The 288358-nt window shown below is 44.0% G+C and overlaps 1 protein-coding gene across 2 annotated transcripts; it reads right to left on the bottom strand.

The window, feature by feature from the left end:
• Positions 1-76097: 76097 nt before the first annotated feature.
• LOC135558342 (netrin-G1-like) lies at positions 76098-274362 on the bottom strand. Of its 2 annotated transcripts, none has more exons than XM_064992081.1 (7): positions 274225-274362; positions 238786-239211; positions 198811-199454; positions 141649-141827; positions 130063-130089; positions 126724-126768; positions 76098-79073 (listed from the first exon to the last, which is right to left on the bottom strand). In XM_064992081.1, exons 2-7 carry the CDS (start codon positions 239035-239037, stop codon positions 78802-78804), a joined length of 1419 nt encoding a protein of 472 aa, XP_064848153.1. In that variant the 5' UTR covers positions 239038-239211; positions 274225-274362; the 3' UTR covers positions 76098-78801. The 2 variants fall into 2 exon arrangements, with proteins under 2 accessions (XP_064848153.1, XP_064848154.1); XM_064992082.1 differs by lacking the exon at positions 274225-274362 and adding an exon at positions 273162-273276.
• Between the last annotated feature and the right edge of the window lie 13996 nt (positions 274363-288358).

Genomic DNA, 288358 nt, shown 5'->3' with positions numbered 1-288358 from the left:
AGTTTGCTGTAACACAATGTAAACAACTTAATGTTGGCTTCAATTGCCCTCCATAATGATACTTATCACCTTAAAATTGTAGGTTACTCATTTATGGAAACTATTGCAGCCAAGTTGAGATATCCATTGCTGTTTTGGATTGTATCTGAAGCTAGAGGTAAGAAGACACTATAATGGTGATTGCTGAAGGATTTCTATTATGGGGTCATTTGAAGTGTTGTGGCCCTCTAGTGTCCAATTAAGAAATCACAGCATATTCAAACCATGTGTGTTCTAAGAGAGCGAACAATGGGACGTTTACTCAGAGATCTACTGATCTACCTCCCCATGCAGAAAGTCCTCAAGTATCATCTCCTACTACAGGTATGTTTACCACAGACAGAGTACAGATACACTTACAGCCAATGGGACTGGGACAATATTATATTATAAATGACCACTAGGGGGAGACATCCACCACATATTTTCCCTCTTCCTGGACGCTCACACTTCCGTAGTGGAGAGGAGTGAGAGGAGGAATGGGGAGAGATGGGGATGAAAGAAAGGAGAGAGGAGAAGAAGAGAGAATGGAGGAGAGGAGATGGTGGAGTAGAGAGGATATGGGGGAGAGTTTTGGTTATAGAGAAACAGAGCCTGCCAGTCCACACCTGTCCCTGGGTTAATCTCATCAAAGTTAGTTATTCATCATAGCGGTAGGATAGCCTTGGACTTCAATTGCTCTTTGTTCAACTGTGAAATCACCTGCCATTATTTGTTTTTGTTGTTGTTGTTGTTTCTTTGGGGGCTGGTTGCCTTTTCAGCAAAAAAAGAAAGAAAGAAAGAAAGAAAGAAAGAGAACAAAAGCTCAGATCTCAAAGGAACTGGACAGATTTGAGTCTTGGCAGGTGACTGACTCCAACGTGTTGAACGGCATGTTAAGTGTATTTTAGCTGGAAGAGCTGGGGACCCGCACACTGTGGAAAAAATAATTATACATTCAAAACTAAGGCTTGAATGCAAAATAAAGATGTTTATTAGAACATCACTGTGCCCTAAAAATCAAGAAATGAATTACTGCAATGCTGTGTTAGGATATGCTGTGTTAGGAAACAAAACTGTGGAATATATTGCCGTGTCCTCGAGTCATCAACTAAGATGTGGTATCAAACTGTGTTCAAGCACTGTAATCCAATTGAAAATAATTTAAAGTAGAAATTACACTCAATTTAATGTGAGACTTTCTTTCAAATGTTTCGACTTCAGGCCATAAGTGTTATTAATTGTCAGCACACACACCTGACTTCTATTTTCAAGGATAATTGCATGTCACATATTCAAGCAAGAAACTACATCAGAAAATCTATGAATCAGTATCTAGATTATATACAAAATATACCAATACGGAGAGAGAAATATCATCAATTATTGCATTTACATATACAATGTAAACATCTCCTCAGCATAAATAAAACAAGATTGTGATAGAGTACGGAGCTAGAGATAGACTAGATGGGGGTATCGAACAACAATAAGAGAAAATATACCAGTCCCAGAAACCAGTGAATTTACAGTGAATTTCTTACTTACAAGCCCCTAACCAACAATGCAGTTTAAAAAAATATGAATAAGAAATAAAAAGTAACGAGTAGTTAAAGAGCAGTTAAAGAGCAGCAGTAAAAAAACAAAAGCGAAACTATATACAGGGGGTACCAGTACAGAGTCAGTGTGGAGGCTATATACAGGGGGTACCGGTACAGAGTCAATGTGGAGGCTATATACAGGGGGTACCGGTACAGAGTCAATGTGGAGGCTATATACAGGGGGTACCGGTACAGAGTCAATGTGGAGGCTATATACAGGGGGTACCGGTACAGAGTCAATGTGGAGGCTATATACAGGGGGTACCGGTACAGAGTCAATGTGGAGGTTATATACAGGGGCTACCGGTACAGAGTCAATGTGAGGCTATATACAGGGGGTACCGGTACAGAGTCAATGTGGAGGTTATATACAGGGGGTTACCGGTACAGAGTCAATGTGGAGGCTACATACAGGGGGTACCAGTACAGAGTCAATGTGGAGGCTATATACAGGGGGTACCGGTACAGAGTCAATGTGGAGGCTATATACAGGGGGTACCGGTACAGAGTCAATGTGGAGTTTATATACAGGGGGTTACCGGTACAGAGTCAATGTGCAGGCTATATACAGGGGGTTACCAGTACAGAGTCAATGTGGAGGCTATATACAGGGGGTACCGGTACAGAGTCAATGTGGAGGCTATATACAGGGGGTACAGATTCAAGGTGGAGGTTATATACAGGGGCTAGTACAGAGTCAATGTGGAGGCTATATACAGGGGGTACCGGTACAGAGTCAATGTGGAGGCTATATACAGGGGTACCAGTACAGAGTCAATGTGGAGGCTATATACAGGGGGTACCGGTACAGAGTCAATGTGGAGGCTATATACAGGGGTACCGGTACAGCGTCAATGTGGAGGCTATATACAGGGGGTACCAGTACAGAGTCAATGTGGAGGCTATATACAGGGGGTACCAGTACAGAGTCAATGTGGAGGCTATGTACAGGGGGTACCGGTACAGAGTCAATGTGGAGGATATATACAGGGGTACCGGTACAGATCAATGTGGAGGCTATATACAGGGGGTACCAGTAAAGAGTCAATGTGCAGGCTATATACAGGGGGTACCAGTACAGAGTCAATGTGGAGGCTATATACAGGGGGTACCGGTACAGAGTCAATGTGGAGGCTATATACAGGGGGTACCGGTACAGAGTCAATGTGGAGGCTATATACAGGGGGTACCGGTACAGAGTCAATGTGGAGGCTATATACAGGGGGTACCGGTACAGAGTCAATGTGGAGGCTATATACAGGGGGTACCAGTACAGAGTCAATGTGGAGGCTATATACAGGGGGTACCGGTACAGAGTCAATGTGGAGGCTATATACAGGGGGTACCAGTACAGAGTCAATGTGGAGGCTATATACAGGGGGTCCTATTCCATAGTCAATGTGCGGGGGCACCGGTTAGTCAAGGTATGTATAGATATTAACAAAGAATAGCAGCGGCGAAAAAGAAGGAGGCAATAAAAATAGTCTGGGTAGCCATTTGATTAGATGTTCAGGAGTCTCTTGGGGGTAGAAGCTGTTTAGGAGGCTCTTGGACCTAAACTTTGGCGCTCTGGTACCACTTGGCATGCAGTAGCAGAGAGAACAGTCCATGACTAGGATGGCTGGAGTATTTGACAATTTTCATGGCCTTCTTCTGACACCGCCTGATATAGATGTCCTGAATGTCAGGAAGCTTGGCCCCAGTGATGTACTGGGCCGTACGCACTACCCTCTGTAGTGTCTTGCCATACCACGCAGTGATGCAACAAGTCAGGATGCTCTCGATGGTGCAACTGTGGGACCGTTTGAGGATCTGAGGAACCAAGCCAAATCTTTTCAGTCCCCTGAGGGGGAATACGTTTTGTAGGTTTTGTCGTCTTCACGACGTTCTTGGTGTGTTTGTACCATGTTAGTTTGTTGGTGATGTGGACACCAAGGAACTTGAAGCTCTCAGCCTGCTCCACTACAGCCCCGTCGATGAGAATGGGGGCGTGCTCGGTCCTCCTTTTCCTGTAGTCCACAATCATATCCTTTGTCTTGATCACATTACGGGAGAGGTTGTTGTCCTGGCACCACACGGCCAGGTCTCTGGCCGTGTGGTGTCTCGTCGTTGTTGGTGAACAGGCCTACCACTGTTGTGTCATCAGCAAACTTAATTATGAGGGGCCCAGGTGTCGAGGATCAGCGTGCCAGATGTGTTGTTATCTATCCTTACCACCTGCGGGCGGCCCGTCAGGATGTCCAGGATCCAGTTGTAGAGGGAGGCATTTAGTCCCAGGGCTTATTGATGAGCTTTGAGGGCGCTGTGGTGTTGAACGCTGTAGTCAAATAATAGCATTCTCATATTTTGTCCAGGTGGGAAAGGGGAGTGTGGAGTGCAATAGAGATTGCATCATCTATGGATCTGTTAGGGAGGTATGCAAATTGGAGTGGGTCTAGGGTTTCCAAGATAATGGTGATGTGAGCCATGACCTTTTAAAGCACTTCATGGCTACAGACGTCAGTGCTACGGGTCGGTAGTCATTTACACAGGTTACCTTAGTGTTCTTGTGGTTTGCTTAAAACATGCTGGTATTACAGACTAGGACAGTGAGAGGTTGAAAATGTCAGTGAAGACACTTGCCAGTTGGTCAGCGCATGCTCGCAGTACACGTCCTGGTAGTCCGTTTGGCTCTACGGCCTTGTGAATGTTCGGCTGTGTAGAGCGTGATGACACAGTCGTCAGGAACAGCTCGTGCTCTCATGGATCTCGACTATGCGTCCCTTTGTAGTCTGTGATGGTTTGCAAACCCTGCCACATCCGACGAATGAATCCTGGATGTCATAAGGTGAATTCACCAATTTGTAAGTCGCTCTGGATAAGAGCGTCTGCCAAATGACTTAAATGTAAATGTAATGTAAATGAATGTTGGAGCCAGCGTAGTACTATTCGATCATAGTACTGTATTTAACACTTTGCCTGTTTGATGGTTCGTCGGAGGGCATAGCGGGATTTCTTATAAGCTTCCAGGTTAGAGTCCCAGTCCTTGAAAGCAGCATCTCTAGCCTTTAATTCAGTGCAGATGTTGCCTGTAATCCATGGCTTCTGATTGGGGTACATACGGTCACTGTGGTGATGACGTCATTGATGCACTTATTAATGAAGCCAATGACTGATGTGGTGTACTCCTCAATGCCACAGGAAGAATACCGGAACATATTCCAGTCTGTGCAAAACAGTCCTGTAGCTTAGCATCTGCTTCATCTGACCAATTCTTTATTGACCGAGTCACTGGTGCTTCCTGCTTTTCATTTTTGCTCTCAAGCAGGAATCGGGAGGATAGATTTGCCATATAGAGGGTGAGGGAGAGCTTTGTGGGCATCTCTGTGTGTGGAGTAAATGTGGTCTAGAGTTTTTTATCCCTCTGGTTGCACATTTGACATGCTAATAGAAATTTAGTAAAAGAGATTTGTTTCCTGCATTAAAATCCCTGGCCACTAGGAGCGCCGCCTCTGGATGAGAATTTTCCTGTTTCCTTACAGCTCATTGAGTGCGGTCTTAGTGCCAGCATCTGTCTGTGGTGGTATGTAGACAGCTACGTAACATACAGATGAAAACTCTCTAGGTAGATAGTGTGGTCTACAGCTTATCATGAGATACTCTACCTCAGGCGTGCAAAACCTTGAGACTTCCTTAGATATCATGCACCAGCTGTTGTTTACATATATACATAGTCCGCCACCCTTGTCTTACCAGACGCCGCTGTTCTATGCTGCCGATACAGCGTATAACCAGCCAGATGTATGTTGATGATGTCGTCGTTCAGCCACGACTCCATGAAATATGTACTAAATACATATTACAGTTTTTAAAGTCGTAGGTTGTCAATTTTATTTTCCAATGATTGCACGTTATCTAGAAGAACAGAAAGCAGGTGGTGTTTATTCGATGCCTTCTCGTTTTCTCAGAAGGCTCCGTCCTCTTTTTCTCCATTGTCTCTTCACGCAAATGACGGGGATCTGGGCCTGTTTCGGGGAAAGCAGTATGTCACGTCGGTCGCGCTTGTCGGACTCATTAAAGGACAAAAAAAGCTCATGCCAGTTCGTGGTGAGAAATAACTGTTCTGATGTCCAAAAGTTATTTTCGATCATAAGAGACGGTAGCAAGATTATGTACAAAAAAAGTTTAAAAAATGTGTAACAAACAATGCTAAAAAACTACATAATACACAATCAGTTAGGAGCAAGTGAAACATCAGCCATCTTCTCCAGTGCCACCCACCATTCCTATTCATAATATCTTTTAGATATATATATATATATATATTTCTTTAATGTTATATATTTCAGTTTAACCACAATATGTTTATGTTAATATGTTAATAAGGCGATACTTGCAATTAATTGCAATTCATCTGATCACTCTTCATAACATTCTGTAGTATATGCAAATTGCCATCATACAAACTGAGGCAGCAGACTTTGTGAAAATTAATATTTGTGTCTGTCACGATCGTTGAGTAGACCAAGGCGCAGCGTGTGTAGAGTTCCACATAATTTTAATAAACCGGAAATCACAGAACAAAACAACAAACAACCAAACGAAACATGAAGCTACTGGTGTGCACACAGGCAACTAACTGTAGACAAGATACCACAAACACAAATGGCTACCTAAATATGAACCCCCAAACAGAGACAACGATAAACAGCCGCCTCTGATTGGGAACCATATCAGGACACCATAGAAATACAATACCACCTAGATGACTCACCCAAGTCACTATCACGCCCCAACCAACACAGAGAATAAACAGCTTACTATGGTCGGGGCGTGACAGTGTCATTCTCAAAACTTTTGGCCACGACTGTATATATAATTTGGCTGTATGTATTTTTAGGCATATTGTAAATGTGTATAATTTATGCATTGCCATCTTTATTGCTAAACATATTGTCACGCCCTAGTCTATATTTATTATGTTATCTTCATTTATTGAGTCAGGCCAGGGTGTGACATGGGTTTATTTGTAGTGTGTTTCGTCTTGGGGTTGTGTGGGGTGTATAGATTAGTCCATGGCTGCCTGAGGCGGTTCTCAATCAGAGTCAGGTGATTATCGTTGTCTCTGATGGGGAACCCTATTTAGGTAGCCTGGGTTTCACTGTGTGTTTGTGGGTGATTGTTCCTGTCTCTGTGTTAGTGTTTCACCAGACAGGCTGTATAGGTTTTTTCACGTTCCATTTGTTCTTTTTTGTATTTATAAGTTATTTCATGTATCGTCATTTCTTTCATTAAAGACATGAGTAACCAACACGCTGCATTCCGGTCCGACTCTCTTTCGACAAACGAAGAACGCCGTTACACATATGTTAATAGATATTATATATTAATATTAAATATTAAATTAATTAAATATATGAATTAATATATTAATAGAAGCTCATCTTTATATTTACACCTGGGTCCCGTTTCAGTAATAATTCTGGTATCTGGTTCTGGTATAATAGTATCTGATAGTTTCCATAATAGAAGTTGATCTTTGAGTATTAAAGTGTAACTGCCTTCAAGCCCCTGAGTTTTTCCCCGGACTGAAAACATTTAATAATATCGAAAAGTTCCTCCTCTGTAATCCAGCCAACACGCTTTTTTTTTGCAGTGTAAATCAAGGCTAATTGTCTAAACTTAATCTTAACAATCTGAGGCTGAGCCTGTGTGCGATTACTACGCATGATTTCCCTTATGGTGCGGCCAACATGGCACTGATAGGCTTGTGTCTTAAATTCCCTCTATAGTGAACTTCTTTTGACTAGAACCCTATGTGCTGATCTCTCTCTCTCTGTATCTCTCTCTCTCTCGGGTTTTCACTCTTCACTTGATTGATTCATTCTGATCACTAATGTGTCACGACTTCTGCCGACGTCGATGCCTGTCCTTGTTCGGGCGGTGCTCGGCGGTCGACGTCACCTGTCTTTTAGCCATCATTGATCCATTTTTAATTTTCCATTGGTTTTTGTCTTGTCTTCCTACAGACCTGGTTTCAATCCCATTCATTACCTGTTGTGTATTTAACCATATGTTTGTAACGATTCTCCTCGTCATCTGAGGAAGAGTAGTCAAGATCGGACCAATGCGCAGCGTGGAAAGTGTCCATGTTAAATGTATTCAATAACTGACCACTGAAACACAATCTAAACAAAAGATCAACCGAAACAGTCTTGTAGAGACACAGAGACAGAAAACAACTACCCACCAAAACCCATGTGGGCAAGAGCTGCCGAAGTATGGTTCTCAATCAGAGACAACGATAGACAGCTGTCCCTGATTGAGAACCACACAGAGATTGAATCTTGTTTCAGTTTCGTGTTGTTTGTATTTGGTGTGCGATGGGTCCTCGTACCTAATTTGTTTCATTTCTATTTTATGGTTTTGGAGTTGTGTTTAGTTTTATTAAATTACTCCATTTACCAAGTTTATTCTCCTGCGCCTGACTTCCCTGCTACTTATACACACGTTTGTGACAGAATCTCTGACCACCAATGAAGTCAGCAGGAGAAGGTACCAAGGAGGTGGAAGAGCGCGTAATGGAACATACTGCGATGATTTCCAAACTGAGCGTCGCCATGGATCGCGTTGTCCAGAATATGGACCGCTGAGAACACAGGGAGTTTTCCCAGCGCCTCTTTCCCACCTGGATGAAACAGGATCCAGCTATCCATGCCACAGGGATACGACGGAGATGCTGCCGGCTGTCAGGGTTTCCTTCTCCAACTACCTGGCCACGGTCCACGGCTCCATTGGACCCTGAGATGAGTTTTGCCATCGTCTGGTGCCTCTCCCGGAAAGCCCTGGAGTGGGCCAGCGCTGTGTGTGGAGGGGGAGATTGGATGATTTTGAGGAGTTCACCCGCTGTTTCCAGACAGTTTTCGACCACCCACCTAAGGGTAGAGCGGTGGGTGAGCGCCGCTACCATCTGAGGCAGGAGAAGAGGAGTGCTCAGGAGTTTGCACTGGAGTTTAGGACCCTGTCTGCCGGGGCTGGATGGAGCAACCAGGCCTTAATCTACCAATACTACTGTAGTCTACGTGAGGACATCCGTTGGGAGCTGGCTTGCAGGGACACCACCCTCACCTTCGACCAGCTGGTGGACCTGTCTATCCGGCTGGACAACCTGCTGGCTACTCGCGGACGTCCAGATCGGGGTCTGGTTGTTCCATCCTCCCGCACACCCTCTCCGATACCTATGGAGCTGGGAGATGCAGTGCACAGGCAGAACGGAGGGGGTTCCCGCTCGTGCACCAAATGTGGCCACAGAGGTCACACTGCTGGTCGGTGCCGTGTTTGTTCCTCTGCGTATCAAGGCGACAGGCAGGGCACTCTGGCGTCACCCCAGGTGAGTAGGCACCATTCTCATCCAGAGCCCTCTGTTGCACGTATGCTTGTCTCTGTTACCTTTCCTGATTATATCCCTGCGTTCTCAGCATAAGGCGCTAGTAGATTCAGGCGCGGCTGGGAGTTTCATTAATAAAGGATTAGTTTAGGGATTCCCATTGTTCCTGTAAATATGCCTTTCCCCGTTCCTTAGATAGTCGAGCGTTAGGGTCAGGGTTTATCGGGGAGGCCAACCGCTATTGGCCTACCCTGGTTAGCTTGTCATAACCCTACTGTTTGGTGGCCACAGAGGGCTCTCACGGGGTAGTTGCGAGAGTGTTCAGGTAGGTGTTTAGGGGTTTCCGTTGGTGCTACTACGGCGGCGCATCCCCCCAGAATATGCCGATATCGCTCTCAATTACCACCCCATTGAAGGGGGGATTGTGCGATAGATCTCCTGGTAGACGCTGTACTTCCCAGGAGTCACGTGTATCCCCTGTCACAAGCAGAGACGGTGGCTATGGAGACATATGTCTTTGAATCCCTGCGTCAGGGGTACATTCAGCCCTCCATTTCACCCGTCTCCTTGAGTTTCTTTTTTGTGAAGAAGGATGAAGGTTTGCGCCCGTGCATTGACTATCAAGGTCTCAATAAAATCACGGTGAGTTATAGTTACCCGCTACCTCTTATCACTACGGCGATTGAGTCAATGCACGGGGCGCGCTTCTTCACTAAATTGAATATCAGGAGTACATACATTTTGGTGCGTATTAAGAGGGGAGACGAGTGTAAGACGGCGTTTAGTACCACCTCAGGGCATTATGATTACCTAGTCATGCCGAATGGGTTGATGAATGCTCCATCAGTCTTCCAATCATTTGTGGACGAGATTTTCACAGACCTGCACCGTGTAGTGGTATATATCGACGACATTCTGATATACTCTGCCACACGCGCCAAGCATGCTTCCTGTTGGAGCATGACCTGTACGTCAAGGCTGAGAAATGCTTGTTCTTCCAACAGTCGGTCTCCTTCCTGGGGCATCGGATTTCCATGTCAGGGGTGGAGATGGAGAGTGATTGCATTGCGGCCAACTCCCACCACGGTAAAGAAGGTGCAGTGATTCTTAGGGTTTGCCAACTACTACCAGAGATTTATCCAGGGTTTTGGTCAGGTTGCTGCTCCCATTACCTCCATGCTGAAGGTGGGCCCGGTGCGCTGCAGTGGTCAGCAGATGCGAACAGGGCTTTTAGGCACCTGAAGGCTCTGTTTACCTTGGTTCCTGTGTTGGCTCATCCAGTTCCCTCTTTGACGTTCATAGTGGAGGTGGACGCATCCAAACAAGGGATAGGAGCAGTGCTCTCTCAGCGCTCGGGTAAGCCACTGAAGCTCCGCCCCTTTGCCTTCTTTTCGAAGAAGCTCAGCTCGACGGAGCGAAACTATGATGTGGGGGACCGGGAAGCTGTTGGCTGTTGTCAGGGCCTTGAAGGCGTGGAGACATTGGCTTGAGGGGGCTAAACACCCTTTTCTCATCTGGACTGACCATCGCAATCTGGAGTACATCTGGGAGGCGAGGAGACTGAATCCTCGCCAGGCAAGATGGGCCATGTTTTTCACCTGTTTTGTGTTTACCCTCTCTTACAGACCAGTTACCCAGAACGTGAAGGTAGACAAACTGTCCTGGCTGTATGACACAGACGAGTGGTCCATGGATCCCACTCCCATACCCCCAGCCTCTTGTTTGGTGGTGCCGGTAGTGTGGGAGCTGGACGCGGACATTGAGCGGGCATCACGTACAGAGCCCTTGCCCCCTCAGTGTCCAGCTGGGCGTCTGTACGTTCCGTCTGCTGTCCGCGACTGACTGATCAAAATCATGAGGATTTATGTTTCCTCCTGCTCGGTGTATGCCCAGAGCAAAGCTCATAGACACCTGTCCAGAGGTAAGTTACAACACGTACCCATTCCACAAAGGCCGTGGTCAAACCTGTCGGTGGATTTCTTAACTGATCTTTCACCTTCACAGGGTAACACCATGATCCTAGTCGTTGTGGATCGTTTTTCTAAGTCCTGTCGTCTCCTCCCTTTGCCCGGTCTCTCTATGGCATTTGAAACTGCGGAGGCTCTGTTTACACACGTCTTCCAGCACTATGGGGTGCCTGAGGATATAGTGTCTGGTTGGGGTCCCCAATTCACATCAAGGGTCTGGAAGGCGTTCATGGAACGTCTGGGGGTCTTGGTCAGCCTTACCTCAGGTTTTCTCCGTGCAGGTAGAGAGTTAACCAGGATGTGGGTAGGTTTCTGCTGTCTTATTGCCAGGACCGGCCGGAGGAGTGGGTGAAATTCGTGCCCAGGGCAGAGATGGCCCAGAACTCACTAGGTCACTCCTCCACTAACCTTTCTCCCTTTCAATGTGTATTAGGGTATCAGCCGGTTCTGGCTCCGTGGCATCAGTCAGACTGAGGCTCCTGCGGTGGACAATTGGTTCCGGAGGATACCTGGGAGGCCGCCCACGTCCACCTTCAGCGCGCCAGACCGTCACCACAGTGAGACCCCGGTGTTTCCACCAGGGCACAGGCTCTGGCTCTCCACCCAAAACCTGCACCTCCGCCTGCCCTGCCAGAAGCTGGGTCCGCGGTTTGTGGGGCCGTTTAAAGTCCTGAGGAGAGTGAACGAGGTACGTTATAGATTACAGCTACCCACTAAATACCGTATTAATCCCTCGTTCCATGTGTCTCTCCTCAGGCCGATGGTGGCTGGTCCGCTCCAGTAGTCTGAGGTGCGGGGGGTTCCTCCAACCCTCTGGACATTGAGAGGGACCCGGCATACTCCGTTGGACCCATTTTGGATTCAAGCGACTGGCCTTCAAGCGAGGGGATTCGGGCGAGGGGCCTTCTGCCGAAGTCGATGCCTCTCCTTGTTCGGGTGGTGCTCAGCGGTCGACGTCAACCGTCTTCCAGCCATCATTGATCCATTTTCCATTTTCCATTGGTTTTGTCTTGTCTTCCTACACACCTGGTTTCAATCCCAGTCATTACCTGTTGTGTATTTAACCCTCTGTTTCCCATCATGTCTTTGTCAGCGATTTGTTTCTTGTTTAAGTTTTGTGTTTGTATTTGGTGCGCGACGGGTCCTCGTACCCAATTTGTTTCATTTTGTGTTTTGTGGTTTTGGAGTTATGTTTTATGAAATTACTCCATTTACAGAGTCCTGCGCGCCAGAGTCTCCTGCGCCTGACTTCCCTGCCACCTATACACACGTTTGTGACAATTAGTAAGGAACATCCTTCACCTGGTTGTCTAGGTCTTAATTGAAAGGAAAAAAAACATAAACCAGCAGACACTAGGCCCTCCACGGAATGAGTTTGACACCCCTGCTCTAAACAATAAATGTATTTGACTTTGTGAAAATACATTTTTATTTACCTAACTTGCTTACCACTTTTTCCATTTGGTTTCTTCCTTCACAGACTCAATGAAACGTTGACCTCTTCCTAAATAATTGTTCAAATTATACAATTTGTTTATGGTTTCCTAGAAACAAGCAGTGGTGGGGAAAGTACCCAGTTGTCATACTTGAGTAAAAGTAAAGATACCTTAATAGGAAATGACTGAAGTAAAAGTCATCTAGTAAAATAGTACTTGAGTGAATGTCAAAAATTATTTGGTTTTAAAACTTAATTATCAAAAGTAAATGTAATTGCTAAAATATTCTTACGTCTCAAAAGTAAAAGTATAAATCTTTAAATATTTCTTCTATTAAGCAAACCAGATGGCACGATTTAAATGTATTTTTTTACAGATAGCCAGGAGCACTCTTCAACACTCAGACATCATTTACAAACTAAGCGTTCGTGTTTAGTGAGTCCGCCAGATCGGAGGCAGTAGGGATGACCAGCAATGTTTTCTTGATAAGTGAATGAATTAGACAATTTTCCTGTCCTGCTAACCATTCAAAATGTAACAAGAACTTTTGAGTGTCAGGGAAAATGTATGGAGTAAAACGTACATTACTTTCATTAGGAATGTAGTGAGGTAAAAATAAAAGTTGTCAAAATATAAATAGTAAAGTACAGATACACCCCCCCCCAAAAAAACTATAGATACAGATACCCCCCCAAAACTATAGATAGATACAGATACCCCCTCCCCAAAACTATAGATAGATACAGATACCCCCAAAAACTATAGATAGATACAGATACCCCCAAAACTATAGATAGATACAGATACCCCCCCCAGATAAAAACTATAGATAGATACAGATACCCCCCCAAAACTATAGATAGATACAGGTACCCCCCCAAAACAATAGATAGATACAGATACCCCCAAAACAATAGATAGATACAGATACCCCCAAAAACTATAGATAGATACCCCCAAAAACTATAGATAGATACAGATACCCCCAAAACTATAGATAGATACAGATACCCCCCAAAACTATAGATAGATACAGATATGCCCCCCAAAACTATAGATAGATACAGATACCCCCAAAACTATAGATAGATACAGATACCCCCAAAAACTATAGATAGATACAGATACCCCCCCAAAAACTATAGATAGATACAGATACCCCCCAAAACTATAGATAGATACAGATACCCCCCCAAAACTATAGATAGATACAGATAACCCCCAAAACTATAGACAGATACAGATACCCCCCCCAAAACTATAGATAGATACAGATACCCCCCAAAACTATAGATACCCCCCAAAACTATAGATAGATACAGATATACAGATACCCCCAAAACTATAGATAGATACAGACCCAAAACCCCCCAAAACTATAGATAGATACAGATACCCCCAAAACTATAGATAGATACAGATACCCCCAAAACTATAGATAGATGCAGATACCCCCCAAAACTATAGATAGATACAGGCACCCCCCAAAACTATAGACAGATACAGATACCCCCAAAACTATAGATAGATACAGATACCCCCCCCCAAAACTATATATAGATACAGATACACCCCAAAACTATAGATAGATACAGATACCCCCCAAAACAATAGATAGATACAGATACCCCCCAAAACTATAGATAGATACAGATAACCCCCAAAACTATAGATAGATACAGATACCCCCCCAAAACTATAGATAGATACAGATACCCCCAAAACTATAGATAGATACAGATACCCCCCAAAACTATAGATAGATACAGATACCACCCAAAACTATAGATAGATGCAGATACCCCCCAAAACTATAGATAGATACAGGCACCCCCCAAAACTATAGATAGATACAGATACTATAGATAGATACCCCCAAAACTATAGATAGATACAGATAGATAGATACAGATACCCCCCTATAGAAAACTATAGATAGATACAGATACCCCCAAAACTATAGATAGATACAGATACCCCCAAAACAATAGATAGATACAGATACCCCCCAAAACTATAGATAGATACAGATACCCCCAAAACAATAGATAGATACAGATACCCCCAAAACTATAGATAGATACAGATACCCCCAAAACTATAGATAGATACAGATACCCCCAAAACTATAGATAGATACAGATACCCCCAAAACTATAGATAGATACAGATACCCCAAAACTATAGATAGATACAGTACTTTAAAGTATTTTTAATGGAAACAACGGTGGCTTAACTTACCCCACTCTCCCCGAACCTGTAGCGTCTCCTGTCTCCTCCAAGGGTGTCAGGGCTGTTTCTGTCCTACGTGTGGACTCGGAGCTCATAAGGAGTGTAGACTGGGGCGTCTGTGGAAGAACTGCTAAAAAAAAAAGAGATATGTGCCTCTAGTACTGTTGAGTTGTCTTCTCAAAATGCTCCAGGGATATTTCTTTACCAAATGTCATGTTGTTGTATGCTGTGTATTCAGTCTATTCAGTCTATTCAGCTGTGTATTCAGTGTATTCAGCTGTGTATTCAGTGTATTCAGTGTATTCAGTGTATTCAGTGTATTCAGCTGTGTATTCAGTGTATTCAGCTGTGTATTCTGTGTATCCAGCTGTGTATTCAGTGTATCCAGCTGTGTATTCAGTGTATTCAGTGTATTCAGCTGTGTATTCAGTGTATTCAGCTGTGTATTCAGTGTATTCAGCTGTGTATTCAGTGTATCCAGCTGTGTATTCAGTGTATCCAGCTGTGTATTCAGTGTATTCGGTGTATTCAGCTGTGTATTCAGTGTATTCAGCTGTGTATTCTGTGTATCCAGCTGTGTATTCAGTGTATCCAGCTGTGTATTCAGTGTATTCAGTGTATTCAGCTGTGTATTCAGTGTATTCAGCTGTGTATTCAGTGTATTCAGCTGTGTATTCAGTGTATTCAGTGTATTCTGTGTATTCTGTGTATCCAGCTGTGTATTCAGTGTATCCAGCTGTGTATTCAGTGTATTCAGCTGTGTATTCAGTGTATTCAGCTGTGTATTCAGTGTGTTCAGTGTATTCAGCTGTGTATTCAGTGTATTCAGCTGTGTATTCAGTGTGTTCAGTGTATTCAGCTGTGTATTCAGTGTATTCAGCTGTGTATTCGGTGTATTCAGCTGTGTATTCGGTGTATTCAGCTGTGTATTCGGTGTATTCAGCTGTGTATTCAGTGTATTCAGCTGTGTATTCTGTGTATCCAGCTGTGTATTCAGTGTATCCAGCTGTGTATTCAGTGTATTCAGTGTATTCAGCTGTGTATTCAGTGTATTCAGTGTATTCAGCTGTGTATTCAGTGTATTCAGTGTATTCCGTGTATTATGTGTATCCAGCTGTGTATTCAGTGTATCCAGCTGTGTATTCAGTGTATTCAGTGTATTCAGCTGTGTATTCAGTGTATTCAGCTGTGTATTCAGTGTGTTCAGCTGTGTATTCAGTGTATCCAGCTGTGTATTCAGTGTATTCAATGTAGTCAGTGTATTCAGTGTATTCAGCTGTGTATTCAGTGTATTCAGCTGTGTATTCAGTGTATTCAGCTGTGTAGTCAGTGTATTCAGCTGTGTATTCAGTGTATTCAGTGTATTCCGTGTATTCAGTGTATCCAGCTGTGTATTCAGTGTATTCAGTGTATTCAGCTGTGTATTCAGCTGTGTATTCAGTGTATTCAGCTGTGTATTCGGCTGTGTATTCAGTGTATTCAGCTGTGTATTCAGTTGTGTATTCAGTGTATTCAATGTAGTCAGTGTATTCAGCTGTGTATTCAGCTGTGTATTCAGTGTATTCAGTTGTGTATTCAGTGTATTCAGCTGTGTATTCAGTGTATTCAGCTGTGTATTCAGTGTATCCAGTGTATTCAGCTTTGTATTCAGTGTATTCAGCTCTCTCTGCCACTTGTCCAACCCCATTTTAAATTGTGTCACTCTGAGGCCTCCGATAAGATCAGCACTGCAATTTTACATTTACAATAGCCTGAGAAAATATTACACTCACACAGACAGACACACGTGTGATAAATGAATAGATACATGTACATTTATAAATGTGAAATGTGAAGCTAGATTACTCTATTGGTCTTTATTTACAGTTTCTTTCCTCGTTTTTTTTTACCGTGAAGTGTCTGGTTGTTGAAAGACACTTTAAATTCAATATATTATTTGTAGTGTTATTATCAAGTTTTAAGAGAGAAATGTGTGTAGGACAGATGGTAATGTACAGTATATCCTCTTCGTGTGTTTATCTGGTGGTTTAAGTCCCTTTCTCTTACTGTTGTTCACAGATGAATGAACACCTATGACTACAGCGGTAATTTATAGCCTATATCCATGACTCATACTTTAGTGCAGGTCAAGTTGATATCACACTGTCTGTCTGTGTGTGTGTGTGTGTCTGCGTGTGCATCCACGTGTGCACGTCTGTGTGAATGATATTGCTTCTCTCTCTGCACAGAGGGCTCCAATGGTGCGGAAGCAGCACGACACAGGTCAGTACGGCTCGACTGACCGTGTCATTTCCTGCAATCTTAGCAGAGACTTCCTGTAAAAGCTGGAACTGTGGAAGTGGCCTATACATCCCGCTAACAGTTTAAAGTTAAGTCTTAGCTGAAAAGTTCAAAAGTTCATTTTAAACTCTCTAGTAGTACTCTAGGAGGGTTCCTGTTACAAGGATTCAGGCATCATAGACTGTGATGATATAAAGGTTTATTTGATATTGTACACATTAGCAGCTTAATGCTGAATTGCAGAATACAGACACCAATTATTTGAGGAGGAGGAGGAGGAGGTGGAGGACGACGAACACAGTCAATGAACACAGAAGAGCTTGGGCACACAGGAAATAATCACATCATCACCATAACCTAACATGCTGACCAGACTGCATGTTGACACACCAGACGCGATCTGGACACGCAGGTTGAAATATAAAAACGAACTCTGAACCAACTGTATTAATTTCGGGACAGGTCAAAAAGCATAAAAAAATGTATGGCAATTTAGCTAGCTAGCTTGCTGTAGCTAGCTAATTTCTCCTGGGATATAAACTTTGGGTTGTTATTTTACCTGAAATGCACAAGGTCCTCTACTCCGACAATGAATCCACAGATAAAAGGGTAAACCGAGTTAGTTTCTAGTAATCTCTCCTCCTTCAGGCTTCTTCTTCTGTGGACTTTATATGGCGGTTGGCAACCATCTTCGAGGTGCATTACCACCACCAACTGGACTGGAGTGTGTGGACCTCAGTTCATCTTTCAATCACCCACGTGGGTATATGCTCCTAAAAACCAATGAGGAGATGGAAGAGGCGGGACTTACAGCGCATCAAGCCTCACAAATAGAACCCAAGTTCTATTTTATCACCTGGCGACACAGAGACGCGCGAGCGGTGTGGTCAGCATGTAAGAGAATTTAACTCTTTCTAAGAGTTCAGTGCTAACTGAATAATAAAAAATAATATAAATATATAAAAGCCACGAAGAAGAGTTTTAGTGGAGAAATCCACTGCTTTACAAGAACGTGTTCAAGTTGAAAACTATCTATAGAGCTCAAGGAATGTGTCAACCGCTATAAAATACCTTTCCTCCCCTCCTTACCGCAAGTCTACTGTTTAGTGTAAGAGCTATAAAGAAAGGTCAGTGATGATGACGATGGTCACAATCATGATATGATGTTGGGTAATGATGAAGAACACAGACCATGAACACAGGAACACTTGGTCACACAGGAACACTTGGTCACACAGGAACACTTGGTCACACAGGAACACTTGGTCACACAGGAACACTTGGTCACGCAGGAACACTTGGTCACGCAGGAACACTTGGTCACACAAGAAAAGGGTAGTCTAGTGGGTAGAGCGTTGGACTAGTAACCGAAAGGTTGCAAGTTCAAATCCCCAAGCTGACAAGGTACAAATCTGTCGTTCTGCCCCTGAACAGGCTTTTAACCCACTGTTCCCAGGCCGTCATTGAAAATAAGAATTTGTTCTTAACTGACTTGCCTAGTAAAATAAAAAAGAAAATCACAGAATCCATACTTAGATGAATCATTTTTTCTAAGAATCTTAGTGCTAAAGGGAATATATATATTAGACAATACCTTCTTTCCCCACCAGCTCCATTCTACTGTGGGAGCCAGGGAGGGATGGATTGAATTTGGTTGATTCATTAAGAAAAGCCTAGGATAGGACGCCCGCGGTTAAACTCTTCAGCCTCTCTCTCTGTGTGCCCTTGTCTCTCCTCCTGATCAGTCAAATATTTATAACCTGCCTGTGTGGACTAGAGAGGAAATTAATATCCGTAACTTAATCTCTTTATGAGAAAAGACTGTTGTGCTTACGGGGCAGCAGGGTAGCCTAGTGGTTAGAGCATTGGACTAGTAACTGAGCTGACAGGGTACAAATCTGTCGTCCTGCCCCTGAACAGGCAGTTAACCCACTGTTCCTAGGCCGTCTTTGAAAATAAGAATTTGTTCTTAACTGACTTGCCTAGTTAAATAAAGGTAAAATTTGTTTAAAAAATATTGGTTTAACCTTTTATTATTAAGCATCAGGCACTTGGATGCCTGATGTCAAGATAGTTTAGTCACCTGAGGTCAGTAGTCCTGGTTTTAATAGCTTCCTCTGGTATTAACAGTTCCGTCTGGCTGCTATGAACAAGACTGTTAGCCTGGTCCCGGACCTCTTTGTGCTGCTGTCAAGCTCACTCTTATGGTCGTTGTCACACAAATGACCATAGGAGTTGGTTAAGACTGCAGAAACTGCAGAGTCTGTGACCAGGCTCAAGAGGACTTCGGCTGGAAGGTAAATGTATTTAAGTGTTGGCTTTGGGAGCAGACTGGGGAAGAGTAAGAGGTCGTGTCTGTTTGGTTGGCAGGTGTCTTAAGTCTTGTTCCTACAGGGCAAGCGGGTGGCATTGCCTGTTCTTGTTCTTCATATTTTCAGCAGCCCGTGAGGTACAATATACGCCTTGTCTCTACTTGTTCCCTTTTCTGTTCATTACATGTCTCTCCTTAGCTCTGTCTCAGCATGTATCCTCCCATCTGTCTGTCCCCAGGTCTCCCCAGGATGCTGATGATCAGAGAGTACTGTGGCGTCCCCAGAGTGGGGACATCACAGAGCTGATCTCTGCCAATCTACACTCCTCCTAGGGGGAAGGTGGGTGACAACTCAATCACTCAGAGACAGAAGGGACTTTAAATGTGTGTGTGATGTCAGTCCTCGTTAACTGTTGTGACTTAACCCACACATTCAGTTGTCATTCTGTTCCAGGTCATAGCAGGTGATTCACCACAGAACCAGTGGTTGGTAGTTGGTAACACACAGACACACAGACACACACACACACACACACACACACACACACACACACATGATGAAACTTCTGCCGTCCATGAGAGGTGTGTGTGTGTGTGTGTGTGTGTGTGTGTGTGTGTGTGTGTCTGTGTGTGTGTGTCTGTGTGTGTGTGTGTGTGTGTTTGGTTTCTGATTAGATCTGTTAGATCTAGAGTGACCTAATTAGTGACTTTAATTGATAAATTAAGTTGATGAAATTGGTGAATTCAAACAGAGAAAGAGTGAGGGACTAACCTCAGTGGGGGACTAACCTCAGTGAGGGACTAACCTCAGTGAGGGACTAACCTCAGTGAGGGACTAACCTCAGTGAGCGACTAACCTCAGTGAGGGACTAACCTCAGTGAGGGACTAACCTCAGTGAGGGACTAACCTCAGTGAGGGACTAACCTCAGTGAGGGACTAATTGCAGTGGGGGACTAACCTCAGTGAGGGACTAACCTCAGTGAGGGACTAACCGCAGTGAGGGACTAACCTCAGTGAGGGACTAATTGCAGTGGGGGACTAACCTCAGTGAGGGACTAACTGTAGTGAGGGACTAACCTCAGTGAGGGACTAAATGCAGTGGGGGACTAACCTCAGTGAGGGACTAACTGTAGTGAGGGACTAACCTCAGTGAGGGACTAACTGTAGTGAGGGACTAACTGCAGCGAAGGACTAACCTCAGTGAGGGACTAACCTCAGTGAGGGACTAACCTCAGTGAGGGACTAACCGCAGTGAGGGACTAACCTCAGTGAGGGACTAACCTCAGTGAGGGACTAACCGCAGTGAGGGACTAACCTCAGTGAGGGACTAACTGTAGTGAGGGACTAACTGCAGTGGGGGACTAACCTCAGTGAGGGACTAACTGTAGTGAGGGACTAACCTCAGTGAGGGACTAACCGCAGTGAGGGACTAACCTCAGTGAGGGACTAATTGCAGTGGGGGACTAACCTCAGTGAGGGACTAACCTCAGTGAGGGACTAACCTCAGTGAGGGACTAACCTCAGTGAGGGACTAATTGCAGTGGGGGACTAACCTCAGTGAGGGACTAACCTCAGTGAGGCACTAACAGCAGTGAAGGACTAACTGACTGTGGCTAAAGTGTGGCCATACTGTCACGATCTGTTACAGTTTTTTAATGAAATATCTCTTTGAAGTCTTTCCCTGGGTTTTACGACAACAACTGAGACTATGAGTCTCAGTCCTCCTCCTATTGTTGCTCCAAGCTGATTAGACTGCCTCCCATGGCCAACTGCCTAATTCCCATATGGTGCTGCTAGCGCACTGATCTGTTTGGTAGCACAAACAAACGTGGCTCACTGGTCTGTTTAATAGCTCACACACCGTGGCTCACTGGTCTGTTTGATAGCACAAACAACATGGCTCACTAATCTGTTTGATAGCACAAACAAGCGTGGCTCACTGGTCTGTTTGATAGCACAAACAACATGGTAGGAAATGTAAGCCAAGAGACCCATAAAAAGAGTTGAGTTGGACTTAAAAGTGTGAAAAGGCTAAGCGACTGAAAGTATGTGGCTTGTTGAACATCTCATTCCAAAATCATGGGCATTAATATGGAGTTGGGCCCCCTTTTGCTGCAATAAAATCCTCCACTGTTCTGAGAAGGCTTTCCACTAGATGTTGGAATGTTGCTAAAAGTTTGTGAAGGTTTTAGGTGCCAAGCCACATTTCTTCAGACTCCTGAGGTTGAAGAGGCGCTGTTGTGCCTTCTTCACCACACTGTATGTGTGGGTGGAACTTGAAGCTTTCCACCTTCTCCACTGCGGTCCTGTCAATGTGGATAAGGGGGTGCTCCCTCTGCTGTTTCCTACACAGGGAATTGTAATGCTGACACAGGATAGAGCCTTCCCCAAACTGTTGCCACAAAGTTGGAAGCACAGAATCGTCCACAATGTAATTGTATCCTATAGTGTAAAGATTTCCCTTCACTGGAATTAAGGGGCCTAACCCAAACCATGAAAGATAGCCCCAGACCATTATTGCTCCTCCACCAAACTTTACACTTGGCACTATGCATTCAGGCAGGTAGCATTCTCATGGCATCCACCAAATTCAAATCCGATGGACTGCCAGAACGTGAAGCGTGAATCATCAGTCCAGAGAACTCGTTTCCACTGCGGCGAGCTTCCCACTGAGTCCAATGGCGGCGAGCTTTACACCACTACAGCCGACGCTTGGCATTAAGCTCTTCAGTAAGCTCTTCAGTATTGCAAATGTTTGTCTATAGAGATTCCAAGGCTGTGTGCTCGATTTTATACACTTGTCAGCAACGGGTATGGCTGAAATAGCTGAATCCACACATTTGAAGGGGTGTCCACATACTTTGTATATAGTGTAGTCGCACGTTGGCATCAACAACAACAACCCAAACTCTCTATTGCCTATGTACCCTGGGAGGGGGTAGCCTACTCCGAAATGTGTTTATTTTATCCCTCCCTTCAGTATCCATAACGACATCCTAATAAGGGTACTTAATCTTCTAACGGGTTTCCCCTGGGGTTCTAAAGGATAGAATTACAGAACATTGAGATTTCATATCCCCAGTTTACCCTGAAGGCAATTATCTCTCTCCCTCTCTCTCTCCTCTCTCTCCCTCTCTCTCTCTCTCCTCCACTCTCTCCTCCGCTCTCTCTCTCTCTCCTCCTCTCTCTCTCCCCCTCTCTTTCTCTCTCTCTCTCCCTCTCCCCCTCCCTTTCTCTCTCTCTCTCTCTCTCTCTCTCTCCCTCTCTCTCCTCCTCTCTCTCCTCCACTCTCTCTCTCTCTCTCTCTCCCTCTCCCCCTCTCTTTCTCTCTCTCTCTCTCTCTCTCTCTCTCCCTCTCTCTCTCCTCTCTCTCTCTCCTCCCTCTCTCTCTCTCTTTCTCCCTCTCCCCCTCTCTTTCTCTCTCTCTCTCTCTCTCTCTCTCTCTCCCTCTCTCTCCTCCTCTCTCTCCTCCACTCTCTCTCTCTCTCTCTCTCTCTCTCCCTCTCCCCCTCTCTTTCTCTCTCTCTCTCTCTCTCTCTCTCTCTCTCTCTCTCGCTCTCTCTCCCTCCTCCCTGGGCCAGCCAGAACAATATAATCAATCTGTAATTTCATTTAATCCTTTAGGCTGGCTCCTGTTTACTGCACCGGGTTAATACGTTTAATCTTGATCATGCGCTTATCGAAGGCGTAACAAATAGAGAAGGGCTCTCCAAAGCTTCTGATGAAATGTTATTAAACTGAATGAATCATCAGATGGGCTTCGGATTCGCTTTCAAATCTAATTTCTGTTGAGAAAAGGGGCTGAGACACATACTGTAATAAAGGAGACAGAGAGGGAGACAAACACCCTGACAGATGAGAACAAAACTAAGGCTGTGACAGTCATGACATGTATACTAGGACTGTGGTGGTCATGAAATTCTGTCAGCTGGTGATTAGCAAGTAAATAACTATGGGTCTCATGGTAATTGACCGTTAATTAACATAAACACATTTAGCATCCCCTGGCTTCCACGAATAGCCTACAAGCCACTGATACTGACCTTTGGAACATCTACATTTTAAAAAGTCGAATACATCCATGTAATATATCCTACACATTCACAATAAATCCATTGTTTATTTTAGACAGGTCTGAAAAAACATGATATGAAGAAAATGCAGTCTATTTCAGAAGAACAGAAAAGCATACTCTGAGTTGTCCTCATGTTAGGCCCTGATCTGGCTATGCAATGTGGCTAGACAATATATTGTTAGAATACCGTGGCCTTATCTTATATTATTTTATAGTTTGAAGAATACAATTGAACATAGCTGAATAAAATATTTTAAAAAATTCTCCAAACGATTTGAGGGAGTGAGCACATGCGGTTATTTTGTGTTGAGCTGTTAACAAAGAAACAGGTCTTGCTATATCCTTAATTTAGAGTTATTTATGTTGCGATACAAACATATGTTTAGATTTTTAATACATTCTAAGGCTGCATGGAACGACTCGAATGATGATTTGAAAAAAGTTGCATGAGCTCTGCATTATTTGCGCAGGCTGCACACACTTCATCAGTCTCTCATTCACAATTTAACCAGCACTTGATAATTCCTTGAATGTCCCGCGGCATCTCTTTTGTGTGGCCTTTATGCCACCTAAATAAAAACATGCCTTGGCTGAATATAATAATTATAATTCCCTTTTCCAGGCTGTGCGCACCGAAGTACCTCTCACTCACATGGCTCTCTCAGATAGGGGCGGCAGGGTACCCTAGTGGTTAAAGCGTTGGACTAGTAACCGGAAGGTTGCAAGTTCAAATCCCTGAGCTGACAAGGTACAAATCTGTCATTCTGCCCCTGAAAAGGCAGTTAACACACTGTTCCTAGGCTGTCAATGAAAATAAGAATTTGTTCTTAACTGACTTGCCTAGTTAAATAAAGATAAAATAGCTAAATTCTTATTAGCCAATGCCATCAAGTGACCATGTCTTTCTCACAGGCTTCAAGTGAAGACAAACACATTTTCATCAGCCAACAAGATGAGTAGGCCTAACGAACTGCATCAGCACGAGCCTATCAGCCTGGGTATTATGGGGGATCTATCTCATCCCACAAGTGTCCCAGACTATTTTTTTCTCGAATAGAATAGGTTGACTTTTGTACTATGCAGATCGTGGATCTACAAAACCTTTTTATAATAATAATAATTAGGACATTTGGAAACGTAAAAAACTGTTTCCATTTGTCATTACAGGGTATTTTGTGTAGACTGCAGGAGCAATTGTTTTTTTAAATACATTTTAGAATAAGGCTGTAATGTGTCAAAATGTGGAGTCAGGGGGTCTGAATACTTTCTGAAGGCACTGCAAATAGCGAATGGAGGACGCTTTTCCCATGGTTAATTTTCCTGCCAGAGAAGCATTGTGCTTAATATTACGAAAGATTAGATATAAATATAGTAGGTCTAGCCTATAGAAAGCTGATGGGATCCTCCTCTTTTTAATAGAGGCCATCACTCTGTTTTCTCACGCAATTGCACAGCCTATAGAAATGTTGCGCAACATGAGCTCATGGGCTCTCATAAAGTGCTTAATTAGATGTTCCATCACATTTGCATTGACGTCAGAGTGATTAGAGGGACAATAGAGTGCTGAATACCAGGCAGTTAGACAGTTCGGTAGGCTACTAATGACCATCAGCAGCATCAGAGCTTGAAGAAATCGAATTACCATGACTAAACATCATGACTCATGACCGCAGGTGTGGCGGTAATACGGTCACCATTAATAGCCCTATGCACAACATGCCCATAATGTCAGGACTGGATTTTCGATTGATGCACTGTTCACTGCCCTATCCCATCTGGACAAGAGGAATACCTATGTAAGAGTGTTGTTGATTGACTATAGCTCAGCCTTCAACACAATACTACCCTCCAAAATCATTATTAAGCTCAGGGCCCTGGGTCTGAACCCTGCGCTGTGCAACTGGGTCCTGGACTTCCTGACGGGCCTCCCCCCAGATTGTGAAGGTAGGAAACACCACCTCCACTTCGCTGACCCTCAACACAGGGGACAAGGTTCACCCATGACTGTGTGGCCATGCACGCCTCCAACTCAATCATCTAGTTTGCAGACAACACAACAGAAGTGGGCCTGATTACCAACAATGATGAGTTATCTGTTCTCCACAATACATTTCTGTCTGAACGTTATGTAAGGATTCACCCCACATGAACAACTACAGGACTCTCCCGTATCACCCGGGGCACACTGCCTGCCCTCCAGAACACCAACAGCACCCGATGTCACAGGAAGGCAGAAAAGATCATCAAGGACAACAACCACCTGAGCCATGGCCTGATCACCGCACTATAATCTAGAAGGTGAGGTCAGTACATATGTATTAAAGATGGGTCCGAGAGACTGAAAAACAGCTTCTATCTCAAGGCCATCAGACTGTTAAATAGCCATCACTAGCCGGCTACCACCCGGCTACTCGACCCTGCACCTTAGAGGCTACTGCCCTAAATACATAGACATGGAATCACTGGTCACTTAAAATAGAACACTACTCACTTGAATAATGTTTACATAATGTTTTACTCATATCATATGTATATACTCCACTGTATTTTAGTCAATACCACTCAGACATTAATCGTCCTAATTGTTATATAATCCTTAATTTCATTCTTTTACTTTTAGATTTGTGTGTTCTGTTGTGGATTGTTAGACACTACTGCACTGTTGGAGCTAGGAACACAAGCATTTCACTACATCTGCAATAACATCTGCTAAATATCTGTATGTGACCAATTAAAATGGATTTGATTTGATTTGACATGCCGTTAACTTCAGGAATTGAATCTTAACTTCAGGACCGGATCTGAACTTCAGGACCGGATCTTAATAACTTCTTTGGGATAGGGGGCAGCATTTTCATTTTTGGATGAATAGCGTGCCCAGAGTGAACTGCCTCCTACTCAATCCCAGATGCTAATATATGCATATTATTATTAGTATTGGACAGAAAACACTCTGAAGTTTCTAAAACTGTTTGAATGATGTCTGTGAGTATAACAGAACTCATATTGCCGGCAAAAACCTGAGAAAAAATCCAAACAGGAAGTGGGAAATCTGAGGTTTGTAGTTTTTGAACTCAGCCCCTATCAAATTCATAGTGGGATATGGGTTATTATGCTTCCACTAGGTGTCAACCATCTTCAGAATGTTGTTTCAGGCTTCTCGTGTGAAGAGGGGCCGGATGGGAGCTGTTTGACTAAGGGGTCTGGCAGCAGCCTCGTTCTCAGTCAAGTGCTTTTCCACAGACAATGGAATTCTCTCTTGATTCTATACTTAGTTTGACAAGTTTCTTCGACCTGTAATAGAACTTTTTGAACTTTTCGTCCGACTGGACCTGAACTCGCTTTTGGATTTGTTTACCAAACACCCTAACAAAAGAAGTTATTTGGACATAAATGTACATAATTGATGGACATTATCGAACAAAACAAGCATTTATTGTGGAACTGCGATTCCCGGGAGTGCATTCTGATGAAGATTATCAAAGTTAAGTGAATATTTATAATGCTATTTATGACTAATGTTGACTCGGATATTTCTTTTGGCTGGTTTGGGCTCTGAGCGCCGGTCTCAGATTATGCTTTTTCCGTAAAAAAAAATTGAAATCTGACACAGCGGTTGCATTTAGGAGAAGTGTATCTAAAGTTCCATGCATAACACTTGCATTTTCATCAACATTTATAATGAGTATTTCTGTGAATTCATGTGGCTCTCTGCAATATCACTGCATGTTTTGGAACTACTGAACATAACACGCCAATGTAAAATAAGACTTTTGGATATAGATATGAACTTTACCGAACAAAACATACATGTATTGTGTAACATGAAGTCCTATGAGTGTCATCTGATGAAGATAATTTATCTCTATTTGTGCTTTGTGTGACTCCTCTCTTCGGCTGGAAAAATGGCTGTGTCTTTCTGTGAGTTGGTGGTGAACATTATCTTTTGTGGTGCTTCCGCTGTAAAGCATTTTTTAAATCAGACACTGTGACTGGATTAAAGATAATGTTATGTTTAAAATGGTGCCTAATACTTGTATGTTTAAGACATTTGATTTATGAGATTTCTGTTGATTTGTATTTGGCGCCCTGCAATTTCATTGGCTGTTGGCGAGGGGTTCCCCAGTCCTAGGTTTTAATTTCAGGATTGGATCTTAACTTCAGAACTGGATCTTAACTTCTTATGGTATAGGGAACGCTTGCTTCCCACTTGGCCAAAAACCAGGGAAAATGCAGCATGGCAAATTCAAATAAAATTATATGAAACTCAAACTGTCTTTAAATCACACATGTAGGATACTAAATTAAAGCGACACTCGTTGTGAATCCAGCCAACATGTCAGATTTTAAAAAGGCTTTTTGGCGAAAGCATAAGAAGCTATTATCTGATGATAGCACAATAGTAAACAAAGAGGGTAGCATATTTCAACCCTGCAGGCGCTACACAAAACGCAGAAATAAAATATAAAACATGCATTACCTTTGACGAGCTTCTTTTGTTGGCACTCCAATATTCCCATAAACATCACAATTGGTCCTTTTGTTCAATTAATTCTGTCCATATATATCCAAAATGTCAATTTATTTGGCGCGTTTGATCCAGAAAAAAAACAGCTTCCAAATTGCATGTCACTACAAACTACAGTATTTCAAAAGTTGTCTATAAACTTTGCCAAAACATTTCAAATTACTTTTGTAATACAACTTTAGGTATTTTTAAACGTTAATAATCGATCAAATTGAAGACGGGTCTATCTATAGACTTGTTTATACTGTATTATTGACTGTATGTTTGTTTTACTCCACGTGTAACTCTGTGTCGTTGTATGTGTCGAACTGCTTTGCTTTATCTTTGCCAGGTCGCAATTGTAAATGAGAACTTGTTACAACTTGCCTACCTGGTTAAATAAAGGTGAAATAAAAATAAATAATAAATAAAATAAATATCTGTGTTCAATACAGGAAGACAACAAACCAAGCTACTTTTCAAGTCTCAACAGTGTTACGCAGTTCCTAGATAACCTCAACCAAATTCCAAAGACTGGTGACATCCAGTGGAATCGGTAGGAACTGAAAGCAAGTTTCTAAGAAATATCGTTTTCCAATGAGAACTCACTGAACAGACTGTTCAAAAAATCTGAACGGTTAGTCCTCTGTGTTTTGCCTGCTACATACGTTCTGTTATACTCACAGACATGATTCAAACAGTTTTTGAAACTTCAGAGTCTTTCCTACCCAAATCTACTAATAATATATCTTATATTCTTGGCATGAGTAGTAGGACGTTGAAATTGGGCACGCTATTTATCCAAAAGTGAAAATTCTGCCCCCTATACCTAAAGAAGTTAATAACTTCAGGACTGGATCTTAACTTCAGGACTGGATCTTAGATGGACAGAACAGACATCCCTATCACCTCCTACCAAATCTGGAGAGAAAATGTACTGATTTCATAAAGCTGTGTTTTGCGTTCCTCGATCAAAGCTGACTTTGCTTGACATCATGGGAAAATCAAAAGAAATTAGCCAAGACCTTAGAAGAGCAATTTCCAAATGCCTGAAGGTACCACGTTCATCTGAACAAACAATAGTATGCAAGTATATATACATGGGACAACGCAGCCATCATACCGCTCATGAAGGAGACGCATTCTGTCTCCTAGAGATGTACGTACTTTGGTGCAAAAAGTGCAAATCAATCCCAGAACAACAGCAAAGGACCTTGTGAAGATGCTGAAGGAAACAGGTACAAAAGTATCTATATCCACTGCTTCTAGACTACACTAGAATTGGGGCTAGCAACAGTAGATGGGCCAGGGAGTACATGCACATTTCAAGATATCATCAGCAGTAATACAATCAGGGCTCGGCGGAGGACAGGGAGAGCTCTGCGGTGTTGATTTATGACATTCTAATCTGTATTAGATGGCAACAAGATCATATTGTACAGCAATTTCATCAGGTAACATGAATACAAAGCCAGTGGTTAGAATAGGATGGGAGGCCATGTAACCAATAGAGAGTCAAAGTCCAGAGTGTGGGAACAAACGTAGTCTGTCCCACGTTTGGGTAAACAAGCAAGTTCATTGTCAACAAAACACTCAGGAGTCATGAGGCAAATAGCATAAAGCACAATAAAAAAATATATAACAACTTGTGGCTAGCTATTATAAGTTCAGAGTCACACTCCCCAACAGTGGGTGTGTGCTGGAGGCTCGGGAGAGAGGGGGAGTGTGGTGGAGGTACCTGTACCAGACAGGGGGAGACAGGCCAGGGCAGACAGGCCAGGGCAGACGGTGAACAGATCGATCACCAGCTGGAATCCAAGCAGCAGTACAGCAGGCAACGGGAGCGTCACACCCAATTGATTAAAGCTTCTTTCAGGAGGCAGATTCCTTGTAGAAATGTCCATCTCTGTCCACCTTCTTTTTCCATGTGGAAAAGGAGGTCGTTAACTATTCGGCGAATGGTCCTTTATGACATCCAAACAAAGTTGTCCTGTGTTGTATTTTGGAGAATGTGAGGATGTTATCTTCTCATGTGATCAAAGCAACAATATTGTTTCTTATTGAAGTAATTTACGTCAAACTCTCAATGCAGTCATATTCGTGGCATCCTGGGGGGGGGGGGGGGGGGTGGCTTTTCAGTTAGTTAGAATGCCGTTCCAGTTAATCTGTTCTGTTCTATTTCATCAAGACTGACTAACACAGTGCACTGCTTGCTATGAATTCTATCTGAAGGCATTTCTTAAAGTAAAAAGACAAATAACATCTCGTTTCGAACACTGTACCAGTAAATAGTACATGTGAGCATTCTTTGGGAGAACATTACGGAATAACATGTCTGATCCTGTACGTCAGTAGTGGTCGGTGTCATTTAAGATCAGGGATGTATTCTTTATTGAGCACAGAGAGAGACACAGAGACTGAGACAGAGAGAGACACAGACAAAGAGACAGAGACAGAGAGAGACAAAGAGACTGAGACAGAGACAGAGAGAGACACAGAGACTGAGACAGAGAGAGACACAGACAAAGAGACAGAGACAGAGAGAGACACAGAGACTGAGACAGAGACAGAGAGAGACACAGAGACTGAGACAGAGAGAGACACAGACAAAGAGACAGAGACAGCAACAGAGAGAGACACAGAGACAGAGACAGAGAGACACAGACAAAGAGAGACAGAGACAGCGACAGAGAGAGACACAGAGACTGAGACAGAGAGAGACACAGACAAAGAGACAGAGACAGAGAGAGACAAAGAAACTGAGACAGAGACAGAGAGAGACACAGAGACTGAGACAGAGAGAGACACAGACAAAGAGACAGAGACAGAGAGAGACACAGAGACTGAGACAGAGACAGAGAGAGACACAGAGACTGAGACAGAGAGAGACACAGACAAAGAGACAGAGACAGCAACAGAGAGAGACACAGAGACAGAGACAGAGAGAGACACAGACAAAGAGAGACAGAGACAGCGACAGAGAGAGACACAGAGACTGAGACAGTGATAGGGACAGAGATATAAACTAAAATAGATACAGACACAGACACAGAGAGAGATATAAACACAGACACAGAGACAGATATAGAGATAATTCGCAGTCGGTGCCGTTTAAGGTGTAGAAGATTCTGTTTTTTTAATGAGCATGGCCTTATTTCTATTACAGCAAATTGGATGACTGTCATTCATATTCCATTCACCGGGTTCAATGTAACATTGACAGGTTTAGGCTACAACAAATTTTCCCAGCGTAAGTTTGCTATAACCCGGCCTACTAATTAAAGTTCACAACGTAGATGCACCGGTCGAGACAAACATTTGAGTAATCAAGGTGACAGACAGTGTCACATTCAATACCGCCTTGCACACTCTTGCCTGCATCTGACTGATCTAGGATCCAAACTAGAGTTTATATTGTTCCGTTTGCTTCTTTTTATGTTTTTCAACAGCAGAATAAATACTGCTTCACAAACAGTCTACTTATATACAAATATAATGTTTACTTCGCTCGTTGTCTCATTCCCTCTCGCAACTATGCGCTTTCCTCGTATCCGTTTCCCTTCACTTGTGGACTATAGTGCACAACATAAATGCTGTCTGTGACCATGTGAAGATTCATTCTCTGATCCTTTGATTTGGTGGACAACATGTCAGTTCTTGTTGCTCTGAAAGGTTGAAGAACGTCCTCCGGAAGTAGTCTTAATTACTGTGTAAGTCTATGGAAAGGGGTGAGAACCACAAGCCACCTAGGTTTTGTATTAAAATCAATGTACCAGAGGAGGTCGGAAACTAGCTGTCATCTGACTACATCATGGTTCTACCCCAGAAAATACTGTTGAGGCTACTGTAGACCTTAATTGCAAAACAGTGCGTTTTAATCCATGATTTTGTGACGTGAATATATTTAGTATAGTTTTATCTAAAAAGTATCAATTTTTTCTGAAATTCAATGAGGAGGAAGGTCCCTCCTTCAAATCAAATCAAATTTAATTTGTCACGTACACATGGTTAGCAGATGTTAATAACCGGTTTGGGATAGGGGGTAGCATTTTCACATCTGGATGAAAAGCGTGCCCAGAGGAAACTGCCTGCTACTCAGTCTCAGTTGCTAATACAGTGGGGCAAAAAAAGTATTTAGTCAGCCACCAATTGTGCAAGTTCTCCCACTTAAAAAGATGAGAGAGGCCTGTAATATTCATCATAGGACCACTTCAACTATGACAGACAAAATGAGAAGAAAAAAATCCAGAATATCACATTGTAGGATTTTTATGAATTTATTTGCAAATTATGGTGGAAAATAAGTATTTGGTCAATAACAAAAGTTTATCTCAAGTCTTCACAAGGTTTTCACACACTATTGCTGGTATTTTGGCCCATTCCTCCATGCAGATCTCCTCTAGAGCAGTGATGTTTTGGGGCTGTTGCTGGGCAACACGGACTTTGAACTCCCTCCAAAGATTTTCTATGGGTTTGAGATGTGGAGACTGGCTAGGCCACTCCAGGACCTTGAAATGCTTCTTACGAAGCCACTCCTTTGTTGGTGTGTTTGGGATCATTTGGTGTGTTTGGGATCATTGTCAATTCATCAATTCATCTGTGCCTCACATACTCACCTTAAAAGATCTTTTGCTTGAAAAACGAGAACATTTTACTGTTTGTTCTTCTTGAGACACTGTAGCAAACAACATAGCCAGTAAAACTTTCTCAAAATATTCTGAATTAATCTAAGATAAATCTGTAATTAATTTGGACGTTTTTGCAGAGAAGGTCTTAGCCATGCTATTGTATATCTAACTAAGATTGTTTTTGGTGCATTTCTCAAGTGAAAAAATGTGCATGAAAACTAGTCGTCTCTCGTTGAATGACAACACGTACTTCGTTGAAGAATCCCGTCTCATAGTTCCCACCCCTCCTTGGAGTAGTACTGTTGACCAATCACAGACAAAGGGGTGTAGACTTCATCTAATGAACATCAACATGCCTCAAGGAAAAAATATTGTTTCACAAAAAAATTCTGCCGAACACCAAAACTAACAAAAAACCTCTCAAAAATCTCAACATAACATATGCGCAAACCTGCACACCACATTTTGACTGTGAAGCATGTGACAACCTTAAGGCTGTGTCCCCCAAATGGACCCCCTTTCACTTTCTAGTGCACTACTACACCCATAGGGCTCTGGTCAAAAGTAGTGCACTATGTAGGGAATAGGGTGCCGTTTGGGATGCAAACATAAACTAACAGATAATCCAGACTGAAGACTCTGTAGCACGCATGGCCTGTTAGAAGAAGGAGAGGACTGACGGTTAAGCACCATAGAATGTGTATGTGACAGGACTCACTATTAAGCCCCATAGAGAATATGTGTGTGACAGAACTCACTGTTAAGACCCATAGACAATGTATGTGTGTGTGTGTGTGTGTGTGTGTTCCCTGCTTGTGTGTGCATCTGTCCCATTGTGTGTCTGTCCCTGCTAGGCCCCAGGCATAGGGATACCCTTCCAGACGACCCACACGGCTCCCTGGGATGGTTTCACATTTAACTGACAGGACAAGACATTTCACTCTGACTGGCTTCTAGTGGAGGAGAGTCTAACAGGGCCCTGTGGGACACCTCTGGCTTCTAGTGGAGGAGAGTCTAACAGGGCCCTGTGGGACACCTCTGGCTTCTGTGTGTGGCTTGACATGGTTTGACTTCATTATTCGACATTTGTCCAGGGGGAGGGATAAAAGTCTAAATTTTGATGGTTAAGGTCTGCCGTTCATCAAATCAAATCAAATTATATTGGTCACATACACATGGTTAGCAAATGTTATTGCGAGTGTAGCGAAATGTTTACATTTCCTAAGGACTAGGAGCACCTCTCTGTCGGCGCCATCTTACTGTTAACCATATGGTTGAGGTTTGGGATTTAAAAAAATAATACTAAAGCACTGGGATTGAACCTGCGATCCTCGGAGCCAGAGCTCCGAGCCTTACGCCCATCACAACCCCCTCCAACTCATGAGTACTTGATGGTAATAGCGCCCATCATTGCCCGAGAAGCCAGTTTTGACATCCTGGGGACCTGGATGAACGTTGAGACATCTCATTGGATCTGGAGTGACACACGCACAGGAACTGGAGGTGTCCCACAGGGGTGTGTGTCAGGAACTGTCACATTCTCCACACACAGCCCCCTGGGACAGTGTGTGTGTGTGTGTGTGTGTGTGTGTGTGTGTGTGTGTGTGTGTGTGTGTGTGTGTGTGTGTGTGTGTGTGTGTGTGTGTGTGTGTGTGTGTGTGTGTGTGTGTGTGTGTGTGTGTGTGTGTGTGTTTGCGCACAGAAGCTTCTCCTAGAGTCAGAGGTGTCCCACAGGTTTGTGTTTGTGTCAGGACTTGTCACATTGTATACACACACCTTTGCGGGACACCTCTGAATCTAGGAGAGACTTCTGTGTAGTGTCTAAGCAAACTGCAGAATGTAGAACAGATGCACTGTAGGATAAATATATACTAATACACTATAGGATAAATATATACTAATACACTATAGGATAAATATATACTAATACACTGTAGGATAAATATATACTAATACACTATAGGATAAATATATACTAATACACTATAGGATAAATATATACTAATACACTATAGGATAAATATATACTAATACACTGTAGGATAAATATATACTAATACACTATAGGATAAATATATACTAATACACTATAGGATAAATATATACTAATACACTATAGGATAAATATATACTAATACACTATAGGATAAATATATACTAATACACTATAGGATAAATATATACTAATGCACTGATACAAATGTCATGTAGGTACACTACATGACCAGAAGTATGTGGACACCTGCTCATCGAACATCTAATACCAAAATCATGACCTTTAATATGGAGTTGGTCCCATCTTTTCTGCTCTAACAGTCTCCACTCTTCTGGGAAGGCTTTCCACTTGATGTTGGAATATTGCTGCGGGGACTTGCTTCCATTCACTCACAAGAGCATTAGTGAGGTCAGACACTGGCTCACAGTCGGCGTTCCAATTCATCCAAAATGTGTTTGATGGGGTTGAGGTCAGGGCTCAGTGCAGGCAAGTCAAGAGTCTTCCACACCGATCTCGACAAATCATTTCTGTATGGACATCGTTTTGTGCACAGGGGCATTGTCATGCTGAAACAGGAAAGGGCCTTCCCCAAACTGTTACCACAAAGTTGGAAAGACAGAATCCTCTAGAATGTCATTGTGTGCCATAGCCTTAGGATATCCCATCAAGGGAACTGAGGGGCCTAGCTCAAACCATGAAAAACAGCCCTAGACCATTATTCCTCCAACACCAAACTTTACAGTTGGCACTATGCATTGGGGCAGGTAGCGTTCTCCTGGCATCCGCCAAACCCAGATTCTTCTGTCAGATTTCCAGATGGTGAAGCGTGATTCATCACTGCAGAGAACGCGTTTCCACTGCTCCAGAGTCCAAGCGGCGTTAGGCTTGTATGCAGCTGCTCGGCCATAGAAAACCATTTCACGAAGATCCTGCCAAACAGTTCTTGTGCTGACGTTGCTTCCAGATGCCGTTTGTTACAGACCTATATCCATCCTGCCCTGCCTATCTAAGGTCTTCGAATGCCAAGTCAACAAACAGGTCACTGACCATCTCGAATCACACCGTACCTTCTCCGCTGTGCAATCTGGTTTCCGAGCCAGTCACGGGTGCACCTCAGCCACGCTCAAGGTACTAAACGATATCATAACGGCCATCGATAAAAGACAGTACTGTGCAGCCGTCTTCATCGACCTTGCCAAGGCTTTCGACTCTGTCAATCACCATATTCTTTTCGGCAGACTCAGTAGCCTTGGTTTTTCTGATGACTGCCTTGCCTGGTTCACCAACTACTCTTCAGACAGAGTTTAGTGTGTCAAATCGGAGGGCATGCTGTCCGGTCCTCTGGCAGTCGCTATGGGGGTGCCACAGGGTTCAATTCTCGGGCCGACTCTTTTCTCTGGATATATCAATGATGTTGCTCTTGCTGCGGGCGATTCCCTGATCCACCTCTACGCATACGACACCAGTCTATATACTTCCGGCCCGTCCTTGGACACTGTGCTATCTAACCTCCAAACAAGCTTCAATGCCATACAACACTCCTTCCGTGGCCTCCAACTGCTCTTAAACGCTAGTAAAAACCAAATGCATGCTTTTCAACCATTCGCTGCCTGCACCCGCACGCCTGACTAGTATCACCACCCTGGATGGTTCCGACCTTGAATATGTGGACATCTATAAGTACCTAGGTGTCTGGCTAGACTGTAAACTCTCCTTCCAGACTCATATCAAACATCTCCAATCGAAAATCAAATCTAGAGTCGGCTTTCTATTTCGCAACAAAGCCTCCTTCACTCACGCCGCCAAACTCACCCTAGTAAAACTGACTATCCTACCGATCCTCGACTTCGGCGACGTCATCTACAAAATAGCTTCCAACACTCTACTCAGCAAACTGGATGCAGTTTATCACAGTGCCATCCGTTTTGTCACTAAAGCACATTATACCACCCACCACTGCGACTTGTATGCTCTAGTCGGCTGGCCCTCGCTACATATTCGTCGCCAGACTCACTGGTTCCAGGTCATCTACAAGTCCATGCTAGGTAAAGCTCCGCCTTATCTCAGTTCACTGGTCACGATGGCAACACCCACCATAGCACGCGCTCCAGCAGGTGTATCTCACTGATCATCCCTAAAGCCAACACCTCATTTGGCCACCTTTCGTTCCAGTTCTCTGCTGCCTGTGACTGGAACGAATTGCAAAAATCGCTGAAGTTGGAGACTTTTATCTCCCTCACCAACTTCAAACATCTGCTATCTGAGCAGCTAACCGATCGCTGCAGCTGTACATAGTCTTATCGGTAAATAGCCCACCCAATTTTACCTACCTCATCCCCATACTGTTTTTATTTATTTACTTTTCTGCTCTTCTGCACACCAATATCTCTACCTGTACATGACCATCTGATCATTTATCACTCCAGTGTTAATCTGCAAAATTGGAATTATTTGCCTACCTCCTCATGCCTTTTGCACACAATGTATATAGACTCTTTTTTCTACTGTGTTATTGACTTGTTTATTGTTTACTCCATGTGTAACTCTGTGTTGTCTGTTCACACTGCTATGCTGTATCTTGGCCAGGTCGCAGTTGCAAATGAGAACTTGTTCTCAACTAGCCTACCTGGTTAAATAAAGGTGAAAAATGAATAAATTAAAAACTTGGTAGTGGAGTTTTGCAACCGAGGACAGATGATTTTTACAAGCTTCAGAACTCGGCGGTCCTGTTTTGTGAGCTTTTGTGGTCTACCACTTCGCGGCTGAGCCGTTGTTGCTCCAAGACGTTTCCATTTCACAATAACAGCACTTTCAATTGACAGCTCTAGAAGCCCAGAAATTTTGCAAACTGACTTGTTGGAAAGTTGCCGTCCTATGACTGTGCCACATTGAAAATATTTGATCTCTTCAGTAAGGCCATTCGACTGCCAAACATCCTGTACCTATGGAGATTGCATGGCTGTGTGCTCGAGGTTATACACCTGTCAGCAACAGGTATGGCTGAAATAGCCGAATCCACTAATTCCAAGGGGTGTCCACTATCGGCATATCTATTTATTATTTCCATTGAAATGTTAGCTGCTAAGATTAGATCAAACAATAATATTAAGGGATTAGAAACCTGTGGCTTAAAAACTAAGGTGTTATTGTACGCTGATGATTCATGTTTTCTTTTAAAACCACAATTAGATTCTCTGCACGGCCTCTTAGAGGATAAATGTACCATATTACGTATTGGATCACAAAAAAATGCACATTTGACATTACCATGTAGTTTACCAATACAATGGTCTGACGGAGATGTGGACATACTCGGTATACAAATCCCAAAAGAAAGAAATGATCTCTCACCAATACATTTTTATAGAAAGTTAGCAAAAATAAATAAGATTTGCTAACATGGAAAGGAAAATACCTGTGTATTTGTAAAAAAAATCGCCCTGATTAACTCTTTAGTTATATCACAATTGACCTATTTTCTAATGGTTTTGCCTACACCTAGTGACCTGCTTTTTAAATTATATGAACAAAAAATATTCCATTTTATTTGGAACGGCAAACCAGATCAAATTAAAAGGGCCTATTTATATAACGAATATGAATTCGGTGGGCAGAAATGATTAAATATTAAAGCGTTAGACCTCACACTAAAGACATCAGTCATACAAAAGTTATACTTAAATCCAAACTGGTTCTCTAGTAGATTGGTATGAATGTCTCATCCTATGTTCAGGAATGGCCTTCTGCCCTTTATTCAGATCACACTTTCAGTTGTTTGACAAGGAAATCATCTCCAAAATATCTTTCTTTTTTAAACAAGCCTTAGAAAGTTGGTTAAAATTTCTGTTTAATCCACCTGAAAGGATGGAACAAATAGTACAACAAATATTGTGGTTAAATTCAAATATACTAATTTATTAAAAAAAAAATGTATTTATCGAAGAAATGTTTAAAAAAGGTATCATTTTAGTGAATGATATCATAAATAGGACTGGTGGAGTTGTCACACATTCAGCTAACAAAGACATATGGAAATGTCTTCTCTACCCAAAATTACAACCAACTAATTGCAGCATTACCACAAAAATGGAAGAGGCAAGTAGAAGGGGAAAAAAGTAAGGAACTTGTATTAAAGAACATAAATGGTTAAAGAAAAGTGTGATAAATAAAAACATATACCAATTTAATTTAAAGACCAAAAGACTAACATCTGTGCCATATAAATTGCAAAATAGTTGGGAAGAGATTGTCGATGTACCCATTCCATATGGCACATGGTCTATAAATTGATACGCAAAACAACGCCGGATTCAAAACTTCACATTTTTCTATTTAAATTACTATACAAAATTATTGCAACAAATAGAATGTTATATATATGGGGGATACAATCTTTCCAGCTCTGCAGATTCTGCTGTGAGGAGGCAGAGTCATGAGATCATTTATTTTGGTACTGTCCATATGTAGCTCGTTTTTGGTCACAGGTCCAGGAATGGCTGAAGAATTGCAAAAGTATGTATGTCTATATAGGTATATATATATATATACCTATATAGTATGTGTGTGTGTGTGTGTGTGTGTGTGTGTGTGTGTGTGTGTGTGTGTGTGTGTGTGTGTGTGTGTGTGTGTGTGTGTGTGTGTGTGTGTGTGTGTGTGTGTGTATGTATGCATGCATGCATGCATGGATATATATATTTACCCCAAAAATATGGGAGGAGGTGGAGTGGAATGAGGGGAGGTGGAGTGAGATGGAGTGGAGTGACCACACAGTCAGTGGGATGAGGTGAGGTGAGATGGATTGGGGTGAGGTGAGGTGGAGTGAGGTTAGGTGGATTGGGGTGAGGTGAGGTGGAGTGGGTGAGGTGAGTGAGGTGAGGTGGAGTGAGGTGAGTTGAGGTGGAGTGGGGTGAGGTGGAGTGAGGTGGAGTGGGGTGAGATGAGGTGAGGTGAGGTGGAGTGGAGTGAGGTGAGGGGGATTGGGGTGTGGTGAGGGGGATTGGGGTGAGGTGAGGTGGATTGGAGTGGGGGGAGGTAGAGTGGAGTGGAGTGAGGTGAGGTGAGGTGGAGTTTGGTGAGGTGAGGTGGAGTGAGGTGAGGTGAGGTGGAGTGAGGTGAGGTGGAGTGGGGAGAGGTGGAGTGGAGTGGAGTGAGGTGAGGTGAGGTGGAGTGAGGTGAGGTGGAGTGAGGTGAGGTTGGAGTGAGGTGAGGTGGAGTGAGGTGAGGTGGAGTGAGGTGAGCTGAGGTGGAGTGGAATGAGGGGAGGTGGAGTGAGATTAGTTGAGGTGGAGTGGGGTGAGGTGGAGTGAGGTGAGGTGGAGTGGGGTGAGATGAGGTGAGGTGGAGTGGAGTGAGGTGAGGGGGTTGGGGTGAGATGAGGTGGATTGGAGTGGGGGGAGGTAGAGTGGAGTGAGGTGAGGTGAAGTGGAGTTTGGTGAGGTGAGGTGGAGTGAGGTGAGGTGAGGTGGAGTGAGGTGAGGTGGAGTGGGGGGAGGTGGAGTGGAGTGGTGAGGTGAGGTGAGGTGAGGTGGAGTGAGGTGAGGTGAGGTGGAGTGAGGTGAGGTGGAGTGAGGTGAGGTGGAGTGAGGTGGAGTGAGGTGGAGTGAGATGGAGTGAGGTGAGGTGAGGTGGAGTGGAATGAGGGGAGGTGGAGTGAGGTGGAGTGAGGTGGAGTGAGATGGAGTGAGGTGAGGTGAGGTGGAGTGGAATGAGGGGAGGTGGAGTGAGAAGAAGTAGAGTGGAGTGACCACACAGTCAGTGGGATGAGGTGAGGTGAGGTGGAGTGAGGTGAGTTGAGATGGATTGGGGTGAGGTGAGGTGAAGTGGAGTGAGGTGGATTGAGGTGAGGTGAGGAGGTAGATTGGGGTGAGGTGGGGGGAGGTGGAGTGAGATGAGGTGGAGTGGAGTGACCACACAGTCAGTTAGACTCTACCACACAGTCAGTTAGACTCTACCACACAGTCAGTTACTCTACCACACAGTCAGTTAGACTCTACCACACAGTCAGTTAGACTCTACCACACAGTCAGTTACTCTACCACACAGTCAGTTAGACTCTACCACACAGTCAGTTAGACTCTACCACACAGTCAGTTAGACTCTACCACACAGTCAGTTAGACTCTACCACACAGTTAGTTAGACTCTACCACACAGTTAGTTAGACTCTACCACACAGTCAGTTACTCCACCACACAGTCAGTTAGACTCTACCACACAGTCAGTTAGACTCTACCACTAAGTCAGTTGGACTCTCACAGTTGGAGGGAGAGGGATGTTGCTGTTGCATCGACATCCTACCTTCGCGATCTCCATCCTACCATCTCCATCTCATCCTGCCGTCTCCATCTCCATCCTACCGACTCCTTCGCCATCCTACCTTCTGACATCTCTATCCTACTGTCTCTTTCTCTATACTACCGTCTCCATCTCCATCCTACCATCTCCATCTCCATCCTACTGTCTCTTTCTCTATCCTGCCGTCTCCATCTCCATCCTAGTCTCCATCTCCATCCTACCGACTCCATCGCCATCCTACCTTCTCCATCTCTATCCTACTGTCTCTTTCTCTATACTACCGTCTCCATCTCCATCCTATCATCTCCATCCTACTGTCTCTTTCTCTATACTACCGTCTCCATCTCCATCCTACCATCTCCATCTCCATTCTACTGTCTCTTTCTCTATCCTGCCGTCTCCATGTCATCCTACTGTCTCCATCTCCATCCACCGTCTACATCTCCATCTAACCATCTCTTTCTCTATCCTTCCGTCTCCATGTCATCCTACCGTCTCCATCTCCATCTTACCATTTCCATCTCCATCCTACCATTTCCATCCTACCATCTCCATCTCCATCCTACAGTCTCCATGTCATCCTACCGTCTCCATCTTTATCCATATCTTCTCCATCCTACCGTCTCCATCTCCATCCTGCCATCTCCATGTCATCCTACCGTCTCCATCTTTATCCATATCTTCTCCATCCTACCGTCTCTTTCTCCATCCTGCCATCTCCATGTCATCTTACCGTCTCCATCTCCATCCTACCGTCTCCCTCTCCATCCTTCCGTCTCCATCTCCATCCTACCATCTCCATCTTCATCCTACCGTCACCCCCCATCCTTCCATCTCTATTCTACCGTCTCCTTCTCCATCCTACCGTCTCCCTCTCCATCCTACCATCTCCCTCTCCATCCTGCCATCTCCATCCTACCGTCTCCATCTCCATGCCATCCTACCGTCTCCATCTCCATCCTGCCATCTCCATGTCATCTTACCGTCTCCATCTCTTTCCTACTGTCTCCCTCTCCATCCTTCCATGTCCATCTCCATCCTACCATCTCCGTGTCATCCTACCATCTCCGTGTCATCCTACCTTCTCCATCCTACCGCCTCCATCTCCATCCTACCGTCTCCTTCTCCATCCTACTGGCTCTTTCAACAACACTGTGTTGTGCTTCAAAGGATCTCAGCTTACAGAGGTGTTTGTTAGCTCTCGCCTCGCCTGCCACGAACTACAGCTCCTTCACTCAATGGATTCTGGGACAGGTTTCCTGACTGAAGTCCTCCTAGTTCGCCGTTGAACCAGGATCCAGTCTAGTGTGCATTTGTGCACGTGTCTGTGTGTGTGTGTGTGTGTGCGTGCCTGTACATTAGTGTGTATATGTGTGTGTCCATTGATGTGTGTGTGTTGGCTAGGTATCAGCATTAGTGGATCCATATTGACCCGTGTCTGGCTATCCCTGAGGGAGGCGGTGTAAAGCAGAGAACCATATTGACCTGTGTCTAGCTATCCCTGAGGCAGTGGGTGTAAAGCAGGGAACCATATTGACCTGTGTCTAGCTATCCCTAAAGCAGAGATTGACCTGTGGGAGGCAGTGGGTGTAAAGCAGGGAACCATATTGACCCGTGTCTGGCTATCCCTGAGGCAGTGGGTGTAAAGCAGGGAACCATATTGACCTGTGTCTGGCTATCCCTGAGGGAGGCGGTGTAAAGGAGGGAACCATATTGACCCGTGTCTGGCTATCCCTGAGGGAGGCGGTGTAAAGCAGGGAACCATATTGACCCGTGTCTGGCTATCCCTGAGGCAGTGGGTGTAAAGCAGGGAACCATATTGACCTGTGTCTAGCTATCCCTGAGGGAGGCGGTGTAAAGCAGGGAACCATATTGACCCGTGTCTGGCTATCCCTGAGGGAGGCGGTGTAAAGCAGGGAACCATATTGACCTGTGTCTAGCTATCCCTGAGGGAGGCGGTGTAAAGGAGGGAACCATATTGACCCTGTGTCTAGCTATCCCTGAGGCAGTGGGTGTAAAGCAGGGAACCATATTGACCTGTGTCTAGCTATCCCTGAGGCAGTGGGTGTAAAGGAGGGAACCATATTGACCCGTGTCTAGCTATCCCTGAGGGAGGCGGTGTAAAGCAGGGAACCATATTGACCCGTGTCTGGCTATCCCTGAGGGAGGCGGTGTAAAGGAGGGAACCATATTGCAGAGTTGACATGAGCTAGGGTACACAGCATGACCAGTCTGGCTGCTCAGAGGGCCTCTCTGATAGGGACGTGTGTGTGTGTGTGTGTGTGTGTGTGTGTGTGTGTGTGTGTGTGTGTGTGTGTGTGTGTGTGTGTGTGTGTGTGTGTGTGTGTGTGTGTGTGTGTGTGTGTGTGTGTGTGTGATGGTCTGTGTGTGAACAGAAGTCACTGTTGGTAGGGATGGGAATTGCGGCCGCCTGTATTTGACAGGAACCCAGGCTCTTACCTCATGCTGGCAAGTTGGTGTGTGTGTGTGTGTGTGTGTGGTGTGTGTGTGTGTGTGTGTGTGTGTGTGTGTGTGTTTCTGTCTGGTTGCCATGGAGAAAGTTGTGACTTGCATCAAAGAAAGGCAGTTTGAAACCCACAGAACCCTTTGTGTCTAATTCTGTTTGCAGTTTACAAGCATTTCGGTACACCCGCAATAACATCTGCATGTAACAATTACAATTTTATGTGATTTCTCTTCTGTACAATGTCATGGCTGAGAATGATGAAACAAATACAATAACAACAAGTTCCCTGAAAAAAAATTGTTGCTGAATGGTTTGCCACTTTCAGTGTTTCGCTCGCTCGCTCTTCTCCCACCATCCTTTGCTTTTCTTAAATATATATATTTGTACTTTTCCTCATTCTGTCTTTTTCTTTGTAAAAAGTTTGTTTACTGTGTTTGTGTTTTCTCTCTATCTCACCCAATATCGTTCCTCCTCTTTCTCTCTATTTCCTGTGTTTATTTCACTTTGCTATTGCCAGTTCTATTCTCTCCTCCTGCAGTGGGCTTCTCTGCACTTCTCTGATGGGCTCATGCTTTTTTTCTCTGTTTCTCTATCTTTTTTTTCTGACCTCAACTCACTCCACTTCACTCCACTTCACCTCACTCCACCTCACCTCATCTCACTCCACCTCACTCCACCTCACCTCACCCCCATCCAACTCACTCCACTTCACTCCACTTCACCTCACTCCACCTCACCTCATCTCACTCCACCTCACTCCACTTCACCTCACCCCCATCAACTCCACCTCACCTCACCCCCATCCACCTCACCTCACCTCACTCCACTTCACCTCACCTCACACCACCTCACCCCCACTTCACCTTCACTCCACCTCACACCACCTCACCTCACTCCACTCACTCCACCTCAATTCACCTCCTCCTCACCCACCCTCACTCCACCTCACCCCCTCCACTCCACCTCACCTCACCTCACCCACCTCACCCCACTCCATCTCACCTCACCTCACCTCACTCCCTCCTCTCTCCACCTCACCTCAACTCACCCCATCACCCCCACCTCACCCCACCTCACCTCACCCCACCTCACCTCACCTCACCTCACCTCACCCCACCCCACCTCACCTCACCCCACATCACCTCACCTCACCCCACTCCACCTTACCTCACCTCCACTCCAACTCCGCCTCACTCCACCTCATCATCACCCCACCTCCACTCCATCTCACTCCACTCCAACTCCACTCCATCTCATCACTCCAACTCCATCTCACTCCCTCACTCCACCTCACCTCACCTCACCACCCCACTCCACCTCACCCCACTCCACCTCACCCCACTCCACCTCCACCTCACCTCATCTCACCTCACCTCACTCCACCTCACCCCACCCCACTCCAATCCACTCTACTCCACTCCACTCCTCTCCTCTCCACTCCACCTCACTCCACTCCACCTCACTCCACTCCACCTCACCCCACTCCACCTCACCTCACTCCACCCAACTCCACCTCACCCAACCCCACTCCACTCCACCTCACCCCACCTCACCTCACTCCACCTCACCCCACTCCACCTCATCTCACCCCACTCCACCTCATCCAACCTCACCCTCCTCAGCCACACTCACCCATCTTCACCCCTCCTGTCCTTACCCCTCCCCTCCTCTCTCCACTATCTGGACTCTGCCATTCTCCCTGAGAGACTAGGTTCCAGCCCTGAGGTTCCGGGGCATCGCTTGACCTCTTCGTCCCTGGCAGTCCCACCCACCCCTATCTGTCTGTCTCGGGGGAGTCTACACGCTGTGTGTGTGTTTATCTGTGTGTGTGTGTGTGTGTGTGTGTGTGTGTGTGTGTGTGTGTGTGTGTGTGCGTGTGCGTTTGCGTGTGGTCTGCCTTGCCAGCCTGTCTGCCACAAGGGAGTGTACACGCTGAGCCAGACATGCCTGACCTCTAGTCTCTCTCTGCCATCCTGCTGCCCCTGTGCAGCCCCATGAGTCCCTCGCGCCAGGTTTAGGTAGACCTATCTGTCAGGTGGATTAATATTTCAGGGAGAGCACAGCGCTGTTTTGCCCACACCAGGCTCCAGACTGCTTCTACCCAGCAGTAAAGTAGAAACGGAGGGAGGGGAAAGCACTAAGCCGAGGAATTTGGTTTAACTACCCCTCCCACGGAGTCAACCTTTACGAAGCTGGCGCCGTTCACCTTGTGTTGTTATTGATGACTTCACTGTTTGGTATGATAGATGCAACATGGTGAAATCAGGAAATGAAAAAAAAGACCCTCTTTGGCAGGATAGCAAGAGATTGTTCAGATGTTCATCACCTACAGTATTTGAAGACTGTATGCAAAGCTGGAAGACTCTCACTGTGCAACGTGTTGTGTTTGCCAGAAGTGTGGTTCCACTTCGTGACTGGTATAAATATGAGTAAATATGCTTTATTTGCTGTACAATGACGGACATTATTATGGACAACTGTGACAACACCACCCCCTTTATAGTGTACCTGTCACGAACAGTGACAACTCCTCCCCCCCCCCCCTTATCCTGTGCTTGTGAGTTTCTTTCTGGTCAACTTTTTTGGAATAGTAATTCAGTCATAGGTAGTACTAGGCGGTTAACCAAAATAAGAAAAACAAAACACATTCAGCCTCCACATAATAGACAAGTCTTCTTTGTCATTTTGATTGATAGCCATTTCAACGTTGCTGGACAGAGTTTGACATGTCTATGTCACGCCCTGGCCTTAGTATTTCGTGTTTTCTTTATTATTTTGGTCAGGCCAGGGTGCGACATGGGTGATTTATGTTTCTTGTCTTGTCTAGGGGTTTATTCGATTTCGGGGTTGTGTCTAGTATAGTAGTTTAGGAAAGTATATGGTTGCCTGGAGTGGTTCTCAATCAGAGGCAGGTGTTTATCGTTGTCTCTGATTGGGAACCATATTTAGGCAGCCATATTCTTTGAGTGTTTCATGGGTGATTGTTCCTGTCTCTGTGTTTGTTTGCATCAGATAGGTCTGTTTTGGTTTTTCACGTTACGTTTATTGTTTTTGTATTGTTCGTTATTATCTTTATTAAAGATGTATCGAGATAACCACGCTGCATTTTGGTACTCCTCTCCTTCGACCGAAGAAAACCGTAACAGTCTACATACGATTGAGCTGAGAGACGGTTCCCTGATTCAAGACAAGCCACATGTAACCATGTATTGTAAGTTTGTTGAAGTAGAAAGATGAAAGGACCACTTTACACTAAAAGCAATAGACATTTTAAGTTCATGTTTTTCAACAGTGTTAAAAGTTACTTCCTTGTTGAATGCCGATCTGATCCTGTACGCTGAATGCCGATCTGATCCTGTAGCTGAATGCCGATCTGATCCTGTATGCTGAATGCCGATCTGATCCTGTAGCTGAATGCCGATCTGATCCTGTATGCTGAATGCCGATCTGATCCTGTAGCCGAATGCCGATCTGATCCTGTAGCCGAATGCCGATCTGATCCTGTAGCTGAATGCCGATCTGATCCTGTAGCCGAATGCCGATCTGATCCTGTAGCCGAATGCCGATCTGATCCTGTACGCTGAATGCCGATCTGATTCTGTACGCTGAATGCCGATCTGATCCTGTAGCTGAATGCCGATCTGATCCTGTAGCCGAATGCCGATCTGATCCTGTAGCCGAATGCCGATCTGATCCTGTACGCTGAATGCCGATCTGATCCTGTAGCCGAATGCCGATCTGATCCTGTAGCCGAATGCCGATCTGATCCTGTACGCTGAATGCCGATCTGATTCTGTACGCTGAATGCCGATCTGATTCTGTACGCTGAATGCCGATCTGATCCTGTAGCCGAATGCCGATCTGATCCTGTAGCTGAATGCCGATCTGATCCTGTAGCCGAATGCCGATCTGATCCTGTACGCTGAATGCCGATCTGATTCTGTACGCTGAATGCCGATCTGATCCTGTAGCTGAATGCCGATCTGATCCTGTAGCCGAATGCCGATCTGATCCTGTAGCCGAATGCCGATCTGATCCTGTAGCTGAATGCCGATCTGATCCTGTACGCTGAATGCCGATCTGATCCTGTAGCCGAATGCCGATCTGATCCTGTACGCTGAATGCCGATCTCATCCTGTAGCCGAATGCCGATCTGATTCTGTACGCTGAATGCCGATCTGATCCTGTAGCCGAATGCCGATCTGATCCTGTAGCTGAATGCCGATCTGATCCTGTAGCCGAATGCCGATCTGATCCTGTACGCTGAATGCCGATCTGATTCTGTACGCTGAATGCCGATCTGATCCTGTAGCTGAATGCCGATCTGATCCTGTAGCCGAATGCCGATCTGATCCTGTAGCCGAATGCCGATCTGATCCTGTAGCTGAATGCCGATCTGATCCTGTAGCCGAATGCCGATCTGATCCTGTACGCTGAATGCCGATCTCATCCTGTAGCTGAATGCCGATCTGATTCTGTACGCAGAATGCCGATCTGATCCTGTACGCTGAATGCCGATCTGATCCTGTACGCTGAATGCCGATCTCATCCTGTAGCTGAATGCCGATCTGATTCTGTATGCTGTTCACTGGACGTACTACCTGTCCCAGACCTGCTTTTTTCAACTCTCTAGAGACAGCAGGAGTAGTAGAGATACTCTGAATGATCGGCTATGAAAAGCCAACTGACATTTATTCCTGAGGTGCTGACTTGCTGCACCCTCGACAACTATTGTGATTATTATTATTTGACCCTGCTGGTCATTTATGAACATTTGAACATCTTGGCCATGTTCTGTTATAATCTCCACCCGGCACAGCCAGAAGAGGACTGGCCACCCCTCAGAGCCAACGTACTTCTACACCTGCATTGCTTGCTGTTTTGGGTTTTAGGCTAGGTTTCTGTACAGCACTTTGAGATATCAGCTGATGTAAGGAGGTCTATATAAATAGTAGTCAAGGAGTTCTGCACCATGGTGTACTGACTAGGAAACTGTAGTCAAGGAGTTCTGCACCATGGTGTACTGACTAAGAAACTGTAGTCAAGGAGTTCTGCACCATGGTGTACTGACTAAGAAACTGTAGTCAAGGAGTTCTGCACCATGGTGTACTGACTAGGAAACTGTAGTCAAGGAGTTCTGCACCATGGTGTACTGACTAAGAAACTGTAGTCAAGGAGTTCTGCACCATGGTGTACTGACTAAGAAACTGTTGTCAAGGAGTTCTGCACCATGGTGTTCTGACTAGGAAACTGTAGTCAAGGAGTTCTGCACCATGGTGTACTGACTAAGAAACTGTAGTCAAGGAGTTCTGCACCATGGTGTACTGACTAGGAAACTGTAGTCAAGGAGTTCTGCACCATGGTGTACTGACTAAGAAACTGTAGTCAAGGAGTTCTGCACCATGTTGTACTGACTAAGAAACTGTAGTCAAGGAGTTCTGCACCATGGTGTACTGACTAAGAAACTGTAGTCAAGGAGTTCTGCACCATGGTGTACTGACTAGGAAACTGTAGTCAAGGAGTTCTGCACCATGGTGTACTGACTAGGAAACTGTAGTCAAGGAGTTCTGCACCATGGTGTACTGACTAGGAAACTGTAGTCAAGGAGTTCTGCACCATGGTGTACTGACTAAGAAACTGTAGTCAAGGAGTTCTGCACCATTACATTTACATTTACATTTAAGTCATTTAGCAGACGCTCTTATCCAGAATGCGATCTGACCTTACGTGAATTCACATTCTGACATCCAGTGGAACAGCCACTTTACAATAGTGCATCTAAATCATTAAGGGGGGTATGCTTATCCTATCCTAGGTATTCCTTGAAGAGGTGGGGTTTCAGGTGTCTCCGGAAGGTGGTGATTGACTCCGCTGTCCTGGCGTCGTGAGGGAGTTTGTTCCACCATTGGGGGGCCAGAGCAAAAGTTTTGACTGGGCTGACATTGTACTTCCTCAGTGGTAGGGCTGCAGCAGGCCAGAGGTGGATGAACGCAGTGCCCTTGCTTGGTGTAGGGCCTGATCAGAGCCTGGATTTACTGCGGTGCGTTCCCCTCACAGCTCCGTAGGCAAGCACCATGGTCTTGTAGCGGATTATTCAACTGGAAGCCAGTGCTGGTCATTTATGAACATTTGAACATCTTGGCGTTCTGGATGTTCTGTTTAATGGCCACCCGGCACAGCCAGAAGAGGCACTGGCCACCCGGGAGATGACAAGTGCCTGGATTAGGACCTGCATTGCTTCCTGTTTTGGGTTTTAGGCTAGGATTTCTGTAGAGCATGAACTTTGAGATATCAGCCATGATGTTGGTTGAGAACGACAGGGTGTTGTCCAGGATCACGCCAAGGTTCTTGCGCTCTGGGAGGAGGACACAATGGAGTTCTGTCAACCGTGATGGCGAGATCATGGAACGGGCAGTTCTTCCCCGGGAGGAAGAGCAGCTGACTTGAAAGGTTCAGCTTGAGGTGGTGATCCGTCATCCACATGATATGTCTGCCAGACATGCAGAGAGGAGTTTCGCCACCTGGTCATCAGAAGGGGGAAAGGAGAAGATTAAGTTGAGTTCGTGCACCATGGTGTACTGATAGGAAGACCTGAGGTTATGACAGAGCCAAGTGACTTGGTGTACGAGAATAGGAGAAACCTAGAACAGAGCCCTGGGGGACACCAGTGGTGTACTGACTAGGAGACAGATTCTCGAGTTCGCCACCTGGTAGGAGTGACCTGTCAGGTCACGTTCAACCATGGTGTACTGACTAAGAAACTCGGTAGGGTGGAAGGAGGATTGATGGTTCACCATCGAAGGTACGATGGTCTAGAAGGATGAGTCAAGGAGTTCTGCACCATGGGAGCGCTACTCCGTGATACAGAGAAGAGCAGTTCTGCAGTTGAATGACTAGTCTTGAAACCTGACTGATTTGGATCAAGGAGTTCTGCACCATGGTGTACTGCCAAGAAACTGTAGTCAAGAGTTTTGCACCATGGGGATACTGGTCTGTAGTTGTTGACAACGGAGGGTCGAGTGAGTTTTTCAGAAGGGGTGTACTGACTAGGAAACTGAAGTCGGAAGGAGTTCTGCAGCCATGGATGAGTTGATGAGCGAGGTGAGGTAAGGGAGTTCAAGGTCTCCGAAATGGTTTGGCCAATAGAGAGGGGATAGGGTCAGCGGGCAGGTTGTTGGGCGGCCGGCCGTCCAAGAAGCGAGATTTCATCTGGAGAGAGAGGGGGAAAAGAGGTCAGAGCAAGGGTACTCTCCAGTCTGAGCAGAACCGGTGTCCTTTGACTTAGCAAACGAGGATCGGATGTCGTCGACCTTCTTTTCAAAATGGGTGACGAAGTCATCTGCAGAGAGGGAGGAGGGGGAGGGGGGAGGAGGATTCAGGAGGGAGGAGAATGGCAAAGAGCTTCTTAGGGTTAGAGGCAGATCCTTGGAATTTAGAGTGGTAGAAAGTGGCTTTAGCAGCTCTTACAGAGGAGGAAAATGTAGAGAGGAGGGAGTGAAAGGATGCCAGGTCCGCAGGGAGGCTCCTTTTCCTCCATTTCCGCTTATCCTGCCCTCTCCTCTTTCTGTGAGCTCGCAATGAGTCCTCGAGCCACGGAGCGGGAGGGAGGACCTTTCCGGCCTGGAGGATAGGGGACATAGAGATCAAAGGATGCAGAAAGGGAAGAGAGGAGGGTTATCAGAATCAGGAGATATTGGAGAAGGTATGAGCCTCCCTCTCCTCTTATGATAGGATGGAAGAGGGAGAGAGTAGCGGGAGATCCTCGAAGGTTTATCCGATACCATCGAGTATCCTCAGTGTCCTCTTATGTTCCTTCTCCTCTTATGATCCTCCTCCTCTTAGGATACAAGGTAGTGGTCGGAGACTTAGGGGAGTTCAATCTTAGTGGAAGAACAGCATCTCTTAAGATGAGGTCCTCTTATGCCTGCCTTGTGATAGGGGGGTCCTCTTATGAGGTCAAAAGAGGAGAGGAGTGGAAAGAAGGAGGCAGAGAGGAATGATCCTCCGTGGGGAGGTTAAATCGCCCAGGTGTACTGACTAGGAAACTTATCAAGGAGTCCTGCACCATGGTGTACTGACTAAGAAACTGTAGTCTTATCCTCCTGCACCATGGTGTACTGACTAGGAAACTGTAGTCAAGGAGTTCTGCACCATGGTGTACTGACTAAGAAACTGTAGTCAAGGAGTTCTGCACCATGGTGTACTGACTTAAACTGTAGTCAAGGAGTTCTGCCTCCTGGTGTCCTGACTAAGAAACTGTAGTCAAGGAGTTCACCGTTCCACGACTGCTTTAGCCAATAGAGAGCCAATATGTGTCACTCACCTCTTATCCCCCTTCAGCAATCCTCGAAAAAAAAGTCCTACTAAGACTTATCCTCCTCTTCTCTTATCCTCCTTTCCTCTTATCCTCCTCTCCTCTTATCCTCCTCTCCTCTTATCCTACTGTCCTCCTGTCCTCCCATCTTCATATCCACAGTGATGAAAGTCAAAAGCAAGGGTTTTGGACAGGTTTGGACAGAGATAATGAGAGAGATGGAGAGACAGACAGAGAGAAGCGTGAGAGATGGTTTGAGACACACAGAGGGAGGGGGAGTGGGAGAGGGAGAGGTGGTGGTGGGAGAGAGGGGGGAGGAGAAGAGAGAGAAATGAGAGAGAGAGAACGAGAGCGAGAGAGAGAGAGAGAGAGAGAGAGAGAACGAGCGAGAGAGAGAGAGAGAGAGAGAGAGAGAGAGAGAGAACGAGAGAACGAGAGAGAGAGAGAGAGAGAGAGAGAGAGGGAGAGAGAGAGAGGGGGGAGAGAGAGAAAGAGAGAGAGAACGAGCGAGAGAGAGAGAGAGAACGAGCGAGAGAGAGAGAGAGAGAGAGAGAGAGAGAGAACGAGAGAGAGAGAGAGAGAGAGAGAGTCTTCCAGCCGCCTGAAAGATATCTTTAACCCAGAGCTTCTCTCTCTCAGTCCCTCCAGATCTTAGAACGGTCTGGAACTGGCTTCAAATAACGTTAGAGGTTTCATATATTCTCCTAAAGGAGTTGACTCTTCAATATGGTGTTCTAGCTTACATATTTGTATGCAACTGTACACTGATTCATTCCCTGTCCTGATGGTGAAGCTCTAGGCTCTTGGTAACAGGCTGTTTCAACATTCAACAATGCTATGCAGTAGTTGTCAAACAAGCCAGTGACAAGTTGGCCAAAGCAGAAACTGACTGTCGTGCACACTACTGAAACTAACAACTATGTGAACAATGTGAGAGAGAGAGAGAGAGAGAGAGAGAGAGAAAATAGTGTGGTACTGTACAGAAGGGTATATCATTACCGTGTCTAGAGTAAATCTGTCTGTCTGTCTGTCTGTCTGTCTGTCTGTCTCAGTCATTATCAACGGAGAGTTGGGTCACGGCCAGGCTCAGTCATTATCAATGGAGAGTTGGGTCAGTCATTATCAATGGACAGTTGGGTCACGGCCAGGCTCAGTCATTATCAACGGAGAGTTGGTTTCAGTCATTATCAACAGAGAGTTGGTTTCAGTCGTTATCAACGGAGAGTTGGGTCAGTCATTATCAACGGAGAGTTGGGTCAGTCATTATCAACGGAGAGTTGGGTCAGTCATTATCAACAGAGAGTTGGTTTCAGTCATTATCAACAGAGTTGGTTTTAGTCATTATCAACAGAGAGTTGGTTTCAGTCGTTATCAACGGAGAGTTGGGTCAGTCATTATCAACGGAGAGTTGGGTCAGTCATTATCAAACGGAGAGTTGGTTTCAGTCATTATCAACAGAGAGTTGGTTTCAGTCGTTATCAACGGAGAGTTGGTTCAGTCATTATCAACGGAGAGTTGGGTCAGTCATTATCAACGGAGAGTTGGGTCAGTCATTATCAACAGAGAGTTGGTTTCAGTCATTATCAACAGAGAGTTGGTTTCAGTCGTTATCAACGGAGAGTTGGTTCAGTCATTATCAACGGAGAGTTGGGTCAGTCATTATCAAACGGAGAGTTGGTTTCAGTCATTATCAACGGAGAGTTGGGTCAGTCATTATCAACGGAGAGTTGGGTCAGTCATTATCAACGGAGAGTTGGTTTCAGTCATTATCAACAGAGAGTTGGTTTCAGTCATTATCAACGGAGAGTTTGGTCAGTCATTATCAACGGCGACCCTGGAGCAATTAGTGTTAATTTCCTTTTGCAAGGGCACATCGACAGATTTTTCACCTTGTCGGTGGCACAATGGTCTAACTGCTAGGCTACAGTAGCTACATTAGATTAAAGAGAATAACAACAGAACTCATCGCTATCAAGCTATTAACATGTTCCAGATCAAAGCTCTCTAAATGAGCTAGCAGGTCCTTCGAGAGAGAGAGACTGGCTAGCTGCCTTTTCTTCTCGCTGCATCAGCTGTGATATACACCAATGTACTGTTGAATTAACGTTTATTCATGTATTATAAACGGCACAGGGCGAGACCCAGATGCCGACACGGGAGGCAGATGGTTCGAGTCTCTGATATTTATTATAATTCAAGGGGCAGGCAAAATAATGGCCATGGACAGGCAAAATATCATAACAAGGTCAGAGTCCAGGAGGTACAGAGTGGCAGGCAGGCTCGAGGTCAGGGCAGGCAGCATGGTCAGGCAGGCGGGTTCAGAATCATTGCAGGCAAGGGTGAAAACAGGGAGGACGACTAGCAAAAGAGAGATACGAAAAAGCAGGCACACGGAAAAACATGCTGGTTGACTTTACAAGACAAGACGAACTGGCAACAGACAAACAGAAAACCAGAATAAATACCCAGGGACTAATGGAGAAACAGGTGACACCTGAAGGTGGGTGGAGACAATCACAAGGACAGGTGAAACAGATCATGGCGTGACAGCTGTCACGCCCTGGTCGAAGTATATTGTGTTTGTCTTCATTTATTTGGTCAGGCCAGGGTGTGACATGGGTTTATTGTGGTGTGTTTTGTCTTAGGGTTTTGTTAGGTATTGGGTGTGTGGTTTAGTGGGGGTGTCTAGCATAGTCTATGGCTGTCTGGAGTGGTTCTCAATCATAGGCAGGTATTTATCGTTGTCTCTGATTAGGAATCATATTTAGGCAGCCATATTCTTTGAGTATTTCGTGGGTGATTGTTCCTGTCTCTGTGTTTGTGTTCACCAGATAGGCTGTATAGGTTTTCACGTTCCGTTTGTTGTTTTTGTATTGTTCGTTTTCATCGTCATTAAACATGTCTCAAAAATACCACGCTGCATTTTGGTCCGCTTCTCTTCCACCAGACGAAAGCCGTTACAACTGATGAATGAATATTTACCCAAATAAAGTCCATTTCAACCTAATGGCTGTAAACATATCCTCTTCTCCTCCTCACCTCTCCATAATATCATAAATACTATTAAACTAAAATAATATTTAACAAGTCAAGTCATTCCAAATAAATTGTCAGACCAGGAGACATCCCGAAAATCGGTCTTTTCACGAGCATATCTGCGCTGTTCGCAGATAATTTGACCCCACTTCAGAATATGGTGTTCTCCGTTTTGTTCTGACAAGTGTCAATAGAATCGTCTAACAGTACCCCTTAAAAATGAATGGAATGGAATAATGGGAGATAATAATGGGAGTTTTATATATATATATATATTTCATAAGCAATATTTTACAACACTTTATCTAATACTTTTTAAATGTATTTTTGTGAAACCTAAAAGGGGTCCTAAAATTAAAAATCAAATAGCTAAATGATTCTGTCTGTCTGTCTGTCTGTCTGTCTGTCTGTCTGTCTGTCTGTCTGTCTGTCTGTCTGTCTATCTCTCTATCTCTCGCTCCCACAATTCACTCACTGAGAGCATCCTTTGTGTGATGACTATTGAAGTGTCTCCCCCATTCTATCGTGACATATAACAAAGGGACCATATGGTTGGCTTGCTGTTCTACTGTAAGTAGAGTGATTCTCGAAAGCATTAAACACCATTAACCTAAGCGTACTTCCTACGTTTGGATGTTAGGTTATTCCAAATCGTGTTTGTGTGGTTGGTTTTGTAGCTCAGTGCTCACTAGGCGCAAGCTCCCCTCCTCCCAGAACATGTTTTAAAATCAGGATAAACGGTTTTATTCCAGGCTCAGGGAACACTGCGTTTGTGCGTATGTGTCACGCCTTGGTCTTAGTATTTTGTGTTTTAGTTAATTAGTTGGTCAGGCCAGGGTGTGACATGGGTTTATTGTTTGTTGTATTTAGTGGGTTTTTTTTTAGTTATTGGGATTGTAGCTGATTAGGGGTGTGTGTTTCATAGGTTTGGCTGCCTGAGGCGGTTCTCAATCAGAGTCAGGTGATTCTCGTTGTCTCTGATTGGGAACCGTATTTAGGTAGCCTGGGTTTCGCTTTACAATTCGTGGGTGATTGTTCCTGTCTCTGTGTTAGTTTCACCAGTCAGGCTGTAATAGGTTTCACGTTCCGTTTTGTTGTTTTGTATTTACTCGTTATTTCATGTATAGTTTCGTTATTTGTTTTCACTAATAAACATGAGTAACAAACATGCTGCATTTCGGTCCGACTCTCTTTCGACAAACGAAGAACGTCGTTACAGTATGTACGTGTGTGTGCGCGCGTGTGTGTGTACGTGTCTGGGAACGGCATCTTTTATTTATGGATGCTGTCTGTTTAATACATAAATAACAATTTCTCCAAGAGGCTGTGATGCGGAGGTGCAGAGATACCAATCCCAGCTGGGGTTGATTTGTAATTTAGGCTCTTTGGCTCTTGAAGGCTAGGAGTGGCTTAGTTTTAAATTGAGAAAATAGAGCTATTATATCCTGTGATGTTGAATGGGAGAGAGTGGACATTACTACTGGTATTCAGATGAGGAGACATTAGATCGCGGTTGGTTGAGATGAGATGAGGGGGGACATCAGATTGCTTTCTAAACGTGTGGGGAAGGCTGATGTATTTGGGTTTTTACAGGACCCATTCGTAAATGAGATTCATGTTCTCTGGAATATTTCCGAGCTATACAGGGGTAATATCAATCTATGAATAAATAGGCCTTCTGTAGACCCATTGATACTTAACGAGTATATTACAAATAACTATTATACTATGTTATAAATGCATTATAATCTCTGGCTGAAATCCAGTTGAGCCGTCCTCTGTTAACCCAGTGTCTTTGAGGTGCATCAGATTGGTTTCTGGACACAAACAGACTGCTGTTTCTTTATTGCCACCTTGAAGTACAATCCTTTTGAAAATGAATAAGAAATCAGGGAAGAAATCAACCTCATAACCCAGATTGACCCCAGGTCTTCTCCTACCCCAGGTCTTCTCCTACCCCAGTTCTTCTCCTACCCCAGTTCTTCTTCTACCCCAGGTCTGCTCCTACCCCAGGTCTTCTCCTACCCCAGTTCTTCTCCTACCCCAGTTCTTCTACCCCAGGTCTTCTCCTACCCCAGTTCTTCTCCTACCCCAGTTCTTCACCTACCCCAGTTCTTCTCCTACCCCAGGTCTTCTCCTACCCCAGTTCTTCTCCTACCCCAGTTCTTCTCCTACCCCAGGTATTTTCCTACCCCAGTTCTTCTTCTACCCAGTTGTTCTCTTACCCCAGCCAGGTCTTCTCCTACCCCAGTTCTTCTCCTACCCCAGTTCTTCTTCTACCCCAGTTCTTCTTCTACCCCAGTTCTTCTTCTACCTCAGTTCTCTCCTACCCCAGGTCTGCTCCTACCCCAGGTCTGCTCCTACCCCAGGTCTGCTCCTACCCCAGTTCTTCTCCTACCCCAGGTCTGCTTACCCCAGTTCTTCTCCTACCCCAGGTCTTCTTCTACCCCAGTTCTTCTTCTACCCCAGTTCTTCATCTACCCCAGTTCTTCTCCTACCCCAGTTGCTCTCCTCTTCTCCTACCCCAGTTCTTCTTCTACCCCAGGTCTGCTCCTACCCCAGTTCTTCTTCTACCCCAGGTCTTCTTCTACCCCAGTTCTTCTCTTCATTTTCTCCAGCCCCCAGTGTCAGGGAAGAAATTCTCAGATTGACCCCAGGTCTTCTCCTACCCCAGGTCTTCTCCTACCCCAGTTCTTCTCCTACCCCAGTTCTTCTTTCTTCTTCTTCTACCCCAGGTCTTCTCCTACCCCAGTTCTTCTCCTACCCCAGTTCTTCTACCCCAGGTCTTCTCCTACCCCAGTTCTTCTCCTACCCCAGTTCTTCCCCTACCCCAGTTCTTCTTCTACCCCAGTTCTTCTCCTACCCCAGGTCTTCTCCTACCCCAGTTCTTCTCCTACCCCAGTTCTTCTCCTACCCCAGGTATTTTCTACCCCAGTTCTTCTTCTACCCAGTTGTTCCTTACCCCAGGTCTTTCTACCCCAGTTCTTCTTCTACCCCAGTTCTTCTTCTACCCCAGTTCTTCTTCTACCCCAGTTCCTCTCCTACCCCAGGTCCGCTCCTACCCCAGGTCTGCTCCTACCCCAGGTCTGCTCCTACCCCAGGTCTGCTCCTACCCCAGTTCTTCTCCTACCCCAGGTCTGCTCCTACCCCAGTTCTTCTCCTACCCCAGGTCTTCTTCTACCCCAGTTCTTCTTCTACCCCAGTTCTTCTTCTACCCCAGTTACCCCAGTTGCTCTCCTACCCCAGTTCTGCTCCTACCCCAGTTCTTCTTCTACCCCAGGTCTGCTCCTACCCCAGTTCTTCTTCTACCCCAGGTCTTCTTCTACCCCAGTTCTTCTCCTTAATTCTCATTTCCCAGCGCCAGTCTCCAGCCACCAGGTGTTACAGAAACCCTGGTGTCCTTGAGGGGTCAGTGGCCCCTGGTGTCCTTGAGGGGTCAGTGGCCCCCTGGTGTCCTTGAGGTGTCAGTGGCCCCCTGGTGTCCTTGAGGTGTCAGTGGCCCCCTGGTGTCCTTGAGGGGTCAGTGGCCCCCTGGTGTCCTTGAGGTGTCAGTGGCCCCCTGGTGTCCTTGAGGGGTCAGTGGCCCCCTGGTGACCTTGAGGTGTCAGTGGCCCCCTGGTGTCCTTTCGATGTCAGTGGCCCCCTGGTGTCCTTGCTGTGCTGAGCCTGCTGATGGGGGCCTGATTGGGGCTTGATGAAGCTACAGATGGCCTCTGTCCCAGCCCAACATAAGTGCCATACCCGATGTGTTGCAATGTTAATGGACAGGACGCAATAAAAAACCTCTCAGCTCAGGAGTGCTTTTATTCCATTCCATTGAACAGGGAGGACAGTGTGTGTGTGTTGTGTGCGTGTGTGTGTGTGTGCGTGTGTGTGCGCGTGTGTGTGTGTGTGTGTGTGTGTGTGTGTGTGTGTGTGTGCGCGCGTGTGTTTCTATGTTAACCCCTTTATGTAGTGAAACATATTACCTCTTCGCAAATCTGAAATTAATTTAGAAATTAATTTGAGCAATTCAGCGTTACTATTTAAAGGCAATGTTGCCATGCTAGCAGAGACTGTATTCATGGGAAACGCTGAATATGTTTGGCTCAATCAGAAATTACCTTTAAAACCGTTCACTTTTGTTCCGGAAATCATTAAAATACTTCTAGATGAACGGTCACTATCTCCTAGATACGGGTCTCAACGGGTCTCAAACTCAAAAAAGTCATTAAACAATTAGACTCAGTACCAGAATAGTGACATCCATGATGTTATGGGTCCATTTGCTTTCATTACGAGGCTCAGAGGTTGAGCAACACTGATCTTAAATGAATTTGACCCTTGACCTTTGACTTGTAACTCTTGAACTGTGTGTCCTAGGAACAAGCTCTTTTTTTATACACAGGAATGGTGGGTCCTTGCCGATCACATAGATATAAGTATGATTTCCCTTTTTGACGTGGCTGAGCAGCACTAATCTGAAGATGTGCTAAAACTGAATTTCGACAAATTCTGATCTAACGGGATTTGACTTTTTAACATAATTTGTCTCTAACTTTTGAACGGTTGGGGCTATCAACCCAAGGAAAAGAGCATCTGAAATATTCCACATGTAGACAATGGAAACTGTAGTAACTGAACGTTCTGTACTTACTGTCATTGCTTCATTTGATCTGGCACCTGTCAGTTTTAATAAGACTGCTTCGTTCTGGAACCTATTTGACGGGATGTAATGTTTGCAATGTTAAAATGAGAATAATTTGAGTTGTCTCATCTGTTATTCTCCTGCTCTCTAAAAACACAGAGCCTGGGGGCCTCCCGGGTGGCGCAGTGGTTAAGGGCGCAGTACTGCAGCGCCAGCTGGGCCATCAGAGACCCTGGGTTTGCGCCCAGGCTCTGTCGTAACCGGCCGTGACCTGGAGGTCCGTGGGGCGACACACAATTGGCCTAACGTCGCCCGGGTTAGGGAGGGGCTGGCCGGTAGGGATATCCTTGTCTCATCGCGCACCAGCGACTCCTGTGGCGGGCCGGGCGCAGTGCGCGCCAACCAAGCCAGGTGCACGGTGTTTCCTCCGACACATTGGTGTGGCTGGCTTCCAGGTTGGATGCGCGCTGTGTTAAGAAGCAGTGCGGCTTGGTTGGGTTGTGTATCGGAGGAAGCATGACTTTCAACCTTCGTCTCTCCCGAGCCCGTATGGGAGTTGTAGCGATGAGAAAAGATAGTAGCTACTAAAACAATTGGATACCACGAAATTGGAGAGAAAACGGGGTCAAATTTAAAAAAAAACAAATACATAGCCTAATGGCGCCTTGATATTCTCAGAATTGATTTCATTGTAGTCTAGAATGTTTTTTTTATAAATATGATCTCTCTCTGCTCTGATTGACATGAGGCTGCAACTATTCCTCCAGCATTGCACTGCATTGCATAATTTATTTCCTGATAGAATCATAGACACGTGAAAAATCCTGGTGTTGCCGTAGCAACCCTGATAAATGTAAATACATTTGTCAAAGTTCTAGAACACTAAACCAGAAGTAGGCCTATCAATAACGTATTTATATTTTAAAGAGCCTAGCTGTATTGTAGCAATCACAAGGCATTGCCTAGAGTCGGGAATGCTTGGCGAATCTGTCAATGAACAGTATGCAGCCAAAACAAACCTTTCGCAATATTTCAAATACAATGCTAGGATAGCACAGTTTGGAATGCAAATGGCTCCTGCTGAAACAAAAAATACGTATTTGTCTGTAGGCTACTGAAACGTTTTAATCTAGTTCCAAATAGGCATATTGAGCGAAGAACATTGTTTTACAAACTAAAACTAGAGAGATGTGCTCGTGCCAAAAGCCTATCGGCCATCGCAGTTTGTCAGTGTCACGCCCTGGTCGAAGTATATTGTGTTTGTCTGCATTTATTTGGTCAGGCCAGGGTGTGACATGGGTTTATTGTGGTGTGTTTTTGTCTTGGGGGTGTCTAGCATAGTCTATGGTTGTCTGGAGTGGTTCTCAATCAGAGGCAGGTGTTTATCGTTGTCTCTGATTGGGAACCATATTTAGGCAGCCATATTCTTTGAGTGTTTCGTGGGTGATTGTTCCTGTCTCTGTGTTTGTGTTCACCAGATAGGACTGTATAGGTTTTCACGTTCCGTTTTTTAAATTTTTTATTAATTGTTCGTTTTTCATCGTCATTAAACATGTATCAAAAAATACCACGCTGCATTTTGGTCCGACTCTCCTTCGACGGAAGAAGTAACAGTCAGTGTGAAAGTCGCCTGTCATTTCGATCGTTTGTGTTTGCGTTTGCGTTTGTATTAAAACATATTCTGCTAATGTCTCCAGTCATGTCAAATGACCACAGAATTGCTCGAAATGCATTTATAAAAGGACACATGTTTCACAAACCTCAAGCTACAAAAACATGTCTTCAAGTGCCTCTACTGCCCTATACCACTATGTATAAGCTCAAGCTACATAAACATGTCTTCAAGTGCCTCTACTGCCCTATACCACTATGTATAACCTCAAGCTACAAAAACATGTCTTCAAGTGCCTCTACTGCCCTATACCACTATGTATAACCTCAAGCTACAAAAACATGTCTTCAAGTGCCTCTACTGCCCTATACCACTATGTATAACCTCAAGCTACAAAAACATGTCTTCAAGTGCCTCTACTGCCCTATACCACTATGTATAACCTCAAGCTACAAAAACATGTCTTCAAGTGCCACTACTGCCCTATACCACTATGTATAACCTCAAGCTACAAAAACATGTCTTCAAGTGCCTCTACTGCCCTATACCACTATGTATAACCTCAAGCTACAAAAACATGTCTTCAAGTGCCTCTACTGCCCTATACCACTATGTATAACCTCAAGCTACAAAAACATGTCTTCAAGTGCCTCTACTGCCCTATACCACTATGTGATGATATGCAATGCTTTATTTTAACTGTGATTTTCAGAGCCCCCAGGTCACCCACATCTCGCGCTCACTTTTTGTTCCATCACCCCCCGATTTACAAATTAGACACTGCATACTGGGGCTCCAGAGTGGCACAGCGGTCTAATTCTTATTTACAACCACGGCCTACCTCGGCCAAACCCTGGATGACACTGGGCCAAATGTGCACTGGATACTTCAGAATCCAGACTGTATCACATCTGGCCGTGATGGGGAGTTCCGTAGGGCGGTACACAATTGGCCCAGTGTCATCCAGGGTTTGGCCAGGGTAGGCCGTGGTTGTAAATAAGAATTTGTTCTTAAACTGACTTTCCTAGTAAAAAATAAGGTTCAATCAAATGTATTTCTAAAGCTATTTTTTTTTACATCAGCCGATGTCACAAAGTGCTTATACAGAAACCCTAAACGCTAAAACCCCAAACAGCAAACAATGCAGATGTAGAAGCACGGTTAAATAAAAAAAATAAAAATAAATACTGTACCAACTCAAATTGACCCGAAACATAACTTGTGTATAGCCGAATCAAGGGATTACATTTCTATTGGGTAGTCAGTAACGCTTCAGCAAAACAGATTGGAAAGAGCCCTTGGAGTTGGTTCCAGTGTCACAGCAGAGAGAGATAGAAAGTCCCTCAGGCAGTGGAACATCTTAATTACGCCACCATTCTTTGTTATCTAGCTCCTCCGAGCCAGGGACAAATACAAAAGCAGGCTCTGATTTCAAAATGGCTGCCGATCTTGTGTAATGTTTTAATGGAAGGCAGAGATGCAGAAACGAAAGCATGGTCAGCATTTTAGTAGAGCTGTGTTGTAGAAATATCTCATTTTACCTTTATTTTTTTTTATAATGGAACGTATTAAAAGTGTAATGGAACTCAATGTCCCTGTTCCCCTTCAGACCAAGAGGCTATTCGACATCCCTGGGAAGACAATGCTGGAACAATGTCCCTTTTCCCCTTCAGACCAAGAGGTTATTCGACATCCCTGGGAAGACAATGCTGTAACAATGTTAACTTTGTTAGAAGGTTTTTGTATTGGTCTCATTTATAAAGTGAATCCCATTTATATGAAAGATAAATATATATTTTTAGAAGACAGGACTTGAAAACAAAAGCTGTAGCTTTGCAGTAAGTAGTATTACTTGTACCATTGGTCTACTTTGGTCTAAATAAGACATCTTGTTGAGCCAGATATGCAGTTTGTAACAGAAACAGAAAGCAGTAAAAAAAAATATCCTCCAAGATCTGGGTATGTGAATGGTTGGTAGAGGGTTTAAGATGATAGAGCAGCTACCATACCAGATACTACACATCTTCCAGTAAGGTACCATACCAGGTACTACACATCTTCCAGTAAGGTACCTTACCAGGTACTACACATCTTCCAGTAAGGTACCGTACCAGGTATTACACATCTTCCAGTAAGGTAGTACCAGGTACACATCTTCCATACCAGGTATTACACATCTTCCAGTAAGGTACCTTACCAGGTATTACACATCTTCCAGTAAGGTACCGTACCAGGTATTACACATCTTCCAGTAAGGTACCGTACCAGGTACTACACATCTTCCAGTAAGGTACCATACCAGGTATTACACATCTTCCAGTAAGGTACCTTACCAGGTATTACACATCTTCCAGTAAGGTACCTTACCAGGTATTACACATCTTCCAGTAAGGTACCATACCAGGTACTACACATCTTCCAGTAAGGTACCTTACCAGGTATTACACATCTTCCAGTAAGGTACCGTACCAGGTATTACACATCTTCCAGTAAGGTACCTTACCAGGTATTACACATCTTCCAGTAAGGTACCATACCAGGTATTATACATTCTGTGTATTGCTGAGAGATGAAACAGAGATGTGACAGAGATGTTAACTGAATCATATGCAGAGGAATGAGGTCAAGGACAAGTCTCTATATATCCTTCATACTGACACAGAGCAGGGCTGGTGTTGCTGACTAGCAGCTTTACACAAATCACTGTGTACATGTGACCGGCTGGGTTCAATCCTAGGGCTTTCAGTGTGTCATAGGACAGCGTTAGTCCTCTGAGCTAAAGCCTGGGTCTGAGCTAAGCTGAAGTATAAGACTTGTGTTCAGAGTTCCTCAAAAAATTCATTAAAAGTCACGGATGATGGAAACATACATTTATAAAACCAACCTGACAAAAACATTTCAATGAATCACTCATTTGCCTACCCTTTCTATCATAAACATGATGAATATTTAAGTAATAATGTTCAGCATAAACATGATGAATATTTAAATAATCCTCTGAATTTGAGGGGAGAAAGCCCTTCCTCCCCATCTGTGAATCAGGGGCCTAAGCAGTGCCTTATTATGGATGAGGGCAGTCGTCAATAACTGCAGAACTTTTAGCCCAGAAACAGGGTATAAAGTTTAGCTTACTCTCTCTCTCTCTCTCTCCTCATCCCCAGTGAACAAAACTAACTGGTGTTTCGCAATGTACCAGAACATGCCTAGGGTTTTGCAGACGGACAGGGAAGTTGCTGCTGTGCTGAATTGCTATTGCTAATAAGATTAATCTCCTAGTCTGGACCAGGTAGCTGAGCCAATCGTTTCCCAGATACAGAACACCAGGGTTACCGCCCCAAATGGTTAAAATGGCACCCTATTCCCTTCTACTAAAAGTAAAACCAATACAAAACAGGTGGAACGAATAGAAAAGCCAGAGAAACTGCAAACCTCGCCCATCTGGCACTCTGGGCAGGTGACAAGGGGGCAGTATTTTCATTTTTGGAAAAATAACGTTCCCATAGTAAACGGGATATTTTGTCAGGACAAGATGCTAGAATATGCATATAATTGACAGTTTAGGATAGAAAACACTCTAAAGTTTCCCAAACTGTAAAAATATTGTCTGTGAGTATAACAGAACTGATATTGCAGGCGAAAGCCTGAGAAAAATCCAATCCGGAAGTGCCTCATGTTTTGAAAGCTCTGCGTTCCAATGCGTCCCTATTGAGCAGTGAATGGGCTATCAACCAGATTACTTTTTCTCCGTATTGCCCAAGGTGTCTACAGCATTGTGACGTAGTTTTACGCATTTATATTGAAGAATACCCGTAAGCGGCTACATAGTGTAAGTGGTCACCTGATGGCTCTCAGAGTGATTCTCGCGTAAAATACAGAAGTAGCCATTTTTCCAATCGGTCCTACTGAAAAACCAATTGTCCCGATGGATATATTATCAAATAGATATTTGAAAAACACCTTGAGGATTGATTATAAACAACATTTGCCATGTTTCTGTCGATATAATGGAGCTAATTTGGAATATTTTGTGGCATTTTCGTGACTGCAATTTCCAGTCGATTTCTCAGCCAAACGTGAAGAACAAACGGAGCGATTTCGCCTACAAAAATAATATTTTTGGAAAAAAGGAACATTGGGTATCAAACTGGGAGTCTCGTGAGTGAAAACATCCAAAGCTCATCAAATGTAAACGATTTAATTGGATTGCTTTTCTGATTTCCGTGACCAAGTTACCTGCTGCTAGCTGGACAAAATGCTATGCTAGGCTATCGATAAATTTACACAAATGCTTGTCTAGCTTTGGCTGTAAAGCATATCTTGAAAATCTGAGATGACAGGGTGATTAACAAAAGGCTAAGCTGTGTCTTAATATATTTCACTTGTGATTTTCATGAATAGGAATATTTTCTAGGACTATTTATGCCCGTTGCGTTATGCTAATTAGTGTCAGTCGGTGATTACGCTCCCGGATCCGGGATGGGGAGTCACTAGAGGTTAAAAGTCAATTGCTCAACGTATTTGAAATATTTGGAATAATATCTGAACCCAGGTCTGCTGTTGTATTATTAGTGCAACACCAATGCAGGGACAGAACCCAAGGACTAGGCTACACTGTCTGTCTGTCTGCCTGCCTGCCTGCCTGCCTGCCTGTCTGTCTGTCTGTCTGTCTGTCTGTCTGTCTGTCTGTCTGTAAAAACGTCCTCACTTAATAGCCTCTCCTCTCCAGTCTTAAAAGTGAACAGAAAGACTGCCAGGGCCAGAAATCGAAGGGCATTTACTACACAACAAAATAATGATCTTTTTGCAGAAATGTATTTATTTATTTAACCTTTATTTAACCTCTTACACTTATGGTCCTATTTCATTTTGGAAAAAAATTGTTCCCGATGGATTTTAAACAAGATATTTTGTCACAAAAAGATGCACGACTATGCATATAATTGCTATTTAAACAACATTTCTGTTTCGTGTCCAGAAATACAAATATCTTCTCTGTGCGTGCCCTTTAACGTGAGCTTCAGGCAAAACCAAGATGACTTGGCATCCAGGAAATGACAAGGATTTTTGAGGCTCTGTCTTTCATGATCTCCTTATATGGCTGTGAACGCAAGAGGAATGAGTCTGCCCTTTCTGTCGTTTCATTGCTTTTCTGATTGTGAAAGGTGTCTGCAGCATTGTGACGTATTTGTAGGCAGATCGTTGGAAGATTGACCATAAGAGACCACATTTACCACGTGTAGCCCGGTGTCCTGCGCCGAAATTGGTCGATAAAGTTACACAGTATTTTTCCATGGGGCACAGTAAAGCATATTTTGAAAACTGAGATGACAGAGATATGTAAAAAAGGCTAAGCTTGATTCCAAACACTTTGATTTTCATCGATATATGAATAGTTAATCCGGAATATTTTTCACGTTGTAGGTGACTGCTTTTAGTTCAGTTTGATTAGCCCGGCGCAATGGGTAGTCACTAGAGGTTAAAAGTCAATTTCTCCTATTTGAAATATTTGGATAACATCTGAACGCATTTGGTATGTGGTTGGAGTCTCCTTATTGAAAACATCAGAAGCTCTTCAAAGGTAAATGATTTTATTTATTTGGTTATCTGGCTTTTGTGAAAATGTTGCGTGCTACATGCTACACAAAATGCTATGCTAGTCTGTCTGTCTGTCATACTCTTACACAAATTAGTCAATTTCTATGGTTCAAAAGCATATTTTGAAAATCTGAGATGACAGTCTTGTGAACAGAAAGGCTGCCAGGGAGCAAAATTATTTTAATTTTATTTACACAACAAAATAATGATCTTTTTGCTAATGAAGGCTTAGTCACAATCCCGGATCCGGGATTTATTTAGACCAGGTAGGCTAGTTGAGAACAAGTTCTCATTTGCAACTGCGACCTGGCCAAGATAAAGCAAAACAGTGTGAACAGACAACACAGAGTTACACATGGAGTAAACAATAAACAAGTCAATAACACAGTAGAAAAAAGAGTCTATATACATTGTGTGCAAAAGGCATGAGGAGGTAGACAAATAATTACAATTTTGCAGATTAGCACTGGAGTGATAAATGATCAGATGGTCATGTACAGGTAGAGATATTGGTGTGCAAAAGAGCAGAAAAGTAAATAAATAAAAACAGTGTGGGGATGAGGTAGGTGAAAATGTGTGGGCTATTTACCAATAGACTATCTACAGCTGCAGCGATCGGTTAGCTGCTCAGATAGCACATGTTTGAAGTTGGTGAGGGAGATAAAAGTCTCCAACTTCAGGGATTTTTGCAATTCGTTCCAGTCACAGGCAGCAGAGTACTGGAACGAAAGGCGGCCAAATGAGGTGTTGGCTTTAGGGATGATCAGTGAGATACACCTGCTGGAGCGCGTGCTACGGATGGGTGTTGCCATCGTGACCAGTGAACTGAGATAAGGCGGAGCTTTACCTAGCATGGACTTGTAGATGACCTGGAGCCAGTGGGTCTGGCGACGAATATGTAGCGAGGGCCAGCCGACTAGAGCATACAAGTCGCAGTGGTGGGTGGTATAAGGTGCTTTAGTGACAAAACGGATGGCACTGTGATAAATTGCATCCAGTTTGCTGAGTAGAGTGTTGGAGGCAATTTTGTAGATGACATCGCCAAAGTCGAGGATCGGTAGGATAGTCAGTTTTACTAGGGTAAGTTTGGCGGCGTGAGTGAAGGAGGCTTTGATGCGGAATAGAAAGCCGACTCTTGATTTGATTTTCGATTGGAGATGTTTGATATGAGTCTGGAAGGAGAGTTTACAGTCTAGCCAGACACCTAGGTACTTATAGGTGTCCACATATTCAAGGTCGGAACCATCCAGGGTGGTGATGCTCGTCGGGCATGCGGCGAGCATCATCATAACATGAATATGGACAGGACCAATGAGCTAAAGATGGACCTTTGCCAGAATTGCCCTATGGCTCTCTCTACTAACTGCTGTGTCTCTGGGAAGGCAGAACAATGCCAGTCAGCCATCCAGCCATCCATCTGGCCAGCCAGTCAGCCATCCATCTGGCCAGCTAGTCAGCATCCATCTGGCCAGCCAGTCAGTCATCCATCTGGCCAGCCAGTCAGCCATCCAGCAATCCATCTGGCCAGCCAGTCAGCCAGATAGCTAAATCCTCCCTGCCTGTCTCCACAGTGCCACCGACCCATCTACTGTAACAATTCTCTACCACCCTTGGTGTACTGTAAGCTCTTGACTCCCTAAATACACCATCATCAAAGTGAACAAAATTCAAATAAAAGAACTATTGGGACATATTGCATCCTTTCGGTTACTGGCCCAACGACAAGGTAAAAATCTGTTGTTCTGCCACTGAGCAAGACTGTCAACCCACTGTTCCTCGGACACCAAAGACGTGGATGTTGATTAAGGCCCCACCGCACCTCTCTGATTAAGAGGGGTTGGGCTGAATGCAGAAGACACATTTCAGTTGAAGGCATTTAGTTGTACATCTGACTAGGTATCCCCCTTTCCCTTTCCCTTATTCTGTGTCCCAAATGGTACATTTCCCGATATAGTGCCCTATGGTACCCTCTGGTCAAAAGCAGTGCACAATATATGCAATAGGATGACAGTTGGGATGCACACTAAGTACCAACAATTAGTGTATTAGACTTGTGTGTACCTTGAGGACAACCCATGACTAGCCAGCCATTGTTTTGATAACTGTACTGTTATTACAGGTGGCAGGTTGCCTAGTGCTTAGAGTGTAGAGGCGGTAGGTAGCCTGGTGGTTAGAGTGTAGAGGCGGTAGGTAGCCTGGTGGTTAGAGTGTAGAGGCGGTAGGTAGCCTACTGGTGAGATTGTAGAGGCGGTATGTAGCCTAGTGGTTAGAGTGTAGAGGAGGTAGGTTGCCTAGTGGTTAGACTGTAGAGGCGATAAGTAGCCTAGTGGTTAAAGTGTAGAGGAGGTAGGTAGCCTAGTAGTTAGAGTGTAGAGGTGGTAGGTAGCCTAGTGGTTAGAGTGTAGAGGGGTAGGTAGCCTAGTGGTTAGCGCATTTTTTTATTTTTTTTTTTACATTTTACCTTAATTTTACTAGGCAAGTCAGTTAAGAACACATTCTTATTTTCAATGACGGCCCAGGAACAGTGGGTTAACTGCCTGTTCAGGGGCAGAACGACAGATTTGTACCTTGTCAGCTCGGGGATTCGAACTTGCAACCTTTCGATTACTAGTCCAACACTCTAAACACTAGACTACCCTGCCGCGTTGGGCCAGTAACCGAAAGGTTGCTAGAATCGAATCCTTGAGCAGACAAGGTAAAAATCTGTTGTTTAGCCCCTGAACAAGGCAGTTAGCCCACTGTTCCTTGGCTGCCATTGTAAATAAGATGTTTTTCTTAACTGACTTGCCTAGTTAAATAAAACGATACCATATTATTGTACCTTGTAGCCTTTTGAGGAAATGTGTGGCTGATGAAGTGTGAATAGATTTGTAACCTCGTTCTGAATTCTGTGAGCGAGCAGGCTGTATACCCTGTACTGTCTTAGTAAGCAGGTCATGTAGAGAAATGATGGTGCTGGTTTCAGTGTCTGAGGAGGATGTATATTTTGACAGCGTCTTGCACCTGCTACTATGATTTAGAGTTGTGGTCCCTTTATAGTCATGTATCTCCACTGTAACTCTCTTGAGCTTCATCGTTATCTAAGTGCACAAGGCTTAGAAAGGTATAACTTTTTAAAAAGTTTTAAAAAGTCCAAATACAACAGTACCTGGAGAAGTGTCATAAATCCTTCTTCACACAACTCTTCATCACCGTTCTGAAACTTCTCAGTCTTGTAATGTTATCACAGACGGTCTCTGTTGGGATTTTCCAATTCCTGGGCAGCCATTTTTTGGGGGAAAATGGAACCTTGAACATTCCTAAACACATACACACAGCTGTTAGTCCATGACAACACAGACAAGTATAAGAAAGATTCATATTTGCATAAAACTTCTAATCATAGAATTTAGAGAAGCATCTATCTACTTTTGTCCTAATAAAGGCTGTCAATCAGACAATTTAACACCCGATTCAATCCGTATCGCGAAAGTTCCCCATTAATATAGCGTGAATGAAATGTTGGCCGGAGACTGTATTCACGGTACACACTGCATATGTCGGCTCAATTTCGAAATTAACAATTGTAGCAGGTTGTCAATTTCGAAATGAACAAGTGTAGCAGGTTGTCAATTTCGAAATTAACAAGTGTAGCAGGTTGTCAATTTCGAAATTAACAAGTGTAGCAGGTTGTCAATTTCGAAATTAACAAGTGTAGCAGGTTGTCAATTTCGAAATTAACAAGTGTAGCAGGTTGTCAATTTCGAAATTAACAAGTGTAGCAGGTTGTCAATTTCGAAATTAACAAGTGAAATTAACACAAGTGTAGCAGGTTGTCAATTTCGAAATTAACAAGTGTAGCAGGTTGTCAATTTCGAAATTAACAAGTGTAGCAGGTTGTCAATTTCGAAATGAAAATTAGCAGGTTGTCAATATTTTAATGTCAATTGCTAATTAACAAGTGTAGCAGGATCTTCAAAATTAACAAACAGGTTGGATTGAAGGAGTTGTCCCCATAATATTTTAATGCTTTCAAGGTGCAAGACAGTGGTTCCTCATTTAAAAGTTGTGCCATACAGTATGCTGTGGTATGCTCTGGTGTGTCACAGTGCTTGCCGTTAATGTTCATTTAAACCAGCAGAGGGCATCTTTTGAGCACGGAAATATTGAATTAAAGTGGGCTAAATGCATTTGAAGGCATCAAACTGTTGCCTACTGAAACTCCAAAGACATCCAATTGTCAGAATATATTTGGAACATTACCTTACCTGCCTGTCTTCAAATATTTCAGCACTGTTTCACACCGCTTTGAGAAAGGCCTGGGGAATCGTTTTGATAACTCAATCAATGTTCGATTTTTCTTTTCAGTTAACCTCCGTTTAGATATTGGTTAGGCTACAATTAGGCTGTGGAAATATTAGCTGTTGAGGTAAGTGCTGCTCACGGCAACAGTACAGTCTGTCTGTAAAGGGTATTAGACAAGAAGAGGGGGGGATTAAATAGATCTTGATGCTTGGTAATTTATCGTTCTCATTCTCGGAGTGGAAACATTGTTTGCAGAGTTGACAACCTGCTACACTTGTTAGAAACAAGTTTTGGTTAATTTCATAATTTATGAGATTTGTAAAAAAATATATGTCTGTTGTTTGGAGTGCTCCATGTTAGTAGGGTTGTTACGGTGACCGTATTACCGCCACACCGGTCAAATTCCACGTGAGTCGCAGTAACGAGGCTTCTCCAAGCTCTGATGCTGCTGATGGTTATTAGTAGCCTATAAGAAGGACCTGCGCGTGTCTGTCTTCATTTGTAGCCTACTACGGAGCTGAAAGGCCTGTGAGAAGGGCCCGATCATGTGACTTGGCATTGGCTAATAAGAATTGAGATATCTGAGAGAGCCATGATCATGTGACTTGGCATTGGCTAATAAGAATTGAGATATCTGAGAGAGCCATGATCATGTGACTTGGCATTGGCTAATAAGAATTGAGATATCTGAGAGAGCCATGATCATGTGACTTGGCATTGGCTAATAAGAATTGAGATATCTGAGAGAGCCATGATCATGTGACTTGGCATTGGCTAATAAGAATTGAAATATCTGAGAGAGCCATGATCATGTGACTTGGCATTGGCTAATAAGAATTGAGATATCTGAGAGAGCCATGATCATGTGACTTGGCATTGGCTAATAAGAATTGAGATATCTGAGAGAGCCATGTGAGTGAGAGGTGCTTTGCAGCACGCAGCCAGGAGAAGCAAATTATTATTTTTTATAATTAGCCCATGGCACAACGACCGCCAAAAAAGGAGATCCTTGACGGGAAAGGACCCTGGGCAGAGCCAGGGGAATATTGCCGCCCCAAAGCCGAGCTGGAGGCAGCGAAAGCAGAGAGGCGGCATTATGAGGAGCTAGCACGGCAGAGCGGCTGGAAGCCCGAGAGGCAGCCCCAAAAATTTATTGGGGGGGCACAGGGAGAGTGTGGCAGAGTCAGGAGTCAGACCTGAGCCAACTCCCCCTGTTTACCGTAAGGAGCCATGGATGAAATTGGAGCTGTCGGCGAAGCTGAGGGCTGAGTCTGAGAGTGTTGAGGATGTATTGGACAGAGTAGAGAGAAAGCTGTTGGTTTGGCATAGTATGCACGGCATTCGCCCTGAGGAGCATGTTAGCTGTCCGATGCCACCTGTGTCAGTTCCTCGTACTCAGCCTGAAACGTGTGTTGGAGTTCCGGGGGATTTGATGCCGGCTATACACACCAGGTCTCCAGTACACCTTCACAACCCAGTGTGTCCTATTCCTTGCACTCACCCGGAGGTGGGTGTCCCCGGCCCGGTACCACCAGTGCCGGCTCCCCGCACCAGGCTGTCTCTCCGTCCCATCAACACAGGTGCTCCCGCCTGTCCGGCGCTACCAGAGTTTCCGCCCCTCAGTCCAGTGCCGCCAGTCTGCCCAGTGCCGCCAGTCTGCCCAGCGCCGCCAGTCTGCCCAGTGCCGCCAGTCTGCCCAGCGCCGCCAGTCTGCCCAGTCTGCCCAGTGCCGCCAGTCTGCCCAGCGCCGCCAGTCTGCCCAGCGCCGCCAGTGCCGCCAGTCTGCCCAGCGCCGCCAGTCTGCCTAGCGCCGCCAGTCTGCCCAGCGCTGCCAGTGCCGCCAGTCTGCCCAGCGCCGCCAGTCTGCCCAGCGCCGCCAGTCTGCCCAGCGGCCCCAGTCTACCCAGCGCCGTCAGCGCCGCCAGTCTGCCTAGCGCCGTCAGTGCCGCCAGTCAGCCAGGATCCGCCAGAACTGCCAGTCAGCCAGGATCCGCCATTCAGCCAGGATCCGCCATTCAGCCAGGATCCGCCATTCAGCCAGGATCTGCCAGTCAGCCAGGATCCGCCAGTCAGCCAGGATCCGCCATTTAGCCAGGATCTGCCAGAACTGCCAATCAGCCAGGATCCGCAATTCAGCCAGGATCCGCCAGAACTGCCAGTCAGCCAGGATCCGCCAGTCAGCCAGGATCTGCCAGTCAACCAGGATCTGCCAGAACTGCCAGTCAGCCAGGATCTGCCAGTCAGCCAGGATCTGCCGGAACCACCAGTCAGCCAGGAACTGCCGGAACCGCCAGTCAGCCAGGATCTGCCATTCAGCCAGGAACTGCCGGAACCGCCAGTCAGCCAGGATCTGCCATTCAGCCAGGATCTTCCAGATCCGCCATTCAGCCAGGATCCGCCATTCAGCCAGGATCTGCCGGAACCGCCAGTCAGCCAGGATCTGCCATTCAGCCAGGATCTGCCAGAACTGCCAGTCAGCCACGATCCGCCATTCAGCCAGGATCTGCCAGAACTACCAGTCAGCCAGGATCCGCCAGTCAGCCAGGATCTTCCAGATCCGCCATTCAGCCAGGACCCGCCATTCAGCCAGTATCTGCCATTCAGCCAGGATCCGCCATTCAGCCAGGATCTGCCGGAACCGCCAGCCAGCCAGGATCTGCCGGAACCGCCAGCCAGCCAGGATCTGCCGGAACCACCAGCCAGCCAGGATCTGCTCGATTCATCAACCTGCCTGAGCTTCCTCTCAGTCCTGAGCTTCCTCTCAGTCCTGAGCTTCCTCAGTCCCGAGCTGCCCCTCAGTCCGGAGCTGCCCCTCAGTCCAGTGTGGCCCGTTGTTAGGGTTCCTAGGCCAAGGTTAGCCGCGAGGGTCGCCACTCAAGGGACGCTAAGGAGGGGGACTAAGACAATTATGGAGTGGGGTCCACTTCCAGCGCCAGAGCCGCCACCGCGGACAGATGCCCACCCAGACCCTCCCCTATAGGTTTAGGTTGTGTGTTCGGAGTCCGCACCTTGGGGGGGGGGGTACTGTCACGTTCTGACCATCGTTCGTGTATGTTTTCCTTGTTATAGTGTTGGTCAGGACGTGAGCTGGGTGGGCATTCTATGATGTGTGTCTGGTTTGTCCATTTCTATGTTAGGCCTGATATGGTTCTCAATCAGAGGCAGGTGTTTGTCATTGTGTTAGTCATTGTCTCTGATTGGGAGCCATATTTAGGCCTGTTTTGTGTTGGGTTTTGTGGGTGATTGTTCCTGTCTCTGTGTTTTGCACCAGATAGGGCTGTTTTTGGTTTTCCACGTTTATTGTTTTGTAGTGTTCATGTTTATCTGTTTTTATTAAACATGAATCAATATAACCACGCTGTGTTTTGGTCCTCTACTTCACCACAGGAAAACCTTGACAGAGAGTGTGTGCATCCCGTGTAAGAAACAAAACAGAGCTCATGGTTTTCAAATCATCATTACAGTTACGTCATACAGCCTTAGAATGTATAATAAATCAAAACGTATAGCCCAGCATTTGAGTCACAACTAAAGTAACATAAATACAGTAACTCTAAATTAAGCATATTTACAGCGTCTGTCCATTCAGAAATCATTTTGAAAATCATTTTTTATTCAGCTATGTTCAAATGTATTCTTCACACTATGAAATAATATAAAACAATTACACGGAATTCTAAGCAAATCTTGTCTGCTAAAATGAACTATTGTAGCCCACAGCCATATGGCAGAGCCACATCAGGGCCGGACAGAAGGACTCAGAGGATGCTATTCTGTTCTTCTGAAATAGATAAATACATTTTCTTCATATCATGTTTCTTTAGACCTGTCTAAAATAAATTATGGATTTATTGTGAAGTTGTAGGCTACATTACATGGTTTTATTACTTTAAAAAAAATGTAGATGTTCAAAAGGTCTGCATCAGTGTCTTGTCGGCTGTGTGTGGAAGCCAGGAGGTGCTGAATGGGTTTTAGGTTCATTAACGGGTCAAGTACAGTGAAACCAACAGATATTTGCTTGACAATCACCGGCTGACTAAATGTCATGATTGCCACCACTGTCACACCCTGATCTGTTTCACCTGTCCTTGTGCTTGTCTCCACCCCCCTCCAGGTGTCACCCATCTTCCCCATTATCCCCTGGGCATTTATACTTGTGTTTTCTGTGTCTGTGCCAGTTCGTCTGGTTTTGTCAAGTCAACCATTGTGTTACTCCGTGCTTGTTCCTTTTCTCTGTTTTTTTTTGCTAGCCCTCCCGGTTTTGACCATTGCCTGCCCTGACCTCGAGACTGCCTGACCATACTGCCTGCCCTGACCACGAGTCTGCCTGACCATACTGCCTGCCCTGACCTCGAGCCTGCCTGACCACACTGCCTGCCCTGACCTCGAGCCTGCCTGACCATACTGCCTGCCCTGACCTCGAGCCTGCCTACCACTCTGTAACCTCCTGGACTCTGACCTTGTTATGATCTTTTGCCTGTCCACAACTATTCTCTTGCCTACCCCTTGGATACTAATAAATATTAGAGACTCAAACCATCTGGGACTCGCCCTGTGCCCTTATAACAGCGCTACATGTCTGCAATGAGAATGTGTCTGGTTTCTCTGTCCTGATTCTGCTGAGGGAGTGAGCAGGCATGGAAGTACCTGGCCTGCTAAATATTTATTATGTATTGTTTTACATCCGTTGCGATTGATAATATATAAAAAAACTATATTTTCTCATAGTAAGCTATTTCAAAAATCTTCCCAGCAATCTCCCACCTTTGATAATTATCCAATCGTCGGTGTGAAAGAGCAATGGAAGTTATAGGCCTACTGCTGCATTGGCCCGGTAGGCTATGAGCTACTGCTGCATTGGCCCGGTAGGCTATGAGCTACTGCTGCATTGGCCCGGTAGGCTATGAGTTACTGCTGCATTGGCCCGGTAGGCTATGAGCTACTGCTGCATTGGCCCGGTAGGCTATGAGCTACTGCTGCATTGGCCCGGTAGGCTATGAGCTACTGCTGCTTTGGCCCGGTAGGCTATGAGCTACTGCTGCATTGGCCCGGTAGGCTATGAGCTACTGCTGCATTGGCCCGGTAGGCTATGAGCTACTGCTGCATTGGCCCGGTAGGCTATGAGCTACTGCTGCATTGGCCCGGTAGGCTATGAGCTACTGCTGCATTGGCCCGGTAGGCTATGAGCTACTGCTGCATTGGCCCGGTAGGCTATGAGCTACTGCTGCATTGGCCCGGTAGGCTATGAGCTACTGCTGCATTGGCCCGGTAGGCTATAAGCTCATTTCTTTAGCTGCCAATGGATCACGGTGTATCAATGTGTTCATATGGCATCAAGACATTTTGGAAATTGACGATACGACAAATGCAAGATGTACATGGATCATCTCAGCAAAGTTTGACTGTGGGTGGATGGGGGGAATACAGACATCTGAATCTTGAAAGTGTTTTTTTTCATTATTCATTTATTAACAAAAACACAAAGATGTTGATGAACAAACTGTATATTTTACTTTCTATTGAATATATAAATCCTTACCTATTATACGATTGATTTGCTTCATTTTTTTTCTTCAATTAAAAACTACAGTCCTTAACCAGTGGCAAAATAACTATTGAAATTATTTAATTTCTATGTTAAGGATTGGCATATTTAGAAGGCTATTTTGCATTTATAAATCTATACAGTATTTGTCAGCATAAAGCTTAGTGTCTGAAAACCTACAGGACAGTAGATCTCCAGGAAGAGAGTTGGACTGAAAACCTACAGGACAGTAGATCTCCAGGAAGAGGGTTGGACTGAAAACCTACAGGACAGTAGATCTCCAGGAAGAGGGTTGGACTGATAACCTACAGGACAGTAGATCTCCAGGAAGAGGGTTGGACTGAAAACATACAGGACGGTAGATCTCCAGGAAGAGGGTTGGACTGAAAACCTACAGGACAGTAGATCTCCAGGAAGAGGGTTGGACTGATGACCTACAGGACAGTAGATCTCCAGGAAGAGGGTTGGACTGAAAACCTACAGGACAGTAGATCTCCAGGAAGAGGGTTGGACTGAAAACCTACAGGACAGTAGATCTCCAGGAAGAGGGTTGGACTGATAACCTACAGGACAGTAGATCTCCAGGAAGAGGGTTGGACTGAAAACCTACAGGACGGTAGATCTCCAGGAAGAGGGTTGGGCTGCCCTGCGATAAGAGATCTTGGATGATCTGTTCTTCTCTAAAGCAATAATAAAAACACTGGATTTCTCTTTTTTGTAAGTGTATTGTGTTTGAGTGTGTCTTTCAAAGAGATTCATTGAGGTGTCAGCAGGTGAAAACATGTATACATGTATACGTGAGTCGTAGACATCCTCAGGAGTTACACTGCCACCCTAAGCAGGAAGGAAATTATATAAAAACTAAAAGTAAGACATCTTTTTCCTTTACTTAAAGTCACAAAAAATATCTTTTGTTTTGTACCAAAAAATTTAATACAGCTACAATACAATATGATACATAATTTTATCCAATACGTGTGATCTCAGCAAGCGTTGCCATGACTACGAAGCCTCCTCCTCCTCCAACGACGACAAAAAAAAGAACAAGAGTAATATTCTTCTCACAGTCGTCCGGTAGTCAAGGGACTGGCTTGGATCGTAACACGTGTGCAGAATTTTGTCAAAATGGCATTTTTTTCAGCAGCCAACCAAAATCACTAGCGTCACCAAAGCACAAGTAGTTGGAATATATTTGAGGAAAGGAAGTAAGGTAAGGTAACAAGGAGGTAGGAAAAAGGTGAAGGGAGCAAAATAATGGACATCTCCTCGTCTCCTCATCCACTTTGTAGTCAGACAACAGATCCAGAGTTCAAATGATGATTCCTCGTTTGTTTTGTACAATGTCATGGTGTTTGGTTGGGATAACATCTGTCCCCAATGATCCACATGAAGTGGGATAACATCTGTGAAGATGACTAGTCTGTCCCCAATGATCCACATGAAGTGGGATAACATCTGTGAAGATGAGTCTGTCCCCAATGATCCACATGAAGTGGGATAACATCTGTGAAGATGACTAGTCTGTCCCCAATGATCCACATGAAGTGGGATAACATCTGTGAAGATGACTAGTCTGTCCCCAATGATCCACATGAAGTGGGATAACATCTGTGAAGATGTTGAGTCTGTCCCCAATGATCCACATGAAGTGGGATAACATCTGTGAAGATGAGTCTGTCCCCAATGATCCACATGAAGTGGGATAACATCTGTGAAGATGAGTCTGTCCCCAATGATCCACATGAAGTGGGATAACATCTGTCTCCAATGATCCACATGAAGTGGGATAACATCTGTGAAGATGACTAGTCTGTCTCCAATGATCCACATGAAATGGGATAACATCTGTCTCCAATGATCCACATGAAGTGGGATAACATCTGTGAAGATGAGTCTGTCCCCAATGATCCACATGAAGTGGGATAACATCTGTGAAGATGACTAGTCTGTCTCCAATGATCTGCATGAAGTGGGATAACATCTGTGAAGATGACTAGTCTGTCTCCAATGATCCACATGAAGTGGGATAACATCTGTGAAGATGTTGAGTCTGTCTCAAATGATCCACATGAAGTGGGATAACAACTGTGAAGATGTTGAGTCTGTCCCCAATGAATGACAGAGTTTCTAACAGAGTTTCTAGGTCACACACATTGTTGTCTTCATAAATGGCAGCCTATTCCTCATGGGCCCTAGACAAAAGTAGTGCACTATATAGGGAAGAGGGTACCATTTGAGACACAGCCATTGTGCGATTATAGTTTATAGATTTCACTGTAAATCAGATGTGTTTTTTTTCCCTGTCTGTCTGTCTGTCTGTCTCTGACCAAAAGCATATCTTCGTTAATCATCTAGTTCATCAGCAAACACTTGCACTTCTACCTCATATCAGTCATGATCGCATTTTTGTATCTCGGTCAGTGTCTCTGGATGGTCCCATCTTGGTGTCTTTAGGTGCTGAAGTTTCTTTTCCTTTCCCCAAGATGATTCTGCTGTCCCAAGACATGTGGTTAGAGATGTCTTTCTCCTGTCCTATCAAAACGCAATAAGGCCAAGTAGATCTTTCCAAGTTCATAGTTCCCTGGCCAATTGTAATGAATACAGCGATTGTCAACAGAACCCTATCATCACCAGGGGGAGTAGCAGGGTGAGGAGGAGCAAACCTGGGGGGCCCAGCAGGAGAGGGTAGAGGTAGTGGAAGAGGGGGGGGTGATGGAGGGGTGGTTGCCCAGACGTGGGGTACTCCTCACAGGCACCAGGACCCTGGCATCGTTCTCTCTCACAAAGGATGCCAGTGAAGCCTGTAGCACAGTGGCACCGCTGATGGTGGTGACACGTTCCCCCGTTCTGACAGAGAAGCATGGCGTTGTCACACACATGAGCTGTGGAGAGAGAGAGAGAGAGAGACAGAGAGACAGAGAGAGAGAGAGAGAGGGAGAGAGAGACAGAGAGAGAGAGACAGAGAGACAGAGAGAGAGAGAGAGAGGGAGAGAGAGATAAGAGTTTATTCGATGACAGAGAGACATTACTATGGTCGAGTCCCAATATGTTCAAAAGACATCCTTCTCTATTAATTCTGACATGACTGGACATGTGGTGAAACCAGCTGCAGTCAAATGCAATGTACACTGAAGAAAGTCGTTAAGGAAGAGAGAAAACGTGACTGTTGAGACATCCACTCACTTCGCCTTCAAATCGCGACTCCGGGTGGGTGAGTGATTGTTTATGACTGTGACCATAGAAGGACCTTGCAGGTGTAATTTAGAGAAAATAACCCTGAAAAAAAACCAACAACAATACCCCACAGCAGCAGTGGTAGTCATGGGATAAATAATCATGAGTGATCTGGGGAAATCCAGAGTATCGTGCAGTGACTCATTCCCTCAATGGGGGAGAATGAATTGAATCGGGCTTTTCTGTGGTCGAATGAAAATACACACACACACACACACACACACACACACACACACACACACACACACACACACACACACACACACACACACACACACACACACACACACACACACACACACACACACACACACACACACACACACACACACACACACACACACACCAGAGTGAATAGGCTGGTGAGGGCACACAGGGCATGGATGAACATCCTCTTACCTGCCCGCCTCCTATCAGGCTTTCCACATGATTGGTGCCCTCCTACCATTTGCTCAATGTGATTGGTGCCTTTGAAATGCAAATTGGCATCTGCAGGTGATTCAGCGAATCCCATAGTCCCTCGCTAGCTGGAGAAAACATCACAGGCATCAAACACTACAAGTTTGATGCAAAAAAAAAATGCTACGATGTCCTAAAATGATATTGTATTTGTTATGAGATTGTGGAGTATAATTGAAATCTCGTTTCTGCAATAGGGTCTGCCTCCGGCAGATACCTGCTCATTCCACAGACGAGTTGAGGCATGTGTCGTGAACAACAATTAGCGTTAGCAAGAATAGTGTTTGCCTTCAAAATAAAAGTCTGACTGATGCAAACTGATAAAAACAGTGGAATCATGCCACAATTGGACTAGACAATGCTAAACAAGGTTGGAATGTTGTTCAATACATTCTCTAAAAGGCTATTTGCTTTAAAAGGCTATGTGTGAAAAATCAGTTGAAATCAAACTGTGGATTTATTTGAACTCAGAATTCCATTGGGGGTATACTTATATGTACTGTACAGCCGAACCTATGGCTCCAATGAAATATGGTATCAGCCGACTCAGTGACACCCACAGAATACAACTGTGTAGAGTTTAGACAAATATTAACACCTTAGCTCTTATTGCAGGACATTGACTTTGGGAAATCACCTTCCCGGTCAGTCTATTGTGTGTTATGGACATTTATATTGCACTGTGCAGCCAAACCTATGACCTGTGCAACCATGATATCACTAGCTATGTTTCAATGTAATGGTTGAAGTGTTTCCATTACCCATTTAGGCAAATTGCACATGAATACATTTGTGACAGCCTGTTTGCCCCCTTGGGTTGTGCCGTGGCAGAGATCTTTGTGGGCTATACTCGGCCTTGTCTCAGGATGGTAAGTTGGTGGTTGAAGATATCCCTCTAGTGGTGTTGGGGCTGTGCTTTGGTAAGTGGGTGGGGTTATATCCTTCCTGTTTGGCCCTGTCTGGGGTGTCCTCGGATGGGGCCACAGTGTCTCCTGACACCTCCTGTCTCAGCCTCCAGTATTTAAGCTGCAGTAGTTTATGTGTCGGGGGGCTAGGGTCAGTTTGTTATATCTGGAGTACTTCTCCTGTCCCATTCGGTGTCCTGTGTGAATCTAAGTGTGCGTTCTCTAATTCTCTCCTTCTCTCTTTCTTTCTCTCTCTCGGAGGACCTGAGCCCTAGGACCATGCCCCAGGACTACCTGACATGATGACTCCATGGTGTCCCCAGTCCACCTGGCCGTGCTGCTGCTCCAGTTTCAACTGTTCTGCCTTATTATTATTCGACCATGCTGGTCATTTATGAACATTTGAACATCTTGGCCATGTTCTGTTATAATCTCCACCCGGCACAGCCAGAAGAGGACTGGCCACCCCACATATACTCTCTCTAATGCTCTCTTTCTTTCTCTCTCTCGGGGGACCTGAGCCCTAGGACCATGCCCCAGGACTACCTGACATGATGACTCCTTGCTGTCCCCAGCCCACCTGACCGTGCTGCTGCTCCAGTTTCAACTGTTCTGAATTATTATTATTCGACCATGCTGGTCATTTATGAACATTTGAACATCTTGGCCATGTTCTGTTATAATCTCCAGCTGGCACAGCCAGAAGAGGACTGGCCACCCCACATAGCCTGGTTCCTCTCTGGGTTTCTCCCTAGGTTTTGGCCTTTCTAGGGAGTTTTTCCTAGCCACCGTGCTTCTACACCTGCATTACTTGCTGTTTGGGGTTTTAGGCTGGGTTTCTGTACAGCACTTTGAGATATCAGCTGATGTACGAAGGGCTATATAAATAAATTTGATTTGATTTTGCCCTCTCACGTATCTGTTTCATGTGACCTATAGCCTGTAAAAGCCAGCATGCATAGAAAACAACAATTGACTAATATGTGCCATATTCTATTAAGTCTCATGTGCCAGCATATTGCCACGGTCCGTGACATGGTGAAAATTACAGTCCTATCTGAAATAATTATATGGTGAAACTTGCGACCAGCCAACCAGAAAAGCAAGGCGAAGCAATTCAGGACAATCCTTGTCCTGCAAAGCAACATTATTTTTACAGTAAAAAAAAAGTATTTTACAAGCAGTAGTTGAAATGTATTGACTTGCCTCAAACTCACGGGAATCATTGAGCTGTACTTTATTCCCGGTCCCTAACCCAACGTTCCGCAAACCCAAGAGTAGCCTACAGCCGTGCCTCATAGTGCCCCATAGTGCCCCATAGTGCCTCATAGTGCCCCATAGTGCCCCATAGTGCCTCATAGTGCCCCATAGTGCCTCATAGTGCCCCATAGTGCCTCATAGTGCCCCATAGTGCCTCATAGTGCCCCATAGTGCCTCATAGTGCCCCATAGTGCCCCATAGTGCCTCATAGTGCCCCATAGTGCCTCATAGTGCCCCATAGTGCCTCATAGTGCCTAATAGTGCCCCATAGTGCCTCATAGTGCCTCATAGTGCCCCATAGTGCCTCATAGTGCCCCATAGTGCCCCATAGTGCCCCGCTGGTTTGTCACCACTAGGTGTTGTTAATAACCTACATCCCTCTTCTTAGATGCTTAACTAACCATTATGATAGCACATCTTCAAACTGCAGATCTATACATTATAATGTAACAAGACATTATCTAAACATGATCTACTCAAAATAATAATGTATTCAGCATCTAAATGTTTTTCCAACAGTAATGCTCGGAAATCAGTAACGGTGAGAGGAGCACCATTATCCGTCACAATGGACTCAGGATACCCCGTGGACTGTAGTAGTCTCCCTCAGGCTTGTGATTATATTGACGTGGTGATGCGGTTTAGAATTCTCACATTCAACCCATCTTGAGTAGTAGTCTGTTGTTACGAGGAGGTTTTCACCCACACGTCAATGGCTAGGATCTGTCATGGTTCAGCTGGTAGCTCTGTTCTGACTGTAGGGACCATTGACTTGACACATTCAACAGGACTTCACCAGCAGTGCCAGCTCTTTATCAGTGTTTGACCGTCACACTTTTGTGTATTTGTATTTATAATGGATCCAGCAAAAGGCAGGTTATACCATTTTAAAAACATTACATTACATTCACAGATTTCACAACACACTGTGTGCCATCAGGCCCCTACTCCACCACCACTGCAGTCTCAGTTTTGTTTTTACTATCCCCTAATGCCCTTCGTGTGCTAACATCAAAGTACGTTTCTGAGCTGCTCGTGGCATGATAATGCGGTCGCCTCGTTGAACTCTCTGTCCAATAATAGAGAGTTCTTCTTGAACACGTCGGTATGCAGTGTTGCATGTGCTCCAGTCAGCCTGTCGGATGCTTGTTCGTAGAGTGGCTAGAACTGGGTCTTTTGCTGATATTTCTTCCAGCTCTGGTGGAGCGAAAGCACATGGCACTGTGTGTATACCTACGCAGTAGATGTGGTCGTCCCCGGTAGTGTAGAAACGCCGGAGAGTTCAGAGTAAACCGTGACAGTGATTCGGCTGCATTCTGAGGCCCAGGCTTGTATACAACCTTGAATCTGTTCTCAATAACATCTGTGTCATCGAGCTCGTTCTCAATAACATCCGAGTCCTCTTGATCGTTCTCAATAACATCGGTGTCCTCTTGATCGTTCTCAATAACATCGGTGTCCTCTAGCTCGTTCTAAATAACATCCGAGCCCTCTTGCTCGTTCTCAATAACATCGGTGTCCTCTAGCTCGTTCTAAATAACATCCGAGCCCTCTTGCTCGTTCTAAATAACATCCGAGTCCTCTAGCTCGTTCTCAATAACATCGGTGTCCTCTAGCTCGTTCTAAATCACATCCGAGCCCTCTTGCTCGTTCTCAATAACATCGGTGTCCTCTAGCTCGTTCTAAATAACATCCGAGCTCTCTTGCTCGTTCTAAATAACATCGGTGTCCTCTTGCTCGTTCTACATTTCATTGGTGTCCTCTAGCTCGTTCTCAATAACATCCGTGTCCTCTTGCTCTTTCTACATAACATCTGTGTCCTCTAACTCGTTCTCAATAATGTCTGTCCTCTAGCTCGTTCTCAAAAACAGATGTGTTTCCTAGCTCATTCGTCTTCTCTTCAACTAGCTTCTTGACACGGAATGCTATTCTGTGTCCAGGCTGTGCCAGAGGTGTGTCTCATCTACAGTACATTCATTCCTAACAGGAAGTTTCTCAGTTTTCTCAGCCCTGTGAAACAGTATTGTTTTAATTCCCTCCGGAGGTGCAGCTTTGAATGTCTTTTTTTATCATCAGCTTGGACTGAGTTGTGCCTTTGGCCTTATGTGCAAAATGTCAAGAGCAACAGACGCTGTTCCATCTTTCACAACTAACCTGTTTGCAGTGACAGTCTCAGAACTACTGACTGCTGTAATGTCGGCAGTGACCAGGCCCTCGACTGCTAATGGTTGTGGTGAACCATATGGGTAAAGTCTCTTGGATGTTGGTTTCACATTGCACATTGCATTTGGTCTGCAAATGACTGAATGTTGCTGAACCGACAATATTACATCGAGCCCCAGAGTCAATTAACACGTTGTCTGTTGTATCATGTTGTTTACTGTAGAGAGTGTGTTCGTCAATTCATTTCCATTCAGTTTTGTCTTTGTCCTGCACATTTTGGAGAAATGTTTATCTTTGCCACATTTTTTGCATTGTTTACCTTGTTTGATAGAACATGGCCGTCCAGTATGGCCCTCCTGACCACATCTGAAGCATTGTTTACCTTGTTTGACAGAACATGGCCGTCCAGTATGGCCCTCCTGACAACAACTGAAGCATTGTTTAACATGTTTGATAGAACATGGCCGTCCAGTATGGCCCTCCTGACCACATCTGGAGCTTTGTTTACCTTGTTTGACAGAACATGGCCGTCCAGTATGGCCCTAATGACCACATGGCCGTCCAGTATGGCCCTCCTGACCACAACTGGAGCATTGTCTACCTTGTTTGATAGAACATGGCCGTCCAGTATGGCCCTCCTGACCACAACTGGAGCATTGTCTACCTTGTTTGATAGAACATGGCCGTCCAGTATGGCCCTCCTGACAACATGGCCGTCCAGTATGGCCCTCCTGACAACACGGCCGTCCAGTATGGCCCTCCTGACCACATCTGAAGCATTGTCTACCTTGTTTGACAGAACATGGCCGTCCAGTATGGCCCTCCTGACCACATCTGAAGCATTATTTACCTTGTTTGATAGAACATGGCCGTCCAGTATGGCCCTCCTGACCACATCTGGAGCTTTGTTTACCTTGTTTGATAGAACATGGCCTTCCAGTATGGCCCTCCTGACAACCTGGTCGTCCAGTATGGCCCTCCTGACCACATCTGAAGCATTGTCTACCTTGTTTGATAGAACATGGCCGTCCAGTATGGCCCTCCTGACAACATCTGAAGCATTGTCTACCTTGTTTGATAGAACATGGCCGTCCAGTATGGCCCTCCTGACCACATGGCCGTCCAGTATGGCCCTCCTGACCACAACTGGAGCATTGTCTACCATTTTTGATAGAACATGGCCGTCCAGTATGGCCCCCCTGACAACATCTGAAGCATTGTCTACCTTGTTTGATAGAACATGGCCGTCCAGTATGGCCCTCCTGACAACATGGCCGTCCAGTATGGCCCTCCTGACCACATCTGAAGCATTGTCTACCTTGTTTGATAGAACATGGCCGTCCAGTATGGCCCTCCTGTCTACATGGCCGTCCAGTATGGCCCTCCTGACCACATGGCCGTCCAGTATGGCCCTCCTGACAACATCTGAAGCATTGTCTACCTTGTTTGATAGAACATGGCCGTCCAGTATGGCCCTCCTGACCACATGGCCGTCCAGTATGGCCCTCCTGACCACAACTGGAGCATTGTCTACCATGTTTGATAGAACATGGCCGTCCAGTATGGCCCCCCTGACAACATCTGAAGCATTGTCTACCTTGTTTGATAGAACATGGCCATCCAGTATGGCCCTCCTGACAACATGGCCGTCCAGTATGGCCCTCCTGACCACATCTGAAGCATTGTCTACCTTGTTTGATAGAACATGGCCGTCCATTATGGCCCTCCTGACCACAACTGGAGCATTGTCTACCTTATTTGATAGAATATGGCCGTCCAGTATGGCCCTCCTGACAACATGGCCGTCCAGTATGGCCCTCCTGACAACATGGCCGTCCAGTATGGCCCTCCTGACCACAACTGGAGCTTTGTTTACCTTGTTTGATAAAACATGGCCGTCCAGTATGGCCCTCCTGACAACATGGCCGTCCAGTATGGCCCTCCTGACCACAACTGGAGCTTTGTTTACCTTGTTTGATAAAACATGGCCGTCCAGTATGGCCCTCCTGTCTACATGGCCGTCCAGTATGGCCCTCCTGACCACAACTGGAGCTTTGTTTACCTTGTTTGATAGAACATGGCCGTCCAGTATGGCCCTCCTGACCACATCTGAAGCATTGTTTACCTTGTTTGATAAAACATGGCCGTCCAGTATGGCCCTCCTGACAACATGGCCGTCCAGTATGGCCCTCCTGACAACAACTGGAGCTTTGTTTACCTTGTTTGATAAAACATGGCCGTCCAGTATGGCCCTCCTGACCACATCTGAAGCATTGTTTACCTTGTTTGATAAAACATGGCCGTCCAGTATGGCCCTCCTGACAACATGGCCGTCCAGTATGGCCCTCCTGACAACAACTGGAGCTTTGTTTACCTTGTTTGATAGAACATGGCCGTCCAGTATGGCCCTCCTGACCACAACTGGAGCATTGTTTACCTTGTTTGATAGAACATGGCCGTCCAGTATGGCCCTCCTGACAACATGGCCGTCCAGTATGGCCCTCCTGACAACATGGCCGTCCAGTATGGCCCTCCTGACCACAACTGGAGCTTTGTTTACCTTGTTTGATAAAACATGGCCATCCAGTATGGCCCTCCTGACCACAACTGGTGCTTTGTTTACCTTGTTTGATAGAACATGGCCGTCCAGTATGGCCCTCCTGACCACATCTGGAGCTTTGTTAACCTTGTTTGATAGAACATGGCCGTCCAGTATGGCCCTCCTGACAACATGGTCATCATTTGCTGGCCCTTTTTTAATTTTTGTTCCATTCTGTGTTTATGTACTTATCCCCTGTTGAATTGCATTGGCATTCAGGCTTTCCATTCTGTCCGCCTGCTAGTCAACAGCCTCCATTGCTCTCACCATATCCATTAGAGTGGTGAGAGAGGTCCCTCTCGCACAGAAGCCAATTGTGCAATACATTTGAGCGACTCAATCACTTGGTCCCATATGAAATCGTCTTTGAAATCTCCATAATCACACGTTGCAGCCAACTGTTTCAGTCTGCTCACAAACATGTCCACCCTGCGCTCGTTCGGCTTGTCTAAACAAACGTCTCTTGCAAGGAATGTTTTGTCTTGGGGGGGGGGGGTGAAGTACTCGTTTAGCTTCGTCTATTTGATCTCATAGTTCTTGTTTTCCCCCGTGTCGTCTAATGTGGTGAATATATCCTGCACATCCCAACCTCCCAAGTGCAATTAAAGAGCTTGTCTGCGTACTGCATCTTTGACTCCTGAAACAGTGTGAACAGTTTGAAACTAATAATCCATTTTGCCCATCGCAAACCAACACTGGCTGGGTCTGAGTGCACATCGAACGGCGGGAGAGAAGGTAAGGTCAGTGCTATTATTCTTAGCTTGTTTTGCTAGCTAGCGCACTTCTTCGCTAATCGGCTGTGTTAGCTGAACGGCTAGGCTAGGTCTTCGTGAAAAGTCCCATTACAATTTCCCTTCACCCAGCGTCTTGAGTGGATAATGTTCATTTTCATTTCCATGTCCTTGTCGCCACTTGTAATGCATAGACTTGACTGAGACTCACGGGACTCATTGAGCTGTACTTTATTCCCGGTCCCTAACCCAACTAACCGCGTAACCCAAGAATAGCCTACAGCTGTGCCTCATAGTGCCCCGCTGGTTTCTCACCACTAGGTGTTGCTAATTACACTACAGTAGGCATTTAGAATTAAATGTGGAGTACAGCTTAAAGTTACGTACCCCACATGCCTTCAAAAATATCCAGCAATCATAATTTACTAAAAAAAAACACTGTTTCCATCATAATTTGTCATATTCAAGAACGTTTGACAAAAAAAAACACACCCAACGGATGGATAAAAATGGTGTCGATCTTTAGAAAATGTCTCCTATCTCTGCCGTTTCCATGACACACTACACCTGCCTAGCCACACCCACCTTACCTGCCTTATCTTACCTCATTTGCACATACTGTATTATTGACTGTATGTTTGTTTTACTCCATGTGTAACTCTGTGTCGTTGTATGTGTCGAACTGTTTTGCTTTATCTTGGCCAGGTCGCAATTGTAAATGAGAACTTGTTCTCAACTTGCCTACCTGGTTAAATAAAAGGTGAAATAAAAATAAAACAGAGCACAACTGTGTAGCGTTGAGATTCAATACTTATGAACACAACTGTGTAGCGTTGAGATTGCACCCTTATGAACACAACTGTGCAGCGTTGAGATTCCACCCTTATGAACACAACTGTGTAGCGTTGAGATTCCACCCTTATGAACACAACTGTGTAGCGTTGAGATTCCACCCTTATGAACACAACTGTGTAGCGTTGAGATTCAAACCTTATGAACACAACTGTGTAGCGTTGAGATTCAAGCCTTATGAACACAACTGTGTAGCGTTGAGATTCCATCTCATCTGTAGCGTTGAGATTCAGGTCTGGACTTTGACTTGGCCATTCTAACACCTGGATATGTTTGTTTTTGAACCATTCCATTGTAGATTTTGCTTTATGTTTTGGATCATTGTCTTGTTGGAAGACAAATCTCCGTCCGTCTCAGGTCTTTTGCAGACTCCATCAGGTTTTCTTCCAGAATGGTCCTGTATTTGACTCCATCCATCTTCCCATCAATTTTAACCATCTTCTCTGTCCCTGCTGAAGAAAAGCAGGCCCAAACCATGATGCTGCCACCACCATGTTTGACAGTGGGTATGATGTGTTCAGGGTGATGAGCTGTGTTGCTTTTACGCCAAACATAACGTTTTGCATTGTTGCCAAAAAGTTCAATTTTGGTTTCATCTGACCAGAGCACCTTCTTCCACATGTTTGGTGTGTCTCCCAGGTGGCTTGTGGCAAACTTTAAACAACACTTTTTATGGATATCTTTAAGTAATGACTTTCTTCTTTCCACTCTCCATAAAGGCCAGATTTGTGCAATATACGACTGATTGTTGTCCTATGGACAGTCTCTCCCACCTCAGCTGTAGATCTCTGCAGTTCATCCAGAGTGATCATGGGCCTCTTGGCTGCATCTCTGATCAGTCTTCTCCTTGTATGAGCTGAAATTTTAGAGGGACGGCCAGGTCTTGGTAGATTTGCAGTGGTCTGATACTCCTTCCATTTCAATATTATCGCTTGCACAGTGCTCCTTGGGATGTTTAAAGCTTGGGAAATCTTTTTGTATCCAAATCCGGCTTTAAACTTCTTCACAACAGTATCTCGGACCTGCCTGGTGTGTTCCTTGTTCTTCATGATGCTCTCTGCGCTTTTAACGGACCTCTGAGACTATCACAGTGCAGGTGCATTTATACGGAGACTTGATTACAAACAGGTGGATTGTATTTATCATCATTAGTCATTTAGGTCAACATTGGATCATTCAGAGATCCTCACTGAACTTCTGGAGAGAGTTTGCTGCACTGAAAGTAAAGGGACTGAATAATTTTGCACGCCCAATTTTTCAGTTTTTGTTTGTTAAAAAAGTTTGAAATATCCAATAAATGTCGTTCCACTTCATGATTGTCTCCCACTTGTTGTTGATTCTTCACAAAAAAATACAGGTTTATATCTTTATGTTTGAAGCCTGAAATGTGGCAAAAGGTCGCAAAGTTCAAGGGGGCCGAATACTTTCGCAAGGCACTGTATATATATATAAAATAGATCTATTATATATATATATCTCGCTCTCTCTCATATGACAGAGAGCTACAGAGAGAGAGATGTTTTCCCTAGTGTACTACTTTGACCATACGCCACATGGATGCATTTCCTGTTTCTACATAAGGCTTGAATCTCATGTTCTTTGTAAAAATAGATCTGTATATATATATATATATATGAGAGAGAGATTTATTCCCTAATGCATTATAGATAAATATATATTTATTTACGCGGGGTGCTGCAGCTATGCTCAGACACACCAAGGGACATGAAATGACTGTAATGACAATGTTGAAATTCCAAGGGACATTTCAGTGATGTTAGCATCCATAATATTCTTATATTCCATATATTTTTTTTACATTGTTTTGAAGGGTTGGTTGAATTTCAAAGGTCGAATTTTAAGGGACATATTAGTGGTTTGAAGCATGAACAATATAATGATTATGATTATGATATTATAATATGTATGTCTTTGGAAGGATGACTAAGGCATAACAACATGAAGAAGTTGACGCATTCTGGACGATTCTCAGTGGCTAGCTAATACGTCCTATTGTGTTGAATGTATGCTTCAGCAGTAGATCAACTTTCCGCCTCAGATTCAAATGTCTCTAATCTGTAGACGGTACAGAGTTGACTTTGTTGACAGTGGTTCTGTGGATTATATATCTGGTCCACGTCCTCCAGAAGACCCCAGGACTATTGTCTTTCTCCCACAGCAACTGTAGGCCTGATTAACAGCTTAGGAAGAGTTGGAGGGGTTGAGAGGCAGAGAGAGAGAGAGAGCGCAACAGAGAAAGAAAGAGAGACAGAGAGAGAGAGAGAGAGAGAGACAGAGAGAGAGAGAGAGAGAGAGAGAGAGAGAGAGAGAGAGAGCGCAACAAAGAGAGACAGAGAGAGAGCGCGTGACAGAGAAAGAAAGAGAGACAGAGAGAGAGAGAGAGAGAGAGAGAGAGAGATGATGATCTGGTGCTTCTGTCACCAACCAAGGAGGGCCTACAGCAGCACCTAGATCTTATGCACAGATTCTGTCAGACCTGGGCCCTGACAGTAAATCTCAGTAAGACCAAAATAATGGTGTTCCAAAAAAGGTCCAGTCACCAGGACCACAAATACAAATTCCATCTAGACACTGTTGCCCTAGAGCACACAAAAAACTATACATACCTTGGCCTAAACATCAGCGCCACAGGTAACTTCCACAAAGCTGTGAACAATCTGAGAGACAAGGCAAGAAGGGCATTCTATGCCATCAAAAGGAACATAAATTTCAACATACCAATTAGGATTTGGCTAAAAATACTTGAATCAGTCATAGAGCCCATTGCCCTTTATGGTTGTGAGGTCTGGGGTCCACTCACCAACCAAGACTTCACAAAATGGGACAAACACCAAATTGAGACTCTGCACGCAGAATTCTGCAAAAATATCCTCAGTGTACAACGTAGAACACCAAATAATGCATGCAGAGCAGAATTAGGCCGATACCCACTAATTATCAAAATCCAGAAAAGAGCAGTTAAATTCTATAACCACCTAAAAGAAAGCGATTCCCAAACCTTCCACAACAAAGCCATCACCTACAGAGAGATGAACCTGGAGAAGAGTCCCCTAAGCAAGCTGGTCCTGGGGCTCTGTTCACAAACACACCCTACAGATCCCCATGACAGCAGCACAATTAGACCCAACCAAATCATGAGAAAACAAAAAGATAATTACTTGACACATTGGAAAGAATTAACAAAAAAACAGAGCAAACTAGAATGCTATTTGGCCCTACACAGAGAGTACACAGCGGCAGAATACCTGACCACTGTGACTGACCAAAAATTAAGGAAAGCTTTGACTATGTACAGACTCAGCGAGCATAGCCTTGCTATTGAGAAGGGCCGCCGTAGGCAGACATGGCTCTCAAGGGAAGACAGGCTATGTGCTCACTGCCCACAAAATGAGGTGGAAACTGAGCTGCACTTCCTAACCTCCTGCCCAATGTATGACCATATTAGAGAGACATATTTCCCTCAGATTACACAGATCCACAAAGAATTCGAAAACAAATCCAATTTTGAAAAACTCCCATATCTACTGGGTGAAATTCCACAGTGTGCCATCAGAGCAGCAAGATTTGTGACCTGTTGCCACGAGAAAAGGGCAACCAGTGAAGAACACGCACCATTGTAAATACAACACATATCTATGCTTATTTATTTTATCTTGTGTCCTTTACCATTTGCACATTGTAAAAACACTGTATATATATATATATATATATAATATGACATTTGTAATGTCTTTATTGTTTTGAAACTTCTGTATGTGTGATGTCTACTGTTAATTTTTATTGTTTATTTCACTTTATATATTATATACCTTACTTGCTTTGGCAATGTTAACATATGTTTCCCATGCCAATAAAGCCCCTTGAATTGAATTGAATTGAATTGAATTGAATTGAATTGAATTGAATTGAATTGAGAGAGAGCGCAACAAAGAGAGACAGAGAGAGAGCGCGTGACGGGGAAAGAAAGAGAGACAGAGAGAGAGAGAGAGAGAGAGAGAGACAGAGAGAGACAGAGAGAGACAGAGAGAGAGAGAGAGAGAGAGAGAGAGAGAGAGAGAGAGAGAGAGAGAGAGAGAGAGAATCCACTGTTCCCCGGGTGCTGAAGACGTGGATGTGGATTAAGGCAGCCCCCAGCACCTCTCTGATTCAGAGGGGTTGGGTTAAATGCGGAAGACACATTTCAGTTGAAGGCATTCAGTTTTACAACTGACTAGGTATCCCCCTTGTCCAATAGAAATATCATTGGCGCTCGTGTAGACCTTGACAAGTGAGAAAACCCTGAGGTTTAAACCCTGGCCAAGGACCAATATCAGAGTTACTTGGACACACACACGCACACGCGCACACGCGCACACACACACGCACACACACACACACACACACACACACACACACACACACACACACACACACACACACACACACACACACACACACACACACGCACACACACACCGCGCTGAGTTGCTCTGAGACATATGTGCAGCATCACACCATTTTTCAGAAGGTGTGACATTCCCTGCAGGATGACTGTTAAGATGGATCTATCCTAAGAGTCAAGATGTAACTGTTAGGACACATCTATCTATGGGCCATGGTGTTGCACGGCATTACCATTTTCATGTACCTGAAGATCAGTACACTTTCATTTTCACCACTTACTCTCAACAGCTTCATGAGGTAGTCACCTGGGATGCATTTCTGCCCCTGAACAGGCAGTTAACCCACTGTTCCTAGGCCGTCATTGAAAATAAGAATTTGTTCTTAACTGACTTGCCTGATTAAATAAAGGTAAAAAAAAAAAAATCATTTAACAGGTGCGCCTTGTTAATAGTTAATTTGTGGACTTTCTTTCCTTCTTAATGCATTGTAGCCAATCAGTCGTGTTGTGACAAGTTAGGGGTGGTATACAGAAGACAGCCCTACTTGGTAAAACAGCAGGTAGCCTAGTGGTTCAAGTGTTTGACCAGTAACTGAAAGATTGTTGTATCGAATCCCCGAGTTGACAGGGTAAAAATCTATTGTTCTTTCCCCGAACAAGGCAGTTAACCCATTGTTCCCCAGTAGGCTGTCATTGTAAATAAGACTTTGTTCTTTACTGACTTGCCTAGTTAAAATAAATATTATGGCAAGAACAGCTCAAATAAGCAAAGGGAAATGACAGTCCATTACTTTAAAGACATTAAGGATTCTGCAGCGATATGCCATCTCATCGGGTTTGCCCTTAGTTGGACTACTGTTGTTTTTTCAACAGGACAATGACCCAACACAACCTCCAGGCTGTGTAAGGGCTATTTGACCAAGAAGGAGAGTGAATGCATCAGATGACCTGGCCGCCACAAAATCACATGACCTCAACCCAATTGAGATGGTTTGGGATGAGTTGGACCGCAGTGAAGGAAAAGCTGCCGACAAGTGCTCAGCATATGTGGGAACTCCTTCAAGACTGTTGGAAAAGCATTCCCCGTGAAGCTGGTTGAGAGAATGCCAAGCTCTCTTCAAGGCAAAGGGTGGCTACTTTGAAGAATCTCAAATATAAAATACTTTTTTGGTTACTACATGATTCCATGTGTGTTATTTCATAGTTGACGACTTCACTATTATTCTACAATGTAGAAAATAGTAAAAATTAAGAAAACCCCTGGAATGAGTAGGTTTTAAAGCTTTTGACGGGTAGTGTATCTCAATGCCATACAGAAATTCCATTTACCTGTATTTTTTAATAGAGACGTTTTTCAGTCAGTTTTATTGCTAAACACATGTTCAGGCATATCTAAGCTCCCCTTTTCTCCAAACGATGAAATATCGATGTTCTGTGATAATGTAAGAGAGAGAGATATGACACCCTGCAATGGTCTATGGAATGGAGAGATAAATCAATATTCCAGAACACTATGGAACACGAACGGCCTCATGTCAACCATGACTATGAGTGAGAGATGTAATTATTTATTTATTATTACTTATCTATTAATGTATTATTATTCATGTTTTATTTATTTATTATTTTCATTATTAATCATTAATTATGAGACAGCATGGATGAAGACCCTCTGAAGTTATTCATTTCTTTCTGAAAGGGAACCCAAGTTAATGTGGGGAGAAAACCCCCCAACTCCATCCAGTATTTTGCCACCACAACTCTACAGTGTTATTTTCTGATATGTTTAACCTATGCCAGTAACATGATTGAATCACACATGTATGGAATAGATCAATGCAGTGCCTTGCAATGCCTTGCAAAAGTATTCACTCCCCTTGGCATTTTTCCTATTTTGTTGCATTTCAACCCGTAATTTAAATAGATTTTTATTTGGATTTCATGTAATGCACATAGACAAAATAGTCCAAATTGGCAAAGTGAAAAAAAAAACTAGTTTAAAAAACGAAAGAAAACAGTGCATGCACATGTATTCACCCCCTTTGCTATGAAGCCCCTAAATAAGATCTGGTGCAACCAATTACTAGCATAATTTGTTAAATAAATTCCGCTGTAAAATCCAAGTGTCACATTGTATCAGTTTTCGTCCTCATCTTCTGAGGATGAGTAGGAAGGATCGGAACAATGTGCAGTGTGGTAAGTGTCTATAATATAATTTTAATGAAATATAACTGAACACAGAAGACAAAAGAATAAGAGAATAAATGGAAACCGACACAGTCCCTTATGGAGCAAACACAGACAGGGAAAATAATCACCCACAACCAACATGGGGAAAACAGGCTACCTAAGTATGATTCTGAATCAGAGACAACGATCGACAGCTGCCTCTGATTGAGAACCATACCAGGCCAAACACAGAAATAGAACATAGAAATAGAACATAGACTACCCACCCCAACTCACGCCCTGACCAAACTAACACAAAGACATTATAAAGGAACTAAGAGAGGGCAAAGAGGGCATTAATCAGAGAAGCAACAGGGTTATCTTTGGTCTCTTTGTTGCTTCTCCACAGAGCTGGGCTTTACGGAAGAGTGGCTAGAAGAAAAGCAATTGCTTAAAGAAAAAAAATAAGCAAACATGTTTGGCGTTTGCCAAAAGGCATATGGGAGACTCTCCAAACATATGGAATAAGGTACTCTGGTCAGATTGATCTTTTTGACCATCAAGGAAAACACTATGTCTGGTGCAAACCCAACACCTCTCATCACCCCAAGAATTACATCCCAACAGTGAAGCATGGTGGTGGCAGCATCATGCTGTGGGAATGTTTTTCATCGGCAGGGACTGGGAAACTAGTCAGAATTGAAGGAATGATGGATGCCGCTAAATACAGGGAAAATCTTGAGGGAAACCTGTTTCAGTCTTCCAGAGATTTGAGACTGGGACAGAGGTTCACCTTCCAGCAGGACAATAACCCTAAGCATAATGCTAAAGCAACACTCAAGTGGTTAAAGGGGAAACATTTAAATGCATTGGAATGGCCTAGTCAAAGCCCAGACCTCAATCCAATTGAGCATCTGTGGTATGATTTAAAGATTGCTGTACACCAGCGGAACCCATCCAACTTGAAGGAGCTTGAGCAGTTTTGCCTTGAAGAATGGGAATAAATCCCAATGGCTCGATGTGCCAAGCTTATAGAGACATACCCTAAGAGACTTGCAGCTGTAATTGCTGCAAAAGGTGTCTCTCCAAAGTATTGACTTTCGGGGGGTGAATAGGCATGTTGTTTAAATCAAATGATACAACCCCCCCAAAAAATATATTTTAATTCCCGGTTGTAAGGCAACAAAATAGCAAAAAATGCCAAGGGGGTGAATACTTTCGCAAGGCACCGTATACATTTTTCAAATGGAGAAAGTTTTCAGATTCTCCATTTTGCTAACTGCACCCATGCAGTGAAACTGAGTGCTGTTTAACTACACCTGATCAATACATTGTACCAGGATTAAACAAGTTCAGCCGCCTCCTATAATTCCATTATGTCATTACTGTAGTTGGTGAGCAGAATCCAGAACCCCATGAGTTATGACTGGTCTATATGAGCTAACTGGCGTGGCGGTAAGACCTACTTGGCACACCACGTCATTTCAAAAGTGGACATTTCTATAACAACCTTTGGTTGTGAAATTCCGCTACCCACTGGGCACACCATGACATTGGCTTGAGGTTGAGAACACATTGGTTGAGGTTGAGAACACATTGGTTGAGGTTGAGAACACATTGCGTGAGGTTGAGAACACATTGCGTGAGGTTGAGAACACATTGGCGTGAGGTTGAGAACACATTGGGGTGAGGTTGAGAACACATTGGCGTGAGGTTGAGAACACATTGGTTGAGGTTGAGAACACATTGCGTGAGGTTGAGAACACAGTGGCGTAGGGTTGAGAACACATTTGGGTGAGTTTGAGAACACATTGCCATCTGATTTGACCAAAACACACCATGAATTTAACAGGGATTATGAGCCATTCATGAAGTCTGTTGAGTAGTTTTTTAGAAGTAGATGCCATTTTGTGATATAGCCTTCTTTCCATTAAAGGATACGAGCCTGAGATAACAACAGGAAAACAAACTGTATCAACTAGGACCTTTCTGAAGTTGCATACGACATCCTGATATGTAGACTACAACACCCTGATATGTATTCTACAACACCCTGATATGTAGAACACAACACCCTGATATGTAGAACACAACACCCTGACATGTAGAATACAACACCATGATATGTAGAACACAACACCCTGATATGTAGAACACAACACCCCGATATGTAGAACACAACACCCTGATATGTATTCTACAACACCCTGATATGTAGACTACAACACCCCGATATGTAGAACACAACACCCTGATATGTATTCTACAACACCCCGATATGTAGAACACAACACCCTGATATGTAGACTACAACACCCTGATATGTAGACTACAACACCCTGATATGTAGACTACAACACCCTGATATGTAGAACACAACACCCCGATATGTAGAACACAACACCCTGATATGTATTCTACAACACCCCGATATGTAGAACACAACACCCTGATATGTAGAACACAACACCCTGATATGTAGAACACAACACCCTGATATGTAGAACACAACACCCTGATATGTATTCTACAACACCCCGATATGTAGAACACAACACCCTGATATGTAGAACACAACACCCTGATATGTAGAACACAACACCCTGATATGTAGAACACAACACCCTGATATGTAGACTACAACACCCTGATATGTAGACTACAACACCCTGATATGTATTCTACAACACCCCGATATATAGAACACAACACCCTGATATGTAGAACACAACACCCTGATATGTAGAACACAACACCCTGATATGTAGAACACAACACCCTGATATGTAGAATACAACACCCCGATATATAGAACACAACACCCTGATATGTAGAACACAACACCCTGATATGTAGAACACAACACCCTGATATGTAGAACACAACACCCTGATATGTAGAACACAACACCCTGATATGTAGAACACAACACCCTGATATGTAGAATACAACACCCCGATATATAGAACACAACACCCTGATATGTAGAACACAACACCCTGATATATAGAACACAACACCCTGATATGTAGTACACAACACCCTGATATGTAGAACACAACACCCTGATATGTAGAACACAACACCCCGATATGTAGAATACAACACCCCGATATGTAGAACACAACACCCTGATATGTAGAACACAACACCCTGATATGTAGAACACAACACCCCGATATGTAGAACACAACACCCTGATATGTAGAACACAACACCCCGATATATAGAACACAACACCCCGATATATAGAACACAACACCCTGATATGTAGAACACAACACCCTGATATGTAGAACACAACACCCCGATATATAGAACACAACACCCTGATATGTAGAACACAACACCCTGATATGTAGAACACAACACCCCGATATATAGAACACAACACCCCGATATATAGAACACAACACCCCGATATGTAGAACACAACACCCTGATATGTAGACTACAACACCCAGATATGTAGAACACAACACCCTGATATGTAGAACACAACACCCTGATATGTAGAACACAACACCCTGATATGTAGACTACAACACCCTGATATGTAGAACACAACACCCTGATATGTAGAACACAACACCCTGATATGTAGAATACAATTCTACACATGGTCAAAATGCATCTTCCAGACTTAGGGTCTATACTACAAAACAGAAATACTTCAAAACAACTTCGATCTCAAGGCCATCAGACTGCTATACAGCAATCACTAACTCAGACAGGCTGCTGTCAACATTGAGACCCAATCATTGGCCACTTTAATAAATGGATCACTCGTCACTTTATACAATGCACTCTAAATAATGGCACTTTAATAATGTTTACATATCTTACATTACTCATATCCTGTATCTTATACCATCTATTGCACCTTGCCTATGCCGCTCGGCCATCGCTCATCCATATTCTTACATGTACTGTACATATTCTCATTCACCCCTTTAGATTTGTGTGTATTAGATAGTTGTTAGATTACTTGTTAGATATTACTGCACTGTCGGAACTAGAAGCACAAGCATTTCACTACAATCGCATTAACATCTGCTAACCATGTGTATGTGACAAATACAATTAGATTTTATTACTATTGGCTATCGTCATTCAATGAGAGCAGTAACTTCAAACAGCATTGTGTAAACCATGGTCAATGTTCAAAAGGAATATTAAATTGTATTGCACCACAAAATAGATGTACAAGCCAATTTTTCAAATAAAAAAAGCCAAAAAATGAATTTCTGGCATAGGCTTCTGGAAACACAAATTCGATATACAATAAACCAAAAAAAAGCAGTGTCGGAACAGGCTTTGATGCTTTTAACTTCTCAAGACCTCTGTCATCCCCTTGTTCATTGGCCCTCCCACTGCCCCCCTAGCAGTCAGGAGCACATTTCAGGCAGGTTGACTTCACCTGTAGTATTTCTGCCTCTAGCCTTTGATTCAACAAAACTCACACCTGCTGTACAAGGGGGAAAACAAATATTATCTAGAGAAGGTATTCACATGTGAAATATTATTTAGAGAAGGTATTCACATGTCAAATATTATCTAGAGAAGGTATTCACATGTGAAATATTATCTAGAGAAGGTATTCACATGTCAACTATTATCTAGAGAAGGTATTCACATGTCAAATATTATCTAGAAAAGGTATTCACATGTCAAATATTATCTAGAGAAGGTATTCACGTCAAACATCATAATTTGGACTCCCCTTTACTTATGGTTGGAGTCAAAGGCCCTCTTCTCTTTGCTTCCCTTCATAGTCATGGTTGTCATGAGGCCGTTCATCATGGTTCTGCATAGAACACGAGGCCGTTTGTCAGGGTTCTGTGTAGAACACGAGGCCGTTTGTCAGGTTTCTGTATAGAACACAAAATATGTACTCTAAAAGCAACACATCGCTGACTAATTTAAAAGTGAAACAAAATCAGTTTACTAGTGCATTGCTCTCCTTACCCGGTCCAGGATGTCTTTTCTCCTTTGAGATCTGAGATATCTGTAATTTAACAAACATTCTCAACTGGACTCAGGCAACAACCCTTTAATAAAAAGGTCAGGATTTTTTGGGGACATCCTAAAACAAAGTAGTTGTACATTTGTTCACTTCCAAAATGGTTTCAAAAGAAAAGTCATAATTGTTTCCGGCATAGGATCTGACTCTTTGCAGGGCTTTGGTGAGGGAGATCTCTCATCTGAAGAGGCTGCAGGTGACCTTGGTCTCCCACATGATCTATCCCTGGATCACGAAGGCTCAAGATTCACTGCAGTAAAATATTGGATAACATCATGGCAATTCTTGGTATAGTACCTTTCCAAATACATTGATCAAGATAGGAATAATGGGTTGGCTTACATTGTGAAGGGTCATCCTAAACAGTCATTTGAGTCTTTTACGTCTTGGTAGCGATGGATTTCTGGGGCTTTGGGGCATATTTTTGGTGTGGGCTTGGGTAGACCTTTGTGTGAAAATAAACATGCAAGTGAAAATAAAATCACATACTTCTTTCGTCATGCTTAAGTTTTATTGAAGTGGAAGAAGACTTAACACATTAGCAAACTTTAAACCCAAATCATACAACTAAAGTCAACTAAAGCTAAAGGCAACCTCCCAAGCCCATACCCCCTAGCTAAATCCAGATTTACCCCCTAGCTACCCCCTAGCTAAATCCAGATCCGGATTTCAGCTCAGTTTCACATTTGTTTTCATTCCACTACCAACGGTTCTAAAACATATTCAATTGTTTTTGTCCCTCATCAATCTACACACATTACCCCCAAATGAAAAAGCAAAATTAGGTTTAAAAAAAACAACCTTAAATTTCAGATTTACAAAAGAATACAGACCATTTAATCAGTACTTTGTTGAAACACCTTTGGCAGTGATTATAGCCTCAATTCTTCTTGGGTATGACGCTACAAGCTTGGCACACCTGTAGTTGCGGAGTTTCTCCCATCCTTCTCTGCAGATCCTCTCAAGCTCTGTCAGGTTAGACGGGGAGCCTCGCTGCACAGATATTTTCCAAGATTGAACGATGGCCGCCAGGCCAAACTGAGCAATCGAGGGAGAAGGGCCTTGGTTAGGGAGGTGACCAAGATCCCGATGTTCACTTTCTCCACAGCTCCAGAGTTTGTCTGTGTTTGATTGGGTTCAAGTCCGGGCTCTGGCTGGGCCAAACAAGGATATTCAAAGACTTTTTCTGAAGCCACTCCTGCGTTGTCTTGGCTGTGTGCTTTTGTTGTTGTTGTCCTGTTGGAAGTTGAACCTTCACACCAGTCTGACATCCAGGTATTCAGGATCTCTCTGTACATTGCTCTGTTCATCTTTCGCTCCATCCTGATTAGTCTCTTTCTGAATCCCCACCCCTCCACACTGGGTAGAACAGAGCAACACTTTAAGGTGCATTTCAATAATAATGGCGCTGACTAGGGAAATGTTACCACTGTTCTTAGTGCCAGTCTGCAAATTCAAACTAAAACAATTGAACTAATAATGGCATCCTTATGATTTTGTTAATAAAATAATGGCTATAAGGAAGCAGCTGGACAATAGACTTGCCTCGAAGGAGGATAGTGGGAGAATTTTGTCGTCAAATGTATTTCTAAGTTTGGTTGGCTGCATCACAACCGGCTGTGATTGGTTGCAATTTCAGTTTAACCTCTTGAATCTCCCCATCCCAGATCCAGGATCGTGACTAAAGCCTCAGGCTCATTAGCATAACGCAATGTTAACGATTTCTGAAAATCGCAAATAAAATGAAAATAATGTGCCTGCTCTCAAGCTTAGCCTTTTCTTAACAACACTGTCATCTCAGATTTTCAAAATATGCTTTTGAACCATAGCAATTGACTAATTTGTGTAAGAGTATGCTAAGCTAGCTTAGCATTTTGAGTAGCATTTAGCACGCAACATTTTCACAAAAACCAGATAACCAAATAAATAAAATAATTTACCTTTGAAGAGCTTCGGATGTTTTCAATGAGGAGACTCTCAGTTACATACCAAATGCGCAGTTTTTCCTGAAAGCGTCTGTGTGTAGGAGAAATCGCTCCGTTTTGTACATCACATTTGGCTACCAAAACAAACCGAAAATTCAGTCACCTACAACGTCAAACTTTTTCCGAATTAACTCCATAATATCGACCGAAACATGGCAAACGTTGTTTGGAATCAATCCTCAAGGTGTTTTTTCACATATCTCTTCATTGATATATCGTTCGTGGAAGCCTGCATTCTCCTCTGAATTCCGTGGAAAAATACTTGCAGCTGACTTTTGCGCAACAATTTCGGCGCAGGACACCGGGCGGACACCTGGTAAATGTGGTCTCTTATGGTCAATCTTCCAATGATATGCCTACAAATACGTCACAATGCTGCAGACACCTTGGGGAAACGACAGGAAGGGCAGACTTACTCCTCTCGCATTCACAGCCATATAAGGAGACAATGGAAAACAGAGCCTCAAAAATCCTGCTCATTTCCTGGATGCCGTCTCATCTTGGTTTTGCCTGAAGCTCACGTTCTAGGGCACGCACAGAAAATATCTTTGCAGTTCTGGACACGTCAGAGTGTTTTCTTTCGAAAGCTATCAATTATATGCATAGTCGAGCATCTTTTTGTGACAAAATATCTTGTTTAAAACGGGAACGTTTTTCATCCAAAAATGAAATTGCGCCCCTAGAGTTTCAACAGGTTAATCCACCAGAAAAGACCAAACAAATAAATAAAGTAAAGTAAAAAGTGTTAATATGTATCAGATCTGACCGTGAGTCGATTGGTCAGCGTTTCTCTAAAAACATAAATAAATGTTTTGGCCTTTACAAATATTATTTTGGCCTTTATTCAGATTAAAAACGCTTTTTTTTTGGCTCAAAATAAATAAGAACCAACATTATTTCAGATAGTCCTACTTCTTGTGACTCTCAAACCCGGGTCCGGGAGTGTAATCATCGACTGACACTAATTAGCACAACGCAATGGACATGAATCTTCCTAGATAATCTTCCTATTCATGAAAATCACAAGTGCAATATATTGGAACACAGCTTAGTCTTTTGTTATTCACCCTTTCATCACAGATTTTCAAAATATACGTTACAGCCAACGCTAGACAAGCATTTGTGTAAGTTTATCATGGCATAATGCTATGCTAGGCTCTGCTGGCAGCAGGCAACATTTTCACAAAAATAAGAAAAGCAACCACATTAAATAATTTACCTTTGAAGAACCTCGGATGCTTTCACTCAGGAGACTCCCAGTTAGATAGAAAATGTTCCTTTTTTCCAAAAATATTATTTTTGTAGGCGAAAAAGCTCCCGTTTCTTCACCATACTTGGCTGAGAAATCGACCGAAAAATGCTACAACTATAAGGCCAAACATTTTTCAAAATTAGCTACATAATATCGACAGAAACACGGCAAACGTTGTTTAGGATCCATCCTCGAGGTGTTTTTAACAAATATATTCGATAATATATCCGTCGAGGCAGTTGGTTTCTCATAAGAAGCGATTGGAAAAATGGCTACCTCAGGTTTTCTGCGGGAGACACCATGTGACCACATGCCATATATGGTCCCTTACAGCCATTCTTCAAGGGAAATGCCTAAAAAGATGTCACAATGCTGTAGACACCTTGGGGAAAACGTGGAAAACGTAAGCTCATTCGTAGCTCATTCACAGCCATATAAGGAGTCATTGGCATGAGGCGATTTCAAAAAATGCGGCACTTCCTGGTTGGATTTTTATCTGGGTTTCACCTGTAACATCAGTTCTGTGGCACTCACAGACAATATCTTTGCAGTTTTGGAAACGTCACAGTGTCTTCTTTCCATAGCTGTGAATTATATGCATAGTCGAGCATCTTTTCGTGACAAAATATCTTGTTTAAAACGGGAACGCTTTTCATCCAAAAATTTAAATAGCGCCCCCTAAATCCAACTGGTTAACCTTCCCCGTAACCTGTCGATTTTATTGTCCAAAGATTGCATGTTTGCTAGCACAATTGAGGGAAGTGGGGGTTTATTTGATCGCCTCCGTCTCCTCGGAAGGCAGCCCGCTCTCCGGCCTCTCTTTCTCCGCCTCCTCTTCATGCAGATCACGGGGGTCGGGGCCTCTCCGCCTCGGGTTTGTCAGAGTAGTGAAAGAAGAAAAAGGATTTTACTAGTCCGTGGTGAGTAATCGCAGTCCTGATGTCTAGAAGATATTTTCGGTCATAGGAGACGGTAGCGGCAACATTATGTACAAAATAAGTAAAAAAATAAGTTATAAACAACGCAAATAAACTAAGAAAAAGAAAGAAAAAAACCACAATCGGTTGTAAAACGTCTCCCTTCTGCTCCGGAGCATCTTACATTGGTGTTGACCATTTGATACCTGCAATCACCTTCAACACAGGCAGGACACCAGTCAGGCAGGACACCACTCAGACAGAACACCACTCAGACAGAACACCACTCAGACAGAACACCACTGAGACAGAACACCACTCAGACAGAACACCACTCAGACAGAACACCACTCAGACAGAACACCACTCAGACAGAACACCACTCAGACAGAACACCACTCAGACAGAACACCACTCAGACAGAACAGCACTGAGACAGAACAGCACTGAGATAATCACCCCCTAGTTTAGTCTCTACAGAGATCTATTGACTCCTCAAAGAAATCTGGATGCTCAACCAGTGCGTTCACAATACCAAAGATTATGGATATACTGACTCCACGCTAACAATGGGAGTCGTTGTCCACAAAGAGACATAGCAGGCTGTCTATCTCCCACCTATATTTTCTTTGAATTGGTGAATTCATCACGTTGTTGTAATCCTTTAATGAATATTCAATGAGATTTGTTGACATAAAACACCTGTATTCAATGGAGAGAGATGCTATGCAACTAGCCTCATGCCATGAATATCAATAGCCATGTTGAAACAACTTCCATATTTCCATTACTTTGAATGGGTTACCTTCAGATGAGTCCCGTGACATTTGTGGGGAGAAAACCATCGTGTCCGGGAGAGTCTCCCCTTTCCACAGTGGGGTCATGTTAGTTTGTAACCCAAATGGTTCAGACAATAAAGACATTTCTGTGAGAAGGACGATTTTCAGGGTGTCTCATGGTCTGACAAACACAGCTGTAGCTCAGCCACCTTCCACCCCAGATGGGATGTCTCATGGTCTGACAAACACAGCTGTAGCTCAGCCACCTTCCACCCCAGATGGGGTGTCTCATGGTCTGACAAACACAGCTGTAGCTCAGCCACCTTCCACCCCAGATGGGGTGTCTCATGGTCTGACAAACACAGCTGTAGCTCAGCCACCTTCCACCCCAGATGGGATGTCTCATGGTCTGACAAACACAGCTGTAGCTCAGCCACCTTCCACCCCAGATGGGGTGTCTCATGGTCTGACAAACACAGCTGTAGCTCAGCCACCTTCCACCCCAGATGGGGTGTCTCATGGTCTGACAAACACAGCTGTAGCTCAGCCACCTTCCACCTCAGATGGGGTGTCTCATGGTCTGACAAACACAGCTGTAGCTCAGCCACCTTCCACCCCAGATGGGATGTCTCATGGTCTGACAAACACAGCTGTAGCTCAGCCACCTTCCACCCCAGATGGGGTGTCTCATGGTCTGACAAACACAGCTGTAGCTCAGCCACCTTCCACCCCAGATGGGATGTCTCATGGTCTGACAAACACAGCTGTAGCTCAGCCACCTTCCACCCCAGATGGGGTGTCTCATGGTCTGACAAACACAGCTGTAGCTCAGCCACCTTCCACCCCAGATGGGACGTCTCATGGTCTGACAAACACAGCTGTAGCTCAGCCACCTTCCACCCAAGATGGGATGTCTCATGGTCTGACAAACACAGCTGTAGCTCAGCCACCTTCCACCCCAGATGGGATGTCTCATGGTCTGACAAACACAGCTGTAGCTCAGCCACCTTCCACCCCAGATGGGATGTCTCATGGTCTGACAAACACAGCTGTAGCTCAGCCACCATCCACCCCAGATGGGATGTCTCATGGTCTGACAAACACAGCTGTAGCTCAGGCACCTTCCACCCCAGATGGGGTGTCTCATGGTCTGACAAACACAGCTGTAGCTTGGCCACCTTCCACCCCAGATGGGATGTCTCATGGTCTGACAAACACAGCTGTAGCTCAGCCACCTTCCACCCCAGATGGGATGTCTCATGGTCTGACAAACACAGCTGTAGCTCAGCCACCTTCCACCCCAGATGGGATGTCTCATGGTCTGACAAACACAGCTGTAGCTCAGCCACCTTCCACCCCAGATGGGATGTCTCATGGTCTGACAAACACAGCTGTAGCTCAGCCACCTTCCACCCCAGACGGGATGTCTCATGGTCTGACAAACACAGCTGTAGCTCAGCCACCTTCCACCCCAGATGGGATGTCTCATGGTCTGACAAACACAGCTGTAGCTCAGCCACCTTCCACCCCAGTTGGGATGTCTCATGGTCTGACAAACACAGCTGTAGCTCAGCCACCTTCCACCCCAGATGGGATGTCTCATGGTCTGACAAACACAGCTGTAGCTCAGCCACCTTCCACCCCAGACGGGATGTCTCATGGTCTGACAAACACAGCTGTAGCTCAGCCACCTTCCACCCCAGATGGGATGTCTCATGGTCTGACAAACACAGCTGTAGCTCAGCCACCTTCCACCCCAGTTGGGATGTCTCATGGTCTGACAAACACAGCTGTAGCTCAGCCACCTTCCACCCCAGATGGGATGTCTCATGGTCTGACAAACACAGCTGTAGCTCAGCCACCTTCCATCCCAGATGGGATGTCTCATGGTCTGACAAACACAGCTGTAGCTCAGCCACCTTCCACCCCAGATGGGATGTCTCATGGTCTGACAAACACAGTTGTAGCTCAGCCACCTTCCACCCCAGATGGGATGTCTCATGGTCTGACAAACACAGATGTAGCTTGGCCACCTTCCACCCCAGATGGGGTGTCTCATGGTCTGACAAACACAGCTGTAGCTCAGCCACCTTCCACCCCAGATGGGATGTCTCATGGTCTGACAAACACAGATGTAGCTCGGCCACCTTCCACCCCAGATGGGATGTCTCATGGTCTGACAAACACAGATGTAGCTCGGCCACCTTCCACCCCAGATGGGATGTCTAATGGTCTGACAAACACAGCTGTAGCTCAGCCACCTTCCACCCCAGATGGGATGTCTCATGGTCTGACAAACACAGATGTAGCTCGGCCACCTTCCACCCCAGATGGGATGTCTCATGGTCTGACAAACACAGATGTAGCTTGGCCACCTTCCACCCCAGATGGGGTGTCTCATGGTCTGACAAACACAGCTGTAGCTCAGCCACCTTCCACCCCAGATGGGATGTCTCATGGTCTGACAAACACAGATGTAGCTCGGCCACCTTCCACCCCAGATGGGATGTCTCATGGTCTGACAAACACAGATGTAGCTCGGCCACCTTCCACCCCAGATGGGATGTCTCATGGTCTGACAAACACAGCTGTAGCTCAGCCACCTTCCACCCCAGATGGGATGTCTCATGGTCTGACAAACACAGATGTAGCTCGGCCACCTTCCACCCCAGATGGGATGTCTCATGGTCTGACAAACACAGATGTAGCTTGGCCACCTTCCACCCCAGATTGGGTGTCTCATGGTCTGACAAACACAGCTGTAGCTCAGCCACCTTCCACCCCAGATGGGATGTCTCATGGTCTGACAAACACAGATGTAGCTTGGCCACCTTCCACCCCAGATGGGGTGTCTCATGGTCTGACAAACACAGATGTAGCTTGGCCACCTTCCACCCCAGATGGGGTGTCTCATGGTCTGACAAACACAGCTGTATCTCGAACACCTTTCACCCCAGATGGGATGTCTCATGGACTGACAAACACAGCTGTAGCTCAGCCACCTTCCACTAAAGATGCAGAAGGCCGACATCGGAGGATACAGTGGATTGAGACACAGCCCATGAAAATCAGGTATCTCAAGCTTAAACTGGGGATTTTTTTATTATGTTACTTAGATTGATGCACCAGTGCATCAATAGACTCACTTAAGGATTAATATAAGCCTCGCTGTCTGCCTGTCCAACCTCGGAAAGAATGTTTCACATTTGATTTTCGATCTCTGTAGTACCATACATAGCTAGCAAGCAAGTGACAAGAACGTTGTCCAGACTGCCTAGTATCCATTTTGTTTAGAACGGACGACCGGTCCTTTTGTATAGCAACTACACAAAAATAATTAACGACGCGTCTGTAGCAACATGGCTAAAATAACTAACAACCAGATTTTTGTCCAGACTTTATCTTCTGGTGAAAGAATGAAATTGTATGACTTGACTTATCCAAATAAAATGTATGAAAATATGTAATTCATTGTTATTTGAATATGATGGTCACAGTTTTATAAGGGCTAAACTGGGGAATTTTGATGGGAATGTTTGTGTTAAGTTATTTAGATTGAGGATTAATATAATTTACATTTCGATAATTAATTGTCTAATTATGAATAAGATACTTATAAAATATAATATCCAAAAGGTAAACGCATCATATCTATAGGGCTAATGGTATCTACTTCTATAGATCAGTCATGAATGAATGATAGTAAACCTAGCTAGATGTCCTTTATGCAAATCAGATATCCATGTAGCCTACATAAACCCAACCTCACTCCGAATTGACTTTCATTTTTATTTTTATTTCTTTGTAAAACAATTTAGAGGAGTTACTTTCAACTATTCAATGTTATTAAGGTAGAGCATAGCGACACACGTGAGTATGGAAGTTGATCCGTATCCTCGTGGTGACGTGATAGCTCAGCAGAAACCGACACAGCTTGTTTCGAAAGCTAAGCAGTGTACACAGATGCAGGCATCTGGATGGTAGACTCATTCTCACTGAAGTACATCCTCTAATACAGCAGTAGGAGTCCCTGTTCAAGCAGGAATTGTTGGACTGCGGCTTCAGATTTTATTTCAATATCTCTTTATTTAGGTTGATGGCACGATGTTGAAAACAATGACTTTGATTCAAACCTATCGTTTTTACCACCAACGTTGAAACAAGATCAGATAAAATATGTCTAATGAAATATGAAATTCAACATAATTGATTAAATACATGAAGAACAACAGATGTTGATTAAAAAAATTGAGAATATGCAAAAAAAATATAAGTATAAAATGTGATGAAAATGTGACTTGGATCTGTTCAACGTATTTACAACACGACATGAGTTGTGTTGAAATTTCCACGTAGATTCTACCTGACATTTTTACACGAAACTTCCTATGCAATTTCAACACACATAGTTTTGATGATTATGTTAAATTAGATTGATGTAACCTGTTACTCGGGGCTGTGAGGGTTACAGGTATGGAAGGCTTCCTACACAGACAACAGATAGTAGAGATATTTATTTAATTTTCCTTTATTTAACCAGGCAAGTCAGTTAAGAACAAATTCTTATTTACAATGTTGGCCTAGGAACAGTGGGTTAACTGCCTCGTTCAGGGGCAGAATGACAGATTTTTACCTTGTCAGCTCGGGGATTCAATCTAGCAACCTTTCGGTTACTAGTCCAACGCCCTAACTACTAGGCTACCTGCCGCCCCAGATAGCTGCAGACCAATCTACATAAACCCCACAGTAGCAAGGACAAAAGGGGAAACACAGACACATCACAGGGGGTCTTTCGAATCCAATTAGAACTCCCACTCACTACCAAATATGATGGTGAAAGGAAGTCCAGTGGTATGAAGTGGGAGAAGTTGGAGACAGATGATAGAAACTTGATAGAAACTTGGCCGATATTCTGCAAATTCAATCAAAGTTTCAAATTCAATCAAAATCAATCAAAATGAAACATTCCATCTCAATACAGTTTTCTGTTCTCGAAACTAGAATTTGTAACGAACGGAGTTGACACAGTTTTTTGAAGACTTGAACCTTTGCCAAAGTAAAAAATAAATAAAAAATGCCTTGTTTAGAACTGCAAATTGAGTTATTGCACGGAAATATGCAAATGGATGCTAACACACTTTAGGTCCGCCTCCTTGTTTGTTGACGCTGTGATAAATCTTGGGTTACCAGTAACTCTGATGTCTCTCTCTCTCTATGAGAGAGATTTTGTTGTGAAACTGACTAGGTATCCCATTTTCCTGTGATAAATCTTGGGTTACCAGTAACTCTGATGTCTCTCTCTCTCTATGAGAGAGATTTTGTTGTGATACCTAGTCAGTTTCACAACAAAATGTGCATTCCGCATTTAACACAACCCTTCTGAATCAGAGAGGTGCGGGGGAGATTTAACACAACACCTCTGAATAACACAACCCTTCTGAATCAGAGAGGTGCGCATTTAACACAACCCTTCTGGGGAGTTCAGAGAGGTGCGGGGGAGTTAACGCATTTAACACAACCCTTCTGAATCAGAGAGGTGCGGGGGAGTTCACAACCCTTCTGAATCAGAGAGGTGCGGGGGAGTTCGCATTTAACACAACCCTTCTGAATCAGAGAGGTGCGGGGGAGTTCGCATTTAACACAACCCTTCTGAATCAGAGAGGTGCGGGGGAGTTCGCATTTAACACAACCCTTCTGAATCAGAGAGGTGCGGGGGAGTTCGCATTTAACACAACCCTTCTGAATCAGAGAGGTGCGGGGGAGTTTAATAACCTTTAACCTTAATCAACGTCCACATCATCAGCGACCGGGGAACAGGTGTTGTTGGCGGTTACCTGCCTTGCTCAAGGGCAGAACGGCACATTTTTTTCCACCTTGAGAGATTGAGAGCTAAGGAGGGAGGGAGAAGGCAGAGAGAGAGTGAGAAGGCAGAGAGAAGGCAGAGAGAGAGAGAAGGCAGAGAGAGAGAGAGTGAGAAGGCAGAGAGAGAGAGAGAAGGCAGAGAGAGAGAAGGCAGAGAGAGAGAGAAGGCAGAGAGAGAAGGCAGGAGGCAGAGAGAGAGAAGGCAGAGAGAGAGAGAGAGAAGGCAGGAGAGAGAGAGAGAGAGAGAGAGAGAGAGCAGAGAGAGAGAAGGCAGAGAGAGAGAGAGAGCAGAGAAGGCAGAGAGAGAGAGAGAAGGCAGAGAGAGAGAGATAGAGGGAGAGAGAGAGAAGGCAGAGAGAGAGAGAGAGAAGGCAGAGAGAGAGAGAGAGAGAAGGCAGAGAGAGAGAGAGAAGGCAGAGAGAGAGAGAAGGCAGCAGAGAGAGAGAGAGCAGAGAGAGAGAAGGCAGAGAGAGAGAGAGAGAAGGCAGAGAGAGAGAGAAGGCAGAGAGAGAGAGAGAGAAGGCAGAGAGAGAGAGAAGGCAGAGAGAGAGAAGGCAGAGAGAGAGAGAGAGAGAAGGCAGAGAGAGAGAGAGAGAAGGCAGAGAGAGAGAGAGAGAGAGAGAAGGCAGAGAGAGAGAGAGAGAAGGAGAGAGAGAGAGAGAGAGAGAAGGCAGAGAGAGAGAGAGAGAGGGAGAGAGAGAGAAGGCAGAGAGAGAGAGAGAAGGCAGAGAGAGAGAGAAGGAGAGAGAGAGAAGGAGAGAGAGAGAAGGCAGAGAGAGGCAGAGAGAGAAGGCAGAGAGAGAGAGAGAGAGAGAGAGAGAGAGACTGCATGCAATACACTTCATGTACAACACAAAACCCCAAACAATGCATACGGAGCAGAATTAGGATAATACCAGCTAGTTATCTAAATACAGAAATTTCTACAACCACCTAAAATGAAGCAATGCCCACAAATTCCACCACAAAGTCATAGAGAAGAGTCCCCTCAGCTGTTTTTGGGGCTCTGTTCACAAACACAACAGGTGCAACAGAGCTCCAGGACAGCAAAACAGTTAGACCCAAACAAATCATGAGAAAGCTAAAAGATAACTATTCGACACACAGGAAAGAATCAACCACTTGGGGCTCCCGAGTGGTGCAGTGGACTAAGGCACTGCGTCTCAGTGCTAGAGGCGCCACTACAGACCCTGGTTTGATTCCAGGCTGTATGACAACTGACCGTGATTGGGAGTCCCATAGGGCGGCGGACAATTGGCCCAGCGTCGTCCGGGTTTGGCCGGGGTAGGCCGTCATTGTAAAAAAAAAATGTTCCTAACTGATTTGCTTATTTAAATAAAAGGTTTTAAAAAGCTGAGCAAACTAGAATGCAAACAGTGGCAGACTGACCCAAAATTAAGAAAATCCTTGACTATAAACCTTGCTGTTGAGAGAAGTTGCCATGGCTCTCAAGAGAAAACAGGACGTGTGTCACCTGTCCACAAAATTACGTGGAAACTGAGCTCCTCATGTCGAATGTAAAAGCAGATTAGAAACACATATTTCCCACAGATCTCAGAAACTCAAAGAATTTGACAGCAAATCCAACATTGATAAAGTCCCATATCTGTCAGGTGAAATACTACAGTGTGTAATCACAGCAACAAGATGTGTGGCTCATTGCCATGAGAAAAGGGCAACCAGTGGAGCACAACAACATTGTAAACACCACCAATACTTCTGTTGATTTATGTTCCCCTTCTATTCCTACGATAACTAAAACACTGATAAAAATAACATTTTTATATTTTTGGAACTGTTGAGTGATATGTTTACTGTATATTTCTAATAGTTTGTTGATATTACATTTGTTTCTTCTCACTTTTGTTAATTGTTTATTTCACTTGCTTTAGCAAAAGCTCCTTTGAATTGAACTGAAATTGAGAGGGAAGGTGTCACGCCTTGGTCTTAGTATTTTGTGTTTTAGTTTATTAGTTAGTCAGACCAGGGTGTGACATGGGGTTATTATGTATTGTATTTTCGTATTGGGGTTTGTAGTGTTTGGGATTGTAGTTGATTAGGGGTGTGTGTGTGTTAAATAGGTTGGCTGCCTAGCTGGGCGGTTCTCAATCAGAGTCAGGTGATTCTCGTTGTCGCTGATTGGGAACCGTATTTAGGTAGCCTGGTTTTCGCCTTGTATTTCGTGGGTGATTGTTCCTGTCTCTGTGTAGTGTGCACCAGTCAGGCTGTAATTGGTTTCACGTTCTGTTTGTTATTTTTGTATTTATTAGTTATTCGTGTATAGTTCGTTCGTTTGTCTTCACTAAATAAACATGAGTAACTTACACGCTGCATTTCGGTCCGACTCTCCTTCAACAAAAGAAGAACGCTGTTACAGAAGGTGATAGACAGAGAAAATGAAAAAATGATGTGTCTTAAGTTGTTTGACTATGTCATAACTCCAAACCTTCCATATGGCAGCAAAGTTTGGGACCCCAATTTAAGATATGAAACCCTCAACAACATTTTACAACTGGAATTTTGAAAAAAATATTCCTGGTGTGTCATAATGTATAAGATACAGTAGATTTAGCTGGTCTGTCATAATATAATAGAGACAGTAGATCTAGCTGGTCTGTCATAATATAATAGAGACAGTAGATCTAGCTGGTCTGTCATAATATAATAGAGACAGTAGATCTAGCTGGTCTGTCATAATATAATAGAGACAGTAGATCTTGCTGGTCTGTCATAATATAATAGAGACAGTAGATCTAGCTGGTCTGTCATAATATAATAGAGACAGTAGATCTAGCTGGTCTGTCATAATATAATAGAGACAGTAGATCTAGCTGGTCTGTCATAATATAATAGAGACAGTAGATCTAGCTGGTCTGTCATAATATAATAGAGACAGTAGATCTAGCTGGTCTGTCATAATATAATAGAGACAGTAGATCTAGCTGGTCTGTCATAATATAATAGAGACAGTAGATCTAGCTGGTCTGTCATAATATAATAGAGACAGTAGATCTAGCTGGTCTGTCATAATATAATAGAGACAGTAGATCTAGCTGGTCTGTAACAATATAATAGAGACAGTAGATCTAGCTGGTCTGTCATAATATAATAGAGACAGTAGATCTAGCTGGTCTGTCATAATATAATAGAGACAGTAGATCTAGCTTGTCTGTCATAATATAATAGAGACAGTAGATCTAGCTGGTCTGTAACAATATAATAGAGACAGTAGATCTACCTGGTCTGTCATAATATAATAGAGACAGTAGATCTAGCTGGTCTGTCATAATATAATAGAGACAGTAGATCTAGCTGGTCTATCATAATATAATAGAGACAGTAGATCTAGCTGGTCTGTAACAATATAATAGAGACAGTAGATCTAGCTGGTCTGTCATAATATAATAGAGACAGTAGATCTAGCTTGTCTGTCATAATATAATAGAGACAGTAGATCTAGCTGGTCTGTAACAATATAATAGAGACAGTAGATCTAGCTGGTCTATCATAATATAATAGAGACAGTAGATCTAGCTGGTCTGTCATAATATAATAGAGACAGTAGATCTAGCTGGTCTGTCATAATATAATAGAGACAGTAGATCTAGCTGGTCTATCATAATATAATAGAGACAGTAGATCTAGCTGGTCTGTAACAATATAATAGAGACAGTAGATCTAGCTGGTCTGTCATAATATAATAGAGACAGTAGATCTAGCTGGTCTGTCATAATATAATAGAGACAGTAGATCTAGCTGGTCTGTCATGATATAATAGAGACAGTAGATCTAGCTGGTCTATCATAATATAATAGAGACAGTAGATCTAGCTGGTCTGTAACAATATAATAGAGACAGTAGATCTAGCTGGTCTGTAACAATATAATAGAGACAGTAGATCTAGCTGGTCTGTCATAATATAATAGAGACAGTAGATCTAGCTGGTCTGTCATAATATAATAGAGACAGTAGATTTAGCTGGTCTGTAACAATATAATAGAGACAGTAGATCTAGCTGGTCTGTAACAATATAATAGAGACAGTAGATCTAGCTGGTCTATCATAATATAATAGAGACAGTAGATCTAGCTCCAGAATATGTCCTGGTCTGTCATAATATAATAGAGACAGTAGATCTAGCTCCAGATTATGTCCTGGTCTATAACAATATAATAGAGACAGTAGATCTAGCTCCAGATTATGTCCTGGTGTGTCATAATATAATAGAGACAGTAGATCTAGCTGATCTGTCATAATATAATAGAGACAGTAGATCTAGCTGGTCAGTCATAATATAATAGAGACAGTAGATCTAGCTGGTCTGTCAAATTATAACAGAGACAGTAGATCTAGCTGGTCTGTCATAATATAATAGAGACAGTAGATCTAGCTCCAGATTATGTCCTGGTCTGTCATAATATAATAGAGACAGTAGATCTAGCTGGTCTGTCATAATATAATAGAGACAGTAGATCTAGCTGGCCTGTCATAATATAATAGAGACAGTAGATCTAGCTCCAGATTATGTCCTGGTCTGTCATAATATAATAGAGACAGTAGATCGAGCTGGTCTGTCATAATATAATAGAGAGAGTAGATCTAGCTCCAGACTATGTCCTGGTCTGTCATAATATAATAGAGACAGTAGATCTAGCTCCAGATTATGTCCTGGTCTGTCATAATATAATAGAGACAGTAGATCTAGCTCCAGATTATGTCCTGGTCTGTCATAATATAATAGAGACAGTAGATCTAGCTGGTCTGTCATAATATAATAGAGACAGTAGATCTAGCTCCAGATTATGTCCTGGTCTGTCATAATATAATAGAGACAGTAGATCTAGCTGGTCTGTCATAATATAATAGAGACAGTAGATCTAGCTGGTCTGTCACAATATAATAGAGACAGTAGATCTAGCTCCAGAATATGTCTTGGTCAGTCAAAATACAACAAAGAAAGATCTAGTTCCAGATTATGTCCCTTCCCGTCATAATCTAATAAAGAAAGTAGATCTAGCTCCAGGTTATGTCCTGGTCTGTCATAATATAATAGAGACAGTAGATCTAGTTCCAGACTATGTCCTGGTCTGTCATAATATAATAGAGACAGTAGTTCTAGCTCCAGATTATGTCCTGGTCTGTCAAAATATAATAGAGACAATAGTTCTAGCTACAGATTATGTCCTGGTCTGTCATAATATAATAGAGACAGTAGATCTAGCTGGTCTGTCATAATATAATAGAGACAGTAGATCTAGCTGGTCTGTCATAATATAATAGAGACAGTAGATCTAGCTGGTCTGTCACAATATAATAGAGACAGTAGATCTAGCTGGTCTGTCATAATATAATAGAACCAGTAGATCTAGCTTGTCTGTCATAATATAATAGAGACAGTAGATCTAGCTGGTCTATCATAATATAATAGAGACAGTAGATCTAGCTGGTCTGTCATAATATAATAGAGACAGTAGATCTAGCTGGTCTGTCATAATATAATAGAGACAGTAGATCTAGCTCCAGATTATGTCTTGGTCAGTCAAAATACAATAAAGAAAGATCTAGTTCCAGATTATGTCCCTTCCCGTCATAATCTAATAAAGAAAGTAGATATAGCTCCAGGTTATGTCCTGGTCTGTCATAATATAATAGAGACAGTAGATCTAGTTCCAGACTATGTCCTGGTCTGTCATAATATAATAGAGACAGTAGTTCTAGCTCCAGATTATTTCCTGGTCTGTCATAATATAATAGAGACAGTAGATCTCGCTCCAGATTATGTCCTGGTTTGTCATAATATAATAGAGACAGTAGATCTAGCTGGCCTGTCATAATAAAATAGACACAGTAGATCTAGCTCCAGATTATGTCCTGGTCTGTCAAAATATAATAGAGACAGTAGATCTCGCTCCAGATGATGTCCTGGTCTGTCATAATATAATAGAGACAGTAGATCTAGCTCCAGATTATGTCCTGGTCTGTCATAATATAATAGAGACAGTAGATCTAGCTCCAGATTATGCCCTGGTCTGTCAAAATATAATAGAGACAGTCGATCTAGCTCCAGATTATGTCCTGGTCTGTCATAATATAATAGAGACAGTAGATCTAGCTCCAGATTATGCCCTGGTCTGTCAAAATATAATAGAGACAATAGTTCTAGCTACAGATTATGTCCTGGTCTGTCATAATATAATAGAGACAGTAGATCTAGCTGGTCTGTCATAATATAATAGAGACAGTAGATCTAGCTGGTCTGTCATAATATAATAGAGACAGTAGATCTAGCTGGTCTGTCATAATATAATAGAGACAGTAGATCTAGCTGGTCTGTCATAATATAATAGAGACAGTAGATCTAGCTGGTCTGTCACAATATAATAGAGACAGTAGATCTAGCTGGTCTGTCATAATATAATAGAGACAGTAGATCTAGCTCCAGATTATGTCCTGGTCTGTCATAATATAATAGAGACAGTAGATCTAGCTGGTCTATCATAATATAATAGAGACAGTAGATCTAGCTGGTCTGACATAATATAATAGAGACAGTAGATCTAGCTGGTCTGTCATAATATAATAGAGACAGTAGATCTAGCTCCAGATTATGTCCTGGTCTGTCATAATATAATAGAGACAGTAGATCTAGCTGGTCTATAACAATATAATAGAGACAGTAGATCTAGCTGGTCTATCATAATATAATAGAGACAGTAGATCTAGCTCCAGAATATGTCCTGGTCTGTCATAATATAATAGAGACAGTAGATCTAGCTCCAGATTATGTCCTGGTCTATAACAATATAATAGAGACAGTAGATCTAGCTCCAGATTATGTCCTGGTGTGTCATAATATAATAGAGACAGTAGATCTAGCTGATCTGTCATAATATAATAGAGACAGTAGATCTAGCTGGTCAGTCATAATATAATAGAGACAGTAGATCTAGCTGGTCTGTCAAATTATAACAGAGACAGTAGATCTAGCTGGTCTGTCATAATATAATAGAGACAGTAGATCTAGCTCCAGATTATGTCCTGGTCTGTCATAATATAATAGAGACAGTAGATCTAGCTGGTCTGTCATAATATAATAGAGACAGTAGATCTAGCTGGTCTGTCATAATATAATAGAGACAGTAGATCTAGCTCCAGATTATGTCCTGGTCTGTCATAATATAATAGAGACAGTAGATCGAGCTGGTCTGTCATAATATAATAGAGAGAGTAGATCTAGCTCCAGACTATGTCCTGGTCTGTCATAATATAATAGAGACAGTAGATCTAGCTCCAGATTATGTCCTGGTCTGTCATAATATAATAGATACAGTAGATCTAGCTCCAGATTATGTCCTGGTCTGTCATAATATAATAGAGACAGTAGATCTAGCTGGTCTGTCATAATATAATAGAGACAGTAGATCTAGCTCCAGATTATGTCCTGGTCTGTCATAATATAATAGAGACAGTAGATCTAGCTCCAGATTATGTCCTGGTCTGTCATAATATAATAGAGACAGTAGATCTAGCTGGTCTGTCATAATATAATAGAGACAGTAGATCTAGCTGGTCAGTCATAATATAATAGAGACAGTAGATCTAGCTGGTCTGTCAAATTATAACAGAGACAGTGATCTAGCTGGTCTGTCATAATATAATAGAGACAGTAGATCTAGCTCCAGATTATGTCCTGGTCTGTCATAATATAATAGAGACAGTAGATCTAGCTGGTCTGTCATAATATAATAGAGACAGTAGATCTAGCTGGTCTGTCATAATATAATAGAGACAGTAGATCTAGCTCCAGATTATGTCCTGGTCTGTCATAATATAATAGAGACAGTAGATCGAGCTGGTCTGTCATAATATAATAGAGAGAGTAGATCTAGCTCCAGACTATGTCCTGGTCTGTCATAATATAATAGAGACAGTAGATCTAGCTCCAGATTATGTCCTGGTCTGTCATAATATAATAGATACAGTAGATCTAGCTCCAGATTATGTCCTGGTCTGTCATAATATAATAGAGACAGTAGATCTAGCTGGTCTGTCATAATATAATAGAGACAGTAGATCTAGCTCCAGATTATGTCCTGGTCTGTCATAATATAATAGAGACAGTAGATCTAGCTCCAGATTATGTCCTGGTCTGTCATAATATAATAGAGACAGTAGATCTAGCTGGTCTGTCATAATATAATAGAGACAGTAGATCTAGCTCCAGATTATGTCCTGGTCTGTCATAATATAATAGAGACAGTAGATCTAGCTGGTATGTCATAATATAATAGAGACAGTAGATCTAGCTGGTCTGTCACAATATAATAGAGACAGTAGATCTAGCTCCAGAATATGTCTTGGTCAGTCAAAATACAACAAAGAAAGATCTAGTTCCAGATTATGTCCCTTCCCTGTCATAATCTAATAAAGAAAGTAGATCTAGCTCCAGGTTATGTCCTGGTCTGTCATAATATAATAGAGACAGTAGATCTAGTTCCAGACTATGTCCTGGTCTGTCATAATATAATAGAGACAGTAGTTCTAGCTCCAGATTATGTCCTGGTCTGTCAAAATATAATAGAGACAATAGTTCTAGCTACAGATTATGTCCTGGTCTGTCATAATATAATAGAGACAGTAGATCTAGCTGGTCTGTCATAATATAATAGAGACAGTAGATCTAGCTGGTCTGTCATAATATAATAGAGACAGTAGATCTAGCTGGTCTGTCATAATATAATAGAGACAGTAGATCTAGCTGGTCTGTCATAATATAATAGAACCAGTAGATCTAGCTTGTCTGTCATAATATAATAGAGACAGTAGATCTAGCTGGTCTATCATAATATAATAGAGACAGTAGATCTAGCTGGTCTGTCATAATATAATAGAGACAGTAGATCTAGCTGGTCTGTCATAATATAATAGAGACAGTAGATCTAGCTCCAGATTATGTCTTGGTCAGTCAAAATACAATAAAGAAAGATCTAGTTCCAGATTATGTCCCTTCCCGTCATAATCTAATAAAGAAGCTGGTCTGTCATGATATAATATAGACAGTAGATATAGCTCCAGGTTATGTCCTGGTCTGTCATAATATAATAGAGACAGTAGATCTAGTTCCAGACTATGTCCTGGTCTGTCATAATATAATAGAGACAGTAGTTCTAGCTCCAGATTATTTCCTGGTCTGTCATAATATAATAGAGACAGTAGATCTCGCTCCAGATTATGTCCTGGTTTGTCATAATATAATAGAGACAGTAGATCTAGCTGGCCTGTCATAATAAAATAGAGACAGTAGATCTAGCTCCAGATTATGTCCTGGTCTGTCAAAATATAATAGAGACAGTAGATCTCGCTCCAGATGATGTCCTGGTCTGTCATAATATAATAGAGACAGTAGATCTAGCTCCAGATTATGTCCTGGTCTGTCATAATATAATAGAGACAGTAGATCTAGCTCCAGATTATGCCCTGGTCTGTCAAAATATAATAGAGACAGTCGATCTAGCTCCAGATTATGTCCTGGTCTGTCATAATATAATAGAGACAATAGTTCTAGCTACAGATTATGTCCTGGTCTGTCATAATATAATAGCTACAGATTATGTCCTGGTCTGTCATAATATAATAGAGACAGTAGATCTAGCTGGTCTGTCATAATATAATAGAGACAGTAGTTCTAGCTCCAGATTATTTCCTGGTCTGTCATAATATAATAGAGACAGTAGATCTCGCTCCAGATTATGTCCTGGTTTGTCATAATATAATAGAGACAGTAGATCTAGCTGGCCTGTCATAATAAAATAGAGACAGTAGATCTAGCTCCAGATTATGTCCTGGTCTGTCAAAATATAATAGAGACAGTAGATCTCGCTCCAGATGATGTCCTGGTCTGTCATAATATAATAGAGACAGTAGATCTAGCTCCAGATTATGTCCTGGTCTGTCAAAATATAATAGAGACAGTCGATCTAGCTCCAGATTATGCCCTGGTCTGTCAAAATATAATAGAGACAATAGTTCTAGCTACAGATTATGTCCTGGTCTGTCATAATATAATAGAGACAGTAGATCTAGCTGGTCTGTCATAATATAATAGAGACAGTAGATCTAGCTGGTCTGTCATAATATAATAGAGACAGTAGATCTAGCTGGTCTGTCATAATATAATAGAGACAGTAGATCTAGCTGGTCTGTCATAATATAATAGAGACAGTAGATCTAGCTGGTCTGTCACAATATAATAGAGACAGTAGATCTAGCTGGTCTGTCATAATATAATAGAGACAGTAGATCTAGCTCCAGACTATGTCCTGGTCTGTCATAATATAATAGAGACAGTAGATCTCGCTCCAGATGATGTCCTGGTCTGTCATAATATAATAGAGACAGTAGATCTAGCTCCAGATTATGTCCTGGTCCGTCATAATATAATAGAGACAGTAGATCTAGCTCCAGATTATGTCCTGGTCCGTCATAATATAATAGAGACAGTCGATCTAGCTCCAGATTATGTCCTGGTCCGTCATAATATAATAGAGACAGTAGATCTAGCTCCAGACTATGTCCTGGTCTGTCATAATATAAAAGAGACAATACCTCCAACTATGTTTTACACATGGGTCCTTGTAGATTTAATTCATAAATTTTTGCTCTTTGTTTTCTTTTTTGATGTGTATTATTTTCCATGTATAATTGTTTTTGTTTTTGTTGATATTTATATTCATTTATTTGTTTAATACTTTACATACATTGATTTGGGAACAGTGGCAACCACCCATTCATGCCAATAAAGCATTTATTGAATTGAATTGAGAGAGAGATAGAGGAAAGGAGAGAGAGAGTTGTGGGGAGGTGAAGGTGATCATTGGATGTCTGGGACTCTGTGTCATGTCTTGTTATGTCTGTTCCTGTCCTTTCTCTTCACTCTGTCTCTCTCTGCTGGTCTTTTTAGGTTACCTTCTCTGTCTCTCATTCTTCAGCTGTTCTACATCTCCCCTAACTAGCTCATTCACTCTTTCCCACCTGTTCTCTCTTCCCCCTCTGATTAGGTCTCTATTTCTCTCTGTTCCTGCTACTTTCAGTGTCTGATTCTTGTTTGTGTTTTTGATGCCAGAAGCAAGCTGTCGTCTCGTTTGCTTCCACCTTGTCCTATCCTGTCGGAGTCTGCCTGGCAGGTGCATCCTGCATTATACTAACGTTCTTTTTGTTCCATTGACAACGTTGGAAGAGGATTTATGCCATACCTGTTTTTCATTAAAGAACTCTGTTTTCTGTTAAAACCGCTTTTGGGTCTTCACTCAAGTACATAACAGAAGAATCAGACCAAGAATGGACCCAGCGGCTCCGGACCCTTTTCACTCCGTCGTCGAGATCCAGGGAGCGATGCTAGGCAGACACGAGGAGGAATTGTCTGCTGCTCGACATGCCGTTGAGACCCTGGCCGTCCAAGTCTCCGACCTCACAAGACAGGTTCACCAACTCCACCTCGATCCACCGCCCACTTCCAGGGTTTCCGAGTCTCCGGAGCCCAGGATCAACAACCCGCCGTGTTACTCTGGGGAGCCCACTGAGTGCCGCTCATTCCTCACTCAGTGTGATGTGGTGTTCTCTCCAGCCCAACACTTACTCCAGGAGCGCAGCCCGCATCGCCTACGTCATTTCTCTCCTTACCGGACGGGCGCGTGAGTGGGGCACGGCAATCTGGGAGGCGAGGGCTGAGTGTATTAACCAGTATCAGGACTTTAAGGAGGAGATGATACGGGTTTTTGACCGTTCTGTTTTTGGGGAGGAGGCTTCCAGGGCCCTGTCTTCCCTATGTCAGGGGAATCGATCCATAACGGATTATTCTATTGAGTTTCGCACTCTCGCTGCCTCTAGTGACTGGAACGAGCCGGCTTTGCTCGCTCGTTTTCTGGAGGGTCTCCTCGTCGAGGTTAAGGATGAGATCCTCTCCCGGGAGGTTCCTTCCAGTCTGGACTCCTTAATAGCTCTCGCTATTCGCATAGAGCGACGGTTTGATCTTCGTCGCCGAGCTCGTGGAAAGGAGCTCGCGTTCTCCGTTGCTCCCTCTCCACATCACTGCCACCTGCCGCATCACTGCCACCCTCCTCCGCCGGCTCGGATGCTGAGCCTATGCAGCTGGGGGTATCCGCATCTCGGCCAAGGAGAGGGAACGGAGAATCACCAATCGCCTCTGTCTCTACTGCGGCTCCGCTGGTCATTTTGTCACCTCATGTCCAGTAAAAGCCAGAGCTCATCAGTAAGAGGAGGGCTACTGGTGAGCGCAACTACTCAGGCCTCTCCTTCTGGATCACGCACTACCTTTCCGGTCCATCTCCGCTGGCCCGGTTCATCTGCTTCCTGCAGTGCCTTGATAGACTCTGGGGCGGAGGGCTGTTTTATGGACGAGACCTGGGCTCGGGAACATGACATTCCTCTCAGACAGTTAGGGGAGCCCACGGCCTTGTTCGCTTTAGATGGTAGTTCTCTCCCCAAGATTCAGCGTGAGACGCTGCCTTTAACCCTCACTGTCTCTGGTAATCATAGCGAAACCATTTCTTTTTAATTTTTCGTTCACCTTTTACACCTGTTGTTTTGGGTCATCCCTGGCTAGTGCGCCATAACCCTTCTATTAATTGGTCTAGTAATACTATCCTATCCTGGAATGTTTCTTGTCATGTGACCTGTTTAATGTCTGCTATCCCTCCTGTTTCCTCTGTCTCTTCTTCACAGGAGGAGCCTGGCGATTTGACAGGGGTGCCGGAGGAGTATCACGATCTGCGCACGGTGTTCAGTCGTTCCAAGGCCACTTCTCTCCCTCCACACCGGTCGTATGACTGTAGTATTGATCTCCTTCCGGGAACTACTCCCCCGGGGTAGATTATACTCTCTGTCGGCTCCCGAACGTAAGGCTCTCGAGGATTATTTGTCGGTTTCGCTCGACGCCGGTACCATAGTCTCCTCCTCCTCTCCCGCCGGAGCGGGGTTTTTTTGTTCAGAAGAAGGACGGGTCCCTGCGCCCATGCGTGATTATCGAGGGCTGAATGACATAACAGTTAAGAATCGTTATCCGCTTCCTCTTATGTCTTCAGCCTTCGAGATCCTGCAGGGAGCCAGGTTTTTCACCAAATTGGACCTTCGTAACGCCTACCATCTCGTGCGCATCAGGGAGGGGGACGAGTGGAAGACGGCGTTTAACACTCCGTTAGGGCACTTTGAATACCGGGTTCTTCCTTTCGGCCTAGTTAACGCTCCAGCTGTCTTTCAGGCACTAGTTAACGACGTCCTGAGAGACATGCTGAACATTTTTGTTTTCGTTTACATGGACGATATCCTGATTTTTCACCGTCTCTCCCGATTCATGTTCAGCACGTGCGACGCGTCCTCCAGCGCCTTTTGGAGAACTGTCTTTATGTGAAGGCTGAGAAGTGCACTTTTCATGCCGCCTCTGTCCCTTTTCTTGGTTCCGTTATTTCCGCTGAGGGCATTAAGATGGATCCCGCTAAGGTCCAGGCTGTCATTGATTGGCCCGTTCCTAAGTCACGCGTCGAGCTGCAGCGCTTTCTGGGCTTCGCTAATTTCTATCGTCGTTTCATCCGTAATTTCGGTCAGGTGGCAGCTCCCCTCACAGCCCTTACTTCTGTTAAGACGTGCTTTAAGTGGTCCGTTTCCGCCCAGGGAGCTTTTGATCTTCTTAAGAATCGTTGTACATCCGTTCAGCCAAACGACTTAATGCGCGTCAGGCTCGTTGGGCTCTGTTTTTAGCTCGTTTCGAGTTTGTTATTTCTTATCGTCCGGGCTCAAAAAACACCAAGCCTGATGCTTTATCTCGTCTCTTCAGTTCTTCTGAGGTCTCCTCCGACCCCGAGGGGATTCTCCCTGAGGGGCGTGTTGTCGGGTTGACTGTCTGGGGAATTGAGAGGCAGGTAAAGCAAGCACTCGCTCACACTCCGTCGCCGCGAGCTTGTCCTAGGAACCTTCTGTTCGTTCCCGTTCCTACTCGTCCGGCCGTTCTTCAGTGGGCCCACTCTGCCAAGTTAGCCGGCCACCCCGGCGTTCGGGGTACGCTCGCTTCCATTCGCCAGCGTTTCTGGTGGCCCACTCGGGAACGTGACGCGCGTCGATTTGTCGCCGCTTGTTCGGTCTGCGCGCAGACTAAATCTGGGAACTCTCCTCCTGCCGGCCGTCTCAGACCGCTTCCCATTCCCTCTCGACCGTGGTCTCACATCGCTTTAGATTTTATCACCGGACTGCCTTCATCAGCGGGGAAGACAGTTATTCTTACGGTTGTCGATAGATTCTCTAAGGCGGCTCATTTCATTCCTCTCGCTAAGCTCCCTTCTGCTAAGGAGACGGCTCAGATCATTATCGAGAATGTTTTCTGAATTCATGGCCTTCCGTCTGACGTCGTTTCCGACAGAGGCCCGCAGTTCACGTCTCAATTTTGGAGGGAGTTTTGCCGTTTGATTGGGGCTTCCGTCAGTCTCTCGTCCGGCTTTCATCCCCAGTCTAACGGTCAAGCCGAACGGGCCAATCAGACTGTTGGTCGCATTTTACGCAGTCTTTCTTTTCGTAACCCTTCCTGCGTCTTGGTCAGAACAGCTCCCCTGGGCAGAGTACGCCCACAACTCGCTTCCCTCGTCTGCTACCGGTCTATCTCCTTTTCAGAGTAGCCTCGGGTACCAGCCTCCGCTGTTCTCATCTCAGCTCGCCGAGTCCTGCGTCCCCTCCGCTCAGGCTTTTGTCCAGCGTTGCGAGCGCACCTGGAAGGGGTCAGGTCGGCACTTTGCCGTAATAGGGCGCAGACTGTGAGGGCCGCTAATAAGCGTAGGACCAAGAGTCCTAGATATTGTTGCGGTCAGAGAGTATGGCTCTCCACTCAGAACCTTCCCCTTAAGACAGCTTCTCGCAAGTTGGCCCCGCGGTTCATTGGTCCGTTCCGTATTTCTCAGGTCATTAATCCTGTCGCAGTGCGACTTCTTCTCCGCGCTATCTTCGTCGCGTTCACCCGGTCTTCCATGTCTCCTGTGTTAAGCCCGTTCTTCGCGCCCCCGCTCGTCCCTCCCCCCCATCCTTGTCGAGGCGCACCCATCTACAGGGTTCGTAAGATTTTGGACATGCGCCCTCGGGGCCGTGGTCATCAGTACCTAGTGGATTGGGAGGGGTACGGTCCTGAGGAGAGGAGTTGGGTTCCCTCTCGGGACGTGCTGGACCGTTCGCTGATCGATGATTTCCTCCGTTGCCGCCAGGTTTCCTCCTCGAGTGCGCCAGGAGGCGCTCGGTGAGTGGGGGGGGGTACTGTCATGTCTTGTTATGTCTGTTCCTGTCCTTTCTCTTCACTCTGTCTCTCTCTGCTGGTCTTTTAGGTTACCTTCTCTGTCTCTCATTCTTCAGCTGTTCTACATCTCCCCTAACTAGCTCATTCACTCTTTCCCACCTGTTCTCTCTTCCCCCTCTGATTAGGTCTCTATTTCTCTCTCTGTTCCTGCTACTTTCAGTGTCTGATTCTTGTTTGTGTTTTTGATGCCAGAAGCAAGCTGTCGTCTCGTTTGCTTCCACCTTGTCCTATCCTGTCGGAGTCTGCCTGGCAGGTGCATCCTGCATTATACTAACGTTCTTTTTGTTCCATTGACAACGTTGGAAGAGGATTTATGCCATACCTGTTTTTCATTAAAGAACTCTGTTTTCTGTTAAAACCGCTTTTGGGTCTTCACTCAAGTACATAACACTCTGAGGTCTGGATTAAATCGGCTGGAGTGTGTGTACACGTATGTAAGTGTGTGTGTGTGTGTGCCTGAGTGCATGTGTGTGTGTGTGAGAGAGAGTCAGCGTTTGTAAATTCAGAGTTTGTAAGGTACAGACAGCATTGCTCAATATTAATTCTTGAATTTTTGTTTATTAAGAATCAAATAAACTTAAATTTTTATCCTACCTTGATTACGGTTTGCAACACCCAGAGATGAAGCATTAGCTCGATCTGTGTAAAGATGGGAGAGGTCATATAAGTGACAGTTGCTTGACACTGTCAGATAGTTCATGCTGGATTAATTGAATGCACATAGACAGCATGCCCAGGTCTTTTACTGAAGTCCTAGGCCACGTTTATACCTGCCACTAACATGCGTCCTTCGCCCACTGCTTTTATCCCGATCTTTACATTTATAAAAATCAGTTTCCAATGCGTCTTTGAATCGTTTACATCTGTCTGTAAATGTGGGCAGAATCAGAGTGTGGAATTATCCGGAAATGGGACACATGTTAGCACAAGGTATAAATGAAGCTCTAATAATGCTGCATGTACTGTACATGCATGACTTGTATAGAGAGTCAGGGACACTGAGTAGCAGCGTGTGTTTAATCTCCATCAAAATACTCTAAACTCTAGAGTCATATTTCATTGTGATACCAACTCCAGATGTAGGATCTTAATTTGAGCCAGTTTGCTACAGCAGGAAGATAATCCTGAAGAAACAGGAAAAGTGAATCATAATGTGGATTATAATTCATGGACATTTTTGTAGGGGTTGATACATTTTTCATAAGAGAAAATCAAGTTTGAAATTTCATAGCCGAGCATTTTTAAATCTCAAATTCACTACAAATGTTAAATGTCCTAAATTGCTCCAGATGTTGGTTCTCCTACAACAGGGTGATGATCAAATTAAGATCCTAAATCTGTATGAGGCACATAGGTAATGGTTAGTACTTCAGGGAGTTGGATCTCAAAGTAGTAATGACTTCTTGCATGCAACATGAGTGAGAAGACATTTTGACCGGCAGCAGAAGCAGATCTAGCTAAAGGACGTTCATCGTCGAGGTGTAACCTACACTGTTTGTGAAAATAACCAATTTAGGCCTAGATTCAATCAGATGAAGCGTTAACCTGCGATAGCCGACACACGCATGGCTGGTGTTTTGGCATGTAGGAGGTGGAACTGCGTTAGAGCTGTCAAATTGAGTCCTCCTGAGTGTCAAAGTGTTCTAAGGCACTGCATCACAGTGCTAACTGTGCCACTAGAGATTCTGGGTTAGAGTCCAGGCTCTGTCGAAGCCGAGCAGCGACTGTGAAACCCATGGGTCCAGCATCGCCTGTGTTAGGGGAGGGTTCGGCCGGCAGGGCTATTCTTGTCCCATCGCGCACTAGCGACTCCTGTGGTGGGCCGGGCGCAGTGCACACTGACACAGTCGCCAGGTGTAAGGTGTTTCCTCTGACACATTGGTGCGGCTGGCTTCCGGGTTAAGTGTGCATTGTGTCAAGAAGCAGTGCGGCTTGGTTGGGTTGGGTTTCGGAGGACGCACAGCTCTCAACCTTCACCTCTCCCAAGTCAGTTCGGAAGTTGCAGCAATGAGACAAAACTGTAACTACCAATTGATACCACGAAATTAGGGAGAAAAGGGCTAAAAAATAATTAAAAAAATAAAAATAAAGAGCTGGTGAGCGGTTGTGGTCATTGTCACGAAGCCACCCATCCCACTCGCTTGTCACGAAGCCACCCATCCCACTCGCTTGTCACGAAGCCACCCATCCCACTCGCTTGTCACGAAGCCACCCATCCCACTCGCTTGTCACGAAGCCACCCATCCCACTCGCTTGTCACTCGCTTGTCACCAACTCATGTAAGAAGTCCAGAAGGAGAAAGGGTAGGCTAAATAAAAAATAAAGACATTCAAATTGAAAATCATTCAACAAAATAATAGGTGTATATTAAAACAAACCTTCCAGTGTTCCACCTTGTAACAAGACTACATAGGATTATTACTAATGTGACTCAGTGTAGGTATAATGCCGGTAGGTATAACGCCGGTAGGTATAACGCCGGTAGGTATAACGCTGGTAGGTATAACGCCGGTAGGTATAACGCCGGTAGGTATAACGCCGGTAGGTATAACGCCGGTAGGTATAACGCGAGTAGGTATAACACTGGTAGGTATAACACTGGTAGGTATAACGCCGGTAGGTATAACGCCGGTAGGTACAACGCTGGTAGGTATAACGCTGGTAGGTATAACGCCGGTAGGTATAACGCCCGGTAGGTATAACCGTAGGTATAACCGGTAGGTATAACGCCGGTAGGTATAACGCCGGTAGGTATAACGCTGGTAGGTATAATGCTGGTAGGTATAACGCCGGTAGGTATAACGCTGGTAGGTATAACGCTGGTAGGTATAACGCCGGTAGGTATAATGCTGGTAGGTATAATGCTGGTAGGTATAACGCCGGTGGGTATAACGCCGGTAGGTATAACGCTGGTAGGTATAACGCCGGTAGGTATAACGCTGGTAGGTATAATGCTGGTAGGTATAACGCCGGTAGGTATAATGCCGGTAGGTATAATGCCGGTAGGTATAACGCTGGTAGGTATAACGCTGGTAGGTATAACGCCGGTAGGTATAACGCTGGTAGGTATAACGCCGGTAGGTATAACGCTGGTAGGTATAACGCTGGTAGGTATAACGCTGGTAGGTATAATGTAGGGTAGGTATAACGCTGGTAGGTATAACGCTGGTAGGTATAACGCTGGTAGGTATAACGCCGGTAGGTATAACGCTGGTAGTTATAACGCCGGTAGGTACAACGCTGGTAGGTATAATGCTGGTAGGTATAACGCCGGTAGGTATAACGCTGGTAGGTATAACGCCGGTAGGTATAACGCTGGTAGTTATAACGCCGGTAGGTACAACGCTGGTAGGTATAATGCTGGTAGGTATAACGCCGGTAGGTATAACGCTGGTAGGTATAACGCTGGTAGGTATAACGCCGGTAGGTATAACGCTGGTAGGTATAACGCCGGTAGGTATAACGCTGGTAGGTATAACGCTGGTAGGTATAACGCTGGTAGTTATAACGCCGGTAGGTACAACGCTGGTAGGTATAATGCTGGTAGGTATAACGCCGGGTAGGTATAACGCTGGTAGGTATAACGCTGGTAGGTATAACGCTGGTAGGTATAATGCCGGGTAGGTATAACGCTGGTAGGTATAACGCTGGTAGGTATAACGCGGTAGGTATAACGCCTGGTAGGTATAACGCCGGCAGGTATAACGCTGGTAGGTATAATGCCGGTAGGTATAACGCTGGTAGGTATAACGCCGGTAGTAGGTATAACGTAGGTAGGTATAACGCCGGTAGGTATAACGCCGGTAGGTATAATGCTGGTTTAACAGCTCCAATGCAATTACACCTCTCCACATCACCTAAATAAGAACAATGAAACTGCAATGCAGTTGTCCGTTATCGGGTTTATTTATATAAATGTTTTGTTTTACTTACGCACTGGTCCATGACTGCTATGGATACCTTTGGAGAAGAAGAGTGGTAGAGAGGAGGTAAAGATAGATGAAAGGAGACAAAGAGAGAGAGATGATCAAAGAAATGTCCACAGCTTTTATCTTTACCCCTTAAAATATATTGTCGTAAAATAGAAAACAAACAAAACATTTATCTTCAGAGATTCATTCACAAAGATCCATAAAAATAGACATAAAAAACATAATATATATATTTATATGTATATCAAAAAATAATAGAAAAAGAGATTGAAATGGGTTTTTGAGCAATTCTTACAACAGCTTACTTTCGTGTTTGGCATTAATCAACCACAAACCCTTGGCTTTTATCGTAATATTGTCAATCTCTTTTCAGAGACTTTCCAGCTTTTGCAACTCCAAAATGTCCACTGATTAGCAGCACTGGGCCAACAGACAAAGACGGTGAATCAGGGATGATACACTGCATGAGCCTAACATCAAGTATGCATTCCCGATGGGCCTAACACCAAGTACTCATTCCCGATGAGCCTAACACCAAGTACTCATTCCCGATGGGCCTAACACCAGGTATTCATTCCCGATGAGCCTAACACTAGGTACTCATTCCCGATGGGCCTAACACCAGGTACTCATTCCCAATGGGCCTAACACCAAGTACTCATTCCCGATGAGCCTAACACCAGGTACTCATTCCTGATGAGCCTAACACTAGGTTCTCATTCCCGATGGGCCTAACACCAGGTACTCATTCCCAATGGGCCTAACACCAAGTATTCATTCCCAATGGGCCTAACACCAAGTATTCATTCCCGATGAGCCTAACACCAAGTACTCATTCCCGATGAGCCTAACACCAGGTACTCATTCCCGATGGGCCTAACACCAATTATTCATTCCCGATGAGCCTAACACCAGGTACTCATTCCCGATGAGCCTAACACTAGGTACTCATTCCCGATGAGCCTAACACCAGGTACTCATTCCCAATGGGCCTAACACCAAGTATGCATTCCCAATGGGCCTAACACCAAGTACTCATTCCCGATGAGCCTAACACCAGGTACTCATTCCCGATGGGCCTAACATCAGGTACTCATTCCCGATGAGCCTAACACCAGGTACTCATTCCCGATGAGCCTAACACCAGTTACTCATTCCCGATGAGCCTAACATCAAGTACTCATTCCCAATGGGCCTAACACCAGGTACTCATTCCCGATGAGCCTAACACCAGGTACTCATTCCCGATGAGCCTAACACCAGGTACTCATTCCCGATGAGCCTAACACCAAGTACTCATTCTAAATGGGCCTAACACCAGGTACTCATTCCCAATGGGCCTAACACCAAGTACTCATTCCCGATGGGCCTAACACCAGGTACTCATTCCCGATGGGCCTAACACCAAGTACTCATTCCCGATGGGCCTAACACCAGGTACTCATTCCCGATGGACCTAACACCAGGTACTCATTCCCGATGGGCCTAACACCAGGTACTCATTCCCGATGAGCCTAACACCAGGTACTCATTCCCGATGAGCCTAACACTAGGTTCTCATTCCCGATGGGCCTAACACCAGGTACTCATTCCCAATGGGCCTAACACCAAGTATTCATTCCCAATGAGCCTAACACCAGGTACTCATTCCCGATGAGCCTAACACCAGGTACTCATTCCCAATGGGCCTAACACCAAGTATGCATTCCCAATGGGCCTAACACCAAGTACTCATTCCCGATGAGCCTAACACCAGGTACTCATTCCCGATGGGCCTAACATCAGGTACTCATTCCCGATGAGCCTAACACCAGGTACTCATTCCCGATGAGCCTAACACTAGGTTCTCATTCCCGATGAGCCTAACACCAGGTACTCATTCTAAATGGGCCTAACACCAGGTACTCATTCCCGATGAGCCTAACACCAGTTACTCATTCCCGATGAGCCTAACACCAGTTACTCATTCCCGATGAGCCTAACACCAAGTCTTCCTTGTTGATGGGCCTTGCACTGCTTTCAAACGGCAAAGAGTCAACAGAATCAGAGACAAAGCAGGAAATTGCAGTCAACTGCCAAAGTCAACAACTAAACTCTGCCAAAAGTTCTAGAATTGGTTAGAAAAAACAGATTTCTTCTGCTTTTAACGTTAGGTAAAATAGCACTAAAACTATCCCTAGCTCTACAAATATCCCAATCCTTACAACTATCCCTAATCCTTCTACTTTCCCTTACTACTAACCCTATACCTAGTACTATCCCTAACCCTAACACTACTACAATCCCTATCTCTACTACTGTCCCTACTACTATCCCTATCTCTACTACAATCCCTATCTCTATTACTATCCCTATCAATACTACAATCCCTATCCCTACTACTGTCCCTACTACTGTCCCTATCAATACTACAATCCATATCTCTACTACTGTCTCTATCAATACTACAATCCCTATCCCTACTACTGTCCCTACTACTGTCTCTATCAATACTACAATCCCTATCCCTACTACTGTCCCTACTACTGTCACTATCAATACTACAATCCATATCTCTACTACTGTCTCTATCAATACTACAATCCCTATCTCTATTACTGTCCCTATCAATACTACAATCCCTATCCCTACTACTGTCCCTACTACTGTCCCTATCAAAACTACAATCCCTATCTCTATTACTGTCCCTATCAATACTACAATCCCTATCCCTACTACTGTCCCTACTACTGTCCCTATCTCTACTACAATCCCTATCTCTATTACTGTCCCTATCAATACTACAATCCATATCTCTATTACTGTCACTACTACTATCCGTACTACAATCCCTGAAACTATCTCTAGGCATACTACCATCCCTACTACTATCCCTACTACTATCCCTGAAACTATCTCTAGGCATACTACAATCCCTACTACTATCCCTGAAACTCTCTCTAGGCATACTACAATCCCTACTACTATCCCTACTACTATCTCTAGGCATACTACAATCCCTACTACTATCCCTACTACTATCCCTGAAACTCTCTCTAGGCATACTACAATCCCTACTACTATCCCTGAAACTCTCTCTAGGCATACTACAATCCCTACTACTATCCCTGAAACTCTCTCTAGGCATACTACTATCCCTACTACTATCCCTGAAACTATCTCTAGGCATACTACTATCCCTACTACTATCCCTGAAACTATCTCTAGGCATACTACTATCCCTACTACTATCCCTGAAACTATCTCTAGGCATACTACTATCCCTACTACTATCCCTGAAACTCTCTCTAGGCATACTACAATCCCTACTACTATCCATGAAACTCTCTCTAGGCATACTACAATCCCTACTACTATCCCTACTACTATCTCTAGGCATACTACAATCCCTACTACTATCCCTACTACTATCCCTGAAACTCTCTCTAGGCATACTACAATCCCTACTACTATCCCTACTACTATCTCTAGGCATACTACAATCCCTACTACTATCCCTACTACTATCCCTGAAACTCTCTCTAGGCATACTACAATCCCTACTACTATCCCTACTACTATCCCTGAAACTATCTCTAGGCATACTACAATCCCTACTACTATCCCTACTACTATCCCTGAAACTATCTCTAGGCATACTACTATCCCTACTACTATCCCTACTACTATCCCTGAAACTCTCTCTAGGCATACTACAATCCCTACTACTATCCCTGAAACTCTCTCTAGGCATACTACAATCCCTACTACTATCCCTGAAACTCTCTCAGGGATAGTAGTAGGGATCAATAGTAATAGGATTGTAGTATACCTATCAAGATAGTAGTAGGGATAGTAGTAGGGACTACTGTCCCTATCAATACTACAATCCAGAGATAGTTTCATGGATAGTAGTAGGGATTGTAGTGTGCCTAGAGAGAGTTTCAGGGATAGGGACAATCCCTATCCAGGGACTTGTAGTATGCCTAGACTACAATCCCTATTCAGGGATGTCCCTAGTAGGGATTGTAGTGGCATACTACAATCCCTACTACTATCCCTACTACTATCCCTGAAACTCTAGGCATACTACTATCCCTACTACTATCCCTACTACTATCTCTAGGCATACTACAATCCCTACTACTATCCCTACTACTATCCCTGAAACTATCTCTAGGCATACTACAATCCCTACTACTATCCCTACTACTATCCCTGAAACTATCTCTAGGCATACTACTATCCCTACTACTATCCCTACTACTATCCCTGAAACTATCTCTAGGCATACTACTATCCCTACTACTACGGCTGCTAGAATCCTGACTAGAACCAAAAAAAATGATGATATTACTCCAGTGCTAGCCTCCCTACACTGGCTTCCTGTCAAAGCAAGGGCTGATTTCAAGGTTTTACTACAAAGCATTACATGGGCTTGCTCCTACTTATCTCTCTGATTTGGTCCTGCCGTACATACCTACACGTACGCTACGGTCACAAGACGCAGGCCTCCTAATTGTCCCTAGAATTTCTAAGCAAACAGCTGGAGGCAGGGCTTTCTCCTATAGTGCTCCATGTTTATGGAACGGTCTGCCTACCCATGTCAGAGACGCAAACTCGGTCTCAACCTTTAAGTCTTTACTGAAGGCTCATCTCTTCAGTGGGTCAAATGATTGAGTGTAGTCTGGCCCAGGAGTGGGAAGGTGAACGGAAAGGCTCTGGAGCAACGAACCACCCTTGCTGTCTCTGCCTGGCCGGTTCCCCTCTTTCCACTGGGATTCTCTGCCTCTAACCCTATTACAGGGGCTGAGTCACTGGCTTACCGGGGCTCTCTCATGCCGTCCCTGGAAGGGGTGCGTCACCTGAGTGGGTTGATTCACTGATGTGGTCATCCTGTCTGGTTTGGCACCGCCCCTTGGGTTGTGCCATGGCGGAGATCTTTGCGGGCTATACTCAGCTTTGTCTCAGGATGGTAAGTTGGTGGTTGAAGATATCCCTCTAGTGGTGTGGGGGCTGTGCTTTGGCAAAGTGGGTGGGGTTATATCCTTCCTGTTTGGCTCTGTCCGGGGGTGTCCTCGGATGGGGCCACAGTGTCTCCTGACCCCTCCTGTCTCAGCCTCCAGTATTTATACTGCAGTAGTTTATGTGTCGGGGGGCTGGGGTCAGTTTGTTATATCTGGAGTACTTCTCCTGTCCAATTCGGTGTCCTGTGTGAATCTAAGTGTGCGTTCTCTAATTCTCTCCTTCTCTCTCTCAGAGGACCTGAGCCCTAGGACCATGCCCCAGGACTACCTGACATGATGACTCCTTGCTGTCCCCAGTCCACCTGGCCGTGCTGCTGCTCCAGTTTCAACTGTTCTGCCTTATTATTATTCGACCAACCTGGTCATTTATGAACATTTGAACATCTTGGCCATGTTCTGTTATAATCTCTACCTGGCACAGCCAGAAGAGGACAGGCCACCCCACATAGCCTGGTTCCTCTCTAGGTTTCTTCCTAGGTTTTGGCCTTTCTAGGGAGTTTTTCCTAACCACCGTGCTTCTACACCTGCATTGCTTGCTGTTTGGGGTTTTAGGCTGGGTTTCTGTACAGCACTTTGAGATATCAGCTGATGTACGAAGGGCTATATAAATACATTTGATTTGATTTGATTTTGATTTGATTTGATTTATAAGTTCTATCAAACCTAATTTACCAGTTACATTAGTTCTATCAAACTATAGGCATACTACTATCCCTACTACTATCCCTGAAACTATCTCTAGGCATACTACTATCCCTACTACTATCCCTACTACTATCCCTGAAACTATCTCTAGGCATACTACTATCCCTACTACAATCCCTACTACTATCCCTGAAACTATCTCTAGGCATACTACTATCCCTACTACTATCCCTGAAACTATCTCTAGGCATACTACAATCCCTACTACTATCCCTACTACTATCCCTGAAACTATCTCTAGGCATACTACTATCCCTACTACTATCCCTACTACTATCCTTGAAACTATCTCTAGGCATACTACAATCCCTACTACTATCCCTACTACATTTAACATTTACATTTAAGTCATTTGGCAGACGCTCTTATCCAGAGCGACTTACAAATTGGTGAATTCACCTTATGACATCCTACTATCCCTACTACTATCCCTGAAACTATCACTAGGCATACTACTATCCCTGAAACTATCTCTAGGCATACTACTATCCCTACTACTATCGCTGAAACTATCTCTAGCCATACTACAATCCCTACTACTATCCCTACTACTATCCCTGAAACTATCTCTAGGCATACTACTATCCCTGAAACTATCTCTAGGCATACTACAATCCCTACTACTATCCCTGAAACTATCTCTAGCCATACTACAATCCCTACTACTATCCCTGAAACTCTCTCTAGGCATACTACAATCCCTACTACTATCCCTACTACTATCTGTAGGCATACTACAATCCCTACTACTATCCCTACTACTATCCCTGAAACTCTCTCTAGGCATACTACTATCCCTGAAACTATCTCAAGGCATACTACAATCCCTACTAATATCCCTGAAACTATCTCTAGGCATACTACTATCCCTACTACTAGTTCAATAAAACCCATTCTACAGTTCTATCAGTTCTATCAAACCCATTCTACGGCTCTATCAGTTCAATAAAACTCATTCTACAGTTCTATCTGTTCTATCAAACCCATTCTAGAGTTCTATCAAACTCATTCTAGAGTTCTATAAGTTCTATCAAACCCATTTACCAGTTACATTAGTTCTACAGTTCTATTAGTTCTAAACCCATTCTACAGTTATATTAATTATATCAAAACCATTCTGCAGTTCTATCAAACCCACTCTACACTTATGACACTATTATTCTATTAAACCCATTCCAAAGTTCTATTAGTTCTATCAAACTCATTATACAGTTCTATTAGTTCTATCAAACCAATTCTACAGTTCTATCAAACCCATTCTACAGTTCTATTAGTTCTATTAAACCCATTCTACGGTTCTACTAGTTCTATTAAACCTATTCTACAGTTCTATTAGTTCTATCAAACCTATTCTACAGTTCTATTAGTTCTATTAAATCCATTCCACAGTTCTATTAGTTCTATCAAACTCATTCTACAGTTCTATTAGTTCTATCAAACCTATTCTACAGTCCTATTAGTTCTATCAAACCAATTCTACAGTTCTATAAAACACATTCTACAGTTCTATTAGTTATATTAAACCCATTCTACAGTTCTATTAGTCTATTAAACCTATTCTACAGTTCTATTAGTTCTATCAAACCCATTCTACAGTTATACTAGTTCTATTAAACCTATTCTACAGTTCTATGAGTTCTATCAAGCACATTATACAGTTATATTAGTTCTATTAAACCTATTCTACAGTTCTATTAGTTCTATCAAACACATTCTACAGTTCTATTAAACCCATTCTACAGTTCTATTAGTTCTATCAAACCTATTCTACAGTTCTATTAGTTCTATCAAACCCATTCTACAGTTCTATTCGTTCTATAAAACCCATTCTTGAGTTCTATCAGAATCCAACTCCAATGCTTCCTAACTTCTAACCCTACCTCTTTCCACAGGGTGACTTCACCACTTCAACATTTCTCCACAGGGTTACCTGCTTTTCTCTCCACCTAACTTCCTGTTATGGGGACACAGCATGTGGAAGAAACATTAGGAGGATTTGTATGCACCGATGAAGGTCACTTTGCCACAATAACTTTTAAATGTGCCTCTGCAAGTGTGAGAATGCTCTCTGTTTCTCTCCAGTTTCTCACCTAGTTTCACACTCCTAGTTTGGTATGCAGTAGATTATGACAGTTTCAAGGAACTTTAACGTTGATATAGAATGGCCTATGTCTTTTATGTCTATATCTAAAGTATTTGATCATCTAGATATATTCTGGCCCGTGCTTCAGCTCTTGTATTGTGACAGCTCTGGTCCCCCAGCAACAAGAGCCTCACCTGTCTCTGAGGTGTTACATGGTAGGTCACATACTGTACATCTATGCATATGAATATGAAATATGCTAAATGTATTACCCCCTCTGTCTGTTACTACCTAGGAGATTAATTACTATTGTGATTAAAGAGGAGGACTTCATGACAGATGAGCGTTATTAGACTATAATTAAATTCTGCACATTCAGCAAATTTGTCTTCATATGTAGGACCGTATGTTTAATATCCTAGCAGGAGATATGAGCCGCTGCGTTCCTTGCTTCATGGGGGGAAATTGAACACCCCCCACCCCCCCCATGTTGTTGGCAATAGGGCGTGTCCCAAATGGCACCTCATTCCCTACACAGAACCCTAGCAGGGCCCACAGGGCCCTGATCAAAAGTGTAGAGAATAGGGTGCCATTTGGGATTTAGCAATAGTCTCAGGTTTCTCTTATGAGAGAATAACAAATAACTCAAAATCAAAGACAAAAGCCTTCAAACTTCCACATCTGTGGGGGGAGTAATACAATTACATTATTTTATTATTATGTAATAATGTCAGGGTGTCATCCGCACCATTATTGCATTCTTTGTTTCTGCCAAACGAGTGTGTAATATTGCTTTTGAAATGGAGGATATGGAGACTGGGTCTGGGGTTTCATCAGTTCAGTGCAGATGCGTCCGAATGTCGGCTGTTTTTAATAACGCCCTGTCAGTCAGTTGAGCTAGCCGGCTGGTCTCAGAACTGGAGGAGCTAGGGAGGAGCGCAACGCAGGGGGGGGGGAGATATCAAGCAATATCGCATTGGAATGCACACATGGGAAAGGACCCACCGACACACGCAAATATGCTGCGTACAAACACACACACACACACACACACACGCACACACGCACACACGCACACACACACAATCTCAAAGAATGATTGCCTCAAACATATGCAGAAACTACAAGCACATCAAATGTAAAGAGAGTATGTAGGCTACCTTATGTGCAAGACAACAGTACACCGCTAACACCATCAAACACTGAGAGCACGCCACCAGCATCTTCACTGTCGTACAGACTCCAAAGCTTTGTTTGATTCACCAGGAAGAACATAGGGCCTCCCACCTGCTCAGTGTTGGGCTGCTATAGTATCTTATTCCTCAGTGTTGGGCTGCTATAGCACCTTATTCCTCAGTGTTGGGCTGCTATAGCACCTTATTCCTCTATAGCACCTTATTCCTCTATAGCACCTTATTCCTCAGTGTTGGGCTGCTATAGCACCTTATTCCTCAGTGTTGGGCTGCTATAGTATCTTATTCCTCAGTGTTGGGCTGCTATAGTATCTTATTCCTCAGTGTTGGGCTGCTATAGCACCTTATTCCTCAGTGTTGGGCTGCTATAGAACCTTATTCCTCTATAGCACCCTATTCCTCAGTGTTGGGCTGCTATAGCACCTTATTCCTATGTAGCACCTTATTCCTCTATAGCACCTTATTCCTCAGTGTTGGGCTGCTATAGCAACTTATTCCTCTATAGCACCTTATTCCTCTATAGCACCTTATTCCTCAGTGTTGGGCTGTTATAGCACCTTATTTCTCAGTGTTGGGCTGCTATAGCACCTTATTCCTCAGTGTTGGGCTGCTATAGCACCTTATTCCTCTATAGCAACTTATTCCTCAGTGTTGGGCTGCTATAGCACCTTATTCCTCTATAACACCTTATTCCTCAGTGTTGGGCTGCTATAGCACCTTATTCCTCTGTAGCACCTTATTCCTCTATAGCACCTTATTCCTCAGTGTTGGGCTGCTACAGCACCTCATTCCTCTATAGCACCTTATTCCTCAGTGTTGGGCTGCTACAGCACCCCATTCCTCTGTAGCCCCTTATTCCGCTATAGCACCTTATTCCTCTATAGCACCTTATTCCTCAGTGTTGGGCTGCTATAGCACCTCATTCCTCTGTAGCACCTTATTCCTCTATAGCACCTTATTCCTCAGTGTTGGGCTGCTATAGCACCTCATTCCTCTGTAGCACCTTATTCCTCAGTGTCGGGCTGCTATAGCACCTTATTCCTCAGTGTTGGGCTGCTACAGCACCTCATTCCTCTATAGCACCTTATTCCTCAGTGTTGGGCTGCTACAGCACCCCATTCCTCTGTAGCCCCTTATTCCGCTATAGAACCTTATTCCTCTATAGCACCCTATTCCTCAGTGTTGGGCTGCTATAGCACCTTATTCCTCTATAGCACCTTATTCCTCTATAGCACCTTATTCCTCAGTGTTGGGCTGCTATAGCACCTTATTCCTCAGTGTTGGGCTGCTATAGCACCTTATTCCTCAGTGTTGGGCTGCTATAGCACCTTATTCCTCTATAGAACCTTATTCCTCTATAGCACCCTATTCCTCAGTGTTGGGCTGCTATAGCACCTTATTCCTCTGTAGCACCTTATTCCTCTATACCACCTTATTCCTCAGTGTTGGGCTGCTATAGCAACTTATTCCTCTATAGCACCTTATTCCTCTATAGCCCCTTATTCCTCAGTGTTGGGCTGCTATAGCAACTTATTCCTCTATAGCACCTTATTCCTCTATAGCACCTTATTCCTCAGTGTTAGGCTCCTATAGCACCTTATTCCTCTATAGCACCTTATTCCTCAGTGTTGGGCTGCTATAGCACCTTATTCCTCAATGTTGGGCTGCTGTAGCACTTTATTCCTCAGCGTTGGGCTGCTATAGCACCTTATTCCTCAGTGTTTGGCTGCTATAGCACCTTATTCCTCAGTGTTGGGCTGCTATAGCAATTATTCCTCAGTGTTGGGCTGCTATAGCACTTTATTCCTCAGTGTTGGTCTGGCTATAGCACCTTATTCCTCAGTGTTTGGCTGCTATAGCACCTTATTCCTCAGTGTTGGGCTGCTATAGCACCTTATTCCTCAGTGTTGGGCTGCTATAGCAACTTATTCCTCTATAGCACCTTATTCCTATATAGCACCTTATTCCTCTATATCACCTTATTCCTCAAGGTTGGACTCCTATAGCACCTTAATCCTCAGTGTTAGGCTCCTATAGCACCTTAATCCTCAGTGTTGGGCTGCTATAGCACCTTAATCCTCAGTGTTAGGCTCCTATAGCACCTTATTCCTCTATAGCACCTTATTCATCTATAGCACCTTATTCCTCTATAGCACCTTATTCCTCAGTGTTAGGCTCCTATAGCACCTTATTCCTCAATGTTGGGCTGCTATAGCACTTTATTCCTCAGCGTTGGGCTGCTATAGCACCATATTCCCCAGTGTTGGTCTGGCTATAGCACCTTATTCCTCAGTGTTTGGCTGCTATAGCACCTTATTCCTCAGTGTTGGGCTGCTATAGCACCTTATTCCTCAGTGTTGGGCTGGCTATAGCACCTTATTCATCAGTGTTGGGCTGGCTATAGCACCTTAGCCCTCAGCTAGCCTCCCTGGTGTTAGCCTGGTGTTAGCCTGGAATTATGGGTAGCCCCCTACCTTAGGATCTGAATATCAATCTGCAAATACCCACATAACAACAAATACCTTCTGGTAAAGATATTAGAATGAAGTACAGGGTTTTTCAACAATGTCATTTCTATAGAAGAAGGGAAAGCTACTTACAGATGTTAGCAGTTCCTTTGGGAATGGGCAGGTAGGATCCGATGCTCCAGGGTCGTCCGTGGTAGTGTCTCTTACAGCGGCCACAGTCTGGTCCTGTTGTGTTGTGTTCACACTCACACCCCAGCTTCCCCTTGTCCTTGTCAAACACACAGCTGTTGGAGTGCAGGTTACACTTACACCTGAGGAGGGGGGAAAAAAACTAAATCAGATTTATTTCACAAATTATCTGATCTTCTACAATAACAACACGTTTAATCAAGAGGGGATACAGCCGTTGGTGTGCAGTGCAGGTTGCACTTCAACTTGAGAAGGAAAAACCCATTAAAGACACAGAGGATGTAATACATGTTATTATTCATAACAAAGGCTGTGGGTTGGTGCTTCCAACCGGACTACAGTAATATGAACTCATTTATTCACCTGAATGTGACCGGGGAGCTAACACAAACATTCATGTCTAAGACACGGTTACCTTTTTCATGTCTAAGACAAGGTTACCTTTATCATGTCTAAGACAAGGTTACCTTTTTCATGTCTAAGACAACATTACCTTTTTCATGTCTAAGACAAGGTTACCTTTATCATGTCTAAGACAAGGTTACCTTTATCATGTCTAAGACAAGGTTACCTTTATCATGTCTAAGACAAGGTTACCTTTATCATGTCTAAGACAACATTACCTTTTTCATGTCTAAGACAAGGTTACCTTTATCATGTCTAAGACAAGGTTACCTTTTTCATGTCTAAGACAATGTTACCTTTTTCATGTCTAAGACAACATTACCTTTATCATGTCTAAGACAATGTTACCTTTTTCATGTCTAAGACAACGTTACCTTTTTCATGTCTAAGACAACGTTACCTTTTTCATGTCTAAGACAACGTTACCTTTTTCATGTCTAAGACAAGGTTACCTTTATCATGTCTAAGACAAGGTTACCTTTATCATGTCTAAGACAAGGTTACCTTTTTCATGTCTAAGACAAGGTTACCTTTTTCATGTCTAAGACAACGTTACCTTTATCATGTCTAAGACAACATTACCTTTATCATGTCTAAGACAACGTTACCTTTATCATGTCTAAGACAACATTACCTTTATCATGTCTAAGACAAGGTTACCTTTTTCATGTCTAAGACAACGTTACCTTTTTCATGTCTAAGACAACATTACCTTTATCATGTCTAAGACAAGGTTACCTTTTTCATGTCTAAGACAACATTACCTTTATCAAGTCTAAGACAACGTTACCTTTATCATGTCTAAGACAACGTTACCTTTATCATGTCTAAGACAACGTTACCTTTATCATGTCTAAGACAGCATTACCTTTATCATGTCTAAGACAAGGTTACCTTTTTCATGTCTAAAACAACGTTACCTTTTTCATGTCTAAGACAACATTACCTTTATCATGTCTAAGACAAGGTTACCTTTTTCATGTCTAAGACAACATTACCTTTTCATGTCTAAGACAACATTACCTTTTTCATGTCTAAGACAAGGTTACCTTTATCATGTCTAAGACAAGGTTACCTTTATCATGTCTAAGACAACATTACCTTTATCATGTCTAAGACAAGGTTACCTTTATCATGTCTAAGACAAGGTTACCTTTTTCATGTCTAAGACAACATTACCTTTTCATGTCTAAGACAACATTACCTTTTTCATGTCTAAGACAAGGTTACCTTTATCATGTCTAAGACAAGGTTACCTTTATCATGTCTAAGACAAGGTTACCTTTATCATGTCTAAGACAACATTACCTTTATCATGTCTAAGACAATGTTACCTTTATCATGTCTAAGACAACATTACCTTTATCATGTCTAAGACAACATTACCTTTATCATGTCTAAGACAAGGTTACCTTTTTCATGTCTAAGACAACATTACCTTTATCATGTCTAAGACAACGTTACCTTTTTCATGTCTAAGACAACATTACCTTTATCATGTCTAAGACAAGGTTACCTTTTTCATGTCTAAGACAACATTACCTTTTCATGTCTAAGACAACATTACCTTTTTCATGTCTAAGACAAGGTTACCTTTATCATGTCTAAGACAAGGTTACCTTTTCATGTCTAAGACAAGGTTACCTTTTCATGTCTAAGACAAGGTTACCTTTTTCATGTCTAAGACAACATTACCTTTTCATGTCTAAGACAAGGTTACCTTTGTCATGTCTAAGACAAGGTTACCTTTTCATGTCTAAGACAGGGTTACCTTTTCATGTCTAAGACAAGGTTACCTTTTTCATGTCTAAGACAACATTACCTTTATCATGTCTAAGACAACATTACCTTTTTCATGTATAAGACAAGGTTACCTTTATCATGTCTAAGACAAGGTTACCTTTATCATGTCTAAGACAAGGTTACCTTTATCATGTCTAAGACAACATTACCTTTATCATGTCTAAGACAAGGTTACCTTTTCATGTATAAGACAAGGTTACCTTTTTCATGTCTAAGACAAGGTTACCTTTATCATGTCTAAGACAACATTACCTTTATCATGTCTAAGACAAGGTTACCTTTTCATGTATAAGACAAGGTTACCTTTTCATGCCAATGTGTTTTCACCGTATCACCTCAGGTTACACAATATTTCACTGAGCCCTTGCTGGGGAGCATTTTGCCCATTTTATGATTTAACAGTGTGTATTTTAGTACTCCTGTACTTGACTTAGATCAGACAAAAAAGAAAGAGAGAGAAAAGGCATTATTATTCTGCTCCTAAAACCAGAGCTCGTTTGGCTAACCTCCTGTGGAGCAGGAGGATCAAATACGGTCAGGATAGTGACTCTAAAACAAAAGGCATCTCTGTGTGAATCCCACACAGCATCCTATTCACAATAAACAACTCTGTGTGAATCCCAAACGGCATCCTATTCACAATAAACAACTCTGTGTGAATCCCACACAGCATCCTATTCACAATAAACAACTCTGTGTGAATCCCACACAGCATCCTATTCACAATAAACAACTCTGTGTGAATCCCAAACGGCATCCTATTCACAATAAACAACTCTGTGTGAATCCCACACAGCATCCTATTCACAATAAACAACTCTGTGTGAATCCCACACAGCATCCTATTCACAATAAACAACTCTGTGTGAATCCCAAACGGCATCCTATTCACAATAAACAACTCTGTGTGAATCCCAAACGGCATCCTATTCACAATAAACAACTCTTGTGTGAATCCCAAACGACATCCTATTCACAATAAACAACTCTGTGTGAATCCCAAACGGCATCCTATTCAAAATAAACAACTCTGTGTGAATCCCAAACGGCATCCTATTCACAATAAACAACTCTGTGTGAATCCCAAACGGCATCCTATTCACAATAAACAACTCTGTGTGAATCCCAAACGGCATCCTATTCACAATAAACAACTCTGTGTGAATCACAAACGGCATCCTATTCACAATAAACAACTCTGTGTGAATCCCAAACGGCATCCTATTCACAATAAACAACTCTGTGTGAATCCCACACAGCATCCTATTCACAATAAACAACTCTGTGTGAATCCCAAACGGCATCCTATTCACAATAAACAACTCTGTGTGAATCCCAAACGGCATCCTATTCACAATAAACAACTCTGTGTGAATCCCAAACAGCATCCTATTCACAATAAACAACTCTGTGTGAATCCCAAACGGCATCCTATTCACAATAAACAACTCTGTGTGAATCCCAAACAGCATCCTATTCACAATAAACAACTCTGTGTGAATCCCAAACGGCATCCTATTCACAATAAACAACTCTGTGTGAATCCCAAACGGCACCCTATTCACAATAAACAACTCTGTCCGTCCGTCTGTCTGTCTGTCATATATTATGACCATATTACCACCACACCAGCAGTATATTATGACCATATTACCTCCACACCAGCAGTATATTATAACATATATTATGACCATATTAGCAAAAAAACATCCAGAAAATCACATTGTAGGATTTTTAATGAATTTATTTGCAAATCATGGTGGAAAATAAGTATTTGGTCACCTACAAACAAGCAAGATTACTGGCTCTCACAGACCTGTAACTTCTTCTTTAAGAAGCTCCTCTGTCCTCCACTCGTTACCTGTATTAATGGCACCCGTTTGAACTTGTTATCAGTATGTCCACAGGTGCTGTGGACAGGTGATGTGTTTTCCGGGAAAGGGTGGGGCTTTATAGGCGTGCTGGCTGTCCTGAGCTGTCTGATAATGGGAGCCATATTCCTGATACACCATGAACCCCGAGAAGGCCAGAGGGTAATATCGACACAGTTAGACAATGAGGATTTAGTATTAACCAAACATAAGAGATCACTTGATCTGGATAAACAGGAAGTGAGAGTGGGATTGGGAAGGATGTCTCAGTGGAGTGAGTTCTATGTAGACCAAATTGATTCTCTGACTCCTTGGCAGTTTAGGACTAAGAGCAGACATTATGGAAGACATCTATGCAAGTCCCTGTGGAAACAGGTTATAGCTCACATCATGAGAGAGGGCTACATACATCTACATACCCAGTATGGAAGAAGATGGAGTGTAGTGAAAATAAGGGTTTCAGTTGATAACCTAGGGCTCTTCCGGGTAGAAGGAGTTAGAGAGAATGTAAACTCTTTAGTCAGCCAGAATACAAGCAGAGTCCTGACAAAGCAGATACTGACCGTGAAGTTGTCCAGAGCCAAGAGCCGGTGTGGATAGTTCAGATGAAAGATCTTAAGGAAGTAATTGAGGTGGAAACTGGTTATGGGGATTCTAACCTATGGTTAGAGTTTATTCAGTATGAAGCAGATCAGTAGCGAAAGAAGAATGTTAGGCCTGCGCCTCAGCAGAACCTCAGTTCATAACCATTCCCTTTCTATTTGATGGAATTGATACACCTAGGGAAATGGCCTGTATGGTAAGAGAGGGCAGGGAGTGTAACGGCTTTCTTTATGTGAAGGAGAGTCGGACCAAAATAAACACAAACACTCAAAGAATATGGCTGCCTAAATATGGTTCCCAATCAGAGACAACGATAAACACCTGCCTCTGATTCAGAACCACTTCAGGCAACCATAGACTTTTCTAGATAACCCTACTAATTCACAATCCCAACACCTACAAAAAAAAAGGCAAAAAACACCACATAATAAACACATGTCACACCCTGGCCTGACCAAAATAATAAAGAAAACACAAAATACTAAGACCAGTGCATGACAGAACCCCCCCCCCCAAGGTGCGGATTCCCGGCCCCACACCTAAACCCATAGGGGAGGGTCCGGGGGGGCGTCTGTCCATGGTGGCGGCTTCGGCGTGGGACGTGGACCCCACTCCAACAAAGTCGTAGTCCACCTGCATCGCGTCCTTTGATTGGCGACACTCGCCGCCAACCTCGGCCTAGTAACCCTCACCAAAGACCCCACTGGACTGAGGGGTAGCTCGGGACTGAGGGGCAGCTCGGTACTGAGGGGAAGCTCGGTACTGTGAGGAGGCTCGGTACTGAGAGGAGGCTCAGTACTGAGAGGAGGCTCAGGCAGGTAGTTGGCTCTGGCAGATCCTGGCTGACTGGCAGTTCCGGCAGATCCTGGCTGACTGCCGGCTCCTGGCTGACTGGCGGCTCTGGCTGCTCCATGCAGACTGGCAGCTCTGGCTGCTCCATGCAGACGGGCAGCTCTGGCTGCTCCATGCAGACTGGCAGCTCTGGCTGCTCCATGCAGACTGGCAGCTCTGGCTGCGCTGAACAGGCAGGAGACTCCAGCAGCGCTGTAGAGGAGGAAGGCTCTGGCAGAGCTAAACAGGCGGGAGACTCCGGCAGCGCTGGAAAGGAGGAAGGCCCTGGCAGCGCTGGACAGGCGAAGCGCACTGAAGGCCTGGTGTGTGGTGCTGGCACTGGTGGTACTGGGCAGAGAACACGCACAGGAAGCCTGGTGCGGGGAGCTGCCACCGGAGGGCTGGTGTGTGGAGGTGGCACAGGATGGGCTGGACCATGAAGGCGTACTGGAAATCTTGAGAGCAGGGCTGGCACAGGACGTGCAAGGCTAGGGAGGTGCACAGGAGGCCTGGTGCGTGAGGCTGGCACAATCTTCACCAGCCGACTAACACGCACCTCAGGACAAGTATGGAGCGCTGACCCAGGTGCCATCAAATCCATGACACGCTCCGTCGGGCGAATTCCATGCCTGAAACACCAACACAGCAACTCCCTCATAACTCTCTCCTCCAATTTCCCCATTAACTCCTTCACAGTTTCTGCTTCGTTCACCTCCAACACCGGCTCTGGTTCTGGTCTCCTCCTTGGCTCCTCACGATAAACAGGGGGAGTTGGCTCAGGTCTGACTGCTGACTCTGCCACACTCTCCCTGTGCCTCCCCCAAGAAATGTTTGGGGCTGACTCTCGGGCTTCCTTCCATGCCGCCGTGTTCGTTTCTCCAACTCCATTCTCCTATAACCTTCCTCGCACTGCTCCAGCGAATCCCAGGCGGGCTCCGGCACTCTCCCTGGGTCGACCGCCCACCTGTCTATTTCCTCCCAAGTCATATAATCCAGACCTTGTTGCCACTGCCTGTCACCACGCCACTTGGTCCTGTTGTGGTGGGTGATTCTGTCATGGCTTTCTTTATGTGAAGGAGAGTCGGACCAAAATGTGGCGTGGCTATTTAGATTCATGTTTAATAAAACAAATAAACACAAACACTACAAAACAAGAAACGTAACGTGAAAACCAAAACAGCCTAAACTGGTGCAAACTAACACAGGAACAGGAACAATCACCTACGAAACACTCAAAGAATATGGCTGCCTAAATATGGTTCCCAATCAGAGACAACGATAAACACCTGCCTCTGATTCAGAACCACTTCAGGCAACCATAGACTTTTCTAGATAACCCTACTAATTCACCGTCCCAACACCTACAAAAAAACCAAGACAAAACACACCACATAATAAATCCATGTCACACCCTGGCCTGACCAAAATAATAAAGAAAACACAAAATACTAAGACCAGGGCGTGACAGGGAGTTGACAATGACAGTTGCATTGATCTGTGATATGTGTCTCCAGGTGCCGATTACATCCAGATTTTCTCTTTCACAGTTACAGGGAATGTTACTACTAATACAACTATGAGTGATCTGACAGGCTGATTAAGCTCTAGGGATTTCAGTAGGATTAAGTGGCTCAGGGCTGACATCTGGTGGTTGTGTTGGGGAATGACGTTATGGCCGAGTTTACCTGCAAATTGGACTGGGATATGTGTACCAGTACATTTGGGAATGCCTTTAACACTCATTCAACACCAAATGGGAGAAAAGAAGCACTCCGCCTGGGTCTTTTGATGATAGAGTTTATATTGACGACATTGGGGTTCCACTGGGTGGGGCCAGATGAGTTCAAAGCTAGAAATCAGATCTTGGCAGGATTAGTCAAGTATTTTTTGGTGGTCCACTCTCAATAAGAACGTGGATTGGATCAATTATATCTATTATAATCCACAGCGCTTCATCAATTATACCAGAGATGTAATGAATGGCTTGGCAGAAAAGAATAGTCTTGGATATGTTTGCTGGCTGAAAAGGGTGGGAGTGTATGGAGGTAATTTGGTCCCCGATGACACAGCTCCAGGCCGATCAGTGACCAAGGCCCTGGCAGAGGACTTTGGGGTGGATAATGTTCTGATTAATTTTTGATAATGTTGATTAGAGAAATTAATATACGTCATGATTCCTGTGCTTGGCCCTCCTATGTTGAACACAATAAACGGCTCTCTATCCACCGGATGTGTACCAAACTCACTAAAAGTGGCAGTAATAAAGCCTCTCTTGAAAAAGCCAAACCTTGACCCAGAAAATATAAAAAAAACTATCGGCCTATATCGAATCTTCCATTCCTCTCAAATTTTTTAGAAAAGGCTGTTGCGCAGCAACTCACTGCCTTCTTGAAGACAAACAATGTATACGAAATGCTTCAGTCTGGTTTTAGACCCCATCATAGCACTGAGACTGCACTTGTGAAGGTGGTAAATGACCTTTTAATGGCATCAGACCGAGGCTCTGGATCTGTCCTCGTGCTCCTAGACCTTAGTGCTGCTTTTGATACCATCGATCACCACATTCTTTTGGAGAGATTGGAAACCCAAATTGGTCTACACGGACAAGTTCTGGCCTGGTTTAGATCTTATCTGTCGGAAAGATATCAGTTTGTCTCTGTGAATGGTTTGTCCTCTGACAAATCAACTGTAAATTTCTGTGTTCCTCAAGGTTCTGTTTTAGGACCACTATTGTTTTCACTATATATTTTACCTCTTGGGGATGTCATTCAAAAACATAGTGTTAACTTTCACTGCTATGCAGATGACACACAGCTGTACATTTCAATGAAACATGGTGAAGCCCCAAAATTGCCCACGCTAGAAGCATGTGTTTCAGACATAAGGAAGTGGATGGATTTTAAACTCGGACAAAACAGAGATGCTTGTTCTAGGTCCCAAGAAACAAAGAGATCTTCTGTTGAATCTGACAATTACTCTTAATGGTTGTACAGTCGTCTCAAATAAAACTGTGAAGGACCTCGGTGTTACTCTGGACCCTGATCTCTCATTTGAAGAACATATCAAGACCATTTCAAGGACAGATTTTTTCCATCTACGTAACATTGCAAAAATCAGAAACTTTCTGTCCAAAAATGATGCAGAAAAATTAATCCATGCTTTTGTCACTTCTAGGTTAGACTACTGCAATGCTCTACTTTCCGGCTACCCGGATAAAGCACTAAATAAACTTCAGTTAGTGCTAAATACGGCTGCTAGAATCCTGACTAGAACCAAAAAATGTGATCATATTACTCCAGTGCTAGCCTCCCTACACTGGCTTCCTGTCAAAGCAAGGGCTGATTTCAAGGTTTTACTGCTAACCTACAAAGCATTACATGGGCTTGCTCCTTACCTATCTTTCTGATTTGGTCCTGCCGTACATACCTACACGTACGCTACGGTCACAAGACGCAGGCCTCCTAATTGTCCCTAGAATTTCTAAGCAAACAGCTGGAGGCAGGGCTTTCTCCTATAGAGCTCCATTTTTATGGAACGGTCTGCCTACCCATGTAAGAGACGCAAACTCAGTCTCAACCTTTAAGTCTTTACTGAAGACTCATCTCTTCAGTGGGTCATATGATTGAGTGTAGTCTGGCCCAGGAGTGGGAAGGTGAACGGAAAGGCACTGGAGCAACGAACCGCCCTTGCTGTCTCTGCTTGACCGGTTCCCCTCTTTCCACGGGGACTCTCTGCCTTTAACACTATTACAGGGGCTGAGTCACTGGCTTTACTGGGGCTCTTTCATACCATCCCTGGGGGGGGGGGGGTGCGTCACTTGAGTGGGTTGAGTCACTGATGTGATCTTCCTGTCTGTTGGCACCCCCCCGCCTTGGGTTGTGCCGTGGCGGAGATCTTTGTGGGCTATACTCGGCCTTGTCTCAGGATGGTAAGTTGGTGGTTGAAGATATCCCTCTCGTGGTGTGGGGGCTGTGCTTTGGCAAAGTGGGTGGGGTTATATCCTTCCTGTTTGGCCCTGTCCGGGGATGTCCTCGGATGGGGCCACAGTGTCTCCTGACCCCTCCTGTCTCAGCCTCCATTATTTATGCTGCAGTAGTTTATGTGTCGGGGGCTCGGGTCAGTTTGTTATATCTGGAGTACTTCTCCTGTTCTATTCGGTGTCCTGTGTGAATTTAAGTGTGCTCTCTCTAATTCTCTCTTTCTCTCTTTCTTTCTCTCTCTCGGAGGACCTGAGCCCTAGGACCATGCCTCAGGACGACCTGACATGATGACTTCTTGCTGTCCCCAGTCCACCTGGCCGTGCTGCTGCTGTAGTTTCAACTGTTCTGCCTTATTATTATTGGGCCATGCTGGTCATTTATGAACATTTGAACATCTTCCGGCACAGCCAGAAGAGGACTGGCCACCCCTCATAGCCTGGTTCCTCTCTAGGTTTCTTCCTATGTTTTGGCCTTTCTAGGGAGTTTTTCCTAGCCACCGTGCTTCTACACCTGCATTGCTTGCTGTTTGGGGTTTTAGGCTGGGTTTCTGTACAGCACTTTGAGATATCAGCTGATGTACGAAGGGCTATATAAATACATTTGATTTGATTTGATGATCACTGTGTTTTGGGCAACCTTCACCTGTGTGAATGTTTTAGTTTTTTTTGGGTGTTGTGAGAAAGGTACTCATTTCTAGGACTCTGGATTATTCGATGACAACAGATGGTGATATATGGACCAATCCTAACCTCTGACCTGTGGAATGCTGAATACATGCCTCCGGTCCTAGTAGATGAATCCGGATCCTTTCACTCACAACCATATTTGATGTTTAGGGAATTTAGATGGTTTGTTGTTTCAATGTGTTGTTGTTTTTTAATGAAGATCCTGATAAGTAGAGCTATGATTCTGATGCAGGTCATTGATGTTTAGTGTGTAAATACATGTATTGATTTGGTTTATTCTTATATATCATTGATGTGTCCATATAGTGTTTGATATGTTGGTATGAATTGTTTTGTCATTTAGGGTGGATTGTTAGGAAATTTATGAATAATGACTAAACAATATCTACATTTTAAATATAACTATAACTAATGGAACTTACTCTGTTTTATTATATCTGATTAACAATATTAATTCATAAGGAAGGGATTGTGGAGCCAGGGGGTAATTAAATAAAATAAATACCATTCCAGCTAGGTTGGGGAGGGCTGGATTGTGGGTTTTAACTTAGCAGAAAGGATCGTTAACCTATAGTTGAACCGACTCAACTTAGCTCTGGTGTAACGGCTTTCTTTATGTGAAGGAGAGTCGGACCAAAATGCGGCGTGGCTATTGAGATTCATGTTTAATGAAACAAAGGAAACACGGATCAATACAAAAACAATAAACGTGAAAACTGAAACAGCCTAAACTGGTGCAAACTAACACAGGAACAGGAACAATCACCCACAAAACCCAACACCAAACAGGCTACCTAAATATGGTTCCCAATCAGAGACAATGACTAACACCTGCCTCTCATTGAGAACCATATCAGGCCAAACATAGAACTAGACAAACTAGACATGTAACATAGAATGCCCACTCATATCACACCCTGACCAAACAAAACATAGAAACATACAAAGAAAACTATGGTCAGGGTGTGACATCTGGGATGTTTAGATAAGGCAGAGAGTGTTTTCCTGGGTTTTCCATTGTTTGGAACTGTCTTCTAAATAGTGATGAATGAGGGTGAAGATTCCAGAAGTTAATCTAGAGTGTGTGTCTGGAGTGAGCGAGCTAGTGGGTTGGAATAAACTATCGAACCTGTTCTGTCCTTGTCGATAGGAGGAAGGACATTTTATAACCTATGACGTCATATTTTGTATATAAACTGTTGTTCATGGTTTCATGGGAGCACGCTCCGAGAATAAATACTATTACCTAAATTTGATAAGACTGGTCTCTGTCTATTTTATGCAAATAGGAATCTTACAAATTCTTATAAAATAAAGTGATTTAATTAATGTACAATTATAGGAATTATGAAATTACATTAACCGAAAGCAACTCCAGGATAACAAGGGCTGTAACTAGAGGGGATTGTTGTCCCTTTCGACACAGTATAATCGGCCAATCTGCCTTCTCTGTTAGAGCTACAATATACTGGAATGCAATGCCCATGGACTTGATTGAGTAGCTGCATTGATTATTGTACTTTTAAATTGAAAACATGGCTAAAATCTATCCACACCTGTACACATGAGTTATCTTTTGTCCCTCATATGTAAGACGACAGTTGATGATAGTGTTGTTGTTGTTAGAATTATATATTATTGGATGTAATGTATTTGTATGTTGTATTGTTTTAGTGAGTATGTGTATTGTGACTCTGTAATTGTCCTTAGCTGCCATGGGACTACGGGTGCTAATTAGCTTTTGGCTAACTTTTTAGCCAATAAGTGGTCCCCAACAATGGTGTACCTTAGCTGCCCTGGGACTACGGGTGCTAATTAGCTTTCGGCTAACTTTTTAGCCAATAAGTGATCCCCAACAGTGTTGTACTATGTCACCTATGTCACCTATGTTCAGATATGTACACGACATCATTACACTCTCTGTCGCTCTTGCTAGCTTGCATCTAGCATCTTGCTAGCTTGTCACTCAAATTCCTAGGGACTTTAAGCTCATTGGCTGAAACTTGAGTTGCGAGTGGGGTGACCCACATTAGAGAACATTCCACGAAAAACAGTCTCTTTAAACGAGGGATTTTCATGGCTATTTGAAGTAAGAGTAATGCATCTCGTAGATTATGATGCATGAACTATGAACTACACATTGACACATCCGGCCCAAAGCGGTTTAAAAAAATACAAACTTAGTCGTCTTCAAAGTTCCGGAGCATGTCTTTGACATTATATTAGCTAATATAATTAGTAATCAATGTCCTTGTGTATCTCTCTCTCTCCCAGGGTAGCACATGTCTACTGTAGAGACTCATCCAACACTCCCAGTGAGGAGTCCACGCACACACACACACACACACACACGCACAAAACCGCCATTGTAGACCGGCTCACATCTATGACTTTTTAAACAGCTGCACCTACAGATGATTTCCCCAAAGCTCCCCCTATCTAGTCCTTAACTTTTTAATCAATTACAGTATAATGGATGTAATTAATGGCTAAAGAGGTTTTCCTCTCTTCTCTTCTCTATACAGACAGCTTTATCCCCGTGGTAACATGCCGAGAGCTCTGACCTTCCCCTTAATTAAAAAGCAGTCAAAACAGGCTCTCTCTCACATACACACACGGGGTTTAAGTCATGCCACTTAGTTGCAAAGAATATCACAGGGGTGCATCCTGAGGGACGAGATGCTTTTTTTTGCTGGCAGCATTGTCATATTGAAATCAGAGAGTTACGGAGGGTTGGTTCTGTTTCATACTCTTCACGAGGGGTATACGTGTGTGTGTGTCTGTGTGTGTGTGTGTGTCTGTGTGTGTGTGTGTCTGTGTGTGTGTCTGTGTGTGTGTGTGTGTCTGTGTCTGTGTGTGTGTGTGTGTGTGTGTGTGTGTGTGTGTGTGTGTGTGTGTGTGTGTGTGTGTGTGTGTGTGTGTGTGTGTGTGTGTGTACACTCGTCAATAGAGGGGATGTCCCTCTGCTCTACCGACCAGAGCAGACCTTAAACTGTTAATAAAGCTTTCCGTGAAGTTTAAATGAGCTGTTCTATTCCTAAAACAGTAGTTTGTTCCTTTACAGTGGAGCTATTATCTATTAAGGTATGTAAAACCCTGTCTGAAATCGCACGGTTTTCTCTGTCTCATTCATCTCACCGTTTATCTTGTGTATTGTGTCTCTTGAGTCTAACTAAAGAGATTGAAGTGATTGTGTACTGGTTGAAACAACGTTGTTTCAATGTAATTTGTCAACAAAATTGTAACGTGGAATCTACTTGGAAAATTACATTGGATTTGAAAAAAGTAACAAACTGTTGTTTTGAGGGTGACATTTCAACCACAAGATTATGTTATCATTGTAACCAAATTTGAACATGGACAAACCTTGTATAACATTTTATGAATTTGTACCTTTAAAACAACATCAGATCTACAATGTTTTATCCAATATCTCCTAAGGGAGAATCTACAGCTACAGCTTTGTACGTTTTGTATAGTCTGTATGTAATGCTCGTCTGAAGAAGTGGACCAAGCTGCAGCGTGGGGTAGGTTAATCATATTCTTTAATGATAACAAGAAAAACAAGAAAGAGAGAACCAACGAAACGTACAGCCTTGTAGGGCTCAACAGCAACAATACAAGGACAAGAACCACACTCGGCCAAACGCAAAGAAATACAAAACCTAGAATGCCCACCCGAATCACACCCTGACCAAACCAAATAGAGACATAAAAAGGCTCTCTAAGGTCAGGGTGTGACACTGTATATTAATGTATCATCTAAATTGCTGCTGCGAATCCACCATAGAAGTAGAAAGGACAGAAGCTCCGGTAATATGGATAGCCTAACAATTGGAACAGTTTGGAGTGTGTATTGAATCAATGGTTGAGTTTGTTTTGCGTGGCCTGGGGTCCCGGGTGGGTGAAGAATTCTCTTTAGGATCAATTGAATGGTGGAAAATGAGCAAACCATGCCACGGGGGTCATGGAAAACGATTCATCTTGAGACGACCGGGAGAGCGGGGTTCTTAAATTAAATCTTACACAAATGTACCATATATGAAACGGACATATATTATTTTTATGCAAATTAGCTCAGTAATAAGTGAAACTTGAGAAAGGATCTAATAAATTATGAATAAATACATTTCCTGGAAAAACATTAGTTTGCTCCCCCTATTTTAACCTGCTCCATGGCAAGGCGGCCAAGTGTAGGGTCGTCGCTAGTTAACACAGCTACAAACTCATAACTCCGTCTATAAATACATTTTCTCTTCTTGAAATCAGATTTTAAACCTAACTGTCACCTTAACCCTAACCTTAATCACACTGCTAACCTTAGCCTAACCCTAACCTTAAATTAAGACGATATAGCAAATTTAGTCTTCGTGGCAGTTTTATCTAGTGGAAACCCAAGCCACAGAGAAAAGCTGTTTCGCTCTCAGACAACTTATAAATAGGAAGTTTTTGGTTAGAAAACATTCCCAGGCTAGTGAGTGGTAACATTTAAATAAAACCCAGCCCTGAAATGAAGGCTGAAAATAATTTACATGTCATCTCATAGGAAAAGACATGAAAGAATCCAAACATCCGAAGTCACGCACTTTAAGTCCAAATATATCATACTTTGACGAAAAAAATGATGACTGGCCATTTTATTTCAGCTCTAAAAAGTGGATATCTATTGGTTCGGGCGTTTAAACATCAAGGTAGGCATTCAGGTAGGATTCATATAAGTAATACATAATCAAGCAGTGCAGGTATCAATTGCCATAGTCAACTCAATCAACTTTATCCTGCCAAGGTAGGATTGACCCTCCATCCTTCCTCTTCTGAACCTCTCCTTTCCACTTTGAAGGGTGTCTTCTTGACTTGCCCATTCTCCTCCTCCTCCTCGGTTGTGCCGCTACAAGCTGGAAATGAAAAGACACAAATTATATATTTTATTTTTATGATATGTGCTTATAGGCTTTGTCATAAAAACAGAAATTACATTTACACACACACACACACACACACACACACACACACACACACACACACACACACACACACACACACACACACACACACACACACACACACACAGTGAGGGTGAGCGAGAGCAATGGAATGGGAGGATACTGCACTGGACTGGTTGACACTGTGGCTAGCTAGCTATATGGTTGAAACTGCAGCTAGCTAGCTATATAGTTGTCACTGTAGCTAGCAAGCTATATAGTTGACACTGTAGCTAGCTAGCTATATGGTTGAAACTGCAGCTAGCTAGCTATATAGTTGACACTGTAGCTAGCTAGCTATATAGTTGACACTGTAGCTAGCTAGCTATATAGTTGACACTGTAGCTAGCTAGCTATATGGTTGACACTGCAGCTAGCTAGCTATATGGTTGACACTGAAGCTAGCTAGCTATATAGTTGACACTGTAGCTAGCTAGCTATATGGTTGACACTGAAGCTAGCTAGCTATATAGTTGATACTGTAGCTAGCTAGCTATATGGTTGACACTGCAGCTAGCTAGCTATATGGTTGACACTGCAGCTAGCTAGCTATATGGTTGACACTGCGGCTAGCTAGCTAGCTATATGGTTGACACTGCGGCTAGCTAGCTATATTGTTGACACTGCAGCTAGCTAGCTATATGGTTGACACTGCAGCTAGCTAGCTAGCTATATGGTTGACACTGCAGCTAGCTAGCTAGCTATATGGTTGACACTGCGGCTAGCTAGCTATATGGTTGACACTGCGGCTAGCTAGCTATATGGTTGACACTGCAGCTAGCTAGCTAGCTATATGGTTGACACTGCGGCTAGCTAGCTAGCTATATGGTTGACACTGCGGCTAGCTAGCTAGCTATATGGTTGACACTGCGGCTAGCTAGCTAGCTATATGGTTGACAATGCAGCTAGCTAGCTATATGGTTGAAACTGCAGCTAGCTAGCTATATGGTTGACACTGCGGCTAGCTAGCTAGCTATATGGTTGACACTGCGGCTAGCTAGCTATATTGTTGACACTGCAGCTAGCTAGCTATATGGTTGACACTGCAGCTAGCTAGCTAGCTATATGGTTGACACTGCAGCTAGCTAGCTAGCTATATGGTTGACACTGCGGCTAGCTAGCTATATTGTTGACACTGCGGCTAGCTAGCTATATGGTTGACACTGCAGCTAGCTAGCTAGCTATATGGTTGACACTGCGGCTAGCTAGCTAGCTATATGGTTGACACTGCGGCTAGCTAGCTAGCTATATGGTTGACACTGCGGCTAGCTAGCTAGCTATATGGTTGACACTGCAGCTAGCTAGCTAGCTATATGGTTGACACTGCAGCTAGCTAGATATATGGTTGACACTGCAGCTAGCTAGCTATATGGTTGACACTGCAGCTAGCTAGCTATATAGCTTAACCATCTTATCTAGTAGAAACCTAATGTGATAGCTAGTTAGTTATTGTCACACACATCTGATTATTCTGTTCACTCTTTATTCCAAGGACCGGGTGGCTAGTTAACCAACAAGAAGATATCATATGGGTAGCTGAAAACAGGAGCTTAAACTTTAACTGTCAGATTCTGGGTTAGCCAATGCAACAAGTAGTTAACGTAACGTAACTCACCCCATTCCGTACAAATGTGCGCAACCGCAACATTCAAACGAGGCTACAAAGAAAACTAGTTCACAAAATCGGGGGTGTGAACTAGGTTTCTATTCAGGCGTTGATCGACATGGTATAGTATTGGAAACTGTCCCTGCATTACATCTTGACGTGTCATGTCGTAACATACAGCATGCATAAAGCAACTATTTCTGTCTTACAATCTCTCTCCACCAGGTGGAGCACTTCTATCATCCTTTAAAAACAAGAAATGAACAGTGAAGAGGGTAAGGGGGGGAAACCTAGTAATTTTTTTTGTCATCATTGCATGCTTGTTTACTTCTAAGATCACTTTAGCACCGCCCTAAAAACCTGATTCAAATCAGACAAAACCTTCCAATAGGTATGTAATGACACATTATATAAACTCTTTAGAGTGTTTTATTTACATTTTAGAGGCGATAAGGTGATACATTGGACAGATCGAGTGAAAAAAAGCAATTTTCCCACACAACATCTCTCCTTCTCACTATCACGCATTAGTTTCGCTTCCCCACCCATCATTTTTAAAAAGACCCAACGGGGCTCATTGCCTGCTTGAATTATGCAGAAACGAGCAGTGTTTAGGTTATGAAACTGATTCTGTTGGAAAGGGGAGAAATTGTGCTTTACAATGGTATTGACATTACAGTTGATCTGGAAGTATTACGTTTTGGGGGCGTTAAAATAAGGGCAATTGTATGGACCAAGGCGATGTACGAGTTTACGTGAGTTTACGTTAGCTACCTAGAAATGTGATTCGCACTCGCTCTCGAAACACAATCTCAAACGCAAAATTATATCTGATAAATACTTCTTATACGTCTTACTAAATCTTACTCCAGGAATATATAATATTATAAAGGCAGAATGTAATAAAGTGCAACTTACCTCTGATCGTGTCTGGCTAAGAACCCACAAACAAAAATATCCTCTTCAAGAACTGTGGTGGTGCTACATGATTTGACGGAGAGAGACAATTGACTGACAATTGACTTAAGAGGTTTGATGACAAGTTATGCTGAATAGATGTCATTGGTCAAGGGAAGAAGTTCAGACAAACTTAAAGGGGAAACAATAGTATCCATTCTTGTATAAAAAATAAATAATCACAAAAGTTGGATATACGAGGTTTTCAACCGACAGCGATTATATAAATTATATAAATCCATGTAACTGAAATGATTTGGTAAAGTGTAAAAGAGTAAAAAGATAGCTACTTTCTTCAGAAATTACTTGAGTTACAGTACAAGTAGAGCCCACAGAGAGCAACTAGAATAATACTAGAACAGAACAGTACTAGTTCCTCCAGACAGTACGGCCCACAGAGAGTAACTAGGACAGTCCTAGTTCCTTCAGACAGTATGGCCCTCAGAGAGTAACTAGGACAGTCCTAGTTCCTCCAGACAGTACGGCCCACAGAGAGTAACTAGAACAGTCCTAGTTCCTCCAGACAGTACTGCCCACAGAGAGTAACTAGAACAGTCCTAGTTCCTCCAGACAGTACAGCCCACAGAGACGAACTACAACAGTCCTAGTTCCTACAGACTGTCCTAGTTCCTCCAGAGAGTACGGTCCACAGAGAGTAACAAGGACAGTACTAGTTCCTCCAGACAGTATGGCCCACAGAGAGTAACTAGGAAAGTCCTAGTTCCTCCAAACAGTACGGCCCACAGAGAGTAACAACAACAGTCCTAGTTCCTCCAAACAGTAGAGCCCACAGAGAGTAACTACAACAGTCCTAGTTCCTACAGACAGTCCTAGCTCTTCCAGACAGTAGAGCCCACAGAGAGTAACTAGGACAGTCCTAGTTCCTCCAGACAGTACAGCCCACAGAGAGTAACTAGGACAGTCCTAGTTCCTCCAGACAGTACGGCCCACAGAGAGTAACTACAACAGTCCAAGTTCTTCCAGACAGTACAGCCCACAGAGAGTAACTACAACAGTCCTAGTTCCTCCAGACAGTACAGCCCACAGAGAGTAACTAGGACAGCCCTAGTTCCTCCAGACAGTACGGCCCACAGAGAGTAACTACAACAGTACAATTCCAAGGGCAGTGGGCTTGATTCAAAACTGACTCTTGACTATTTTTGGGCTATACCCACTGATCCACACACGCACTGAGGCAACCAAGAATTTATTTTGCCTATTGCTTGCCTTGAAAATATATTAAAGCAATTGGTAAAAAAATTAATTTATAATCGCTAACCAAAAATAAATCTACCTGTCACGCCCTGGTCTATATTTATTATGTTATCTTCATTTATTGAGTCAGGCCAGGGTGTGACATGGGTTTATTTGTAGTGTGTTTCGTCTTGGGGTTGTGTGGGGTGTACAGATTGGTCTATGGCTGCCTGAGGCAGTTCTCAATCAGAGTCAGGTGATTATCGTTGTCTCTGATTGGGAACCATATTTAGGTAGCCTGGGTTTCACTGTGTGTTTGTGGGTGATTGTTCCTGTCTCCGTGTTTGTTACACCAGTCAGGGCTGTTTCGGTTTTCGACGTTTGTTGTTTTGTATTGTTCGTGTTTTTTCATCATCGAACGAATCACGCTGCATTTTGGTCCGATCCTTATTCCACCTCTTCGTCAGAGAAGGAGGTAGAAGAAACCCGTTACAGAATCACCCACCACAAACGGACCAAGCAACGTGTCAACAGGCAGGAGCCACAGGAGAAGCAACAAAGGCAGCAACAGCGATCACAGGACTTCTGGACTTGGGAGGAGATATTGGACGGAAAAGGACCCTGGGCACAGCCTGGAGAATATTGCCGTCCCAAGGAAGAACTGGAGGTGGAGAAAGCGGAGAGGCGCTGGTATGAAGAGGCAGCGCGGCGAAGCGGTTGAAAGCCCGAGAGTCAGCCCCAAAAATTTCTTAGGGGGGGGCTAACAGGGAGTATGGCTACGTCAGGTAGGAGACCTGCGCAAACTCCCTATGCTTACCGTGGGGCTAGAGAGACCGGGCAGGCACCATGTTATGCTGTGGTGCGCACGGTGTCTCCAGTGCGGGTGCATAGCCTGGTGCGTTCTATTCCAGCTCCGCGTATCGGCCGGGATAGATTGAGCGTCGAGCCAAATGCCATGAAGCCGGCTCTACGCATCTGGTCCCCAGTGCGTCTCCTTGGGCCAGCTTGACGCTCGATATCCCCATTTCGCCTGCATAACCCAGTGCGGGCTATTCCACCATGCCGCACTGGCAGAGCGACCGGGAGTATTCAAACAGGTAAGGTTGGGCAGGCTCGGTGCTCAAGAGCTCCAGTGCGCCTGCACGGTCCGGTCTACCCAGTACCACCTCCACACCCCAGCCCTCCGGTGGCAGCTCCCCTCAACAGGCTTCCTGTGCGTGTCCTCGGCCCAGTACCACCAGTGCCAGCACCATGCATCAGACCTACTGTGTGCCTCGCCTCTCCAGCGCTGCCGGAGCCTTCCTCTCCTGTGCTGCTGGAGCCTCCCGCCTGTTTAGCGCTGCCAGAGCCTTCCGCCTCTACAGCGTTGCCGGAATCTCCTGCCGTTTAGCGCAGCCAGAGCTGCCAGTCTGCATGGAGCAGCCAGAGCTGCCAGTCTGCATGGAACAGTCAGAGCTGCCAGTCTGCATGGAGCAGCCAGAGCTTCCAGTCTGCATGGAGCAGCCAGAGCTGTCAGTCTGCTTGGAGCAGCCAGAGCTGCCAGTCTGCATGGAGCTGCCAGTCTGCATGGAGCTGCCAGTATGCATGGAGCTGCCAGTCTGCAAGGAGCTGCCAGTCTGCAAGGAGCTGCCAGTCTGCAGGGAGCTGCCAGTCTGCAAGGAGCTGCCAGAGCTGTTAGTCTGCATGGAGCAGCCAGAGCTGTCAGTCTGCAAGAAGCCGCCAGAGCTGTCAATCTGCATGGAGCAGCCAGAGCCGCCAGTCAGCGTGGAGCAGCCAGAGCTGCCAGTCAGCGTGGAGCAGCCAGAGCCGTCAGTCTGCCAGGATCCGCCAGTCAGCCAGAATCTTCCAGATCTGCCAGTCAGCCAGACTCTTCCAGATCTGCCAATCAGCCAGACTCTTCCAGATCTGCCAGTCAGCCAGACTCTTCCAGATCTGCCAGTCAGCCAGACTCTTCCAGATCTGCCAGTCAGCCAGACTCTTCCAGATCTGCCAGTCAGCCAGACTCTTCCAGATCTGCCAGTCAGCCAGACTCTTCCAGATCTGCCAGTCAACCAGACTCCTCCAGATCTGCCAGTCAGCCAGACTCTTCCAGATCTGCCAGTCAACCAGAATCTTCCAGATCTGCTAGTCAACCAGACTTTTCCAGATCTGTTGGTCAACCAGACTCTTCCAGGTCCGCTAGTCAACCAGACTCTTCCAGATCCGACAGTCAGCCAGGATCTGCCAGAACTGCCAGCCAGCCAGGATCTGCCGGATTCAACTACCTGGCTGGGCTTCCTCTCAGTGCTGGGCTTCCTCACAGTGCTGGGCTTCCTCTCAGTGCTGGGCTTCCTCTCAGTGCTGGGCTTCCTCTGTCCCGAGCTGCCCCTCTGTCCCGAGCTGCCCCTCAGTCCAGTGGGGGTCTGGGTGAGGACTACTAGGCCATGGTCGGCGGAGGGTGGACAATCCTAGGACGCGAGGAGGGGGGACTAAGACATTCATAGAGTGGGTTCCACGTCCCGAGCCGGAGCCGCCACCATGGACAGACGCCCACCCGGACCCTCCCTATTGTTTTGATGTGCGTCCGGGAGTCCACACCTTAGGGGGGGGGGTTCTGTCACGCCCTGGTCTATATTTATTATGTTATCTTCATTAATTGAGTTAGGCCAGGGTGTGACATGGGTTTATTTGTAGTGTGTTTCGTCTTGGGGTTGTGTGCGCAAACTCCCTGTGCTTACCGGGGGGCTAGAGAGACCGGGCAGGCACCGTGTTATGCTGTGGTGCGCACGGTGTCTCCAGTGCGGGTGCATAGCCCGGTGCGTTCTATTCCAGCTCCGCGTATCGGTCGGGCTAGATTGAGCATCGAGCCAAATGCCATGAAGCCGGCTCTACGCATCTGGTCCCCAGTGCGTCTCCTTGGGTCAGCTTACATGGCACCAGCCTTACGCTCGGTATCCCCGTTTCACCTTTTTTAATCATTAAAGATGTATCGAACGAATCACGCTGCATTTTGGTCCGATCCTTATTCCACCTCTTCGTCAGAGAAGGAGGTAGAAGAAACCCGTTACACTACCCTTTCCAAATATGTCATTTTATTATCATCCACATAAGAATTCACACAAGACTACATAGAATACTTGGACTGTCGCCCAGTGGGCTCGCAGTCTAGGTTATTGTATAGCCTACAGTGGGCAGGCAGTCTAGGTTATTATTTAGCCTACAGTGGGCAGGCAGTCTAGGTTATTGTATAGCCTACAGTGGGCAGGCAGTCTAGGTTATTATATAGTCTACAGTGGGCAGGCAGTCTAGGTTATTATGTAGCCTACAGTGGGCAGGCAGTCTAGGTTATTGAATAGACTACAGTGGGCAGGCAGTCTAGGTTATTGTATAGACTACAGTGGGCACGCATTCTAGGTTATCGTATAGCCTACAGTGGGCAGGCAGTCTAGGTTGTATAGCCTACAGTGGGCACGCAGTCTAGGTTGTATAGTCTACAGTGGGCACGCAGTCTAGGTTATTGTATAGACTACAGTGCGTATGCAGTCTAGGTTATTGTATAGCCTACAGTGGGCAGGCAGTCTAGGTTATTATATAGCCTACAGTGGGCAGGCAGTCTAGGTTATTATATAACCTACAGTGGGCAGGCAGTCTAGTTTATTATATAGCCTACAGTGGGCAGGCAGTCTAGGTTATTGTATAGCCTACAGTGAGCAGGCAGTCTAGGTTATTATATAGCCTACAGTGAGCAGGCAGTCTAGGTTATTATATAGCCTACATTGGGCAGGCCGTCTAGGTTATTGTATAGCCTACAGTGGGCAGGCAGTCTAGGTTATTGTAATGCCTACGAACACCGCTTCCAAATGGTGTAATTCTAAATATTCAATTAAATATTTATTCAAATCCTCTTGCTGCAGGATTAATATCCTCTTGCGACCAAATGGTTCAAATTCAAATCCGACAGCTCTACTTTTAATGTAATCTCAACTGTAATCCAGGTCATTTGGTTCTGCTATTAGATGAAGCACAGCGATAACTCATTTATCTGTTTTAAAAATAAACAAAATATCTGGCATTGTATTCCCATTTGAACTTTGCTGTGCTTTTAAATGGTTGAAAGCATAGTGATAACCATGTCAGAAACTACATTATGAAACAAAGATAAATGATATGAAGAATGATAGTGGGGATTTTGGGGAAAAAAAATCCATCTCGGCTCCATCAGTCATTGAATCAGATGGCTCATTTATCACAAAACCCACGGATATTGCCAACTACTACATTTTCATTGGAAAGACAAACAAGCTTAGGGATGACATGCCGGCAACAAACGCTGACACTACACATCCAAGTAAATCTGACCAAATGATGAAAAAATTATGAAAGACAAGAATTGTAATTTTTTGAATTCCGTAAAGTCAGTGTGGAAGAGGTGAACAAATAATTGTTGTCTAACAACAATGACAAGCCACCGGGGTCGGACAATCTGGATGGAAAATTACTGAGGATAATAGTGGATGATATTGCCACTCCTATTTGCCACATCTTCAATTTAAGCCTACTAGAAATTGTGTGCCCTCAGGCCTGGAGGGAAGCTAAAGTCATTATGCTACCCAAGAATAGTAAAGCCCCCTTTACTGGCTCAAATAGCCAACCAATCAGCCTGTATCAACCCTTAGTAAGCTTCTGGAAAAAATGGTGTTTGACCAGATATAATCCTATTTCACAGACTTTCACAGACATGTTTATAAGGAAGGACACTTAACAAGCACAGCACTTACACAAATGACCGATGATTGGCTGAGAGAAATTGATGATAAAATTGTATTTCATTTCACCTTTATTTAACCAGCTAGTTGAGAACAAGTTCTTGTCTTGACCATAGTTCCTTTTTTATGTCTCTGTTTTAGATTCGTCCGGGTGCGAGTTAGGGGAGGGGATTTTATGTTTTGTATTCTAGGTTTTTTGTATTTCTGTGTTTGGCCTGGTATGGTTCCCAATCAGAGGCAGCTGTCAATCGTTGTCTCTGATTGAGAACCATACTTAGGCAGCCTGTTTTTCCACTATGATTTGTGGGTAGTTGTTTTCTGTCTCTGTCCAGACAGGACTGTTTTGTTTGTTCCGTTTTGTTCTTTTTGTTCTAGTGTTCAGTGTAATTAAAAGATCATGAACATGTACCACGCTGCACCTTGGTTCTCTCCTTCTTCCTCTCCTTCTTCCACCAACGACAACCGTTACAACCATTACAGTTCTCATTTACAACTGCCACCTGGCCAAGATAAAGCAAAGCAGTGCGACATGAACAACAACACAGAGTTACACATGGAATAAACAAACATACAGTCAATAACACAATAGAAAAAAGTTGATATACAGTGTAAATGATAGGCAACAGTGGCAAAATAATTACAATTGAGCAATTAAACACTGGAGTGATAGATGTGCAGAAGATGAATATGCAAGTAGAGATACTGGGGTGCAAAGGAGAAAAACAAATAACACTATAGGGATGAAGTAGTTGGATGGGCTATTTACAGATGGGCTATGTACAGGTGCAGTGATCTGTGAGCTGCTCTGACAGCTGGTGCTTAAAGTTAGTGAGGGAGATATGGGTCTCCAGCTTCAGTGATTTTTGCAATTCGTTCCAGTCATTAGCAGCAGAGAACTGGAAGGAAAGGCGGCAAAAAGTGGAATTGGTTTTCGGGGTGACCAGTGAAATAAACCTGCTGGAGCGCGTGCTATGGATGGGTGCTGCTATGGTGACCAGTGAGCTGAGATAAGACGGGATTTACCTAGCAAAGACTTATAGATGACCTGGAGCCAGATGGTTTGGCGAAGAATATGAAGCGAGTGCCAGCCAACGAGAGCCATACAGGTGTCACGTTCTGACCTTTATTTCTGTTGTTTTTGTCATTATTTAGTATGGTCAGGGTGTGAGTTGGGGTGGGCAGTCTATGTTTGTTTTTCTATGATTTTGGGATTTCTATGTTTCAGCCTGGTATGGTTGTCAATCAGAGGCAGGTGTCATTAGTTGTCTCTGATTGAGAATCTTACTTAGGTAGCCTGGGTTTCACGGTTTGTTTGTGGGTGTTTGTCTATGTTGATTGCTTGTGTCAGCACAGTTCTCATTAGCTTCACGGTCGTTATTTCGTTTATTGTTTTTGTATAGTGTTTCAGTGTTCAGTGTTTTCTTTATTAAAATTCATGATGAACACATACCACGCCGCATTTTGGTCCTCCGATCCTTCTCGCCTCTCCTCTTCAGATGAAGAGGAGGACGACCGTGACAACAGGTCACAGTGGTGGGTAGTATTTGGGGCTTTGGTGACAAAACGGATGGCACAGTGATAGACTTCATCCAATTTGCTGAGTAGAGTGTTGGTGGCTAATTTGTAAATGACATCGCCGAAGTCAAGGATCGGCAGGATAGGATTGTGGGGGCTGTCTTGTTAGACTTCAGGGCAGCTCTTGACATTATTGATCATAGTCCGCTGTGTTATGGCTTTACACCCCTGCAATAATGTGGATAAAAAGTGACTTGTCTAACAGAACACAGAGGTTGTTCTTTAATGGAAGCCTCTTAAACATAACCCAGGTAGAATCAGGAATTCCCCAGGGTAGCTGCTAAGGCCCCTTGCTTTTATCAATCTTTACTAATGACATGCCACTGGATTTGAGAAAGGCCAGTGTGTCTATCTATGTATGTGGATGACTCAACACTATACACGTCAGCTACTACAGCGACTGAAATGACTGCAACACGAGCTGCAGTTAGATTCGGAATGGGTAGCAAGGAATAAGTTAGTGCTAAATATTTCCAAAACTAAAAGCATTGTATTTGGGACAAATCATTCACTAAACCCTAAACCTCAACTTCATCACGTAATGAATAATGTGAAAATTGACCAAGTTGAGGTGAACTAAACTGCTTGGAGTAACCCTGGATTGTAAACTGTCCTGGTCAAAACATATTGATACAACAGTAGCTAAGATGGAGAGAAGTCTGTCCATAAAAAAGCGCTGCTCTACGTTCTTAACAACACTATGAACAGGTCCTCGGGGCCCCAGTTCTTTCTCACCTGGACTACTGTTCAGTAGTGTGGTCAGGTGCCACAAAGAGGGACTTGGAAAAATTGCAGTTTGGTTACTAGTCCAACGCTCTTGTGGGCTATGCTGCCTCCCCTCCACTGCCACGTTGAGATGTAGTGCCTTAGACTGGTGCACCACTGGGGAGCCATGACAAGCGTGTCAATCTCTCATGGCTCAAAGTGGAAGAGAGATTTAATTTATCATTACTTGTTTTTATAAGAGGTGTTGACAAGCTGAATGTACCCGAGCTCTCTGTTTAAAATACTAGCACACAGCTCGGACATCCATTCACACCCCACAAGACATGCCACCAGAGGTCTCTTCACAGTCCCCAAGTCCAGAACAGACTATGGGATGCACACAGTTCTACACAGAGCCATGACTACATGGAACTCTGTTCCACATCAGGGAACTGATTCAAGCAGTAGAATCAGATTTAAAAAGCAGGTAAAAATACACCTTATGGAACAACGGGGACTGTGAAGAGACGCACACAAAGGTACAGACACATGCATACGCACACAAAGGTACAGACACATGCATACGCACACAAAGGTACAGACACATGCATACACACACAAAGGTACAGACACATGCATACGCACACAAAGGTACAGACACATGCATACACACACAAAGGTACAGACACATGCATATGCACACATTGTGGTATTGTTGTATGGTGGTATTGAACATGTTGTGATGTGGATATGTGGTGGAGTTGGGATGTTATATGATGTACTGTTTTATCTTTAGCTCATTCAGTACAAATATAGTTTACTGTTGTTTTTATATTTAATGTGGTTGGTTTGGAACTAGTGGGGATCCATAATAAACCCCAGGAAGAGTAGCTGCTGCCTTGGCAGGAACTAATGGGGATCTATAATAAACCCCAGGAAGAGTAGCTGCTGCCTTGGCAGAACTAATGAGGATCCATAATAAACCCCAGGAAGAGTAGCTGCTGTCTTGACAGGAATTAATGGGGATCCATAATAAATACAAATACAAACTGACTTTTGGCTGTCTTTTTGAATGGGTGAGCATAGGTTGTAATCTCATTGATCAATGTCTCTACCAAACAGTAGCCAATTTACCACTCTGACATGGAACTGTAAGGACGTGGTGTGACCAGTGGGAGACAGGTCATGAGTGGAACACTTCTACGCAAACACACAAGGGAAAATACGTTTTTAATTAGAAACTGGGTGGTTCGAGCCCAGAACGCTGATTGGCTGACAGCCGTGGTATACCACGTGTATGACAAAACGTTTATTTTTACTGCTTCTGATTCCGTTGGTCACCAGTTTATAATGGCAATAGGGCACCTCAGGCGTTTGTGATATATGACCAATATACCACGGCTAACGACTGCATTATATTGTCCAATGTACCACATCCTCTCAGGACTTATTGCTGAAATAGATACTGTATACAGTACCACAGTATAGAAACAATGTGAATGTTGTATAACAAAAGGCCAAAGTACAGTTTAAATTGTGTAAATTCTGATAGTTTAACTGCAGAGACTGATGACGATACTGAGTGTGGGAGAGAAGTCGTTACCTGAACACTGATATTTCAACTTAACAAAACACACAACTTAACAAAACACACAATTTAACAAACCACACAACTTAACAAAACACACAACTTAACAAACCACACAACTTAACAAACACACAACTTAACAAAACACACAACTTAACAAACCACACAACTTAACAAACCACACAACTTAACAAACCACACAACAAAACACACAATTTAACAACACACAACTTAACAAAACACACAACTTAACAAAACACACAATTTAACAAAAAACACAACTTAACAAACAACACAACTTAACAAAACACACAACTTAACAAACCGCACAACTTAACAAACCGCACAACTTAACAAAACACACAACTTAACAAACAACAAAACACACAATTTAACAACACACAACTTAACAAAACACACAACTTAACAAACCACACAACAAAACACACAATTTAACAACACACAAAACTTAACAAAACACACAATTTAACAAAAAACACAACTTATCAAACAAACACACACAACTTAACCAAACACACAACTTAACAAACAAACACACACAACTTAAAACACACAACTTAACAAAACACACAACTTAACAAAACACACAACAAAACACACAATTTAACAACACACAACTTAACAAAACACACAATTTAACAAAACACACAATTTAACAAAAAACACAACTTATCAAACAAACACACACAACTTAACCAAACACACAACTTAACAAACACACACAACTTAACAAAACACACAATTTAACAAAAATCACAACTTATCAAACAAACACACACAACTTAACCAAACACACAACTTAACAAACAAACAAACACAACTTAACAAAACACACAACTTAATAAAACACACAACTTAACAAAACAAACAAGAGAACAGTTTAGATAATCAGTAACATAATAATATGACCGTTTAATTGCACGAGGAAAAATAGATAATATCACAAACGGCAACAATGTAAGAACAGAATGTGGAGTAGGCGCGTTGGTTAAGTAATTGCACAGACAGACAGTCATTTAGCATAATTAATAAAGCATTAGGGATTAATTGAGCTAAACGATTCCAGATTAATGTTCATCATCCAGGCAAGCGTTTACAGTAATCAGGCCTATTGCATTAAATTAAGATGTATTTACTGAAGTGAAATGAAGTGTTGTTGTTTATATGTACATCCCGAAGGGTATTATGTGTGATTGGCTGCCTTACTTTCAGACAGTGCACTGTGACTAGTTAGTAATGAGCGATTACATTCGAATTTCAAAAAAAGCCTTTTGGTAGTCTGGAGAAATTATAAATATGATTCATTTTATGAGACCTGACGTGAATAAAGAGGTACCGTGACAAAATTGTGTCAAAAACACTTTATGTGACATTTCTGCATGTACCGATTATGCGCACTTCAAAAACCACTCGCCTCTCAATCAAATCTAAATTGTATCGAATGTCTGACAAAATACGTTTTGAGAGAAAATCTGAAGGAAAAAATAAATGTATTCTCAAACCCAACCTCCACAAAAAAAGCATTTGTGGTCCCTCATATGAGACCAGCGTCGGGGTCTTTTGGGGTTCTGTGTTGGACTCCAACCCCACACTGTATAAATACATGAGCTCTTGAGGAACTGTGGTCTTCATGAAGCCTTGACTGTGTCCTAAACGGCACCAAAGTCCCTGCGTACTGATCTACATTTGACCACGGCTCCCCTCCTCCCCACGAGAACCCCTGAAGTCTTGACAGTCCTTCTGAGTCGTGGGGAGATGAAGGTTGTGTCTACACAGTAAAAGCTTTTGGCATGTGTCTCTCCCTGTCCCTCTCCTTCTCTCTCTCTCTCTCTCTCTCTCTCTTTCTCTCTCTCTCTCTCTCTCTCTCTCTTTCTCTCTCCCTTTCTCTTTCAACATGGTACAATTGGCCCAGACTGCTAGGAAGGCTGCTGAAGTGGGGAGAGATCAATGTCTGTTGCTACTGGGTCGACCAACGATTACCAACCCTCACACATCTTCAGGGGATGCAGAGAAGACTTTGATGTATTTAAGAGAGGAGAGAGACTATATATACTGTTTGTGCTTCAATCTATAGCTAGAGGATTCTCCTGATATTTCCAGGAGTGAGAAGTATAATATTTTGTCTTATTCTGTTGTTGTTGTCTCGTACTGTATTTTTGGTTGCTAGGGCCAACTACTTCAAGGTCTTCCTGCTCATAACTTGCAGCTGATTGTTGACACATCAACCAGGATTAAGGGAAAGGGCAATTTGTGATTGTTGTTGTTTTAGTAATCAGTGGCTGTAAGGGAGGGTTGTTTTCTCCTCTCTTAGCCAATCAGCAATTAGTACCAGGAGGTGTGCTCTTCACCTCTGCAAGGCAATTAGCGTTAGTAGTTCAGTCTCCCTTGTTTTCTCAGCAGCAGCTGTAAGTGTCGGTCGTGTCAGCGGCTGTCTCGTCGCCGAAACAAAGACGGCTCTGCCGAGTTGTTTGAGGAAGGAAAGAGAGGAAGGTTATATGTGTGTGTGTTTTTTCTATACCTGTTCACTCCTCTCCCTGTAGGCTTTACAGACTCTCCACACCCCTTGGCTGCAAATGTAGGTTAACTTAAACCCACTGCCCATGTGGAATTCCTCGTCTCCGGCAGCGTTTGAAACTGCAATCAAGAACGCAGAGTTAATCTCAGCCTATGCTAGAATTATTGGCCCTGACCGAGGCATGGGATCACCCCAGAGAACACTGCTACTCCAGCTGATCTCTCTTCATCTGACGATGTTTTCTCTCGGTCCGAGAGCATCTGGTCATCACGGTGGTAAAATCCAATTTTATTGGTCACATACACATGGTTAGCAGATGTTAATGTGAGCGTAGCGAAATGATTGTGTGCTTCTAGTTCCGGCCATGCGTAATATCTAACAAGTAATCTAACAATTTCACAACTATTTCACAACTACCTAAGTGCAAAGGAATGAATATATATGTGTGTGTGGTGTGTGTATGTATGTATGTATGTATGTATGTATGTATGTATGTATGTATGTATGTATGTATGTATGTATGTATGTATGTATGTATGTATGTATGTATGTGTGTGTGTGTGTGTATATATATATAGATGGGCGATGTCAGAACGGCAGAGGCAAGATGCAGTAGATGGTATAGAGTACAGTATATACATATGAGATGAGTAATGTAGGGTATATAAAATGGAATTGTTTAAAGTGACTAGTGATACATTTATTACATCCAATTTTTAATTATAAAAAAAAAATGTAATTATAAAAAATCTCCCTTCTGCCAAATCCTTCTCCCTCCTGTCCCCTTTCCTCCTGGCTGGCTTGCCCCCTCCCTCCTGCTCCGTGACTGAGTGACTCATTGCGAGCTTATAGAACAGGGCTGAGCATCAAATCGATCATCCTTTCACTCGCTCCTCTTTACCTTCCCTTCTACTATACATGCTGGTAAAGCAAATGCTCTCTTTCTACATTTAGAGCTTCTGCCTCTAACCTTCTCTATAATCTTCCACCACCTTCCCCTTCCATCCTCCTTCTCTGCGGACCACTTTGTCAACCACTTTGGAGAGAAGGTTGACGACATCGGCTTCTCATTCACACTTTGGAGTCCACATGTCTCACTCGCACAAAACTGCTCTACACTTTGACCTCTTTCTCCACTCTAGTGAGGTCCGGCCTCCCGACAACCTGCCCGCTCGACCCACATCCCTTCCATCCTTCTCCAGACCATCTCTGGAGATCTTCTCAGAATTCTTCACTTCCCTCATCAACTCATCCCTGACTACTGGCTTCCTTGACCTCTGACTTCAAAATGGCTAGATTCGCTCCCCTCCTCAATAAACCAACACTTGACCCTCTGACGTGAAAAACTACAAACCCGATATCCCTTTCTTTTCTTTCCAAAACATGATATTCTTGACCCTAACCAGTCAGGCTTCAAGACAGGTCACACAACCGAGACTGCTCTCCTCTGTGTCACAGAGTCCTTACTGCCAAAGCTGACTCTCTCTCCTCTGTTCTCATCCTCATAGATCTATCCGCCTTCCGACAATGTGAACCATCAGATCCTCCTCTTCACCCTCTCAGGGCTGGACGTCTCAGACTCTGCACACTGTTGGATTGCATCCTGCCTGGCAGGCCGCTCTTACCAGTTGAGGTGGAGAGGATCTGTGTCTGCACCACGTACTGTCACTACTGGTGTCCCCCAGGGCTCGGTTCTAGGCCCTCTCCTCTTCTCTCTATACACCAAGTCACTTGGCTCAGTCATACCCTCACATGGTTTCTCATATCACTGCTACGAGGATGACACTCAACTACTTTTCTCATTCCCCCCTTCTGACACCCAGGTGGCGACACGCATCTCTGCGCGCATCTCAGCTTGGATGTCAACCCACCACCTCAAGCTCGAACGATCCAAGACCTCACCATCATGGTTTTCAACTCCATGGTGTCCCCCTCTCAGATTGCAAAGAACCTTGGTGTGACACTGGAAAACACACTGTCATTCTCTACAAACATCAAAGCAGTTACTGGATCTTGCAGATTCATGTTCTACAACATCCGTAGAGTACAACCCTACCTCACACAGGAAGTGGCGCATGGCCCTCTCTCACAGAGACAATAAACTCCTGTTTCTTTGTCCTTATTATGATTATTCTAAGTGGCACTGAGGGAGGCTAGGAGACAGGAAACAGATGCCTTCTGCAAATCAGCAGACCATCTTATGATCTGCATGTGTTACTGAGGATGACCAGCCAGGCTTTTGAGCACCAACAATCTGGATTCCAAAAAATGAGAATACAGGCACTTTTTTTAAAAACTCATTGTTACAAAGGAATATGGTGCCAATAGCACTAGGACATTTAAGCCCTGGCTAAGCCCTGGCTAAGCCCTGGCTAAGCGGGGCGGGGGTGCCTGGACACAGCCTTTAGCCGTGGTATATTGGCCCCATATACCGCAAACCACAGAGGTGCCTTATTGCTATTATAAACTGGTTACCAACATAATTAGAGCAGCAAAAATATATATTTTTGTCTTACCCGTGGTATACGGTCTGATAAACCACAACTGTCAGCCAATCCACATTCAGGGCTGGAACCACCAAGTTTATAATAAGCTATATGGAATTGTTTTATGAAGGTCATACCAAGGATCATTTAGCTATTTTATTTAGAATTTTTTAAACACCGTTTTTGAATGTATCAAACTTAAGGACTCATGATATAACTTGAAGCATAGACTGATAATAGATTCTTCCAAGTCATTAACATGGTTATAATGGATATAATGGGTATTTGCTGTCACATGGAAGGTGTGTATTTTCACATGCATGTTTGGAACCTACAGGCTACATATTTCATCCTAGGGACTGTTGAACTAGGTTATTTACAGTAGAAGCATACTGTGGACATTCATGAGGAATCCTAAGGTTTGTTTCAACGGACAAGAATACACGAAATTCTCAGAATCAAAGGGGCGGTCCCTTGCTAGTCTGTCCGGCCTATCAGAGCCTCAGTGAGTATCTCTATAAATTACAGGACTTGCCAACAGACGTCGGATCAAGTTTCATCGCGGTGCGGCCACACCATGAGGAACGAATGACCTAACTCTCCTCGGGAACCAAACTCCAATCGGTAAAACGCCTTTTAACGAAGACCGACACAATCATCCCAGGGGTGATCCTGCCGAGCGCACTGTTTGCATTTGATACTAACTGACTAAATGGACAATTAGAGGAAGAATTTACTGCACGGAAGAGCTCTCATAGACTTTACTTTTCTGGACTGAGAACTGAGAGGGAGAAAGAGCGAGAAAACACTATTTTTTCCGTCTGCATCCAACTGGACAGGCAACATCGACATACAAGTGAATTACCCCATTGTATTCTTAATTTCCCATGAAAAGTTGCATTGCGTTTTCAAAGTGGTAGAAATCATTGGACAGCAGGTCTAAATATACATGATCAATACTGCCCACATCAGATGCTTACCGGTAGCCTAGTTGCGAAAGCCTATGTCCTCTCACATTTTATCTTTCAATTAATAAGATCATGTAATTCTCGTCCTGTACCTTTGCCCCACTAATCTGGATTACCGACCTCTGCCTGACCTGACCCTGTCTGCCTTTGCCAGCCCGTGCTCAAATGAATAGACTTTTGTTACTTCAACATTGTCTGCACCTGGGTCTTACCTTCAAACGTGATGGTTTTAGCAGAAAAGGGGGGGAACCACTCCATATTAATACCCATGATTTTGGAATGAGATGTTTTTATTTATTTTACCAGGCAAGTCAGTTAAGAACAAATTCTTATTTTCAATGACAGCATAGGAACAGTGGGTTAACTGCCTGTTCAGGGGCAGAATGACAGATTTTGTACCTTGTCAGCTCGTGGATTTGAACTTGCCACCTTTTGGTTACTAGTCCAATGCTCTAACCACTAGGCTACCCTGCCGAGCAGGTGTCCAACAACTTTGAATGGATTATTTGTGGCATTGAGTTAATTTGAGAGTTATTGGGGTCTTGCAGTTCCAGGGTTAGAATATAGTCAAATTTACTGTGATTATATTGTTGATAGTATTAATGGTATAACTGTTAATGACAACTACTGGGTTTCTCTATATCCAACCATTAATGGTGCTTTTCTTAGATTAATTTTGATGGAATAGCCAAATGTATCAAATAAATCAGATCAATTCATTATGCCAGGAACTAATCGGTAAATGATCTTGAATATTAATTAGCCAAGCGTTACAATAATAGGTTATTGTTATGTTGCTCTCAGGCATTGCAGTGGAGTACAGAATACACTGAAGTAATTCACCCAGATTTATTCACCTATTTGAATGCTAATAATATTCTCTGAAAGGCATTCATTAAATTCTCCGAATCCTTAATGACCTTCTGTGATTTTAATCAGGTTCACAGCTTTTAATGCGCAACTCATTACTGTGTGACTCATAAAGTGGCTGTAAAGAATATAACTGAGTACCGAATGGTATTCTATTACCCTATATAGTGCACGTAATTTTACCAGGTTAAATAGGGAATATGTGCCATGTGGGATGTTGTCACGTTCGTCATATGAAGGAGACCAAGGCGTTGTCACGTTCGTCATATGAAGGAGACCAAGGCGTTGTCACGTTCGTCATATGAAGGAGACCAAGGCGTTGTCACGTTCGTCATATGAAGGAGACCAAGGCGTTGTCACGTTCGTCATATGAAGGAGACCAAGGCGCTGTCACGTTCGTCATATGAAGGAGACCAAGGCGCAACGTGGTATGTGTACATTCTTATTTATTAAAAGAATGAACAGTGAACAAACTAACAAAATGACCAGTGCCGCAATACAAATGAGTGCTGACAGGCACCTACACATAGACAAGATCCCACACCAGAAAGTGGGAAACGGGGCTGCCTAAATATGATCCCCAATCAGAGACAACGATAAACAGCTGTCTCTGATTGAGAACCCATATCAGGCCAACATCAAAATACAAAAACCCCTAGACATACAACACCCCAAGACATACAACACCCCTAGACATACAACACCCCTAGACATACAACACTAGAGTACCCACCATAGTCACATCCTGACCAAACCGAAATATTAGAAAACAGAGATATCTAAAGTCAGGGCGTGACAGACGCAGACTTTTACTGTGAGTTTTTGTCGATAGCGGTTGATACATTTGGTACTGATTGTAACTCGCAATGTAGTATCACTGTTTGTACATTGCCTTTCAACATAAATATTTATTCCGGTGTTTACAGTATTTACAGTTTATACAGTGGGGCAAAAGTATTTAGTCAGCCACCAATTGTGCAAGTTCTCCCACTTAAAAAGATGAGAGAGGCCTGTAATTTTCATCATAGGTACACTTCAACTATGAGAGACAAAATGAGAAGAAAAAAATCCATAAAATCAGATTTTTTATGAATTTATTTGCAAATTATGTGTTAATACGTTGTTATAAACCTTTTTTTTTATCTTTAGTTAACTTGGCAAGTCAGGTAAGAACAAATTCTTATTTTCAATGACAGCCTAGGAACAGTGGGTTAACTGCCTGTTCAGGGGCAGAACGACAGATTTGCACCTTGTCAGCTTGGGATTAGAACTTGCAACCTTCCAGTTACTAGTCCAACACTCAACACTCTAACCACTAGGCTACCTTGCTGCCTGATTGTTGGCAATGACAGAGGTCAAAGGTTTTCTGTAAGTCTTCACAAGGTTTCACACACTGTTGCTGGTATTTTGGTCCATTCCTCTATGCAGATCTCCTCTAGAGCAGTGATGTTTGGAGGCTGACTAAATACCTTTTTTTGCCCCACTGTATCTATTTGTATTTGAATAAAACACATTGCCATTGGAGATGTAAAACTAAGAAATCATTTTCTGCATTTTGTAATGAATTTAAATATTTCTGTAAAATGGCTCTTGTCATTCAAAACACACAAAGATTTTTCTAAACCTCTTCTATATATACATCATTTACATTTAAGTAATTTAGCAGACGCTCTTATCCAGAGCGACTTACAAATTGGACTAGTCTGTAGCTAGTCTGTCATAATATAATAGAGACAGTAAATCTACTAAATCTAACTCCACTAATCGTCAAGCCAACATGATGAAAAAGCTATTTGTAAATTGAGAGGCTGTGAAATGCCCCCGCTCCCCATCTTTTCAGAATGAGAACATTATGGCATAGCCATTTGTGACCCATTTCAAGAAGTTAGGCACATGAAACAGGAATGGTTTTATTTTATTTATTTTTTTAAACTAAATGGTTTTTTTTGGGGGGGGGGCAGAAATGCCCGCTGGAACATATGAACTTTCATGTGTCTTAATAACAAACGTATATGCCATCTGTAAATATAAATAAACATGTTAAATGAAAAGCTTAGTTGGTTTAGCCACAGAAAAATACAGGAACCTTTCCAATAGATAATGGCTGGGCTGGACACACCGAGAGATGAGTGAGGATTGGTCTGTCATGTGTGTGTGTGTGTGTGTGTGTGTGTGTGTGTGTGTGTGTGTGTGTGTGTGTGTGTGTGTGTGTGTGTGTGTGTGTGTAGATTACACTTTCTACTGCATTTTGTTTTTAAGATGTCATGAAGAACTGCATAAGTGTTGCTCTCAGCTCTCAACTGCTCTCGCTATCGACAAAGATCAGTGGGAAAAAGTTGTGATGGACACTTTATTGAGAACAATTGTGCCATGCTGACTCTATGACTCTGAAAATGAATCAGACGATGAGCAAATCCCTGATTTTTAGGTAATTTTTTTTTAATTGAACCATACATTGAGTCTTTTGATGACAGTGATCGGGAAGAAACGGTGATCGGCAGTGTTGTTGACACGGAATAAGTTGACCGAGATTTAAAATCAGTGGAATGCTCAGTGGAAGCAGAGAGATGATTGCAAATGCGGAGGGAGTTGAAAAGAGAACACACAAGGATTTTGTTTAAAATATCTGTCTCTGGATTACATCTTCAAAGTAAAGGCAGAGAGGGAGAAGCACCCATCCATGTATATGGGTAAGAGAGTCTAGCTAGCTACATTTTCAGATATTATATGTTTCTAATTTTGACAGAAAGTAATTTTCATTGCAAGTTAAAGCGTACTGTTAGCTGCCTAGATAACGCTAACGTTGTGTATGATCTGTGTAAAAATATTATTTACACTACCGTTCAAATGTTTGGGGTCACTTACAAATGTCCTTGTTTTTGAAAGAAAATTGTTGTTTTTTTGTTCATTAAAATAACATCAAATTGAACAGAAAGACAGTGTAGATATATGTTGTAAATGACTATTGTAGCTGGAAACGGCTGATATTGAATGTAAAATCTACATAGGCTTACAGAGGCCCATTATTAGCAACCATCACTCCGGTGTTTCAATGGCACGTTGTGTTAGCTATTCCAAGTTAATAATTTTAAAAGGCTAATTGATCATTAGAAAACCTTTTTGCAATTATGTTAGCACAGCTGAAAATGGTTGTTCTGATGATCCAGATCCTCAACTAGTCTAAAGAAGGACAGTGTTATTGCTTCTTTTAATCAGCACAACAGTTTTCATCTGTGCTAAAATAATTGCAAAAGGGTTTTCTAATGATCTGGGTTAAGACCCCTTGACGTATCAAATATCATCGTTTTTTTCTATGAAGCAGCGGGAAACCTCCTTGCTATTCGATAAAACTTATGGCTTATGTGATTTTTTACATGTTCCTGTTACCTATTCAAAACTAAAGACGACAAGATTACACTGAAAATTGTCTGATGGGTGAATATATGATCACTTGATGAGTGAACAGCGTCACTTGATGAGTGAACGGGATGAGTGAACAGGAAGGAACTCAGCGGCAAGCTTTTTGTGTACTTCTCAAATCATCAATAGCCTATTATTGTCACACCCTGATCCGTTTCACCTGTCCTTGTGATTGTCTCCACCCCCTCCAGGTGTTGCTGATGATCCCTGGTGTATTTATCCCTGTGTTTCCTGTCTCTCTGGGCCAGTGTATTTATCCCTGTGTTTCCTGTCTCTCTGGGCCAGTGTATTTACCCCTGTGTTTCCTGTCTCTCTGGGCCAGTGTATTTATCCCTGTGTTTCCTGTCTCTCTGGGCCAGTGTATTTATCCCTGTGTTTCCTGTCTCTCTGTACCAGTGTATTTATTCCTGTGTTTCCTGTCTCTCTGGGCCAGTGTATTTATCCCTGTGTTTCCTGTCTCTCTGGGCCAGTGTATGTATCCCTGTGTTTCCTGTCTCTCTGGGCCAGTGTATGTATCCCTGTGTTTCCTGTCTCTCTGGGCCAGTGTATTTATCCCTGTGTTTCCTGTCTCTCTGTACCAGTGTGTTTATCTCTGCGCCAGTTCGTCTGTACGTAGAAGTTAACCAGCATGTTTTTTTTTCATGTGCTGCTGTTTTTCTATTATCTTCTAGCCCTCCTGGTTTTGACTTTTGCCTGTTTTTCTGGACTCCATTCCCGCCTGCCTGCCCATTCTGCCTGCCCTGACTTGAGCCTGTCTGCCATTCGGTACCTTCTGGACTCTGAACTGGTTTTGACCTTTTGCCTGTCCACGACTATTCTCTTGCCTACCCCTTTTGGATTGTTAATAAACATATTGGATTCTAACCATCTGCCTCCCGTGTCTGTAGCTGGGTCTGGCCTTGTGCCCTTATAATTATTCACATTATGCAGCCCATATACACTGTTTGTACAAAACATTAGGATCACACGCTCTTTCCATGACACAGACTGACCAGGTGAATCCAGGTGAAAGCAATCATCCCTTATTGATGTCACCTGTTAAATCCACTTCAATCAGTGTAGATGAAGGGGAGGAGACCGGGTCCTGTGTGGCTCAGTCGGTAGAGCATGGCGCTTGCAACGCCAAGCGTCGTTGGTTCGATTCCCGCTAGGGCCACCCATATGTAAAAGTAGTGGCCCCAGCCGACTTGTAAGTCGCTTTGGACAAAAGCGTCTGCTAAATGGGATATATTAAAGAAGGATTGTTAAGCCTCGAGACAATTGAGACATTATTTGTGCATGTGTGTAATTCAGAGGGTGAATGTGTACTATTTAAGTGCCTTTGAACGGGGTAGTAGGTGCCAGGCTCATCGGTTTGAGTGTGTCAAGAACTGCAACACTGCTGCTGGATTTTTCATGCTCAACAGTTTCCCGTGTGCATCAATAAATGTCCACCACCCAAAGGACATCCAACCAATTTGACATCTGTGGGAAACATTGGAGTCAACATGGGCTAACATTCCTGTGGAATGCTTTGGACACCTTGTAGAGTCAACATGGGCTAACATCCCTGTGGAATGCTTTGGACACCTTGTAGAGTCAACATGGGCTAACATTCCTGTGGAATGCTTTGGACACCTTGTAGAGTCAACATGGGCTAACATTCCTGTGGAATGCTTTGGACACCTTGTAGAGTCAACATGGGATAACATCCCTGTGGAATGCTTTGGACACCTTGTAGAGTCAACATGGGCTAACATTCCTGTGGAATGCTTTGGACACCTTGTAGAGTCAACATGGGCTAACATTCCTGTGGAATGCTTTGGACACCTTGTAGAGTCAACATGGGCTAACATTCCTGTGGAATGCTTTGGACACCTTGTAGAGTCAACATGGGCTAACATTCCTGTGGAATGCTTTGGACACCTTGTAGAGTCCATGACAAATTCAGGTTGTTCTGTAGGCAAAAGGCAACTCATTACAGCTCCTTGCAAAAGTATTGGCGTTTGCCATTTTTTCCTATTTTGTTGCATTACAACCTGTAATTTAAATGGATTTCTAATTGGATTTCATATAATGGACATACACAAAATATTCCAAATTGGTGAAGTGAAATGAAAAAAATACCTGTACAAAATTATAATTTTTTTTAAATGAGAAAAGTGGTGTGTGTATTTGTATTCACCCCTTTTGATATGAAGCCCCTAAATACGATCTGATGCAAACAATTACCTTCAGAAGTCACATAATTAGTTAAAGTCCACCTGTGTGCAATCTAAGTGTCACTTGATCTGTCACATGTTATCAGGAACTAAGGTTAGAACGTGACACACATGATCTGTCACATGATCTCTCTCTCTATATATATATATATATATACTGCTCAAATAAAGGGAACACTTAAACAACACAATGTAACTCCAAGTCAATCACACTTCTGTGAAATCAAACTGTCCACTTAGGAAGCAACACTGATTGACAATAAATTTCACATGCTGTTGTGCAAATGGAATAGACAACAGGTGGAAATTATAGGCAATTAGAAAGACAACCCCAATTTAGGAGTGGTTCTGCAGGTGGTGACTACAGACCACTTCTCAGTTCCTATGCTTCCTGGCGGAGTCTACAACCAACACAAGTGGCTCAGGTAGTGCAGCTCATCCAGGATGACACATCAATGCGAGCTGTGGCAAAAGGTTTGCTGTGTCTGTCAGCGTAGTGTCCAGAGCATGGAGGCGTACCAGGAGACAGGCCAGTACATCAGGAGACGTGGAGGAGGCCGTAGGAGGGCAACAACCCAGCAGCAGGACAGCTACCTCCACCTTTGTGCAAGGAGGAGCACTGCCAGAGCCCTGCAAAATGACCTCCAGCAGGCCACAAATGTGCATGAGTCTGCTCAAACGGTTAAAAACAGACTCCATGAGGGTGGTATGAGGGCCCGATTTGACAGAGAACACCAAGATTGGCAAATTCGCCACTGGCACCCTGTGCTTTTCACAGATGAAAGCAGGTTCACACTGAGCACATGTGACAGACGTGACAGTCTGGAGACGCCGTGGAGAACGTTCTGCTGCCTGCAACATCCTCCAGCACGACCGGTTTGGTGGTGGGTCAGTCATGGTGTGGCGTGGCATTTATTTGGGGGGCCGCACAGCGCTCCATGTGCTCGCCAGAGGTAGCCCGACTGCCATTAGGTACCGAGATGAGATCCTCAGACCCCTTGTGAGACCATATGCTGGTGCGGTTGGCCCTGGGTTCCTCCTAATGCAAGACAATGCTAGACCTCATGTGGCTGGAGTGTGTCAGCAGTTCCTGCAAGAGGAAGGCATTGATGCTATGGACTGGCCCGCCCGTTCCCCAGACCTGAATCCAATTGAGCACATCTGGGACATCATGTCTTGCTGCATCCACCAACGCCACGTTGCACCACAGACTGTCCAGGAGTTGACGGATGCTTTAGTCCAGGTCTGGGAGGAGATCCCTCAGGAGACCATCCGCCACCTCATCAGGAGCATGTCCAGGCATTGTATGGAGGTCATACAGGCACGCGGAGGCCACACACACTACTGAGCCTCATTGTGACTTGTTTTAAGGACATTACATCAAAGTTGGATCAGCCTGTAGTGTGGTTTTCCACTTTAATTTTGACTGTGACTCCAAATCCAGACCTCCATGGGTTGATACATTTGATTTCCATTGATAATTTTCATGTGATTTTGTATTTGAAAAAAGTATTTAAGGATGTGTTATTTTAGCGTTCCCAGACTCTGAAAGGCCCCAGAGTCTGCAACACCACTAAGCAAGGGGCAATACCAAGCAAGCATCACTATGAAGATCAAGGAGCTCTCCAAACAGGTCAGGGGACAAAGTTGTGGAGAAGTACAGATTAGGGTTGGGATATAAAAAATGTAAAAACAGAAACTTTGAACATCCCACGGACACCATTAAATCCATTATTAAAAAATAGAAAGAATATGGCACCACAACAAACCTGCCAAGAGAGGGCCGCCCACCAAAACTCACGGACCAGGCAAGGAGGGAATTAATCAGAGAGGCAACAAAGAGACCAAAGATAACCCTGATGGAGCTGCAAAGTTCCACAGTGGAGATTGGAGTATCTGTCCATAGGACCACTTTAAGCCGTACACTCCACAGAGCTGGGCTTTACGGAATAGTGTCCAGAAAAATATAAGCAAACATGTTTGGTGTTTGCCAAAAGGCATGTGGGAGACTCCCCAAACATATGGAAGAAGGTACTCTGGTCAGATGAGCCTAAATTGATGTTTTTGGCCATCAAGGAAAATGCTATGTCTGACACAAACTCAATACCCCTCCCCACTCCGGGAACACCTTCACCACAGTGAAGCATGTCTGTGGCAGCATCATGCTGTCGGGATGTTTTTCATTGGCAGGGACTGGGAAACTGGTCAGAATTGAAGGAATGATGGATGGCGCTAAATACAGGGAAATTCTTGAGGGAAAACTGTTTGTCTTCCAGAGATTTGAGACTGGGACGGAGGTTCACCTTCCAGCAGGACAACGACCCTTAAGCATACTGCTAAAGCAACACTCGAGTGGTTGAAGGGGAAACATTTAAACGTCTTGGAATTGCCTAGTCAAAGCCCAGACCTCAATCCATTTGAGAATCTGTGATATGATTTCAAGATTGCTGTACATCAGCGGAACCCATCCATCTTGATGGAGCTGGAGCAGTTTGCCTTGAAGAATGGGAATGGCTAGATGTGCCAAGCTTATAGAGACATACCCCAAGCGACTTGCAGCTGTAACTGCTGCAAAAGGTGGCTCTACATAGTATTGACTTTGGCTGGGAGAATAGTTAAGCACGCTCAAGTTTTCAGTTTTTTTAGTATCATTTCTTGTTTGCTTCACAGTAAAAGATATTTTGCAACTTAGTAGACATGTTGGGTAAATCAATTGATACAAACCACCCAAAAATCTATTTTAATTCCAGGTTGTAAGGAAACAAAATAGGAAAAATGCCAAGAGGAGTCAACACTTTTGCAAATGTGTTAGGAAGATGTGCCTAATGTGTATGTTTTGACTTCCAAGAATTTCGAAGGTTTGTATCATTCACAACAAAAGTTGCCAAATAACTCTACATCTAGCAAATAGGACCTGTTTCAAATTATCACTTTTGATCTTGGTTTCTCTGTGGTATAATGATCTTGGTTTTTCTGTGGTGTAATGATCTTGGTTTCTCTGTGGTATAATGATCTTGGTTTTTCTGTGGTGTAATGATCTTGGTTTCTCTGTGGTATAATGATCTTGGTTTCTCTGTGGTGTAAGGATCTTAGTTTCTCTGTGGTATAATGATATTGGTTTATCTGTGGTAAAATTATCTTAGTTTATCTGTAGTGTAAGTATCTTGGTTTCTCTGTGGTGTAAGTATCTTGGTTTCTCTGCGGTGTGATGATCCTGTTTTTTCTGCTGTGTAAGGATCTTGGTTTCTCTGCGGTGTGATGATCTTGGTTTCTCTGCGATGTGATGATCTTGTTTTTTCTGCGGTGTAAGGATCTTGGTTTCTCTGCGGTGTGATGATCTTGGTTTCTCTGCGGTGTGATTATCTTGGTTTCTCTGCGGTGTGATTATCTTGGTTTCTCTGCGGTGTGATGATCTTGTTTTTTCTGCTGTGTAAGGATCTTGGTTTCTCTACAGTGTGATGATCTTGGTTTCTCTGCGGTGTGATGATCTTGTTTTTTCTGCGGTGTAAGGATCTTGGTTTCTCTGCGGTGTAAGGATATTGGTTTCTCTGCGGTGTGATGATCTTGGTTTATCTGCGGTGTAATGATCTTGGTTTATCTGTAGTGTAATGATCTTGGTTTATCTGTGGTATAATGATCTTGGTTTATCTGCGGTGTAAGGATCTTGGTTTCTCTGCAGTGTGAGGATCTTGGTTTTTCTTTGGTGTAATGATCTTGGTTTCTCTGTGGTATAATGATTTTGGTTTGTCTGTATTTTAAGTATCTTGGTTTCTCTGCGGTGTGATGACCTTGGTTGTTGCTGTTTTTTCCTAACAACACATTTACCATGTTCTTGAGAGGTTATTGTAAAATAAGCAAATCAAACTGCCTTAGACAGACTGTTTGTATGTCTCCAGTGGCAGCAAAACTTGTTATGAGGAGCACAGCCACTACTCACCTCATTATGTTGTGTTGTGTCACCGTGAAATTGAAGAGTTCGATTAGACATCATTTCTCATTCACCGAGTGGCGGACCAATTTTGTCATTCATTCGGGCCTGGGTTTTACTAATGCAATACACCTCAGACAGACAGACAGACTGACAGACAGACAGACAGACATCTCTGGGCAAATAGTTTTGTCTCACTTCCTCGCAACTATTAAGTCGACCCCGCCAGAGCTTCCTCCTCCCCCTTCCATTTCCCTGAGAAGTGTGTGTGTGTGTGTGTGCGTGTGCGTGTGCGTGTGTGTGTGTGTGTATTAGGGACGCATCAGCAGTTAATTCTCCCTGCTCCAAATTTTCAGACTTTGAATTTTCAAAAATTTAATTAGAATTTGCAGGTGGACAGCTCAGGCCCATCCAGCGTCACTACGAGTCACGGTTGTGATTTGTTTCAATGACAAGAGACATTATGGAGGGGTGTGCATTGATGTAGGGGTTATGGTATGGTGATGTCCCCCTTTGCCTCCTTCAAAGAGGACCCCCTTTACAGTGAAAGTTACAGAGAAGTAGGGATCAGACTGGGGGAGATAAATATGGAAAGCAGGAGGTGGGTGTTGGACAGAAGAATAACAATTTATATATTTTGGTCCATGCAGATAAACTACCCCACATTTCACTCACATTATATTCTCACTCCAATAGGGAAATGGCAACCAGCATACAGATAAGTTACTCTGTACAGCTGAGGTCCCCTCCGCATCCCAATAAATAAATACACTTTACCTTCAATTCCCTTCATACTTTTCGACTGCTTCTTTATTTGCTTAAACATAGGCCTTTATTAACTGACAAAACACACTGACTCATCACGCATTGCAGGCTAATAAGCAAGCTAGAGACAAAGATTAAAGGGAGATGCTGGGGTGGGCTGTATCAGCTTATCTGTAGTGTAAGTACCACGTATCTTGGTTTCTCTGTAGTGTAAGTACCAAGTATCTTGGTTTCTCTGTAGTGTAAGTACCACGTATCTTGGTTTCTCTGTAGTGTAAGTACCAAGTATCTTGGTTTCTCTGTAGTGTAAGTACCAAGTATCTTGGTTTCTCTGTAGTGTAAGTACCACGTATCTTGGTTTCTCTGTAGTGTAAGTACCAAGTATCTTGGTTTCTCTGTAGTGTAAGTACCAAGTATCTTGGTTTCTCTGTAGTGTAAGTAACTTAATTCCTCTGTAGTGTAAGTATCTTGGTTTCTCTGTAGTTTGAGTATCTTGGTTTATCTGTAGTGTAAGTAACTTTGTTTCTCTGTATTGTAAGGATCTTGGTTTCTCTGTAGTGTAAGTAACTTTGTTTCTCTGTAGTGTAAATATCTTGGCTTCTCTGTAGTGTAAGTAACTTTGTTTCTCTGTAGTGTAAGTATCTTGGTTTCTCTGTAGTGTAAGTATCTTGGTTTCTCTGAATGTAAGTATCTTGGTTTCTCTGTAGTGTAAGTATCTTGATCATCTCTAATGTAGGCTAGATGAATCAGCTAATTTATTTATTTTACTAGGCAAGTCAGTTAAGAACACATTCTTATTTTCAATGACGGCCTAGGAACAGTGGGTTAACTGCCTGTTCAGGGGCAGAACGAAAGGTTTGTACCTTGTCGGCTCGGGGGTTTGAACTTGCAACCTTCCGGTTACTAGTCCAACGCTCTAACCACTAGGCTCTAACCACTAGGCTCTAACCACTAGGCTCTAACCACTAGGCTCTAACCACTAGGCTCTAACCACTAGGCTCTAACCACTAGGCTCTAACCATTAGGCTACCCTGCCACCCAGTTAGCTAGTTAGATATGTCAGCTGATCATCTCTAATGTAGACTAGATGAATCAGCTAGTTAGCTAGGCTGTGCTGTCAAAACACACTAACTAGTTTACTTACTTTATATTTGTTCTGCTACTGAGTCGTACTGTAGTTGCCCCCTTCCCTGTCTCTGACAACACGTGCCAGCAACTCCAAATTAACCTACTCGCCGCTTGGCGCCGGTGGGTACGAGTGCAGTACTCACTGCCATGCTCGTGGTGGCAGAAGGGTGATGGAGGGGGCTCGTGGTGGCAGAAGGGTGATAGAGGGGTCTCGTGGTGGAGGGGGCTCGTGGTGGCAGAAGGGTGATGGAGGGGACTCGTGGTGGCAGAAAGGTGATGGAGTAGGCTCCTGATGGAGGGGGCTCGTGGTGGCAGAAAGGTGATGGAGGGGACTCCTGATGGAGGGGGCTTGTGGTGGCAGAAGGGTGATGGAGGGGGCTCGTGGTGGCAGAAGGGTGATGGAGGGGGCTCGTGGTGGCAGAAGGGTGATGGAGGGGGCTCGTGGTGGCAGAAGGGTGATGGAGGGGACTCGTGGTGGCAGAATGGTGATGGAGGGGACTCGTGGTGGCAGAATGTTGATGGAGGAGACAAGATTGAAGAAACGCCACCAATCAGAGAGACACAGCTGTGATAAAGTGCAAAAAGGCACTGAGGTGAGGTAAGTATTGGTCATAGCTTCCTCTCTGGTACCAAAAGGCTCAGGTAAATACTGCATTCGGTACAGAACAGCTCAGGTAAATACTGCATTCGGTACAGAACTGCTCAGGTAAATACTGCATTCGGTACAGAACAGCTCAGGTAAATACTGCATTCGGTACAGACCAGCTCAGGTAAATACTGCATTCGGTACAGAACAGCTCAGGTAAATACTGCATTCGGTACAGAACAGCTCAGGTAAATACTGCATTCGGTACAGAACAGCTCAGGTAAATACTGCATTCGGTACAGAACAGCTCAGGTAAATACTGCATTCGGTACAGAACAGCTCAGGTAAATACTGCATTCGGTACAGAACAGCTCAGGTAAATACTGCATTCGGTACAGAACAGCTCAGGTAAATACTGCATTCGGTACAGAACAGCTCAGGTAAATACTGCATTCGGTACAGAACAGCTCAGGTAAATACTGCATTCGGTACAGAACAGCTCAGGTAAATACTGCATTCGGTACAGAACAGCTCAGGTAAATACTGCATTCGGTACAGAACAGCTCAGGTAAATACTGCATTCGGTACAGAACAGCTCAGGTAAATACTGCATTCGGTACAGAACAGCTCAGGTAAATACTGCATTCGGTACAGAACAGCTCAGGTAAATACTGCATTCGGTACAGAACTGCTCAGGTAAATACTGCATTCGGTACAGAACAGCTCAGGTAAATACTGCATTCGGTACAGAACAGCTCAGGTAAATACTGCATTCGGTACAGAACAGCTCAGGTAAATACTGCATTCGGTACAGAACAGCTCAGGTAAATACTGCATTCGGTACAGAACAGCTCAGGTAAATACTGCATTCGGTACAGAACAGCTCAGGTAAATACTGCATTCGGTACAGAACAGCTCAGGTAAATACTGCATTCGGTACAGAACAGCTCAGGTAAATACTGCATTCGGTACAGAACAGCTCAGGTAAATACTGCATTCGGTACAGAACAGCTCAGGTAAATACTGCATTCGGTACAGAACTGCTCAGGTAAATACTGCATTCGGTACAGAACAGCTCAGGTAAATACTGCATTCGGTACAGAACAGCTCAGGTAAATACTGCATTCGGTACAGAACAGCTCAGGTAAATACTGCATTCGGTACAGAACAGCTCAGGTAAATACTGCATTCGGTACAGAACAGCTCAGGTAAATACTGCATTCGGTACAGAACAGCTCAGGTAAATACTGCATTCGGTACAGAACAGCTCAGGTAAATACTGCATTCGGTACAGAACAGCTCAGGTAAATACTGCATTCGGTACAGAACAGCTCAGGTAAATACTGCATTCGGTACAGAACAGCTCAGGTGAAGCTTGGCGGGGTATGTCCCACATGGCACCTTATTCCCTACAGCATATCATGCACTGTTCTGCTAGGGGCAATAGGTCTCGGGTCATAAGTAGTGCACTATAAAGGGAATAGGCTGTTATTTGGGAAAAAAACCTTGGTCAGTACAGCTGCCTCTGTGTTATCATAAAGAGTGTGTCGATATTTCTGTTATCTCCTGCCCTCAAGGGAGAGTTTATGTTGATGCGTTTTCCCTCCATCTCTCATTAATTATTTAGGTGGAAAGCAAAAGTCCCTAATGAGTACTAATTAAACATCAGAGACTGGTGCGCGTGTGTGTGTGTGTGTGTGTGTGTGTGTGTGTGTGTGTGTGTGTGTGTTTGAAGTTTCAAAGTTTGTGCGTCAATGTGTACTGGTGGATGATCGGCAGAAAACACAACCACATGTGACAACGCATCTGGTAGAAGATAAATGACCGAGTGTTCGCACAGAGGTAGATTTGAAGGGTAGCAAACGTGTGTAGGTGTGTGTTGTGTTTGTTTGTGTGTGTGGTTGGCGGGGCCAAGTGGCCACTCTTTTCACACGAGTATGTGTGTGACATCTAGAGAGAAATATAAATGTGTATGTAAACATATTGATGAATACTGTGGAGCAGCAGGACTACAGGAACAAGCTCCAGCTGAGCACTGTCCCCTTAACGAGGCTGTGGAGCAGCAGGACTACAGGAACAAGCTCAAGCTGAGCACTGTCCCCTTAACGAGGCTGTGGAGCAGAAGGACTACAGGAACAAGCTCCAGCTGAGCACTGTCCCCTTAACGAGGCTGTGGAGCAGAAGGACTACAGGAACAAGCTCCAGCTGAGCACTGTCCCCTTAACGAGGCTGTGGAGCAGCAGGGCAAGAGGAACAAGCTCCAGCTGAGCACTGTCCCCTTAACGAGGCTGTGGAGCAGAAGGACTACAGGAACAAGCTCCAGCTGAGCACTGTCCCCTTAACGAGACTGTGGCAGCAGCAGGACTACAGGAACAAGCTCCAGCTGAGCACTGTCCCCTTAACGAGACTGTGGCAGCACTTTAATGGACTGCTGTGGAGCACTCTATTGGACTGCTGTGGAGCAGCAGGGCCAAGGCAGAATGAGGACTGATATGATTTTCAACGTTTAAACTTTTGTCTAGTCCTGTCGACTTCACGCTTTTGTTCCCTAAGTTTAAAGTCTGACCCTACTCTAATGAGCTCTGCCCGAAACAAGGCCAATAATATTGCCAGTGTGCTTTGCAGTTCATTTGGTCATGTTTTTGTTAGTCCACTAGGGACTGATTTTCATTGCATTATGTTAGTAACCAATAACCTATACTGTGTGTGTGTGTGTGTGTGTGTGTGTGTGTGTGTGTGTGTGTGTGTGTGTGTGTGTGTGTGTGTGTGTGTGTGTGTGTGTGTGTGTGTGTGTGTGTGTGTGTGTGTGTGTGTGTGTGTGTGTGTGTGTGTGTGTGTGTGTGTGTGTGTGTGTGTGTGTGCGTTTCTGTTTGATTATTTAGTTAGTTAGTTAGTTAGTAAATAAATATTTAAGCCAGTTTGTGTATCGCTGATTCATCACTTAGGTTAGGGTTCATGAATGAGACTGACACTCTTGAGTTAATTCGGGAGATGGTATCTCATTAAACAAACTTTTCCTGTGGTGCACCAAATTCCTAATGAATTAATTGTTACATGATGAATTTAATTGAGTAATAATTAAACGTAGTAGGTAACATCAGTCATCACATTAATGATGGTCACGTCACGACACCGATTACATTTATAAAGTAACCTATCCAACCCTGATGTCGGTCAGAACCGGCACCAGAACCACCCAGTTCCCCTAAACGAAGAGGTTTTAATGTATCCTATGAAGTATGAGACACATACTTTAACTAGGAGAGAGAGGGAGGGAGAGCAGAGGTGAGAGAGGGGGAGTTACAGACAGACAGACAGAGAGGATTTGAGTAGTGAGTAAGGAGATGCAAGATTAGTCTGTAACCCAAAGAGTTTGAGAAATTAGTTTTTACACCACCAAACATTACCAATAGTTTTTGGTTCACTTCTCTGACCATATACTGTAGTAGAAAAGAGAATATTATTATATATTTGTTTCATTATTTAGATATTTTTTTAACTAGGCAAGTCAGTTAAGAACACATTTTTAATTTCAATGATGGCCTAGGAACAGTGAGATCACTGCCTTGTTCAGGGGGAGAACAACATATTTTTACCTTGTCAGCTCTTGGAGCCTCTAACCACTAGGTCCAACACTCTAACCACTAGGCTACCTGCCACCCCATTTTACTGTTGACTTTGCTTCCACAGTAGTCAACTTTTAAAAGGTTATAGATTGAAAACAGCAGAAACTGGGTAAGGACCAGAGTTTAAATAATTCATCCAGACATCTAAATTGATTATGCAAAGAAAAAAATCGGAATTTAACAGATCCCTGAGGGTGTTTGATTATGGAGAGAATAGAAGTGAAACATCTCCCTGAGGATGTACTTGATGTACAGTACCAGTCAAAAGTTTGGACACACCTACTTATTCAGGTACCTTTATTTTTAAAATGTTCCTACAATTAGATGCTTAGTTTGACACTAAAGGAGAGGAAGCAGTTGTCATATAATAATTGATGAACCTGTGATTCGTCAACTTTGAATACATTTCCTGACTGACGCATGCTACATTTGGATCGGTTTGGGGTCTGTGGACAGATGCAGTCTTATCTTAAACATTGGAACCAGTGAGCGATGCAAATTAGTGTATCGTTACATCCCTACTATGTATTTTGACTATCAGTACTGTTGGTGCAAATACAGCTGATTACAGATGTAGGATCTTCATATGATCAGCCTATCATGTTTCAGGTATGAAACAGATGCAGACAGTGTCGAAGTAACAAACGTCTATTACTAGAACAGGGGGCAGGCAAAATGTCAGGTCAAGGGTCAGGCAGAGGTCAGTAATCCAGATCATAGTCCAACATGTATAGAACGGCAGGTCGTCTCAGGGTTAGGTCAGGCAGAATGGTCAAAACTGGTAAAACTAGAAAACAGGAACTAGACACAGACAGGAGCAGAAGGGAAAACCGCTGGTAGGCTTGACGAACAAAACGAACTGGCAACAGACAAACAGAGAACACAGGTATAAATACACTGTGGATAATGGGGAAGATGAGCGACACCTGGAGGGGGGTGGAGACAAGCACGAAAACTGGTGAAACAGAACAGGGTGTGACACACCCTGTTGCAGGAGAACTTCCCTGCAATGCAGGAAATGTAAAACTTGTTGTATATTTGAGGTGTTAAAAAGCTTCTGAAGTTTATAATTTCCACTTTGAAATGAAAATGTTAAATGTATCGACCTTTACAAAAATGTCTATTTAGTTGTAATCTACGTAATAATTCACTTCCTGTTGCTGAAGGATTATCTTCCTGGTCATACATCTGTAGTTCTCAAATGCACAAACCTGCATTTCACACGTACAAATACCTACTAACCTACTAACTCATCGCCCCATGATGAGCATTGGCCATATACAAATACACAACTTGCATTATTACTTTGAAAACAAAAATACTGACTTTGTCTCTGTCTTCTCAAACTAACAAGACATGTTGCTTTTTTTTCACAGATAGATTCTAGCATCCACCTTTGACTGGTTGCTAAATGCTTTTATGAATTATTCAAAGTTTATAAATCGTTTAGAGGCAAGAACCATATGGACCCTGTCATATCATGCCCAGGAATTCTGGGAACGAGATGAGCGGAAGCAAACAGGGTTCACCTCTGAAATACTTTCATTAACAGCTTAAATTCCTCCAAACTTCACTCCTTTGTCCCTATCCTTATTCCGAGAGTAACTACTATGGGCGAGGGTCAAAAGTAGTGTATTTGGGACACAATCTTTTTCTGGTCTTACAGTCTGTTTTTTTAGTCGAGAGCTTTCAACATCTAAATTGAGTACAACACTAGGCTATCCCAAAAAAAACATGTTCTCGTGACCCTATATCCTTAGAAAGCCTACTGTCACAGTAAATATTTGATATTTTCTTACAGTAAGTTAATGAGTATAGTTGTTGTTATGACTATTGAGTTGAGAGCTATCAGCTCTCAGTAGCAGTACACCTGCCTCCAAATACTTCAGTTATTGTGATATCCACATAAACAGCAAACAAGCTAATTTAAGGGTAGAATCTTTCTTCCTTTTGTAGATAGTGTCGTAGCCGTTCTCAGAACAGGATAGACATTCTGAGTTCTGTGATGATAACTTTGGTAGATAGTGTCGTAGCCGTTCTCAGAACAGGATAGACATTCTGAGTTCTGTGATGATAACTTTGGTAGATAGTGTCGTAGCCGTTCTCAGAACAGGATAGACATTCGGAGTTCTGTGATGATAGCTTTGGTAGATAGTGTCGTAGCCGTTCTCGGAACAGGATAGACATTCGGAGTTCTGTGATGATAGCTTTGGTAGAGGTTCTCGGAACAGGATAGACATTCTGAGTTCTGTGATGATAGCTTTGGTAGATAGTGTCGTAGCCGTTCTCAGAACAGGATAGACATTCTGAGTTCTGTGATGATAGCTTTGGTAGATAGTGTCAGAACAGGATAGACATTCTGAGTTCTGTGATGATAGCTTTGGTAGATAGTGTCGTAGCCGTTCTCAGAACAGGATAGACATTCTGAGTTCTGTGATGATAGCTTTGGTAGATAGTGTCGTAGCCGTTCTCGGAACAGGATAGACATTCTGAGTTCTGTGATGATAGCTTTGGTAGATAGTGTCGTAGCCGTTCTCGGAACAGGATAGACATTCTGAGTTCTGTGATGATAGCTTTGGTAGATAGTGTCGTAGCCGTTCTCGGAACAGGATAGACATTCTGAGTTCTGTGATGATAGCTTTGGTAGATAGTGTCGTAGCCGTTCTCGGAACAGGATAGACATTCTGAGTTCTGTGATGATAGCTTTGGTAGATAGTGTCGTAGCCGTTCTCGGAACAGGATAGACATTCTGAGTTCTGTGATGATAGCTTTGGTAGATAGTGTCGTAGCCGTTCTCGGAACAGGATAGACATTCTGAGTTCTGTGATGATAGCTTTGGTAGATAGTGTCGTAGCCGTTCTCAGAACAGGATAGACATTCTGAGTTCTGTGATGATAGCTTTGGTAGATAGTGTCTCGTTCTCAGAACAGGATAGACATTCTGAGTTCTGTGATGATAGCTTTGGTAGATAGTGTCGTAGCCGTTCTCGGAACAGGATAGACATTCGGAGTTCTGTGATGATAGCTTTGGTAGATAGTGTCGTAGCCGTTCTCGGAACAGGATAGACATTCGGAGTTCTGTGATGATAGCTTTGGTAGATAGTGTCGTAGCCGTTCTCGGAACAGGATAGACATTCTGAGTTCTGTGATGATAGCTTTGGTAGATAGTGTCGTAGCCGTTCTCGGAACAGGATAGACATTCGGAGTTCTGTGATGATAGCTTTGGTAGATAGTGTCGTAGCCGTTCTCGGAACAGGATAGACATTCTGAGTTCTGTGATGATAGCTTTGGTAGATAGTGTCGTAGCCGTTCTCGGAACAGGATAGACATTCGGAGTTCTGTGATGATAGCTTTTTCTCCCTTCAGTATGTAGCAGAGACCTGGAGAAAATGTGATTTGTTTTTGAATTCTTTGTGGATCTGCGTAATCTGAGGGAAATATGTCTCTCTAATAGGGTCATACGTTTGGGCGGCAGCGTAGCCTAGTGGTTAGAGCATTGGACTAGTAACCGGATGTTTGCAAGTTCAAACCCCTGAGCTGACAAGGTACAAATCTGTTGTTCTGCCCATGAACAGGCAGTTAACCCACTGTTCCTAGGCAGTCATTGAAAATAAGAATTTGTTATTAACTGACTTGCCTAGTTAAATAAAGTTAAAATAAAATAAAAAACATTGGTTAGGAAGTGCAGGTCAGCTTCCACCTAATTTTCTTCTCTTGAGAGCCATGTCTGCCTACGGCAGCCTTTCTCAATAGCAAGGCTATGCTCACTGAGTCTGTACATAGTCAAAGCTTTCCTTAATAAGTTTGGGTCAGTCACAGTGGTCAGGTATTCTCTCACTGTCTCTGTCTGTCTGTCTCTCTCTCCCTCTCTCTCATATATACCCAAGGGCTAGGAAAAATATCTATATTTTTTCTCCCATTGCACCTTAACTGAGCTATCTAATGAGAGGCAGAACTCTCTGCTGGAGATGGGGTTGGGAAGCAGGGTAGTACAGTCTGCAATGTAAAACCCAGCAGTGTTTGTTTACCAAACTGGTGTAAATATGACTGGAGAATGTATGAGTTTCCGAATATGAATATTAGTGTGGGGATGCTTGAATGCTAGGATCACATGGGCTCGTCAGATGTTCTAAGGACATGAACTAAGCTCACAGATGACACAAATGATGGAAATATGAATGTAGATTTAATATCAATCACCTGTTCTCTGTTTTCAACAAAAAACTCTTCAGGAAGGAACTTGTGCTGTAAAACATCTCTCACCTTGGAACAGTTGGGTTGAACACACTGATATTAAAAGTGAAATAAGGTTGCAACCTCGTAGATAGAAAACTAGACACTCTTCATTAGTTACAGCAACCCAACAGCTCTGTGGAGTTACATTAACCCTACAGCCCTGTGGAGTTACATTAACCCAACAGCTCTGTGGAGTTACATTAACCCTACAGCCCTGTGGAGTTACATCAACCCAACAGCTCTGTGGAGTTACATCAACCCAACAGCCCTGTGGAGTTACATCAACCCAACAGCCCTGTGGAGTTACATCAACCCAACAGCCCTGTGGAGTTACATCAACCCAACAGCCCTGTGGAGTTACATCAACCCAACAGCCCTGTGGAGTTACATCAACCCAACAGCCCTGTGGAGTTACATCAACCCAACAGCCCTGTGGAGTTACATCAACCCAACAGCCCTGTGGAGTTACATCAACCCAACAGCCCTGTGGAGTTACATCAACCCAACAGCCCTGTGGAGTTACATTAACCCAACAGCCCTGTGGAGTTACATTAACCCAACAGCCCTGTGGAGTTACATTAACCCAACAGCCCTGTGGAGTTACATTAACCCAACAGCCCTGTGGAGTTACATTAACCCAACAGCCCTGTGGAGTTACATCAACCCAACAGCCCTGTGGAGTTACATCAACCCAACAGCCCTGTGGAGTTACATCAACCCAACAGCCCTGTGGAGTTACATCAACCCAACAGCCCTGTGGAGTTACATCAACCCAACAGCTCTGTGGAGTTACATTAACCCAACAGCTCTGTGGAGTTACAGCAACCCAACAGCCCTGTGGAGTTACATCAACCCAACAGCCCTGTGGAGTTACATTAACCCAACAGCTCTGTGGAGTTACATTAACCCAACAGCCCTGTGGAGTTACATTAACCCAACAGCCCTGTGGAGTTACATTAACCCAAAAGTCCTGTTGAAGTAGAGAGGAGGAATGTTGAAGTAGAGAGGAGGAATGTTGAAGTAGAGAGGAGGAATGTTGAAGTAGAGGAGGAATGTTGAAGTAGAGAGGAGGAATGTTGAAACAGAGGAGGAATGTTGAAGCAGAGGAGGAATGTTGAAGTAGAGAGGAGGAATGTTGAAGTAGAGAGGAGGAATGTTGAAGTAGAGGAGGAATGTTGAAGTAGAGAGGAGGGATGTTGAAGTAGAGGGGGAATGTTGAAGTAGAGAGGAGGAATGTTGAAGTAGAGAGGAGGAATGTTGAAGTAGAGAGGAGGGATGTTGAAGTAGAGAGGAGGAATGTTGAAGTAGAGAGGATGAATGCTCCAGTAATGTTGAAGTAGAGAGTATGAATGCTCCAGTTTATGTTGAAGTAGAGAAGAGGAATGTTGAAGTAGAGAGGATGAATGCTCAAATACTGTTATCTCCTATAGGTTCTCTGAGAGGATTTATGTCCCCAGTGTTAACTATTTACTAAGCAGACAACATTCTTAATGACCAGACTCGTCTCCTCCCAATTACCTAACATTCTAATTGTTCTAATCTCCCATTCTAAGCCGACTGACGGAATTCTAATTTGGAAACAAACTGTTCCAACTCACCCAGGCCCAATCAGACGACTCATTACTGAGCCTAGTTATCCTCATATAAACCAACTATACATACACACACATTCCCACACACACACACACCGGTCTCATTCAGTGAACAGCTGTGGAGTGTGTTTATGATCGACAGGTGGTTCATTAAGCATCTATGGGGCTATAAAATAATATATCTGTTGTGTTTCATCATCTCTAAACCGTTGGGAATCTCCTGATGGGAGGGTGGATGTCAAATTTAAACCTGGCCTTAGTTCTAAATGGCACTCTATTCCCTATATAGCACACTACGTAGTGAATATGGTGTGATTTGGGACATACAGGGGTCATAGCCATGTGTCCAGGCCCCGTCCTAGTCATTATTAGAATGCGTCAGAGCATTCAGCTCATACAAAATGAATCAAAACTAATATGATTTTAAAAGAGAGTATGAGGCGAAGCGTTAAGGGGTTTACTCTGCCCAAAATCTGCCCATGAAAATAAAAGTGAGGAATTTTGGAACGGAGGTCAATGAGAGAGTGTCGAATTTGGTCAACAAAAATGTTGTTTTTTTTTATTGCTAATTTGCTATGTGAGGCTAATTTAATGGAATATAAGTTTCATAATGGTTAGGTTGTTGCAAATGCACTGATATAAGTGGACACTCATGGTTTTCTCGTCAACTTTGAAAATACTACTTTATATCGGAGTTGCCCACACGTGTCTGGCCTCTCATTGTTTAGAATTGTTTTTATTTATTTCACCTTTATTTAACCAGGTAGGCTAGTTGAGAACAAGTTCTCATTTGCAACTGCGACCTGGCCAAGATAAAGCTTAGCAGTGTGAACAGACAACACAGAGTTACACATGGAGTAAACAATTAACAATGGTCCCACCTGATCTAGACATCTCCCGTATGCCTTCCATCTTTGAGGAAATGTCTATTGTTAGAGTGGTCACTTGACTATCTAGTCAATATAATAGATCATCTTTGATTTGCATTTGAATATTAAAGGGATCATTTGGAATTTTGGCAATAAGGCCCTGTATCTACTTCCCCAGAGTCAGATCAACTTGTGGTTCCCATTTTTGTATGTCTCTGTGTCCAGTATTAAGGAAGTTAGAGGTAGTTTAGCGAGCCAATGTTCACAAGTGTTAGCACAAAGGTATCTGCTAGCATGCTAGAGATATATAACACACCTGTAAAGGGACATCAAGACTAAATAAAGATAAAAGCAACTCTCTCACCTTCCCTGCACCTTGATGTCAGAGATGGCGTAGAAGTATCTGGACAGGTTGTTCTCATCCACCATGGTGGACCCGGTGGCTGGTTTCAGCAGCCGTATCCTCAGGTCCGTCACAGTGAAGAAGTCCCGTAGGTTCCTGGTGGTGTCCAGTTGACCGTAGAGCGACGCCATGTTGTACAGCTGCAGCCCGGCGAACAGCGCAAACCGGTCCTTGATCTCGAAGCGGACTGTTTTATCGTACTTCCACACGTAGCCACGGGAGTAGTCCTCAGTACAGATAATGTCGAGGAGGGTTCGCTGGGTCAGCTCGTTGACCGTCTTGGGCTCCATGGTGAAGGCATCGAGGCAGTCGGTAGCGTAAAACTGGTAAGGGGTCCAGGTTTTACCGTAGTCTAGCGATTTCTCCAGAAGCATCTGCTCAGGGCGGCCGGACTCAAAGGTGAGGACGATGTCGTCAGTCAGCTCGATAGTTTTGTTCCAGGACAGTGTGATGTTGACCTCCAGGGGTTTGGGGTACTTCTTCCAAGAACTGGACTGCCAGAAGGTTGTTGGGTTGCGGCCCTCGAAATCGAACATGAGCTCTGAAGGGTGGGCTAGTTCATCTGTGGAGGCGTCACACTCGTTGTTGCACATGTAAGGGTTTTCCTGTGGAGGGGGGGGGATAGAGGTAGAGAACACAGGTTAAAACCTTAGACATTACCCGGTATCAACATGCCTGCAATCTATTCTGGACTGACAGGATCTCGCTCATTTAGGGACTCATTCACACACACTTTAATCATCAGTCATCTGTACTCTAGTGATGTCACCTACTGCTGGTGGAGGAGTGGAACTACACCATATTTCAACCCTGCTCCTTACGCAGTAAAATAATGTCCTTGTATTCAATCCACCACTGTCCTCTACTTAGCAATATACTGTCCTGTATTCAATCCACCACTGTCCTCTACTTAGCAATATACTGTCCTGTATTCAATCCACCACTCTGGTAGGTCTCTAGTCGTCTCTACCACCCAAATTGCCTGTGTGATTTATATTCCTGCTGATCCTCTAGTGTAGATGGGAGAAGAATCCTCAATGACTGTCTCTTATGAAACACTGCTGAGAAATATACATATATTTGCCTGCTCAACCGAGGCCCAGCACGACTCTGTGTGTGTGTGTGTGTGTGTGTGTGTGTGTGTGTGTGTGTGTGTGTATGTAATGTGTGTGTGTATGTATGTATGTGTGAGTGTGTGTGTGTGTGTGTGTGTGTGTGTGTGTGTGTGTGTGTGTGTGTGTGTGTGTGTGTGTGTGTGTGTGTGTGTGTGTGTGTGTGTGTGTGTGTGTGCATGAAAGAGTGTTTTAAACACACTCATATTGACATTCATCTCACCTCTACTCTATACAACATTGAGGCCAGCTGCAGATGAGATTTTGATCAGCTATAAACGTCTAGCAAAGCCTGTCATCATTTCAAAATGCTAATGCTGGCTATTTAAAAAAATGTTAACAGTATTTCCCATTCTTCTTGTGGCAGTATGATTATGAAGTTATGATAAATCCAACACATTTCAAACCATACATGTTTAACAAGAGGCATGTTCACTACATCACAGAACACTGATAAACTAATATTGAACTCATTGAGCACAAATACAGGTCTGACTGCCAGTTCATTCACAATGTAGGACTCGGCATCTTGTATTTCAAATGGTTGTGTTTGGACTTGAGTCCATTTGATGCTTTGCAAGATGAGAGGCAAGATTGTACTAGATAGGATCCTATCTAGCCACTCAGTTAGTCATTTATATATCGGCAGGCCTCGCTGGTGTTTTCATCGGGAACATGTCACCAGGCCTCTGCTCCTACTGATGTCAGATAAGGATAAGGACTTACATGATACGGCTGAACATGTCTGAGGTGTCCTGGGTTAGCAGGGTTGGCTGACTGAGGTAAGTGGTTTTGTTTCCATGACTACCACCTAATAGGTGTTGGGTGATACAATTCTTAATCAAATCATCAGCTGATATCTCAAAGTGCTGTATAGAAACCCAGCCTAAATCCCCAAACAGAAAGCAATGCAGGTGTACTAGCACGGTGGCTAGGAAAAACTCTCTAGAAAGGCCAGAACCTAGGAAGAAACCTAGAGAGGAACCAGGCTATGAGAGAGACGATGTGAGAGACAGCCAGAGGAATGCGAGAGACAGTCAGAGGGATGTGAGAGACAGTCAGAGGAGGGAGGGAATGTGACAGAGAGTAGATATATGGCAGGAGAGAGACAGTCAGAGGGATGTGAGAGACAGTAGAGACAGTCAGAGGGATTTGAGAGACAGGAGAGAGACAGTCAGAGGGATGTGAAAGACAAGAGAGAGACAGTCAGAGGGATGTGAGAGACAGTCAGAGGGATGTGAGACAATAGAGAGACAGTCAGAGGGATGTGAGAGGCGGGAGAGAGACAGTCAGAGGGAGGTGAGAGACAGGAGAGAGACAGTCAGAGGGATGTGAGAGACAGGAGAGAGACAGTCAGAGGGATTTGAGAGACAGGAGAGAGACAGTCAGAGGGATGTGAGAGACAGGAGAGACAGTGAGAGGGATGTGAGAGACAGTAGAGAGACAGCCAGAGGGATGTGAGAGACAGTCAGAGGGATGTGAGAGACAGGAGAGAGACAGCCAGATGGATGTGAGAGACAGCCAGAGGGATGTGAGAGACAGGAGAGAGACAGTCAGAGGGATTTGAGAGACAGTAGAGAGACAGTCAGAGGGATTTGAGAGAGAGAGACAGTCATAGGGATGTGAGAGATAATCAGAGGGATGTGAGACAATAGAGAGACAGTCAGAGGGATGTGAGAGACGGGAGAGAGACAGTCAGAGGGAGGTGAGAGACAGGAGAGAGACAGTCAGGGGGATGTGAGAGACAGTCAGAGGGATGTGAGAGAGAGGAGAGAGACAGTTAGAGGGATGTGAGAGACAGTAGAGAGACAGTCAGAGGGATTTGAGAGACAGGAGAGAGACAGTCAGAAGGATGTGAGAGAGGAGAGAGACAGTGAGAGGGATGTGTGAGACAGTAGAGAGACAGCCAGAGGGATGTGAGAGACAGTCAGAGGGATGTGAGAGACAGGAGAGAGACAGTCAGAGGGATGTGAGACACAGGAGAGAGACAGTCAGAGGGATGTGAGACACAGGTGTTGGGTGATACAATTCTTAATCAAATCATCAGCTGATATCTCAAAGTGCTGTACAGAAACCCAGCCTAAATCCCCAAACAGAAAGCAATGCAGGTGTAGAAGCACGGTGGCTAGGAAAAACTCCCTAGAAAGGCCAGAACCTAGGAAGAAACCTAGAGAGGAACCAGGCTATGAGAGAGACGATGTGAGAGACAGCCAGAGGAATGTGAGAGACAGTCAGAGGGATGTGAGAGACAGTCAGAGGAGGGAGGGAATGTGACAGAGAGTAGATATATGGCGGGAGAGAGACAGTCAGAGGGATTTGAGAGACAGGAGAGAGACAGTCAGAGGGATGTGAGAGACATTCAGAGGGATGTGAGAGACAGTCAGAGGAGGGAGGGAATGTGACAGAGAGTAGATATATGGTGGGAGAGAGACAGTCAGAGGGATGTGAGAGACAGTAGAGACAGTCAGAGGGATTTGAGAGACAGGAGAGAGACAGTCAGAGGGATTTGAGAGACAGGAGAGAGACAGTCAGAGGGATGTGAGAGACAGGAGAGAGACAGTCAGAGGGATGTGAGAGACAGGAGAGAGACAGTCATAGGGATGTGAGAGACAGGAGAGAGACAGTCAGAGGGATGTGAGAGACAGGAGAGAGACAGTCAGAGGGATGTGAGAGACAGGAGAGAGACAGTCAGAGGGATGTGAGAGACAAGAGAGGGACAGTCAGAGGGATGTGAGAGACAGTCAGAGGGATGTGAGAGACGGGAGAGAGACAGTCAGAGGGATGTGAGAGACAGGAGAGAGACAGTCAGAGGGATGTGAGAGACAGTCAGATGGATGTGAGAGACAGGAGAGAGACAGAGTGATGTGAGAGACAGTAGAGAGACAGTCAGATGGATTTGAGAGACAGGAGAGAGACAGTCAGAGGGATGTGAGAGACAGGAGAGAGACAGTCAGAGGGATTTGAGAGACAGTCAGAGAGACAGCCAGGGGGATGTGAGAGACAGCCAGAGGGATGTGAGAGACAGGAGAGAGACAGCCAGAGGGATTTGAGAGACAGGGAAGGGACAGTCAGAGGGATTTGAGAGACAGTCAGAGAGACAGCCAGAGGGATGTGAGAGACATCCAGAGGGATGTGAGAGACAGGAGAGTCAGACAAAGGGATGTGAGAGACAGTAGAGAGACAGCCAGTGGGATGTGAGAGACAGCCAGAGGGATGTGAGAGACATGAGAGAGACAGCCAGAGGGATGTGAGAGACAGCCAGAGGGATGTGAGAGACAGCCAGATGGATGTGAGAGACAGTCAGAGGGATGTGAGAGACAGCCAGGGGGGTGTGAGAGACAGCCAGGGGGGTGTGAGAGACAGTCAGGGGGATGTGAGAGACAGTCAGGGGGATGTGAGAGACAGTCAGGGGGATGTGAGAGACAGTCAGGGGGATGTGAGAGACAGTCAGGGGGATGTGAGAGACAGTCAGGAGAGAGACACAGGAGAGAGACAGTCAGAGGGATGTGGGAGACAGGAGAGAGACAGTCAGAGGGATGTGAGAGACAGGAGAGAGACCTGGAGACCTGGGCCAGGTGTGTCCCAGAATAAATGGACCTTTTCCACATTCATGGAGGAGACTCTCTCCATGCAGACACCTTTGTAGATTGTGTTGTGGTTCTTGGTGGCCTTTTGTTTGTTTGCATTGGCACCTTTCAACACCCTGCATTATCACATTCATGCAAAACACTCACTTACACTACTGATTACTGATTACACACACCATTGTATATTTTCCTTAGTTGCTTTGGTTAATAAATATATATTTTGTTACTCCTTATCTCCACGTGGTCTCCCTTTGTTACGGGCTTTGAGCCGGTTCGTGACAGTGTGGTAGCTTAGGCGAGCAAAACACTCAACCCTGCTGAACACAAATACTCAGACTGAGAAAAAGCGCTGCTGTCAACAGTCTAGGCAATCAAACACTTCACCAGTTATGTCGGAGGACAACAGGTGATCATAGAAACATGTCACCAACCTGTGACTTGTTTGAAAAGCCAACGTATCCGTGAGGGTGCTGTACACAACAATAGGATAGCGGCTTGGCTTATGACGCTGCAGAGCCATGATGTAGTAATCAACTACGCAAAAGCGGAAAAACCTGCCTTTGGGCAGTGCTTTGGCGGTGTGTCAATGCTGTGGTGATGATGAAACCGACTCCGTACCACCCCTGTGGGACATTGCTCCGCCATTGCCTTCAAACCATCACAACTTCGAAGAGAATGTGTGTCTTGACAGGCCGATGGTATTTGTAGTTGGCTATTCTTACCGCCAACTAGACCACTTGCAAGCTGGGGTGGGATTGGTATGGCACAATGACATTCCGTGCAAACCACTTACATTTTAGCTTGGCAACAAGACCAGACAGTTTGCAGAAGTGGCTGGCGAGCTGATCACCCTGCAAATGGCGGTGAAACATGAATTGTCAGAACTAGCGATCTGCACCGACTCAAACTACGCAAGACTCGCCTTCTTATGCCACTTGCCGTTTTGGAAACAAAAGCACATGACTACTTCAAGTGGGAAAGAGGTGAAAAACAAAGAGCTCATTCTAGCTTGCGATTAACCTCATCACCGAACACAATATACTGGAAGAAATTGGAATTGGAAGAAAGTCAAGGGACACTCCAAATCACCTGGTCGTGACAAACTTGGCAACGACCATGCCGACAGCATGGCGAAATCCAGTGCAATTCACGGCACCCTTTTTGTGTTTGATGCTCGAGACAAAAAAAACACTGAGGAAGCTATGGTGGCTGCAGTACCGCGTAGCCATGTAGCACCACAGAAAACGTCTTCGCACGAACATCATGTGTTGCTAACGCATTCATTCATGAATGGCAACCTGGTAGCAATGCAACACAAAGATGAGACCCTCATCACTGCGATGGCGTTCCTGTTGGATCCTGTCAACCACCCAGTGTCAGAACTGGCTTTGGCAGGTTCACACGACTTGCGTTCGCTGTACGCAACTAAACAGTAACTCACACTTGTAGATGACCTACTGGTGTATATTTCAGAGACCGACACCGCTCGAAGGTGGTGGTTCCTAAACCACAGAGGGGGATAATGATAGCCCATGCCGACGACGAGCCATGTGGAGGCCATAGGGGGGTCAAGGTTACATGCGAAACATTGCGACAGGTCAAATCAAATCAAATTTATTTATATAGCCCTTCTTACATCAGCTGATATCTCAAAGTGCTGTACAAAAACCCAGCCTAAAACCCCAAACAGCAAGCAAGGCAGGTGTAGAAGCACGGTGGCTAGGAAAAACTCCCTAGAAAGGCCAAAACCTAGGAAGAAACCTAGAGAGGAATAAGGCTATGAGGGGTGGCAAGTCCTCTTCTGGCTGTGCCGGGTGGAGATTAAAACAGAACATGGCCAAGATTTTCAAATGTTCCTAAATGACCAGCATGGGCAAATAAAAATAATCACAGTAGTAGTCGAGGGTGCAGCAAGTCAGCACCTCAGGAGTAAATGTCAGTTGGCTTTTCATAGCTGATCATTAAGAGTATCTCTACCGCTCCTGCTGTCTCTAGAGAGTTGAAAACAGCAGGTCTGGGACAGGAAGCACGTCCAGTGAACAGGTCAGGGTTCCATCGCCGCAGGCAGAACAGTTGAACCTGGAGCAGCAGCACGGCCAGGTGGCCTACTGGCCTCACATGGAACAAGACGTAGCACAATACGTGAGGGGGTGTCTAGTTTGCTGCCAGTTTCAACCATTCAAGCCACGTCACAGAGCAACCCTGCAATGCAAGGGTGTCTCTTACCCCTGGAGCTCGATCCATTTTGAGTGTGTCGGCCCAATTGCCAGGTCGGCCAGAGGCACAGTGACTTGCGCATTCACAAAGTGGGTGGAGTGCCTGCCTGCGACCAATGACACAGCGGAAACTACGGCCGTTCTTTTGCTAAATTAATTTTCAGTCGTTTCGGCCTGCCAGCAGAAACCGCGGACAGCGACAGAGGAACTAACTTTTCGGCAGCTGTAATGACCGAACTGTGGAGGCTTCTGGGAGTCAAAGCTAAACTCCACATCGCATACCACCCTAGGAGCTCGGGGAGGGTAGAAAAGGAGCAACCAAAAAATCGTCAGAAACTTGAGGAAATATGTGGCAGCCAACCACAAAGATTGGGACCTCAAACTCCTCACTCATCCCATTGGTACTGATGGCGATCAGAGCCAAACGCAACAGGTCTATGGGAATAACACCCTTCGAGATGATGACGGGCTGGCAAATGACACTTCCACTGCATCTCCTGTACCAACCGGGAGATGTCGCCACCACCGCCTACACGGCTCATCAATATGTGTCTGACTTGCGTAACCATCTCCAGACTACCTTTGCGTATGCTCAAGGACAGTTGGAATGAAGTGCAGAAGGTGAAAAGACCTATTACGACAAAAAAAGCCTCACACCAGGTGTGGATAAGGTGGATAAGATGTGGTACTACATATACATCAAACACGCAGGCGTCACAACAAAGTTCCTGCCCCACTGGACGGGGCCACACGAGATTGTGGTGAAGCTGTCACCTGTAGCTTACCATATTAGAATCAGCAAAGGTCGACAAAATGCCACATTAAAGTGGGTCCACCGGAACCAAATGAAGTTGTACATTCCCCCTGTGGGAATAGAAGGGGTGCTAGCCAGCACTGAATAGATAAAAAGCTAGTAAAGTCAGAGGTAGTAAGAAAATTCTTAAGTCAGCTGATCCCTTCCAGGAGATCAGTACATTACACCTAAAACCTAACATTTATTATCTTCCCAGCTACCAGATATACATCCGTTGTCACTATTTATATCGTCCTGCGCTGTACTGTTTCAAAATAATAAAAGCAGAAAAATAGTTGTCGAAACATTTTTGTTTACAAAAACAAATAACTGAAATAATCCAACAATCTCTGATTATGCATTTCTGTAGGATGGAGTTCTTTGGCTGCCCTGGTCAAAACCAACCCAGCAGACGTAATCACGAACGGACCCCCTACGGGAATCGTTCTCTGCGACTCCTCATAATTAACTGCAGAGTACACACGCAGAGGGTGTATGTCCGCCGAGATGCAGAGAATGTGTACCGCCAACACATTCCACCTCCGGTGCATTTGAGTTGGGCCGGGCCTGACTGGACCAGCCAGGCAATTAGGCACGCCCAGCTAGACACTGCCCATATGTTGGCACAACTCCAAAAGTTCACAGTAACCCATTCAGAACTTTGCGAGCCCAGGCGAGAGAAACAATTCGTCGGGGCGCTACTATTGATAGGGTCACTACTGCCGTCAACGCAGTCAGTCTAGCCACAGTCAAGAGGAATGTTAGGGAGATTACTGAAGAGATGCCACTTATCCAGCAGCAGATGAAAGCACAGGCCCTCAGCTTGCAACATGTGGGATAATCTCTCCAGGACATTATTGTGGTAGTCAACACACACGCTTCTCTCCTGAACAAAACTATCCTGTCTGTAGGAAAGTAGCATGTCATGGTCCATGACTATGCCCATGTCCAACTGGTTCGAATGTTACTGGAGGATTTTCTCCGTGAAGTTAGCTCTTCTATGGACCACATGGCCATGAATAGAATTCCCTCATATCTAGTGCACCTCAATGGTGCACGACATATTGACCTCAGCTACTTCAACCACGATAAGTCCTTGAGGCCCAGACTATAGGCCTTGAGTTACCACAAGCCATTCAAAAATTGGCAATAGATCCTGAAACCCCCTCAGGGGGCCCAGTCCCAGCCTCCTCTCCTGAACTCACTAGGTCAGCCCAGTAATGTCCCCATTGGGGAGGAAATGTAATGCTGTATTGCCTGAGTGTTGTGCGTTATTAACGTCTGCCAAGTCCACTAGCCGGGATAACCGGACGACGGGCCGGAACACAGAGACACTGCCGGACTTCCCAGGTCCATTCTGGTGGTGATCCGCAGCTTGTGGACCAGAGTGAACCACCAACAGAGTGGACTACCAGAGTGAACCACCAAGGGGGGAACTGCTATGATGATCCACAAACGATGGCCATTCTTATGGTAGGTTGCAACATGCAGAATTCTTCCAAGTTGAACCTAGCAGAGGGGGACTGTCATGACTGTACTGATCAGGTCAGGTTACAGGAGACCACAGCCCTAAAGATTATCTCCCACCCCCAACAGAGGAGGAGAGATCTAGGGTTCTGAAGATGTGGGGGTTTATGACGCCTCACGCCCCTGGTAAATCTTAGGCCACATACAAAATTCCTTTGTCTTCTCACTATGGAGAACCAGCCTCAGAACATTAAACATGCAATAAAGGGACTTTGGAACAATGGTTTCCGTCAGCCACAATGGTGGTCATGACGATAGATGGAATATGAAAATGTATGTCATTTTTGTTTTGTTATTAAAAAAGTTAATAGGTGACGTTATTACGAAAACATTGTAACTTTAAGAGTTTAGCTAGTATATGCTTGATGTTTATACATTGTATGTTGTTTGGAAAATGTCCAAATCAAAGAGAATGTTTTGGTAAAGATGAAAGGTGAAGTTAGTTGTCTAAAATTGGATTGAGTAAAATCTAGACCTTGCCTCTTAATTAACTTGGTACGCCCAGAGAATTGCCCTAAAGGCGGTTACGCCCACTTATGACCTGAGGGAATAAGACCTGTGAGTTAAGAATTAACAGATCAGACTAAGTGACCCGAGCTGCAGCCGAGGTCTAAAAAGTCAACGAACCCAAAACGCAACACAAGTTTGAAGACAAAGAAATATTTTTTCAACCCAAGCTACAGATGAGTAGCTGTGTCTAAGCAGGCCCTCCTAGCCTCCACTCTCCATCGAATCGTGGTATCTACACTGTTTCATTCCTACGCTGTGAGCCCTGAGATACAGAGCTGCTTGTCCTCAGAAGACCCCTATCAGAGCAAAGGCGAGGAATCAGACCACTAAGCCAAAAGGACACTGACATTGTGAGGACAACCAGAGAGTTGTGCCAGAGAAGTGTGTCATTGAGAAGCCTAAACGACCCACTCGGAGCATCCCATCTCCTCCAACACGTAATTACATCATTATAATCTGACCCATAAGAGCGGCAGTTCGGTTCAAGGTTAGGGTTAAAATAAGCATTGACTGACAAATGCACCCAAATGTATATTTCTCTCATGTTACTTTTTCTCTTTTTCTCTCGCTTTTAAATCCCCATTTTGGGTAACATGTGCCGTAGTGTGTTGGTAAGTTATACTAAGCTATAATCGATAGCCTAGACTGTGTTTTCAGTATGTGTATCTTTTATCATCATTTTAGCTTTCTAGTAAATAAATAATCAACTAAGATTGGTGTGGAACTCATTGGTGAGACCCGGGTCCGTGCAGATTGGTGTGGAACTCATTGGTGAGACCCGGGTCCGTGCAGATTGGTGTGGAACTCATTGGTGAGACCCGGGTCCGTGCAGATTGGTGTGGTACGAACTCATTGGTGAGACCCGGGTCCGTGCAGATTGGTGTGGAACTCATTGGTGAGACCCGGGTCCGTGCAGATTGGTGTGGAACTCATTGGTGAGAGACCCAGATTGGTGTGGAACTCATTGGTCCGGGTCCGTGCAGATTGGTGGTACGAACTCATTGGTGAGACCCGGGTCCGTGCAGATTGGTGTGGAACTCATTGGTGAGACCCGGGTCCGTGCAGATTGGTGTGGTACGAACTCATTGGTGAGACCCGGGTCCGTGCAGATTGGTGTGGAACTCATTGGTGAGACCCGGGTCCGTGCAGATTGGTGTGGAACTCATTGGTGAGACCCGGGTCCATGCAGATTCTCAGATTATGCGACGTTCAGAATGAGACTGTAGGGGAAACTGATTAATTAGCGGCTGTTGTAAAATCGATATTCTGATATTCTTGGAGTTAATTTGGGAAATAGAAACTCAATTAAACTAATTTTCCCATGGTGCCCCAGGTTAATGAGTTAATAATTGCCTGATTAATTTAATCACGCAATTAGAAACCTTTAAATCATTCGATGAGCAACAGCCGTCACATTAACAAATACAACAGAGAGTACACAGTGGCAGAATACCTGACCACTGTGACTGGCCCAAACTTAAGGAAAGCTTTGACTACGTACAGACTCAGGGAGCATAGCCTTGCTATTGAGCAAGGCTGTCATAGGCAGACCTGGCTCTCAAGAGAAGACAAGCTATGTGTACACTGCCCACAAAATGAGGTGGAAACTGAGCTGCCAAATGTATGACCAAATTAGAGACAGAAATTTCCTTCAGATTACACAGATACAAAAATAATAAAACATCAAATCCATTTTTGATAAACTCACATATTTACTGTGTGAAATACAAAAAAAGCCAGTGAAGAACAAACACCATTCTAAATACAACCCACGTTTATGCTTATTTATTTTCCCTTGTGTACTTTAACCATTTGTACATTGTTACAACACTGTATATACATGTATCATTTGTAATCATTTGTAATGTCTTTAGTCTTTTGGTACTTCTTTGTGTGTAATGTTTACTGTTAATTTCTGTTTGTTTATATCAGTTTTGTTTATCTATTTCATTTGCTTTGGCAATGTTAACATGTGTTTCCCATGCCAATAAAGCCATTTCAATGTAATTGAATTGGAGAGACAGCTTCCATTATGTGAGTGTGAGAGAGAGTGAGAGAGTGAGAGAGTGAGAGAGTGAGAGAGTGAGTGAGTGAGTGAGTGAGTGAGTGAGTGAGTGAGTGAGTGAGAGAGAGAGATTGATGAGAACGTGAAGCTCCTCTTATTTTTCATTTGATGTCATGACCCTGGGATGACTGCTGTTCTGAGACGTAACTGTGTGTTTTTGTATGCAATGTGTGTTGATGTGTGCAGAGACGTAACTGCTGCTTCCCAGATACTGAGCCTCATTCACAGACAAAAATACCAAAATGCTGTGTCCATGCTTAATAAAAAAAATCTATTTCCCCTCTAGAGTAAGAGACCAGATACCCACGGCATGGTAATATGAAAATGAAAACAGACACGGTGATAGACTTCCCGTAATCTACTGTGAAACGCTTTGAGATTACTCCGGATGTGCTATGTTAAATTGAATCTATTATTACTGTCATTCTTATGGCTACAGACTCATTTAATTTCAATTCAATTCAAAGGGCTTTATTGGCATGGAAAACATGTGTTTGCATTGCCAAAGCAAGTGAAATAGGTGAAATAATTGAAATAAACAATACACAGTATTTATTTTTCAAATGTCATATTATGGGTATATACAGTGTTGTACCGATGTGCAAATAGTTCATGTACAAAAAGGAAAATAAATAAACAATTATGGGTTGTATTTACAATGGTGTTTGTACTTCACTGGTTGCCCTTTTCTTGTGGCAACAAGTCCAAAATATTGCTACTGTGGCAGCCTTAGTTCCTGGTTCCCTGCTACCTGCCCGAGCAGGTCCTGTGAGAAATATCCGCCATTTTGGAGTCGACAGAAGTTAGAAATAACACCATAAATATTCACATACCTTTGATGATCTTCATCAGAAGGCACTCCCAGTAATCCCAGGTCAACAATAAATGACTGATTTGTTCCATAAAGTCCATAATTTATGTCCAAATAGCCACTTGTTAGCGTTTTCAGCCCAGAAATCCATCTTCATGAGGCGCAAGCACTTCGTCCAGACAAAAACTCGAAAAGTTCCCTTACAGGTCGTAGAAACAAGTCAAACGATGTATGGAATCAATCTTTAGGATGTTTTTAACATAAAACATCAATAATGTTCCAACCGGAGAATTCCTTTGTCTGAAGAAAAACAACGGAATGAGAGTGAACTCTTGTCGGGAGCGAGCGTCATGAGCCTGAGACCTCTGCCAGACCACTGACTCAAGCAGGTCTCATGAGCCCCTCCTTTATAGTATAATCCTCATTCAAGTTTCTAAAGACAGATGGCATCTAGTGGAATCCGTAGGAAGTGCAACTTTATCCATATCCCACTGTGTATTTGGTAGGCTAAGCTTTGAAAAACTACAAACCTCAGATTTCCCAATTCCTGGTCGGATTCTTCTCAGGTTTTCGCCTGCCATATGTTATACTCACAGACATCATTCAAACAGTTTTAGAAACTTCAGAGATTCCATCCAAAGGTACTAATAATCTGCATATCTTATCTTCTGGGGATGAGTAGCAGGCATTTGAATTTATACTGCCCTCTGTCACCAAGAAGTTAACAATGTTTACACTGTATTTCTGATTAATTTGATGTTATTTTAATGAACAGAAAAATGTGTTTTTCTTTCAAAAACAAGGACATTTCTAAGTGACTCCAAACATTTGAACGGTAGTCTATATAGTCCACTACTTGTAGAGTGAAACTTAATTGCTAATAGAGCTGACCAGTAATTCTAACTTCTGATCTGGGTTTAGTTCTTATCTCCATTAGAGTAATTCTACCAAACTGCATTCTAACCAGCCTATCTGGTCTAGGGTCAGGGAGACATGCTGGCTGCATACTGTAGGTGTCACAGTTACTTGAACAGAAAAGTGGTGGGTCAAGGCAGTTCGCAGCTAATGATGATGTCATGAACTCTCTGAAGCCAACAGGTTCAATCTAATCCAGTGGTCACCAACCGGTCAATCGAATGGCGGATCTTCAAGGCATTACTAGTTGAGCACCAAACATTTCCGCAAAAAGCAAATGATAAAGCCTTTTTTCTTATTTGTTTTTCAATTCGTCTTGGTCTGTTGGCGGTAGGTGAGATTCAGAAGCACTGCGCACCGGGGAGGCAAAGTGTTCCCATTTTGAGCCATTTAATTTGTCTGAAGGGACAAACTTCCTGGCGGACCAGGAGAGCTAAATCAAGTGTGCCTGCTGCATTGGCAAATCAGATAGCTCAAATCACCATGCCTACAGGTTCCATGACCCCAAAAGCAAAGTTTGATACTAGCCAAGGTGAGATTTCATAACTTTTAAAACCATGGCCAGAAAGAAAACTGTCATAGTGTACTACAAAGAGCTGCTGTTTTCATGAGTGAGTTCATGTTTAAGTTTTTAATTCAGCAATGTCAACATTGTTTTTAATCAACACTTTTACAAAACAGAAAAACACACTTCTCCCTACTTCCACTTCTCCCTACTTACATCAAGAAATGTTTCACTTTCTCTGGTCATAGGAACAACATGAATTTGTACATGAGGTAGAAATAATGTGGTGCTACTGGAGTTTGACCATCAGGTGGAAGACAGTGTCCCCTCTCTCTGGTCAGTCTCACGGTTTACCCCTTCTCTCTGGTAAGTCTCACGGTTTACCCCTCTCTCTGGTCAGTCTCACGGTTTACCCCCTCTCTCTGGTTAGTCTCACGGTTTACCCCCTCTCTCTGGTCAGTCTCACGGTTTACCCCCTCTCTCTGGTCAGTCTCACGGTTTAACCCTTCTCTCTGGTCAGTCTCACGGATTACCCCCTCTCTCTGGTCAGTCTCACGGTTTACCCCTTCTCTCTGGTTAGTCTCACGGTTTACCCCCTCTCTCTGGTCAGTCTCACGGTTTAACCCCTCTCTCTGGTCAGTCTCACGGTTTAACCCCTCTCTCTGGTCAGTCTCACGGTTTAACCCCTCTTCTGGTCAGTCCCGGTTTAACCCCTCTCTCTGGTCAGTCTCACGGTTTACCCCCTCTCTCGGTCAGTCTCACGGTTTACCCCCTCTCTCTGGTCAGTCTCACGGTTTACCCCCTCTCTCTGGTCAGTCTCACGGTTTAACCCCCTCTCTGGTCAGTCTCACGGTTTAACCCCTCTCTCTGGTCAGTCTCACGGTTTACCCTTCTCTCTGGTCAGTCTCACGGGTTTACCCCTCTCTCTGGTCAGTCTCACAGTTTACCCCCTCTCTCTGGTCAGTCTCATGGTTTACCCCTTCTCTCTGGTCAGTCTCACGGTTTACCCCTCTCTCTGGTCAGTTTAACGGTTTACCCCCTCTCTCTGGTCAGTCTCACAGTTTACCCCCTCTCTGGTCAGTTTACCCCTTCTCTCTGGTCAGTCTCACGGTTTACCCCCTCTCTCTGGTCAGTCTCACGGTTTACCCCCTCTCTCTGGTCAGTCTCACGGTTTACCCCCTCTCTCTGGTCAGTCTCACGGTTTACCCCCTCTCTCTGGTCAGTCTCACGGTTTAACCCCTCTCTCTGGTCAGTCTCACGGTTTAACCCCTCTCTCTGGTCAGTCTCACGGTTTACCCCTTCTCTCTGGTCAGTCTCACGGGTTTACCCCCTCTCTCTGGTCAGTCTCACAGTTTACCCCCTCTCTCTGGTCAGTCTCATGGTTTACCCCTTCTCTCTGGTCAGTCTCACGGTTTACCCCTTCTCTCTGGTCAGTCTCACGGGTTTACCCCCTCTCTCTGGTCAGTCTCACAGTTTACCCCCTCTCTCTGGTCAGTCTCATGGTTTACCCCTTCTCTCTGGTCAGTCTCATGGTTTACCCCCTCTCTCTGGTCAGTCTCACGGTTTACCCCCTCTCTCTGGTCAGTCTCACGGTTTACCCCCTCTCTCTGGTCAGTCTCATGGTTTACCCCTTCTCTCTGGTCAGTCTCACGGTTTACCCCCTCTCTCTGGTCAGTCTCACGGTTTACCCCCTCTCTCTGGTCAGTCTCACGGTTTACCCCTTCTCTCTGGTCAGTCTCACGGTTTACCCCTTCTCTCTGGTCAGTCTCACGGATTACCCCCTCTCTCTGGTCAGTTTCACGGTTTACCCCTTCTCTCTGGTCAGTCTCACGGATTACCCCCTCTCTCTGGTAAGTCTCACGGTTTACCCCCTCTCTCTGGTCAGTCTCACAGATTACCCCCTCTCTCTGGTCAGTCTCACGGTTTACCCCTCTCTCTGGTCAGTCTCACGGTTTACCCCCTTCTCTCTGGTCAGTCTCACGGTTTACCCCTTCTCTCTGGTCAGTCTCACGGATTACCCCCTCTCTCTGGTCAGTTTCACGGATTACCCCCTCTCTCTGGTCAGTCTCACGGATTACCCCCTCTCTCTGGTAAGTCTCACGGTTTACCCCCTCTCTCTGGTCAGTCTCACAGATTACCCCCTCTCTCTGGTCAGTCTCACAGTCTCATGTAAGAGGCGGACCCTCCTCTGCTCTCTCCCTCCACTTTATTCATGCTCGGCTGTGCCTCGAAAGTGTTACAACTGATCTATGTTGTTATCAAAGCTCGAGTTTTGAAATATAATATGGTTTGAGAAGAACAACATTGAAAGGCCAAGCATAGGCACTATGCTGTGATAATGTACAGTATTAGACCTAAAGCACAAATCTCATTCCTACAGAACAATGTTTTTACTCCGAAAGTGATTGTGACTCAGAAAAGATTAGTGACCACTGATCTAATCCAATATGAAGTCATCACAGAGACAGAGAGAGAGAGACAGAGAGAGAGACAGAGAGAGAGAGAGAGAGAGAGAGAGAGAGAGAGAAAAGGGGGAAATCAATCATTTCCAGGCCCAGGGACATGTACTAGTCTGTGGCGACCTAAATGCCAGAATCGGACAAGAACCTGACACCCTCAGCACACAGGGGGACAAACACCTGCCAGGTGACAGCATTCCCTCCCACATATGCCCCCCTATGCACAACTATGACAACATAACCAACAAAAACGGGTCACAACTCCTGCAGCTCTTTCACACGCTGGGTCTGTACATAGTCAATGGTAGGTTTTGAGGGGACTCCTATGGGAAGTACACCTATATCTCATCTATTGGCAGTAGCGCTGTAGACTACTTTATCACTGACCTCAACCCAGAGTCTCTCAGAGCGTTCACAGTCAGCCAACTGTCACCCCTATCAGACCACAGCAAAATCACAGTCTACTTGAAAAGAGCAATAGTCAACCATGAGGCATCAAAGCCAAAGGACCTGAGTAGCATTAAGACATGCTATAGATGGAAGGAATGCAGTTTGGAAACCTACCAAAAAACAATTAGGTAACAACAAATGAAATCCCTTCTAGACAATTTCCTGGACAAAAGGTTTCATTGTAATAGCGAAGGTGTAAACTTGGCAGTAGAAAATCTTAACAGTATATTTGACCTCTCAGCTTCCCTATCAAATCTAAAAATCTGAAATAGAAAACCAAAGAAAATGAACAACAATGACAAATGGTTTGATGAAGAATGCAAAAATCTAAGAAAGAAATTGGGAAACCTGTCCAACCAAAAACAGAGACCCGGAAAACCTGAGTCTATGCCTTCACTATGGTGAATCACTAAAACAATACAGAAATACACTACGGAAAAAGTAGGAACAGCATGTCAGAAATCATCTCAATGTAATTGAAGAATCCATAGACTCTAACCACTTCTGGGAAAATTGGAAAACACTAAACAAACAACAATACAAAGAATTATCTATCCAAAATGGAGATGTATGGGTAAACCACTTCTCCAATAGTTTTGGCTCTATAACAAAGAATAAAGTGCAAAAACATATACATGATCAAATACAAATCTTAAAATCAACTATTAAAGACGACCAGAACCATCTGGATTCTCCAATTACCTTGGGCAAAATAAAAACTCTCCAATCCAAAAAGGCCTGTGGTTTTGATGGTATCCTTAATGAAATGATCAAATATACAGACAACAAATTCCAATTGGCTATACTAAAACTCTTTAACATCATCCTTAGCTCTGGCATCTTCCCCAATATTTGGAACCAAGGACTGATCACCCCAATCCACAAAAGTGGAGACAAATAACTACTGTGGAATATGCATCAAAAGTGACCTTGGGAAAATCCTCTGCATTATCATTAACAGCAGACTCGTACATTTCCTCAATGAAAACAATGTACTGAGCAAATGTCAAATTGGCTTTTTACCAAATTACCGTACAACAGACCATGTATTCATTCTGCACACCCTAATTGACAACCAAACAAACCAAAACAAAGGCAAAGTCTTCTCATCAAAAAAAGCCTTCGACTCAAATTGGCATGAGGGTCTGCTATACAAATTAATGGAAAGTGGTGTTGGGGGTAAAACATACGACATTATAAAATCCATGTACACAAACAACAAGTGTGCGGTTAAAATTGGCAAAAAACACACACATTTCTTCACACAGGGTCATGGGGTGAGACAGGGATGCAGCTTAAGCCCCACCCTCTTCAACATATATCTCAAAGCATTGGCGCGGGCACTAGAACAGTCTGCAGCACCCGGCCTCATCCTACTAGAATCTGAAGTCAAATGTCTACTCTTTGCTGATGATCTGGTACTTCTGTCAACAACCAAGGAGGGCCTACAGCAGCACCTAGATCTTCTGCATAGATTCTGCCAGACCTGAGCCCTGACAGTAAATCTCAGTAAGACCAAAATAATGGTGTTCCAAAAAGGTCCAGTTGCCAGGACCACATACAAATTCCATCTCGACTCTGTTGCCCTAAAGCACACAAAAAACTATACATACCTTGGCCTAAACATCAGCGCCACAGGTAACCTCCACAGAGCTGTGAACGATCTGAGAGACAAGGCAAGAAGGGCATGCTATGCAATCAAAAGGAACAAATTTCAACATACAAATTAGGATCTGGCTAAAAATACTTGAATCAGTCATAGAGCCCATTGCCCTTCATGGTTGTGAGGTCTGGGGTCCGCTCACCAACCAAGACTTCACAAAATGGGACAAACACCAAGAATTCTGCAAAAATATCCTCCGTGAACAAAGTAGAACACCAAATAATGCATGCAGAGCAGAATTAGGCCGATACCCACTAATTATCAAAATCCAGAAAAGAGCCGTTAAATTCTACAACCACCTAAAAGGAAGCGATTCCCAAACCTTCCATAACAAAGCCATCACCTACAGAGAGATGAACCTGGAGAAGAGTCCCCTAAGCAAGCTGGTCCTGGGACAGCAGCACAATTAGACCCAACCAAATCATGAGAAAACAAAAAGATAACTACTTGACACATTGGAAAGCATTAACAAAAAAAACAGAGCAAACTAGAATGCTATTTGGCCCTAAACGGAGAGGACACAGTAGCAGAATACCTGACCACTGTGACTGATCCAAACGTAAGGAAAGCTTTGACTATGTACAGAGTTAGTGAGCATAGCCTTGCTATTGAGAAAGGTCGCCGTAGACAGACATGGCTACATGGCTTCAAGGGAAGACAGGCTATGTGCGCACTGCCCACAAAATGAGGTGGAAACTGAGCTGCACTTCCTAATCTCCTGCCCAATGTATGACCATATTAGAGAGACATATTTCCCTCAGATTACACAGATCCATAAAGAATTCGAAAACAAATCCAATTTTGATAAACTCCCATATCTACTGGGTATTTTCATTTTTGGCTAAAAAAACGTACCCATTTTAAACTGCCTATTTCTCCGCCCCAGAAACTAGAATATGCATTGTCAGGTTAGGATAGAAAACACTCCAAAGTTTCCAAAACGGTCAAAATATTGTCTGTGAGTATAACAGAACTGATATTGCAGGCGAAAACCTGAGGAAAATCCAATCAGAAAGTGCCTCTTATTTTGAAACCTCTCTGTTCCTATGCATGCCTATCCTCCATTTAAAGGGATATCAACCAGATTCCCTTTTCTATGGCTTCCCTAAGGTGTCAACAGTCTTTAGACATAGTTTCAGGCTTTTATTTTGAAAAATGAGCGAGAAAGATCATATTGCGTAAGTGGATAGGTGGGGGCTCTCAGTGAGTTTTGCGTGACAGAGTAAAGCGGACATCGTTTCTCCCGGTCCTATTTAAAAACCTACACTCACGGAGTGGCGCTATGCTATTCAGCGGTTGCTGATGACAATTATCCCGCTTAAGGGATGGGTAGCGTCAAGAAGTTAACACGTTTCCCATGCCAATAAAGCCCGAGAGAGAGAGAGAGAGAGAGAGAGAGAGAGAGAGATACTGGGCAGGAGTGGGTTAGATAGATCGATCGATAGATAGATCCAGGAAGGCGTCCTTAACATCAGTCATTTCCACTAATTGCTTGTACCCGGCTTCATTAGAGAACGCTGAGGGAATATCACCAGATGACCAATGACATGGCAATAAATTATAGCTGAGTATTTATTATCTCGAACACATATGACATGCAACACGACAGCAGATTAGTACTCGGTGGTCTTTTCTTTGTAGGTTTATGGCTGGCGTAAGAACAGACTTTAACACTGGCACAATGACATTTGTAGGCCCTAAACTAAACACTCAAACCTGCGTGTCTTGTGTGAGTGTGTGTACGTGTTTGTGTCTGAGCGCGCATGTGTGTGTGTGTGTGTGTGTAGACTCCAGTTGACGTGATTCCTGACAGTCAGGGGATGTGGTCGAGGAGATAAACTCACTGGCCAATGACAGGCCAGCGTGATGGACGGATGAAGGCATTTCAACCAATCTGTTTGTCTGACAGATCTTCTGGACTCAGATCCCAGATCACAGATTGAACGCAACTCACCACCCCACTATCTAACCTTACCGAATATCTATCCTCTTACTCTATCACACACACAAACACTCCACCTTGATTTAATTAGCCATCTCTATTTGTCCAGTATGACAACTGCTTATGATTAATATCTGAAGCATCTTTTGATCAGCAAAATAAAATCCTGTAACTAAAGGAAGGGGTTAATGAAGGCTTTCGTTGGGCCTTAAATGTGTTCAATAAAAATAAATGCTATTGGTCACATGTTTGGTAAACAACAGGTGTAGACTGTGAAATGCTTACTTAATAAGGGTCCTTTTTCAACAATGCAGAGAGAAAGAGAGTGAGAGAGAAAGAGAGAGACAGAGAGAGAGAAAGAGACAAAATAAAAACTGAAATTGAGTGACAAGTAATACGAGGGAATAACGAATAACAATAACGAGTAAAAACAGGAAATGTAGAGTGAATAACGAATAAAAACAGGAAATACAGAGTGAATAACGAGTAAAAACAGGAATTACAGAGTGAATAACGAGTAAAAACAGGAAATACAGAGTAAATAACGAGTAAAAACAGGAAATACAGAGTAAATAACGAGTAAAAACAGGAAATACAGAGTAAATAACGAGTAAAAACAGGAAATACCGAGTGAATAACGAGTAAAAACAGGAAATATAGAGTGAATAACGAGTAAAAACAGGAAATAGAGTGAATAACGATTAAAACAGGAAATATAGAGTGAATAACGAATAAAAACAGGAAATATATAGTGAATAACGAGTAAAAACAGGAAATAGAGTGAATAACGAGTAAAAACAGGAAATAGAGTGAATAACGAGTAAAAACAGGAAATACAGAGTGAATAACGAGTAAAAACAGGAAAGTGCCGAGGAAGGAGGACCTTTTCAAATGACCGAAATTGACAGCTGTTTCTAGTTTCTAGTAAAGAATAATATGATGAATAATAACTATAATAATGTAATAAATAATGAGCTTGGTCCTGAGCTTGGTCCTGATCTTGGTCCTGAGCTTGGTGATGAGCTTGTTCCTGAGCTTGGTGATGATCTTGGTGATGAGCTTGTTGATGAGCTTGGTGATGAGCTTGTTCCTGAGCTTGGTTATGAGCTTGGTGATGAGCTTGTTCCTGAGCTTGGTGATGATCTTGGTGATGAGCTTGTTCCAGAGCTTGGTGATGATCTTGGTGATGAGCTTGTTCCAGAGCTTGGTGATGAGCTTGTTCCAGAGCTTGGTGATGAGCTTGGTCCTGAGCTTGGTGATGAGCTTGTTCCAGAGCTTGGTGATGAGCTTGGTGATGAGCTTGGTCCAGAGCTTGGTGATGAGCTTGTTCCAGAGCTTGGTGATGAGCTTGTTCCAGAGCTTGGTGATGAGCTTGTTCCAGAGCTTGGTGATGAGCTTGTTCCAGAGCTTGGTGATGAGCTTGGTGGTGAGCTTGGTGGTGAGCTTGGTGATGAGCTTGGTGGTGAGCTTGGTGGTGAGCTTGGTTATGAGCTTGGTGGTGAGCTTGGAGGGTTCTATGGTGTTAAATGTTGAACTGTAGTCTATGAACAGCATTCTCCCATAAGTATTCCCTTTGTCCAAGTGGCTGAGGGCAGGGTGTCTGGGATGATGGTGTTGATGTGAGCCTTGACCTGCCTTTCCAAGCATTTCATGGCTTTGGGAAACAGGAAAGGGACTTCCCCAAACTGTTGCCACAAAGTTGGAAGCACAACATTCGCCTAGACTATAATGTTATGCTGTAGCGTTAAGATTTCCCTTCACTGGAACTAAGGGATGTCGTCCGATCCATGAAATACAGCCCCAGACCATTATTCCTCCTCCACCAAACTTTACAGTTGTCACTGCTCGGGCAGGTAGCATTCTCCTGGCATCCTCCGAATCATATCAAATCAAGTTTTATTTATACAGCACATTTCAGACATGTAATGCAACGCGAATTGCTTTAAAGGGAAAAACTAACTAAACAAACTATGAAAATAAAAAGCTGAAATATTTACTACACAACAAACATAAGATTTAGAAAAATAAATAATAATAATGATACAAGCTGAACAACTAAAAACACCCTGAAGAAAAGCAAAGTTAAAAATATGTGCACAGTATCAGCTCTCTTCAAGTCCTCTGGCAGGCTATTCCAGAGGCTGGGGGCATAGTAACTAAAGGCTGCCTCTCCATGTCTCTTGGTCCCAGGCTTTGGGATAGTTAAAAAGCCAGTGCAAGAGGACCGGAGGGTCCTACTGGGTACATAACTCAAAAGCATGTCTGACATGTATTGGAGAGACAATGGAAGATTGATTTAAAAAACCAATAGAAGAATCTTAAAATGAATTCTAAAACTCACAGGCAGTCAGTGCAGAGACTTTAAAACGGGTGTATTGTGTGCTCCCCTCCCTGGTCTTGGTCTGTACCCATTCTGCAGCATTCGGTATGTTTTGGAGTTGACCAATGGCTTTCTTTGGTAGACAAGACAGGAGAGCATTACCATAGTCAATCCTCCATGTAATAAAAGCATTGATGAGTCTCTGTATCAGCCTGAAAGAGAAACGTCCGCACCTTGGCATTGTTCCTCAGGTGGTAAAAATCTATTTTGGTCACATTACTGATGTGATTCAAAATTGAGTCAAGAATCTAAAATAAGACCTAAGATGTAACGGCGTTCTTCGTTTGTTGAATGAGAGTCGGACCGAAATGCAGCGTGTTGGTTACTCATGTTATTTAATGAAACAAATGAATCGCGGTACATGAAATAACTGGTAAATACAAAAAACAACAAACGGAACGTGAAACCTATTACAGCCTATCTGGTGAACACTACACAGAGACAGGAACAATCACCCACGAAATACAAAGTGAAACCCAGGCTACCTAAATACGGTTCCCAATCAGAGACAACGAGAATCACCTGACTCTGATTGAGAACCGCCTCAGGCAGCCAAACCTATGCAACACTCCTACTCAGCCACAATCCCAATAACTAAAAAACCCCACTAAGAAATACAACAAACATAAACCCATGTCACACCCTGGCCTGACCAACTAATTAACTAAAACACAAAATACTAAGACCAAGGCGTGACATAAGGTTTGACTCCATCAATAAGTACACCAGTCTAGTCTTGTTCTCAACTAGCCTACCTGGTTATATATAGGTGAAATAAATAAAAAATGTAGCTGGAAGAAGTTGTGAGCCATTCAAGTATTTAAATCACTAATACAATATAATAATTTATCCATGGAGCTAAAATCTTCTGGTGGCACAGAAATGTAAAGTTGTGTATTGTCTGCGTAGCAGTGAAAATCAATGCTGTGCTCTCTGATAACGCTGCCAAGGGGAAACATATATCAACTGAACAGTACCGGACCCAAAATGGAACCTTGTGGAACACCACATTTAAAATGTATTCTCTCAGAGTTACGGTGCATTTGGTTTTCCCACATTTTGTTACGTTACAGCTTAATTCTAAAATGTATTAAATTGTTTTTTTTTCTTCTCATCAATCTACACAAAATATAACCCACAATGACGAAGAAAAAACAGGTCATTCGACAAAAATTGAAATATCACATTTACATAAGACCCTTTACTGAGTACTTTGTTGAAGCACCTTTGGCAGTGATTACAGCCTCGGGTCTACTTGGGTACGACGCTACAAGCTTGGCACACCTGTATTTGGGGAGTTTTTTTATTTATTTTTTATTTCACCTTTATTTAACCAGGTAGGCTAGTTGAGAACAAGTTTCTACCATTCTTCTCTGTAGATCCTCTCAAGCTCTGTCAGGTTGGATGAGGAGCGTCGCTGCACAGCTATTTTCAGGTCTCTCTAGATATTTTCGATCAGGTTCAAGACCCGGCTCTTTCTGGGCCACTCAAGGATATTCAGGGAAGGGCAAAGGGGAAAGGAGGAGGGGAAGGGAAAAGGGGAAGGGAAAAGGGGAAGGGATACGGAAAGGGGAAGGGAAAGGGGAGGGGAAAGGAGAGGGGAGGGGAAAGGGGAAGGGAAAGGGAAAGGGGAAGGGAAAGGGGAGGGAAAAGGGAGGGGATACGGAAAGGGGAAGGGAAAGGGAAAGGGGAGGGGAAAGGGGAAGGGATACGGAAAGGGGAAGGGATACGGAAAGGGGAAGGGAAAGGGGAGGGGAAGGGGAAGGGAAGGGGGAGGGGAAAGGGGAAGGGAAAGGGAAAGGAAAGGGGAGGGGAAAGGAGAGGGGAGGGGAAAGGGGAAGGGAAAGGGATACGGAAAGGGGAAGGGATACGGAAAGGGGAAGGGAAAGGGGAAGGGAAAAGGAAAGGGATACGGAAAGGGGAAGGGAAAGGGGAAGGGATACGGAAAGGGGAAGGGAAAGGGGAAGGGATACGGAGAGGGGAAGGGAAAGGGGAGGGGAAAGGGGAAGGGAAAGGGGAAGGGAAAGGGGAAGGGATACGGAAAGGGGAAGGGAAAGGGGAGGGGAAAGGGGAAGGGAAAGGGGAAGGGACAGGGGAGGGGAAATGGGAAGGGAAAGGGGAAAGGGGAAGGGAAAGGGAAGGGGAAGGGGAAGGGGAAAGGGGAAGGGGAGGGGAAAGGGGAAGGGGAAGGGGAAGGGGAAGGGAAAGGGAGGGGAAATGGGAAAGGGAAAGGGAAAGGGAAAGGGAAGGGGAAGGGAAAGGGGAAGGGAAAGGGGAAGGGAAAGGGGAAGGGATACGGAAAGGGGAAGGGAAAGGGAAAGGGGAAGGGATACGGAAAGGGGAAGGGAAAGGGGAAGGGATACGGAGAGGGGAGGGGAAAGGGGAAGGGAAAGGGAAAGGGGAAGGGAAAGGGGAAGGGATACGGAAAGGGGAAGGGAAAGGGGAAGGGATACGGAAAGGGGAAGGGAAAGGGGAAGGGATACGGAGAGGGGAGGGGAAAGGGGAAGGGAAAGGGAAAGGGGAAGGGATACGGAAAGGGGAAGGGAAAGGGATACGGAAAGGGGAAGGGAAAGGGGAGGGGAAAGGGGAAGGGAAAGGGGAAGGGATACGGAAAGGGGAAGGGAAAGGGGAGGGGAAAGGGGAAGGGAAAGGGGAAGGGACAGGGGAGGGGAAATGGGAAGGGAAAGGGGAAGGGAAAGGGAAGGGGAAGGGGAAGGGGAAAGGGGAAAGGGGAAGGGGAGGGGAAAGGGGAAGGGGAAAGGGGAAGGGGAAGGGAAAGGGAGGGGAAATGGGAAGGGGAAAGGGGAAGGGAAGGGAAAGGGAGGGGAAATGGGAAAGGGAAAGGGAAAGGGAAGGGGAAGGGGAGGGGAAAGGGGAAGGGAAAGGGAAGGGGAGGGGGAAGGGAAAGGGGAAGGGGAAGGGGAAGGGAAAGGGAGGGGAAATGGGAAGGGAAAGGGGAAGGGATACGGAAAGGGGAAGGGAAAGGGGAGGGGAAAGGGGAAGGGAAAGGGGAAGGGACAGGGGAGGGAAATGGGAAGGGAAAGGGGAAAGGGAAGGGAAGGGGAAGGGGAAGGGGAAGGGGAAAGGGGAAGGGGAGGGGAAAGGGGAAGGGGAAAGGGGAAGGGGAAGGGAAAGGGAGGGGAAATGGGAAAGGGAAAGGGAAAGGGAAAGGGAAGGGGAAGGGGAGGGAAAGGGGAAGGGAAAGGGAAGGGGAGGGGGAAGGGAAAGGGGAAGGGGAAGGGGAAGGGAAAGGGAGGGGAAATGGGAAAGGGAAAGGGGAAAGGGAAACCTAGTCAATTGTCCAACTAAATGTATTCAACTAGAAACACCTCAGGGATAAATCAGTGGTAACAAAATGTTGAGTCTCAGCAAAAGGGTCCGAATACTTATGTAAATATGGTATGTCAGTCAGGCCAGGTTACTATGGAGATCTGAGTCAACTCAAATTATGTCAGTCAGGCCAGTTTACTATGGAGATCTGAGTCAACTCAAGTTATGTCAGTCAGGCCAGGTTACTATGGAGATCTGAGTCAACTCAAGTTATGTCAATCAGGCCAGTTTACTATGGAGATCTGAGTCAACTCAAGTTATGTCAGTCAGGCCAGTTTACTATGGAGATCTGAGTCAACTCAAGTTATGTCAGTCAGGCCAGTTTACTATGGAGATCTGAGTCAACTCAAGTTGTCAGTCAGGCCAGTTTACTATGGAGATCTGAGTCAACTCAAGTTGTCAGTCAGGCCAGTTTACTATGGAGATCTGAGTCAACTCAAGTTATGTCAGTCAGGCCAGTTTACTATGGAGATCTGAGTCAACTCAAGTTATGTCAGTCAGGCCAGTTTACTATGGAGATCTGAGTCAACTCAAGTTGTCAGTCAGGCCAGTTTACTATGGAGATCTGAGTCAACTCAAATTATGTCAGTCAGGCCAGTTTACTATGGAGATCTGAGTCAACTCAAGTTATGTCAGTCAGGCCAGTTTACTATGGAGATCTGAGTCAACTCAAGTTATGTCAGTCAGGCCAGTTTACTATGGAGATCTGAGTCAACTCAAGTTATGTCAGTCAGGCCAGTTTACTATTGAGATCTGAGTCAACTCAAGTTATGTCAGTCAGGCCAGTTTACTATGGAGATCTGAGTCAACTCAAGTTATGTCAGTCAGGCCAGTTTACTATGGAGATCTGAGTCAACTCAAGTTATGTCAGTCAGGCCAGTTTACTATGGAGATCTGAGTCAACTCAAGTTATGTCAGTCAGGCCAGTTTACTATGGAGATCTGAGTCAACTCAAGTTATGTCAGTCAGGCCAGTTTAATATGGAGATCTGATTCAACTCAAGTTGTCAGTCAGGTCAGTTTACTATGGAGATCTGATTCAACTCAAGTTACGTCAGTCAGGCCAGTTTACTATGGAGATCTGAGTCAACTCAAGTTATGTCAGTCAGGCCAGTTTACTATGGAGATCTGAGTCAACTCAAGTTATGTCAGTCAGGCCAGTTTACTATGGAGATCTGAGTCAACTCAAGTTATGTCAGTCAGGCCAGTTTACTATGGAGATCTGAGTCAACTCAAGTTATGTCAGTCAGGCCAGTTTACTATGGAGATCTGAGTCAACTCAAGTTATGTCAGTCAGGCCAGTTTACTATTCAGGTCTTTTGTAAAAGAAGAGAGAGAGAAGCAGTTGTAAAATGCTCGTCATCATTAGCCATCCGATAAGGGAACACATTGTCACAGATTACTAAAACTAAAACAATGCAGATGTGTCACATCAACAGTCTCCGACTGAATGCCAGTTACCAACCTCCTGATAATTCACGTTGACGATAAAAAGGCAACAGAGACACAAAACACAGGATACGTGATGAGTATCTTCTTCAGCCCAAAATTGTCAGTCACACTCCTTGTGTTAAATTGACGGTACTAATGTTGTTGTTTGTTTCCATGACCCCACATCGTACGCATAAAGGCTAGAATCCTTACACTTTATATTCTCCCAAAAGAAGGACATTGAGGACATGGTATGTTATGGAATAGTTTGTCCACTATCCTCACCTCGTCAATAGAAATTAAATGTTCAACACGGTCCTCTCCTAAATTGTATACCTCTCTACTCTTCCTCTCACTCCATTTTTCTCTCTCTCACACACACACACACACACACACACACACACACACACACACCAATCTCGTCACCTTACAGATAGAAACATGGCGTTTGCTACTTGCTGTGCCATGACTTCAAATAATATACCTGCCAGGAGGAGGCAGGATCGCCACAGTAGAGATTTTGGGATTGAAAACTAACACTTCCTGACATCACACAGTGTGTGTGAGCGCTGCAAGCGTGTCGGATTGAGGGAAGGAGCGTCGTGATGGAACATTCCAGAAAAAAAGAAGAGAGAGGGGGGCAGTGAGAGAGGAAAGGTGGTGTGTGGTATGTGTTTTTTATTTATTTAACTAGGCAAGTCAGTTAAGAACAAATTTTTATTTTCAATGTCGGCCTAGGAACAGTGGGATAACTGCCTGTTCAGGGACAGAATGACAGATTTGTACCTTGTCAGCTCGGTGATTCGAACTTACAACCTTTTGGTTACAAGTCCAACACTCTAACCACTAGGCTACCCTGCCGGCCAGTGTGTGGTGTGTAGTGGTGTTGGTGTTGGTATTTGGTGTGGTGGTGTGTGGTGGTGGTTAGGTGGTGTGTGGTGTGTGTGATGGTGGTGTTGAGGTGGTGTGTGGTGTTGTGGTGTGTAGTGGTGGTGTGTGGTGGTGGTTAGGTTGCTGTGTGGTGTTGTGGTATGTGATGTATGGTGTGTGGTGTGTGATGTGTGGTGGTGTTGGTGTGTGGTGGTGCTGGTGTGTGGTGTGGTGATTATGTGTTTATGTGTGAGTGTGTGGTGTGGTGATTATGTGTTTATGTGTGGGTGGTGATTATGTGTTTATGTGTGGGTGGTGATTATGTGTTTATGTGTGGGTGGTGATTATGTGTTTATGTGTGGGTGGTGATTATGTGTTTATGTGTTTATGTGTGGTGGTGGTGTGGTGTGTGGTGGTTTTGGTGTGTGGTTATGTGGTGTGGTGGTGTTGGTGTGTGGTGGTTATTGTTACGCAAGAGGGAACGCAACACCCTGCTACAACTCAACTCTCCGTGAAGTGAAAAAGATATGGACTGTAGGTGCGAGAAAGGATGACAACAGGCAGAATGTGGTACCGTTTACAAGGACTTTATTCCTTCACACAGTAATATGGGGAAAAGGGGCTGGACGGAACCAAAGCAAAGAAAGTAAATCTCAAAGCCCCCCCCTCTACTATCTTACCTGTCTAACCAATACTTACCTAATTTAGCACCACCTGGTGCCTGAACCAAAATATAGGGGGTGGTCCGTTACGGGGTCTGAGACGCCGAAGCGTCCCACCATTAGCTCTGACAAATTGAAAACTCGAGTCATTGGCGACTCCATTACCCATTACATCCATTATCCATTACATTGGTGACTACATTACCCATTACATCCATTATCCATTACGTTGATGGCTACATTACCCATTACATCCATTATATATTACATTGGCGACTCCATTACCCATTATATCCATTATCCATTACATTGGTGACTCCATTACCCATTACATCCATTATCCATTCTATTGACGAATCCATTACCCATTACATCCATTATCCATTACATTGGCGACTCCATTACACCTTACATTCATTATCCATTACATTGGTGACTACATTACCCATTACATCCATTATCCATTACATTGGCGACTCCATTATCAATTACATCCATTATCCATTACACTGTCGACTCCATTGCCCATTACATCCATTACCCATTACATTGACGACTCCATTGCCCATTACATCCATTATCCATTACATTGGTGAATCCATTACCCATTACATCCATTATCCATTACATTGGTGACTCCATTACCCATTACATCCATTATCCATTACATTGGCGACTCCATTACCCATTACATCCATTATCCATTACATTGGCGACTCCATTACCCGTAGTATGAGACATCTCTTGACACAAGGATGAAAATAATCCTCTAAACCTTCAAGCTGCATACTGGACCCTATTCCAACTAAACTACTGAAAGAGCTGCTTCCTGTGCTTGGCCCTCCTATGATGAGCATAATAAACGGCTCTCTATCCACCGGATGTCTACCAAACTCACTAAAAGTGGCAGTAATAAAGCCTCTCTTGAAAAAGCCAAACCTTGACCCAGAAAATATAAAAAAAACTATCGGCCAATATCGAATCTTCCATTCCTCTCAGAAATTTTAGAAAAGGCTGTTGCGCAGCAATTCACTGCCTTCCTGAAGACAAACAATGTATACGAAATGCTTCAGTCTGGTTTTAGACCCCATCATAGCACTGAGACGGCACTTGTGAAGGTGGTAAATGACATTGTAATGGCATCGGACCGAGGCTCTGCATCTGTCCTCGTGCTCCGTGACCTTAGTGCTGCTTTTGATACCATCGATCACCACATTCTTTTGGAGAGATTGGCAACCCAAATTGGTCTACACGGACAAGTTCTGGCCTGGTTTAGATCTTATCTGTCGGGAAAGATATGTTTGTCTCTGTGAATGGTTTGTCCTCTGACAAATCAACTGTAAATTTCGGTGTTCCTCAAGGTTCTGTTTTAGGACCACTATTGTTTTCACTATATATTTTACCTCTTGGGGATGTTATTCGAAAACATAATGTTAACTTTCACTGCTATGCGGATGACACACAGCTGTACATTTCAATGAAACATGGTGAAGCCCCAAAATTGCCCATGCTAGAAGCATGTGTTTCAGACATAAGGAAGTGGTTGGCTGCAAACTTTCTACTTTTAAACTCGGACAAAACAGAGATGCTTGTTCTAGGTCCCAAGAAACAAAGAGATCTTCTGTTGAATCTGACAATTAATCTTAATGGTTGTACAGTCGTCTCACATAAAACTGTGAAGGACCTTGGCGTTACTCTGGACCCTGATCTCTCTTTTGAAGAACATATCAAGACGGTTTCAATGACAGCTTTTTTCCATCTACGTAACATTGCAAAAATCAGAAGCTGTCTGTCCAAAAATGATGCAGAAAAATTAATCCATGCTTTTGTCACTTCTAGGTTAGACTACTGCAATGCTCTACTTTCCGGCTACCCGGATAAAACACTAAATAAACTTAATTTAGTGCTAAATACGGCTGCTAAAATCCTGACTAGAACCAAGAAATTTGATCATATTACTCCAGTGCTAGCCTCTCTACACTGGCTTCCTGTCAAAGCAAGGGCTGATTTCAAGGTTTTACTGCTAACCTACAAAGCATTACATGGGCTTGCTCCTACCTATCTCTCTGATTTGGTCCTGCCGTACGTACCTACACGTACACTACGGTCACAAGACGCAGGCCTCCTAATTGTCCCTAGAATTTCTAAGCAAACAGCTGGAGGCAGGGCTTTCTCCTATAGAGCTCCATTTTTATGGAACGGTCTACCTACCCATGTCAGAGACGCAAACTCGGTCTCAACCTTTAAGTCTTTACTGAAGACTCATCTTTTCAGTGGGTCATATGATTGAGTGTAGTCTGGCCCAGAAGTGGGAAGGTGAACGGAAAGGCTCTGGAGCAACGAACCGCCCTTGCTGTCTCTGCCTGGCCGGTTCCCCTCTTTCCACTGGGATTCTCTGCCTCTAACCCTATTACAGGGGCTGAGTCACTGGCTTACTGGGGCTCTCTCATGCCGTCCCTGGAAGGGGTGCGTTACCTGAGTGGGTTGAGTCACTGATGTGGTCATCCTGTCTGGGTTGGCGCCCCCCCTTGGGTTGTGCCATGGCAGAGATCTTTGTGGGCTATACTCAGGCTTGTCTCAGGATGGTAAGTTGGTGATTGAAGATATCCCTCTAGTGGTGTGGGGGCTGTGCTTTGGCAAAGTTGGTGGGGTTATATCCTTCCTGTTTGGCCCTGTCCGGGGGTGTCCTCGGATTGGGGCACAGTGTCTCCTGACCCCTCCTGTCTCAGCCTCCAGTATTTATGCTGCAGTAGTTTGTGTCGGGGGGCTAGGGTCAGTTTGTTATATCTGGAGTACTCCTGTCCTATTCGGTGTCCTGTGTGAATCTAAGTGTGCGTTCTCTAATTCTCTCCTTCTCTCTTTCTTTCTCCTTCTCGGAGGACCTGAGCCCTAGGACCATGCCCCAGGACTACCTGACATGATGACTCCTTGCTGTCCCCAGTCCACCTGGCCGTGCTGCTGCTCCAGTTTCAACTGTTCTGCCTTATTATTATTGGACCATGCTTTATGAACATTTGAACATCTTGGCCATGTTCTGTTATAATCTCCACCCGCCACCCCACATAGCCTGGTTCCTCCTCTAGGTTTCTTCCTAGGTTTTGGCCTTTTTAGGGAGTTTTTCCTAGCCACCGTGCTTCTACACCTGCATTGCTTGCTGTTTGGGGTTTTAGGCTGGGTTTCTGTACAGCACTTTGAGATATCAGCTGATGTACAAAGGGCTATATAAATTTGATCTGATTTGGTGTTGGTGTATGGTGTGTGGTGTGTGGTGGTAGTGGTTTGTGGTGGTGGTGTGGTTATGTGGTGTGGTGGTGGTAATGTGTTTTTTGTGATGTTGTTGGTGTGGTGGTGGTGTGGTGTGGTGGTGGTGGGTGGTGGTGATGTGTTTTTTGTGATGTTGTTGGTGTGGTGGTGGTGTGGTGGTGGTGGTTGTGGTGGTGGTGGTGTTTTGTTTTGTGGTGGTGTTTGTTTGTGGTGTGTGGGGGTGGTGGTGTTGGTTTGTGGTGTTGGTTTGTGGTGTGGTGGTGTTAGTGGTGGTGTATGTGGTGGTGTTGGTGTGTAGTGGTGGTGGTGGTGGTGATGTGGTGTGGTAGTTGTGGTGGTGGTTTTGGTTTGTGGTGTGTGGTGGTGTTGGTGTTGGTGTGTGGTGGTGGTGTTGGTGTGTGGTGGAGATGTTGGTGGTGGTGGTGTTGGTGTGTTGTGTGTGGTGTTGGTGTGTGGTGGTGGTTGTGTTGTGGTGGTGGTGTGGTGGTGTGTGGCGGTGTGTTGTGTGTGGTGGTTGTGGTGTGTGGTGGCGGTTTTGTTTTGTGGTGGTGGTGGTGCTGTTTTTGTTGTTGGGGTTTGGTGGTTGGTGTGGTGGTGGTGGTGGTGGTGGTGTTGAGTGGTGGTGGTGTTGGTGTGTGTTGGGGTTGTTGGTGTCTTGGTTTGTGGTGGTGGTGGTGGTGTGTGGTGGGTGTGGTGTTGGTGTGTGTTGGTGGTGTTGGTTTGTGGTGTGGTGGTGGTGTTGGTGTGTGGTTGTGGTGTGTGTTGGTGTGTGGTGGTCTGCTGCTGGTATTGGTTTGTGGTGTGTGGTTGTGGTTTTTGGAGGTGTTGGTGTGTGGTTTTGGTGTGGTGGTGGTGTTGGTTTTTGGTGGTGGTGTTGGTTTGTGGTGTGTAGGGTGGTGGGGTTGGTTTGTGGTGTGTGGGGTGGTGGTGTTGGTTTGTGGTGTGTGGGGTGGTGGTGTTGGTTTGTGGTGGTGGTGTGTGGTGTGGTGGTGGTGTTGGTTTGTGGTGTGTGGTGGTGGTGGTGATGTGGTGTGGTAGTTGTTTTGTTGGTTTGTGGTGGTGGTGTTGGTTTGTTGTGTGTGGTGTGTTGCGGTGTGTGGTGGTGGTGTGGTGGCGGTTTTGGTGTGTGGTGGTGGTGTGTGGTGTTTTGTGGTGGTGTTGTTTTGTGGTGGTGGTGGTGATGTGTGGTGGTTGTGTGTGTGTGTTGGTGTTAGTTGTGTGTAGTGTGTGTTGGTGATGATGTGTGGTGGTGATGTGTGTGTCGGTGTGTGGTGTTGGTGATGTGTGTGTATTGGTGTTGGTGGTGTGTGGTGGTGTGTAGTGGTGATGTGTGGTGGTGATGTGTGTGTGTGTGTGTTGGTGTGTGTTGGTGTGTGGTGATGTGTGGTGGTGTGTGTCTGTGGTGGTGGCATGTCGTGGAAGCGATTCCCAAACCTTCCATAACAAAGCCATTACCTACAGAGAGATGAATCTGGAGAAAAGTCCCCTTAGCAAGCTGGAAATCTTTGAATATGTACCGACTCAGTGAGCATAGGCTTGAGAAAGGCTGCCGAAGTCAGACCTACCTTTAAAGAGATGACAAATAAGGTAAAAAAAATGAGCTGCACTTCCTGCCAAATGTATGACCATATTAGAGACACATATTTCCCTCAGATTACATAGACCGGCAAAGAATTCCAAAATATATACAATTTTGATAAACTCACATACTATATATATATATATATATATATTACATACATATATATTACATATATATATATCCTGGAATATCCAAGGCATGCAGTCATCTGCCTTTGGCCTAAAGAGCAGGAAGTTCGTCTTCAAAGAAATCGGTAATACAGACGTTGTCATCCTGCAAGAAACCTGGTATAGAGGAGACGGACCCACTGGTTGCACTCTAGGTTACAGAGAGCTGGTAGTCCCATCCACCACACTACCAGGTGGGTGGTATAGAGGAGACGGACCCACTGGTTGCCCTCTAGGTTACAGAGAGCTGGTAGTCCCATCCACCACACTACCAGGTGGGTGGTATAGAGGAGACGGATCCACTGGTTGCCCTCTAGGTTACAGAGAGCTGGTAGTCCCATCCACCACACTACCAGGTGGGTGGTATAGAGGAGACGGACCCACTGGTTGCCCTCTAGGTTACAGAGAGCTGGTAGTCCCATCCACCACACTACCAGGTGGGTGGGTGGTATAGAGGAGACGGACCCACTGGTTGCCCTCTAGGTTACAGAGAGCTGGTAGTCCCATCCACCACACTACCAGGTGGGTGGTATAGAGGAGACGGACCCACTGGTTGCCCTCTAGGTTACAGAGAGCTGGTAGTCCCATCCACCACACTACCAGGTGGGTGGTATAGAGGAGACGGACCCACTGGTTGCCCTCTAGGTTACAGAGAGCTGGTAGTCCCATCCACCACACTACCAGGTGGGTGGTATAGAGGAGACGGACCCACTGGTTGCCCTCTAGGTTACAGAGAGCTGGTAGTCCCATCCACCACACTACCAGGTGGGTGGTATAGAGGAGACGGAGTCCCATCCACCAAACTACCAGGTGGGTGGTATAGAGGAGACCCACTGGTTGCCCTCTAGGTTACAGAGAGCTGGTAGTCCCATCCACCACACTACCAGGTGGGTGGTATAGAGGAGACGGACCCACTGGTTGCCCTCTAGGTTACAGAGAGCTGGTAGTCCCATCCACCACACTACCAGGTGGGTGGTATAGAGGGACGGACCCACTGGTTGCCCTCTAGGTTACAGAGAGCTGGTAGTCCCATCCACCACACTACCAGGTGGGTGGTATAGAGGAGACGGACCCACTGGTTGCCCTCTAGGTTACAGAGAGCTGGTAGTCCCATCCACCACACTACCAGGTGGGTGGTATAGAGGAGACGGACCCACTGGTTGCCCTCTAGGTTACAGAGAGCTGGTAGTCCCATCCACCACACTACCAGGTGGGTGGTATAGAGGAGACGGACCCACTGGTTGCCCTCTAGGTTACAGAGAGCTGGTAGTCCCATCCACCACACTACCAGGTAGGTGGTATAGAGGAGACGGACCCACTGGTTGCCCTCTAGGTTACAGAGAGCTGGTAGTCCCATCCACCACACTACCAGGTGGGTGGTATAGAGGAGACGGACCCACTGGGTGCCCTCTAGGTTACAGAGAGCTGGTAGTCCCATCCACCACACTACCAGGTGTGAAACAGGGAAAAGACTCAGGGGGTTTGTTAATTTGGTAAAGAGCAGACCTAACTCACTCCTTTAAATTAATCAAAACAGGAACATTTTACATTTGGCTACAAATTCAAAAGGAAATTATCTTAACAGATAAAAATGTCCTCCTGTTTGCTACCTATATCCCCCCACTAGAATCCCCATACTTAAATCCTGGAGGGGGAAATCAATCATTTACAGGCCCAGGGACATCTACTAGTCTGTGGCGACCTAAATGCCAGAACCGGACAAGAACCTGACACCCTCAGCACACAGGGGGACAAACACCTGCCTGGTGACAGCATTCCCTCCCCCATATGCCCCCCTATGCACAACTATGACAACATAACCAACAAAAAAACGGGTCACAACTCCTGCAGCTCTTTCACACGCTGGGTCTGTACATAGTCAATGGTAGGCTTCGAGGGGACTCCTATGGTAGGTGCACCTATAGCTCATCTCTTGGCAGTAGTACTGTAGACTACTTTATCACTAACCTCAACCCAGAGTCTCTCAGAGCGTTCACAGTCAGCCCACTGACACCCCTATCAGACCACAGCCTACTTGAAAAGAGCAATACTCAATCATGAGGCATCAAAGCCAAAAGAACTGAGTAACATTACAAAATGCTATAGATGGAAGGAATGCAGTTTTGAAACCTACCAAAAAACAATTAGGAACAACAAATTCAATCCCTTTTAGACAATTTCCTGAGTAAAACGTTCCACTGTAATAGACAAGGTGTAAACTTGGCAGTAGAAAATCTTAACAGTATATTTGACCTCTCAGCTTCCCTATCAAATCTAAAAATCTGCAGCTTAAGCCCCACCCTCTTCAACATATATCTCAAAGCATTGGCGCGGGCACTAGAACAGTCTGCAGCACCCGGCCTCATCCTACTAGAATCTGAAGTCAAATGTCTACTGTTTGCTAATGATCTGGTGCTTCTGTCACCAACCAAGGAGGGCCTACAGCAGCACCTAGATATTCTGCACAGACTCTGCCAAACCAGGGCCCTGACAGTAAATCTCAGTAAGACCAAAATAATGGTGTGTCCAGTCGCCAGGACCACAAATACAAAATCCATTTTGACACCATTGCCCTAGAGCACGCAAAAAAACAATACATACCTTGGCCGAAAGATCAGCCCCAAAGGTAACTTTCACAAAGCTGTGAACGATCTGCGAGACAAGGCAAGAAGGGCATTCTATGCCATCAAAAGGAACATAAAATTCAACATACCAATTAGGATCTGGCTAAAAATACTTGAATCAGTCATAGAACCCATTGTCCTTTATGGTTGTGAGGTCTGGGGTCTGCTCACCAACCAAGATTTCACAAAATGGGACAGACACCAAATTGAGACTCTGCATGCAGCAATCTGCAAAAAATATCCTGTGTACAATGTAAAACACCAAATAATACATGCAGAGCAGAATTCGGCCGATACCCGCTAATTATCAAAATCCAGAAAATAGACGTTAAATTCTACAACCACCTAAAAGGAAGCAATTCCCAAACCTTCCATAACAAAGCCATCACCTACAGAGATGAACCTGGAGAAGAGTCCCCTAAGCAAGCTGGTCCTGGGGCTATGTTCACAAACACAAACACACCCCACAGAGCCCAGGACAGCAGCACAATTAGACCCAAGCAAATCATGAGAAAACAAATAGATAATTACTTGACACATTGGAATTAACAAAAAAACAGAGCAAACCAGAATGCTATTTGGCCCTAAACAGAGAGTACACAGTGGCAGAATACCTGACCACTGTGACTGACCCAAAATTAAGGAAATCTTTGACTATGTACAGACTCAGTGAACATAGCCTTGCTATTGAGAATGTCCGCCGTATGCAGACCTGGCTCTCAAGAGAAGACAGGCTATGTGCACACTGCCCACAAAATGAGTTGGAAACTGAGCTGCACTTCCTAACCTCCTGCCCAATGTATGACCATATTAGAGACACATATTTCCCTCAGATTACACAGATCCACAAAGAATTCGAAAACAAATCCAATTTTGATAAACTCCCATATCTACTGGGTGAAATTCCAAAGTGTGCCATCACAGCAGCAAGATTTGTGACCTGTTGCCACAAGAAAAGGGCAAACAGTGAAGAACAAACACCATTGTAAATACAACCCATATTTATGCTTATTTATTTTCCCTTGTGTACTTTAACCATTTGTACATTGTTACAACACTGTATATATACAAAATATGGCATTTGTAATGTCTTGAGAGAGAGAGAGAGAGAGAGAGAGAGAGAGAGAGAGAGAGAGAGAGAGAGAGAGAGAGAGAGAGAGAGAGAGAGAGGGGAGAGAGGGAGAGAAAGAAAGAGAGATGGACACAGAGAGGGAGAGAGAAAGAGAGGAGACAGAGAGAGACAGAGAGATCCTCCCAAAGTGTTTAAAATAAAAACAGGGCCAACTCCCCAATGCAGCATCACTGTCCAGCGCTGTCTCTGTTCTGTCCTTGTTCCGTGTCTTGTCTCTGTCCTGTTTCTTTGTCCTGTCCTTTCTCTGGCCTGCCTTGTTCTGTTTCTCTGTCCTGTCCTGTACACATGCCCTGTTTCTCTGTCCTGTCCTGATCTGTCCTCCTATCCTGTCCTATTATATTATATTTTGTGGACACTATTTCCTTGCTTTTAGGGCCCACACACACAGGGCCCACACACACACACACAGGGCCCACACACACACACACACACACACACACACACACACGGTTGAAGTCGGAAGTTTATATGCACTTAGGTAGGAGTCATTAAAATTAAAACCACTCCACAAACGTCTTGTTAATAAACTATAGTGTTGGATAGTCGTTTAGGACATCTACTTTGTGCATGAAACAAGTCATTTTTCCAACAATTGTTTACAGACAGATTATTTCACTTATAATTCACCTGTATCACAATTCCAGTGGGTCAGAAGTTTACATACACTAAGTTGACTGTGATGTCATGGCTTCAGAAGATTCTGATAGGCTAAGTGACATCATTTGAATCAATTGGAGGTGTACCTGTGGATGTATTTCAAGGCCGACCTTCAAACTCACCTCTTTGCTTGATATCATGGGAAAATCAAAAGAAATCAGTCAATACCTCAGAAAAATAATTGTAGACCTCCAAAAGTCTGGTTCATCCTTGGGAGCAATATCCAAAAACCTGAAGGTACCACGTTCGTCTGTACAAACAATAGTACGCAAGTATAAACACCATGGGACCACGCAGCCGTCATACCGCTCAGGAGGGAGACGCGTTCTGTCTCCTAGAGATAAATGTACTTTGGTGCTAAAAGTACAAATCAATCCCGGAACAACAGCAAAGGAACTTCTGAATATTCTGTAGGAAACAGGTACAAAAGTATCTATATTCACAGTCAAACGAGTCCTATATCGACATAACCTGAAAGGCCGCTCAGCAAGGAAGAAGCCACTGCTCCAAAACCGCTGCTCAAAACAACCATAAAAAAGCCAGACTACAGACAACGGTTTGCAACTGCACATGAGGACAAAGATCATACTTTTTTTTTTTCTTAAGGACAACAAAGTCAGAGTATAGGAGTGGCCATCACAAAGCCCTGACCTTTATCTTATATAACATTTGTGGGCAGAACTGAAAAAGTGTGCGCGAGCAAGGAGACCTACAAACCTGACTCAGTTACACCAGCTATGTCAGGAGGAATGGGCCAAATTTCACCCAACTTATTTTGGGAAGCTTGTGGAAGGCTACCCTAAACATTTGACCCAAGTTAAAGGCAATGCTACCAAATATTAATTGAGTGTATGTAAACTTCTGACCCACTGGGAATGTGATGAAATAAATAAAAGCTGAAGTAAATCATTCTCTCTCCTATTATTCTGACATTTCACATTCTTAAAATAAAGTGGTGCTCCTAACTGACCAAAGACAGGGAAATTGTACTCTGATTAAATGTCAGGAATTGTGAAAAACTGAGTTTAAATGTATTTGGCTAAGTATGTATGTAAACTTCTGACTTCAACTGTACGTAATAGTGTGTGTGTGTGTATGCATACATCCCATTGTGTACAACAGAACAATAGAGTTTGTGGGCTGAAACCTACCTTCTCATTCATTCACCATCACAGTCAGCTGTGTGTGTGTGTTTGGATGTGTGTGTGTGTGTGTGTGCGTCCATCACACTTACCGAGATATGCCCGTGCCGTGTGTGTGTTTATGTGTTTGCCAGTACTCACCAGTGCGCAGTATGTCTCAGGTGGGTCTCCACAGGTGATATTGGGCGGGTCCAGGCTGACGGTCAAGTACTTGGTCAGGACTGTAGCTTCTGGTTGACAGGCCATGTAGTCCCACGTTAACCCTTCCTCTGTGTAGATCTGACTCTTACACACGTCATAGTGGCCCCAGGCAGCTGGGTATTGCTGCATGGCCACACACACAGTCACACACACACACACCGCCTGCAGGGTCAACATCATCGGAAAACGCATCTCCTCGTCCTATCGTGACTAAGCGGCTGTTTTTTTTTTTGTCCAAAGACAGTGTGAAGGGGCGGGGCCAATGTGTTGTATCTTCCTCCTCGTGAGCCAATGGGGGTGTGTGTGTGATGTCGTTAGGTTGGTGTGTTTTTAAATCATCGTTGTGGCTGTCAGTCAGTAAGTGCCCTGTGGGAGAGAAGGAGAGGAGGTTATTGGACAGTCAAGGAACAGGTTGAAGGCAAAGTTAAAGGACTAGATTAGTAGTGTCGTTGCAAAGAGTAGACCACAGACAAGCACACACACACATTCTTACCCTTAGATAATGGCTTGGCTGAAAAATACAATTTATATTTCTCTTTGTTTCGCTGTAAAATCTCAAAATGATTATTTTCTACACGTCGAGTAAATTACATTTGAGACAACTGCTTTTCCAGTTGGCTCTATTTATTTCACTAAAAGTGTAGGAATCATGAGTTTTTAACCACACAGTGTGGTTAACTTAGTTGTCGTCACCATCTAGTTACAGTTAACAACAAACATAATTATGTTTTGGGGTTTTATAATAGTTATTAACTTATTTTCATTTATCTTCGGAACAACCCACAAATAGTCTGGGTAGCCATTTGTGTGATCCCCTCCACCTGCCTGGAGCCTTCCTCCAATCGCCAGCTTGTTGACTGTTCCCCTCGTGCCCCGTCCCCTTGTCCCTTGTCCCCTCCACCTGCCTGGAGCCTTCCTCCAATCGCCAGCTTGTTGACTGTTCCCCTCGTCCCCGTCCCTTGTCCCCTCCACCTGCCTGGAGGCTTCCTCCAATCGCCAGCTTGTTGACTGTTCCCCGTCCCCTCGTCCCCTGTCCCCTCCACCTGCCTGGAGGCTCCCTCCAATCGCCAGCTTGTTGACTGTTCCCCTCGTCCCCTGTCCCCTCCACCTGCCTGGAGGCTTCCTCCAATCGCCAGCTTGTTGACTGTTCCCCTCGTCCCCCGTCCCCTCGTCCCTCCACCTGCCTGGAGGCTTCCTCCAATCGCCAGCTTGTTGACTGATCCCCTCGTCCCCCGTCCCCTCGTCCCCTGTCCCCTCCACCTGCCTGGAGCCTTCCTCCAAACGCCAGCTTGTTGACTGTTCCCCTGTGCCCTCGTCCCCTCATCCCGTGCCCTCCTTCCCTGTGCCCTCATACCTTGTCCCCTCGTCCCCTGTGCCCTCGTCCCCTGTGCCCTCGTCCCCTGTGCCCTCGTCCCCTGTGCCCTCGGCCCCTGTCCCCTGTCCCCTCGTCCCCTGTCCCCTCGTCCCCTCTGCCCTCGTCCCCTGTGCCCTTGTCCCCTCGTCCCCTCGTCCCGTGCCCTATTCCACTGTGCCCTCGGTCCCTGTCCCCTTGTCCCCTCGTCCCCTTGTGCCCTCGTCCCCTGTGCCCTCGTCCCCTGTCCCTCGTCCCTCGTCCCTGTCCCCTCGTACCCTGTCCCCTCGTACCCTGTCCCCTCGTACCCTGTCCCCTCGTGCCCTCGTCCCCTGTGCCCTCGTCCCCTGTGCCCTCGTCCCCTGTGCCCTCTGTCGTATCTGGAATATTGCCTCTGGAATCTATCTACTTCATAGCTATTGGATTACTGGCTCTCCCTCGTCCCCTCGTCCCCTCGTGCCCTCGTCCCGTGCCCTCGTCCCCTGTGCCCTCTGTCGTATCTGGAATATTTCCTCTGGAATCTATCTACTTCATAGCTATTGGATTACTGGCTCTCCCTCAGCCCGGTTCTCCCAGCCTGATATCCTCAGATGGATTTTAGAACTCAACATTATTATTTATTATTTTTATATATTTTTTTTATATAATTTAATATAAATGAAACAAGACGACTTTCTCTTGGTCACAGATGGACGACGTCCCTTCGTGTTTAAAATTATAACTCGTCTGCACACATTTGAATGATGTCTCTGCGCAGCTCAGCGGACGTTTTAAGAGAAAATTCTCTGTCGTCAGTTATATGAAAGAGTGCCAATATTGTACTGTCACTAAGTAAGATCCCATTTTGTATTGTTTATGATTTGATTGTTTCTATTTTTAGAAAGCATTTCAATTATTGCAAATGCTATTGTTCCACTTCTGTTGAATAGGAAATATATTATTTTTCATATTATCTGTACTGTACAGTCGGGGACAAAAGTTTTGAGAATGACACAAATATTAATTTTCACAAAGTTTGCTGCTTCAGTGCCTTTAGATATTTTTGTCAGATGTTACTATGGAATACTGAAGTATAATTACAAGCATTTCATAAGTGTCAAAGGCTTTTATTGACAATTACATGAAATTGATGCAAAGAGTCAATATTTGGAAGTGGAAAATGGTGTGTTGAGGGAATGGGAGAGGTAAATGGTGTGTTGGAGGGAATGGGAGAGGAAGATGGTGTGTTGGAGGGAATGGGAGAGGAAAATGGTGTGTTAGAGGGAATGGGAGAGAAAAATGGTGTGTTGGAGGGAATGGGAGAGGAAAATGGTGTGTTGGAGGGAATGGGAGAGGAAAATGGTGTGTTGGAGGGAATGGGAGAGGAAAATGGTGTGTTGGAGGGAATGGGAGAGGAAAATGGTGTGTTGAGAGGAAAATGGTGTGTTGAAGGAATGCATTGCAGGACACTGTGAGCTATCTATCACAAACGATCAGTAAGATGGAACAACTGTTCCTGGAATGGTACCTAACAGCCTTCAGTGTGTGTGTGTGCGTGCGTGTGTGTGTGTTGTTGTCAGGTAGGTAATGCCTATCAGTTGGTGTGAAAAACAGGTCCCAAAATAGATGCCGCATGCCAACCTCAGAAGGAGTAAATAGTGTTGTTGACTGCACATTTCCAACACCTGCATTTCAACTGAAGGTGTTCTGATTTTACCTTCAGTTTGTTAATGTTCCATTATGACTTACTACTGTTCCATTATGACTTACTTACTACTTACTACTGTGAATGTTCCATTATGACTTAATACTGTAGTGATTGTTCCATTATGACTTAATACTGTAGTGAATGTTCCATTATGACTTACTACTGTGAATGTTCCATTATGACTTAATACTGTAGTGATTGTTCCATTATGACTTAATACTGTAGTGAATGTTCCATTATGACTTACTACTGTAGTGAATGTTCCATTATGACTTAATACTGTAGTGAATGTTCCATTATGATTTAATACTGTAGTGAATGTTCCATTATATGACTTACTACTGTAGTGAATGTTCCATTATGACTTACTACTGTAGTGAATGTTCCATTATGACTTAATACTGTAATGACTTACTACTGTAGTGATTGTTCCATTATGACTTAATACTGTAGTGAATGTTCCATTATGACTTACTACTGTAGTGAATGTTCCATTATGACTTAATACTGTAGTGAATGTTCCATTATGACTTAATACTGTTATGACTTACTACTGTAGTGAATGTTCCATTATGACTTACTACTGTAGTGAATGTTCCATTATGACTTACTACTGTAGTGAATGTTCCATTATGACTTACTACTGTAGTGAATGTTCCATTATGACTTAATACTGTAGTGAATGTTCCATTATGACTTACTACTGTAGTGATTGTTCCATTATGACTTAATACTGTAGTGAATGTTCCATTATACGACTTACTACTGTAGTGAATGTTCCATTATGACTTACTACTGTAGTGAATGTTCCATTATGACTTAATACTGTAATGACTTACTACTGTAGTGATTGTTCCATTATGACTTAATACTGTAGTGAATGTTCCATTATGACTTAATACTGTAGTGAATGTTCCATTATGACTTACTACTGTAGCGAATGTTCCATTATGACTTACTACTGTAGTGAATGTTCCATTATGACTTACTACTGTAGTGAATGTTCCATTATGACTTACTATTGTAGTGAATGTTCCATTATGACTTACTACTGTAGTGAATGTTCCATTATGACTTACTACTGTAGTGAATGTTCCATTATGACTTACTACTGTAGTGAATGTTACATTATGACTTACTACTGTAGTGAATGTTCCATTATGACTTACTACTGTAGTGAATGTTCCATTATGACTTACTACTGTAGTGAATGTTCCATTATGACTTAATACTGTAGTGAATGTTCCATTATGACTTAATACTGTAGTGAATGTTCCATTATGACTTAATACTGTAGTGAATGTTCCATTATGACTTACTACTGTAGTGAATGTTCCATTATGACTTACTACTGTAGTGAATGTTCCATTATGACTTAATACTGTAGTGAATGTTACATTATGACTTAATACTGTAGTGAATGTTACCTTATGACTTACTACTGTAGTGATTAAGAGTAATGAAATATCACATTTACGTAATTATTCAGATCCTTTACTCAGTACTTTGTTGAAGCACCTTTGGCAGTGATTACAGCCTTGAGTCTTCTTGGGTATGACGCTACAAGCTTGGCACACCTGTATTTGAGGAGTTTCTCCCATTCTTCTCTGCAGGTCCTCTCAAGCTCTGTCAGGTTACTGCACAGCTATTTTCAGGTCTCTCCCGAGATGTTTGATTGGGTTTAAGTCCGGGCTCTGGCTGGGCCACTCAAGGACATTAAGAGACTTGTCCCGAAGCCACTCCTGCGTTGTCTTGGCTGTGTGCTTACGGTCGCTGTCCTGTTGGGAGGTGATTCTTCACTCCTGTCTGAGGTCCTGAGCGCTCTGGAGCAGGTTTTCATCAAGGATCTCTCTATGCTTTGCTCTGTTCAACTTTGCCTCGATCCTGACTAGTCTCCCAGTCCATGCCACTACCATGCTTCACCATAGGGATGGTGCCAGGGTTCCTCCAGATGTGACGCTTGGCATTCAGGCCAAAGAGTTCAATCTTGGTTTCATCAGACCAGAGAATTTTGTTTCTCATGGTCTTTGAGTCTTTAGGTGCCTTTTGGCAAACTCCAAGTGGGCTGTCATGTGTCTTATACTGAGGAGTGGCTTCTGTCTGGCCACTCTACCATAAAGACCTGATTGGTGGAGTGCTGCAGAGATGCTTGTCCTTCTGGAAAGTTCTCCCATCTCCACAGAGGAACCCTGGAGCACTGTCAGAGTGACCATCGGGTTCTTGGTCACCTCTCCCCCAAATGTTTAGTTTGGCTCTAAGAAGAGTCTAAATATTTATGTAAATAAAGTATTTCTGTTTTTTATCTTTAATATATTTGCTAAAATTTCTAAAAACCTTTTTTTACTTTGTCATTATGGGGTATTGTGATGTCATTAAGGAGTAGTGTGATGTCATTAAGGGGTATTGTGATGTCATTAAGGGGTATTGCGTGTAGATTGATGAGGGGAAAAAAGTATTTAATACATTTTAGAATAAGACCATAACGTATCAAAATGTGGAAAATATCAAGAGCTCTGAATACTTCCTGAAAGCACAGTATAGTGTGGAGAGAGGAGAGGAGAGAGAGAGAGGGAACGAATGAAATAAAGAGGGAAGGAGGGAGAGACAGACAGACAGACAGACAGACAGAGAGAGAGAGAACAAAATAAAGAGAGAGAGGGGGAAGGACAGAGAGAGAGAGAGAACAAAATAAATAAGAGGGAAAGAGGGAAGAACAAAATAAATAAAGAGAGAGAGAGAGAGAGAGAGAGAGAGAACAAAATAAATAAAGAGGGAAGGAGAGAGAGAGAGAGAGAGAACAAAATAAATAAGAACAAAATAAATAAAGAGGGAAGGGAGAGAGAGAGAGAGAACAAAATAAATAAAGAGGGAAGAGAGAGAGAGAGAACAAAATAAATAGAGGGAAGGAGAACAAAATAAATAAAGAGGGAGAAGAGAGAGAGAGAGAACAAAATAAATAAAGAGGGAAGAGAGAGAGAGAGAACAAAATAAATAAAGAGGGAAAGAGGGAGAGAGAGAGAGAGAGAGAGAGAGAGAGAGAACAAAATAAATAAGAGGGAAGGAGAAGAGAACAAAATGAGAGAGAGAACAAAATAAAGAGAGAGAGAACAAAATAAATAAAGAGGGAAGAACAAAATAAATAGAGAGAGAGAGAACAAAATAAATAAAGAGGGAAGGAGAGAGAGAGAACAAAATAAATAAAGAGGGAAGGGAGAGAGAGAGAACAAAATAAATAAAGAGGGAAGAGAGAGAGAGAACAAAATAAATAAAGAGGGAAGGAGAGAGAGAGAGAGAGACACAAAATAAATAAAGAGGGGAAGGAAGGAGAGAGAACAAAATAAATAAAGAGAGAAGAGAACAAAATAAATAAAGAGGGAAGGAGAACAAAATAAATAAGAGAGAGAGAGAGAACAAAATAAATAAAGAGGGAGAGAGAGAGAGAACAAAATAAATAAAGAGGGAAGGAGAGAGAGAACAAAATAAATAAAGAGGGAAGGAGAGAACAGAGAGAGAGAGAGAGAGAGAGAACAAAATAAATAAAGAGGGAACAAAATAAATAAAAGGAAAGGAGAGAGAGAGAGAGAGAGAACAAAATAAATAAGAGAGAGAGAGAGAGAGAGAGAGAGAGAGAGAGAACAAAATAAATAAAGAGGGAAGGAGGAGAGAGAGGGAGAGAGAGAGAGAGAGAGAGAGAGAGAGAACAAAATAAATAAAGTGGGAAGGAGGGGAGAGAGAGAGAGAGAGAGAGAACAAAATAAATTAAGAGGGGAAGAGAGAGAGAGAGAGAGAGAAAGAGAACAAAATAAATTAAGAGGGAAGGAGAGAGAGAAGAGAGAGAGAGAAGAGATAGAGAGAGAGAGAGGGAGGGAGAGACAGAGAGAGAGAGAGAGAGAGGGGAGAGAGAGAGAGGGGAGAGAGAGAGAGAGAGGGAGAGAGACAGAGAGAGAGAGAGAGAGAGAGAGAGAGAGAGGCAGGTGATAATAAAGTAGAAGACTGTGGCTGGTAATTCTGCTATGATGATGAATAGATAGATGACCCCTGACCCCTGACCAAACTGACAGCTGACAGTTAAAGGCCCAGTATGTAGTAATAGTTTGATGATGTTGACAGTTGAAAGGTATTCTGAAGATATATTGCTGTGGAAAAAAATGTTGTTGCTTTTGATGTAAAACCACACCTGTCTTTTGACTTACTCACAGTTTCCATCTGCCTAAATAAGATGACACTAACGCTTAGGCTTTAGCTCATTGGGATAACACAGTCGAGGAACACAGGAGACCAGGGTTTGAACTCACTCGGTCACACACCATGTTACTCAATGACTCACAATGCACTGGGGATAACTACGTTTTCTGGGTTCAAAGGTTACAAGAAGACAAATGCTATTTCTGCAACGGTGCATTCTATATTAAAAGTCATACATATTTCACTAGGTTTCTCTCTGTATGTTTAGAGTACAGAGAGAAAGAGAGCAAGTGAGAGTGAGAGAGGGAGGAAGTGAGAGAGCGAGAGAGAGAGCAAGCAAGCGAGAGAGAGAGAGAGAGGAAGTGGGAGAGGGAGAGCGAGAACGAAAGAGACAGAGATCAAGAACGTGAGAGAAAGAGAGTATACAGCAAGATGTTTCTCTCTCTTCCCTCCACTCTCCTGTTGTTTTTCAATCCTGTGAAACACCCCCTTGTGTCCGCTAGCATCCCATCCATTAGGCCAGTCAGGTGGAGTAAACACGGGAGGCAGCAGTGCCCTGTGGCTTGTTCTGGTTCCTCACTTTGAAACACTGTTTATTTTACAGTCCAACCCTACATACAGAAAATAATTCACATCCCTTGATGTATTCCACGTTTTGTTCTGGTTACAGCCTGAATTCAAAACGGACTGTTTTTTTCAACCAGCTACACACAATATCCCATGATGACATCACAATACCCCGTAATGACATCACACTACCCCATAATGATGTCACACTACCCCATAATGACATCACACTACCCCATAATGATGTCACACTACCCCATAATGACATCACACTACCCCATAATGACATCACACTACCCCATGATGAAATCACACTACCTCATGATGACATCGCACTACCCAATGGTGACATCACACTACCCCATAATGACATCACACTACCCCATAATGACATCACACTACCACATGATGACATCACACTACCCCACAATGACATCACACTACCCCATAATGACATCACACTACCCCATAATGACATCACACTACCACATGATGACATCACACTACCCCACAATGACATCACACTACCCCATAATGACATCACACTACCCCATAATGACATCACACTACCAAATGATGACATCACAATACCCCACAATGACATCACACTACCCCATAATGACATCACACTACCCCATGATGACATCACAATACCCAATAATGACATCACAATACCCAATAATGACGTCACAATACCCCATGATGACATCACACTACCCTATGATGATATCACACTACCCCATAATGACATCACACTATCCCATAATGACAAAGTGAAAACATGTTCTTAGACATTTCTGCAAATGTATTGCATCTGGCTACTCCTACAAACCCCTACCCCGGCCAACAGCTCGGCACCCCCCTCAGCAACTTGCCCTGGATCGTCATGGATGAACCTCAGCTGGTCATGGATGAACCTCAGCCACGCTCAAGGTCCTAAACGTCCTAAACGACATCATAACCGCCATCAATAAAAGACAGTACTGTGCAGACGTCTTCATCGACCTGGCCAAGGCTGTCGACTCTGTCAATCACCACATTCTTATCGCCAGACTCAACAGCCTTGGTTTCTCAAATTGCCTCGCCTGTTTCACCAACTACTTCTCTGACAGAGTTCAGTGTGTCAAATCGGAGGGCCTGTTGTCCGGACCTCTGGCAGTCTCTATGGGGGTGACACAGGGTTCAATTCTCTGGCCGACTCTCCTCTCTGTATATATCAACGATGTCGCTCTTGCTGCTGGTTATTCCCTGATCCACCTCTACGCAGAGGACACCATTCTGTATACATCTGGCCCTTCTCTGGACACTGTGTTACCTTCTTGGTGACACAAGTGTTAACAACCCTCCTTCTTGGTGACAGGGGGCAGTATTTTCAGGTCAGGATGAAATGCATTCCCAAATTCAACTTCCTGCTACTCATCCCCAACAGATAAGATATGCATGTTATTAGTAGATTTGGATAGACAACACTCTGGAGTTGCTTAAACTGTTTTGAATCATGTCGGTGAGTATAACATAACTTATTGAGCAGGCGAAACCCCGAGGACAATACCATTCAGATTTGTTTCTTTTTTGGGGTCACTCTCTTTTTCAATGGCTTTCATTGGGAATCCAGATTTCTCAGGGACCTTCTTGCAGTTCCTATCGCTTCCACTGGATGTCAACAGTCTTTAGATAATTGGTTGAGGTTTTTCCTTTGTGTAATGAAGAAGTAGGGTCATCTTGAACAAGGGTCACTTGAAGTGTACTGTTAGAGGCGTGTGACCAGAAAGCATGCTTGAGTTTGTTTTCTTCCTGTATTGAACACAGATCATCCCGTCTTCAATTTGATCGATTATTGACGTTAAAAAATACCTAAGTCGTATTACAAAAGTAGTTTGAAATGTTTTGTAAAGTTAACGGGTAATTATTGTCACCAAAAGCACTCAAACTTCTACAGATGCACAATCGAGAGCACGGGCTGTATCACCGCCTGGTACGGCAACTGCTCCGCCCTCAACCGTAAGGCTCTCCAGAGGGTAGTGAGGTCTGCACAACGCATCACCGGGGGCAAACTACCTGCCCTCCAGGACACCTACACCACCCGATGTTACAGGAAGGCCATAAAGATCATCAAGGACATCAACCACCCGAGCCACTGCCTGTTCACCCCGCTATCATCCAGAAGGCGAGGTCAGTACAGGTGCATCAAAGCTGGGACCGAGAGGCTGAAAAACAGCTTTATCTCAAGGCCATCAGACTGTTAAACAGCCACCACTAACATTGAGTGGCTGCTGCCAACACACTGACACTGACTCAACTCCAGCCACTTTAATAATGGGAATTGATGGGAAATTATGTAAATATATCACTAGCCATTTTAAACAATGCTACAATGCTACCTTATATAATGTTACCCTACATTATTCATCTCATATGCATACGTATATACTGTACTCTATATCATCGACTGCATCCTTATGTAATACATGTATCACTAGCCACTTTAACTATGGCACTTTGTTTACATACTCATCTCATATGTATATACTGTACTCGATACCATCTACTGTACCTTGCCTATGCTGCTCTGTACCATCACTCATTCATATATCCTTATGTACATATTCTTTATCCCCTTACACTGTGTATAAGACAGTAGTTTAGGAATTGTTAGTTAGATTACTTGTTGGTTATTACTGCATTGTGCTACACTCACATTAACATCTGCTAACCATGTGTATGTGACAAATAAAATTTGATTTGATTTGATAATTTGTAGTCACGTTGCTCAAGTTGGAACCGGTGTTTTTCTGGATCAAACGTGCCAAATAAATGTTCATTTTGGATATATATTGTGACGACCCTCCCACTCTGTCTGCCGTATTCTGTCTTTGTTCTTGTGTCCTTATTAGGATGCCGGTAGGCGGAGTTGGGGAGGGTCGTCAGCTACATGGGAAACACCTGGGCCAGGTGTGTCCCAGGATAAATAGACCTCTTCCACATTCATGGAGGAGACTCTCTCCATGCAGACACCTTTGTAGATTGTGGTGTGGTTCTTGGTGGCATTTTGTTTGTTTGCATTGGCACCTTTCAACACCCTGCATTATCACATTCATGCAAAACACTCACTTACACTACTGATTACTGATTACACGCACCATTGTATATTTTCCTTAGTTGCTTTGGTTAATAAATATATATTTTGTTACTCCTTATCTCCACGTTGTCTCCCTTTGTTACGGGCTTTGAGCCGGTTCGTGACAATATAGACGGAATTAATCAAACAAAAGGACCATTTGTGATGTTTATGGGACATATTGGTGTGCCAACAAAAGAAGCTCGTCAAAGGAAAGGCATTGATTATATTTTTATTTTTGCGTTTTGTGTCGCGCCTGCAGGGTTGAAATATGGTTTCTCTCTTTGTTTACGGAGGTGCTACCCTCAGATAATAGCATTTTTTTCTTTCGCCGAAAAGCCTTTTTGAAATCTGACATGTTGGCTGGATTCACAACAAGTGTAGCTTTAATTTGCTGTCTTGTATGTGTGATTTAATGAAAGTTAGATTTTTATAGTAATTTATTTGAATTTGGCGCTCTGCATTTTCCCTGGCTTCTGGCCAGGTGGGACGCTCGCCTCCAAATGAGTTTCAATGCCATACAACACTCCTTCCGTTGCCTCTAACTGCTCTTAAATGGTAGTAAAACTAAATGCATGCTCCTCAACCGATTGCTGCCTGCACCCGCATCACTACTCTGGACGGTTCTGACTTAGAATATGTGGACAACTACAAATACCTAGGTGTCTGATTAGACTGTAAACTCTCCTTTCAGACTCACATTAAGCATCTCCAATCTAAAATTAAATCTAGAATTGGCTTCCAATTTCGCAACAAAGCCTCCATCACTCATGATGCTAAACATACCCTCGTACAACTGACCATCCTACCGATCCTCGACTTCGACGATGTCATTTACAAAATAGCCTCCAACACTCTACTTAGCAAATTGGATGAAGTCTATCACAGTGCCATCCATTTTGTCACCAAAGCCCCATATACTACCCACCACTGCGACCTGTATGCTCTCGTTGGCTGGCCCTCGCTACATATTCGTCACCAAACCCACTGGCTCCAGGTCATCTATAAGCTTTTGCTAGGTAAAGCCCCGTCTTATCTCAGCTCACTGGTCACCATAGCAACACCCACCCGTAGTACGTGCTCCAGCAGGTATATTTCACTTTCATCCCCAAAGCCATCACCTACTTCGGGTCGCCTTTCCTTCCAGTTCTCTGCTGCCAATGACTGGAACGAATTGTAAAAATGACTGAAGTTGGAGACTATATCTACCTCATTAACTTTAAGCATCAGCTGTCGGAGCAGCTTACCGATCACTGCACCTGTACACAGACCATCTGTAAATAGCCCAGCCAACTTCCTCATCCTCATTTTGTTATTTTTTGTTTGTTTGCTTTTTATTTATCTTGCTCCTTTGCACCCCAGTCTCTCAACTTGCACATCATCATCTGCACATCTATCACTCCAGTGGTAATGCTAAATTGTAATTATTTTGCCATTATTTCCTATTTATTGCATTACCTCCCTAATCTTACTACATTTGCACACACTGTACATATACTTTTCAATTGTGTTATTGACTGTACGTTTGTTTATTCCATGTGTAACTCTGTGTTGTTGTTTTTGTCGCACTGCTTTGCTTTATCTGGCCAGGTCACAGTTGTAAATGAGAAAATGTTCTCAACTGACCTACCTGGTTAAATATGCTAGGGGGCAGCATTCGGAAGATCGGATGACTGACGTGCCCAAAGTAAACTGCCTGTTACTCAGGCCCAGAAGCTAGGATATGCATATAATTGGTAGATTGGATAGACAACACTCGGACGTTTCCAAATGTGTTAGAATAATGTCTGTGAGTATAACGGAACTGATATGGCAGGCAAAAACCCGAGGAGAATCCATCCGGACATGTTTTTTTTAGGCCATTCAAATGCTTGTCTATGGAATATTCTATGGAATTCCACCCAGATTGCAGTTCCTAGGGCTTCCACTAGATGTCAACCGTCTTTAGAAAGGGTTCCAGGCTTGTTTTTTGAAAAATTAGTTAGCAGTTGTTGTTTTTCAAGGTGGCTCTCATTTTGACTGTAGTCTTGAGGCGTGTGTGGATGAGGGTTCGCACCTCGTTATTTATCTCCGGTATTGAACATATTACATTCCGTCTTAAATTGTATTGTTTATTTCCATATCAGGGTACCTGAGGATTGTTAGAAACGTTGTTTAACTTGTTTGGATGAAGTTTATTGGTAACTTTTGAGATTGCTTTTTCTGCATGTTGAACGAGTGGAATGGGTGGATTACTGAATGCAACACTAAACTGGGATATAAAGAAGGACTTTATCGAACAAACCACCATTTGTTGTGTAGCTGGGACCCTTGGAATTGCAAACAGAGGAAGATCTTCAAAGGTCAGTGATTTATTTTATCGCTATTTCTGATTTTTGTGACACCTCTGCTGGTTTGGACAATGTTTTTAATGCTGGTGTATGCAGGGCGCAGTCCTCAGATAATCGCAGGGTGTGTTTTTGCCGTAAAGACTTTTTGAAATCTGACACAGCGGCTGGATTAACAAGAAGTTATGGTTTTAAACGATGTAAGACACTTGTATTTTCATGAATGTTTAATATTACGATATTTGTATTTTGAATTTCGCACTCTGCATTTTCACCAGATGTTGTCGAGGTGGGTTGGTGGTTGCTAGGCCCAAAAGGGTTATTATTATTATTATTATTATTATTATTAAATAAAGGTGAAATAAAAATACATTGAAAAAAAAGTAGAAATATCTAATTTACATAAGTATTCACACCCCTGAGTGTTTAGCATCACCTTTGACAGCAATTACAGCTGTGAGTTTCTCTGGGTAAGTCTTTAAGAGCTTTACACACCTGGATTGTATTTACACACCATACGTTTTAAAGTCTTGCCACAGATTTTCAAGATGATTTAAATCAAAAATGTAACTAGATCACTCAGAAACATTCAATTTCGTCTTGGTAAGCCAAATATTTAGCCTTGTGTTTTAGGCTATTGTCCTGCTGAAAGGTGAATTCATCTCCCAGTGTCTAGTGGAAAGCAAACAAACAGGTTTTTCACTAGGATTTTGCCTGTGCTTAGCTCTACTCGTTTTATTTCACAGTCCTTAAAAAAACATGATTACATTTACATTTAAGTCATTTCCTATGACGAATTCATGACACAGTGGAAAGCCACTTACAATAGTGCATCTAAATCCATAAGGCATGATGCAGCCACCACTATGCTTGAACATATGAAGAGTGGTACTCAATCAATACTGAGTTCAATAAACTTTATTTATATTGTTGAATTTTGATCTAATGTTTTATTCAGTTCTACTGGCTGCACTGTCTGCAATGTGGATTTTTCTCAGCCCAACAGATGTCTCCCTCCAGTAGGAAGGGAGCTGACTTCATAGAGTCTCCTCTCAGCCCAACAGATGTCTCTCTCCGGTAGGAAGGGAACTGACTTCATAGAGTCTCCTCTCAGCCCAACAGATGTCTCTCTCCGGTAGGAAGGGAGCTGACTTCATAGAGTCTCCTCTCAGCCCAACAGAAGTCTCTCTCCGGTAGGAAGGGAGCTGACTTCATAGAGTCTCCTCTCAGCCCAACAGAAGTCTCCCTCCGGTAGGAAGGGAGCTGACTTCATAGAGTCTCCTCTCAGCCCAACAGAAGTCTCCCTCCAGTAGGAAGGGAGCTGACTTCATAGAGTCTCCTCTCAGCCCAACAGAGTCTCTCTCTGGTAGGAAGGGAGCTGACTTCATAGAGTCTCCTCTCAGCCCAACAGAAGTCTCCTCCGGTAGGAAGGGAGCTGACTTCATAGAGTCTCCTCTCAGCCCAACAGAAGTCTCTCCGGTAGGAAGGGAGCTGACTTCATAGAGTCTCCTCTCAGCCCAACAGAAGTCTCCCTCCGGTAGGAAGGAGCTGACTTCATAGAGTCTCCTCTCAGCCCAACAGAAGTCTCCTCCGGTAGGAAGGGAGCTGACTTCATAGAGTCTCCTCTCAGCCCAACAGAAGTCTCCCTCCAGTAGGAAGGGAGCTGACTTCATAGAGTCTCCTCTCAGCCCAACAAAAGTCTCTCTCTGGTAGGAAGGAGCTGACTTCATAGAGTCTCCTCTCAGCCCAACAGAAGTCTCTCTCCGGTAGGAAGGAGCTGACTTCATAGAGTCTCCTCTCAGCCCAACAGAAGTCTCCTCCGGTAGGAAGGGAGCTGACTTCATAGAGTCTCCTCTCAGCCCAACAGAAGTCTCTCTCTGGTAGGAAGGGAGCTGACTTCATAGAGTCTCCTCTCAGCCCAACAGAAGTCTCCTCCGGTAGGAAGGGAGCTGACTTCATAGAGTCTCCTCTCAGCCCAACAGAAGTCTCTCTCTGGTAGGAAGGGAGCTGACTTCATAGAGTCTCCTCTCAGCCCAACAGAAGTCTCTCTGGTAGGAAGGGAGCTGACTTCATAGAGTCTCCTCTCAGCCCAACAGAAGTCTCTCTCTGGTAGGAAGGGAGCTGACTTCATAGAGTCTCCTCTCAGCCCAACAGAAGTCTCCCTCCGGTAGGAAGGAGCTGACTTCATAGAGTCTCCTCTCAGCCCAACAGAAGTCTCCTCCGGTAGGAAGGGAGCTGACTTCATAGAGTCTCCTCTCAGCCCAACAGAAGTCTCTCTCCGGTAGGAAGGGAGCTGACTTCATAGAGTCTCCTCTCAGCCCAACAGAAGTCTCTCTCTGGTAGGAAGGGAGCTGACTTCATAGAGTCTCCTCTCAGCCCAACAGAAGTCTCCCTCCGGTAGGAAGGGAGCTGACTTCATAGAGTCTCCTCTCAGCCCAACAGAAGTCTCCCTCCGGTAGGAAGGGAGCTGACTTCATAGAGTCTCCTCTCAGCCTAACAGAAGATAATCTCCTTTTCTTTCACATGCACCTTCAGCCATAACAAGCCTATATGCAGCTTAAATCATATTGATAAATATTCTGACATGCAAGTCATTAAGTGCTCAAATGCGTATAGATTCTGGGATCAATTACTCCACGAAACATTACAGTGAACTTACATCTGCCTGCATGTTTTAATTCAGCCTGAGATGGGACGGGGGGCTGTCATAAAGCCCCAGAAGTCTTTGTGGGTGGGGGAAAACTGACTTCTGATTGGCTGGGCCTGGCTGCCAAGGCCCAATCATTAGGGTCTAATAGGTTTATTTCAATTGACTGATTTCCTTATACGAAATGTAACTCAATAAAGTCTTTGAAATTGCTGCAATGTTGCGTTTATATTTTAGTTCCAGCACCTAACTCAGGTTACTGGGCAGACTGAGCTGGCAAATGCGTGTTGTCTGGCTGATGAATGCCACCATAAGACTGTAAATTGCCCCCCAGCTTTACTTGGCCAACACCCAAACCTCTCCTATGAGCCAGAGCCAGTCAGAGTGTGATCTATTGGCAGGTCTCCTCTCAGAACAACACAGAAGTGGCCCCATTGCCTGTCTCCCTCGCCCAACTCTCTCTGCTGCTGTTTCTCTCTCCTTCAGCCCCTCTCTCTATTTCTCTGCCTCCCTCTCCCTCTCTATTTCTCTGCCTCCCTCTCCCTCTCTATTTCTCTGCCTCCCTCTCCCTCTCTATTTCTCTGCCTCCCTCTCTCTATTTCTCTGCCTCCCTCTCTATTTCTCTGCCAGCCCCTCTCTATTTCTCTGCCTCCCTCTCTATTTCTCTGCCTCCCTCTCTATTTCTCTGCCTCCCTCTCTATTTCTCTGCCTCCTCTCTATTTCTCTGCCTCCCTCTCTATTTCTCTGCCTCCCTCTCTATTTCTCTGCCTCCTCTCTATTTCTCTGCCTCCCAATCTATTTCTCTGCCTCCCTCTCTATTTCTCTGCCTCCCTCTCTATTTCTCTGCCTCCCTCTCTATTTCTCTGCCTCCCTCTCTATTTCTCTGCCTCCCTCCGTCTCTCCTCTCCATTTCTCTGCCTCCCTCCCTGTCTCTCTCCTCTCTTTCTCCATTTTTCTGCTCTGGGCCCTCTATATATCTCTCGGCCTCTGCCCTCTCTCTATTTCTCTGCCTCCCCTCTCTACTTCTCTGCCTCCCAAACCTCTCCTCTACTTCTCTGCCTCCTCTCTATTTCTCTGCCCTCTATTCTCTGCCTCCTCTCTCTACTTCTCTGACTCCCTCTCTATTTCTCTGCCTCCCTCTATTTCTCTGCCTCCCTCCTATTTCTCTGCCTCTCTCTCTATTTCTCTGCCTCCCTCGCTGTCTCTCTCCCCTCTCCATTTCTCTGCCTCCCTCTCTATTTCTCTGCCCTCCCTCTCTCTATTTCTCTGCCTCCCTCTCTACTTCTCTGCCTCCCTCTCTACTTCTCTGCCTCTCTACTTCTCTCTCCCTCTCTCTATTTCTCTGCCTCTCTCTACTTCTCTGCCTCTCTCTCTCTATTTCTCTGCCTCTCTCTACTTCTCTGCCCTCCTCTGTCTCTATTTCTCTGCCTCCCTCTCTATTTCTCTGCCTCCCTCTCTATTTCTCTGCCTCCCTCTCTATTTCTCTGCCTCCCTCTCTATTTCTCTGCCTCCCTCTCTATTTCTCTGCCTCCCTCTCTATTTCTCTGCCTCCTCTGCCTCCCTCTCTATTTCTCTGCCTCCCCCTCTCATTTCTCTGCCTCCCTCTATTTCTCTGCCTCCTTCTCTATTTCTCTGCCTCTCCTCTGCCTCTCCATTTCTCTGCCTCCCTCTCTATATTCTCTGCCTCTCCCTCTCTCTATTTCTCTGCCTCCCTCTCTCTACTTCTCATTTCTCTGCCTCCCTCTCTCTACTTCTCTGCCTCCCTCTCTCTACTTCTCTGCCTCTCTCTACTTCTCTGCCTCCCTCTCTCTACTTCTCTGCCTCCCTCTCTACTCTCTCTGCCTCCCTCTCTACTTCTCTGCCTCCCTCTCTCTACTTCTCTGCCTCCCCTCTCTACTTCTCTGCCTCCCTCTCTCTACTTCTCTGTCTCTCTCTCTCTACTTCTCTGCCTCTCTCTCTCTACTTCTCTGCCTCTCTCTCTCTACTTCTCTGCCTCCTCTCTCTACTTCTTCTCTGCTCTCCTCTCTCTCTACTTCTCTGCCTCCCTCTCTCTACTTCTCTGCCTCCCTCTCTACTTCTCTGCCTCTCCTCTCTACTTCTCTGCCTCTCTCTACTTTCTGCCTCCCTCTCTCTACTTCTCTGCCTCTCTACTTCTCTCTCTGCCTCTACTTCTCTGCCTCTCTCTACTTCTCTGCCTCCCTCTCTCTACTTCTCTGCCTCTCTACTTCTCTGCCTCCCTCTCTCTACTTCTCTGCCTCCCTCTCTCTACTTCTCTGCCTCCCTCTCTCTACTTCTCTGCCTCCCTCTCTCTACTTCTCTGCCTCCCTCTCTCTACTTCTCTGCCTCTCCCTCTCTACTTCTCTGCCTCTCTCTCTACTTCTCTGCCTCTCTCTCTCTCTACTTCTCTGCCTCCCTCTCTACTTCTCTGCCTCCTCCTCTCTACTTCTCTGTCTCCATTCTCTCTGCCTCCCTCTGCCTCTCTCCCTCTCTCCATTTCTCTGCCTCCCTCTCTCTCTCTGCCTCCCTCTCTCTACTTCTCTGCCTCCCTCTCTCTACTTCTCTGCCTCTCTACTTCTCTGCCTCTCTCTCTCTACTTCTCTGCCTCTCTCTCTCTCTACTTCTCTGCCTCTCTCTCTCTCTACTTCTCTGCCTCTCTCTCTCTACTCCTCTGCCTCTCGCTCTCTACTCCTCTGCCTCTCGCTCTCTACTCCTCTGCCTCTCGCTCTCTACTTCTCTGCCTCTCGCTCTCTACTTCTCTGCCTCTCGCTCTCTACTTCTCTGCCTCTCGCTCTCTACTTCTCTGCCTCTCGCTCTCTACTTCTCTGCCTCTCTCTACTTCTCTGCCCTCTCTCTCTCTACTTCTCTGCCTCTCACTCTACTTCTCTGCCTCTCGCACTCTACTTCTCTGCCTCTCTCTCTCTCTACTTCTCTGCCTCTCTCTCTCTACTTCTCTGCCTCTCTCTCTACTTCTCTGCCCTCGCTCTCTACTTCTCTGCCTCTCGCTCTACTTCTCTGCCTCCTCTCTCTCTACTTCTCTGCCTCTCTCTCTCTACTTCTCTGCCTCTCGCTCTCTACTTCTCTGCCTCTCGCTCTCTACTTCTCTGCCTCTCGCTCTCTACTTCTCTGCCTCTCGCTCTCTACTTCTCTGCCTCTCTCTCTCTACTTCTCTGCCTCTCTCTCTCTCTACTTCTCTGCCTCTCAATTCAATTCAAGGGGCTTTATTGGCATGGGAAACATGTGTTAACATTGCCAAAGCAAGTAAGGTATATAATATATAAAGTGAAATAAACAATAAAAATTAACAGTAGACATCACACATACAGAAGTTTCAAAACAATAAAGACATTACAAATGTCATATTATATATATATATATATATATATATATACAGTGTTTTTACAATGTGCAAATGGTAAAGGACACAAGATAAAATAAATAAGCATAGATATGTGTTGTATTTACAATGGTGCGTGTTCTTCACTGGTTGCCCTTTTCTCGTGGCAACAGGTCACAAATCTTGCTGCTCTGATGGCACACTGTGGAATTTCACCCAGTAGATATGGGAGTTTTTCAAAATTGGATTTCTTTTCGAATTCTTTGTGGATCTGTGTAATCTGGGGGAAATATGTCTCTCTAATATGGTCATACATTGGGCAGGAGGTTAGGAAGTGCAGCTCAGTTTCCACCTCATTTTGTGGGCAGTGAGCACATAGCCTGTCTTCTCTTGAGAGCCATGTCTGCCTACGTCGGCCTTTCTCAATAGCAAGGCTATGCTCGCTGAGTCTGTACATAGTCAAAGCTTTCCTTAATTTTGGGTCAGTCACAGTGGTCAGGTATTCTGCCGCTGTGTACTCTCTGTGTAGGGCCAAATAGCATTCTAGTTTGCTCTGTTTTTTTGTTAATTCTTTCCAGTGTGTCAAGTAAATATCTTTTTGTTTTCTCATGATTTGGTTGGGTCTAATTGTGCTGCTGTCATGGGGCTCTGTAGGGTGTGTTTGTGAACAGAGCCCCAGGACCAGCTTGCTTAGGGGACTCTTCTCCAGGTTCATCTCTCTGTAGGTGATGGCTTTGTTGTGGAAGGTTTGGGAATCGCTTCCTTTTAGGTGGTTATAGAATTTAACTGCTCTTTTCTGGATTTTGATAATTAGTGGGTATCGGCCTAATTCTGCTCTGCATGCATTATTTGGTGTTCTACGTTGTACACTGAGGATATTTTTGCAGAATTCTGCGTGCAGAGTCTCAATTTGGTGTTTGTCCCATTTTGTGAAGTCTTGGTTGGTGAGCGGACCCCAGACCTCACAACCATAAAGGGCAATGGGCTCTATGACTGATTCAAGTATTTTTAGCCAAATCCTAATTGGTATGTTGAAATTTATGTTCCTTTTGATGGCATAGAATGCCCTTCTTGCCTTGTCTCTCAGATCGTTCACAGCTTTGTGGAAGTTACCTGTGGCGCTGATGTTTAGGCCAAGGTATGTATAGTTTTTTGTGTGCTCTAGGGCAACAGTGTCTAGATGGAATTTGTATTTGTGGTCCTGGTGACTGGACCTTTTGGAACACCATTATTTTGGTCTTACTGAGATTTACTGTCAGGGCCCAGGTCTGACAGAATCTGTGCATAAGATCTAGGTGCTGCTGTAGGCCCTCCTTGGTTGGTGACAGAAGCACCAGATCATCAGCAAACAGCAGACATTTGACTTCAGATTCTAGTAGGGTGAGGCCGGGTGCTGCAGACTTTTCTAGTGCCCGCGCCAGTTCGTTGATATATATGTTGAAGAGGGTGGGGCTTAAGCTGCATCCCTGTCTAACCCCACGACCCTGTGTGAAGAAATGTGTGTGTTTTTTGCCAATTTTAACCGCACACTTGTTGTTTGTGTACATGGATTTTATGATGTCGTATGTTTTACCCCCAACACCACTTTCCAACAGTTTGTATAGCAGACCCTCATGCCAAATTGAGTCAAAGGCTTTTTTGAAATCAACAAAGCATGAGAAGACTTTGCCTTTGTTTTGGTTTGTTTGGTTGTCAATTAGGGTGTGCAGGGTGAATACATGGTCTGTTGTACGGTAATTTGGTAAAAAGCCAATTTGACATTTGCTCAGTACATTGTTTTCATTGAGGAAGTGTACGAGTCTGCTGTTAATGATAATGCAGAGGATTTTCCCAAGGTTACTGTTGACGCATATTCCACGGTAGTTATTGGGGTCAAATTTGTCTCCATTTTTGTGGATTGGGGTGATCAGTCCTTGGTTCCAAATATTGGGGAAGATGCCAGAGCTAAGGATGATGTTAAAGAGTTTTAGTATAGCCAATTGGAATTTGTTGTCTGTATATTTGATCATTTCATTGAGGATACCATCAACACCACAGGCCTTTTTGGGTTGGAGGGTTTTTATTTTGTCCTGTAACTCATTCAATGTTATTGGAGAATCCAGTGGGTTCTGGTAGTCTTTAATAGTTGATTCTAAGATCTGTATTTGATCATGTATATGTTTTTGCTCTTTATTCTTTGTTTTATTCTGCCTCTCTCGCTCTCTACTTCTCTGCCTCTCTCGCTCTCTACTTCTCTGCCTCTCGCGCTCTCTACTTCTCTGCCTCTCGCTCTCTACTTCTCTGCCTCTCGCGCTCTCTACTTCTCTGCCTCTCTCTCTCTACTTCTCTGCCTCTCGCTCTCTACTTCTCTGCCTCTCGCTCTCTACTTCTCTGCCTCTCGCTCTCTACTTCTCTGCCTCTCGCTCTCTACTTCTCTGCCTCTCGCTCTCTACTTCTCTGCCTCTCGCTCTCTACTTCTCTGCCTCTCGCTCTCTACTTCTCTGCCTCTCGCTCTCTACTTCTCTGCCTCTCGCTCTCTACCTCTCTCTCTCTACTTCTCTGCCTCCCTCTCTCTCTACTTCTCTGCCTCCCTCTATATATATATATACACTTCTCTGCCTCTCGCTCTCTACTCCCTCTATATATCTCTCTGATTCCCTCTCTCTACTTCTCTGCCTCCCTCTCTCTACTTCTCTGCCTCTCTACTTCTCTGCCTCTCTCTCTCTACTTCTCTGCCTCTCGCTCTCTACTTCTCTGCCTCTCTTGCTCTCTACTCCTCTGCCTCTCTCTCTCTCTACTTCTCTGCCTCTCTACTTCTCTGCCCCTCTCTCTCTCTACTTCTCTGCCCCTCTCGCTCTCTACTTCTCTGCCTCTCTCGCTCTCTACTTCTCTGCCTCTCTCGCTCTCTACTTCTCTGCCTCTCTCGCTCTCTACTTCTCTGCCTCTCTCGCTCTCTACTTCTCTGCCTCGCTCTCTACTTCTCTGCCTCTCGCTCTCTACTTCTCTGCCTCTCGCTCTCTACTTCTCTGCCTCTCGCTCTCTACTTCTCTGCCTCTCTCTCTCTACTTCTCTGCCTCTCTCTCTCTCTACTTCTCTGCCTCTCTCTCTCTCTACTTCTCTGCCTCTCTCTCTCTACTTCTCTGCCTCTCTCTCTCTCTACTTCTCTGCCTCTCTCGCTCTACTTCTCTGCCTCTCTCGCTCTACTTCTCTGCCTCTCTCGCTCTCTACTTCTCTGCCTCTCGCTCTCTACTTCTCTGCCTCTCGCTCTCTACTTCTCTGCCTCTCGCTCTCTACTTCTCTGCCTCTCTCTCTCTCTACTTCTCTGCCTCTCTCGCTCTCTCTACTTCTCTGCCTCTCTCTCTCTCTACTTCTCTGCCTCTCTCTCTCTCTACTTCTCTGCCTCTCGCTCGCTCTACTTCTCTGCCTCTCGCTCTACTTCTCTGCCTCTCGCTCTCTCTACTCCTCTGCCTCTCGCTCTCTCTACTCCTCTGCCTCTCGCTCTCTCTACTCCTCTGCCTCTCGCTCTCTCTACTTCTCTGCCTCTCGCTCTCTCTACTTCTCTGCCTCTCGCTCTCTCTACTTCTCTGCCTCTCTCTCTCTCTACTTCTCTGCCTCTCTCTCTCTCTCTACTTCTCTGCCTCTCTCTCTCTATTTCTCTGCCTCCCGTCTCTCTCTCTCTCTCCATTTCTCTGCCTCCCTCGCTGTCTCTCTCCCCCTCTCCATTTCTCTGCCTCCCTCTATATATCTCTCTGCCTCCCTCTCTACTTCTCTGCCTCTCTACTTCTCTGCCTCTCGCTCTCTACTTCTCTGCCTCTCTCTCTCTCTACCTCTCTCTCTCTCTACTTCTCTGCCTCACTCTCTCTCTACTTCTCTGCCTCTCTCTCTACTTCTCTGCCTCTCTCTCTCTCTACTTCTCTGCCTCTCACTCTCTCTACTTCTCTGCCTCTCGCTCTCTCTACTTCTCTGCCTCTCTCTCTCTCTACTTATCTGCCTCTCGCTCTCTACTTCTCTGCCTCTCGCTCTCTACTTCTCTGCCTCTCGCTCTCTCTACTTCTCTGCCTCTCTCTCTCTCTACTTATCTGCCTCTCTCTCTCTCTACTTCTCTGCCTCTCTCTCTCTATTTCTCTGCCTCCCTCCGTCTCTCTCTCTCTCACCATTTCTCTGCCTCCCTCGCTGTCTCTCTCCCTCTCTCCATTTCTCTGCCTCTCTCGCTCTCTACTTCTCTGCCTCTCTCGCTCTCTACTTCTCTGCCTCTCTCGCTCTCTACTTCTCTGCCTCTCTCGCTCTCTACTTCTCTGCCTCTCTCGCTCTCTACTCCTCTGCCTCTCTCGCTCTCTACTCCTCTGCCTCTCTCGCTCTCTACTCCTCTGCCTCTCGCTCTCTACTCCTCTGCCTCTCGCTCTCTACTCCTCTGCCTCTCTCTCTCTACTCCTCTGCCTCTCGCTCTCTACTCCTCTGCCTCTCGCTCTCTACTCCTCTGCCTCTCGCTCTCTACTCCTCTGCCTCTCGCTCTCTACTCCTCTGCCTCTCGCTCTCTACTCCTCTGCCTCTCTCTCTCTCTCCTCTGCCTCTCGCTCTCTACTCCTCTGCCTCCGCTCTCTACTCCTCTGCCCTCGCTCTCTACTCCTCTGCCCTCGCTCTCTACTCCTCTGCCTCCCTCTCTCTACTCCTCTGCCTCTCGCTCTCTACTCCTCTGCCTCTCGCTCTCTACTTCTCTGCCTCTCGCTCTCTACTCCTCTGCCTCTCCTCTCTACTCCTCTGCCTCTCGCTCTCTACTCCTCTGCCTCGCTCTCTACTCCTCTGCCTCTCGCTCTCTACTTCTCTGCCCTCCCGCTCTCTACTCCTCTGCCCTCGCTCTCTACTCCTCTGCCTCCCTCTCTCTACTCCTCTGCCTCTCGCTCTCTACTTCTCTGCCTCCCTCGCTCTCTACTCCTCTGCCTCTCGCTCTCTACTCCTCTGCCTCTCGCTCTCTACTCTGCCTCTGCCTCTCGCTTCTCTACTCCTCTGCCTCTCGCTCTCCTCTACTCCTCTGCCTCTCGCTCTCTACTCCTCTGCCTCTCTCTCTCTACTCCTCTGCCTCTCGCTCTCTACTCCTCTGCCTCTCGCTCTCTACTCCTCTGCCTCTCGCTCTGCCTCTACTCCCTCTGCCTCCTCGCTCTCTACTCCTCTGCCTCTCGCTCTCTACTTCTCTGCCTCTCGCTCTCTACTCCTCTGCCTCTCGCTCTCTACTCCTCTGCCTCCCTCTCTCTCTACTCCTCTGCCTCCCTCTCTCTCTACTTCTCTGCCTCCCTCTCTCTACTCCTCTGCCTCTCTCTCTCTCTACTTCTCTGCCTCTCTCTCTACTCCTCTGCCTCCCTCTCTCTCTACTCCTCTGCCTCCCTCTCTCTCTACTTCTCTGCCTCCCTCTCTCTACTCCCTCTGCCTCCCTCTCTCTCTTCTTCTCTGCCTCCCTCTCTCTACTCCTCTGCCTCCCTCTCTCTACTTCTCTGCCTCCCTCTCTCTACTTCTCTGCCTCCCTCTCTCTCTCTACTCCTCTGCCTCCCTCTCTCTCTACTTCTCTGCCTCCCTCTCTCTCTCTACTTCTCTGCCTCCCTCTCTCTCTCTACTTCTCTGCCCCTCTCTCTCTCTCTCTACTTCTCTGCCTCTCACTCTACTTCTCTGCCTCTCACTCTACTTCTCTGCCTCTCACTCTACTTCTCTGCCTCTCACTCTACTTCTCTGCCTCTCACTCTACTTCTCTGCCTCTCACTCTACTTCTCTGCCTCTCACTCTACTTCTCTGCCTCTCACTCTACTTCTCTGCCTCTCACTCTTCTTCTCTGCCTCTCACTCTACTTCTCTGCCTCTCACTCTACTTCTCTGCCTCTCACTCTACTTCTCTGCCTCTCACTCTACTTCTCTGCCTCTCACTCTACTTCTCTGCCTCTCGCTCTCTCTACTTCTCTGCCTCTCACTCTACTTCTCTGCCTCTCACTCTACTTCTCTGCCTCTCACTCTACTTCTCTGCCTCTCACTCTACTTCTCTGCCTCTCACTCTACTTCTCTCCCTCTCTCTCTATTTCTCTGCCTGGCTCCCTCTCGCTGTTTCTCTATTTCTCTGCCTCCTTCTCTCTCTCTATTTTTCTCTGCCTTTCTCTAACTCTCTGTCTCTGTGCACCTCTTACTCTCTGTCCCTCTCTTCTGCCTACCTAGTATCACAGTGGTGGGGTGGTTTTCAGTTTTCCAAATGATTCATAGTTATTCGCTCATGAAAAAAGTTTATCTGTGGTGATGATGCCTGCTGTAGACTCAGACAGCCAACACCATGTATGTATGAGAGCTTCCTGTGCATTATTGAAAACTATTTTCCTGAAGGGCTAACATACTGCACACTGGAACACACACACACACACACACACACACACTGGCCATTAATGTCCAACAGGCTACTTTCACCTATATTTCAAATGATTAAGTAGTGATGGGAAACCGAGGCTCTCTGAAGGCTGAGGTGCTTTTGACCAAATTGTGTCGGGAAAAAAACAGTTAATTACTCTGAGCTTCATTATCTGTTCACGATGCACAGTAGTGACATCTGCTGGTCAGCAATACACAGCAGCAATACACAGCAGTGTGTAATTATCTGATACGGGTATTTTTTCTCAGTTGTTTTAATTTTAAGACCTTGGAGCAGCGGTCAGTTGTTGACTGATTATAATATTACTATTATATATATATTAATTATATTATAGTAGCCTATAATTATATAATATATTATAGTAGCCTATAATCATATATTAGCCTATAATTATATATTATTGGGGCGGCAGGGTAGCCTGGCGGTTAGAGCGTTGGACTAGTAACCAGAAGGTTGTGAGTTCAAACCCCCGAGCCGACAAGGTACAAATCTGTCGTTCTGCCCCTGAACAGGCAGTTAACCCACTGTTCCCAGGCATTGAAAATAAGAATTATTTCTTAACTGACTTGCCTGGTTAAATAAAGGTCAAAACAAAACAAAATATCCTATAATTATATATTATAGTAGCCTATAATGTTATTGTAGCCTATAATTATATATTATATTATAGTAGCCTATAATTATATAATATATTATAGTAGCCAATAATTATATTATAGTACCCTATAATTATATTATCCTATAATTATATATTATATTATAGTAGCCTATAATTATATTATAGTACCCTATAATTATATATTATATTATAGTAGCCTATAATTATATAATATATTATAGTAGCCAATAATTATATTATAGTACCCTATAATTATATTATCCTATAATTATATATTATATTATAGTAGCCTATAATTATATATTATATTATCCTATAATTATATATTATATTATAGTACCCTATAATTATATATTATATTATAGTAGCCTATAATTATATAATATATTATAGTAGCCAATAATTATATTATAGTACCCTATAATTATATTATCCTATAATTATATATTATATTATAGTAGCCTATAATTATATATTATATTATCCTATAATTATATATTATATTATAGTAGCCTATAATTATATAATATATTATAGTAGCCAATAATTATATTATCCTATAATTATATTATCCTATAATTATATTATAGTAGCCTATAATTATATATTATAGTAGCCTATAATTATATATTATAGTAGCCTATAATTATATATTATAGTAGCCTATAATTATATATTATAGTAGCCTATAATTATTATAGTAAATATAGTATCATGTATTATATATTATATTATAGTAGCCTATAATTATTTATTATAGTAAATATAGTATCATGTATTATATATTATATTATAGTAGCCTATAATCATATATTTATTATAACAGCCTATAATGATATATTATATTATAGTAGCCTATAATCAATTGAAATATCAGGTTTGCATCTTACATCATGCGTCTCTTTTTCGCCGTCAAGTTGACTATTTTAAAAAAACTGAATCTATGTCATTATTTACGATGCTAAAGACAGAAACTTACTATACTAAATTAAATAAATTTTTTGAACAACAGTGCAGAAAGAACAATTTTATAAATATTGGAATTCAACCTCATACCCTAACGTCCCCGAATGTTCCCTACCCGCTAACGTCCCCGAATGTTCCCTACCCGCTAACGTCCCCGAATGTTCCCTACCCGCTAACGTCCCCGAATGTTCCCTACCCGCTAACGTCCCCGAATGTTCCCTACCCGCTAACGTCCCCGAATGTTCCCTACCCGCTAACGTCCCCGAATGTTCCCTACCCGCTAACGTCCCCGAATGTTCCCTACCCGCTAAGCTAACGTCCCCGAATGTTCCCTACCCGCTAAGCTAACGTCCCTGAATGTTCCCTACCCGCTAAGCTAACGTCCCTGAATGTTCCCTACCCGCTAACGTCCCCGAATGTTCCCTACCCGCTAAGCTAACGTTGAGCGGCAGGGTAGCCTAGTGGTTAGAGCATTGGACTAGTAACCGGAATGTTCCCTACCCGCTAAGCTAACGTTGAGCGGCAGGGTAGCCTAGTGGTTAGAGCGTTGGACTAGTAACCGGAATGTTCCCTACCCGCTAAGCTAACGTTGAGGTGAAACTTATCGTTCAAAAATCCTAACTATATTTGCATGTACGATGTCCAGCAGAGGTCGATGTCTGAAAACAGCTTGAAAATCCAGGAAAAAAGCACCGGAACCACGGCATATATCACAGACGGTTTGAAAAAGCCTGTGATCAGACAAAACTTCGGACGTCAGTGATGACGTACTTGTGATAAAGTGATGCACGCATCGACACACTGCTTTTTTGATTTCGAAACATGACTCGGAGCTCCAGTATCAAACATAACATCACTATTAAATCAGAACTCAGGCATTATCACTCCTCTAAGAGGACAGGCATTCAGCACCTCAGACATCCAGCCCTGTCTATTACCTATACAACCCCTGTCCAGCCAGTATGAGCCATAACCACTGGCAGTAGTGTATGTTCACCCCCCCCCCCCAAAAAAAACAACATTAAATCATGTATCTTTAATCTCTCCGTGTTTAATAATTGTCCTTCAATTTGCAAGAGGCTGACCATCTCACTGAAGAAAACATCCGAAAGAGCGACACAGTGCCCCTCTGTCTATGTACAGCGCTTTGGGAAAGGATTCTGACCCCTCCCTTTTTTACACAGTTTGTGACGTTACAGCATAATTCTAAAATGGATAAAATCCTTTTTTCTCAGATCAACCTACACAAAATACCCCATAATGACATCACAATACACCATAATGACATCACAATACACCATAATGACGTCACAATACACCATAATGACATCACAATACACCATAATGACATCACAATACACCAGAATGACAACATTTGTGACCAACCAGCTCGAGTCGGTCTTATGTAGCCAAATTTGAAACATTGTTTTTTTACGTTGGATAAAAGTAGAGGATCAGAGCTAGAAAATGGTTTATCATACACTACAGTTGAGGAACAATGGGAAAGTAATTACACTTTGAAAGTTGATAAATGAGTAATCTCACTTTTGAGAAAACAGCCTATGAATGTTTTGGTACCTACTGGAGAGCTCTTTGTCTACACCCATTCAGCATCGCTCACACCCTTTGAAGCTTAAGCCCCACCCATCTCTTTAAGGGTTGGTCCGGGTGTTCTGTCCTCACAACCATATCGCTCCCGGTAATGGGATCTCAGCAATAACAAGTTAATAACAAAAGGTTCAAATGGCGTAGTGATGCGGGACAAACAGTTGAAGTAGGATGTTTACATACACCTTAGCCAAATACCTTTAAACTCAGTTTTTCACAATTACTGACATTTAATCCTAGTAAAAATGATCTGTCTTAGGTCAGTTAGGATCACCACTTTATTTTAAGAATGTGAAATGTCAGAATAATAGCAGAGAGAATGATTTATTTCAGCTTTTATTAATTTCTTCACATTCCCACTGGGTCAGAAGTTGACATACACTCAATTAGCATTTGGTAGCATTGCCTTTAAATTGTTTCACTTGGGTCAAATGTTTAGGGTAGCCTCCCACAAGCTTCCCACAATAAGTTGGGTGAATTTTTGGCCCATTCCTACTGACAAAGCTGGTGTAACTGAGTCAGATTTGTAGGCCTCCTTGCTCACACACGCTTTTTCAGTTCTGCACACAAATTTTATATAGGATTGAGGTCAGGGCTTTGTGATGGCCACTCCAACACCTTGACTGTTGACCTTAAGCCATTTTGCCACATCTGTGGAAGTATGATTGGGGTCATTGTCCATTTGGAAGACCGATTTGCGACCAAGCTTTAACTTCCTGACTGATGTGTTGAGATGTTGCTTCAATATATCCACATCATTTTCCTCCCTCATGATGCCATCTATTTTGTGAGGTGCACCAGTCCCTCCTGCAGCAAAGTACCCCCACAACATGATGCTGCCACCCCCGTGCTTCACGGTTGGGATGGTGTTCTTCGGCTTGCAAGCCTCCCCTTTTATCCTCCAAACATAACAATAGGCATTATGGCCAAACAGTTATATTTTTGTTTCATCAGACCAGAGGACATTTCACCAAAAAGTACGATCTTTGTCTTCATGTGCAGTTGCAAACCGTAATCTGGCTTTTTTAGTGGCTTTATCCATGGTGAACGGCCTTTCAGGCTATGTCGATATAGGCCTCAATTTACTGTGGATATAGATACTTTTGTACCTGTTTCCTCCAGCATCTTCACAAGGTCCTTTGCTGTTGTTCTGGGATTGATTTGCACTTCTCACACCAAAGTACGTTCATCTCTAGGAGACAGAACTCGTCTCCTTCCTGAGCGTCTTGACGGCAGCATGGTCCAATGTTGTTTATACTTGCGTACTATTATTTGTACAGATGAACTTGGTACCTTCAGGCATTTCAAAATTGCTCCCTAGGATGAACCAGACTTGTGGAGGTCCACCATTTTTTTCTGAGATCTTAGCTGATTTCTTTTGATTTTCCCATGATGTCAAGCAAAGAGGCTGAAGGTAGAACTTGAAATACATCAACAGTTACACCTCCAATTTACTCAAATTATGTCAATTAGCCTATCAGAAGCTTCTAAAGCTAAATTTTCAGCTTGGAAAATATTCTGGAATTTTCCAAGCTGTTTAAAGGCACAGTCAACTTAGTGTATGTAAACTTCTGACCCACTGGAATTGTGATAAAGTGAAATAATCTGTCTGTAAGCAATTGTTGGAGAAATTACATCTGCACAAAATAGATGTCCTCACCAAACTTGACAAAACTATAGTTTGTTAACTAGAAGTTTATGGAGTGGTTAAAAAACAAGTTTTAATGACTCCAACCTAAGTGCATGTAAACTTACTACTTCAACTGTACGTTTCCTGAAACAATTCAAGTTTATAAAAAATAAAAACATAACTACCGTATTTACATTAGTATTCAGACTCAAAATTGAGCTCAGGTGCATCCTGCTTCCATTGACCATCCTTGAGATTTTTCTACAACTTGATTGGAGTCCACCTGTGGTATATTCAATTGATTGGACATGATTTGGAAAGGCATAAAACTGTCTATATGAAAGGTCCCACAGTTGACAGTGCATGTCAGAGCAAAAACCAAGCCACGAGATCAAAGGAAATGCCCATAGAACTCAGAGACAGGATTGTGTCAAGATCTGGGGAAGGGTACCAAAACATTTCTGCAGCGTTGAAGGTCCCCAGGAACACAGTGGACTCCATCATTCTTAAATGGAAGAAGTTTGGAACCACCAAGACTCTTTCTAGAGCTGGCCGCCTGGCCAAACTAAAAGATCGGGGGAGAAGGGCCTTAGTCAGGGAGGTGGCCAAAGACCCGATAGTCTCTCTGACAGAGCTCCAAAATTCCTCTGTGGAGATGGGAGAACCTTCCAGAAGGACAAACTACTCTGCAGCACTCCACCAATAAGGCCTTTATGGTAGAGTGGCCAGACAGAAGTCACTCCTCTGTAAAAGGCACATGACAGCTTGCTTGGAGTTTGCCAAAGGCACCAAATGGACTCTCAGACCATGAGAATCAAGATTATCTGGTCTGATGAAACCAAGATTGAACTCTTTGGCCTAAATGCAAAGCGTCATGTCTGGGGGAAACCTGGCACCATCACTTCTGTGAATCATGGTGGTGGCAGCATCATGCTGTGGGGATGTTTTTCAGCGACAGGGACTGGAAGTCTAGTCAGGATCGAGGGAAAGATTAACAGAGCAAAGTACAGAGAGATCCTTGATGAAAACCTTCTCCAGAGCTCTCAGGTCCTCAGACTGGTGTGAAGGTTTACCTTCCAACAGGACAACGATCCTAAGCACACAGCCAAGACATCGCAGTAGTGGCTTCAGTCTCTGAATATCCTTGAGTGGCCCAGCCAGAGCCCGGACTTGAACCCGATGGAACATCTCTGGAGAGACCTGAAGAAATCTGTGTAGCGACGCTCCCCATCCAACCTGACAGAGCTTGAGAGGATCTGCAGAGAAGAACGGAAGAAACTCCCCAAATACAGGTGTACCAAGCTTGTAGGGTTATACCCAAGAAGACTCAAGGCTGTAATCGCAGTCAAAGGTGCTTCGACAAGGTACTGTGTAAAGGGTCTGAATACTTACAGTACCAGTCAAAAGTTTGGACACACCTACTCATTCAAGGGTTTCTTTCTTTCTACTATTTTCTACATTGTAGAATAATAGTGAAGACATCAAAACTATGAAATAACACATATGGAATAATTTAGTAACCAAAAAAGTGTTAAACAAATCAAAATCTATTTTATATTTGAGATTCTTCAAAGTAGCCACCCAAAACTTTATATATAAATATATAAAACTATGAAATGTTGCGTGTCTAAAACCTAAACCTAAGAGTTTAAAACTTAAACATTAGGTATTTAGATTAGCCAATTAGTGTTCTCATTTTAAACACAGGCGTTTCAGAATGCAAGATTAAACGTGATAGTCACTTTCCAACCAGATTTTAAACACTGATGTTTCCTTTCCCATCGTCCTGCTTAGAGTGCTTTTAGTTGTTAGAAATGGATGTGACCTCCCTTGTTATTCAGATCAGTGTTAAGAATGTTTGTCACCTTACCTAGAGTCTCAGCCCAACTGAACATTTTGATTAAAGAAACCTTTTCAACAGCGTGTTGTTGTTTTTCAACTGTGTTGAGTTCATTTTCCTTTTTCTCTCTCAGAGTGAAAAAGCAATTGGAGGGGTCTCATTATCATATTTCCCAGCATGCTTTGCTGTAGGTAGATTTTGTTGGACTTATTGTACCTGTTACTGAGATTGTTGTTTCAGTTTATATGGTTTAGGTAGTCTTGTCATTAAATCCTTCACCATAGCAGTTATTCTGAGTGCAGGTTTTGGGTGATAAAATATAAAAAACAAAATGGATATTCTCTGTCTGGCAGGATCCCTAGAGATGGGCAAATGAAGCCTTTCCAGCCGATTGTTAATTTTAAGTTTAGGTTCATTATTTGAGACTGTTTGAAACAGTGTACACAATTGTGGCAGCTGCTGGTCAAAAAATAATTTATAGCAGCCAAATTATTATAGTCCCACACGCCGTAGCGCGTTTTTGTCCGAGACTAATACCAAAACCAATCAGGTGGTTTTTCAACAAAAAACAAAAGTTTTGGAAGTCATTGATCATTGCTAAAGTTATACGGGCACACTGCTTTAAAGTAAACTGCTTAGCAATTACGATGCACCATATTGGAGCTGTCATTTGTGACCGAGACTTGTAAACGTTGTACTTTAAATAAAAAAATCTATGTACATTTCTTGATTGCTAGACATAGAAATAATATTATTTCTTGATACATTTAAAATGAGGTGTAGTGGCGGCTGCAACTTTTCCTCTGCTCTGTTGTCCGTTACATTACGTCTCGTTATGGAGAAGAAACTAGCATCCGTTTGGCCGGAGCAACACAATTAGTTCTCCAGTTTCAGGTTTCAGTTAGTTGAGCAGAGGCTGTGTATGTTTTGGTTCTATAAATGAGATCAATCATCAGTTTTAAACACGTATTTTTCCCTCTCTATGCTCATGATCTATTTCCCGTTGCACATATGACAGACAGTTGGTGATCGGAGCACGTCTCTGGAGCCGCTGAGCCGGAGGAGAGTATTAGTCCTGCTGTAGGACTCACTGCGCAAGCAGGTCAAACAAATGACTAAAAAGGAACGAGTCACTCAGACAAAAAACAACAACGAATCACGAGTCTCGAGTCGGTAAAAAGAGTCATTAAAAAAAGAAGAAAAAAGTAGTTCACAAACTGCACATTAGAAGTGTACTGTGACTTGCAGATCTGATGTGGTCTATGAGACATGATTTTCAGCCCACAATGTCAAATATAACTACGCCATAACTAAAGTAAATGAAACTAAAGTAAATGAAACTAAAGTAAAAGGCATGAAATGTATAACATGCGAACATAAAGGGACTAGGAAGGCTTCAGGAGTAAAAGTTACTGAACGCAACAACCATGTCTTTGTCGCTACCAAACAGTCATTGGTGGGCATCGCTCACATTCACTCAAAAGGCATGCAGGGAAATATGCAAATATAGCTTTACACACTAGAGTGTTTAGTGTTAAAACCTAAAGGCATTGTGCTGAATAACCTGTTCATGTGTTTAAAAAGTGTTACAGCGAATAAACACTTTCTGGTGTTTACAATCTAAACACTGCGATGTAAAATTCTAAATTCCTTTGATACGTTTAAAAAAGTGTTACCAAAAAAGGGTGTTTAGTTATGTGTTTACAGACACTTGATTTAACAGTGTAAGTGCCCTAGAATGGAGCTGTAGGCTAACTGTTTTTAAACGTTCAACAAGTTCATTATGCAACCTAGTGTTTACCTTAGTTGATTAGAGTTGGTGTGCTGCAAGAGGTCATGATGTAGATTGTGGTACACGACCAGATTGGTCACATCTAAATCTATAGCCGTATCACTACAATAACCAACCGAGACATGCGTAAAGCGTGCGTTTAGAGAGCAACAGACAGAGAAAACACCTCTCTTGCGCTAAAAACCATAGAAGAGTAAAATAGCTAAAATAACCCGATAAATCCTCCGATTTTGGTATCAGCTTCAAGATCTAAGATCTCTTTCCTCTCACCTTATGCAACCTCTTTTTGGAGATCCCTCTCTTTCACTGAGCGCGAGGTTTTCAGGGAAATCCCGGGAGCACAAACGGCTTCTCTCCAAGTCTCTCTATTTCCGCTCAGACGAGTCTCCGGAGACAGGAATAACCCGGAGACACGGGAAACCTCCACGCTTATCCTTAATCATATGTTTATTTTATGCAGCCGAGACGTCCACGCGGTTCATATGTTGAGTCAGTCGACCATGCAGGCGTTCCTCAGGTCTCGGGATCTTTCTTGATAACCTCCTAAACCACCTATCTCCGCTCTTTCTGCTCTCTGCGGGGCTTTAGGGACAGAGCCACAGAGCTCGAGACAGAGGGTATATTCGGAATGGGTAATTACGGGCTTCCCACTGTCTCTACCACTTGTCACTCCCCAATAAGAGTCTAGAATGGAGATAAGCAATCTTTTTTTTCCAAACGTGAGCTAATAGGAACGGCGATAACTATTCTAGTTCAACACTTGTCTCTCCCTTTCAGCTGGGTTCTAGAGATAACATTTTGCCAAATTGGAGAGATGCAATCAGCCGAGACATATGGATTTAGGATAGTATTTGCCCTCCTTATGTGAACAATAATATGCATGGAGTAGCCTTGTCGAGGCTGAATTAGGGGATGAGGGTGTGGATATCCGCGCATTCGCATTCATGTCATATTCTGTCAATCTATAACAATGTGGAAAGGTCTATTTCACATGTGGTTTCCACTGAAGGTTCATGGGAATAGTTATATCTATATTTCAGAATAAAACCTTATAGTAATTTCTTACTATCGTCTGACAACAATTTTTTGAGTAGTTATATTTAACTAACACTTGCTAATCTGTCATTTATACCAAAGTTCGATCATATGAAAGATAAAGCAACACATGCATAAACAACTCTTCGTCGACATATCAAGAGTAATAACGAATGACGTTGCTCAATGGACATTCTCTACTAATCATTTCACTCCATGTGTGAGACGCAGGAAGTGAAAACGCCTGTTATACATTGTTCCAATATTCTAGGAGCCAATAAAGAAGACAAGTACTTACCTTTCCTCTTTCCAAGTTCACCAGTCATTGAAATACATTTAAACGGGGACTCCTTCAAATCGACCGTGCATAACGTGGTGACTTTTAAACGCTTTTGCGGGGCAGAGTAGAAGGATGCGTCGGAGCGGTAGTGGCTGCTGTACGTGGCTCCCGCGGTGAGGAGTCATTGATGTCATACTTGCCCCTGCAGGGTGCCGAACAGTGGGGCAAACAAGTGTCGTGACGGGTCGGTTTGAGCAAGACGCTTAATGTTGGTGTATTGCCATGTCCGGGACCGGGAGATAGCACCGTAACCACACCCAATCGGAAGGTCAGCATCATAAACCAGTTGTGTCCATAGATTACTAATACACTGTTGGAACACTAAACTCACATAGTGGATATACTAATTTACGTGGTGGTTATTGTGGTTATCAATTGTGATCCAAGTCAAATGATCCATATTGTGAAATCGGGTTTTGGGGATAATGAAATCACATGTTATGGGCGTGAGAGAAATACTTCTTTGAGCGTAAGGGACAGAGGATGGGCGCTAGGTAGGCCTACTCGATTTAAAGATGCCTTAAATGTGTTGACATGAGATTGGTTAAAGTAATAGTTGGCTGCAAGGAATTGGGTTTATTAATAACAAGTGTTTTCATTATTTGAACATTTTACTGAAGATACGACACCAGGGTCAAGTATCAGAATAGCAAGTTGTATGGAGATACCATGGGAGGGAAATGCATGTTCCGTTAGCCACAACCCCCGAATGTTTGTTCCTATTTTCTAAACGTTATGCTGCATGTGTTATGCAAAAAAAAACGCTGTCACTGATAATTCACGTCTACTCAATACAACACATATTTAATTGAACTTTACACTGTTCACTGTATAATAGAATATAGTGTGTAGAATGTCTGATTTGCGTCATGAAACTGGTCTGCATGTCCTTGTGGCAGTAAGGGGAAACCACTGCATGCAACTGATCTGCATGTCCTTGTGGCAGTAAGGGGAAAACACTACATGAAACTGGTCTGCATGTCCTTGTGGCAGTAAGGGGAAAACACTGCATGAAACTGGTCTGCATGTCCTTGTGGCAGTAAGGGGAAAACACTGCATGAAACTGGTCTGCATGTCCTTGTGGCAATAAGGGGAAAACACTGCATGAAACTGATCTGCATGTCCTTGTGGCAGTAAGGGGAAAACACTGCATGAAACTGATCTGCATGTCCTTGTGGCAGTAAGGGGAAACCACTGCATGAAACTGATCTGCATGTCCTTGTAGCAGTAATGGGAAACCACTGCATGCAACTGATCTGCATGTCCTTGTAGCAGTAATGGGAAACCACTGCATGCAACTGATCTGCATGTCCTTGTAGCAGTAATGGGAAACCACTGCATGAAACTGATCTGCATGTCCTTGTAGCAGTAATGGGAAACCACTGCATGCAACTGATCTGCATGTCCTTGTGGCAGTAAGAGGAAACCACTGCATGAAACTGATCTGCATGTCCTTGTAGCAGTAAGGGGAAACCACTGCATGAAACTGATCTGCACGTCAAATCAGATCAAATTGTATTGGTCACATACACATGGTTTGTAGATGTTATTGCGAGTGTAACTAAATCTAGATCTGACAGTGCAGCACTATCTAACAGGTAATATCGACCACATTCCACAGCAAAACCTAATATCTAACAAATGCCACAACAAAACCTTATGTACACAATCTAGTAAAGAATTGGGATGAGAATATATAAGTATAAAATATATGGATGAGCAGTGACAGAGCGACTGAGATGCAATAGATAGTAAAGAATAGATGGTGAAGGATACAGTATATACATATGAGATGAGTAATGAGAGATATGTAAACATTATTAAAGTGGCATTATTAATTAAAGTGACTAGTGAACCATTTATTAAAGTGGCCAATGATATCAAGTCCTGTAGGTAGGCAGCCACCTCTCTGTGCTAGCGGTGGCTGTTTAACAATCTGATGGCCTTGAGATAGACTCTGTTTTTCAATCTCTCGGTCCCAGCTTTGATGCACCTGTATTGACCTCGCCTTCTGGATGGAAGCTGTGTGAACAGGTAGTGGCTCGGGTGGTTGTTGTCCTTGATGATATTTTTTATATATCCTTGATGATATTTTTTGCCTTCCTGTGACATCGGGTGCTGTAGGTGTCCTGGAGGGCAGGTAGTTTGCCCCCGGTGATGCGTTGCGCAGTCCTCACTACCCTCTGGAGAGCCCTGCGGTTGTGGGCGGTGCAGTTGCCGTACCAGGCGGTGATACAGCCCAACAGGATGCTCTCAATTGTGCACCTGTAAATGTTAGTGAGGGTTTTTGGTGACAAGACACATTTTTTCAGCCTCCTAAGGTTGAAGAGGCGCTATTGCGCCTTTTTCACCATACTGTCTGTGTGGGTGGACCATTTCAGTTTGTCAGTGATATGTACACTGGGGAACTTAAAACTTCCACCTTCTCCACTGCTGTCTTGTCGGTGTGGATAGGTGGGTGCTCCCTCTGCTGTTTCCTGAAGTCCACGATCATCACTTTTGTTTTGCTGACATTGAGTGAGAGGTTATTTTTCTGACACCACACTCCGATGGCCCTCACCTCCTCCCTGTAGGCCGTCTCGTCATTGTTGTACTGTAGTACTGTAGTGTCGTCTGCAAACTTGATGATTGAGTTGGAGGGTTGCATGGCCACGCAGTCGTGGGTGAACAGGGAGTACAGGAGGGGGCTGAGCACGCACCCTTGTGGGGCCCCAGTGTTGAGGATCAGCGGAGTGGAGATGTTGTTTCCTACCTTCACCACCTGGGGGCAGTCCGTTAGGATGTCCAGGACCCAGTTGCACAGGGCGGGGTCGAGACCCAGGGTCTCAAGCTTAATGATGAGTTTGGAGGTTACTATGGTGTTGAATCCTGAGCTAGTCAATGAACATCATTCTTACATAGGTATTCCTCTTGTCTAGATGGGATAGGGCAGTGTGCAGTGTGATGGCGAATTCACCAATTTGTAAGTCGCTCTGGATAAGAGCGTCTGTGGATTTATTGGGGCATGAACCAAATTGAAGTGGGTCGAGGGTAACAGGTAGGGTGGAGGTGATATGATCCTTGACTAGTCTCTCAAAGCACTTCGTGATAACAGTGGTGAATGCTACGGGGCGATAGTCATTTAGTTCAGTTACCTTCGCTTTCTTGGGAATGTCATTATGACAGTAAGGGGAAAAAGCTGCATGAGACCTTTTTTACCCCCTCCCTCCCTCCCTCTCTCCCTCCCTCACACACACTCCCTCCCTCCCTCCCTCCCTCACACACACTCTCTCCCTCCTCCCTCCCTCCCTCCCTCCCTCCCTCCCTCCCTCACACATACTCTCTCCCTCCCCCACCCTCCCTCCCTCCCTCACACACACTCTCTCCCACCCTCCCTCACACACACACACACACACACACACACACTCTCTCCCTCTCTCTCATAAACACACACACAAACACCAGTCTCTCTCTCCCACAAACACATACACAGACTGCTCTAATCTTTTAAAACATTAAGCCACCGGAAATAAATATATGTTTTATATAGTTTAGTCTTCCATTAGGCCTATATGAATACTACCTTTGAAGCACATCTCATGAGTTCCCTTGTCTTTTCTTCCTGTGCCAATGAAATATTGCTAGACCTACTGTCAAATTAACAGGATGATAGCTAGCTAGGTAACATGACCGAACAACGCTGCTTGTCAATCTAATAATTAGCGAACTGGGATTAGTTTAAAATAGCCTGCAACATGGTTTGTAAAAGGTAAGCTCCGTAATATGGGTCATATTTAAATATTTACAGTTTGAGCTCGAAGCTGTTTCATTTTGCTGTAAAGCTGCAAAAAAAATGCCTGTTGCAAAGCTGTGCTCCATTTCCTCTCTGTCAGAGAACCTGCAATTGCAAAGCCTACTTGCACTGGAATGTGCTTTGTGTATGCCACATGGTATACCCCGAGCACAAGCGGTCTGAACCAGAGGACAGGCCAGTTTGAGTAAGCTTTGCATTTGCATTCTCCGACAGAGAGGAAATGGAGCACAGCTCTGCAACAGGCATTTATTTAGCTACATTACAAGTCAAAAGTTTGGACACACCTATTCATTGAAGGGTTTTTCATAATTCTTTACGGTTTTCTACATTATAGAATAATAGTGAAGACATCAAAACTATGAATAACACGTGGAAACATGTAGTAACCAAAAAAGTGTTAAACAAATCAACGTATATTTTATATTATTGAAAGTTGCCTTGTTGACAGCTTTGCACACTTTTGGCATTCTCTCAACCAGCTTCATGAGGAATGCTTTTCCGACAAAGTCTTGCAGGTGTTCCCACATACGCTGAGCACTTGTTGGCTGCTTTTTCTTCACTCTGCAGTCCACCTCATCCCAAAGCATCTCAATCGGGTTGATGTCGGGTGATTGTGGAGGCCAGGTCATCTGATGCAGCACTCCATCACTCACATTCTTGGTCAAATAGCCCTTACACAGCCTGGAGGTCTGTTGGGCCATTGTCCTGTTTAAATATAAATGATAGTTCCACTTAGCGCAAACCAGATGGGATGGTGTTTTGCTGCAGAATGCTGTGGTAGCCATGCTGGTTAAGTAAATAAATCACTGACAGTGTCACCAGCAAAGAATCCCCACACCATAACACCTTCTCCTCAGTGGGAACCACACATGGAGATCATCCGTTGAACTACTCTGCGTCTCACAAAGACACGGGAGTTGTAACCAAAAATCAAAAATTTGGACTCATCAGAACAAAGGACAGATTTCCACTGGCGTAATATCCATTGCTCGTGTTTCTTGAACCAAGCAAGTCTCTTCTTCTTATTGGTGTCATTTAGTGGTAGTTTCTTTGCATCAATTCAACCATGAAGGCCTGATTCACGCAGTCTTCTCTGAACAGTTGATGTTGAGATGTGTCTGCAACTTAAACTCTGTAAAGCATTTATTTGGCTGCAATTTCTGAGGTTGATAACTCTAATTCCTGACATTTAATCCTAGTAAGAATAACCCTGTTTTAGGTCAGTTAGGATCACCACTTTATTTTAAGAATGTGAAATGTCAGAATAATAGAAGAGAGAATGATTTATTTCAGCTTTTATTTCTTTCATCACATTCCCAGTGGGTCAGAAGTTTACATACACTACATACTCAATTAGTATTTGGTAGCATTGCCTTTAAATTGTTTAACTTGGGTCAAAAGTTTTGGGTAGCCTAGGATTGAGGTCAGGGCTTTGTGATGGTCACTCCAATACCTTGACTTTGTTGTCCTTAAGCCATTTTGCCACAACTTTGGAAGTATGATTGGGGTCATTGTACATTTGGAAGACCCATTTGCGACCAAGCTTCAACTTCCTGACTGATGTCTTGAGATGTTGCTTCAATATATCCACATCATTATTTTCTTTTGGAAAAGTTTTAGTGGCACAATTCCTTTAAAAACAGCTCATACATTTTTTACATCATTTATACACATAAAAACAGCAGCAAGGCATAAAACACAGCATTTGAAAGTTACATTTAAATTTGTTAAAAAGTACGTGTTGTTAAAACCAATGAAAACAACCATGAATAAAAGTACTTTCCTTGTAAAAACATCAAATCTGTAAAAGCCATTTAAAATGTGTACTAATGATCTAACAAAGGTAAAACATTTTTAAGACATGAAAAACATGTTAAAAAGCCACTTTGTTAAAAGGCTGTCTTCAGTCCCTTGTACAGGAGCGGGGTGAGTCTTTATCAAGCTCACCTCATCCTGCTCTTCTGAATGGATCATCGTCCCGTCCTTCGGGGCCCAGGGGGGATCCCTCCCCTAGTCGCATCGCCCTAGGCGCCGCAGCGCTGTCAGGCCGTGGCCGCCGGGACCTAGGGTGTTGTGGGGGACCCTTCGCTTGGGGTCGAGGCCCCCTTTCTTCTATACCACCCCAGGGCTTCGGTGGCTACCATGGCCACTGCCTGGGGGGTGGTCTCTATGTTTTTCGCTACCAGCAGGTTACGGGAGGACCACAGTGCTTCCTTCAGGCACGTGAGGGTGGACCAGAGCTTGGTGAAGGTCTTCGATGGAATGGGCCTTCGGCCCACCCCATACAGCACGAGCTGAGGTGTTAGGTCCTCCCCTGCTGGCAGACATATAGTAATATATAATATAATATATCCACATCATTTTCCTGCTTCATGATGGCATCTATTTTGTGAAGTGCACCAGTCCCTCCTGCAGGAAAGCACCCCACAACATGATGCTGCCACCCCCATGCTTCACGGTTGGGATGGTGTTCTTTGGCTTGCAAGCCTCACCTTTTTCCTCCGAACATAACGACGGTCATTATGGCCAAACAGTTATATTTTTGTTTCATCAGACCATTGGACATTTCTCCAAAAAGTACAATCTTTGTCCCCATGTGCTGTTGCAAACCGTAGTCTGGCTTTTTTGTGGCAGTTTTGGAGCAGTGTCTTCTTCCTTGCTGAGCGGCCTTTCAGGTTATGTCGATATAGGACTCGTTTAACTGTGGATATAGATACTTTTGTACCTGTTTCCTCCAGCATCTTCACAAGGTCCTTTGCTGTTGTCCTGGGATTGATTTGCACTTTTCTCGCTAAAGTATGTTCATCTCTAGGAGACAGAACGTGTCTCCTTCCTGAGCGGTATGACGGCTTCGAGGTCCAATGGTGTTTATACTTCCGTGGTATTGTTTGTACAGATGAACGTGGTACCTTTAAGCATTTAGAAATTGCTCCCAAGGAAGAACCATACTTGTGGAGGTCTACAATTGTTTTATTAGGTCTTGAGTGATTTATTTTGATTTTCCCATGATGTCAAGCAAAGAGGCACTGAGTTTGAAGGTAGGCCTTGAAATACATCCACAGGTACACCTCCAATTGACTCAGATGATGTCAATTAGCCTATCAGAATCTTCTAAAGCCATCATCATCACCAACATAATTTTCTGGAATTTTCCAAGCTGTCACAGTCATCTTCTTGTATGTAAACTTCTAACCCACTGGAATTGTGTTACAGTGAACTATAAGTGAAATAATCTGTCTGTAATCAATTGTTGGAAAAATGACTTGTGTCATGCACAAAGTAGATGTCCTAACCGACTTGCCGAAGCTATAGTTTGTTAATAACAAGAAATTTGTGGAGTGTTTGAAAAACAAGTTTTAATGAAGTGTATGTAAGTTTTAACCTAAGTGTATGTAAAATTCAGACTAAAAACTGTGTATATATATATATATATATATATATATATATATATATATATATATATATATGTGTTTATGGTCACTTAGTAACGTCCTTCATTGTCTTATAGAATATCTACAAAGGTGTACAGAGGCCCATTATCAGCAACCATCACTCTTGTGTTCCAATGACACGGTGTGTTAGCTAATCCAAGTTTAGAATTTTGAAACGCTAATTGATCGTTAGAAAACCCTTTTGCGATTATGTTTGCACAGCTGAAAACTGTTGTTCTGATTAAGAAGCAATAAAACTGTCCTTTAGATTAGTTGAGTATCAAATCAAATTTATTTATATAGCCCTTCGTACATCAGCTGATATCTCAAAGTGCTGTACAGAAACCCAGCCTAAAACTTAACAGCAAGCAATGCAGGTGTAGAAGCATGGTGACTAGGAAAACTCCCTAGAAAGGCCAAAACCTAGGAAGAAACCTAGAGAGGAACCAGGCTATGAGGGGTGGCCAGTCCTCTCCTGGCTGTGCCGGGTGGAGATTATAACAGAACATGGCCAAGATGTTCAAATTTTCATAAATGACCAGCATGGTCAAATAATAATAATCACAGTAGTTGTCGAAGAGGGTGCAGCAAGTCAGCACCTCAGGAGTAAATGTCAGTTGGCTTTTCATAGCTTTCATTAAGAGTATCTCTACCACTCCTGCTGTCTCTAGAGAGTTGAAAACAGCATGTCTTGGACAGGTAGCACATCCGGTGAACAGGTCAGGATTCAATAGCCGCAGGCAGAACAGTTGAACCTTGAGCAGCAGCACGGCCAGGTGGACTGGGGACAGCAAGGAGTCATCATGCCAGGTAGTCCTGGGGCATGGTCCTACGGCTCAGGTCCTCAGAGAGAGAGAAAGAAAGAGAGAATTAGAGAGAGCATACTTAAATTCACACAGGACACCGGATAGGACAGGAGAAGTACTCCAGATATAACAAACTGACCCTAGCCCCCCGACACATAAACTACTGCAGCATAAATACTGGAGGCTGAGACAGGAGGGGTCAGGAGACACTGTGGCCCCATCCAATGACACCCCCGGACAGGGCCAAACAGGAAGGATATAACCCCACCCACTTCGCCAAAGCACAGCCCCCATACCACTAGAGGGATATCTTCAACCAACAACTTACCATCCTGAGAAAAGGCCGAGTATAGCCCAAAAAGATCTCCGCCACAGCACAACCCAAGGGGTGGCGCCAACCCAGACAGGAAGATCACATCAGTGACTCAACCCACTCAAGTGACGCACCCCTCCTAGGGACGGTATGAAAGAGCCCTAGTAAGCCAGTGACTCAGCCCCTGTAATAGGGTTAGAGGCAGAGAATCCCAGTGTAGAGAGAGGAACCGGCCAGGCAGAGACAGCAAGGGTGGTTCGTTGTTCCAGAGCCTTTCCGTTCACCTTCACACTCTTGGGCCAGGCTACACTCAATTATATGACCCACTGATAAGATGAGTCTTCACTAAAGACTTAAAGGTTGAGACCGAGTTTGCGTCTCTCACATGGGCAGACCATTCCATAAAAATGGAGCTCTATAGGAGAAAGCCCTGCCTCCAGCTGTTTGCTTAGAAAGAGGAGTCCGTAATTTGCTTTCTAATAATCATGATCTTTTCCTCAAAGAAGTTCATGAATTTGTTATTGCTGAAGTGAAAGCCATCCTCACTTGGGGAATGCTGCTTTTTAGTTAGCTTTGCGACAGTATCAAAATAAATTTCCGATTGTTCTTATTTTCCTCAATTAAGTTGGAAAAATAGGATGATCGAGCAGCAGTAAGGGCTCTTCGATACTGCACGGTACTGTCTTTCCAAGCTAGTCGGAAGACTTCCAGTTTGGTGTGGCGCCATTTCCGTTCCAATTTTCTGGAAGCTTGCTTCAGAGCTCTGGTATTTTCTGTATAACAGGGAGCTAGTTTCTTATGAGAAATGTTTTTAGTTTTTAGGGGTGCAACTGCATCTAGGGTATTGCGCAAGGTTAAATTGAGTTCCTCAGTTAGGTGGTTAACAGTTTTTTGTGTTCTGACGTCCTTGGGTAGGCAGAGGGAGTCTGGAAGGGCATCAAGGAATCTTTGTGTTGTCTGTGAATTTATGGCACGACTTTTGATGCTCCTTGGCTGGGGTCTGATCAGATTACTTGTTGCAATTGCAAACGTAATAAAATAGTGGTCCGATAGTCCAGGATTATGAGGAAAAACATTAAGATCCACAACATTTATTCCAAGGGATAAAAACTAGGTCCAGAGTATGACTGTGACAGTGAGTAGGTCCAGAGACATGTTGGACAAAACACACTGAGTCGATGATGGCTCCAAAAGCTTTTTGGAGTGGGTCTGTGGACTCTTCCATGTGAATATTAAAGTCACCAAAAATTAGAATATTATCTGATATGACTACAAGGTCCGATAGGAAATCAGTTAACTCGATGAGGAACGCTGTATATGGCCCAGGAGGCCTGTAAACAGTAGCTATACAAAGTGATTGGCTGCATAGATTTCATGACTAGAAGCTCAAACGATGAAAACATCTTTTTTTTTGTAAATTGAAATTTGCTATCGTAAATATTAGCAACACCTCCGCCTTTGCGGGATGCACGGGGGATATGGTCACTAGTGTAGCCAGGAGGGAGGCCTCATTTAACACAGTAAATTCATCAGGCTTAAGCCATGTTTCAGTCAGGCCAATCACATCAAGATTATGATCAGTGATTAGTTCATTGACTATAACTGCCTTGGAAGTGAGGGATCTAACATTAAGTAGCCCTATTTTGAGATGTGAGGAATCACAATCTCTTTCAATAATGGCAGGAATGGAGGAGGTCTTTATTCTAGTGAGATTGCTAAGGCGAACACCGCCATGTTTAGTTTTGCCCAACTTAGGTCGAGGCACAGACACGGTCTCAATGGGGATAGCTGAGCTGACTACACTGACTGTGCTAGTGGCAGACTACACAAAGCTGGCAGGCTGGCTAACAGCCTGCTGCCTGGCCTGGACCCTATTTCATTGTGTAGCTAAAGGTGTTTAGAGCCCTGTCTATGTTGGTAGATAAGATGAGAGCACCCCTCCAGCTAGCACGGAGTCTGTCACTCCTCAGCAGGTCAGGCTTGGTCCTGTTTGTGGGTGAGTCCCAGAAAGAGGGCCAATTATCTTCAAATTCTATCTTTTGGGAGGGGCAGAAAACAGTTTTCAACCAGCGATTGAGTTGTGAGACTCTGCTGTAGAGCTCATTACTCTCCCTAACTGGGAGGGGGCCAGAGACAATTACTCGATGCCGACACATCTTTCTAGCTGATTTACACGCTGAAGCTATGTTGTGCTTGGTGACCTCTGACTGTTTCATCCTAACATTGTTGGGGCCGATGTGGATAACAATATCTCTATACTCTCTACACTCGTCAGTTTTAGCTTTAGCCAGCACCATTTTCAGATTAGCCTTAACGTCGGTAGCCCTGCAAACTGGTAAACTGTGTATGATCGCTGGATGATTCGTTTTAAATCTAATATTTTATTTATTTATTTATTTTATTTCACCTTTATTTAACCAGGTAGGCAAGTTGAGAACAAGTTCTCATTTACAATTGCGACCTGGCCAAGATAAAGCAAAGCAGTTCGACACATACAACGACACAGAGTTACACATGGAGCAAAACAAACATACAGTCAATAATACAGTATAAACAAGTCTATATCCGATGTGAGCAAATGAGGTGAGATAAGGGAGGTAAAGGCAAAAAAAGGCCATGGTGGCAAAGTAAATACAATATAGCAAGTAAAACACTGGAATGGTAGATTTGCAATGGAAGAATGTGCAAAGTAGAAATAAAAATAATGGGGTGCAAAGGAGCAAAATAAATAAATAAATTAAATACAGTAGGGAAAGAGGTAGTTGTTTGGGCTAAAATATAGGTGGGCTATGTACAGGTGCAGTAATCTGTGAGCTGCTCTGACAGTTGGTGCTTAAAGCTAGTGAGGGAGATAAGTGTTTCCAGTTTCAGTGCTTTTTGTAGTTCGTTCCATTCATTGGCAGCAGAGAACTGGAAGGAGAGGCAGCCAAAGAAAGAAATGGGGGTGACTAGAGAGATATTCCTGCTGGAGCGTGTGCTACAGGTGGGAGATGCTATGGTGACCAGCGAGTTGAGATAAGGGGGGACTTTACCTAGCAGGGTCTTGTAGATGACATGGAGCCAGTGGGTTTGGCGACGAGTATGAAGCGAGGGCCAGCCAACGAGAGCGTACAGGTCGCAATGGTGGGTAGTATATAGGGCTTTGGTGACAAAACGGATTGCACTGTGATAGACTGCATCCAATTTGTTGAGTAGGGTATTGGAGGCTGTTTTGTAAATGACATCGCCAAAGTCGAGGATTGGTAGGATGGTCAGTTTTACAAGGGTATGTTTGACAGCATGAGTGAAGGATGCTTTGTTGCGAAATAGGAAGCCAATTCTAGATTTAACTTTGGATTGGAGATATTTGATATGGGTCTGGAAGGAGCGTTTACAGTCTAACCAGACACCTAAGTATTTGTAGTTGTCCACGTATTCTAAATCAGAGCCGTCCAGAGTAGTGATGTTGGACAGGCAAATAGGTTGAGCATTCCTACAGCATTCCCCTCCAGAAGCCATGAGAAAGTTGTCCGGCTGCGGGGACCGTGCGAGTGGATTTATACTACTATCTGTACTTACTGGTGGCACAGACGCTGTTTCATCCTTTCCTACACTGAAATTACCCTTGCCCAACGATTGTGTCTGAAGCTGGGCTTGCAGCACAGCTATCCTCGCCGTAAGGCGATCGTTCTCCTGTATATTATGAGTACAGCGACTGCAATTAGAAGGCATCATGGTAATGTTACTACTTAGCTTCGGCTGGTGGAGGTCCTGACGAACCATGTCCGGATAAAGCGTTCGGAGTGAAAAAGTTGAATGAAAAAAAGTTGAGTGAGGGAAAAACTAAAAATATAAACGGTAATTAAAAACCGTAAAGTTGTCAGGTAGCGAAGTAAGGTTGGCAACAAAATGCACAGCAACACGTAAACAAGTCTGCAAGTTGTGACCGGAAATGCTCAAGAATAGACCGGAAAAAACATCCCTCTCCTATCAAATAGAGTTTCTGGAGCATCAGCATTTGTGGGTTCGATTACAGACTCAAAATGTCCAGAAACAAATACCTTTCTTCTGAAACTCATCAGTCTATTCTTGTTCTGAGAAATGAAGGCTATTCCATGCGAGATATTGCTAAGAAACTGAAGATCTGCCACAACTCTGTGTACTACTCCCTTCACAGTACAGCGCAAACTGGCTCTAACCAGAATAGAAAGAGTAGTGGGAGGACCCGGTGCACAACTGATCAAGAGGACAAGTACATTAGAGTGTCTAGTTTGAGAAACAGACACCTCACAAGCCCTCAACTGGCCGCTTTCTTATATAGTATCCGCAAAACACCAGTCTCAATCAACATCAACAGTGAAGAGGCAACTCCAGGATGCTAGCCTTCTAGGCAGTTCCTCTGTCCAGTGTCTGTGTTATTCTGTCCATCTTAATCTTTTATTTTTATTATAATTGTATTTTTATTTATTTATTATTATTTTATTTATTCATCAGGGTCTGCATCCCACTCCAACCTAACAGCTAAATCATATTAGAAAAATTGTTGGAGGAATAAATGTGCGTTTAAAAAACTCTTTAAGTGGACAGAATTGGATCCATACAAGAGTCTAGTTATATTTAAACTGCCCTTTATAAACATTTATTAACAGGCTCCAGATTGTTCTTTACCTCTGTCAAATGTGATAGTATGATCATATGGAACGGTACTAGGGTATATTGTTTGTGTGTGTCTGTGTCTGTGTGTGTTTGTGTGTGTGTGTGAATCTCCCTTGGTTCTTGGCCTAGCTTGATGTTTATAACTCACGTACATGTGCTTACACTTCAAAGCTTTCAGGTGCCTTTATACCAAATGAGTTCAGTCCTATTGATTTAAATTCATATGCAACTAAAGATCTGTAGTCTCATTAAAATATGCCATTTCCATCCTGATAAAGGGCTGGTCTTGATCTCTGATACACCTTTACCAGTCTGATACAACTTGACCAGTCTGATACAACTTGACCAGTCTGATACACCTTTACCAGTCTGATACACATTTACCAGTCTGATACACCTTTACCAGTCTGATACAACTTGACCAGTCTGATACACCTTTACCAGTCTGATACAACTTGACCAGTCTGATACAACTTGACCAGTCTGATACACCTTGACCAGTCTGATACAACTTGACCAGTCTGATACAACTTTACCAGTCTGATACAACTTGACCAGTCTGATACACCTTTACCAGTCTGATACAACTTGACCAGTCTGATACACCTTGACCAGTCTGATACACCTTGACCAGTCTGATACACCTTGACCAGTCTGATACAACTTGACCAGTCTGATACAACTTGACCAGTCAGTCTGATACAACTTGACCAGTCTGATACAACTTGACCAGTCTGATACACCTTGACCAGTCTGATACAACTTGACCAGTCTGATACAACTTTACCAGTCTGATACAACTTGACCAGTCTGATACAACTTGACCAGTCTGATACAACTTGACCAGTCTGATACAACTTGACCAGTCTGATACACCTTGACCAGTCTGATACACCTTGACCAGTCTGATACAACTTGACCAGTCTGATACAACTTGACCAGTCTGATACACCTTTACCAGTCTGATACAACTTGACCAGTCTGATACAACTTGACCAGTCTGATACAACTTGACCAGTCTGATACAACTTGACCAGTCTGATACACCTTTACCAGTCTGATACACCTTTACCAGTCTGATACACCTTTACCAGTCTGATACAACTTGACCAGT

This window comes from Oncorhynchus masou, chromosome 17, assembly GCF_036934945.1.
Source record: "Oncorhynchus masou masou isolate Uvic2021 chromosome 17, UVic_Omas_1.1, whole genome shotgun sequence".
In the NCBI taxonomy this organism is placed as follows: domain Eukaryota; kingdom Metazoa; phylum Chordata; class Actinopteri; order Salmoniformes; family Salmonidae; genus Oncorhynchus; species Oncorhynchus masou.
This window is presented reverse-complemented; position numbering and strand designations above follow the sequence as displayed.

Excerpts from the sequence above, each read along its gene's own strand:
- LOC135558342 (XM_064992081.1), bottom strand. The coding sequence starts at position 239,037 with ATGCGTTTTCCGATGATGTTGACCCTGCAGGCGGTGTGTGTGTGTGTG. Across the intron at positions 141,828-198,810 it reads GACATCAAGGTGCAGGGAAG|GTGTAAGTGTAACCTGCACT; the intron begins GTGAGAGAGTTG and ends CCCCCTCCTCAG. Across the intron at positions 126,769-130,062 it reads TAGCAGTCATGGACCAGTGC|ATCGAGCTAATGCTTCATCT; the intron begins GTAAGTAAAACA and ends ATCTTTACACAG.